Source organism: Stegostoma tigrinum, chromosome 24 (genome assembly GCF_030684315.1).
Source record: "Stegostoma tigrinum isolate sSteTig4 chromosome 24, sSteTig4.hap1, whole genome shotgun sequence".
NCBI classification, from domain to species: domain Eukaryota; kingdom Metazoa; phylum Chordata; class Chondrichthyes; order Orectolobiformes; family Stegostomatidae; genus Stegostoma; species Stegostoma tigrinum.
Window position 1 is genome coordinate 12,851,600 of NC_081377.1, and position 246,637 is coordinate 13,098,236.

The 246,637-nt window shown below is 40.7% G+C and overlaps 3 long non-coding RNA genes across 4 annotated transcripts; 1 reads left to right on the plus strand and 2 right to left on the minus strand.

Moving 5' to 3' along the window:
• The first annotated feature begins 3,765 nt into the window (after positions 1-3,765).
• On the plus strand, positions 3,766-6,470 carry LOC125465118 (uncharacterized). Its single transcript, XR_007250169.2, has 3 exons — positions 3,766-4,053; positions 4,976-5,143; positions 6,367-6,470. It is a non-coding gene; the product is annotated as an uncharacterized LOC125465118 (long non-coding RNA).
• Positions 6,471-63,847: 57,377 nt separating this feature from the next.
• LOC125464898 (uncharacterized) lies at positions 63,848-78,825 on the minus strand. Its single transcript, XR_007250115.2, has 3 exons — positions 78,779-78,825; positions 78,211-78,377; positions 63,848-64,160 (listed from the first exon to the last, which is right to left on the minus strand). It is a non-coding gene; the product is annotated as an uncharacterized LOC125464898 (long non-coding RNA).
• Positions 78,826-94,506: 15,681 nt separating this feature from the next.
• On the minus strand, positions 94,507-242,184 carry LOC125464897 (uncharacterized). Of its 2 annotated transcripts, none has more exons than XR_007250114.2 (3): positions 242,027-242,184; positions 131,353-131,393; positions 94,507-100,363 (listed from the first exon to the last, which is right to left on the minus strand). It is a non-coding gene; the product is annotated as an uncharacterized LOC125464897 (long non-coding RNA). The 2 variants fall into 2 exon arrangements; XR_007250113.2 differs by lacking the exon at positions 242,027-242,184 and adding an exon at positions 163,315-165,534.
• Positions 242,185-246,637: the final 4,453 nt, after the last annotated feature.

Genomic DNA, 246,637 nt, shown 5'->3' on the forward strand with positions numbered 1-246,637 from the left:
AACATAGCTTTGTTTATGCTTGAAGTCAATGTTGTTAGCAACACAGTAATGTGCCAATCTGGAATGTCTTTGAGCTGCAGGGGTCAGCATGCACTCTCAGCTAAACTTTTACCGGAAATCGGCTAAGTATTATTTAAGACAAATTTCATGGGAGTTTCTTGAGAATCTCAGCAAGTTTTCCCAAACTATCTTTCTAAACTCACCTCATTACCTCTGCACTACTCTCCTATGGTACCCAAGTCATTATATTCCCCCACTTGCCACATGCAGGTGTCCTGGTCACTGCTAGGATTTTCTAAGATACCGGGCAACGGTGCTATCTTTAAAGCCCAGCCTTACACCTCGTCAGGAGCTGGTAGTCTGCAACTGCCTTGCACATTCCCTGTCAGTTGTCCCAGACATTCTACGTAGGGGTAAATGAGCCCACTGTTTTGCTGGTGGTGTTCTGAGGCCCTGATGGAGTGGGGAGGTGGGTGGAGTGAGCGGAATTGTGTGCAGCTGCTGCCTTAAGAGTATGCCCTGAGACCTTGGTGATGGATAGAGAGCAAAAAAAGCAAGGGGTGAGGTGAAGTCACCAGATAACCGCTCTCAATTTCAGGTCAGGATCTATCACCATCTGGCAGGTGGAGATTGGGAAACTGCATAGTAATGAAGCAGGATGGTCAGCATTATTAAATGTTAATGAAGGTTAATGATTGAGAATAGGCATCTCATTGCTCACTAGTGAGAATCTCTCAACTCTTGGAAAATGAAAAAAATTTGTTTTCAACAACAGAAAGCTCCTTGCTGGCCAGCCAATGTAATTCTTCCAAATTTCTCTCCATTTCCCACATTGTTCAGGAGTTGGGAAGACCCTGCTCATTGTTCCTCAGGCTGTTTACTCCTTATTCCTTGGGGAGGCTATTCAACACCAATTCTTTATTTGTGCTTCTATGTAGCGATTGTAATGAGAGAACTAGCTGGACATCATAGAGCATGAGTTTGATGATTAGGGGTGTTGGGGTGATCCAATCAGGGAGACCTGGCTGACAGATGAAAAGGAGAGTTGTCGGAGCTAGAGACACTCTGGTTCCTTACTCTGAATGAGTCAAGGAGATAGTACGAACTGCTGATGCTGGAGAATCTGACATAACAAGGTGTAGAGCTGGATGAACACAGCAGGCCAAACAGCATCAGAAGAAGGGTCTAGACCCAAAATGTCAGCTTTCCTACTCCTCTGATGCTGCTTGGCCTGCTGTATTCATCCAGCCCTAGACCTTGTTATTGCTAAAGTCAAGGACTTTTCTTTCTTCATTCATTCTTGGGATGAGGGCTTCTCTGACCAGGCAACATTTATTGCCTACATGGCAGTTTAGGGTCAACCACATTACCATGGGCCTATAGTCTCATGTAGACCAGACCAGGTAAGGATGGCATTTTTCTTCCCTAAAGGACATTAGTTAACCAGATGGGTTTTTCCGACAATTGACAAATGAGTTCATGGCCATCATTAGATCCTTAATTCCATATATTTTTACCGAATCAAATTCCACCATCTGCCATGAAATCTGGAATAAACTGCCAGAGGAAGTGGCAGAAGCAGGTACAATTACAACATATAACAGTCATTGGACAGGTAAATATACAGAAAAGATTTAAGGGATATGAGCCAAATGCAGGCAAATGTGACTTGTTCAGTGTGGACCTGGAGAAACACAGCAGGTTAGGCAGCATCAGAGGATCAGGAAAGCTGACTTTTTCTTTTCTGAAGAAGGGCCCTGACCCGAAACGTCAGCCTTCCTGCTCCTCTGATGCTGCCTGGCCTGCTGTGTTTCTCCAGCTCCACGTCTTGTTATCTTTGACTCCAGCATTGGCAATTCTTACTACCACTGTGTGACTAGTTCAGTTTAGGATATCTGGTTGACATAGATGATTTGGAACAAAGGGTCTATTTACATGTTGTATGACCTTGTGGGTCTATTGTTCTCCAGAATGGAAGGATCCAAATTGCCTATATTCTTCCCTTGCTGCAGGAGTTTGAAAATGACATTGATGTTTGAAAATCAGCCAGTGAGCAAGAAAAATCTCCATTCTTGAGCTGGTAAGAATTGACACTCTGTGATTTTTAGTCTAAAAGGTGAAGGACACTTTCCCAATATTGTGATTTTACTTTAAGCGGGGACACAGCAATGAACAAGCAAGCAGGATATGACACATGTGACTAGCAGCCACTATCAACCTTGGTTTAAGCATATCATATCAGTGTAGCTGTGCTTTCCTCTAACAATAGTTGATGAGTTTCTGTAAAAAGTTGGCCTATTGAACAATCTTGTAACAGGCTTACTCACAAAATGCCTATGTCTGTTTATTATTCCAGATATGCGACTGGTAAGCAAATGTCAATGAACATAAAACCACATCCCCTAAAACTGGAAAGGTCATTTTATTATAACGAAATGTGAGGCTGGATGAACACAGCAGGCTCAGCAGCATCTCAGGAGCACAAAAGCTGACGTTTCAGGCCTAGACCCTTCATCAGAGAGGGGGATGGGGTGAGGGTTCTGGAATAAATAGGGAGAGAGGGGGAGGCGGACCGAAGATGGAGAGTAAAGAAGATAGGTGGAGAGGAGAGTATAGGTGGAGAGGTAGGGAGGGGATAGGTCAGTCCAGGGAAGACGGACAGGTCAAGGAGGTGGGATGAGGTTAGTAGGTAGGAGATGGAGGTGCGGCTTGGGGTGGGAGGAAGGGATGGGTGAGAGGAAGAACAGGTTAGGGAGGCAGAGACAGGTTGGACTGGTTTTGGGATGCAGTGGGTGGGGGGGAAGAGCTGGGCTGGTTGTGTGGTGCAGTGGGGGGAGGGGACGAACTGGGCTGGTTTTGGGATGCGGTGGGGGAAGGGGAGATTTTGAAACTGGTGAAGTCCACATTGATACCATTGGGCTGCAGGGTTCCCAAGCGGAATATAAGTTGCTGTTCCTGCAACCTTCGGGTGGCATCATTGTGGCACTGCAGGAGGCCCATGATGGACATGTCATCTAAAGAATGGGAGGGGGAGTGGAAATGGTTTGCGACTGGGAGGTGCAGTTGTTTATTGCGAACCGAGCGGAGGTGTTCTGCAAAGCGGTCCCCAAGCCTCCGCTTGGTTTCCCCAATGCAGAGGAAGCCACACTGGGTACAGTGGATGCAGTATACCTCATTGGCAGATGTGCAGGTGAACCTCTGCATAATGTGGAAAGTCATCTTGAGGCCTTGGATAGGGGTGAGGGAGGAGGTGTGGGGGCAAGTGTAGCATTTCCTGTGGTTGCAGGGGAAGGTGCCAGGTGTGGTGGGGTTGGAGGGCAGTGTGGAGCGAACAAGGGAGTCACGGAGAGAGTGGTCTCTCCGGAAAGCAGACAGGGGTGGGGTTGGGAAAATATCTTGGGTGGTGGGGTCGGATTGTAGATGGCGGAAGTGTCGGAGGATGATGCGTTGTATCCGGAGGTTGGTAGGGTGGTGTGTGAGAACGAGGGGGATCCTCTTTGGGCGGTTGTGGCAGGGGCGGGGTGTGAGGGATGTGTTGCGGGAAATGCGGGAGACGCGGTCAAGGGCGTTCTCGACCGCTGTGGGGGGAAAGTTGCGGTCCTTGAAGAACTTGAAGAATTTTATTTGTAGTACCGAAGTCTCTATAGTATTGATACTGATTAAAATTCTTTACAGAGACAGAACCTAATTCTTAACAGATTTCATATTTCCCTGGATGTTTCTTCTCATGATCTCCTGTATTTCACACCACTGCCTTTACATCCATCCTTGTGGTATGTCCTAAATTAATAGACACTTCACTGCCTAAATGGATGGTTCCCATCTTCAGTCAAAGGTTTTCCAATTTCTGTTTTTTAGTTCTCATGAGCAGAGTTGGTTAAATGAAATTTTCTTAAGTCCAAGTGACATTTTTTCTTTCCCCAAGATTGCATGCAGAAATGCCTATGAGGTCACTTTTCAGTTTTTACGACAATCCAAATAAGGTGGCCAGAAGGATAAAGCAATTTTAGGTGCTTCACCATTCAACAGGAAATTGGAGCTGGTGAAGAAGAGGTAAGAAAGTGGGAGTTGAAGCAGCAGGAGTCTCCGGTATAGACCGAAGTGCTCGTGGTTGCAGTGGTGTTGTGGAGGACAGCCTTATGGACTTTGGAGAATAAATGTAGACTTGAGAATGGGAGGGAAGCCATGGTTAGAAGTCTATAGTTCTCCTTCTCTTTCTGCTTACATGAAAACAACAAAAAATTGTGTCTCGATTCCTTAACAGAATTGGCTTTGGCAGTGAAATCCTAATGACTTCCTTGTATAGGCCAAGGATTAATATGGTTTCCTGGTTCCAATAACATCATCAAGAGCCAGCCTACACATTTAAACAAGGATCTTATTGGCTGGTTTCGGTGGCTCTCGATGAGGTCCCTAGTTGCAGGCAACAGGATCAGGGTGGGTTAAAAATCCCCCTCGCACCAAGATCCAGTCTGCTAGTTGCATGCATTAAATTCTCTTTTCATAAGCAAGTTTTGGTCAGGGCCACGGAGTTGAGGAGAAAAAGTTCAAATAGACAGCTAATATTTCAACAAATATCTGCAGTTAATTTTGATGAAGACTTAAGTTTTTGCCAGATATCAGATGCCATTGATTCCCCAGTGAGATATCCATGAAACAAATTCTAAAAGGAAAACATTTTCAAGATTCTAGAAACAGATAGACATCCCACAGATGAGTAAATCTGTGTCCTGCTGTCATGTGAGACAGTGGATAAAGGCAATCAGAATCATTTTACACCACCATTATTGGTTATAACTAGGCAGCAACCATTATGGACAAAAAAAGCAGGATTAAAGAAAGAATTTTATGTTTATTAAATGCATGACAGCATTCTTAATAGTCATTATTCCTGCTTAAAAGCTAAAAGCAAAATCTTAACTATTTTTTGAGAAGATACTTTAAATACTGATGGTATAAATTTTCTTTTTGGCAGTCAAGTCACTACCTGATGTTTAAGTGATTTTAATCTACTGCCTGACACAATGATCTTCTCCCGGACAAATCAGGAAGGGCTGCACTTACTATGAGAAAGCTGGAACAAGCTAATGGGGAAGAAGAGGCAATGACAACAAAATGAACAATGAAACTCTTATCGCCAGTGGTATGTGAACTAAATGTTTTAAGTTCATTTTTGCAGCCACATTACAATGTTTTGCAAACATTAACTGGGTTTGGCACAAAACAGATTTCCTGACTGTTAAATTTGATACTGTAAAACAGATACTTTACTATTTGCTATTCCTGACTGTTCTCGACATTTTTGAGTGAACCCAGTTCTTTCAAGGCCAATCATTTACAAAAGTTGATTTTGCACATGTAAGCCTTGCTGTATTCCTATGTTGTCAATGATCAAACACTGACTATATCAATCAATATCATTATATCTCGGAGCATGACTTAAGGCTAGAACAGCAAAATGCTAAACTCAATGCAATGGATACTGAAGTACATAGGTTTGGAAGGATCTGAAAGGGTTAATACTTGATGAAATCCAATAAGCGCCACACACTTTGATGATGTCATGAGCATTTGGTGGGAGAGTATTGATGCATCTTATGGAAGACAGACCTAAAACTAACTCTTCCCCACTGTATTTGTAGAAAAGTAGAGCCTATTCCAATAACCTGCAAACAGTTGCAGAGACGAAATAAAAGACATTTTGTTTGCTCTACAAGACTCTTTTTGGTAGGCCAGAAGCATTTCCCTTCACACACACATTAAGTCCTAAAGAATCCCCATACTTACAAGATCCAAATGGCACTACATATATTTATACCACTATGTTACAAATGAAACTCAATGTATTCATAAAATCTCCAATTACAAGGCTATAATTGTAGAAAAATAAAACAATTTAGAATGTACTGTTTTAAGCCCACTAAGAATGTAATATATTTCAGTGAGATCACCTCATACTTGGTAAGCCCTAGAGAATGAGGCCTAATTTCAATCAAACTGTCCTTACAGCCCAACCCAATCATACTGGAAATTATCCCTTTAAGTTTATTGCTGTGTCTCTACCACATGAATATTCTTTTGTTTGGAAGGGAGACCAAAACCTCACATGGTGTTCCAGTTCTGGTACAAGCAAGGCCTTATATAATGAGAGAAAGACTTTCTTATTGTTGTATTTCATTGTAAAGTGCTTCCAAATTGCTGTTGTGTCTCCTCGTTAATATTCTATGATCATATACATAGACATTTAAATCTTTTCTTTTTTATCCTTTTTGTTATCATTTAAAGAAAAATGCCATCCATCAACTTCTTTCTATATCACTTAATGGAAATATATTCATTTTGAGCCTCTTTGTGTCCTCCTCACAGCTTACTTTCCCATCTATGGAGGCCTAGTGGTACAGTATGTAGCAAACCTACCTCAGTGCTGGAAGTTCTGGGTTCAACATTCATCCCAGTACTTGATTACCAAGGCAAGTGTGTCTCTTATGTAGCCTCCAGCTCTGTCAACTTGGAGGGATTCTGAAACAATGTTCACTAATTTGGCTATCCACAGCAAATTATTACCATTCTCTGCCTGCTGCCATGATGGCATGAAATGGATCAGCAATGGATCCACAACGGAAGCAAGACTTGTGTATCTGAAGTCAAGTAAGACTGTAAAATTAAGCCAGCAGTCTTCTCCACCTCCCTTGCTATAACACTCTACTAAATATCTGTGATTGGATTGGATCTTCTCCATTGGCTGAGTGAGAAATGTTTCAATCTGCATTGTCTCCAGTCCAGGTCAAAGGGCCCGCCACTCTATATCATTGAACTGCAGGGACCAGATGGCATTTAAATGTTGTATGCACAGTCTGAGGTAGACCTCCAAACCTGGTTGATGCATTTACAGCAGTATATAACATAATGGGCTTTAGGCTATACATCTGGAAGACAAGAAGCTTCTGCTGCACAACTCTGTGCCTGAACCATCAATATCTATGATAAACCATTAGCCTTTCTGTATCTGTCACAGACCTAGGCAATGAGTAAAAGATACCTCAAATCCCTGTAGAAATCTTGTCAACCCAGTTATAAAATAGGTGCTCTAATATCAGTGTCCTCTGCCTGGCCAACCTTTGTAACATTGAGGCACTAACTGCTGTTAATCATTTATATTGGGCTCACTACATCTCCTTTCTCAAGTAGTTTGATATCCCACCATGAATTTGAGGTCAATATAAAATTGTTGAAGACAAGACTAATATCAGTCTTAGCTGTTAAACTAAACATTTATTATAATATTTATATTAAATATACACTAAGCATGGTAATTAGACACATTAAGTTCTGATATTAGCTATATTAAGTAAGCACTAATCTATTTTCATGTTTTCATATTCACGTGTTTTTAAGACTGTCATTTGAAACTATAGAGTCATAGAATCATACAGAATGAAATTAGACCATTTAGTCCAACCTGTCTGTGCTGACCGTAATCCAAAACTAAACTCGTTCTACCTGCCTGTGCTTGGCCCATTTCCTTCCAAATATTTCTTATTCATGTATTTATTCAAATGTAACATACCAACTATAAGAAATCCAGAAGTAAATCTAGAAGTAAGCCTGCAATCTCAGGAGCAACTGTGTGACCCACTCTACTGTAAATTCCACCAATTTAGACCATTACAGCCTGGTCTATTTGAATGTGTTGCATTCTATATCCATCTACATGATACTGTTTCATGACATCATCACAAAGTTGCTCCAGGGTCCTGAGGCTGTCAATGACATTGTCTTCATCTCTTACATAAGACTTCCAAAGAATGCTTTCTATTCTGAGCCTCATCACAGCAAACAGTTACCAGCAGGGCTGAGAAAACACTTCAAGGACATCCACAAAGCCTCCGTGCGAAAATTCAAAACCCCGCTGACTCAGGAAATCTCTTACCAAAGACTATCTAAACTGGAGAAGAAACATCACAAAAGTGTCAACCATCTCTCACATCTCTAACAAGCTCTGGTGGAAACAAAACGTAAAAAGTGGAAGGAGCAAATGGAAACTCCAGTGCCCACCCACCCACCTGATTAAACACCATTTGCTCTAGCTGCTGTAGGGTGTTGTGGATCAGCATTGGAACATTTACTCACCTCAATACCCACAAGTCTGGGATTGAAGAAAACAATAATTTGTCTCATGGGACTTTCTAAGAGAAGGGGAAGAGGTCATGATGAGTCAAAGCATGATTGATTGTCAACTTGAAAATCCCTCTGAAATAAGAATGACAGATGGTGAGAACAGGAGACTTTTCTGGGCAGCCTGTGGCAGCTACAACACATTGGTCCCAGTTGAAAAGATTCCATTGGCAAGTCCTTACCTGGGGCTCCAAGGAAATCAATCTCTTTACTAACTAGGCAGGCAAATGTTGTCTATTCCTAATTGTTCTCAGGAAGGTGATGGCAAGCTGCCTTCTTGAACCACTTCCATCTTTGAGGTAGAGACAACAATAATGCTGTTTGTTAGGAAATTCCAGAATTTCCATAATGGTGATCCAGTAATGAAAGAAGGGTGATATGGCTCAAAGTCAGATTGGTATTTGGCTTGGAGGGAAACCTAGGGTTGTGGTGTTGCATGTTTCTTTTGTCTTTGTACTTCTGCATAGTAGAGATTTTAGGTTTGGAAGGTGCCATCAAAGAATACTTGTTGAGCTACTGCAATGTATCTTTTTGATGCTACCAATGTGCATTGGTGGTGAATGGCCTAAATGTTTCAGATGGTGAACATTGTGCTCATCTTCCTCGTCTTTATCTTAAATGAGTGGCCTCTAATTATGAGATTAATCCCACTGGTCCTAGATTGTTTTGTCTTGTGGGACAATCTCTCTCTCTCTACCTTGTCAATCCCCTTAAGAACTTACATGCTTTATTACGGTGTTCTTTCATTTTCCTAAACTTCAATGTCCAACCTATTTCTTGCTTCCTCATGAGAAAATTCCTTAAAACCCAAGATCAACCTTATGAACCCTGGTGCTAGGGCTCCTTAATGTCATTCTCTGTCAATTGCTGCCTTGATGTTACTTCCACTTGTCCTCTGGAGCTCAGCTCTTTTATTCATGTTTGTACCATGGCTGTAATGAGGTTAGAGGCAGAACTTGAACTGAACTTCAGTGAGCAAGTTATTTCTTTCAAGGGGCTTTTGATGGCACTGTTTTTCTATCATGTCATTAATGACTGAGAGTAGACTGATAGAGCAGTTGTTGGTAGGTTAGATTTGTGCAATTTCGACAATGTCAAGTGCCAGTGTTGTAGCTGTGCTGGGAGAGCTGGGCTGTAAGCATGGCTGATTCTGGAACGCTGCCAGGACTCAGCCTTTGAAGTATCCAATGCCTTCATCTATTTCTTGATATCACTTGAAGAGAACTTAATTGGATGAACATCGGTAGCTGTGATGCTGGAGGTTCCTGTCAGAGCACTCAGATAGGTTTCCCCCTCGACACTTTTGGCTGACGACAATGCAAATGTGTCATCAATGCAAAAGTCAGGGCTTTGAGGATGAGAGTATTTGTGGAGTCTCCTACTTCACCTGTTTGTTGTTTAATTGCTCCCACCGTTCAAGATGATACAATGGGAGTGCAGTGTTTAGATCTTATCCATTGGACACAGAATTGCTTGGCTCTGACAATAGCACATTGTCTCTGCTAGTGACATTCAATTGGTCCCAATGTGCAGCTTCTCCAGATTGACACCAAAGTCTTCCCATGCTTGTTCTTTATCTGCCCTCTTGCAAACCAGTGTTGATAGCCTGGCATGATGGTTTAAGAAGAGTGGGGATAAAGTCAGGATACAAGGTTGCACATTGTGGCTCAATACAATCATGCTGCCGATGGCACATAGCATTGTTCCCATCTCAGCTGATGTTATTACTGGACAAGTCAGATCGCAGGCTGAAATATGGCTCTTTTAGTTTTAATGAGGTGGTTTCCACTGAAACATAAATACAAATTCTGCAGATTTAGGTTAACAAATAATCAAGCTTATCATGCAATAAAATAAAGATAAAATTGTATAAAACAAGCTATTTACATATAAGATAAATTTAAAGATTCCTAAACACGTAGTAAAATACAATCATGTTAACCCAAACAAAATTCCTTTATGGTACTCATAACAGAGAGAATTCCTTTCTCTTTCATGTCTATTGAACTTGATTTAACTGCAGCTTCAATTCCCCGTTTTGTGAATCTAATAGCCTGTTCCTAGAGCCTCCATACAACTGGGTTTAGACTTTTTCAGCTTAAAATAATCTCTTCCAGTTTGTAGCCTAATACCTCTGATCTGGAACTTCTAAACTAAACTCCCTAAACTGATGTAACATCTTTCTTAACTGTCCAAAACTAAGTTCCTTTCTTAGGAGCAACTGTTTTACATATCCAGCTTCAGCCAAGATGTTCTGCTAATGGTCCCAAACTGAAACTAAAACAGCGTTCTTTTCCAAGTTGTGAGTTATTCCCCTTTAGCTCAAAAAAAAATCCAAAATGTTTTATCCGAAAGCCTAATGTATTACTCTATTTACTTTGTTCACTCATAAACTTTCCCATTTCTCTCTAGGAAGTCTCCCTCTAATACTACGTTTTAAGAGAATCACCATGGCCTCAGAAATATCTACAAGTTAATTATTAAACTTCCTCCAGACAGATAGAAAGCCCACATGGTGCTAATTTGAAATGAAAACAAAATCCAGAATAAATGATATTAAAATAGAATAAACAGACACTTTACTTCACACTAATGGATACCCAGTTTTGAGTTGCTGGGCCTGTTTTCAGCCTATTCCAATTAGCCTGGTGGTCAATGTTACTGATACTGTTATGAACAGATGATTTAGAAAAGGTATCTTGGCAGAGATAATATGTGACATACGTTTTTCTCTCTGTTAGTTTCCTCACACCTGCTCGGGACAAGTCCAAGAACCAATACTGAGGTATAGCAGATGGTGAGATTTGAATTCAGTTAAGTAACCTGGAATTAAAAATTATTCCATTGGTGACTATGAAACCATTGTTGACTTTTAAGTCTGGGTGACTAGTTTTCTTTTGGGATCTGCTATCTTTACCAATTCTGGCCTACATGTAACTCCAGATCCACACCAATGTTGTTAACTCCTAAATGCCCTTTGAAATGACCTACCATGCCACACCTAACTGATACAAAGTCTATAACTGTCCCTGTAACAGCACTTTGAGTGTACTTAACCACCATAGATTAAACCACCATTGAACCACCATAGTGGTTCAAGTAGACAGCTCATCGCCAACTTCTCAAGGACAATGAGAGATGGGCAATAAATGCTGGTCAACCCAGTGACATGCAACTTCCATAAATATGTAATTAAAGGGGATGGCCGTGCTGTAGATGTGAGAGTAGATTCTTATTCTGATAGAGAGGATGTACCAGCAGGAAAAAAAAACAGTAAATTACTGAGTGAGACATATAGGTTTGACTCATGTTATTTAACATGGAACATCAGAACAACCATTAGTTCATTTCCAAGTATTACTTTTTTAACTTTATCTTTTCTCCCTCTCGATGGAATTTCAAAATCAAAGCTTGAATAGGAACTGGGAAAATTGTGGCAGGTACAGACCTGCTCTGAGTTTTCAAGGTCTTAAGAACTCTCTGATAAAATGCTTCAGATAACCATAACTTTTCAGCTTAGAGCAAAATATAGGCAAGGATATTTTTAATTTGGAAATTTACTTTCATGTTATTTTTGTATAGCAGCTGGTCTTAACTCCTTGGCGATTTCTCCCTCTATTCTTGGAGAACTGATTGACGTGGTTTTCCTCCCCAGATTTGGCTTCCGCTTGTGTCTTGCTGCTCCTTCAGCAATAAGTGAGCTATTTTGAAAGGAATCAAATTGTTGATAATGGCAGCCAAGGCTTAACACTGAAAACATCAGTCAAAGAAGGTGAAAGAAATGACAACTCAAATTAGGAAGAACATTTTTCTCTGCTTGTAAAACTGGGGAGTGTTACTTAGTGAACAAAAACTTGAGGAGTAAAGCTTTTATGAAAGATTTACTGAGAATATTCCCTTCACATTGAAATATGCTCTTATTGTAATGGTAAAGCCATAATATCTGTGCCAGGAAATGCAATATTTGAATCAGGATTATGCCGAGATAAAATTTTTTTCAGAGAAACAATAAACTAAAAACAGTACATTTAATTTTTAATATGCTCCTTAATTAGCTACTCAGTAACTTAATACAAAAAAAACACATTAATTACACAATCAAGCAACATTTATACAAAGTGATTACATTTCCAAAGCCTGTTATTGATGTCAAGTAACATGAGTGGATTGATCACACTTAATATGTCAAACGTAGAAAGTAACTGGTGATTTGGAAATAATTTCTTTGGATTGAGATTTTCTTTTTTGCTTAAGAATTCTACATAAGAACAAGTGAGAAAGAGGTTGCTACACTGAAATTCTCTACTTGGATTGTGTGCAGATGTAACCTGGAATCAACTGCCTCAAAATAATAGGTATTGCCAAGCTTGTCAGAAATAAATGAATCCAAGGCATGTAAATTTGGCAATAGCCAGTGTAGTAATTCTGGAAGTCTGGTTCAAATTCAGCTAAGACCTTAATGGGATGAAAATTGCCTCTCACTTGGTGGCATGGTGACCCTAGGTGAACTTTGTCTGCGTCACCCTCTGTCAGATTGTTTGTTTCTGAAAGCATGTAGCAAAAAATTAATCATGGTACCAAATCAGCAGTTTCATTGCAAGGTGGCACAAAGATGGCAGTTGAGGACATGAACATATCTCTTTATTAAGTGGGTACATTCTTGGTATGGCGCAGAATTAGTGTTACACTACATCTAACCAAATTGTAGTTGAGCTGGGACTAATTCATTTTGATCATTATGTGAAAAATGTTCCATTCTTATGAATAATTAACATTGAAGAAGTTTATTTCAAAGAAGAAAAGAAATTGTAGCAAATATGATTCCTGAGGGGCCTTGACAGGTTGAATGTGGAGATGTTCCTCTTATGGGGTAATCTAAAACCAACGGTCACTGTTTAAAATAGGGGGTCACCCATTTAAGAGAGAGATGAAGTAAAACATTTTCCATCAGAGGGGTGTGACTCTTCAGAACGATCTTCCTGAAAAAAGAATGGATGAGAATCCTTGAATATTATGAAGACTGCAGTGGATAGACTCTTAGGAAACACAGTAGGTTGGGGGGTGGGGCTAGTGGAGGATGAAAGGTTATTGAGGGTAGGTAAAAATATGGATCTGATAATACAATTAGATCAGCCATTAATAAATTGCAGAGAAAATTCAGGGGTCTAAATATCTGTTAACTCTGTTTCTCTCTCCACAGAAACTACCAAATCTACTGAATTTCTCCTGCATTCTCTGCGTTTATTTCAGATTTCCAGCAAACACAGTACTTTGCTTTTGTACACTGCTTCTTGTTTCTACATCTGTACGTGAGCACCTAACTTCAGTGGGAGAAGAATAATGTTTTCAATTGATGCTTTATTGCTTCGTTGTAATTAACAATATTCCTACACTACAAGACTTTGAAACCAAAAGTACTTTTTGGAAAAAAAGAATCTGCTGGGGTTTGCACTCTGGATTTGCTTTTTGTTTTTCTCTCTTCAGTTATTTCTTTTTGTTCCTTCTGAAGTGACATTTCACAATAATGGAAACATACATTGATGTTGGCTTCTGAATCTCTTCATCTAAAATATGGCTCTTAAGATTTAGTGAGGCTGCAAAGCAAATTCATACTGTTATAACCTCCTTTCATCGTTAAATTCACAGTGTTAGTACCATTATCTGTGACAATATATCAGGCTGGTAGACTATAAAGTGGAGAAACTCATCAAACAAATCAACTGTTTTTTTGGCAGCAAAAGAGAGTTTCCAAATGGTTTAAAATGTACAAATCCTGCCATTTTCCTTTTATTTATAGTGCTTTCTCTAAAAGCTTTATCTGATTGAAAGTGAATCAAAACAAAAGAAAAGGCAGAGAAATTCATGGTAATAAAATGTGAGGCTGGATGAACACAGCAGGCCAAGCAGCATCTCAGGAGCACAAAAGCTGACGTTTCGGACCTAGGCCCTTCATCAGAGAGGGGGATGGGGAGAGGGAACTGGAATAAATAGGGAGAGAGGGGGAGGCGGACCGAAGATGGAGAGAAAAGAAGATAGGTGGAGAGAGTATAGGTGGGGAGGTAGGGAGGGGATAGGTCAGTCCAGGGAAGACGGACAGGTCAAGGAGGTGGGATGAGGTTAGTAGGTAGATGGGGGTGCGGCTTGGGGTGGGAGGAAGGGATGGGTGAGAGGAAGAACCGGTTAGGGAGGCAGAGACAGGTTGGACTGGTTTTGGGATGCAGTGGGTGGGGGGGGGGGGGGGGGTGGAGCTGGGCTGGTTGTGTGGTGCAGTGGGGGGAGGGGACGAACTGGGCTGGTTTAGGGATTTAGATATCAATGTGGACTTCACCAGTTTCAAAATCTCCCCTTCCCCTACTGCATCCCTAAACCAGCCCAGTGCAGTGGGGGGAGGGGACGAACTGGGCTGGTTTAGGGATTTAGGTATCAATGTGGACTTCACCAGTTTCAAAATCTCCCCTTCCCCTACTGCATCCCTAAACCAGCCCAGTTCGTCCCCTCCCCCCACTGCACCACACAACCAGCCCAGCTCTTCCCCCCCACCCACTGCATCCCAAAACCAGTCCAACCTGTCTCTGCCTCCCTAACCGGTTCTTCCTCTCACCCATCCCTTCCTCCCACCCCAAGCCGCACCCCCATCTACCTACTAACCTCATCCCACCTCCTTGACCTGTCCGTCTTCCCTGGACTGACCTATCCCCTCCCTACCTCCCCACCTATACTCTCTCCACCTATCTTCTTTTCTCTCCATCTTCAGTCCGCCTCCCCCTCTCTCCCTATTTATTCCAGTTCACTTTCCCCATACCCCACTCTGATGAAGGGTCTAGGCCTGAAACGTCAGCTTTTGTGCTCCTGAGATGCTGCTTGGCCTGCTGTGTTCATCCAGTCTCACATTTTATTATCTTGGAATTCTCCAGCATCTGCAGTTCCCAGTTTCGCAGAGAAATTCATATTAGTTTTGTTCCTATTCATGTGTATATTTGCAGTGAGCAAAATATTATAGTAACTTGTCTCATTAAATCCTTGGGCATTTTGCTATAACGTTGTCCCTGTCAGTTCTTTCACTCCCTTTTTTAATTACATGTTTTTGGATCTTTCCTCATTCCACAAGCCGTACTATCTGCTTCAGTAAGAAAGCCAGGTGCTGTAGCCTGTTGATGTGCCAATGAAGGTCATTGACATTGCTTCTAAGAACTCATTAGAAACTGGTCTGAACTACATGGAAAGGAGCCTTTCCCTTTCTCTGCTAATCTCCCTGCTTCCTTCAAGTGACTTGATAATTCTGGGAAACTCAGGCCTTGGGGAGAAGCCTTACTGATTATGACAGCTAATTCTAAGGTTTGCAACTTTGATCTGTTTGAAAGTTTGTCCTGATGGTTTACATTTAGCATCATGCTACAAAGCTTTACCAATTAGCTGCTGTAGCTCCATGCAATAAATCCATCATATTAGGGAGTTTCAATCCAAATAATTACCTGGTAGTACAGACTTAAATATCGACCAGAAGTGACTCGAGGTTGAAACTTTTTGTCTTTCAGTCATCAGATCTAAGATGCAAGTAATAGACTTAGTCAGAGGGGAATCATTTTATATAGAAGGAGAAAAGATGTTGCTTTACTGGGTCTTCATTAGCATGGAAATGGCGTAAGGTCAGTTACTGGTCAATCTTAATCCTCAGATCAGGTAGGCAGATTCTGATTGGTTTGGCTTATGTCATGGAGCCATGTCAGATTGACCGTCCTATGGCTCTTTCTTTTCAAAAGGTGCGATGTATGTGTTGATTCCATTTGCCTACAAAATAATCAAAGTCCTCTGTAACTTATGTATGAAGCTATTAGCTATTAGATGCATCATCCTGTGAGCCTGAGTTGTTGTTTGATATGGTTCGCCATAAGGCTTCACTTTTTTGATTCCTTTTATTGATGTTTGAATTTCTATCTGTGTTTCACAGATCTTTACAGAGATGAGGAGAACTTTTTTTCTTTCAGAACATTGTTTAACTTTGGAAATATTTGCTTCAGATGCCATGGAAGCTTGGTTTGAATGTTTTTAAAGCAAGCATAGACACATTTTTGTGAGGCAGAAAACTCAAAGGCTACAGATGGTGGTGATCTGGTGAAATTCTAACTAAACAGCAGCAAGATGCCAAGTGATGGGAATTAATGATTGTTAAATGCCTTGTTAAGACCACAACTCATCTCATTAATGTTCAGATGCCCATCTCAATAATCAACCAAGAACAAAGTTAGGAAATCTTGAGAAAGAAGTCAGAACACATGCCTGGCAGATTTAGCTCACTGTTTGCTTTGAGTGATCTCCATGTTGGATAAGAGCTAACAACATTTCGGGAGATGATCCTTGAGCAATAGCCGTATGCTCTCTTCCTCCTTGGACATTTCCATGCGGCATGTGCCAATCCATCATGACTCATCCTGGTACTTCTCCTTCTCTCTCGTTGTGCCCTCTGGATGTGCAGACTTCCGTTGTGTGGCGTACCAGTAAGTAGCATTGAAAGGCTGCAGTGGGGATGTTTTCCACACAGGGACAAGCATCCGGCTCATAGATTGGGCCAGGCTGCATCTCAGGGCTGCTTATATCGTTTCTTTGTCCTCAGCACTTAGTGCCTACCTGGTTGCTCAATCATTGAAGCCTGGCCTTGTCATGCCAATTAGCACTGTCACGCAGCTAGGCAGTTTGATTTACTAGCCTGCAGTCCTCAGCCATAGGGACATATTGCTTTTTGGCAGAGTGTTTTGTTAATCTCACACCAGTACCATGTGTCAGCAAACACATTGTAAGTGCAGCTAGCAGGAAGCCATGTACTCAACTTGAAGTAGAATAGTCCTCAGTGAAATCCATGGAGGCACCTGTCCTTCAGGGTGTACCAATACAGTAAGTTAAGGACAAAGCCTCACATCAGCGCAAGGCACTAGGTCAAGCTCATGGTGGCGAGCTTATTGATCAGGCAGGCCATGTTTCTGCATTCCAAGGAGTGGGCTACAGTCAGTCTGTTGACTCCACAACAGCAAGTCAAAAAGGCAGGACTCATGCGGGAAGGGGATTTGTGTTGGTACCAGCCAGAAGCCTGGGTATGTCTTGTGAGGGCAGTCTGGTCATGTTGGCTAAGGGTGTGGGCCACATGAAGTATACAAGAAGCTGGACCAGACTCTCCAAAACAGACTCCAACCTGTCCAGGGGGGCAGACAGCTGGTCATATTAGTCACTGTGTAGCTGCAGCTTCCGAGCATTGAGGGTCATTCTGCCTCACAAAGCTGCCTGCTGCTCCTGCTCCTCCCTGGGCATGTGGACAAAGTCCCTCATTACTGAGAGCACAGGCTCCTCTCCTACCTGGGGCTGAGCAACTACATGGGCCCTGTCAGTTTTCCAAGTGCCGGCAACCTTGGGCATTGCTTCCTTGGCCAGCTGTGGAGTTGATGCAGTGAGGCACTCACCAGCTTGTTCTCGCACACTCTCAGAGATGAATGGTCTGACTGAGGTGTCAGTATCTGAACCAGTGGGGGAGTTACAGTGGCATGCAGGCACTTACTTGTTTGGTAAGAAATGCATGTTTCTGCATCCCCATAGAAGCTATGTCAGTTGTCTTTTGCAAAGGCCACTAAACTCCCCTCATATGGGGTAACGGAACAGATGCCAAGCATCATTCTACTCATTTGGTCTCCCTCTGACCAGTTGTCAGCTTTCTTCAACTGGAATAAGAAGGAAAGGAGTGGTCTGAATTTGTGCGATGACAGTAGGTGGCACATCTGTCAGGTGGCATGTGTGAGGAAAAGGTGGCGAGATGGGGCAAGGGGTTGAGGAGGCAGCAAAGTGAACATGCAGGTCTACTTGGGCAGTAGGTGAAGTGGAAAGCACTGGTGAGAGAAGATGTTTCAGGCAACACTGTGAATGGTGGGGCATGCGGCTTGGTTTGGCATGGATACAGTGGCACAGATAGAGTCAGAGTGATGTGAATGTGCAGCACTTAACCTGATGGGGGGGAGAAGGTCACTGGCTTTCTTTCTGCACTGCTGATTATTCCTCTGCACCCTAGAGATGGCACTGATCAGATGGTGCCCTCTAACTAGGCTGACAGTGTCTTGTGGTGCTTCCTCCTCTGCTGGTCAAGTGGGAAGAGGACTCCTCTAATTTACACCACCCCTCCACCAAGTCCTCCAGATCCCTTTAAGAGAACTGCAGTTCTGACTTCCTGCTCTCCAGCACTTGGATGCTGCCAGACCTGCTATGCTTTTCCAGCAATTTCTGTTTTTATCGATATTAGTTCAATGCTGTCCATGGCTGAGTAGGGTTGCTTCAGAGTGCTCATCCAGGTGCACTGCATGCTTTGAAGATGCCGCGGGCACAAGGATGATGGTGCTTTTTGGTGGATATTGGCTGAACAATGAATTCTTCCAGGATGGGTGCTTGGTAAGATGGGGATGGAAATTGGGCATGAAGAACACCGTGGGGGTATGGTAGGTAACAAATGAAACAGGTTTGGTAAAATATGGTGACAGAACTCACTAAACCTTCTGATGAAAACACCTTTAAAAACCTCAATGCTACTCGGAATTAGCCAACATATTGTAAGATGCCACCCGAGGAAATATTTGTTACGGTAAACATGAAAGAGGGATTTCCTTCGTTGGGGTAAAGCAAAATGAGAGGCCATTAATATGAGGTAACTGCCCAGTGTCCAATAGGGATTTCAGAAGAAACCGCCTTGACCAGAAGTGATGATAATGTCAAACTCACCAACACAATATGTGGTTGAGAGAAATAGTGTGGATGCATTTAACGGCCAGCCAGGCAAATACATAAAATAGGAGGGTTAAGAGGGATATCCCTGGAAAGATAGATAAGAAAGGATGGAAGGGGCCTTGACAAATACTGACAATAACTAGCTGTACTGAATGGCCTGCTATTGGGCTGCATATTCAGTACTGTATAATTTTACCTAATTATTATTAGTGCAGCACTAGAATATTTAGATAACACACAGGCCACAAGTAGAAAACACAAAAAGCTGCAAAGACAAGTGGTAAAGTTACCATAAATATTTACCGAGATTATCAATAACAGTGAAAATAATACTTAAGCTAACATCCAGTGAGGGATTAGAGAATGGAAAAATGAAAACATTTCCTTGACAAAAGTTGAAGAAAAAGGAGTATTCAGTGACAAATTATTCAGACCAGTTTCAATATCTTCGTTCTTTCTGTTCCATTGCATGGGATACCACTTAAATCAGCATCACTATGTCACAGTTAGTAACTGGTATCAAATATTCTCCAACATTGATGAAAGTTGATTGAAACATCTTCCTTCAGTAAATCATTTAAAACCTGCTTAAAAAAAACACTGTTTTCAATAATCTGTATCTGTCAGACCGTATACTGTTTTGAATATAATTTTACATGTGCAAAAAGGATCACAAATTTAAAGCAGATTGAGTGCATTCCTCTGTCTGAAGAGAAGATAAGTGTTTCCATGTGTTGTACCACATAAATAAACCTGAGTTGCCAAAGGAGATTTTATTTTGCGTACTTATTTCTTTTCAGTTATCAACTGTGGTTTCATCAGCAGGATGAGAAACACATTATGTGTCCCATTTTTCAAACTTTTATCCCAATAACAGGTGCTGGTGGATAGGATGGTGTTATAAACAAGATATCATTAACATCTTATTGGTCAGCTATATTGTGCAACAGCAAAACCCACAACCAAAATCTGATGGCAGACTATGTTCTGCTTGGTCTGAACTGAGTATTGCTACATGAACAGCAGGAGAGCAGAGAGGATTTTACTTTCAATACAGGTTGTATTTTTTTTGGCTATTTCAGTTATATTTCTTTGTCCAGAGCGTCAACTGTTTGAAGGTGAAGCTTGTTCACTAAATCAGAGTTGATAACTCAGATGTTGACATGTTCAAATTTGTGTTGTTCTCCAGTGCTGCCATTCATGTTCATGTCCAGGAACTATACGTAGACACTAGGAGTGGGAGTAGGCCATTCAGCCCTCTGCTGTGCCATCCATTACAATCATGGCTGATTTTCTATCTCGATGTGTATTTTTGCATTCTCCTCATACACGATGACACCTTTAGTATTTCAAGCGTCTTCTTCTAGAATATATTCAGTGACTCGGCCTCCATAGCCTTCAGTGGTAGTGAATTCTACAGGTTAAACTTCCCAACTTGATGGCTGTGATCTCATGGTGTCAAAACCACTGGTAAGAGCACTGACAGTTCCAGCAATAAGTAAACTCAACAAATGATTCAAGTGATTGTCCAAAGCAAAGAAAATTACGGCTTCAAAGCACCATTTGTGACCTTGGATTGCATCCAAATTGTTTTCACAATTATTCACTGTTGAGGTACAGTCACTGTTATAAAGAGTAAGTTGCATGCAGTGAAATCCCATTGGTAGCATGTAATAGTAACCAGATCGTGTGCTTCAATGACGCTTAGAATGAGGGCAAAATATTGACCAGGGCATTGTGAGAACACAATGTATTTCAGTAATCTGTTTGTTGGGGTTTTGAAGAAGAGTCACTTGACATGCAACATTAACACTTGGATGCTGCCAGACCTGCTATGCTTTTCCAGCAATTTCTGTTTTTATCGATATTAGTTCAGCAACACAGAAAAAATATTCATTTCTATGAACCTACTTATTAATCAACAAATAAACCCTACTGATACATATTTTGCTCAGCAAGAGGGCAATGGAACTTAGCTAACAATCTAGCATCTTTGCACTTTGAGTAAACAGAACAGGTCTCTGATCCAAGATAACAAAATGTGAAGCTGGATGAACACATCTGGCCAAGCAGCATCTCAGGAGCACAAAAGCTGACGTTTCGGGCCTGGACGTTTCATCAGAGAGGGGGATGGGGAGCCTCCCCCTCTCTCCCTATTTATTCCAGAACCCTCTCCCCATCCCCCTCTCTGATGAAGGGTCTAGGGCCAAAACATCAGCTTTTGTGCTCCTGAGCTGCTGCTTGGCCTGCTGTGTTCATCCAGCTTCACACTTCGTTATCTTGGATTCTCCAGCATCTGCAGTTCCCATTATCACACGTCTCTGATTCACTCTACTCTTGAAAAACATTACTTGACAATGTTTTCAAAGTTATTTGAAAGAAGAAAATTGCCTTACCTGAAGTTCATCTTTCAATCAGATTTCACAACCTTGCATATGTGCTACATTGATGACAATCAGATGCTTTTCAAATTATGTCCCAACCACTGTCATGTGCATCAACTGGTCAAAATGGAAACTTTAAACCTACATGGGTTCTCTTGTGGTGCATTAGTAGTGCCCCTACCCCGGACTAGGAAATCTGGCTTCAAGCCCCATCTGCTCCCGATGTGTATAATAACATCACTGAATAAGTTGATTAGAGCAAAATAAATATAGGCACTTATATCAAAATATAATTGGGCTAAATATTAAAATGTAATACCTTATAAAGGATTTCTGTCTTGATTTAAATCCCCTATATGATTTGACAGGTACCGTATAGATTTTTAGGCACCAGTACTCTCCAAAGACTATAATTTCACATAACAGAGCTCTAGGAAACTGGCAGAAAGTCTTTGTGTAAGCACAATAAAGGAAGTGAATGCAGAATCAGTCCTGCAATCATATTTCAAATTAATATCGACTTTTAAGGTTATAGTATTAGGAAATACAAAATTGTTGAGAAATATTGTTGCTGTGAGACAAGTTTAAATTTTACTTTGTCACAAGCACGTCTGATCATGCTGTGCTTTGATTGCACACATCACATTACAATGTAAAATGTTTCCGTCCCTTTCCTACCTAGCAGGCTGTAAGTTTAATATAATTGCCATAAACTGGTACTGTTCATGGGACTAACAGTTCTGGTCTTTGGTCTGGACATATTGGAACAAATTCTGATGCAATCGCCAATAAATTTGACAACCATATTGATTCATATATGGATGTTCATGTCATTGAATTAATCTTTTATGATTCACTGATAGAGCAAATAATCTGGAATTGCAGGCCTATTCTGAGAGTGCAGTATGAACCTTAGTACTCACAATTCCCATAAGATGCTTGTCAGTTACTTGGGAGAGTTTTAGAAAACAATGAGTTCATTTTTAAGACCCTGGATGAACACAATCCCCAATGCATGATGCCAAGTTAGAAAAGTAACTAGAAGTGAAAGTTGTGACTGTCATTATTCATTGTATCATTCAGATAAAGTGCATTTATTTAAAAAAAACAGAAATGGTAGAGGCCTGACATTGGGGCTAAGGTGAGAAATCTGGGCTAATTATATGAGAAGTCAAGTGAGGTCTTTTTCAATGTTGGCCAGAACTCATTACATTGTCGTAGACTTCCAGGCATTGATATAAGTTTCTCGTTTGCTCATTACGGGGTGCCTATTAGCAGGGATTATTGCTTGTTAACAGCCTTACTATCTGTAGATTCCACCTCATTAATATGTCCCATATCATAAAACCTGCTAACTGGAAACAAGACGTTGACAACTTGTGATCTGAAAGTCTGAGCGGGTACCTGGCAACTTCAGCTTGCTGCTTACCCCTCTGGGCTGTCAACATTGACATGCCTTTAACAATGTCTTCGGCATGCTTCCTGGGCATCAAGCACATACACTCTTCATCCACATTCATTAACAATTGCAAATTTGCTGCAAGGACACTTTTCTTGCAGGCATAGCCACACAGTTTGGCAGGTTGGATCAGGCTGTATTTCAGGATTGCTTGCTTGCTTTCTCCGGACTTGCTCGTTTTGATCTACCTGGATGCTGACAACATCTCTGCTTGCTGTTGCGCTTTGCCTCCTCTGCAAGAGCTGCAAGGCCCATGTTCCTCCTGTATTGTCATGTTGTTCAGTGCAGACAAAAAGCCAGGCAGTGCTGTGTTGGTTGTCAACTGTCTGCCATGTCAAGGGAGGGACATTTTAGTTAGGCAGGGGTTTTTGCATAGTAAGCCAAGTACAACTCTTGATACCAATCCAAGGGCTTGGAAATGGAGAAGTCAGGGTCAAGATTCTCTCCTTGTAAGCAATGAAGGACAGAATGTCAGACAACCCATCACCTGTCCTGGCTCTTTCTGAATAACTGTAGGCTTCTTTCTCCTGGAATGACAGGAAGGGAGATATAAAGGGAGATGACAATGGCTTGGCACAACTGCGGGAATGGTGGTGAGGTGTGCGTAGGGAATAAGTATGCAGAATAAAATGTATGTAGTGTTAGTGTGCAGGGAGTGGGAAGGGTGATAGCAAGTGAGGGAAGATGCTTCATGAAATTGTAAGAGTGGCAGAGCATGAGACTTGGTGGAAGGTGGGTGCTATCATCAAAATGAAGTGAATGTGGGCAGAGAGAAAATGGTGGCACTTATGCCAGAAGAACAGAGAAGGTTATTGATATCCTCCAGACAGGTGAGACTGCATTGACCCGTGAGTCTCCTCAGACAAGCAGACAGGATCTGGATTCATGACTTTTTCAGGTAGTCATGGGCTAATAGTGTGTCCGTCCTCTTCTCTACTCCATCCACCAGGACTTCTAGAAAATCTGCCAGAAAGCAAGGCACCAATTTCACCTCCTGTGTCATGTCTGGGGCAAATATCAAGGACCATGCAGTGCAGTTCATGACTGAGTACCTGTCCGGGTACACAACAGTCTGTTAAAGAGAGTATCAGTGCCAAAGGTCTTGATGCATTTTGGGATGTCCAGAAACTGGCAAGTTCTTTCATGTACCATGAGAGCTAGAATCCATGTAGTATCAGGTGAGAAATGTTCCATAAAGATGGGGTAGATGGTTAATCAGATATGTTTTGGAAAATAGGGTGAAAAAGCTAACTAGACATTGCAGAAAGAAAGCTGCATAAAACTCGGCAAAACTGACACTTTGTCAAAATTCAGCCTGGGGATGTTCACGTTTTTCTTGTGAGGTAGACATCTGTCAATGCTAATTAAAGGAAAGGCTCTTACCGTTTGTAGAAGTTATTGTGTAGAAATGTCGTGGCCTAATGGGATTTGATGGAAAATTAGCTTCTAAGCGAGGTAGATCCCTGTTTATGCTTTGCATTGCCACAGATAGTGATGTGCCTTAACCCTAAGTCTATCTCTATCTGTCTTTATCAACTAAGAGATTTTAATCCTGGGTAATTTCAGCATCTAACTCTATGTATTTTGGTCCCTCTATTCTTGAAATTAATGTCTATCTGTTCATCCATATAATGGTTGATTCTAACTGGAAATAAATATACAATATTTGACAGCTCAGAACTAATCAAAACAAGACAGACCAATATTTTCAACACTTCACAGCAGTCACAAGCTTAACAAAGTTGTTAGTAACATTGGAGTATAAAGTTGCTTTCTGGTAAAAGAATGATGTGGAATGCCAGTGCTGGACAGGTGTGAGCAAGGTCAGAAGTCACATGACACCAGGTTATAGTCCAACAGTTTATTTGAAATCACTCAAGTTTTCAGATCGTCACCCCTTCATCAGGTGCAGGGAGAGAATGGAGCACGCAGACCCAGAGTTTATAAGCAGAAAAATCAAGGGCAGAGAGATCAAAAGATCATACAACTGGTGTGAGTGGAGTGTTAGATGATCTGCAGATGACCAAGAGTGTAAGACGGTGTGTTAAGTGTCAACAGCTGAATAACCAGAGGGGGGATGATCTATAATCCGCTTAAGTGAGATGGAGAAATAATTACAAAAAATTGAAAATAAGGTGGTGCTGAAGACAAACTAAATGACTGGAATTGAATGTAGAATTCAAAAATATAAAAACTAATTAAGGCAATCTGTAGTGTGACATGAACTCAAGATCACGGTTGAGGCCAGCTTCATAGGGACAGAATTTGGAAATCAGTCTCTGGTTGATGACTCTGCGTTGTTGTGTATCTTGAAATCCACCTTGGAGGATGCTTACTCAAAGGTTGGAGGCTAAATGCCCTTGACCTCTGAAGTGCTCCCCCACTGGGAGGGAACATTCTTGTCTGGTGATTGTTACGCGGTATCCATTCATCTGTTGTCATAGTGTCTGCATGGTTTCATCAATATACCATGCCTTGGGGCATCCTTGTCTACATCGTATGAGATAGACAACATTGGCTGAGTCACATGAGTTTCTGCCGTATAGGCGGTGGGTGATGTTCCTATGTGTGATGGTAGTATCCATGTTGATGATCTGACATGTTTTGCAGAGGTTGCCATGACAGGGTTGTGTGGCGATGTGGTCAATGTTGTCTTGAAGGCTGGGTAGTTTGCTGCGAACAGTGGTCTGTTTAAGGTTTGGCAGCTGTCTGAAGGTGGGAAGTGGAGACATAGGGAAGATCTTGGCGAGATGATCGTTGTCATTGATGACATGTTGAAGGCTGAGAAGAACATACCATAGTTTCTCCATTCTGGGGAAATACTGGATGATGATTTAGTCTCACAGAATTCTTAGCCCCTGACCTGAGCTTGTAGGATTTATACGGCTGGTTCAGTTCAGTTTCTGTTCAATGTTAACTCCTAGATGATGACAGTGAGGAAGGTGAGAAGTAGAGGTGGAGGGAAGATCTTGGCGAGTGCATTTACATTCCTAATTACAGGAACATGAACCTGCTTTCCATCCAACTTTCTTTGCATACATTCTGGATGAAACTGCCAACTTTTAATTGACACCTAATCTTAATTGTGAACTATTTTGCATTCTGGAATCACACACCCAATATAATCCCAGGGTTTTAAAGGAAGTAGGTGAGAGCTTTCCAGGTTTTTGTCAATTTGGAAACTATTCCTTTAGATTGAAAGGAATGGTGAGATGGGAAAGCCAGGGAGTTAAAACTGGTTAATGAAGTCTGCATTTTTAGGACATTGTTGATCTAAAACTTAAGGATGCCTCGAAGTTTTCACTGATCAGAAAGAATCAGTGTAGACTGGTGAAAGACCTGACAAACATTATTTCATGTTTTTTCAAAGAGGTGATTAATGTAATGGCCAGGGGATGTGAATGGTGTTGTATATATGAATTTCAAGAAGGCCTTTGATAAAGGCTTTAAGAATAGACTGTTCATTAAAGTTGAACCTCACAAAAGTACAAGTTATTGATCAGAATGGGAAACATCTGAGCATTAGAAGACAAAGTAATAATAATGCATGGACAAACTTATTGTTCAGCCTGTGACTAGCAGTGTCCCAAAGGATCTATGCTGAGGCTTGAAGCTAGATATCTTGTTTACTAAGAATGCAGATAATGGAATAGAAATCTACCAATGGCACAGAGTCAAGAGCAATTGAAAGCAATGCACATAAAAGCATAACATTTCAAATAAACATTGATAGTTAAATGAACAGGAAAAACTATGATAAATGGAACTCAATGCAAGCAAATGTGAGGTTAACCAATTCGGAATGAACAAGGATAGGAAAGGATATTTTCTAAATGGTGAAAAGCTTGAAACAGTGAACATCCCGAGATGCTAGGATCATTAAAGTGTCATGAACAGGTCCTGAAATTAATCATAAATCATGAAAAGAATATTGACTTATTGAATTAGAGCATTACAAAACAAGGGGATAGGAATGTAACTTCAAACTGTATAAAACCTTGGGTATGTTATATCGAGTGGAATATAAACTGCCTGGAAACCACATCTGAAGAAGGGTCTCAATTCAAAACATTCACTTTCCTGCTGTCTCGATGCTGCCTGATCTACTGTGCTCCTCCAGCTCCACACTGTGTTATCTCCAACTACAGCATTGGCAGTTCTTGCTATCTCTTCAAGAAGTTATTTTGTCCTTGCAAGGTGTACACTGTAGGCTTACCAATATGTACCTTTAACTTCAAAGTTTAAATTTCAAAGACACTAGGGTTATATTCTTTGGAGTTTAGAAGGCTGGTTGGATCAAAATTTTCAAGATTTGAAGAACAGATAGGATGGATACAGCAGAACTTTTTCCTCAGGTTCAGGAATCCGGAACCAGCGAAAATAAAAGGAAAATTATGACAAGTCTTTTAAGAAGTGAGGTTCTGAAAAACTTACCACAAATAATGAAAATTTGTTTGATAAATGAATAAGATGCTCAATCAATGGTTAACTTTAAATTGGAAACTGAAAGTGTTTTGTTCTCCAAAGATATCACGGGACTAGGGCAAAGCAGGCATAAGAGATTTGTTCCATAAACCCTACAGACACACAGATCAGCTATAAACTTATTGAATAGTGGAACAGGCTTGAGAAGTTAAATGGCCTATTTCTATTTCTATCATCAAAAATATATCAGCCCTCATTTCACATCAAATGTATGTTTGAAATACAACTTTGAAGTGAATGTATTGCCAATGAAATCCATTCTGACACTGTCAGATAGAATTATAGTATTTCAGTTTTACACATGCATTTCCTTATCAAGTTAAAGCACACCCACACTCTGGAATAAACAGGGTTCTTAAGGAGTTTGACAGAGAAGAGCCTTGGGAGAGTCTGGGGCCAGAGGCCACAGCAGAATTAAGGAGCACCAATTTAAAACTGAGATGAGGTGGAATTTCTTCTCTCAGTGGTTTGGGTGTCTTTGGAACTCCTTGGCACAGAGAGCTGTTGGGGGTGTGGGGCGAGCAGAGTTCTTGTTTGTATTTACTGAAGTAGATACGTTCTCGATTAGTAGGGGAATCAAACATTTATGGGAAGGGACCTGAGGAATATTGGATAATCTATGATCAAATGGTATGGTAGAGCAGGCTTGAGGGGATGAATAACCTAGACCATAGAACATGGAACATAGAACAGTACAGCACTGTACAGGGCCTTCGGCCCACGATGTTGTGCTGACCTATTATCGGACTAAAATCAACCTGCCCTGCATACCCTTCATTTTACTACCCTCCATGTACTTATCCAAGAGTCACTTAAAAGTCTCTAAAGTATCCGACTCAACTACCACTGCTGGCAGTGCATTCCACATGCCCACCACACTCTGTGTGAAGAACCTACCTCTGGCATCTCCCCTATACCTTCCTCCAATCTCATTAAAATTATGCCCACTTGTAATAGTCATTTCCACCCTGGGAAAATGTCTCTGACTATCCATTCTATCTATGCCTCTCATCTACTCCTGTTCCTATTTCCTAACTTTTTATTTGTGTTTCCACTATACTAAAGTGGGTATTACTGAGATATATTGGAAGGAAGAAACTGTGTTCCAGTAGTATTGATATTTATGCTGGAAGACATTATTTTATCATCAGCTATCAGCTATGCTGATTTATATTTCAGGACATCTCAGCTATACCTTGGATTGGATTGAGAATCAAAGGTGCAGCAAGTTTTGCTTGTGAGATCACAAATTCTCTTGGCTGAGCATAAAATGAACTAGTCATACTCAGTTATGTACTTGTAAATGGGAAGGCTTCTTACATAGAGAACAGCAGCGACAGTCCTGCAAAATGTGCCTCCATGCCTCCAGAATGTTTTTGCAGCAGGCAGTAGTTAGCTGATGTAACATTATAACTGATTGAGTGCTGATAGGTTTTGAGTGGTTTTGAGGAGGACAGTACATGGCACGAACTACTTTAACACTTATGTGGTTTAGAATAGAACAAACACATAAACAATTTACAGAAAGAGCCCACTCGAAACACGTCAATCATGTCAGCACCCTGTGCACTCAAGTTGTTCCTGTTACAGCATCTGAATCTCAGAGGGTCACGATATCTTTCCTCTTACATTTTGACCTAGCTCAGGAATGGAGACAATTATCTTCAACTTAAATTATGAGGCACACTGTGGACTAATTTTCTTTTTATATTTCATTTTGTTTAACCAGTTGAGCAAGCAGAACTGATGAGTTACACAGTTGTAATATTGTCAGACTGACCAGCAGAAGCAATCTGTCACTCTTTACCTCAACAGCCTTATATGGGTTGAGTATTACCAGCTTGCTTGTTGTTGTGCATATCTAGTTCACAAATTTTAGGATATGGGTTTAGTCTTAGGAATGCAATGTTTAAATTTGTTGATTAAATAGATCTGAATAGAAGAAAAAAACCATTGTGAAATGTGAAGTGTGGTTACTTAATGAAACAGTTAGCTTGCAAACTCAGGCAGCTCATGGAAATGTTTGTGTTTCGAGAGGTGAAAACAAACCATTTAGAAGTCTTCAGTAAAAGATGAAAGATTGCACAAGTCTTATCTTTCATCAGATCAAGAAATACATAGTAAATGACACCAGCACATAATGAGTTTACAGTTTGGTTTAAGGTCGGCTCAGAGCAGTCTACAACATCAATGGACAACAAAAACAGAAATTGCTGGAAAAGTTCAGCAGTAGCTGTGAAGAGAGATAAGAGTTAACGTTTCAGATTCGGTGACCCATCCTCAGAATACTGGAAGGGTCACTGGCCCCGAAACATTAACTCTGATTTCTCTTCACAGCTGCTGCTAGAACTAGTGAGTTTTTCCAACAACTTCTGTGTTTGTTTCTAATTTACAGCAATTGCAGATCTTTCAGTTTTTGCAACAGCATGGAAAAGAGTAACGATTAAGACGTTTCTCTGGTTTCAATTTATTTGGGTGTTTGTTGAAAATAATTTTGGAGTTTGGACCCCATGTATGTTGTGGCCTGCTGAGCGAATAATCTAAATGACAATTAAATGGATCTGCACTGTAAGCAGAGTAAGGAACTGACACCATCATTGACCACTTGGAATGCAGTTGAGGATTAATCTGTATGAATCTAACACGGAACAGAAGTGTAAAAGAAATGCCTAGTTTGAAGCTTGTAGAGGGAGGCTTCTCCGTGTCTTATTGTAAAATAAAGTAACCAGCATTGAAGCTTGGAGGTGTTGCAAAAGTAAGCAGAGAAAAGTATTGAGTTGACATCTCTGGAGGACAGTGGACACTGAATGAGGGACCTTACATAAATGGATTTATAAGACATGATATTGTCTTATGTATATGAAAACATATTGTTAAACACACTTGTTTTGTTTAATTCTTTTAAATGCAAAAACATTTATTTTGCTACAAAGAGGTGAAATCTTATCACAAAGTAAGAAGCATAGAAAAGAGGAACTGACAGTTCTATTCAATCCATTGATCCTGCTCCACCACTGCAGATGATCCTGTGTTTCAACCCCATGCTCCTGCTCTCTCCCTATAGCCTTTGGCACCATTAGTTTCCAGAAATCAATCCACTTCTTTCTTGTATCTGTTCCATGACTTAACCTCCACAACACTCTGTGGTTGCAAAATTCTCAAGTTGAACACCGTCTATGTGAAGAAATTTCTCCTCATCTCTGTCCTAAATGGCCTACCATGCATCCTGAGACTGTTTTCCATTGTTTTTGACCCCATAACCTGGGAAAAAATACCATTGTACCTTCATAGTTTCTTTTGTTTAGACTTAGGATCCTATTTTTGGATTGGACTACTTCACTTTCCATTCCAATGAAAACCTCTATCGCATTATGGTGACTTCTTCATAAAAGACGTCTCACACAAGATTAGTAACTAATCCCTGTTCATTATAGAAAACCAAATCTAAGAAAGCATACCCCTGAGGTTTTTTACTCAATTCACTGACAATATCTGCCACAGTACTATTGTTAATGTGGTTTGTCCTGTCAGTCACTGTGTGAGCAATTGGAGGTAGAAGTGTGGAACCTCATGGTGAGCTGGGGGCTCTGGAAAATGGGATTCTTAGTGGTCACAGGAAATCTGGTCTCTACTGGGGACGGTGTGGAACCAATGATTGCATTAGGAGTTTTCAAAGCCATGGACTCTGGGTCTAAAGTGGGGACAGAGCAAGGCCAAAGGGTCACTGAGGACACATGGACTTCAACACTAAACTGACCTGGAAGGAATGGGGAAATTTGCATGGTGGAGTCTGCAAATAACACACACTGAAATAAGGCTGGAATGAAGCCATGCCAGACTGAAAGTCAGCTGGACAAGAACTACACAAAATGGCTGCCTCCACATGCAATGTGGGCAGATGAAGCTATAGTTCAAGGGTGTAATAAAACTTTTGATTTGGAGACTCCCCTGGAGGCAGTTTTCAGAAATCATATATCCACTAATTCGGTAATATCAACCATCTAGTCTCAGTTTGGAAATCATCAGTGGTCATTCATTTTCTAAGAATTCAGATTAAAAATTTTGGCCGTGAACAATCCTGTCTGTTATAACATGTCCACCAATTGCTTCCTTATCATGTCAGCTAATTAACTTTCACAAGAATGAGGCACTTCAAAGCAGAAAATGAAGTTTTCACTTCATGATCTTATTTCAGAGCAAATACTGGAAGACAACACTTTATTGCTGCCTGACTCATACACTGTAAAGTATGCAAGTGTGCCATGTAGAAAGGAACCTTTTCTTGTTGGGGGGTGGGGTAGGATTGCCAACATTGTGGCTTGGTGGCAGAATTTTATTCTTAATGAAGCATGAAAACTCTTGCTGTGTAAAGTATAACTGAATAAAGCCACATACCTTAAAACTCCATATGGGGACATGACAGTCACCTCCTTGAGTAGCCCCCATACCATACACTGTTAGGGCATAATTTGAGATTTAATTGTTATGGATATGAAGACTCAGTAATTCTGCAATTAAAATAATTTTACCTTTCTGACTTTCTCATGGATTTTCTGCTCATGATCTCACATGGAGATGTCGGCGTATTATGGACTTGGTGCTATTCCAAAGATAAAATAGCAGGAGACAACAATTAAAACAACATCAGCCACCCAGCAAGAAAGCAACCTCTGGTGGGTGCTGTATAGCCTCCAGAGAGAAGAGTGGTAGATGAAAATTCTCTCAAGGAGATGGAGGAGAATGATAAGATCCCTGATCTACAGACTTGATGCCATTTCTCTGAAACAGATAGTTTTCTGAAAGATAGTGCACTTACAGAATGAGGACTCCATCATCTCCAAACTGTGTCATCTCCTGAACCAGGACCTTCACTCAGCAGGAGATTGCCATGTCATCCTGGTTACCCTGAAATTTTAAGCCAATGGCTTATTTCAAGTTGTAACTTAGGACCTGCGTGGCTTCTCCCAATCCTTGACCCACAAGATGTCACTGATGTGATTTTCTGTGGATTAAACTTATTTAACTAAATCTTTCTCCTGGGGCAAGGGGAACAAGATTCTTCACTATTGCTGGCTTCTCCCAAGTATTGGGCATGTTAGACTGCACCCATTGAAAACACTGTGTATGCTGGAAATCAGAAACAGAAATGGTTGGAAAAACTCAACAGGCCTGGTAGTATGTGTTGAGACAAAGCAGAATTAGTATTTTGGGTCCAGTGACCCTTCTTCAGAACACACCTAAGTTGCTTTGAGAGGACCTTATCAATAACCTGCAGATTTTATCAACAGAGAAAACCTCCAATCCATCACTGCTCAAATTATATGTGACCATTGTCATCAAATTTTGGATGTCTCTAGCCGACATCATGGGAGCTGCCATGATTCTTAGATACTGATGACTCACAGATTCCTGCATCCTTCCAAGGTCCTCAGGCTGTAGACCCTCCAAAGATGGTCACTTTTCAGAAACCCTCAAACAGACATGGAATGTAGAGGCAGTGCTGCCTGTTTTTCAACCAGGACCATGGTGGTGAAGACCATAGGACTCCTAATGATCAGATTTTGTTACTTGAACCACTTGGGCAGAGAATTGCAATTTAACTCAAAAAGGTTAACATGCATCATTGTAGCAGGCTGCACCCTTCATATCTGGAACTATGTATGGAGTGGATGTCCTGGATGCTGATGAAATAGCGGATTTACAGCAATCATCTGAGGATGAAGATGAAGGTGAGGATGAGGACATTGACCAGAAGTGCCATCTAAGAGAATGTGACATAACGATGTAATACACTGTCCAAGGAGCCAAACATTAAAACCGTCTTTTGCGACAAATGAATCAAATTAGAATTTGGTTTAATTATTTAACATTTTGCTGTCCATTTGAAAGTACGAAGCCTTGAATGTAATCATCAACACCATGTTTCAATGATTTCTGAACCTGTTTGCTACATAAGAGCCAATTGCTTTTGGGAGACGAGTCATTTTGGTACCTGTCATCTTTAGGATGCCTGAAGAGGCTGCTCATCTCTCTCTTTACTAATGATCTTCCCAATATAAAAAGCACTCCATTCGAAAAGAAGATTCTCTCCATCTTGGGTATGGAAACACTTAGAAGTGAATCATTAAATCCTTGCAAACGTGCAGAAAACTGACATGCCACAATTTCAATTTCCAAGAATCCAAACAAATGATCTCGACATATATATATAAATCACAGACTTTACATCATACTATGATTTACTTTTTGAATTTTCAACAATTTATTTCATTTTATTGTGAAAAAATGTTTGCAGACTGCGTGTTGTACAACAAAGTTTGACCACCCTCTGTGAACTCAAACTGTAACACCCAAAGAGGAGCACCTCACCCTATAATCTGTAAAAGGAGTGTGAGAAGTGATGTAACCTGCTTTTCAGCAACTTCTTGTGGTTAACTAAACTAAATCCCTGACACTCACTTTAAAATCAACAAGTAACAATTTATTTATCTAACTCAAACAGAGAACAAATTAATTAAACTATTAAACCAAGTAAATCCCTTCTAACTACTGATGATTCCTACATAAAACAAAATTCTAACAGTATGCTGTTCCATAAATACAAGTCCCACTTATTTAAAAAAATAGAATTTATTCTCTTGAAATTACCGATTATATGTCTTTTGGAGTGTTCTGTGCCTTCTCTATCAATTCTTCTGTCAGGAATATTAACTATTTGTGCCATCGGTACCTTTGTTATTTAGAGGGTACTTTCTCTAAGATATAGAGGAAGCTGTGGGAGCCAATGATTCTCTGTGGAGAGCTGAGGGCTATTAAATCTGGTGGATGGCAGTTAGCACTGGGGCTTTGTCCAACTGGCCTTTCTTTTTATACCCTTGATAACATATCAATATTTCTTGCAATAGGATCATCCCATGTTGTTAAAACCATCAGATTTAAATTTAATAGCTTTTTTTATATCTAAGTACCTGGTTGAAATTGGTTGGCTAAATTCAAAATCTTGTTGTTCTGGTAAAAACTGCAGCTTGGCCTGCTAACTATATGACTTTTTGATACAAACGTTTCACTTCGGGTCCTCTCTGTGTACTTGCAAACTTTCAAGCTGCTGCTCACAGACATCCATTTTAAATTTTCAAGCATAGGAAAAGAACATCCGTTTTTAAAGGGGCCATACAATGCTTTGTCCCCTAGCATTTTACAAACACCAAGTTCTATCTTCCTGTCCCGCAATCCATAATTATTCTACCCAACTTTGCAAAACTACATTACCATGCAGAACTTGATGTTTAATCTGTATCAACTTGTACCGATCAGACAGATGAGTAAACAATGTTGGTTAACAAGATGTAGAACTGGATGAACACGGCAGGCCAAGCAGCCTCAGAGGAGCAGGAAGTCTGACATTTTGGGCCTAGACCCTAGACCCAAAACGTCAACATTCCTGCTCCTCTGATGCTGCTTGACCTGCTGTGTTCATCCAGCTCTACACCTTGTTATCTTAGATTCTCCAGCATCTGCTGTCCCTACTATCTCCTAAACAATGTCGTATAGCATTTCTTACACTTCTATTTTATTTTAGCAGAGTTAGGGTAATGTTGCTGTCAACAGAGATCTGTTAGTAACCACACTGGCTTATTATCTGCACATTTGCTGCATAGTTTCTAGCCTTTTGGTTTACATAATGCAGACAGAAATAACTAGAGAAGAAAATAAAATAAAACTCCTCACAAGAATAACACGAAAGCTTAAAATGATATTGCACAAACAGTTAATGTTAAAGGTAAAAATCATCTTGGAAAATATGTTGAACAAATGGCACAGACAATTAGTTGCCTGTAATCCATATTACTTCACCTTATATTTGCCCTGATATCATCACTTTCACATGGGTACTTTATAAAAAATACTGACAATTTATGACACAGAAGGAGACTATTCAGCCTATTCTGAACTGGTCTCTAATGAATTCTCAAGTTTATTCAAACTCCCTGAACTAAGTCTGTAGCCTTGTAGGTCACAGTTCTTCAGATAGATTTCTAAACATTTTTTAAAAGTGAAAGTTTCTTTCTTTACCACCTTCAGGCAGTGGTAAATCCCTAGTCCTGACAATTTTTTGAGTGAAAGCAATATTTCCTCATCCCTGCTCGAATTATGATACCAGTCATTTTCAATCGATGTCCCCTGATTTTTAACATTCTGCAAAGGTAAATAAGTTATTCCTATTTTGTCTACCTAATTCCCTCTGTTCCAATTGCTCCTCATGGTTAAATTTTCCAATCCAGGTTCCAACTCCTGAAATCTCTGTTTCGAACAGATTCAATTATTGCTGATGGGATGGGAGGGTCATTCAGACCAGTGGGAAAGCCAACTCAACGATGCCAACTCCATTTTGGACAATCTAATGGCTTTAATTAATAGTAGTGGAAAACATGACTACATTGATGGAATAAATATAAATGTTTTTGAAGTGTAAATAACATAATTTTAAGCATCATCATCTGAAGGTTTTGAATCTCCACTCTTTAAACATGTAAAAACATGTTTCAGCTGTCAGTGAAAGCTAAAGGAAAGCCTCTGCTAGATTGATAGGCCACCTGATGTAGGTTTGAAAACAAAAGTCTCTTGGTGCAGTTTCAAGGCAGACCTTTGTTACAGTTCCCAAGACTAATCATTATGTTCCAAAATCTACAAATGTCTCAGTGTGTTCCGAATTCAAAGCTTCCATGGTGGTTTAAAAAATCTATTAAAGGTTTAGAGATAGTAAGAACTGCTGATGCTGTAGCCAGAGATAACACAGCGTGGAGCTGGAGGAACACAGCAGTCCAGGCAGCATCAGAGAAGCAGGGAAGCTGATATTTTGGGTCAAGACCCTTCTTCAGAAATCTTGAATTTTGGAAATTCTGAAGAAGGGTCCCGACCCAAAAATTCAACTTTCCTGCTCCTCTGATGCTGCCTGGCCTACTGTGCTCTTCCAGCTGCACACTGTGTTATCTATTAAAGGTTTAGTTGTTTCAGACATTGAGTTCTCAATAGAAGTTGTTTTCAATACAGATTAACTGTTTGAGATTTAAAATGCTTGTGAGAGTTCCATGAATGATAGCTTCTCTCACTATAAAATGTGGAAGAATGAGAATTGTAATTGATTGTTAGAATTGTTTTTAAATCTCCACTTGGCTCCATGGTCTTCCTTCGATAGTTGCTGGAAGAGTAACTATGAATGTGGCATGGTGTGTATGAATTGGGGCTGAGTGAGTGGAAAGCATGAGGTGGCACAGAGGTGTCATGAGGCTCTGAGGAGACAAGGAAATTGGTGGAGGACATGCTGGCATGGGGAGTTGTATGATGTGAGGGTTAGAGGGCGTAATATCTTGCAAAACAACCAGAACAGCGTCCCAAAGAACAGTGGCACAACTTTTAACTAGTCCGTATTGGCATGTACCCATCTTATCATGATCTCCCAAGATGTGGGTGCCTAATTTGTGCCAACTTTCTCAGCATGAAAACTGGATCTAATGAGAGACTTTAAATTGAAACAGACCTGCTGATTTTGGAAATTTCCAACTCGTGCTATTTCCCTCAATATCTGTCCAAAATCATTGATGAAAATTACAGTTATCAGTTTGTGCTATTCAGAATCATGACTACTGATCATTCTCATTCTTGGTCTCGTATGTCAGGAATCAACCTTTTTCATCGATTACATGAGGGAATGATAGAAATTGACGGCAGAGTGGATAAATACTAAAAATGGAATGATATAGAGGGAGGTTAAGAACATGGGCATGAGGCCCCATCTGGAGGGATGGATACAATCTGGAAGTACAGCAAGCCAGAATGAATAAACAGCTGGCAGGCACCACTGGTGAAATAATGAGCATGGATGATAACTGTGCTATTGATTAGTTTAACGTCAATTGCACCCATAAGTCACCATAGATTATAAACAGAAAGTGTGGCCTCATCATCCATGAATAGAATGCGTCACTGCTGTGAAAAATTCAACTCTTTAACAAGAGGCATTTTTCATATATAAGCATTGGAAATGATATGTTGTTTACAACGAATATTTACTATTTTTGCACTATGTTGCAAATCTGTGAAGTTTAGTCTTGTTCTGCTACTTGTTGAGTCTCATTTTTATCCACCCCAACAGGAGCTGCTGCTTTCCTGTTACATATTAACGTTTTACCATCAATGGCAGAAATTTTGCGATAGAAGTGACATTGAAACTTCTAGGGTTTGCCATTGTGCAACTGACAAGCCACTTGCGACATCTGCACATATGTTGTTAAGAACAGGCATCTAGAAATTGGTCTCAATGATTTCCTATTCCTATCCAGCGAATGCTGTTGAAACCCCTGTTGATAGAAATCTTAGAAGTCACTTGACTTGCCATGCATTCTCTTTCTTTAGTGCTATAAGTCTTGCTGCACAAACTCTTGAAAAAAATTCATTATATCATGTTGAAGAAAGCATAAGTGATTTCTAAAGATATACTAAGTCTTCTGGATGTGAGTTTGCTCGCTGAGCTGGAAGTTTAGTTTTCAGACGTTTCGTCACCATTCTAGGTAACATCATCAGTGAGCCTCCGACGAAGCGCTGGTATTATGTCCTGCTTTCTATTTATCTGGTTAGGTTTCCTTGGGTTGGTGATGTCATTTCCTGCATTGATACATCACCAACCCAAGGAAACCTAACCAGATAAATAGAAAGCGGGACATAACACCAGCGCTTCGTCGGAGGCTCACTGATGATGTTACCTAGAATGGTGACGAAACGTCTGAAAACTAACCTTCCAGCTCAGCGAGCAAACTCACATGCAGAACCTCAACCTGAGCTACAAATCTTCTCAATACTAAGTCTTATTTAGAGACTGGTCCTGAAACTTTAATTCTATGCTTGTGAAATGGCAAATTTCTCCCAATCTGCACTCAGATTAAGCAGGCCGTGTTCTTGAGCACTTAAAGGGAAGGAATCTCTATATTAACCCTCAGATTGCAAGTCAGTACTGGGCTTAGAGATAATGGGCACTGCAGATGCTGGAGAATCCGAGATAATAAAGTGTAGAGCTGGATGAACACAGCAGGCCAAGCAGCATCTTAGGAGCACAAAAGCTGAAGTTTTGGGCCTAGATCCTTCATCAGAAAAGGCGGATGGGGAGAGGATTCTGAAATAAATAGGGAGAGAGGGGGAGGAGGACTGAAGATGGATAGACGAGAAGAAAGGTGGAAAGGAGAGTATGGGAGGGGAGATAGGGAGGGGATAGGTCAGTGCAGAGAGGATGGACAGGTCAAGGGGGTGGGATGAGGTTAGTAGGTAGGAAATGGAGGTGCAGCTTGAGGTGGGAGGAGGGGATAGGTGAGAGGAAGAACAGGTTAGGGAGGCGGGGACGAGCTGGGCTGGTTTTGGGGTGCAGTGGGGGGAGGGGAGATTTTGAAGCTGGTGAAATCCACATTGATACCATTGGGCTGCAGGGTTCCCAAGTGGAATATGAGTTGCTGTTCCTGCAACCTTCGGGTGGCATCATTGTGGCACTGCAGGAGGCCCATGATGGACATGTCATCTAAAGAATGGGAGGGGGTGTTAAAATGGTTCGCGACTGGGAGGTGCAGTTGTTTATTGCGTACCGAGCGTAGGTGTTCTGCAAAGCGGTCTCCAAGCTCCGTTTGGTTTCCCCAAAGTAGAGGAAGCCACACCGGGTACAGTGGATGCAGTATACCACACTGGCAGATGTGCAGGTGAGCATCTACTTGTTGTGGAAAGTCATCTTGGTGTCTGGGATGGGGGTGAGGGAGGAGGTGTGGGGGCAAGTGTGGCACTTCCTGCGGTTGCAGGGGAAGGTGCAGGGTGTGGTGGGGTTGGAGGGGAGTGTGGACCAGACAAGTGAGTCGTGGAGAGATTGGCCCCTCTGGAAGGCAGACAAGGGTGGGGATGGAAAAATGTCTTTAGTGGTGGCGTCGGATTGTAGATGGCGGAAGTGTCGGAGGATGATGTATCCGGAGGTTGGTGGGGTGGTATGTGAGGACGAGGGGGATTCTCTTTTGGCGGTTATTGCGGGGGTGGGGTGTGAGGGATGAGTTGCGGGAAATGCGGGAGACATGGTTGAGGATATTCTTGACCACTGCCGGGGGGGGGCGGTGGGCAAGGGGTTGGTGGGGTGATGTTGCAGTCCTTGAAGAATGAGGACATCTGGGATGTACTGGAGTGGAATGCCTCACCCTGGGAGCAGATACAGTGGAGGTGAAGGAATTGGGAATAGGGGATGGAATTTTTGCAGGATGGTGGGTGGGAGGAGTAGCTGTGGGAGTCAGTGGGCTTGAAATGGATATCGGTTTCTAGGTGGTTGCCTGAGATGGAGACAGAGAGGTCCAAGAAGGTAAGGGATGTGTTGGAGATGGTCCAGGTAAACTTAAGGTTGAGATGGAAGGTGTTGGTGAAGTGGATGAACTGTTCGAGCTCCTCTTGGGACCACGTGGCGGCGCTGATAAAGTCATCAATGTAACAGAGGAAGAGGTGGGGTTTCGGACCAGTGTAGGTGCGAAAGAGGGAGGCATAGCTTGGGCCCATGCGGGATCCCATGTCCACCCCTTTTGTCTGTAGGAAATGGAAGGAATCAAAAGAGAAGTTGTTGAGGGTGAGGGCGAGTTCGGCTAGGCAGATGAGGGTGTCGGTGGAGGGGGACTAGTCAGGTCTGTGGGACAGGAATAAGCAGGGGGCCTTTAGGCTGGGATTAGATGTTGCTATGCTAGGAAAGGAAGCAGGCCTTTGGGAGTGGAGAACAACTTTGGACTGGTTTCAGGGCAATAAGTTGTCCACTGAGCATTAAGTCTAACCATGGCAGGGAATTAATGGTCATGTTAAAAGACATCGAGGGGATTTTGCTGTGGCTTAATGTCTAAAATAACTACTAAATAGTGATTAGCTGGTGTTGCTTTTCATTGGTTGTTACAGTAAAAATCTTAAAACTTGAAATCTTGTCATGTCATGATACTTTTAGTCACTAGAAATTCAATTTTTAAAAAAATTTAGCAATCTTTATAGTGAAGATAACAACTGTGATGGACATTGTGGGTCTTTCTTGGATTTTAGTCATTGTTTGATAGATTTGCTGCTATGACATAGTTTTTCCATGGTACAATCACAACTTTGAAATCATCTTTTGGTATGCGTGGAACAGTTTAAGTTGAACTAGGAGAAGAAGGCCAAAGAGAATTTCCAACAGTGTGAGTCAGTAAACCCCTTTTGTATGACAATGGTAGTGAAGAATTCTTCTTGCAGACTGTGTTGGGTAATCATAAACCAGGATGTATTTCCTAGAATTCAGAAAGTTAAGATTAATTTAGTCAAGGCTTACAGCATGTTGAGTATGTAATTTCTGCTAGTTGAGAGTCTAGTTTTGGAGGTATGTTCTTAACATTATATTTAGAGATTTCCACATTAAGATTGGGAAACACTTCTATCTATAAAAGTTAATAGAGATTCGGAACAGGTTTTCACATAAAGTGGCGTGGTGGCTCAGTGACCAAACCTGCTGCCTCATAGTAGTATGGACCCAGGTTTGATTCTACCCTTGGGCAATTGTCTGTGTGGAGATTGCAATTCTCCCCGTGTCTGCATGGGTTTCCTCCTGAAGTCCAAATATGTGCCGGTTAGGTGGACTGGCCATGATCAATTGCCAAATATGTGCAGGCTAGGTGAATTAGTTGTGGAGAAATGCAGGGATAAGATGGGGTAGGTCTAGGTGGGCTGCTGTTCAGAGTGTTGGTGTGGACTCTATGGCCTCTTTCCACACAGCAGTAGTTTTGAAGGTATTTTATTTAAAAATTAACCATGATCTCATGAAATGAAGAAACATTTTGAAGAGTCAAATAATCTCCTGTTTCCATGTTCCTGTTATAGAAACCTTGTATGAGCCTCAAAAAACCTGAAAAACTAAAGTCCCATATCAAATGTATGTCTTTCTACTTCTTTTCTGAAATCTACCTTTTTGTCCAAGTTTTTGATACTTGTCTTAACATATCTTTTGTGGCTCAATGCTGATATTTGTGGCATTTGTGGAACATATTTGTGCTGTGTTTTGCTTTATTAAGATTATTAAGCAGTTCATTTCTCTGTTCTTGAGAACAGTGTTTTTGAAAGGAAAATGAGAGAATCCTTGAATAGTTTTGCCATCCTAAAGCTGAAAGAAAAAAATTTCTATCCCCTTTAATACACATGTGCGCACTCAGAGAGAGAAAATAGCTCAGAACTCTCCATTTCTGTTTAATTATCAGAGACATTTACTTATTGTCTAAGTGAAGTTCACTATAAACTATTTACACAGAATGAAAACTCCATGAGCCAATGGGTTGTTTACAGTGAGACCCTGTCGATAGATGGCTGTGACAAGCAGAAATATAAATACAAGAATAACATAAAGTACATAATACTCAGAAAAGTTACAACTAAGAGTTTGCATCCATTCCCCAAAATGTTGAATACCAAAGATAATTCATTTACTAAAGTTTAGCATCTTTGGAGTTAACAGAGATTACAGAGAGTGTTGCAAAGGCAGCGAGTTCTTAAACATAAGATGTGCAAAGTTACCGCAATGTACAAGATGCACTGTTTTGTACGTTGGTTACCAAGTTGTGTCTGATGTATAACATCTGGGAGGTCTGCAGCTTGAAGCTATTGCACAGATCTCTTACTGCACTTATATATCATTAGTTCATAATGTGCTTTGCAATGAATAAATTCAAGTTGTCCCCACCCCCTTTCCACATTACTCCGTGATCTGTGCTGGATACATCAAGTTACAGAGTTCCATTACTGTTACAAGCGGTTACTGGACAATCTCATATGGATTTAAGTTTTTACGACTGAATCCTTTAAAATGTTGCTTCATGCTGAACACAACCCACTGGCAATAAACCTCTTGTGAACCTTATGTCATGGTACATATTCCCCTGTGCAACTTTATTGCTATTTTTGCACAAATCCTCTTTGTTGGCTCCGAGTTAATCTGAAGTTACCCTTTGTAACATCGAGCTAAATGTCAGTGCTAGGTTTACCTATGTTTGGGTATCTGGAATTTATCAAAAAGAAAGCAAACATTGAGTTTATTGTGCTGAATATTTGGAATAGGAGGGATATTTTGTTGTTGACAACTGAAGTGTGAGTTCTAGCCAATTCTATGTATAATGACGGGGAATTGCTACAAGATGAAAACATTTCTCCACATCGTCTTGGAATCAAAGGACAAAACAGGCATTGCCATTATAAAACTATAGCTTCTTCCATGGCTTCAGAATGTCCCAAAGCACACCTCAGTCAATGGAATACTCTTACAGTGCAGTCACTATTGTAATGTGACAGCCAGCTTTCCCACAGCAGGTTTACAAAAGCTGCAGTGATAAAGACCAAATCTGTTTTCAGCGATTATTGTTAAGTATCATTTGGGACACCAGGTAGTACACCGTTTCTCTATTTTGAAGCAATGCCATAGATACTACCTGAAAGGGCACATTATGTTTGACATCTCATCTGACGTGATATGGAGCCTGGACTGTAGTGGAGTGTCAGCCTGGAGCCATACAGTCATAGAACCACACAGCATGGAAACAGATCCTTCGGTCCAACCAATCCATGCCGAGTATAACCCCAAAGTAAACTAGCTCTACCTGCCTTCACTTGGCCCATATCCCTCCAAACATTTCTTATTCATGTACTTATCTAAATGTCTTTTAAACATTGTAAGCATAGCTGTATCCACCGCTTTCTCAAGAAGTTCATTCGACACAAGAACCACTTTCTGCATGAAAGGATTGCCTCTCATGTCGATTTAAAATCTCTGACCTTAAAAATGTGCCCCATGGTCTTGAAATGCCCCACCGTGGGGAAAAGACACCTACCATTCACCTTAGGTAACAAGATGTAGAGCTGGATGAACACAGCAGGCCAAGCAGCATCAGAGGAGCAGGAAAGCTGATGTTTCGGGTCGAGACCCTTCTTCAGAAAAAAAAATTCTGAAGAAGAGTCTTGACCCAAAACGTCAGCTTTCCTGCTCCTCTGATGCTGCTTGGCCTGCTGTGTTCATCCAGCTCTACACCTTGTTACCTCAGATTCTCCAGCATCGGCAGTTCCTACTATCCCTGCCATTCACCTTACCCTCCTTATTTTATAAATCTCTATAAGGTCACCTTGAAAACTCCTACGCTCCAGTGAAAAAATTCCCAGCCTATCCAACATCTCCGACAATTCAAACCCTCCATTCCCGGCAACGTCCTGGCTAATCCCTTCTGAACCCTCTTCAGCTTAATAATATCCTTTCTATAATGGTGCTACCAGAACTGGATAAGTACTCCAGAAGAGACATCACCAATGGCCTGCACAGCCTCAATATATTGTTCCAACTCCTCTGCTCAAAGGAGTTTAAGTCTTTTGGCTGGGACTTCAATCTGCAGCCTATACAACTGTGATATTAATTTCTTACTCATCCACTCCCCAATAGTCATTTGGTAGCACAGAAATGTCTTTCTTATATAAATGTTGGTTTTCCCCTTAAATTGTTATTCTTGCAAATTGTCATGATGATTGAAAGACAAAAAGTTTTGATAAAATGTGTTTTTGTTCAGCAATACTCAAGATTCTTTCACTGTTAAGTAAGTTTAAACAACAGAGAGCATGTTTAGTCATTCCGTAAATTATAAATGCATAAGTAGTGAGGGAATGGGGGTGACTGCCAGGCAGTGTAAGACAGCCAGGCAGGAGTTCCATGAGTCTAATGTGTTGCTACTCAGTATTCCATTCTGCGCTTCTGATGACGTTACAATCAAAGCTAAGTCGGTAGCACAAGGCAGTGAGCGGAGGAAGAATTGAAGACCAACAGATTTCCGTAGTCAGGGAATCCGACAAGTGTTTCTATTGCCATCGATGTAACTCCAGGATGGTGTGTGTCTTCTCTGGACAAAAGATGTTATGGAGCACTTTTAGGAGATTTTTTTCAGGGGAGAGTGATCAATCAGAGTTTCTGGTCCATATTAGCGCCAATAACCGTATGATGAGATCCTAAAAACAGATTCCAGCAAACTAAGTAGGAGATTGAAAAGCATGAACTCCGAAGCAGTGATTTTAGGATTACTCCCAGTCCTGCATGCTGGTGATTGTAAAAATTGGAGTATTGGGTGATTGCGCACAGAGTGAGAAAGCTGGTGTATCAGGGTGAACATCAGGTTAATGGAGCATTGGAACCTGTTCTGGAGAAGGTGGGATCTGCGTAAACCAAAGCAGTCTCACCCTGAACAGGACCAAGATAAAAATCATATCAGGCAGATTTGTGAGTGCCATTGGGGAGAATTTAAATTAACTTGACAGGCAGATAGGAATCTGAGGGCCATTTCACAGTAGAGAACAAGAGGCAGAAGCCTAGCAAGTGAATCTGAAAGTCAGGCTGATAAACTACATCTGTGAAAATTAACAGTATTAAGAGTTATATATGTAAACACAGAGAGGATAATGCATAAAGTTAATGAGCTGAGTGCATGGATAGGCATGAGGCAGCATGGCTCAAAATCCTGGAATTCCCTCCCTAAGGGCATTACAATTACAATTACAATTAGCTTTTAATTCACATGCACTTGCTCACAAGAGCATAATGAAAAGTTTACAAGCTTATGGCTTGTAAACTTACGGCGCCATTTTAGGTACAAATGTACCTACACACAAAATCAGTGTACAAAGCAGAAAAAGAAAGAAAGCAAGACAAGGAGTTAAACATTACAGCCCTTTTTACTAAAGTGTTAAAAAAAACCAAAGAAAACTGTTGTGGATCCACCAACTGCACATGGACTGCAGCAGATTAAGAAGGCAGCTCACCACCACCTCCTCAAGGGCAACTAGGGATGGGCAGCCGGCAATGCCCATGTCTCACATTTCAATCATTACCAAAATAGAAGCCTGGCTTAAAGAGTGGCAAAGCTTGCAATTCACTTTCTCATGGAGTTTTCAGGCAGGATAGAGAAGCGAATAAAAAGAGGGGTTGCAGTATTACCGGGGAAATTCTCAATCAAAACTGTGAGGAGGGATTATATATTAAATAAATCGTCAACAAGGCCATATGGTATGGGCTCAGAAGCAAAATAAAGTGGACTTACACTGCAAGCAGTGTACTGTCGACTCTCAAATAGCGGCAAGTTAGAGAAGCCATTATGTATGCAAATTTTTGAGTATAAAAACAAAGGCAATAATGGTTGAAGACTTCAATCAAATATCAACTTGAATACAAACAGTGTGAAAGGCATGAAGGGTTCAAAAGTCTGGAACTGCATTCAAGAGAACGATTTTAGCTAGCATTGAGTCAAATGAGAGAGGGCACAATTCTAGATTTAATCTCAGGTAGTGAATTTGGACAGCTGTATGTAGCAGAACTGGGAGACATTTTGGAGATAGTGATCATAATACAGTTAGATTTAGTGTAATAGCAGAATGAATCAATGACAGAACTGGACCAAAACTTCTAAACTAGGAAATCTGTCAAAGCTCAATTGATTATAACTATCTGAAAGGAAGCCAGGGGTAAATCAGTGGGAGCAGTACAAAGGAAAAGGATGGTACTGTGAAATCCAGAAACCCGGAAATATATATGGTAACATAAAGCAGAAAAATAGAGCTTCTGACAAATGTCAAAAAATGGATACTTTAGGAAGTTTAGAGGAGAATAGGGTGTCTAGTGCTGAAGTAAAAAAAGGAAATTAGGAAAGAAAAAAACAGGATGTAAAAAATTGGCAATGAAATGAAGGAAAATTGAAAGATAACAGGACCTTTTTGTTGCCTTTCATTTATTCAAGGGATGAGGACATTGTTGCATAGGCAGCATTTATTGCCCAGAGAGTATTTGAGAGTCAACCACATTGGCTGTCGGCCTGAAGTCACATGCTGGCCAGACCAGGATGGCAGTTTGCTTCCCTGAAGGACATTATTGAACCAGATGGGTTTCTCGTGGTGATTGATAATAGATTCATGGTTACCGTTAGACTCTTAATTCCAGACATTTTTTGCAATTGAATTCAAATTCCACCATCTACCTCAAAAAGATTCAAATCCAGATCCTCCAGAACATTACCTGGGTCTCTGGATTAACAGCCCAGTGGTAATACCACTAGGCCATTACCTTGCCTAATTTTAAGGCTCACTGTTCCATTCTTGTGAATGTAATCTTGTGGTTTGGGATGATAATCTGAATTTGAGATTCTTTCCTATGTTGGACAAGCCTTTTTACATAACAAGTTGCACTAACCCAGAGCTCGTTGTCTACAAGTGCGGTGAAAGCAGAGACAATGAATAATTTCAAAAGGAGACTGGATGGAAGGGAAAAAAAAGTATTGTAGTTCCATGAAATAGAAGATCAGGGTGAGGCTGATGGGTTTACTCTAGCATGAACTGGCACAGACTCGTTGTTTGGACTCCTTTATGATTCTCAAGACATTGCACAAATGTAAGTTGGCATTCTAATGCTGGATTTGACACATAGCCTGTTTTAAGGATATGTAGTCAGGATTTTGGGCAAGTTAAACATGTTAAGGTTGTTTATTTTCAACTATAAGACACTTTCATTGAGTTTAATACATTGAACTTCACTGGATGAGTGAAACTACAGCTGCTAGTAAATGCCCATTTATAAAGATCTCTGCATTGTATGCAATCACTTAACAGATAAACTCTTGAGTAGTTACAGTCGGTTATAAAATAGTGACATTTATAATGTTTCTCAGAGGCTGCCAGTAATGCAAGTGGATTACAGTAATGGGATAGCAGCCTTTTAAAACTGTTTTCCACTGAACAGATGCAACAGAGTCACCTAAAGTATTGGGTGGAATGGAGATCAGAATTGATAGCTCTGTGAATGTTGGATGTCTTCACAAATTCATTCACTTCAGACTGTTCTAGCATTTGGATACAGGGTCCTTTAGGAAATGTCCTTTAGAAAGTGAAGAAAAAATGCTCCTTTGCTAAATATGTGACTATTATATGAAGGTTCCCCATGAAATCCACATCTATTGATGCATACAAAGTGAAGACACCAGTGTTATTGCCTATTTTGACCTGTTATTCTCATGAATAAACATCCAGCTCTCTCTCTCTTTCTCTGCAGATTTGACCAAGCTAGATTGAGGTCTGAACGAGAAAAACTGGCATTGGCATTTGATGAGTAACTTAAGATAATAAAATGCTCGTACCCTCTCGGATCATTTAATACAAGAAATCGATAAGGCTTATTTAATCTCACTGGGAAAGGAGGCATGATCTTCTAATAGTATTCAGTCCCTCTGATACATGTGAGTGGTGTTAAACATTAGGCATGATACCGATTTTTTCAAAAAAATCAGAATTCCTGAGTTTCGAAGTTTAATTCAAAACAACAACACAACTCTTTGTTGATGCCAAGTATATTTTGGAAAGTGCATCTCAGTTTCGTTCCACTCTGAAGCCTCAATCAGAATAAGCCCCACAGCTCTATTTCCCAGGAATCTATTTCTTGAGATCCGCAGAGACAAATTAGAGTGGAGCACAGTTGTCAATTGGACCAGTTTTGCAAATGTGATCTGGACTTCTCACTTACTTTCAGCATTTTTTTAGCTTTTATCAAAGTGTCACCCAAAGGTATGTGGCATTTTTATAATATAAATTTAGCAAAGAGAAATGTAGAATGTATCAGTGGGGCCATGTTGATTTACAATAATCCATAGAGCATTACTGAAGAAAATCACAAATGTCGAAGCTTTCTGCCTCATACTTATTGAGACTATTCCCAAGAACTCTCCATGGCAACAAATGCACCAGCCAGAGTATTTTTTTGAATTTTTCAGATGCATGCTTTGAGAAACTGTGTCCTTTTTCAGCAGAAACAAATCCTTAAAGTAGTCAAACCACATCTCTGAATGGTTTGAAGAAATCTGGACAGGCATTAAGTGATTGAAGGATTGTTTATTCACACATGAACTGTGAATATATGGACAGTCTGCCTCAAAAAGCCAGAAACAGTGTTGTTTGAAAAGGATACAAGTGCCAGCATAGGAGATAAGTAGATTCAAAGACTTGAAGCAAGAGATGGGTTTGAAAAGATGACGCTCTTCCATGACGTTCAGAATGCTGGAAAAATCTCAACATGACATGTAGCCTTTTCCTGATCTTATGTTTCATTGGAGGGAGTGTAGTTTTATTCAGGAGCTGCAATAGCGAGCTGATTTCTCCCATTATCAGAATAATTCTGTCAAGTGAGATTCATGGCACTCATCTGCCATGGCTCAGAGCAACTTTCTTGTGTATTCTTCTGCTCCTCACCTCGTTAATTATGAAATTGGTTTCTACAGGGCCTTCTTGGGTATCCCTTAGCAAGAGAAACAGAAATACTCAACACTACTAGAGCTTTCCAACTTTCCTGCCATTGACCCCATTTTCAAAGGCCGTTTGTTCACCAAATCAGATGTTGCAAGTTTGGAACTGACCCTCACACGCAGGCACACCCACCTTGTAAGTAACAGTGTGGATTCAGTGAAGAACCCATGCAATCTGCAGTAAAAAGAAAGGTCATTCTACACTCTGAGGGGGGAATTCTGATAGAAACCTGTAAAATTCTGACAGGGCTAGATAGGGTAAACACAAGGAAAGGTGTTCCCAATAGTGGGGAGTCCACAACCAGGAGAGGGTCTAAGGATACTGGAGGTTAATAGTGAAGGATTCTGTGTTGGTAGCACCATTGAATGCCAAGAAGTGGTGGCTAGATTGACTGTTACTGGAGATAGTCATTGCCTGGTATTTGCATGGCATGAATGTCGTTTGCCACTTGTCAGCCCAAGCCTGAATATTGGACTGCTTCAGTATCAGAGAGTTGTGAATGGTGCTAAACATTGTGTAATCATCAGTGAACATTCCAGTTTCCAACTTCACAGTGAAAGGAAGGTCATCAATGAAGCAGCTGAAGATATTTGGGCCTAGGACATTATCCTGAGGAAACTCTTGAAGAGGTGTCCTGGAGCTGAGATGGCTGGCCTCAAATAACCACAGCCATCTCCCTATGTGCCTGGTATGACTCCAACCAGCATAGATTTTGACCCCAATCCCATTGATTCCATTGTACCAGGGTTCCTTGTTGGTCAAGTGTTGCCTTGGTACCAAGGACTGTCACTCTCACCTCAACTCTGGAATTAAGTTCTTTTTCTTAAGTTGTTTGAGCCATGGCTGTAGTAAAGTCAAGGGCGGAGTGGCCCTGGCAAAACCCAAATGGGCTACCGCTGAGCAGGTTATTGCTGAGCAGGTGCTGCTTGATAGCACTGTTACTGACACCTTCCATCACTTTGCTGCTGATTGGGAGTAGACTGATGGGGTGGTAATTGGCTGGGTTGGGTTTGTCTTGCTTTTTGTGTACAGGCCACAACTGGGCGATTTTCTACATTGTCAGTGATGCCATGGCGATGGCTAATGGTATTATCGCTAGACTATTAATCCAGAAACTCAGCTGATGTTCTGCGGACCCAGGTTCGAATCCCAACACGGCAGATGCTGGAATTGGAATTCATAAAAAATAAAGTCTGGAATTAAGAATCTACTGATCACCAGGAAGTCATTGCTGATTGTTGGAAAAACCCATCTGGTTCACTAATGCCCTTCAGGGGAGGAAATCTGCCACCCTCCTATGGTCTGGTCTACATGTGACTCCAGATCCACAGCAATATGGTTGACTCTCAACTGACCTCTGTAATGGCCTAGCAAGCCACTCAGATGTACCAATAGCTACAAAGACTCAAAGAAAAGGAACTGGATGGATCATCTGGCATCAACCTAGGCACTGCAAAAGACAACAGCAGAAACAGCCCTGTTGACATTGCAAAGTGCTCCTCACTAACATCTGGGGGTTAGTACCAAAATTGGGAGAGCTGTCTCACAGAGTAGTCAAGCAACAGTCTGACATAGACATACTCACAGAATCATACCTGACAGACAATGTTCTAGACACTGCCATAACCATCTCTGGAGAAGTCCTGTCTCACCGGCAGGACAGACCCAGCAACGGGGGCAGCACAGTGGTATACAGTTGGGAGGGAGTTACTCTAGGAGACCTCAACAGTGACTCTGGACCCCATAAAGTCTCATGGCTTCAAGTTAAACATGGGCAAGGAAATCTCCTGCTGATTACCACATACCGTCCACCCTCAACTGATGAATCAATATTCCTCAATGTTGAACAAGACTTAGAGAAAGTACTGAGGATGCCAAGGGCATGAAATGTACTCTGGGTGGGGGTTTCAATGTCCACCACCAAGAGTGGCTCGGCAGCGGTACTAATTGAGCTGGTCGGGTCCTGAAGGACATTGCTGCTAGGCTGGGTCTGCAGCAGGTAGTGGGGGAACCAACAAGAGGGAATAACACACTTGACCTCATCCTTGCCAATCTGCCAACTGCAGTTGCATCTGTCCATGATAGTATCTGTAAGAGCGACCACTGCACAGTCTTTGTGGAGACGAAGCTCTGCCTTCAGATTGAGAACAAACTCCATTGTGTTGTGTGGCACTATCTCTGTGCTAAATGAGATAGACTTTGCACAGATCTAGCAATTCAAGACTGTGCATCCATGAGGTACTGTAGGCTATCAACAGCAGCAGAATTGTACTCCTGCACAATCTGTAACCACTTGGCCCGGCAAATACCCCACTCAACCATTACCATCAAGCCAGGGGATCAACCCTGGTTCAATAGAAAGTGCAGGACGGCATGCCGGGTGCAGCATCAGGCATACCTGAAATGAGGTATCAACCTGGTGAAGCCACCAAACAGGGCTACTTGCACACCAAACAGCGATAGCAGCAAGTGATAGACAGAGCTAAGGGATCCCACAACCGACGGATCAGATCTAAGCTCTGTAGTCCTGCCACATCGAGTCGTGAATGGTGGTGGGCAAGTAAACAACTCACTGGAGCAGGAGGGTCCACAAATATCCCCATCCTGAATGATTGAAGAGCCCAGCACATCACTGCAAAAGATAAGGCTGAAGCATTCGCAGCAATCTTCAACCAGAAGTGCAGAGTGGGTGATCCATCTCAGTCTCCACCAGTGGTCCCCAGCATTACAGATACCAGTCTTCAACCAATTCGATTCTCTCCAAGTGATATTAAGCAACGGTTGGAGGCGTTGGATGTTACAAAGACTACGGGCCCTGACAACATTCCGGCAATAGTACTGAAGACTTGTGCTCCAGAACTTGCCATTCTCCTCGCCAAGCTGTTCCAGTACAATTACAACACCCGTGTCTACCTGACAATGTGGAAAATTGCCCAAGTACACCCTATACACAAAAAGCAGAACAAATCCGACCTGGCCAATTACCACTCCATCAGTCTACTGTTGATCATCAGTAAAGTGATGGAAGGTGTCATCAACATTGTTATCAAGCAGCACCTGCTCAGAAATAACCTGCTCAGTGCTGCCCAGTTTGGGTTCCGCCAGGGCCACTCAGCTCCTGACCTCATTACAGCCTTGGTTCAAACATGGACAAAAGAGCTGAATTCCAGAGGTGAGGTGAGAGCGGCAGCCCTTGACATCAAGGCTGCGTTTGACCAAGTGTGGCATCAAGGAGCCCTGGCAAAACTGGAATCAATGGGTATCGGGGGCAAATATTTTGGTGGTTGGAGTCATACCTGGCACATAGGAAGATGGTCGTGATTGTGGGAGGTCAGTCATCTCAGCTCCAGGACATCTCTGTAGGAGTTCCTCAGGGTAGTGTCCTAGGCTCAACCATCTTCAGCTGTTTCATCAATGACATTCCCTCCATCATAAGGTCAGAATCAAGGATGTTCGCCGATGATTACACAGTGTTCAGCACCATTCGTGACTCCTCAGACACTGAAGCAGTCCATGTTCACAAGCAACAAGATCTGGACAATATTCAGGCTTGGGCTGCCAAGTGACAAGCGACATTTGTGCCACACACATGCCAGGCTATGACCATCACCAATAAGAGACAATCTAACAACTGCCCCTTGACGTTCAATGGTGTTACTATCTCTGAATCCCCTACTATCAACATCCTAGGGGTTACCATCGACCAGAAACTCATCTGGACTCACCATATTAACAGAGTGGCTATAAGAGCATGCCAGAAGCTGGGAATATTGCCCCAAGTAATTCACCTCCTGACGCCTCAAAGCCTGTCCACCAGCTATGAAGCACAAGTCAGGAGTGTAATGGAATACTCCCCACTTGCCTGGATGAGTGCTGCCCTAATAACACTCAAGAAGCTTGACACCATCCAGGACAAAACAGCCTGCTTGATTGGTACTACATCCACAAACATCCACTCCCTCTACCACCAATACTCAGTAGCAGCAGTGCGTACCATCTACAAGATGCCCTGCAGAAATTCACCAAAAGATCCTCAGACAGCACCTTCCAAACCCGCGACCATTTCCATCTAGAAGGACAAAGGCAGTGGATATATGGGAATACCGATCATTTCCAAGTTCCTCTCCAAATCACTTACATTCCTGACTTGGAAATATATCGCCATTCCTTCACTATTGCCAGGTTAAAATCCTGGAATTCCCTCCCTAATAGCATTGTGGGCCAACCCACAGCAGGAGGACTGCAGCTGTTCAAAAAGGGAGCTCACCACCACCTTCTCAAGGGTGACTAGAGATGGGCAAGAAATGCTGGCCAGCCAGCAACACCCACATCCCACAAATAAATATTAAAAAATGCTGTAATTAAGCTTGTCTTGGGGAGTGGCAAGTTCTGAAGCATAAGTATTCAGTATTATTGAATCATAGAATCCCTACAGTGTGGAAACAGGCCCGCAGCCCAACGAGTTCACACCAAACCTCAAAGCATCCCACCCACACCCAGCCCATTATAACCCTCCTAATCTACACATCCCTAAACACTGCCGGCAATTTAGCATGGCCAATTCACCTAGCATACACATCTTTGGACTGTGGGAGGAAATCGGAGCACACCCGGAGGAAACCCACACAGACACGGGGAGAATGTGCAGACTCCACACAGACAGTCACCTGAGGGTGGAATCAAAGCTGGGTCCCTGGCGCTGTGAGGCAGCAGTGTTAACCACTGTGCCACCCTGTACTGGAATGTTGTCAGGGCTCGTAACCTTTGGCGTATCTAGACCTTCCAATCATTTTTTGATATCATGTGGAGTGAATCGAATTGGCTGAAGACTGGTATCTATAATGCTGGGGACCACTGGAGAAAACCAAGATGGATCATCCACTGGATGAAGATTGTTGTGAATGCTTCAGTCTTATCTTTTGCACTGATGTCCCGGGCTCTTCCACCTTTGAGGATAGAGATATTTGTGGAGTCTCAACCTGCAGGGAGTTGTTTAATTGTCCAGCACCATTCATGACCAGATGTAGAGGGCATCGGAGCTTAAATCTGGTCTTTTGATTATGGGTTAGCTTATCTCTGTCTATCACTTGCTGCTTATGACGTTTAGCAAGCAAGTTGTCTGAGTTGGTAGCTTCACCACGTTGACACCTCACTTTTCAGCATGCCTGGTGCTTATGGTTACCCAGTCTTGCGTTTCGAGGTCTATTTGAAGTCTGTCCCATTTATCACGGTGATGGAGAGTATTCTTAGTTTGGAGGTGGGTCTGCTTCTTCATAAGGACTGTGCGGTCATAGCTCTTAACAATACCGCCATGGAAGGATGCATTTGTGGCTGGCAGGTTGATAAGGATGATGTCAAGAATGTTTTCCATCTTGTTTGTTCCTTCGCCACTTGCTGCAGACCCAACCTCACAGCATTGTGCTTTGGGAATCAACCAACTCGATCTGTAGTGTTGCTACTGAGCCACATTTGGTGGAGGACATTGAAATCCCTCACCCAGAGTACATCTGGTGCCCTTGCCATCCTCAGTGCTTCCTCCAAATGTTGTTCAACATGAAGGAGTACCGATTCCTCAGCTAAAGAAGGACAGTACGAAATAATCGGCAAGAGTTTTTTTTTGCCTATGTTTAACCTGAAGCTTTAAAACTTCATGGGGTCTGGAGTCAATACTGAGGAATCCCATAACAATTCACCCCTGACTAAATACCACCGTGCTGCCACCTCTGCCACGTCCTATCACGCTGTCTTTGACAGCCCTCCCCATCAATGTTTTATCCGTATCTTCGTCTATGTCTCCAGAAATTTGCTGTTGATCTCCAATTCTGCCTGCACCCAGAATATGTCCCCTTTCCAGGCTCCAGTTGTGAAGGGTACAGCATGCCACAGTGATGTGGAGCACCTTGTCTTGGTCCATACTGAAAGGCCCTGCCTGAGCAGTCCAGGTATCAAAATCTTATCCGCAGGAAGTCAGTGTTGTGTTCCATGCTGGCTCTGACGAACGTGTGAACAGCATTTATATGCATTCTGCATTAATCTCAGGTTTCTGTAAAGAAGTTATGAACCATGTTTGGAATGCACACCTCTTGTATCTGAGCAGCCCTCCTTGTATGTTCTGAGATCTTGAAGAATGCAGGAATCAGTGAATTCTCTGGTGTTTCAGAGTCATGACAATTCCCAGGATACCTGACACAAACAGCTAAGATTGATAGTTATGGAAAATTTGAATATTAAGGAGGTGGGAGCTTTTTCTGTTGATGAACTCTGCTGCAGGGTGATAGGGTATTCTCAAACCAAGGTGGGTGCTGTTGCTACTGTCCTGTGTCTACAGCAAGCCAGCAATGGTGAAAATTCCCACAGCTCGAGCTGCTTCACTTTCCTCATTACTGTGGAAAGATACGAAAGCAGTGATCAAGAGAAAATGGAATTGTCCTGGATGAATTTATGGGTGGAAGACATAGAACATAGAACATAGAACATAGAACATTACAGCGCAGTACAGGCCCTTCGGACCCAGAAGGAAAAACCAACAAAACTTGCACATGACAACTCTTCCTGTGTGATTCAAAATGGAATGCCAGCATGCCCAGTAGTACTGATTTTTTTTACTGCCTTTTCCCTCTGGAGATTGGGAGATGCCACACTGGCCCTCAATTGCACTTTTAAACTTACCTATTGGCATAAAGCTACAGGGAAGCCGTGACCTAGACAGACACCAGGATTGGCTGGTCACCCAGTCATTCAGAGTATAAGCCCTGCTCTGACAGCTAATACAGTTCGATGAAGGTGGGTTATGGCACCCTTAGCCATGTTTCCGTGAGATAAAGAGAATGACAGTGAACCCTGTTGATGCAGGGGCTCATTATTTTCTTTGGTCTTTTTAGTGGAGCTTCACTTGCTGCTTATTCCTCTGGGGACTGTGGAGCATCAACTTGAGTTTGCAGCTCTTGCTGACAAACTATAATTACTGCATCTTAGAGAGTACTCTTATTTCCTTTTGGACTAGAAGTAGATTATGTAAACTGGACACTGTTATGTAGCTATTAGGTACCAGGAGGTTTTTCTGTTGCTTGCAATTTTAGATGAAGTCAGATTGCATGGTGTACACTTTAGCTATATAAAAGACTGTTACTTTTGTAGCATTGAGCTGGGATGCATTAAGAGACACAGTGGCACTAGGATTTTCTGTGTTAAGAAGAAAACTGGTTTGCAACAGCCTTCAGCTGCAGTTTGATATGGACCAGTGATTGTAGTTCATGTAGAGGCATTAAGAGGCGTGTAAACAAAAATCAGCTCTCTCTCCTTCAGATGGAAATGACAAAAAATAGTCAAAGAAAAGAATTCCATAACAAGAAAAGATCTACGTCCATCTGAGTTTCTGTCAGGAAAGTAGATAAGCAGGACATTTATAATATGCACTCTAAAAATGTGGTTTGAAGTGTGTTAATTTGTGGCAATGATAAAAGCAATTAGAATTATTTTATTTCTAATGTTATATTATGGATAAATTGAACCTTTAAATATGTTCTTTTAGATCTATAAACTTGGATATGGTACTGGATATGGTATTTGGATGTGTTACAAACATTATTAATATTTGACCACTTAACTTCAAATTGGAAAAAAAAAAGATTTTGTCTTACAACACTGCAATTTTTCTTTTAAATTTACAGATCTATAAATGTTGCACTTTTTTATTCATTGAAGATCACATTTTCACTTGTTTTCCTTTCTGTTACCTCATATACAAAGTTACAAAAAGTAAACATCACATCATGTCAAACTGCTAGGATCAATGTTTCCTTTAAGCTGAATGGCATCAGTCACAGCATTGACTTCCAGTTCTAGAAGTCACTGCTCCTCATGTACTTCGGACGTCCATCCTGAAGAAGGCAGAAGGAATGTTGGTCAGAACCAGTTACTTCCAACACTTCTTGACTGCTTTTTCTCAGTTAATGAGATTGTTTTGGGACATTCCACATATATAACAGACATTCCTCAAACTGAGGTAGTAGGAACTGCAGATGTTGGAGAATCTGATACATTTTAGCAAGTTTGTATTCCTGATTATTATTGCTCAGTTGGTTCTGCTGGATGATTTGCAACTTCCTCAGTAGGACTATCATATGCTTGTGCACTGGTACATGTTTTAACATCATTAGAAGATGGGAAACAAGCATTATGTCTACCTGTGTCACAAATTATGTTTACATTGTATAAATGTGTCTATTTATCACAATTTAGCTGTAGAAAACATACATTTTATTTCCTGAATTAAAATGTGGATGCATTTCAGTCAATTGCAGAGCACTGTGTTGAAAGATATCTTAATAGCAAAGGTAATTTTATAGTGTTATATCTCTCATTGTCTATTTCCAATTGCTTACATGTTTTTGATATATTTTCCTTTTGGCAATCCACCTGCATTGTGCAATTTTCAGAAATAACTCAACACATATGTAAGTCAAAGCTAAGTCCTTCAGTTTGGATTTCTCTGTTGATACAGTTTCTCTATTAATAAACCTTGTTGAAAAGGTTGTATTTCATACGAAAAGCTTGCCCATAAATATGGCACGGTTCTCTAGCCCAGGGATTCTTTGAGTTCTCAAACCATAGCTCAGTCTCAATTGCACGAATGCAATCGGTGGTATTCTTCCACAAATTACGAATCCTTATTCCAACATCACTGATTTGTACCTTACATCCACGGGGTAAAGAAAATAATAATCTCGAGGAGACGCATCTCAAAAAGACAAATTGATTAAGCATTAAATTCAGATATTGATTTAGTTACATTTTTATACTGTGAGCGCTCAGAGCATGATACCAGCATGAGATATCAAAATAATTTTCATTTCATATCTGATCCTTATAGACTATGGAGAGATACGTGTCAAATGTGATGAGGCCACGCTTTGTAGACATGATCTTACTCCAAATTTTATGCTTTTCAAAGGTGATGTGGCGAGATTCTCATGAAATGACAAATGGCAGTGATTAATGCTTGCTAGCTGCCTTAGCAAAGATGTAACTCACTATATTAGTTTTCAGCCTGCCATTTTAGCAGTGTTGGCAAACATGCCCGATGTCAGGAAAGCTTGACAAGGTATTCATAGTGAGTTCCTGGCAGATTCAGCTCATTGTTTGCTCCAACTGGTCTCTTGTTGAACACCAGACACCTCAACATCTCAGACCATGCCCCATCGTCACTGGTTACATGCAGCAACTTCCAAAGATACAGGTGTCTGCCCTGTGCCAGCCTCTAAGAGCCCTCAGGGCCCATCTAATTCACTTATGTGAATTTTCCACACTTTACTGCTGCATCTTGGGCTGCACTGGCAACTATCATTGTAATGCTACAGCAAGGACGCTGTGAGTTCAGAGATATGTCTCCAGATCAGGAATTGGTCCAGGTTGCATCTCTGGGATCTTTGCTCACTGTCATAGCACATACACATTCTGAACCTTACTGGACACTTCCTGCATCCATCTCTTGCCTTGCCTTTCCACCCTTTACCACTTCAAGTCAGAGCCGCAACGCTCACATTACTGCTGCCTCAGTTTAGTGCAGCCACAGAATTTTATATAGTCATCAGCAGGCATCAGACAGGTCAAGGGGGTTCCTGTTACAAACACTAAAGGGTAGCCTCTGATACCAATCCAGAGCTTAGACTCAGTCAGTCAGCTGCTCTGGGTGGTTAAAGTCTGGGGACTGAATTTCGACAGCTACATCCATCTTGAATCTCTCTTCCAAATTGTTGGTTCTTTGACCATGGGATACGTGAAAGGAAAGGAGATAAAGGTAGTTGGTTATTTGGGGTTACTTTTGGTGCAGGTGAGGAGGTGTCTTTGACCAGTGAGTAGACAGGGCAAAGGGTATTCAGGGTTAGTGGTGTTAGGGTGTAGGGTTGAGTGACAGCAAGAGAGGAAGATGTTGCAGGTAATAGTGAGAGTGGAGGAGCGTGAGTCTTGAAATGAGGTGGTTATAGTAGCAGAGATAGAGTGAGTGCGAGGTACTAGGGAGAAAAAAAAACAGTATATTTGCACATAATACGGACAAAAACATTCTTCCTTCAGTGCTATGTATTTTTCCAGATGGCTGAGAGTGCTTTAACCTGGGTGGTGAACATAGATCAGGATGGCATGGTTGGGTATCATGGCCACTGAAATAAATGCACAGAGGGTGGTATCCTTTCACCAAGTCACCCTTTGTTTACATGTGGAGAGTCCTCGACACTGACACAACTCCCTTAGAGCCAGCATTGTCTGGGTACACAATGGACTCTTAAAGGTGGTCTGGGCACAAGGGATGGTGTTGTTTTGACAGATATCTGCTGAGTGGCAAGCTTTTCGTGGAATACCGTATCATAATGATAGATGGGGCATAATTGTGCATTGGGAGATGCCGTAAGGATGTGGTGGGTAAATAATGATGCCTATTTGGTAAGATAAGGTGAAAAATTCATTAAGCCTTGCGGTGATAAACCCTCCAAAAAACTTGACGCAACTCAAATTTAGCCAAAAAATGTAAGATTCAGCTCTTATTGTTTGCCCGCCTCACCCAACAGAAGAAGATGCAAACAAATATTTTACCTTGCTGCTACATTGCTATCAACTTGGACACAACCTAAACTAAATAATTGGAATTTTAACTCACTGCCACATTTTAAAAATTATTTCACAGTTATTCGGAATTACTGGGAAGGCCAGCATTCATTGTCTACCCACCAATTGCCCCCCAGAAGGTGGTGGTGAGTTGAATTCTTGAACCCCAGCAGTCTGTTTGGTTTTGGTAAGCCCATAGTGTTGTGAGGGAGAAAGTTCCAAGACTTTGACACAGAGACAATAAAGGAGCAGCAATGTATTTCTAAGTCATTATGATGGTCAGCTTGAAGTGGAACTTGTGAGTGGTGGTGTTCCCATGTATTTGCTGACTATGTCCTTCCAGATAGTAGAAGTTTTGCTTTAATTCATTTATGGCTTGTAAGCTTCACTGTCAAGGCCAAATTTTATTGTCTATCCCTAATAGCCTTGGAGAATGTTGTGGTGATCTACCTTCTTGAAATGCTGGTGTAATTGGCGTGTAAAAAAAACCCAATAGGTGTTAGGAGGAAGTTTGCAGGATTTTGACCCAATGGAAGTGATGGAACAGTGACAGAGTTCCAAATCAGAATGGCTTGTAGCTTGGAGAGGAATGTAAGGGTAGCAGTTCTCCAATGCATCTATTGCATTTGTATTTCCAGGTAGTGGTGGTCTTAGGTTTGGATGGTGTTGTCAGAACAACCTTAATGAGTTACTGTGGTGCATCATGTTCATGGTACACTGTGTGTAGTAGTGGAGGGAATGAATATTTAGGCTGGTGATGAGTGGCCTGTTTTGTCCTTGATAGTATTGATCTTCTAGAATGCTGTTGGAGCTGCTCTCAACTAGAAATAGAAAGTTTTTAGCATTTTATTGACCCATTCTGAATTGCTTTTGAACTAAATATCTTGCAACTGTCTCTTCAGAGGAAAATTAAGAGTCAAACACGTTGTTGTAGGCCAGACCAGGTAAGGAACAACAAATGGCATGAGTGAACCCAATGAGTTGCAGTTAGCTCAGTCAGATCAGCAGTGGGAACAGACTGAGCCTGGCATGAACAGTGGTCATGGAGCTTCTAAATAAAACATCTGAGGAGTGGGTTCGTCAACACCTGGAAAGACAAGGATTGATCAGGGACATTCAGTACAGGTTTATTGGGTAGAGACCTTGTTTGGTGAATTTAATTGAGTTTTTTGAAAAGGTGACTAAATATATTAACAATGGCAGTGCAGTTGGTGTGACTGGAAAAGGTCCCACATGGAAAGCTGGTCCAAAAAGTAAGAGCCCATAGGATTCAAGGCAAGTTGGCAAACTGATTTCTAAAATTGGCTTACAAATAAGAGACAAAGGATGCCAGTGGAGGGTTGATATTGTATTTGGAAGTTTGTAACCGGTGGTGTTCCACAGGGTGCAGTGCTAGCTATTTGTTATTTACATTAATTACTTGAATATGAATGTAAAAGGTATAATCAGTACGTTTTTAGACAACATGAAAACTGGTGGTCCTGTTGACACTGAGGAGGATGTTTTGAAGTAACAGTCTGATATTGATCAGATGGTAAATTGGGCAGAGCAGTGGAAGATGGAATTTAATCATGATAAGTTTGAAGTGATGCATTTTGTGAAGACGTCTAGTAAAGGAAGGACATACACTATGAATGGTTGGTCCCTAGAGAGTGCTGAAAAACAAAGGATCCTTGGCTCACTTATTCCTAAATGCGTCAGCACAGATAGACAGGAGTGGAAAAGGAATACAGGATACTTGCCTTCATTAGTAAGGGGATAGAATATAGGAAGAAGGAAATCTTGTTATAACTTTATAAAACATTGATTAGGCTACTGATGGAATACTGCATGCAATTCTGGTTGCTATCAGGTGGCCATGATTTCACTGGAGGGGGTACAAAGGAGATCCACCAGGATGTTACCGAGAATGGAAAACCTCAGTTATGAGGAGATACTGGACAAGCTGGGTTTGTTTTCCTTGAAGCAGAGGAAGCTGTGGTGGGATCTGATTGAGTTAACCACACTAATTAGAGGTATAGCCAGTGATATTTCAGATTCTAAGATCATGAGAATCTCTTCTCCATAGAGGATGTATCTAAGACCAGCTGGCATAAATTTAAGCTGAGGAGCAAATGGCTTAGAGGAGATCGAAGAAATTGTTTTCTACCCAAATGGGTGATAGAAATATGGAACATGCTGCCTGAAAGGGTGATGTAGGCAGATATTCTTGCAGCTTTTAAGAAGCATTTGAATCAGTATTTACAATGCCAGGGCACAGTAGGCTGTGGGCTAAGTGCAGGAAAATAGAATCAGTGTAGTTTGGTGTTTGCTGATCAGCACAGACATGGTGTGCCAAAAAGTCTGTTTCTACGCTTTATGACTTGATGCTCTTCAGTAAGGAACATGGACACCATCGTACAGATTAACTTTATGTTGAAGTTTAATTAACCAAAATTGAATTCCATTAAATGCTGTGACTGGATTTGAACTCATGTCACCAGAAAATTATTAGGTCCACATGATTACTAGTACAGTGACATTACCATACACCATCATCTCACACATGGTACAATCCATCACACACTGCACTTGTGTCTTATAAATGTTGGATAGGCTTTGGGAGTTATTCATCTTAATACCGGCATAGTTGGGCACTGTAGGGTTTCTCCTAAATGCAGAAACCCAACAGCAGAAAGATGGCTTGAGGATGGTGTTGGGGTGTTTTGTAACATTGTGCCTGAATAGCTCTCATTGTATACCTAAAATCCCCATGTGCATAGCTTCCACATTGAAGTTATGAACCATGGCATGTTATAACACTTGATGCTCTGTAACAATCCTTGGATTAGTTGTGGTGTTTCAAATGCTGCTGGCACAGCAAGGAATTAGGAGTACCACTGGTTAGCAGACATTCTCATGCATGAAATGCTGCCTCTGTTCTGACACCAACTATACATTAAGAGAGTGATATCCCTCCCTTTGTGAGAACAGTGCAGATGAGGTGCATTAGGAGGAAGAGCATGATCCATGTAAATTGTCTTATTCACTGCAACTGCTACAAGAGGGACGGAGATGAAGCTGTTTCTGTTTGTGATATAAACAGTATTGGTGGCCTCAATCATACAGAATTGCACAGCCAATTGGGCAATGCCAGTTATGCCCCAGCAGCAGCTCATGATGTCAAGAAACCCTTTGGAAAACCGCAGAGAGACACTGCAGCGATAGGTGGTACAGTAGGCATCCAGCCTGAACATGCCATACTCCCCATGGAGTTTATAATCTTTTTTTGTGACAAAGGGTTGTATTGGGTTTTGACTTTGACTAGTTCCTTCACTCACCCCCTCCCTCCTAAAACCCAATATCCACACCTTGAAAAGGATAACCTGTTTTAAATCTGTACTCTCAAATCAATAGTTTGTTATTCCCAGCTTTAACATTGGGTCAAGAATCCCTTGTCAATCAATAGCTATGACTAAAACTGCCTTCATGTCTGTGTGTGGTATCTTGGTGAAAAAAAATTAAGTATCTTGATTGTCTCAAAGTAACTCTCGTTTTCTGAACTGTCTGGCAGATGAATTATATTTGAGAGTTACAATCGCTGCCAAGATAGAAGCAAGGAGAAAAGCTGCCTTTGAGAGTGCAGCTATTTCCCATTTGACTTTATGGGTGGGGATTAAGGCCTTAAACCGCATCAGTCACAAACAAAATTCAAACACATTGTAAAACGTCAAAGCTGTAAGAAAGCAGATATTGTGGGTTTGCTTTTGTTTACAGTTGTGGGCATCGTAACAGCAAATTATTCTGCAGGCACTCAGGTATTCATTTTTTTGGATTAATCAACGTTTCTATGTCTTTGCTTGTGGAACTGCTTAGATAGTAACTGATACAGATTACACTTTCCTCCAGACAAAGTGTCATTTTGTTATAAGGCCTATAGAAAGCTTTGAGTATATACAGGATAAGTGGCTAGCTGCAGCAAACTACTTGTGCACTGTTCTTACAGACACAGATGTGCAACATTCAGTGAACATTCACTGAATCACCCACTATCAATATCCTTGGGCTACCATTGACCAAAAACTCAATTGGACCCACCACATAAACACAGTGGTTATAGAAGCAGGTCAGAAGTGAGGAATACTGTGGCCTTCTGACTCTCCAAAGCCTGTCCGCCATCCACAAAGTGCAAGTCAGAAGTGTGATGGAATATTCCACACTTGCTTTGATGGGTGCAGCTCCAATAACATTCAAGAAATTTGACACTACGCAAGACAAAACAACCCATTTAATGAACAACACATCCACCAGTATTCACTCCTTTCACCACTAACACTCAGTAGTGGTAGTGCGTACTATCTGCAAGATGCACTGCCGAAATTCACCAAATGATCCTAACCACCTTCTAAACCCACAACTACTTCCACCTAGAAGAACAAGGGCAGCTGATACTTGGGAAGACCATCACTTGCAAGTTCTCTCTAAGCCACTGAGCATCCTGACTTGGAAATATATCGCTCTTCCTTTACTGTCACTGGGTCAAAATCCTGGAACCCTCTTTCTAAGGGCATTGCGGGTCAACCCACAGTAGGTGGGCTGCAGCAGTTTAAGAAGGCAGCTTACCAACACCTTCTGAAGTGCAATGAGCAATGGGCAAGGAATGCTGGCCAGCAAAGTAAGTGATGCCCACATCCCATGAATGAATAAAAATAAATTAGAAAGATCCTGCCCTGGTGGAGTGGAAAACAACAATGACCTTCTCCTTACAGTGCTGGTCATTCCTCCAAATGGGTGAAACTGCTCAAACTTGGATGGGAGCTTCAGACTCCGCTGCCATTGTTCAGTGTGGCCTCCATGGCTGGCCCTGGGGAAGAGGAAGTCCTGCCCAGTTAGAGTTCCAGGATCATGTCCACAAATTGGGGTGCAGATGTCCCCCTGTCGGGCACCTGTAACGTAATCAAAAAAATCATCTCTGTCAGCTCAACCTGTTTACTTAACTACTCGGTTAATTTGATCTGCAAAACATTATAGATATCTGGCATGTTTAAGATTATTAACTTGAGTTTTTGACTTGCTTCTGCTGTGGCGGAGTGCTTTGGTGTTGCGTGTAGCATTTGGAATTCGGGTTCTCCATTTTTATCGTAGCGTTAGGATTGGAGCCGAATTAGTGCTCTTAGAGTGAACATCATCCTGTCACAAAGCCTGAAGTTTACCTTTGAGGATTTCATTTTTAGATTAGCATTTGGTGTAAGGTTATGCAGCTCTATGAAGACCATAATGCTGTGAGATATGCCAGTGTCTGTCTGGCAGTTCATACTCATTTGATGCTCGCTTTCTACTGTCTTTATCACAATATTTACAATCCACTTTTCTCCTTTAGATTTAATATTGTCAACCTGTTCTAAAGTAGGCATTGAAAATTCTGAGCTGTTGTCTGACATATCTCTAGTTTCTGCAGCAATTACCTCCGTACACTTCACTGGTAAATATCTCAAACTAACAAGTTTTAGCTACTTGCAGTTAAAGCCCCAACTTCATCAAACTGGTCATGATTCATTTAGTCATCTATAACTACCTTCACAATTTTGCAAGTTGTCCCTCCACCTTAAACTCACTGTTGGCGCTTCTGCACATGTAGGCTGCTTTACTCCACATCTTTGTACTTGAAAATCTAGGCTGCTTATCTAAAAAGTGGACTGGTCTGAGATATTTCAGTATATTTTGGGCATTTTCACCTGTTCTCACGAGTAGGTACTGAGCTGTTATATTGTAAACTTCTACAGATACTTAGAACCTCTTTCACTCTCAGATTTTCTTCCTCTGGTGCTCATGATCTCTTATACCTAAGATATTTCCATCTTTAATTCGGAAACTTATAGGTACTGAATTGACAGGACTTTGTGAGCTACATTTATTTAGTCACATATCTATCAATTTGTCCTATTCCTATGACCTGACTGTTGAACACAAGCATCCCATCGAGTAGTTCGAGAGGGTTTAAACTAGTATGGCAGGGGGGTGGGAACCTGAGCTGTATACCAGAGGTGAGCGTTGATGCAGGTGAGGCAGTAGCAAGAGGTAGACCAGCTAGTGGGAAGGACTTTCCTGGGAAGGAACCAAGGGATCGGTTAAAGTGTGTTTGCTTTAATGCAAGGAGTATCAGGAATAAAAGTGATGAACTTAGAGCATGGATCAGTACCTGGTGCTATGATGTTGTGGCCATAACAGAGACATGGGTTTCTCATGGGCAGGAATGGTTGCTGGATCTTCCAGGGTTTAGAACATTTAAAAAGAATAGGGAGGGGGGAAAAAGAGGAGGGGGTGTAGCACTACTAATCAGAGAGGGTATCACAGCTACAGAAGCTTCCATTGTCGAGGAAGATCTGCCTACTGAGTCAGTATGGGTGGAAATTAGGAACAGCAAGGGAGTAGTCACCTCGTTAGGGGTTTACTACAGGCCCCCCGATAGCAGCAGGGAGATTGAAGAAAGCATAGGTCGACAGATTTTGGAAAAGTGTGCACGCAGTAGGGTTGTTGTAATGGGTGACTTTAACTTTCCTAATATTGATTGGAACCTCCTTCGAACAGAAGATTTGAATGGAGCTGTTTTTGTAAGGTGTGTTCAGGAGGGTTTCCTAACGCAGTACGTTGACAGGCCGACGAGGGGAGAGGCCATTCTAGACTTGGTGCTCGGAAACGAGCCGGGGCAGGTATCAGATCTTGTGGTGGGACAGCATTTGGGTGATAGTGACCATAACTGCCTCACATTTTACATAGCTATGGAGAAGGAGAGGATTAGGCAAAACGGGAGGATATTTAATTGGGGAAGAGGAAACTATGATGCGATTAGACATGAGTTAGGAAGCATGGACTGGGAGCAGTTGTTCCATGGTAAGGGAACTATAGACATGTGGAGGCTGTTTAAGGAACAGTTGTTGGGAGTGATGAGTAAATATGTCCCTCTGAGACAGGCAAGAAGGGGTAAGATAAAGGAACCTTGGATGACGAGAGCGGTGGAGCTTCTTGTGAAAAGGAAGAAGGTAGCTTACATAAGGTGGAGGAAGCTATGGTCAAGTTCAGCTAGAGAGGATTACATGCAGGCAAGGAAGGAGCTCAAAAATGGTCTAAGGAGAGCCAGGAGGGGGCACGAGAAAGGCTTGGCAGAAGGAATCCGGGAAAACACAAAGGCATTTTACACTAACGTGAGGAATAAGAGAATGATCAAAGAAAGAGTAGGGCTGATCAGAGATAGCATAGGGAACTTGTGTGTGGAGCCTGAGGAGGTAGGGGAAGCCTTAAATGAGTTTTTTGCTTCTGTCTTTACGAAAGAAACGAGCTTTGTAGTGAATGAAACCTTTGAAGAGCAGGTGTGCATGCTGGAATGGATAGAGATAGAGGAAGCTGATGTGCTGAAAATTTTGTCAAACATTAAGATTGACAAGTCGCCAGGCCCGGACCAGATTTGTCCTCGGCTGCTTTGGGAAGCGAGAAATGCAATTGCTTCGCCACTTGCGAAGATCTTTGCATCCTCGCTCTCCAATGGAGTCGTACCTGAGGACTGGAGAGAGGCAAATGTAATTCCTCTCTTCAAGAAAGGAAATAGGGAAATCCCCGGCAATTATAGACCGGTAAGTCTCACATCTGTCGTCTGCAAGGTGTTAGAAAGGATTCTGAGGGATAGTATTTATGACCATCTGGAAGAGCATGGCTTGATCAAATACAGTCAACACGGCTTTGTGAGGGGTAGGTCATGCCTTACAAACCTTATCGAGTTTTTTGAGGATGTGACTAGAAAAGTTGATGAGGGTCGAGCTGTGGATGTGGTGTATATGGACTTCAGTAAGGCATTTGATAAGGTTCCCCATGGTAGGCTCATTCAGAAGGTCAGGAGGAATGGGATACAGGGGAACTTAGCTGCTTGGATACAGAATTGGCTGGCCAACAGAAGACAGCGAGTGGTAGTAGAAGGAAAATATTCTGCCTGGAAGTCAGTGGTGAGTGGGGTTCCACAGGGCTCTGTCCTTGGGCCTCTACTGTTTGTAATTTTTATTAATGACTTGGATGAGGGGATTGAAGGATGGGTCAGCAAGTTTGCAGACGACACAAAGGTCGGAGGTGTCGTTGACAGTGTAGAGGGCTGTTGTAGGCTGCAGCGGGACATTGACAGGATGTAGAGATGGGCTGAGAGGTGGCAGATGGAGTTCAACCTGGATAAATGCGAGGTGATGCATTTTGGAAGGTCGAATTTGAAAGCTGAGTACAGGATTAAGGATAGGATTCTTGGCAGCGTGGAGGAACGGAGGGATCTTGGTGTGCAGATACATAGATCCCTTAAAATGGCCACCCAAGTGGACAGGGTTGTTAAGAAAGCATATGGTGTTTTGGCTTTCATTAACAGGGGGATTGAGTTTAAGAGTCGTGAGATCTTGTTGCAGCTCTATAAAACTTTGGTTAGACCGCACTTGGAATACTGCGTCCAGTTCTGGGCGCCCTATTATAGGAAAGATGTGGATGCTTTGGAGAGGGTTCAGAGGAGGTTTACCAGGATGCTGCCTGGACTGGAGGGCTTATCTTATGAAGAGAGGTTGACTGAGCTCAGTCTCTTTTCATTGGAGAAAAGGAGGAGGAGAGGGGACCTAATTGAGGTATACAAGATAATGAGAGGCATAGATAGAGTTGATAGCCAGAGACTATTTCCCAGGGCAGAAATGGCTAGCACGAGGGGTCATAGTTTTAAGCTGGTTGGTGGAAAGTATAGAGGAGATGTCAGAGGCAGGTTCTTTACGCAGAGAGTTGTGAGAGCATGGAATGCGTTGCCAGCAGCAGTTGTGGAAGCAAGGTCATTGGGGTCATTTAAGAGACTGCTGGACATGTATATGGTCACAGAAATTTGAGGGTGCATACATGAGGATCAATGGTCGGCACAACATTGTGGGCTGAAGGGCCTGTTCTGTGCTGTACTGTTCTATGTTCTATGTTCTATGTTCTAATTCTTTCAAAGTTTCTGCAGTCTTCTTTTCTGTTTTTCGGAAAGATTCACGGTTGAAAGCACAATGGTAAAAGTGTAGTATTTGTAGCTACTCCGGCAATCTCCTGCTTGTGCCGTTGCAAGTGGAAAAACTGTCAGTTTCTTTCATGTTGTTTTTTTCCTTTGACTGGAGGCAGGAGACGAAATTTTACAGCCATGTGTTATTCATCCAGTTACTCAACTGTAATTGCTACTTTGTTTACTTTTCCTTTTCACTTTTCTAGTAACTTTTACCAGATCTGAATAATTCTGAGTTCTTCTTTTAGTAACTATGCTTCTGTTTCAGATCTTCAAAAGACCCAATCTGATCTCCCCTTCAATAAACAATATTTTGTATTCAATGAGTATGTTGATGGTACACTGTCTTGCTTCATTGTAAAGTGGCTATTTGCAGTGAATAGGCCACATGGCATAGGTCACATGACTAAAGCTTGCCATGAAGGACATTAGAACAATATTGTTTTTCTATCAAATAGTTTGTATTTCTCTATCTTGTTGGAAGTGCTTGGGATGTTCCATTATTTCACTGACAAACATTAAGCTGTTCATCTGCAGAACATTCCCACATCTCTCAGGAACATCTTAAAGCACTTTACACACAATAAAACACTTTGAAGTGCAAAAATAAGTCAGCAACACAGATGAGAGAGAGAGAAAATTCAAGCTTGCACTGAACTCATCAGTTACACGCTGCTGACTGTAAGTTTGTAACAAGAGTGCTGCTGAAGGCTGAGCCTCTGTCCGCTCTTCCTAAATCCAAGGGCTGTCTTGCGAATACTGCTTCAGGTTAAAGATCAGTTAAGTGTCACCAGCAGAATGGTCAGATTACCATAAACATAGTGGGTTGTGGCAGGGTTGGGGGTGTACATTTGGTTGGGGTGGAAGTGGGAGTAGTGTTGAGGTAATGAAGTCTTCTTTCACAAATCGTTCCCTTTCTTGTTAAACAAAATGCATAATTAATTCATTCAGCTGCCTTTGGAAAAGATGTATGCAATCCAGATGAAGTACATTCTTAAGCAAAGATGCATAATAGACCTTTGGTGCAACTGAATTCTTTCATTTCTATTTGCTAAGGCAAAATGTTCAACAACAGTAGTTAATCAGAGTTAAATGGAGAAGTCCTCCCAGGCTTTGCAAATGATACCTGACATACTGAAGCCAGTGGAAGAGCTTTGTTAGCATAGATGTCAAGACAGTGGATATTCTGATGATGACCCTGATAGAAGTCAAGTGGTGAATCACAAGGGGCTTTGATCATTAACACAAATATTTTACAATCCAGTAAGAAGAGCCTTTTATTTAAATTGTCAGGAAATGTGGTTTCGGTTTTTGGTTCAGTGTTTGTTTTTAAAACCACATGGCTAATTGTAAGCTTTAAAAGGTTTGTAGCACACAGTTTTTACTAATTGAATTTAGATGAAGTCTCATGCAAACGATTTGTACATCGGTGTTTAATTTATATTTGTAATCCTCACCACATTTTTAACCTAAGTTAGATTGGAGCTTTCTGAAAGGATTCTTTTTCTGAAAAAGGTATTCAGTTCTTAAATCAACAAACCACATTAATGTCTCATCTTGTTAAGTAAGACAACCTGACAGCCTGAAAGTATCTCAGCTTTTATCTCGAATAATAATTTAATAATCTATCAAGAAATCTTAAACAGTCTGAAGGCCACTATGTCTGAACGGCAAGACCAAAGCAATAGTCTGAAGCAATGATTAAAAGTGAGCAAGGCTAATTTCTTTCTGAGCCACGTGTTTTTGATTAGCTTAACAGCAGGCTTTACTTTGTGGACTTCTGCTGAAGCAGGTGGACAACTTGGTGAAGATCCTATTGCAATAGTCGATATCTTTTGAGTAACATTGCAAGGAAGGGAATGGTGGACCTGGTGCTTTCAGTTGAGGATGACAGAGCTCTTGTAATCTAGAGGCAAATTGTACTGTGTGTAATGATAATATCATCAGAGGTGGCAATGATTTTTACCTACCTGCAGGCTGAAATGGTGAGACACTTATGCTTGTTCCCTGTACGGGCTATTTAAGCAGTTTTCTCAGACTTTAAACAAGGATCAAGGGAGTGAAATGCTGACTCCAAACAATAACCTATTTGCTAACAGATCCTGCTGTTTTGAAGCAGCCCAGTCCGTATGGAAAATGCTCCTTGAGTCTGCCTAATCTACATAGGTGGTTCCAAAATCAACTGAATTGAACAGGCAAACACTAAAACATGGTTAAATTATGAATACAGTTCAGGATTTTGATTCATACTGAAAAGACATTGCACTGTCACTGATGTTACTGCAACTGCTTGACATTGCGTCAAGGTCAATATTAAGAATGTAGTTTTTTTTGCACCGAGCAGCCATTTGAGAGAGATACATGTTCTTCAGCTAATTGCATCTTAAGGTAAAAGAATAAGCCAACATGTCTCTTACTGCAACCAGGCACAACTTTCTACCTGCAGTTTAGAAGGGAAATACTGCTACCAGATAATGGATGCTCTATCGTTGTACCCAATTGACAACTTTGTGGACTGCATTTTACAATGGAGACACAAACTGATGTAAATTCATGACAATCCACAAATAAACAACACATAGATGGATAATAAGGTGATTATTTGATATTAGGTGTTTAGGATTGAGTTACGTACACAACAGATTCCAAGCATAAATTATATATACAGCTGTTGCCTGCCACTGCGACATTCATAAATGTGATGGTTAGAAAGTTTCATTTCATATCAAGTAATGTTTTACTTCTGCGTATTGAAGGTGGCCAGTCATTTTAAAACCATCTTACTACAGATGACAAATGGAATGCCCAAAATTCACCAAATAAATTCAGCAGTGTGATATACATGCCCCTTTTTAGAACAAAAGACAAAAGATGGCCAGGGGATATATATCTATTCAATTAGTGATGGTTGATGAGTTCTGGAAGCTGGAGGACCAATGGGAGGCTGTAATGGGTTTCCATGGAAGGATGTGCAAGATAGATGAAACAACGTTCTCTACTGTGCGATATGACAATTATCAACATTTATCCAATTTCTACTGTTACAAAATGAAATGTAACTCTTATATTTATCATCACACCCATGCCAATGTTCTATTCTTTAGAAGCAATGATATGTTTCCTGGAGGACAATGAATACTGACCATACAGGCAAAAGATATCACTTGTATGCGAACTCTAGTTCCTTTCGAACACCCTAATAATTTTATTAAACAACACATTTAATGAAAATGTCATATATTCCCACAAGCATTTCTCTGCTTCCACATTGAATCCTAAGTTCTACTCTGTGGAAATTGTCTTTCCTGCATTGGCAAAATGCTGGAGTCAAGATTTCCAAATTACTTATGTTAAAATGCACTTGCTTACCTCAGAATTCACATTTCATTTGTTGATAATAAGCTCAGTCTCAAAGAAATAAAAGTGAAAATCCAGCAGCTTCTTTGTATTACAAATTATTATATTGAATGTCAAGATTGCCAACAGTTCAAATTGAAATGATTAGTTCACGTAACTGTGCCTGAATGTAATAACGTAATTGCTTTAACAAACTGTTAGCCAAGAAATTTGGCAGCGTGACTCAATTGACAATGTTACTCAACATGTTCATCTCCAAAAGCAAAAACAAACTTTTGGTCAACAGGTTCCATCAGAAGAATTTCAAAATGGAACTCGATAGATGAGTATGTTTTCGAACTTTCTGTGGTCTGCAACAATATTCTTACAGAATCCTTGGGTAGATAGAAAAGGAAATAAATAAATATTGAAATACATAAATAGGCTCTGTACAATTTTTCATGACAGTTGGATGTTCTAAAGCAGTTTACAGCAAAAAAAAGTGTTTGTGAAATGCATTTAGGAAATCCATGTAGGAATAAACAGAGTAAACACTATTAAGAAATCATGAGATCTTTTAGTCCTAAGCTATTTTTCTGGGGAATGGAGGTGTTATGCAGAAGATGTGCCAACAATGGTCTAAGCAAAATGTAGCAGTAGCTTTTCTAAATGCCTGCTACTGTGCTATTGCTATAAAAAGTTAATCTATTAAACGCATAAAACAATATTAGGTTTAACTTCTATTTCCAGTTAAACAGTTTGTTGCTCACCGTAGCATGGAAATGGTGAACTATTCAAATCACCCTAGCAGGCTACTGATCTCATTGAAAAGAAATTGAAGGAAAATGCCTCCTGGAGAGATTAAATATTCCAGCAATAAACTCAGGAAAAGGCTGGAAGTACGACTCAAAATTTGACACAGACTTTATACCTGATTTTCTCTGTGTGTTCGGTCAAAGCATCTATAACGAGGAGTAGAACTGTACGAGGCCTTCAAAACGGTCTGGCATACTGCCTGCTGAACAGTGCTGAGTATCACATCTGGAAGCTTTTTCATGCTAAGCAAAATTTACGAACATGAAGGGTTTACCTGATCTTACCGAATACACAATACAACTGGTGCCAGCCTGTGGAGACTTGGGGGTCTGTAATCTGTGCAACAAAGGCTTGATATGGGATGCTAGATAATAGTCCTTTGGGTCTGTGGCGGTTAAGCCTCCATCTTCTATACATCATTACAATAAAGTCATCTGATGGCTCCATTGTATGACTTCTCTCCATTTCAAGATAAAGAAGGCAGCTGCAAATTTAATTCTTTGAAATCAGATGAGGATACCTTCAGGAAGAGAACACTTAAGACATTTGTGTTGGAATTAGCTTTTTTTAATGAGCTTCTCATTACCATATAAGGAATATATTTCTAGCGCTTTTGGGACAGCCTTGAGGTACGACTATTGGGTTTTGGAAAGTGTAAGGTATTATCAGAGGGATAATAAAATATAACATATCATTAATTTGCATCATATAATTCTTATGTACTCTGTACCAGTACAAACAGTTCTCATCTGAGAACCATCTGTAGTCCATTAACTTAAAAAGGAGATTGATTGAAAACAGAAGGCACCAAATTTCACCAAAATATTTGCTGCTGTTCTTTTAACATTTGGCAAAATACTTGACAAATAAGTTGATTAATCTGTATAAAGAGAATGGAGACATGTGCTGGGTTGCTTGTTAAATCATGTTTTGTTCATTATAGATTACAGTATACAGAATTTGCATTTTGGCAAAAGAAATAAACATATTGCAAAGTGTTAGCGGTGAATGATTGATGTAAAAATTGAACATTTTTTGATGCCCTTTATATCACTAAAAGCCATGCAATTTGTCTTCCTCTGGTATACCTCAACCTTATTAGAATAACTGTTCTTGAAATCTTGGCAATGGTAAATTACTTCTTTATATTGGAACTTGAAACTCTGTAATGAACAGATTGGTACAAACTCTATCATCAAGACATGTCAATTTTTTTCCTTGTCTTTTTTTCTTCTCTTCTGAATGAACTAACAACAATTTAGACAAAGGATTATCTAATTGCCAACACAGAAGGGGGAGACACTGGCGTCTGTGATGTGCATTTTTTGGATACAGCTCTCCCTCCTGAGGATGGAAAATTACCTCTGAGTTGTGGGAACACCCTTCTGATGGGGAATATGTTTTTGGTAAAGGAGTTGCACATGCAAACCTAATGATTATCAACAACATGCAGAGCAAGAATTTCAGTTTGTCATCACCATTGTCATTTTCATATGGAAAACTGCAGTCTTCCTGTCTTAGTTGAGCTGAGCAAACTTTAGATTATTTTTATTAATTCATCAGATGTGGGCCTTGCTGGCTGGGACAGCATTTATTGCCCAATGCTCTGGAGAATGCTGTGTCCATGAACCACGGGAGAGGATTTGCTGAGTGCGTACCTATGACGATGTTAGGGACAATGTTCCACGATTTTCACTCAGCTAACATGTGCCAGCGTCTCCTCAGCTTCTGCCAGATCTCCACTGCCCTTAACGTACACTTCTGCACTGTAATACTACACTTTATGGGGTACGATAATCTACCATTGATTGTTGCTGCATGGACAATTCGCATGTATTGAGCTAGACTGCATGCCAATCCTGCCTTGCCTTTTGACATTCTGCCCCATCTGTCAGAGCTTCAAGGCTCATAGTACAGCTGTGCTGCAGTGCAGTTTAGTGCAGGCACCAAGTCAGACAGCCCATCATCCTTATCGGGCAAAGGGCTGGACTTCTTACCAAATGGCTTATTGCTTTGTCAATCTTACACATGGATTATGTGCCAGCAGCTTATGTGACAAGCACACGTCACATGCTGGAGTCAAATGGTCACATACCATAGCCTCAGGGGAGTGGCACTCAGTAAAATCCAGGGAGACCCTTTTCAGTCAGGGGGTTCCAGCATAGTACGTCGGTCCAGTGGTTTAGGCATGGACAGGCATCCTGTTGGAGTGGTCAGGGTCTGGGGTCTGTACCTCTTCATTCTGGGGAGTGGGTAATGTGCATCCAATGCAAACAGTTTGGGGAGTCATGGGAAGTCAGTGAATCAGTATAGGCATCAGTCATTCGTTGCTTGAGATTGTGCAGCTAAGCTGCTCGGGGGGGTGGGTCACAGTCTGTCCTGGGAGTTATTGCACCAAAAATCAAGGAGGGAGACACCAGGCAGCCAGTGCTGAGAGAGGGCTGCTGGAATATGATCATAGGAGGTGGAAAGAGAGTGCTGGGATGCTAATGGGATGGCAATACTGACAGCGGCGGGCGTGGGGGAGGTGAGTGAAAACTTAATACATAAGGGTGAGAGGCAATACAGCACAGGAGCGAAAGGGGTCAGGCAGAAGGGTGCAGCTTGTTGACAGTAAGCAGCACCCTGGCTTCTCTCAGGTGGTGGGTGGGGCGAGACTGGTCAGTGCGCTAACAGAGATGGCATGCTTACCCGACATGCTGGAGACATTGACATGCTTGACATCCCTTCCCATTGGGACTGGAGAGGTAAAACAGGCAATTGCAGTTATTGCAAGACAGAGCCTTAAAGCCAGATATCTGTGAAAAGAGACACTTCCAAATGTGACAATATGTTTTCAATTGAGTATTACCCTTGTGCCCTCAGGAGATTTTCTCCTTCCTTTCCTTCCCATTATCTTTTGGTATGTTCCTAGGTTCTGTGGTTGGGATGGTAGGAGCCTGCCTCACCCTGAGGGCCCTTGGCTTTGGAAGACTGCTTGTGTGATCTTGGTGGCATTTTTATCTAGAGGGCTCAGACATGCTGAGTATCAATATCTTCTATTCATGGGGATGAGGAGCTGAATGTGGGACACACCTCCAACCATTCAGGCACTTTTCGCTTTCTTATGGGGCGTATTCTTCCCGAATGAGAGAGAGAGGCATGGAGGTTGGGTGGCAAGGAGGTTAGTACTGGTGCAGATGGGGGAAAGTTGGTGAGATTTTCGAACTGAGTGTGTAGGCAGTGCAGATTCCATGCAGGAACAGTAGGGTGGAGGGTGTGCAGTGGGTGAGAGCAGGTGAGGAACAATATTGCTTACAAAACTAAGAGCAGTAGAACATGGGCCTTGGTGGCAGATAGGTGCATGAGTAGAGGTAAGCCAGCAGAAGGAAAATGGTGGCACTTACCCTGATGAAGAGGGGAAGGTTATTGACCTTATCCTACATTACTGGGCATGTCTCCTGGGGTTGGGACTACACTTGAACCTGATGGTGACTTTGGACCGGCCGGCAGAGTCTGGCATAATTTTGTGGGAAGAAGACATTCATCCTGAGTACCAACTCATCCACCAGTACCATGCAGTCATTACCCGCGGATTGAAATGCCAGTTTGCCCTTATCTGCCAAACTCAGGGAAAAACTTTTGGGAACATTCAAGACAGCTCCAGGTTGGCGGGTGGTGGGCAGGGGCACCATGGTGTTTCAGAAATAGCGCTGGCATCAGGGAGGCCAGGTGAATGTCAGTGGACCTTTGGCTATGATGAGTGAGGGACTCAAATTAGTTTCTGAGGTGAGGGATGTAATTAGGGCATGGGAGGTACTTAAATAGTATAGCTTGGAACAATCACACAGGAAAGAAAAAATCCATGAAACTTGATGGAAACAACACTTTGGTAAAATATGGGAAGATTCATCCCTACATGTTTTCCTGAGTTATGGTAGTTTGGGAATTTGGAGTACTCTGTGCAGACTTGGGTGTATCAAAAAAGTCATGGAAATGGAAATTAGACTAGTTATCAGGAATGAAAGATGATAATTATGTTAAGGTGCTTTAAAAGGTATGATTGTATTATAAGGAGCTCGGATTCTGATAAAAGTGTTCAGCATTTTAACGGGTAAATGCATGCAGAATTGTATATTACTTGTGATAGCAAAAGTATTCAGATGAAAGCAGGACAAAGTTATCTGTAAACCTAATGTGTAAGGAGAGCACTGCATGATTTCCTACCAATGCTGATCGTAGTCCAGAGAATAAATCCGTTTTTCAACTGTCAGCTTAATGGAACCAAGAAAGGAAGCTTTAAATCAAAGCCCAATTGGTTCTCTTCCAGAGATAAGGCTCAAAACGATTTTGTAAATTAAAACATTTGACCAGGCTGTGTTCTGTCATATGCCTCATACTGTCGTCATAAAATTAACCCTTACTGTCTTGATTGGCATTCCGTGTGTGAATACAGCTTTCAAATCCAAAACTAATCTGGAAAAAAAAGTTTGCTCTAAAGTTTCGTCATTGGAATAGAAAGGCACAAAACTCTAAAGTCTAGTTCTGTTGCTAGCAGTCAATATCAAGAGGGATTACATAAACTTTTCTAATATATTGATTGGACTTCTGCCAGAATATTCTTGGTACCATACATTAGGAAGGATACCAAGGTCTTGGATATGATGCAGAAGACATTTTGGAGAATGTTACCAAAGATGATAACTTCACTTACAGAGTAAGTAGAAAAACTGTGACTTTCGCAAAGACGGTTAAAAGAAGCACAAACAAAAATAAGGCTGTAGAAACTCAACAGGGCTGGCAGCATCTGTGGAAAGAAAGCAGTGTTCACCTTGCAAGTCCGGTGATCCGTCCTCAGATGCTGGTGGATCTGCTGAGTTTCTCCAGCAATTTCAGTTTTTGTTTCAGATTTCCAGCATCTGTAGTTCTTTAGTTTTTAGGGTTAAAAGAAGGTTTGATAGAGATGTTCAAAATCACAAAGTGCATAAGTAAGCATGAAGTGCTTCCTGTGGTATAAAGTTTGGTAACCAGGCATCACAGATCTCAGGGAATTGGCAAAAGAATTAGCTCAGAGTCAAAGGCAAAATCCTTTCACAAGACAAGTTGGTATGATTTAGAACTCACAACATGAAAGAATGGTGAAAGCAAATTCAAAAATAACTCTCCAAAGAGAATTAAACAAATACTTCAAAAAGGTTTGGTGTGCTTTGGAGACAATACACAGTATTAGACCTTATTGAATAGATTATTTTAAAAGCTTCAACAGGTCACCACAAATGACTGCCCTCTTTTTATACTTCTCTTCTATAATTAGTTTGGATTGGTGCTTTAAAGTATGAAAATGCAAAATTAAAAGTTACAGTAGGATCATTAATATCTTTAATGCAGCACCATTAACATTTCCACCAACAAAAGTGGCAGACAATGACCATCTACCAAGTGAGAGAATCTAACTTTGTCCCATTGACAAAATATAAGCATTGAATCCTCTGATATCAATATTCTGGGGTCACCATTCACCAGGACATTAATGGACAAGCCATCTAAATACTGAGGCCACAAGAGCCTCAGTTGAAATGTTGGATATTCTATGTAGTAACTTTCCTTTAAAAGGTAAAAGATACCCAGCAGGAGAGTGTGAAATACATTCCATTGATCTAGATGAGTACAGCTTCATTGACTTGAGACAAAAATTTACATCTTTCAGGTCAAGCAGTGCACCTTATGGCAATGCATCTTAAATACTAAACATCAGCTTCATTACTGGTGCACTTTGGCTGCAGTGTTAACCTTGTACAATAAACATTGTGTCAACTCACCCAGGGGCCTTTCAACAGTATCTTCCAAACTCATGACTTCTATCGGCTGGATGAGCAAAGGTAGCAGGTGCTTTTGTCTCCTGGATCCCAATCAAGTCACAAAGCATTCTAGCTTGGAAATGTATCAATGTTCCTTCCTCATCACTGGACCAAAATCCCAGGCACCCCTGCATAAAACCATTAAGTGTACATATACTGAATGGTATACATGCGGCAGTTCAAGAACTGATTCATTAACACCTTCTCAAGAGCAATTAAGAATAGGTACACTGCATGAACAAATAAATACAAAGAGAACCTACAGTGTTTATGGAAGCTGGTTTAACCCCTGCACACAAGCATTAAAAAAGTAAGGAATACAGTGAGCAGGTGACTAGTAAGAGTTAGTGAACTCTGCGGACTGTACACACAATGGGATTCCTGCTGTGTTGAAATTCCTGTCAATCATTTCTCTGAGTGATTGGAGATGTGGTTGACAGTTTCTATCTGCATCTTAAATTTTGTAAAGATTCAAATTAAAATGTAATACTTTCACACCCAATTACTCCAAAATGTAAAACTTGATTACCATTCAGCATTTTTGATCGCTCCCCAGAAGATGCATATGAATTCGTTACAGCTGGTAATTGATCTCCTTCACCTGGAGAGAATGGAGGTAAAATTCAACTTTCATGTTGCATTTTCACCCAAGGGGTCAATGGAAGAGAATTAGGGCTAACTATAATGGGTACATGACCAACTACTCCTGTTTTTAAAGCATTCTTTAGATCATTATTCACGTTACTTTATTAAATATAAGATAATGAAATGTGAGGCTGGATGAACACAGTAGGCCCAGCAGCATCTCAGGAGCGCAAAAGCTGATGTTTCGGGCCTAGACCCTTCATCAGAGAGCATCTGCAGTTCCCATTATCACTTTATTAAATATGTCTGGTCGCTGGCTTTTAGGAATGAAGAAAACAATTATTTGCCTCTGGTCATGCCATTGGATTAGACAAACAACTTCAAACACATAAGAAACTATTTTCAAAAGTATGATATAAAGTGTAATCTGTTACAACTGTGCTTTATGGGCTATTGAGTTAGTCCAGCTGGCAGGGGAAAGAAGTCAGTGGCTTCTAAAAGGCTTCTTTGTTAATTACAATATAGTATTGGAGATCAAACATGATCTCCTGCAGAGACTTGTGGGATAGAACATCATTCTGTAATTTTATTGAAAACAAACAGAGTTCTACACATTGATCCAATCAGTGTATTGGACAGGAGGGGGAGATTCTTATTCGATTATGGCTCAGACACAACAGTTCAGTCAGCTGGTGCCCTATATGAGATAAGTACATAGAGACAACACATTCCAGTGAGGTTGGAACAATGTGTCTAGGGAACAATGAGGAGTATACTTTAAAGATTTTTATGTCATCAGTATTCATTAAAAATATTTGGCTGAAGGAATCAGTGAAATATTCCAATGGCATAATTTCCAGCACCAGATTCCATCTTCATAACGGTTTCTTAAATGAAAACTTGTAACAACACAACATAACATTTTAAAGTATTTTTAGTAATATGTTATTGGGTAGATATGCTTGTTATCCCAAAGAAGCATTCCCAAAAAATAAACTTTCATTAAAAAAACATGGAATTCCAACAGACATCCACATCTTAGTTATTTTAATTGTGGTCCTCAGTTCATACAATTCTTGGAAACTGCACTGTGTATTTTTAAATGATTGATCGGATTTTTTTATCTCGTGCGGTGAAATCTTACTTTTTCACCGTTTTGGAAATCCTGTTCCTCTCCCCCAAGTGGTGCATATACTCAGTCAAAATACTGATTAAATGTTAGCAAAACATTTCTTCCTCTGCCTCCCTTCTTCACCAGTGGTATTTTTGGAAAGACAGATATGCAGCCCTTCGTGTATTAATTTTATTTTCTCAGGATCAAAATTACTGCGTAGGTTGATTTAAATCAGTTTTAATTTTTGGTTAATTGATCATAGGAAATAAGGCCATAAAAGTCCACTGTGTGGCTTCTAGCATTTAAAATAAATTACATATTTTAATAGTAAATTAGTTATATTAAACATCTAAGGGCTGTATTCAGGGGGAAGGAACAGTCATAGAAACCATTTTATTTCACATAAGGACATGGTCTAGCATGATACTCACAGGTTCTAAATAATTGTCTTGGGATGATCCACATGTTACTTGCTTTAAGTAATGCTTTCAATTGCAAACAGGTCGGAGGTTTTAGAAATATGCAGTTCAGAATGATTCACCGATGAAAACTGGGTAAAATTGATAATTTCTTCATGTGATGCCCTGCCTTTCCTTTTCTATTAATTTCACTCAACGTACAATCCATAAAGCTGTATGTATTAGTGATAATGGGAACTGCAGATGCTGGAGAATCCCTCTCTGATGAAGGGTCTAGGCCCGAAACGTCAGCTTTTCTGCTCCTGGGATGCTGTTGGGCCGGCTGTGTCCATCCAGCCTCACATTTTAATAAGCTGTATGTATTCACTGTTTTAGTCAAAATAGCACTACAAGCCAGGCTTCTGCGCATCCTACCCTCAAAACCAACACCAATCACTTCCACCACATGGCAGTGGAAGGGCAGCAGATGGGGGTCAGGAGGTATTTCACATATTGCTGGGTCACAAAGGAAGCAACATATTTAAACATGTAGCTGTCTCTAAGTAAAAACAATTGTGGGTCACTCAGGTTTCTGAAGTGAAACTGAAGGGTTTTGACATTTTAGGGAAAGATCTAAACATACCATAATTATTTGGAGCAGTGTGGCATCCCTTTGGTGTGGTGTAGTATCTCTTTGTCAGAAGTTCAGGTATCCTTTTGGAGACCTCAGTTGTTCCTTTAGGTATGATAAGAGTGAACATGAGTGTGCAAAAAAGTGGATAAGGACTGTGAAATTATTAAGATGTAAGGTTATTTAAATATACTGTCCTCTAAATTTTGAGAATAGGCAGCCTCCAGTTCAAAAAGAACTGCTTTCAACTTCAGTTGATGTTTGTTGACATAGATCTGAGGGTTATCATTGTAGGTGTAGTACTGCTGGACTGTTTCCCCAATCTATCATTGTTATAATAGGCTCCCTGTGAGATCACATAAAAGTTCATATTTATATTCTCTCATCAAATACTGTCAATTAATATTGCTGAACTGTCATTTAAATTGAAATGGACTTTTTTTTAAATAGTGGATTAAGTGTATGAAGAAATCTTTAGTATGGGATTAAGTTCATGAATCAGATTTTTCAAAAAAACAGTTAGGAATTGGAAGAGATTTAAATGCACTGAATTAACTCTTATTAATGGGAGCATTTTGTTAATATGGAACTTATTGAGTACTTAAAATGATATTTCATTTCATGTTTTATGGCTGCTAAAGTTTTCCCATGGTGGTTGCTCGATGAGTTAGCATGAAGTGTGTTAAGACAAAAGGCGAGTGTTGGGGGCACAGGTTGGTATGAGTTGACATGAGGTTGACATAAGGGCTGGACAGGTTAAGGGAGTGGCTTACAGTATGGGTTGGCATGAGTTGTCACTATGCAAGCTTGAAATGTCTGAGGGGCCACACAAGGTGAGTGAGGGGCTGGAGGTGACATGACTTAGCATGGATAGTCATGGGGAGGGTGGTGTGAGCAGTGAGAATGTGAAGGCGGTTTTGATTTCATTGATCTTCTTTCATCCGGAAGAACATCCCTAAATACTGATATAAGTCTTTAATCAGCATAGCTTAGCACCTGCCTCTGTATTGCTTCCTGGCACGGTGACCTTAACTCCAGTTAACAACTGCAAGTCTAGTTAGAAGTATTGAGGTATGCAGCATGGAAACAGAACATTTGGTCCAACTTGTCCATGCTGACCAGATATCCTAAATTAATCTAGTTCCACTCATCAGCATTTGGCCTATATCGCTCTAAACCCTTCTATTAATGTAGTCATCCAAATATCTTGAAATGTTGTTATTGTACGAGCCTCCACCACTACTTCTGACGCACATTCCATTTACACCACCTTCTGCGTTGAAACGTTGCCCCTTGTATCCTGTTTAAACCTTTCCCCTCTCACCTTGAACCTTTGCCCTCTATTTTAGACTCCTTTACCCTGGGAAAAAAAAGAGCTTGGTTATTCACCTAATCCATGCCCTTCACAATTTTCGAAATGTTGATAAGGTCATCCTTCAGCATCCCAGGCTCTAGGGAAAATAGCCCCAGCCTATTCAGCCTCTTCCTATAGGTTAACCCCTTCAACCAAGGCAACATCCTTGTAAAACTTTTCTGTACCCTTTCAAGTTTAACAACTTCTTTCCTACAGCAGGGAGGCCAAAATTTGATCGCCTTTCAATAAGAATGGTTTCTACAAAGACCCTGCTGAATCAAAAACTGAACATCTCCTGCCATTTACTTCACCCAGGCTCCAACTGGCATCAAAGTAGTCAGGTTTGTTTCTGTTAAAGGGTACTGTTCTTACCATGGGAACAAATTATTTTTAATGGGAGAAAAGAAACAAAATTGGAGCATACTTAACATAAAGACATTTGAACTATCATGTTAGGTATGAGAATTTTGCTGAGAGTATAACAACCTAATGGCACAAAATGTAACTAATGACAATGAAGACAGTTTAGTTTTAAAGTGAGAGGAAGTGCTAATAACAGTTTTAAATAGATGTCAAAGCTCTCAAAATATTTTCAAATAATGATTATTCTGAGTGATTCATCTGTTTCGAATTAACCTTAAATTACAATGACAAAATGATATGACCAGATTAAAACTTGGGCAATTGCAATGTTTGTTCATTAACATTGCCAAAAGTTTTAGAAATCGCGGTAAATGAAAAATGATTTCAACATGCTGTCTGGTCAGCAAATTGGATTCAGGCCAAATAAGTCAAAATGATGCACTATTATGTGATTCTCTTGATTCCTCACACAAACCTGTAAAGACATTACCCCCTCCCAATATTTTCTCGTAGCCAAGTGGACAAGATGTGAATGGCACTCTCTGTGTCACATTCCATTCTCGACCCCATCAGATGTTTTGAGCAATATTCTACAAAATGCTGGTCAGAAGAGTTGCTTGTGTTTAGTCATAATGACAACAGTTCGCACTGGCGTTAACCCCATTAGAGGTTCACAGAATTTGTATCAAACATCTAGTCATTTAAAGAGTTATTACAGCAGACAACCAAAAACTCTGTCAAAGTGATGGGTTTTAAAGGAATTTCTTGAAAAAGATAGAATAAATAGATTTGATAGAATCAAATGATAGAATAACAGAGGCATTTAAAGAGGGAATCCCAGAGGGTAGGCCTGGGTGATTGAAGGGATAGTCACAAATTAGGGGGCGTGTTAAAAACTGAAGATGTTCAAGAAATCAGGGTTGAATATTTAGGTATTTTAAGCCCAAAGGTGATAGCAGGCCATGAAGGGAAATGCTCACAAAGGAATTTGAAATCAAGGATGAAATTTTAAAAGCATCTTTTAATCGCTTGATCACAAGCCAATGCAGGTCAGCGGAATGATGAGTAAATGGAATTAGGACCAGCAGGAGGCTTTCCCCTGGAGGCAGAGTACCCAGGATCCACTATCAGTTTTGTGGGAAAGGCTTGATAGAGTCAAATATCTTTCAGGCCCTAAAGTAGTCAGCATCAGTGTTTCCTGGGGATTAAGTTCCTGTAAGGCAGAGAAGCTAGCCACTGGGAGTGCCCACACAATCAGATGCTGGCAGCTCCTCATGCCACTAGCATCTGTAAGAGTGGTGACAACAGTGCCAGGTCTCCAGGACCTTTGGAGAATCTCAGAACAAATATGAGTGTGGCTGGCATGGAGATTACAGAATGGGATTCACAGAGAGGAGGACAAAAGAGATAGATTTTTGTAGCCTCCAACTTCACTTCCTGAAGCTGGTTTCTTCGATTGTGTATAGGTTGCCTGACTAGGGGGTGCAGCAACCAGGAACGAATCGACAAACCTGGTCTTTCAAGAGTGTGGGAGATTTTATCAAACCCCATTAAATTCCTGAGTCACAACAAAACTGAAGTGATGAAGGGTCTAGGCCCGAAACGTCAGCTTTTGTGCTCCTGAGATGCTGCTGGGCCTGCTGTGTTCATCCAGCCTCACATTTTATTATCTTGGAATCTCCAGCATCTGCAGTTCCCATTATCTCTGAACTCAAGGATAATGGCTTTCCATTGGCACATCAAAGATTTAATCAAGAGAAATGGGTGGGAAATGACAACTGCAATTGAGAGGGTCTGGCCACCATCGTCTCTGCCTCAACAAGCTGCATAAAATCAGCCCTTGGTATGAGTCAGATCAAGTTTTGGAAGGCCTTAGGTGTTTTGCTAATAGAACTTGATAGGCCAGCCAAGATAACATTGCGATAATCCAACTGGGAGTTAACAAAGGCACAAGTGAGAGTTTCAGCAGCTGTAGAGTTGAGGTGTGGGCAGAGATGGACAATGTCGTGGAGTTGGAAATAAGCCCTATAATTAAGCTCTTCATTTTCTGAAGAAAGGTCTAGGCCTGAAACATCAGCCTTCCGGCTCCTGGGATGCTGCTTGGCTTGCTGTGTTCATCCAGCTTTACACCTTGTTATCTCCAATTATTGAAGCCCTGGATTTATGTCTGATGGCTCATTTCAGGGTGAAATGTGGCACCAAGTTCGCATTAAAATACTCAACAATTATGGTGGAAACTAAAGACCATTTGTCACACAATGGTGGGTTTTATTGGGCTATGGATTACTCACTTTTCCCCATTGACACTACACTGACCCAATGTTCAGCTGTGCTGCAGCAATACCACACTGGACAGCTTTAACTGGATCAGTATGAGCCTCTGCCCCCATCTGGAAGGATGTGTCATCCTAGGGAGCTGGTGGGTTTTCAGAATAACAGCCCTGTGGACTCAGTAGTGACAGAATAGAGCAGTGACCTCTGCTGGGAATACTGGCAGATCCTGGAGAAGACATGTCTTCGAGGCTGGGGTTTAGAATCCTGACCGACAGAGCCCAGTGAGGGACAAGAGGAGGTGAGGGTCCAGAAAAGGAGGCTTAAACAGGGCTTGCCATCTTATAATGGTAGAAGATGTGGATGCCTCTGATGAGCACAGAGGATTCCCCAAAAGGAGGTAATTCCACACTTCCTGCCTCCAGCAGTATGCACACTGACACTGCTGTGTCTTAAGCACTGTTGGCCATCTGACTGGCTGGCAACTCTTGGAAGTAGGATGTTCACTTCCAGAAAACCGGAAACCTTGATGGCAACGTGTCTAACTGCATATTGGTGTTCAATTGCATTGAGATTCCAAGCAATGACCATTGTCATTGCTTCTGGCTGTTAAGTGGGACCATTGCTGTAGCCATTAAATGCAGCTAGGCATGTCCAATGACAGCCTTCAGCAAAGTTGCCCAGCACCGTTGACATGCATGTGTGCATGTTGTCCAGTACTACTTACATGAGTACGTGCACATTAATAGAACCTTTTGGTGGATATGAAAATAGTGTTGAATTGTTCAGTTCTGACAGTGCATTGAACATCTGATGCTTGGTACTGACACTAAAATCTCCTTATCAAATTAGCTGTGGGAAGGATCTGATCATTGCTACTGACAGATGATCTTTAACAAATCCACAAGCAAATAAAGTCAAATTTGGAAGTTTTCACCGTAGCAGAATGGGACTAAGGTCAAGATGGATTAATTTGGGACTTAGAAATCGATTCATTCATGAAGAGGACACTACTGCTATTGAAGAAAGATGACACTGCTGAGGCACGAAGTGAACATTTGCATCCGCCCTTACCGAGGAAGAAGTTGCTGCACAGATCACAGTCAAGGAACAGTAACTGTGGTGCTAAATGCACATGTGGATAAAAAGCAGAAGATTTTGTTCATTCACGGGACATAGGTGTCCTTGGCCAGGTCAGTAGTCATTGCCCATCTCTAATTACCTAGCTCAGAGTCAACCACATATCTGGATTCACATGTTAGGACGGCAGATCTCCTTCGCTAAAAGCCAGCAGTAAACCAGATGGTTTTTCATTTACTGTTCATGGTTAGCATTAGATGCTAAGTCCCAGAATTTATTGAATTCAAATTTCACCCTTTGTCATGGTGGGATTTGAACCCGGAATCCCTGGTGCATTATCTGGGCAATAGTTTAGTGATAATAGCACTAGGCCCTCAATCCCTCGAGATATTAGAAATCACAAGTTGATAAGTCACCAAGACTTAGTGAGATGCATCCAAAAGTACTGAAACAAATAATTGTGGAAATTATCGAGAGTACGAGCAGCAATGTTCTAAATCTCATTCAAAACAGAATTGTGCTGAAGGACATTAAAAATGTCATACATTTATAAAGGATGAAAGGGTAAACTGAATGATTAGCAGCCATTCAGTCTAACTTCAATGGTAGAGAAATGTCTAAAAACAGTAGTCTTGGAAATAAACTAATATACACTTGGACGAGGCTAGGTTAACCAAAGAAAGCCAGCATGGGTTTATCAAAAGCAGATCAGTTTTACATGACATGACCGAATATTTGATGCTGCAACAAAATGGGCTAATGATGCTACAGGCTACATCGGATGTACCAGTGTGTTATAATGAAACCTGGTAAAATGCTACTTCACCATTAACTGGAGTCTTGTGGTTAATTCTGACCACCAAACATTTGAAAAAAATGTGAAGGTATGAGAAAGTACACAAAACAGATTTATGAGAATTGTTCCAGGGATGACGATCTTCAATTGTGTGGGTAGATTGAAGAATTTGAGATTGTTCTGCTTGGAGGAGAGAATGTTTAAAAGAACTTTGATAAAGAAGTTTAAAATCATGAGGAGTCTGAATAGATTGGATTGAGAGAAACTGTTCCATATTGAGAGAACTGTTGAGAATCAGTGGACACAGTTTTAAGTTGATTGGTGAACCAACCAAATGCTAGATGATAAAACAACTTTGTGCAGCGAATGAGTAATTAGGATCTGAAAGGGCCTTGGAGGCAGATTTGATTATACATTTTAAGAGAAATTGGTTAAGCATCTGAAGGCAATGTGCAGGGTTATGTGGACCAGTGATGAGGTGGAACAAGCCAAAATGCTTTTGCAGATAGTGGTGCAGGCTCAAAGGGTTGAATAGCCTCCTTGTATGCTATTAACATTCCATGATTCTGTGACTATAAGTCAGCTTTATAATTATATTTATATCATATTCTTTGCTCCACTTTGGAGGTATGTGAAGAACCTGCAAAAGCAACCTAACATTTGATTCAGAGATGATGGGAACTGCAGATGCTGGAGAATCCAAGATAACAAAGTGTGGAGCTGGATGAACACAGCAGGCCAAGCAGCATCTTAAGAGCACAAAAGCTGACATTTCGGGCCTAGACCCTTCATCATTTTCTTTCCATTATAGATTTCTTGTGTTTTTCTCGCTGTTTAGGTCAATTATTTTTCAGAATTAAACTAAGTACATGGAAAAAAATGCATAAGTTACTTTTAAATCACTATAACATCAAAATGAATAATCAAAAAACTATTTAGCAGATTGGTAAGTTTCCTTGTACATTTATCACAGTAATGTACTCCAGAGAAATTCTTAATGAGGCTAATGTTTAATTCAGGAATTTGTAAATCTAACAATGGACAAAATTTATGTTTGTATGATTTCCATCTGAATGCCATTCTTCCATGTTATGTCTTCAAGATATGAGAAAGCTGCTAATACCTAAAAATGTTAGGAAGAGTCATCTTTTGAAAGAGGTGCTTTGTATACATAGTATTAGGAGTCGTTGCAAGGCAGTGGTTCAATTAAAGATATTTGGTAGCTTCTAAATGGGTATTTTGTAGTTATTTTAAAGCAGTGATTTGATTGAGCCACTCAGGTGACTCACAATACAACTACATTATAAGACATAATGGGAACTGCAGATGCTGGAGAATTCCAAGATAACAAAGTGTGAAGCTGGATGAACACAGCAGGCCAAGCAGCATCTCAGGAGCACAAAAGCTGACGTTTCGGGCCTAGACCCTTCATCAGAGATGAGGGTCTAGGCCCGAAACGTCAGCTTTTGTGCTCCTGAGATGCTGCTTGGCCTGCTGTGTTCATCCAGCTTCACACTTTGTTATCTTGGAATTCTCCAGCATCTGCAGTTCCCATTATGTCTTATAATGTAGTTGTATTGTGAGTCACCTGAGCGGCTCAATCAAATCACTGCTTTAAAATAACTACAAAATACCCATTTAGAAGCTACCAAATATCTTTAATTGAACCACTGCCTTGCAACGACTCCTAATACTATGTATACAAAGCACCTCTTTCAAAAGATGACTCTTCCTAACATTTTTAGGTATTAGCAGCTTTCTCATATCTTGAAGACATAACATGGAAGAATGGCATTCAGATGGAAATCATACAAACATAAATTTTGTCCATTGTTAGATTTACAAATTCCTGAATTAAACATTAGCCTCATTAAGAATTTCTCTGGAGTACATTACTGTGATAAATGTCTCTGATGAAGGGTCTAGGCCCGAAACGTCAGCTTTTGTGCTCCTGAGATGCTGCTTGGCCTGCTGTGTTCATCCAGCTTCACACTTTGTTATCTTACATTATAAGACCTGTCTAGAAGTTGAAAAAGCTATATAAACAGCCACAATTAAAGTGATGAAATTGATTAATATAATTTGAATCATTAAGTGGTCTATTCCTATTCCTCAAAATTAAACTGAGCTCTAAAAATCATTCTTCATTAAGGTCCAAGAAAGTTGCCTTGTTGAGTCTAAATTAGACAGGATTCTGCCTGTTTGATTGTTTTAATAATTCCATTGATAGTTTAAGAGAAACATGTAATTTCTACCAATTCTTACTCATCGTTGCTTCTAAAACTTCTTTCATAATGTTGCTTCTATCACAAAAGTTCACATAACAGCTTACTCTTTCATCCAAAGCATCTGCTAATGACCAAGCAACGGTGATAGCAATGTATTTTGCCTGGAGACGCGACTCTCATTTTGAAACAGCCTTGGTAAAACTTTGTAAGTTGTACTTATAGAACTTTGCCAGATTCAGTATTTGCATTTGTAAATGTCCTGGCAAACCCTCAACCCCATAACATGCTCTTGTTACTGACTTTCTGCAGTGGTTAATACCAGGTCCATAATTCATTTATACCAGTTGGATGGATATCTGACTGGGACAAGGTTGAGGCTTATATGGATATATATGGACTTAGATCTTCAAATACTTTCTGGAATGCTATGATTCTGGTCATTTTGGGAACACTGTAAGCTGATACAAGAATTTCAGCTGATAGAATAATAGAGTGAAATTTTAGGATTATACCCTTTAGCTTTCATTCCATTATTTTTGGAAGTCAGCAATAAATTTCAGAATTCTCTTGTTTTGAATACTTTATCTGGAGCTATTGATTTCCCGCAGGAGATTAAGTTATTGGGTAATATCCATAACAATGCAAATTGTAAATGGTTTGTCGGAAGGAGGAGCTATGAAAGGTCAAAGAAGCTTTTATTTTCATTGCAAATTTCATGTTTCTGCAAGAATGAGTTTGAGTTTAAAACAAGGACAGCAATTTCATGTCAAAAAGTTTTAGAACTCATTTTTAAGGTACCTTTTTTCTATTATTCCTATGTTACTGCAAATTGTTTTATTAGAAACCATCCTGTGATATTACAGACTACACCACATCAGGAAACTTGAGTGTTCCCTATATTGTATGAACTCTTCCAGAGAATGCGCTGAAAGTTGATTTTATTATTAAATCACTTTGAAAGTTATTTCAGATGGTTTTAATCCATCAACCCATTCATCCATCTGTTCTTGGTTTGGGGGTGTGGGATGGGGGAAGCAAATAAAATAAAAACGTCACTTGCAGAAATGAATTTTTTTTGGATTAATTTTTAAAATGTCCTTCCAGGACCAACAAAATGTCAAACAGTACGACTACAAGGAGATTAAATACTACATGTTACCTTCTAATTTTGGCTTTTGTTTCAGGAAATGGCTTAATAATTTCATTTAAAACTCTGGATTTATGGAAGGGCATTCTATTTTTTCCATCTGTATTCTTCACACTACTTCTGGTCTAACTGCTGGTGGTTGAAAGTACCAGGCCTGCTTAAACTATCCCTTCAAATGAAACGGCAGATTATGTTGATCAGAACAATCAGCAAGGTCTACTTGCACTGCAGTACCGTCAATGAACTGCAAAATATTACTAATAATAATACATATTAGATAAGGAGATGAGTGGCAGAGAGTTACAAAGCGTTATTGAGTTCTTATGCTGCAGGCATGTCGAGGCAGTAGGGGATAGACTGAGCACTAATAAAGAACATGATCTTGGAGGAGTTGAGAAAACACACAGAGATTGAAAAGCATCTCAAAAATGTTAGCACTAACATGGAATTTCTACAGTCTAAGTAATAGTTATTCCACTGTGTCTCAGGGCATGTTAGTGGGTGTGCTGTTCAATAGCATCAGAGGCATTTGGGCCATGTGGAGGATAACACATGATTTACTGTAAATGAATAATGTCATTTTAGTAAACGCTTTCCTCAAGTTGAATTTCATAGCGATGTAGAAATTATGCATTGTGGGCTTACAATTTCATATATTCATCCAAAAACTGTTTGGAAATTTGTTCCCTGCCATTTTCAAATCTGATAATGTGTAATTAAATGGAGACAGCTATAAGTCCTGGGGAAAAAGGATTGAGGTGAAGCTTTGTTTGGGACAAGTCTTAGCTTTGGTTGAAATCAAGCTGGGCCTTGACATGACTGGGTTTCAGATCCAAATTTTGGATAAATTGCAATTTGTTTGTTGGGATTTTGGCTTGATGTCACTGTTTAGGGAAAGCTGAATATCATTGAATGGTGAGAGATTAGAAAATGTTGTCAAGAGTGGGGCTTGCAGACCATTGTACATGACATGGCAAGCCACCATGCAGGTATAGAAAACAGGAAGACAAATGAATGATAGGGTTATACCAGAGAGACTGCAATTATAAGTGCTTTGGTCAGACCACAGCTGGAATGGTCTCGATTGTTTTGCTCTTCCCATCTCAGGAAGGATATATGTGCCTGTGATAGGGAGCAATCAATGCTTATTGGAATCCCTTCAGTTTTGAAGCAGGCCATTTATCCCACACTGACTCTTTGAAGAGTGAGACCTAGCTCCTCCTGTAAGATAACATTTCCCATGGCCAATTCATCCAACCTATGCATCTTTGGACTGTGGGAGGAAATTGGAGGAAACCCACACAGACGCAAGGAGAATGTGCAAACTCCACATAGACAGTCACCTGATGGTGGAATTGAACCTGGAGCCTGGCACCATGAGGCAATGGTGCTAACTGCTGACCCACCGTGCCATCTAGATTGATTCTTGGAAACATACCCTTATCCTCATGTGTGACTGAATGAAATGGGCTTACCTTCTCTTGAGTTTAAAAGAATGAAAAGTGATCTCATTGAACTAAACAAAATTATTGACAGGATACGTGCAAATTGACTGTATCTCTGACTAGAGATTTTTGAATGAGGTATTAGCACCTCTGTATAAGGTAGTTTCCATTCTGGCCTTGTAATATGAAAAAGGATGTTTTGACCATGGAGGGAATGCGACAGAGTTTACCAGACTGATTCTTAGAATGGCTGGACTTATATATGAAGAGAAATTAGATTGATTTGGGCTATACCCACTGATTCTAACAGTAATAGGCACCGTAAAGAGAGGAAGGATGTTCCTGATGACTAGCAGATTCAGAACCAATGGATACAGTTTAAGGAAAATGAGTAGGCCATTTAGGACATGAAAGAGGAGACTTCTTCTCCATTGACTAATAAATTTAATGGTTGCGTTTTTACTTCCTGCCACCATGACCCCCTCTCCAATTACGTCCGTACTCTCTGTACATAAAATACAATGGATATTTAACCCATGCCTTCTCACCATTAAATATGGGCCGACAGCCATCAAAATTGTCAACCTGCCTGCCATTTCTAAAAAAAAATTGAGCCTGTTAGCACACCAACTAATCATTGTAGAATTCCTGCAGTGGGGAAACAGGGCCTTCAGCCCAACAAGTCCATAGCGACCCTCAAAGAATCCCACAAAGAGCCATCCCCCTATAATCCACACATCCCTAGACACTACGAGCAATTTAGCATGGCCAATCCATCTCACCTGCACATCTTTGGAGTGTGGGAGGAAACTGGAGCACCTGGAGGAAACCCATGCCGACATGGGGACAATGTGGTACAACCACTGAGCCACACTAACTTCAATAATGCAGTTAGTAGACAGGTAAGAGGACAGCAAATCCTTTTTTAAAACAACTTTATTGTAAAGGTGATTAAACAGTGAGGTTCAAATCAACGGGTGACTTGTTTGCATTGCAGGTTGCACACCAAGGTATTACATTTCCCCCTCCATGCCTGGCATCCAAAAGCAGTGCCTTGCTGCCTTGTCTGGGCAGCCTGATCTCTCGCCACCCAAATCCCCAAAATTAATTAATTTGTCATATTCTGAATAAGGGTCATCGGGTCAAAAAATATTAACTTTGTTTTCTCTCCAAAGATCCCGCCAGATCTGCTGAGTTTTTTCCAGCGATTGCTATTTTTGCTTCTGATTTCCAGCATCCACAGTTCTTTTGTGTTTTTTTGTTTAGAGTTTGATTAATACAGTCACTATGATGAAGGTTTGGGTTAACTAAAGTTTAAGTGAAACTGAATGAAGTCATTCTTTTAACTTCTGAGGCATTGCAGCCAGACACTCAAAACAAGAGTGTGCCCTTTGTCTAATTTTGAGCATTTGCAATACAATCCATAGCTGAGTTTGCAAAGTGATAAAGTTATAGGAATAGGTGAAACATAGCATTTCCATCCCTCTACATATTATTGTCTCTTACCCTCACGTAGCGATTGGAACCAGGCTGTCTTCTTTGACTACAAGCTTGTTGATGAGGGTTGTTAACCTGGGCTAATGAGGAAAGCCTTGGCTGACCAACATAGCCAGAAGATTAGAATCTTCCCAGTTCAGGCACTTGACTCTGAGCTGGTTGGCTACAGCCAGTGGACTGTACAGAGTGTATAAAGGGTGACTTGGTGATGGGATAATGACTTTTACACAGTTATTTCACTTCAGTAGAGAGTAAAATCAGTTCTACTCATTTGCTTCCTAATGGGTGTGGTTAAAATTGCCTCCAAAGACTCTTAGCAATCTGAAATATCTGAATTAGCAACTGCACCAAACATGCTGTGTGAACAGTAAATGAAAAGCTTTTAGATTTGATCCTCTGGTACTTCTTTCTGCCACAAAAACAGAAATTGCTGGCAAGCCTCAGCCAGTCTGACAACATCTCTGAGAAGTGAGCAGAGCTAATATATTCGGCCTGGTGATTCTTCATCAGAACTCTTCTTTCTCATTGGTTCACAGACTGGAGAAATTAATGCTATGCAAGATGCACTGTTCATTGATATTGTTGACTAACTACTTAAAGAAAATTAAATCAGGCAAATGATGAATACTAAAAGTGTAATTGTAGTTCACATTCCACAGTAATTATAAGTAACAGGTGATCTATCAAAGAATGATCATTTTAGGATCATTTCTTCATCCTTCCCAAGGACCTGATTCTAAAAGTATCTAAAACATAAATCACAATGGTGTCATAGATCTGTACCTGCAACCTATTTTCATTCTGAGGAGCTAATAAACTATCAGATTGAATCACAGAAAACTGAGCAAGCTATATTTAAAATCTCTGGTGGATCTTTACTTCTATTAGATTCAACTGGGCCCATAGGGTCCAAAAGTGGTTCAGAATGGAAACAAAAATGGAAATTACACAAAATCAAACCATAATATTCTGTGATGACTTTTTCTGTTATGCTAGATATTTCTCAGTGTATTTCTTGCCAATTGAAGTTTTAATTTCGATAAATTTTCGTTAACTGTGTCACAAATCATGAATCTTCACAAATGAAATCATCAAGGGATTTCTGCAGCTGTGAAATAACACGTTGTAAAATATCAAGGACAGACATCTGGGGAACAAAATTACTTCATAAATTACAACATTCTATTATTAAAAGTTTCATGACTATGTGGCTGATATTTATTATTTCAAAGAGTTCTAGCTCTTCTGATTGGCTTACGTTAATCATGTTTTGCTTTGGATGAGAGATATTCAGAAAACCAGACAAAGCAATCTTGTTGACTTTTCATTTATAGTTTATTTGCTGTACACAAGTAATTAAAGTGGAGAGAATATTATAGCCTCAGCTATATTTAGCTACTTTAGTTGTTTTTAAGCGCATGGTCTTAAAAGCTGGAAAACAGAATATTATAATGATGAGGCTACAAATAGACAGCACACAGCACTATCAAGAGTAGGAACTGTGAATCAGAACCAGAACCCAAGAGAAGCGGTATGGAAGGGGCTTACAAAAGAAGGAAGACTTCTGAATAGGTTCTGAAGAAGAGTCATACTTCACTCAAAACATTTCCTTTCTTGCTCTGCAGATGCTGCCAGAAAAGTTGAGTTTCTCAAGTAAGCTCTGTATTTGAGTGTGAAGGAAGACATGCATTCTACAAAATAAACTGACGGATATCAATTTCAATAGACCAAGCATTTCTCTTTGATACCAGTAAGAGATGAAAGAGTTCAATCCATGAACAAGTCAGAAGAAGATCAGCTCAGATTCTGTTAGAATGCAAATCTAGTGAAGCTGTGTAGTTTTGATCTGACTACTTCCACTAAAAGTACTGAGACAAACAATTCAGGGCAATCACAGTTGATTAGGAGAAATGGAAATAATCAAGAATAAATTAATTAACTGGATGAAGCCTTTATCCAGCTCAAATTTCATTCTCACATTTTATCACATCACCAAAAGTTCTTACTAAACTAATTCCGTGTATTCATGGAATTCAGAGATTCTGAATTATTCTGCCTTATACTTGTTGTCTTTGGCACTTGACGGGAAAATGGCTACATATCATGAACCAGACTTTATAAAAGATCTTAAAATAAGGGAACATTTAGGAGGCAGAGATCATAATATGGTAGAGTTCAGTCTGCAGTTTGAAAGAGAGAAGGCAAAATTGGATGTAATGGTGTTACAGTCAAATAAAGGTAATTACAGGGGCATGAGAGAGGAACTGACGACAATTGACTGGAAGCAGCGCCTAGCGGGGAAGACAGTAGAGCAACAATGGCAGGAGTTTCTGGGTGTAATTGGGGACACAGTACAGAGGTTCATCCCAAAGAAAAGAAAGATTATCTGTTAGACAGCCATGGCTGACAAAGGACGTCAGGAAATGTATCAGAGAAAAAGAGAGAGCCTATAAAGTGGCCAAGAACACTGGGAAATCAGAAGATTGGGACGGCTAGAAAAACAGACATAGGATAATAAAGAGAGAAGTAGGGAAGGAGAGGATCGAATGTGAAGGTAGGCTAACCAGTAATATTAGAAATGATAATAAAAGTTTCTTTCAATACGTAACAAACAAACAAGAGGAAAAAGTAGACATTGGGTAGGTCCAAATTGATGCTGGAAGGCTAGTGATGGGAGATAAGGACATAGCCAAAGAACTTAATAAGTACTTTGCGTCAGTCTTCACAGTGGAAGACATGAGTAGTATCCCAACAATTAAGGAGAGTCAGGGGGCAGAGTTGAGTATGGTAGGCATCTCAAAAGAGAAAGTGCTAGAAAAGCTAAAAGGTCTAAAAAACGATAAATTTCCTGGCCATGATGGGCTACATCCTCGAGTTCTGAGGGAGGTGGCTGAGGAAATAATGGAGACATTGGTTGTGGTCTTTCAAAAAGTCACAGGAGTCTGGGAAAGTCCCAGATGATTGGAAAATTCCTGTCATAACCCTGTTGTTTAAGAAAGGATCCAGACAAAAGATGGAAAATTATAGGCCGATTAGCCTAACCTCAGTTGTTTTGGAAAAATTCTAGAATCCATTGTTAAGGATGTGATTTTTAAATTCTTGGAAGTGCAGGGTCAGATTAGAACAAATCAGCATGGATTTAGTAAGGGGAGGTCGTGCCTGACAAACCTATTAGAATTCTTTGAAGAGGTAACAAGTAGGTTAGACCAGGGAAACCCAGTGGATGTTTTCTATCTAGACTTCCAAAAGGCCTTTTATAAGGTACCTCACGGGAGGCTGCTGAGTAAGGTGAGGGCCCATAGTGTTCGAGGTGAGCTACTGGCATGGTTTGAGGATTGGCTATCTGACAGAAGGCAGAGAGTTGGGATAAAAGGCTCTTTTTCGGAGTGGCAACCAGTGACAAGTGGTGTCCCTTAGGGTTCAGTGTTGAGGCCGCAGCTGTTCACTTTATATATTAATGATCTGGATGAAGGGACTGGTGGCATTCTGGTGAAGTTTGCCGATGATACGAAGATAGGTGGGCAGGCAGGTAGTACTGAGGACATGGGGAGGCTGCAGAAAGATTTAGACAGTTTAGGAGAGTGGTCCAAGAAATGGCTGATGAGATTCAAAGTGAACAAATGTGAGGTCTTGCACTTTGGGAAAAAAGAATATAGGCATGGTCTATTTTCTAAACAGTGAGAAAATTCATAAAGCTGAAGTACAAAGGGATCTGGGACTGCTACTCTTGATCTCACAAGGAATTAAGGGCTACGGAGAGAATGTGGGTGAGTGGAGTTGAAATGCCCATCAGCCATGATTAAATGCCGGAGTGGACTCGATGGGCTGAATGGCCTTACCTCCACTCCTATGTCTTATGGTCTTATAACCCTCTGCAAGGACCATTGGTGATCTGCATGAGACCTTGAAACAAACAGAAACAAAAATTGCTGGAGAAACTCAGCAGGTCTGGTGGCGTCTATGGGGAGAAAACTGCATAATCATTTCAAATCCAATGACCTTTCTTCAGGCCTATTGAGTTTCTCCAGCAATTTCTGGGTTTTCTTGTTTCAGATCTTCAGCTTTTACAGTTCTTTGTTTTAGATGTATGAAACTTGATCTGCATATATGTAGAAGAAATACATCATGTTTCACTCAGAGAAAGTCATACATTAATGATTAACATTAATTCAAGCTTATATTCAAATGCCCATCTGAACGTCCTTCTTCAGTGGAACAAGTGTATGCACCTCTGGGTCATTTTCCCTTCGTGTTCATAAAGCTCTCATGCACTTAACTTGTTAAGCTAAAGCTTCAGGTAAAAAAAATCTTATCTCATGAGCAAAGCTGTTACAATGGCCATCCAATAACAGCAAATGTTAAATAATTATTTTCAACATCACGACATTGAAATTCTCAAAAATCAAATATAATGCAGAGATTGAAGTTGAGAAAATATGAAGATAGATTTTACATTTTCACTATGAAGATAATTACATGTTGTGCAATATCTGTTGAACAATCAATATTTTTAGTCTGATAAGAATCTTTCACAGTATAATTTTAATGGGGATTCAAGAAGAGAGATGCCTTTGGCTATACCTACAAATCCCTGAAAGAGACAGGCCAAATTAATGAAGCGGTTAACTTCATAAGTAAGTGCATAGAGTAGAAAGGCCAGAAAATTATGCTAACTTCACATAAATACTACAGAGCAATCTTAGCTGGAATATTTCATTCATTTCTGGACAACACACTTCAAGAAAGGGGTTTAAAATTGTTTCAGAGATAGTAGGAACTGTAGATGCTGGAGAACATGAGGCAACAAGGTACAGAGCTGGATGAACACAGCAGGCCAAGCAGCATCAGAAGAGCAGGAAGGCTGACATTTTTGGGCCTAGACCCTTCTTCAGAAATCCATATTTCTTCGTGTGTAGTGTTCTGGTTTCAGCAATCCCACTGATTAACTTATATTGTCTTCATTAATTAGAACTCCACTCCTCTCTATAACATTCCCCAATGATTCAAACTGATTACACTTACAAAGAAAAATTAACATAACCCTTTGTCTCTAAAATATCCAATCTATTGGATAAAATGTATTTGTGTTTGCATGCTGTTTGCCTTGTGCTCCAGCTGCAGCAATCTCAACAAAACTTCATATGACACATCAAACAATGAGCGGAAAATTGAATTTTCCAACTAAAACTGATTCATCCCGAGATCACAGAACATATTGTGCTGAGAAAAGATCATCTAGTAAAAAGCCTGCAAACACCAATCGTGTCAGCTAACTGTCTGATAATCTGTCTGAATTGTCAGCTACTCTGTAAGGAAGGCCGTTCCAGGAGTTACTCACTATTTTCATGGAGATCAGGTGAAACCTTCTGTTTACGAGCCCAACATGATTTTTCTAACATCTGATATTTGTATTGCCATCAATTGTTGCCAGGAGCAATATTTGCTTAAAATTAAACGAATGATCATATTTTGGACCTGTAGCAATATGCAAACAATGCGTCTTCAAAAGAGACAACCACACAACTAATGTTAGCTGCCAGAACAGCAAACTAAAACAGAGAATCTCACTGAATATAAACCTCGTCATGTGAAAGAACGATTATCACGCAAAATAAAAGTTGTTTTTTTCACATTGTTAATTTTGAGGTTTGAAGGGATCATATGAGTCAAAAGAGACAAGATTCTACAGGTAGAACATTTTGTTTACATGATATTAACAGATTTTCTATCAAGCTACTAATAAATGCATCTAGCCTGGATTTATCAGTATCCCTTAATATTGAGAGAGAGAGAGAGAGAGAGAGCTCATGACTTACAGCCAATCGACCACAAACCCAACCTTAAAAATGTTAAGATAACAAAGTGTGGAGCTTGATGAACACAGCAGGCCAAGCAGCATCTTAGGAGCACAAAAGCTGACATTTCGGGCCTAGACCCTCCATCAGAAAATTTAAAATGTTAAGCTTATATTGTATTTCAAAATGACCTGACTTATTTGATCAATGATTGTCTACTGTTCCTACATCTAACACTGTAGGAATCATCATATAATCTCCCTATGATTTCAGCTAAACAATGATCAAGCTCCACTTGCTCTTCACACAATAGCTACTCTGATGATCAATCCCACAGTGAAATGTAGCATTATTACAAAATGGAGAATTTTGCACTGTAAAATCACAATGCCTGTCAGTACAAATTGGAAGGAGATTGAATTGCCCTCAACTTGGAGTTGCCACAGAGGAGATTTTCAGAGGCAAAAGATAATAATGTATGCCCAGATAAATAGTTACTAATTATTTTGGTAAAGAAAAGCGAATATTTTTAAACAGGTTTCCTTTAACTTTGCAATTATAGTCACACAAGAGCACAGACTGAAAACTTTACAAGCAGAGTAACAGCTGAACCTCTGACAGGCCATCTTTGACATCTTGTCTGATGTGTTCAAACAAAATTACCTCCACCACTGAAAGTGAGAGGAATAAGGATTTTACTTTTGTTCGTTACTATGTAAGTGATGTACCTTGAAACACAGTGAACAAGTTTCAGCAAAGCCTGTGCACAGATAAGCTGTGGCCTAAGGAAGAACAGATTAGCGTTTAGATGTGAATTTGGGTCCTGGAATTGTTTAAAGGATCTATTAGGGCTGGAAGACAGGACAAACTCATTGTTTTTTTAAAGAATATTGTAGGTTTCTTTCATAAACTAGAGTGGAATATAGAATATCCTTTATTGTCACACGTACTCCATTGGAGAAGTGCAGCAGTGCAGTGAAAAGCTTTTGTAATGTCTGCCTCTTCTGGCACCATCTTAGGTACTAATATCGAGGTCCAAATCTTGGATTCAAAACAGGAATAAAAAGTAGTTGCATTAATTTACAGAGTTTAAAATTAAGTTAGAAATAAGACATCATTAAAGGATTTGACATTACAGTCAGGTAAAAAATTTCAAATAGACATTTCATTGCAGGAGCTCAGCATAGGGCTTTCAGATGTGGTCTGACCATCCATGCCGGGCCCCAGTCTAACAGCCATCCTCGCTCCACTCCAAGCCTTCAGCCCGCTCAGTACTGGCACTCAGCTGCTTCAAGGTAAGTTTCAGGACTGTATCCCCTTCTCTGGCCTCCACCTGGGACTCGCTGCCCACGTGCTGCTCCAGGACACGCCCCTTATGGCTGCTGCTGGCTCCAGCATTTACCTCTGAGGCTGGGGAGAGAAAGCAGAGAGGAAACAAAAAGATAAAGAACAGAAGAGTCTTACTTGGCTGCCATTTTCCCAGAAGTGCAATATAGAATGTCATTGATGTTTTGGAGTGTTGTGATTGTCCCAACAGCTGTGATGAAATTCATTGTAGCTGTCAACATGTAGGAAGAGTTTTTAGAGTGGGTTGTTAGATCTGGATTGGCCAGAAGACTACTTAGTATGTTGAACTCTCTCGAGAAAATGATGTATTTTTTTCAGGCAAGACATTACAGAGCATCCACCACACTCGAGAGAGCTGCATTACTGTAATAACATTGAGTTCATATAGAATTATGAAATTATGCATGGTACTCTTAATTTGATGGATTTGTTTAGGACAGTTGATGTTACAGAATTATTGTTTTCAATATTATTGATCCTTTTCAAACTCATTACCTGAAAACTCAGGCTGCACAGCACAGTGAGAAATGGAAACACTTCCAAAATGTTATCAGTATCATTGATATCAGTAATCAGTCATGATTGAGCATGACTGCCCTGCGAGGTAACTCTGTGTCACTGTGGGTCATGGGGACCCTTGTGTGATCAATAATTCTGATCTTTTCTCTGGCTCCTTTTCCATAATCCCTTGTGCTAACAGGTGTTCTGAAAAAATTGGATCCCATCATACAGGAGCTTTCTCTAAGTTAGTTTCTTCTGAATGGAAGTCTCCTATGTATTAGCATCTATATTTTATTTCTTGAGGGAAGCCTTGAGCAAGTCTTTGAAATACTTCCGTTGCCCTCCTCTCAATCGAGTGCTTTCCTGACCTGGGCAAAGATGATCTACTTTGGCAGTCGGAACTCTAATGAAGGATCACACCCGTCATGTTAACCTATCTTTCTCTTTCAGACAGTGAGCCTGCCATTGCTTTAAATTTTACTCCAATGGCTCTGTATTTGAACAAATTATGATTTTGTCAATTCAACTGCTCTGTTTAATCCCTTGTATTATATATATCTGATACTGTATTCCTAGATATTCAAGCAGTGAAGTACCGAGGGAAGCCAATCTTCATCGGAGGCTCCACTGATGATGTCACCTAGCATGGTGATGAAATTTCTGAACAAGAACAAGCCAGCTCGGTGACCAAGTCAACAATCTCAAAGCAATCTTCTATCAAAGGAAAAACTCTGAATGTATTTCCAGTTTACACTACAATCGGGGTGACCTGCAGTGGAACATACTGCTTTCAATTTGCAATTCGGCATTGGAGGGGAAGAGATAAATGTTAGGGTTTCATTTCACATCAGAAACTGAACAGATGCATCCAAAGTCTGACATAATTTTCTTGCAAGTCATTTCAATATACTGTTAGCCCATAGTAAATTTTGCCTCCTTTAATATTAAGTGGCTTGAAGATGTTAGGGAAGAAATTGCACATAAATCAGGCACTTATCTGCCATCAGGGAATTAGAAGAAACTGCTGGCTAAAGACACAGATCTAACAAGTTTGATTTCCTTTTTGCAAAATGCAAAACATGGGACTTATTGTTTTTGATGCTTGGTATTTTTCTCTGCTCTTCAATACGTGATGATTCATTCCTGCGTTACCAGCCCCAATATTAATTACTTTTGATTAGTTTCAGCATGTGGGTAACACCAGCTATGGATAGGCCAGAAATACTGGCCTAATTTCCCTGGCGAAAACAGTGGTCATCTTTCTTCTTGGGATGTAGGAATACTCAGTGTTTTTAGAAAGTGAATCCTAAGATTTTCACCCAGCACTAGTGAAGTATTTTTCTGGATGATGTTCAACGACTGGAGTGTTCTTGGAGCTGTATTCAATCAAGCAAGTGGAGAATACTTCATCACACTCCTGACTTGTACTTTGTAAATGATGGATAGGCTTTAGGCTGGCAGGGGGTGACTTATTCATCGAGGAATTCCTAGATTTTGACCTATCCTTATAGCCACTGTGTCGATATAGTTGGACGAGGTAAGTTTCCAGTTGATTGTAACCTTAGGTTTGCAGAACGTGGGAGTTTAGTGATAATAATACTGATAATGATGATAGTGATTATAAAATCACAAGGAACATAGATAAGGTGAATGGCAGAGGTCCATGGGTAGGGGATTTCAAAATGAGAGGACATAGTTTTAAGATGAGTGAGGAAAGATTTAAAAGGTACATGAGAGGCAACATTTTCACACAGAGGGTGATGCTGCAGAGGAAGTTCTAATACAGTTAAAATTACTACATTTAAAAGACATTTTGCATAGGCACATAGATTCATTGAGTCATGGAGATTTACAGCAAGGAAAAGGATACTTCTGAGCAATTCATCCACGCTGACCAAATCTCCCAAAAAATCCCATCCCATTTGCCAGCATTTGGCCAATATCCCTCTAAACCCTTCCTATTCCTATGTCCACCCAGGTGCCTGTTAAATGTTGTAATTGTACCAGCCTCCACCACTTCGCCTTGCAGCTCTTTCATACACGCAACATCGTCTGCATGAAAAAGTTGTCCCTTAGGTCCCTTTTAAATCTTTCCGCTCGCACCTTAAACCTAAAGATCTTAGTTTTTGACTTCTCCACCCTGGGGAAAAGATCCTGTCTATTTACCCTATTCATGCCCCTCATGATTTTATAACCCTCTATAAGGTCATCCCTCAGCCTCCGATGCTCCAGGGAAAATTGCCCCATTCTATTCAGCCTCTCCCTACAGCTCAAACCCTCCAAACCTGGCAACATCCTTGTAAATCTTTTCTAAACCTTTTCAAGTTCAAAAAAAAATTCTTCTACAGCAGGGAGCCAAGAATTGTACACAGTATTCAAAAAGTGGCCTAACTAATGTCCTGTACAGCCAATCTCGATGTCCCAAATGCTATACCAAATGCACTGACCAATAAGGGCAAGCATACCAAACATCATGGATAAGTGATAATGGGAACTGCAGATGCTGGAGAATCCAAGATAACAAAGTGTGAAGCTAGATGAACACAGCAGGCCAAGCAGCATCTCAGGAGCACAGGTGCTCCTGAGATGCTGCTTGGCCTGCTGTGTTCATCCAGCTTCACACTTTGTTATCTATACCAAACATCATCTTCACTATCCTATCTACCTACAATTCTACTTTCAAGAAACTATGAACCTGCACTCCAAGGTCTTTTTGTTCAGCAACATTCCCCAGGACCTTATTATTAATTGTACAAGCCCTGCCCTGATTTGCCTTTCCAAATTGCAGCACTTTACATTTGTCTAAGTTAAACTCCATCTGCCACTCCTTAGCCCATTGGCCCATCTGAACAAGGTCGCATTGCACTCGAAGGTAACCTTCGCTGCCCACTACACCTCTAATTCTGGTGCTATGTGCAAACTTACTAACTATACCCTCATGTTCACATCCATATCATTTACATAAATGACAAAAAGCAGTGGACCTAGCACAGATCCTTGTGGCACACCGCTGGTCACAGGCCTCCAGTCTGAAAAACAGCCCTCCACCACCATGCTCTGTCTTCTACCTTTGAGCCAGTTCTGTATCCAAATGGTTAGTTCTCTGTGATTCCGAATGGTCTAACCTTGCTAACCAGTCTACCATGAGGAACTTGTCGAATACCTTGCTGAAGTCCATGTGGATCATGTTCACTGCTCTATCCTCATCATTTCTCTTTGTTACTTCTTCAACACCCTCAATCAAGTCAATGAGATACAACCTACTGTGCACAAAGCCATGTTGACTATTCCTAATCTGCTCTTGCCTTTCCAAATAGTTGTAAATCCTGTCCCTGAGGACTCGCCCAAACAACTTGAGTTTTTCTTACCACCTTTCTTAAATAGTGGCACCACATTAGCCAAACTCCAGTCTCCAGGACCTCGCCAGTGGCCATTGACAATACAAATATCTCAGCAAGTGGACCCAACAATCACTTCCCTAGCTTCCCACAGAGTTCTAGGGTACATCTGATCAGATCCTGGAGATTGATCTCTTATGCATTTTAAGCTGTCCAGCACCACCTCTTCTGTAACATGAACATTTTTCAAGATGTTGCTACCTGGTAGAGGTTTAGAGGGATATGGACCAAATGCAGGTCAACAGGACTACTTTAGTTTGGGAACATGGCTGGCATGGATGAGTTGGACCAAAGGCTCTGTTTCTGAGCTGTATGACTCCATGACTTTCCTGAATAATGGGGTGAAGCAGATAAGGTTTGTAATTGAAATCAAGAACCCTGTATTGAGGTGGCAGCAATGTTCAGCAAAAAAGAGCATTAAGTTTGGTTCTGAACTCAGTATTGATGGGGTTCAATACCCTCAGCTTGCATGACAGAAAAAGTTGGTGCAGGACTTTTGCAACCAAACCCTGAACGACAGCTCACCCTACCACCTCCTCCACCCAACTACCCACCCCTCCACTTCCAAACCCCCTCCACTTGCCCCACTTACTCTGCGCTTTCTCCAAAGGGGAATGGGTTAGTTGGAGACATTGTGGGAATAACTGATTGAGAGGCCAAGGCTAATTGCACAGAGATAGATTTACATTCCTTCATGGCCACTGATTCTACTTCAATTCAACGAAAAAAATCAATAATTGAAAGCTAGCCTCCACCAACATGCCATAGAGTTACCACCAATTGTCGTAAAACTCCAGCAGGTTAATAAAGTCCTTCAATGGAGGAAATCCAGTGTCTTTCCCTGGTCTGCCAACATGTGAATTTAGGTTGACATTGTTATCTGTGCTTTGGACACTTCAGGCAGTATATGTAATAAACACACTTTATATCCAAGCACTCTCTTTAGTGAAGTGGTGAAGAGCGGTTCAACTTAATTTTCTGAGCACAATTTCGCTTTCTAAAACTATCATGCAAGCATTTCCTCAATTTGCACAATATTTACTCTCCATCGAGCTCTGTCTGAGAAAGGATATTACCCACAATGATCCATGTGTTTGAGCTGGGCTGTTGGAATCCCTCTTGTCTCTGACATAGGGCTGGCTCCTTTCCATGAGGGTGGGTCGTGCAGGTCTGAGTGGATCTTCTATCTTTCTTTCTCTCTCTCTCTCTCTCTCTTTCTCTGCCAACTACACCCCCCACCACCACGCCAACCGCTGTCTTTCTCTCCCTCACTCTCTTTCTCCTGGGCTCAATTGAGTCATTTGAGTCACCATTGACAGTTGGCTTCCAGGTACATATGCTTTCATTCCCTCTTGCACCAGGCCTTCCATAATGTTCTGTGGCCTTTGGCCAAGGGGGTCATGAACTGGATTCACATCAACCAATGGGGTCACACCAGTAGCTGTTGTAGGAACAAATTGTTACTGATATTGGAATCAGTACTGAAAACAACAAATGCTGCAGATCACAGCGGGTCAGATAGCATCCATGCAGAGACAGCAAGCGAATGTTTGAGTCTAGCTGACTCTTCATCATGGCTAAAGTGAAGTGTGGAGACCACAGTATTTATGCGATAGTCTGGGGGACACGGGGGTGCTGTGGAGAAAGTATGTTGATAGTTCAGATTAAATGATCAGAATGTGAGAGCGGCAGAACAATGGTATGCCTCCAGCCAGACTTGAAAGAACAACAACCGGGGTGAGGGTGGGGAGGACATGATAACAAGCCAAATGAAAAGCAAGAAATGGTTCACAATTTAACGGTCTTAAACACAATATTAAGCTCAGAAGGCTGCAAAGTGCCTCATCTGAAGATCAGAAGTTGTTCTTCCAGTTTGTGCTGTGATTCACTGGAACACTGCAGCATGCCAATTTAGGCAAGTGAGTATGAGTGGGACAACAAGGTGTAGAGCTGAACAAACAAAACAGGATAAGCTGCATCAGAGGAGCAGGAAGGCTGACGTTTAGGCTCTGGACCCTTCTTCAGAAATGGGGGAGGGGAAGGGGAAGGGGATTCTGAAACAAATAAAGAGAGAGGGGAAGGCAGATGGAAGATGGGCAAAGGAGCAGATAGGTGGAGAGGAGACAGACAGGTCAAAGAGGCGGAGATGAGGCTGGTAGGTAGGAGGTGGGGGTGAGGGTTGAGGTGGGTGGAGCAGATCAGTGAGAGAAAGGAGGGACAAGTCAGGGAGTTGGGTACGAGCTGGGCTGGTTTTGGAATGCAGTTGGGGACGAGGAGATTTAGAAGCTTGTGAAGTCCACATTGATACCATTGGGCTGCAGGGTTTCCAAGCAAAATATGAGATGCTGTTCCTGCAATCTTTGGGTGGCATCGTTGTGGCACTGGAGGAGGCCCAGGATGGACATGTTGTCAAGGAGTGGGAGGGGGAGTTGAAAGTGATTTGTGACTGGGCAGTGCAGTCATTTGTCGCGAAGCAAGCCTAGGCGTTCCTCAAAGTGGTCTCCAAGCTTCTATTTGTTTTCTCTGATGTAGAGGAGGCCACATTGGGAACAACGGATACACTATACCACATTAGCAGATGTGCAGGTGAACATCTGTTTAAGGTATAAGGTTTTCTTGGGACCTGGGATGGGGGCTGAGGAGGGAGACGTAGGAGCAGGTGTAGCATTTCAGGGAAAAGTGCTGGGTACGGTGGGACTGGAGGGGAGTGTGGAGCAGACAAGGGAATCACAGAGAGAGTGGTCCCTCTGGAAGGCAGATAAGGGTGGGGAGGAAAAAATGTCCGTGGTGGTGGGGTCAGATTGCAGATGGCGGAAGCGATGGAGGATGATGCATTGGATCCAGAGGCTGGTGGGGTGGTACATGAGGATGAGGGGAATCTGTCTTTGTTGTTATTTCAGGGATGGGATGTGAGGGATGAGTTGCGGGAAATGCGAGAGACACATGTGAGGGCAATTTCGACTATTCTGCAGAGGAAGTCGCGATCCTTGAAAAACGAGGACACTTGGGAAATCTGGGAGTGGAATGCCTCGTCTCAGGAGCAGATATGGTGGAGGTGACAGAATTGGAAATAGGGGATGGCATTTTTGCAGAAAGGGGGTGAGAGGAGGTATATTCCAGGTAGCTGTGGGAGTTGGTGGGCTTGAAATGGATATTGGTTTCTAGGTGGTTGCCAGAGATGGAAACAGAGAGGTCCAGGAAGGAGAGAGAGGTATCAGAAATGGTCCACGTGAACTTAAGGTTGGGATGGAGAAATGCGGGAGGGGAAGGGGAAGGGGAAGGAGAAAGACAAGGCTCTATCTCCGCCTCTTTGACCCATCTGTCTCCTTTCCACCTATCTGCTCCTTTATCCATCTTCCATCCACCTCCCCCTCTCTCTCTATTTGTTTCAGAATCCCCTTCCTTGCACCTCTTATTTCGCTTGGGAACCCTGCAGCCCAATGGTATCAATGTGAACTTCACAAGCTTAAAAATCTCCCCGCTCCTGAACACATCCCAAAACCAGCCCAGCTCGTCCCTGTCTTCCTGATCTGTCCGTCCTTTCTCCCACCCATCCCGCCCTCCCACCTCAACCCCACCCCCACCCCCCAGGATCATCCCCGCCTCCTTGACCTTTCTGTCTTCCCTTAGCTGACCAAATCCCATCCTAACTCCCCACCTACACTCACCTTGACTGGCCCCAACCCCGCCTCCTTGACCTGTCTATCTCCTCTCCACAAAATTCTGCTCCTTTATTGAATCCTTATCCACCCCCCCCCCATTTATTTCAGAACCCCCTTCCCCTTCCCCATTTCTGAAGAAGGGTCCAGCCCCAAAATATCAGCTTTCCTGCTCCTCTGATGCTGCTTAGCCTGCTGTGTTCATCCAGCCCTACACCTTGCTATCTCAGATTCTCCAGTATCGGCAGCTCCTAATACCTCTATTTATGAGTGGGATGCTGTGTTAAAATGAGCAGCTATGGGAAGGTCAGGATCCTGCTTGCACAAAGACCGGAGGTGTTTGGCAAAGTGGTCACCCAGTCTGTGTTTTGTTACTCCAATGTAGAATAGGGCAAATTGGGTGCAGCAAATACAATACACAAGATTAGAGGAGGTACAGGTGAAATGCTGCTTCACCTGGAAAGACTATTTCGGCCCTTGGATGGTGAGCAGGGAGGAGCTGAAGGGGCAGCTGTTGCATTTTCTGCAGTTACATGGGAAGGTGCCATGGAAAGGGGGTTTGGTGTTGGTAGTTGTGGAATAGACTGGGGTCTCCCAGAGGGAACGATCCACAAGAAAAGCAGACGGGGGAGTGAGGGGAAGATGTGTTTGGTGGTGGCATTCTGCTGGAGTTGTCTGAAATGACAGAGAATGATCTTTTAAATGCAGAGGCTGTTGGGATGAAAAGTGAGGCCAAGCGGAACACGATCACGTTGTTGTGATTGATAGGAAGGGGCAAGGGCGGGAGCACTGGTGCTAGATCAGATGGGGTTGAGGGCCCTGTCAGCCACAGTGGGTGGGAAACCACGGTTATGGAAGAAACAAGCCATGTCAGCAGCATTGTTTGGAGGGTGGCATCATTGGAACAGGCACATTGAGGCCAAGGAACTGGGTGAATGGGATGGATTCCTTGCAGGATGTGGGGTGTGATGAGCTGTAGTGAAGTTAGCTACGGGAGTCAGTTGCTTTGTAGTGGATGGCAGTAGGCGGTTTATTTCTCAAAACGGAGACACTGAGGTCAAGGAAAAGAAAGGAAGTGTCAGAAATGAACAATGTGAAAGTTATAGAGGGGTGGAAATTGGAGGCAAAATGAATGAAGCTTTTAAGATCCTGACAGGACATGAAGTGCACTGAAACAGTTGTTGATATACCCAGGAAGAGAGTTCTGGGAAGGGGCCAGTGTAAGACAGGAACAAGGATCATTCCACATATCCCAGAAAGAGGCAGCAGAACTGGGACCCATGCGAGTGCACATAACCACCCCTTTGGCTTGGCAGAAGTGAGATGATTTGAAGGAGAAATTGTTCAGTGAGAGAACGAGTTCAGCCAGGTGGAGGAGAGCGGTGTTGGATGGGAAATATTCAGGCCTCTGGTCGAGGAAGAAGCCGAAAGCTCTCAGACGATCGTAGTGGGAAATGGAGGTATAGAGGGATTGGACACCCATGGTTAACAGGAAGCAGTTAGGACCAGGGAGCTGGAAATTAGCAATATGGTGGAGGGCATCAGAGGAATCTCGATGTGGGAGGGCAGGGTCTGGACAAGTGGAAAGAGGATGGAGTCAAGGTAGGAGGAAATAACCTTGGTAGGGCAGGTACAGGCTGATAAAATGGGCCCACAGGGGCAATCTGGTTCGTGGATTTTGGGAAGGTATTAGATGTGGTCTGTCTGGTGTTGGGAGGCTGTTAGGTTGGAGGCAGTGGGGAGATCTCTGGAGGTAATGAGGTCAGTGACAGTCCTGGTAACAATGGCTTAGTGTGCAGATGTGGGGTTATGGTCCAGGGATACTAGGAAGAAGTATCTCAGAACTGGCGTTAAGCCCCTGCAAGTTAAAGATCAGTGTGCCAGACTACAACAGCACCACCTTTGTCAGCTGGTTTGATAACAATGTTAGGGTTGTACCTGAGAACGAAGTGCGGCCACTTCAGAAGGGGATACATTAGAGTGAGTGAAAGGAGCAGAGAAACTGATGTCATATTGGCAGTTTTCAATGAAGACATCAAGGGCAGGCAAGAGACCAGGGAAACGGGTCCAAGTGGAGGGTGAATGCTGGAGGCAGGCAAAGGGAAGTGGAAAGAGTGGTGAGGTGGTGGTGGGCAGGGTGGAAGGGGGGATGTAATTCCGCCCGAATTAGTGAGCATGGAGACAGAGGTAGCAGGAAAACAGTTCAACATCATGATAAGCCTGAAATCCATTAAGATGGGGTGTAAGGGCATGGAGCTGAGTCCTTTGTCGATAGACAGTACTTTCAGCCTCAGAGAGGGGAAGGTCAGAAGGGATAGTCAAAATACAGCAAGGACTGGGGTTGGGGAAAGTGGCCCCAGGGCGCCAGAAAGTAATGGCATCTGGTGGCTGAAGAGCGAAGGGTACAAAGGGGCAGCCTACAAGACAGATGTTGGAGTTCATAATTTGCTGGGGTTTTGTGCATCATGATACCCACAAGAAAGAAAACGTCTTTTGTTGAGGTGACAGATGGGGCAGAGGATAAAGTGAAACTAGGGACTGGTGCAGCTTTAAGAGAGGGTGAGTTAACATTGCTGCAGAGTGAAGTCAAATGTGCAGACATGTCGATGCATGGCATTGATCATGGATCGCAGGATCCAATGGGAACAGCAGTCTGAGGAACCTTGTATGTCCTGGGGTAATGGGAACTGCAGATGCTGGAGATTCCAAGATAATAAAATGTGAGGCTGGATGAACACAGCAGGCCAAGCAGCATCTCAGGAGCACAAAAGCTGACGTTTCGGGCCTAGACCCTTCATCAGAGAGCCACAAAAGCTGACGTTTCGGGCCTAGACCCTTCATCAGATGAAGGGTCTAGGCCCGAAACGTCAGCTTTTGTGCTCCTGAGATGCTGCTTGGCCTGCTGTGTTCATCCAGCCTCACATTTTATTATCTTGTATGTCCTGGACCTACTTGTAATCCTGGGTGCATTCGAAACATAAAATTTGAAACTGGAGTTGAAATCCATGCGGGGTAAGTCTGAATCATTGGCTGGCAGTCACTGAGGAAGGGAGCATAGCTGTCAAAGCGAGTTTTGGCAAACATCTTGTTGGACACCAGCAGTGAATTGGAGAGTAATGAAGATAACAAGGTGTAGAGCTGGATGAACACAGCAGGCCAGGCAGTATCAGAGGAGCATGAAATCTGACATTTTGGGTCTCAGCCCTTTTGCTGCTGCCAGGCCTGCTGTGTTCATCCAGTTCTACATCATGTTATCTCAGACTCTAGCATCGGCAGTTCCTACTGTCTCGGGAGAGTAATGGCCAAAGAGTCAACTGGAATTCCTATTCGAGGGAAGAGCAAAACCTCTTCATGATAGGCATTTCTCAAAAGGGTGTGGCAGTCAATTAAACAAAATGTAGGAAAAAAATTTGTAGATGCTGGAATCTGCTCTGAAAGCAACAAATACTGCAGATCACAATCAGTCAGACAGTGTCCATGGAGAGAGACCAAGCTAATGTTTTGAGTTTAGATGACTGTTCGTTAGATCTGTTGCCTTGCCAATGTGCAAAGTACGTTTCCAGGCAGTCTGATTGACACTTTCCCAATACACAACCTTCAAACTGGTTGTAGCTGGTGCCCCCGTGGCCTTTGTAACCTCTTTGATCTTGGTTTCCATTGTTCTCCATAGTGGATAGCTTCTGGGTCCTGTCCAGTTTAGTTTGTCCAATGCTATCAGGTCCGATTTCTCCAGTTGTGGGTCAATTTAGAATGTTCAATTTTGGGCCCTTGGTCACTTAATCACAACATAATGTAACTAATACATAATTAGTTTCTGAAAAGGCTGTAGCAAGACACTCAGTTCATTGGCAGTTAGGGAGTGGAAACAATATAGGCCTTGCCAATGATGCACACATCTCAAGATAGAATAAAAAAGAAAGAATTCCATTACGTCTCATCTGATCAATGTTCCAACTCTGCACTTACAGACACTTTCTCACATCCTTGTCTATCAATCCTCCGCTTCCACCTCTCTTCTTCCTTATTTAATGTTGTGTCTCCTCCTTATGGCCATCCATATCAAGCTAGTTCACCCTTTCCATCGGATTACCGTACACCATTCTATGCAGTTGTAAGTGTGTCATTTCATTGATTGTTGGAGCAGAGAACACAGGGCGCTGGGGTGCTGGGTGGGGGGCAGAGGTGGGGGAGGTGGCGATGGATACTGGAGAAGCGCCCAGCAGATAATGCAGCTCAAATTGCTAAGGAGGACATGCCAGACAAATGTGTGTGCTGCTAAATGCGTATCTCCCTCATCACCCACCAACATTTCTTCCTCGATCACCTCCAGGCAGAGTGTGAGAAGGAACACAATCTTCAGCTGGAATTAATCTTGTGGCACTTTAGGGGCTGGAAGATTGATGCTGCTGAGGATGGTTCAGGAGTTGTCAGAGACAGACTTCCCTGCTGGTTTTCTGTGTGTGATGACTTCAAAACTGAAACAAGGAGCTTTTGACAGCCCTGTGCAGTCACTACTTCGAGAAATGAGGAAAGTGAACCCAGCGAGGGCAGCGAGGCGACTCAGTGGCTAGTACTGCTGCCTCACAGTTCCAGGCACCCAGGTTTGATTCCAGGCTTGGGCGACTGACTGTATGCAGTTTGCATGTTCTCTCTGCATCAGTGCAGGCGTATGCAGGCTACTCTGGTTTCCTCCCACTGTCCAAAGATTTGCAGGTTAGGTGGATTGGCCATATGAAATTGCCCCATATTGTCCAGAAATGTGCGGTAAGGGATATTAGCCATGGTAAATGTAGGGGTAAGGAAATAGGGTGGAGGGCTGGGTCTGGGTGAGATGCTCCACAGAGGATCACTGCAAATGTGATGGGCTGAATGGCCTCTTTCTGCATGGTAGGGCTTCTCTGATTCATTGGAAGCTAGGAGTGAAGTTGGACTGGCTCCTGTGAGAACTGTAGTTCTATGGAGGATGGATAGTGAAATTTAATTGTGATGTTTTAAAAAAAAAGTTAAGGGGACCTTTGCTGTAATTTGGAATATTAGTTGCCCACAGAGGAATGTTAAGTCAATTTGCTTTCAGCTTTTCTTTTAGAGGATAAATCTAAAACCTCTTTGTAAAATTTATTGGTTATCTGATTTTAAGTCATAGTTACATTCACTGGTTAGTTTTGAAAAGCCTCGGACACTCATTGCCTTGATATTAAATTCAAAAGCCTGTATAAATATAACCCTACTGAGTCATCAACATATGTTAACCACAAACCCTTTTCTCCTGAAGAGGCTGTGCATGATTAATACTGAGTCATCAATTTCCCTGGGTTTGAAACTTCTCAACCCCACATTTGCCACCAGCCTAGTTTGATAGGTTCGGGATCCCCTTCAAGAGTGTTCCCACATAGCCACGTGCAAATCTTAATTGCAAATCTTAACAGTTGAGTTACAGTCTTCTATTCTTTAAAGTGGGCTTCACAGCCAATTCAGATCACTGTCCCATTTTTGCCTGATGGCAGCATGTGTATTTCTAGCAGCCGGTGAAGTAGTTTCACACAGGCTGAAGCTTCCAAAGGCAACATCAGCTGATTTGTGTTCCCTTCAGTTCCCCCAGGTTTCTTGGCTCAACATAATCTCAGTCAACCATGGCAGAATCGAGAGCAGACTAAGAGAAGCGTTCATGCAATATTTCTCCGGCCTCCCCATGGCAAGATCTCAAGGTTACTTAAGGTTTTAGCCACTAAGATCTTGACATAAGTTTGCCTAAATTTTTTTAACACAATAAGTTTTAATAAAAACAATTCACATTAATAATGGGGGAAAATATTGTTATGTTTGCCAAATGTTTCAGAAGTTTTGGGGAATTTTGCAAAACATTCATTTTTACAATAAATAAATTCATTGATTTTCTTTTCCTGGAAAAGTTACAGATTTGCACTTTAGTGTGGGATGAGAATGATGGCAATTAATATGGGAATAATTTCTTGTTTAGACTAAAGCAGCTGTGTTAGTATTTCAATAGTACTGTTCCAGGAACACTTGGGTGCCCCTGTGAATTACATATTGGTATACTCTGACATAAGAACATTATCATTCACCTCATGAATATAAGGTTCAAAGAAAGCCCTCCTTTAACAGGCTCACCTATTGTCACTCACTTCATTGCTCCCTATAATACATTATATGGCCAAGAATGATTATACAAGGAACATCAACCCTTGAGCATCTGACCCAAATGTGAGTTGTCTGTTTGGCTTTGTTTTAAATATATAAACATTCATGTTTACTTTTCAGTATACCAGGTTCACAGTGTAATTGTAGCTGGAGCAGCACAAGTGCAGAATTTGACTTGAGCGGTGAAGTTGCACTTTAAGTTAGATTGTGATACGTCGATGCAATGGGAACTTTTAAAGTTTGAAAATTATACTCCAAAATGTTTCCTAGGGACTGTTAGAGTGCCTTTAAAATTTTACTGTCCAGAAGTGTTGACATGATAAGTGATGACACAGTCTTGTGGATTTATGCGAGCTAGTCTATTGGCTTCAGTGTCAACTCAGACTCCTGTCAGTGGACTTCACTTCATTTGTGAACTAGAACGTACCACTGCATTAGATCTAATCAAATGTAGCAAAGCTTTGAGATTGAACAGAGTATTATTGTACTCTGTTTTCCTGGACTATATCAGATACCACTGTTAAGTACATGAACATGCATTCTACCAGACTAAGGGTTTGCCAAGGAATCAATTAACAAGTATATTTAAGACAAACTCTTTGGCATTCATTAGATAGCAGTATAAATTCATGTGGCCTGCAAGAAGAGCATATAGCTTTCAATATAAACTCCAAGTGCACATGCCTAACAGTAGACAATTCAATGTAACTTATTGTCGTTTTTAAAGATTAAAAGATTTGCTGCTATTCAGATACCAGTCAACAAATGTGAGTTTAAACATGGATGTGCACACTTCCTTCTTGTTTGTGAATTGAGGCTGATGGAGAGATAGCAGTCCAAATTAGTTAGTGTTGCAACATGAAAGCAATACACTCTTCTTTGTAGTGCTTACAGTGGTAATAAAGCAAATGCTGCTCTGAGGTTTATCTTGTCATAAATAGTGACATTGCATAACAGGTTGAGAATGAAGTTAATCAACTTAGATTGTTAATTGTAATGCCAATGGGTTTTTATCATGGAAAATATCCACAAGCTCAAAGAACATATCAAAATTTAACAGGAGAAAGGAGTAAACTGGGCCAGCTTTTCGAACAGTTATCTGTTTATTGCCACTTAATATTCTTCTCTCATATCCTTTTAAATGTTTATTCTTCAAATATTTATTCACTTCCCTTTTAAAAGCTATTACACATTCAACTTCCAACACTATTCTTGGTAACATACACAAAGTCCTAGCAAGGCCTTACACAAAAGAAAATTCTCAGCTTCATAATTTGATATTCAGTGACAGCCTTAAGTGTATGTGGCCTCTTGTCATTGACTCAGCAATAGAGTCCATGAAAGTAAATAACCAAATGACAAAAACTAGACCAGACTCCTCTATTTGCCTCATGTCAAAATTGGCTGGTGTGTATCCATAAGTTTTATAACAATACAATTTGCGTTTGCTTTCTGTATGACTTTTGATCAGACTGTCATAGCAGAAAAATAAGGAAGTTGGTAATGTAAAGTTTCAATGGGTTTCACATGCTGGTCCGTGATTAATGATGCTATATAACACCTAAATTCGTCAATCTTAAAATAAACTTTATGTAACTAAAAAAAGGACACTCCTCCGTATTTTGATCAGAGTTCTTCCAAAAGAAAACAAAATAGGCTTGAGGAGTTAATGATTTGCACAGGACTGGAGAACTGTAATATTGTACATTTGTTATAGGAAGTCAGTAAGAATAAACCTGATAATTACAGATGAGTCATTTTAATCTTAGTGGTGGGAATGCTATTAAAACTAATAATCAGGGCAAACCCAGCACAGAATTTGAACAACAGTGAATCAGTGAATGTGTAATAGCTTTTAAAAGGGAAGTGAATAAATATTTGAAGAATAAACATTTAAAAGGATATGAGAGAAGAATATTAAGTGGCAATAAACAGATAACTGTTCGAAAAGCTGGCCCAGTTTACTCCTTTCTCCTGTTAAATTTTGATATGTTCTTTGAGCTTGTGGATATTTTCCATGATAAAAATCCATTGGCATTACAATTAACAGCATGAAGTTGTTCAGGGAATGTCATGTTTAACTAACTTGATCAATAATTTTGATAAGCTAACAGAAAAGGTGGATAACAGTAATGTGGTTGATGTTATGTCCATGGATATCAAAAGATATTTGTTAATATGACAAAAATAAGCTAGCTGACAAAGTTAGTCACAGACCTCATCAGTTAGAGTTGGGTGGAAGAGGGAAGAGTTTAGGTTCCTGGATCAATGGGACTACTTAGGGGAAGGTGGGTTATGTACAAATGCAACAGTCTGAACCTAAACCAAATTGGGACCAACATCCTTGTGGGTAGGTTTGTTCGTGCTGTTGGGAGGAATTTAAACTAGTCTGGCAAAGGGGAGGGGACACGGTATATCGAAGAAACAGAGACACATCACACTACTGCAAAGTCACAGTCTGTTCAGCTATGTTGAGTGTCAAGAGAGTAAGGCAAGGTTGGAGGATATTTACTTTAATGCTCGGAGTGCATAAGGTAATATGCGGTGAGTTAATGGCGTGGATTGGCACAGGGAAATACAATATTGTTGCAATCGCAGAAACATGGTTGAGGTAAGGGCTGGACTGGCAACTTGGCATTCCGGTGTAGGGGATCTTCAGGTGAGACAGTGGAGGGTGTAAAAGAGGGTGGTGGTATAGCACTATTGATTAAGGTGTCAATTATTGCAATAAAAAGAGATGATATCATAGAATCCCCACAGTGTGGAAACAGGCCGTTTAGCCCAACAAGCCCACTCGAACCCTCAGAGCACCCCACCCAGATCCATCCACCTAATCTACACATCCCTGAACATTATAGGCAACTTAGCATTGCCATTCCACGTAGCCTGCACATCTTTGAACTGTGGGAGGAAACTGGAGCACCCAGAGGAAACCCATGCAGACACAGGGAGAATGTGCAAACTCCACACAGATGGTCACCTGATGGTGGGATTGAACCTGGGTCCTGGGCACTGTGAAGCAGCACTGCTAACCACTGAGCCACTGTGCCTTGGAAGAGTCCTCAAATGAGGCATTGTGTGTAGAACTTAGGAATGTTAAGGGAGCAGCTATTTTACTGGGAATGTACTGTAGGCCTCCAAAACAGTCAGAGGGAAATAGAGGAGCAAATATGTAGACCGTTTACAGAGTAATAATTCGGGTAATTATACTCAGGGGATTCCAACTTGCCCAACATAAATTTGGATAGTCACAATGTTAAAGGCTTAGAGGGGGTGGATTTCTTGAAATTAATCCAGGGGAGTTTTTTTGCATCGACATGTAAAAGGCCCAACAAGGTGCAGTGCAGTGCTGGATCTGGTTCTGGGGATTTTGCTAAAGTAAAGCAGGATCTGGCCGCAGTAGATTGGGAACAGCTCCGAGCATGTAAATATACAATAGAACAATGGAGATGGGAGCTTGGGGGAGCATTCAAAAAGGAGCTGGGGAAGAGTACATGTCCAACTTGTACCCTTAAGAGGGAAATGTAGGAGCATTAAGTTCAGAGAACCCTGAATGTCTAGGACAATTAAGGCCAGAGTAAAGAAGAAGAGGAGGGATTTTAGCAAATCCAAAGGGAGCAATTCAGCTGCTCCCCCGGGGAATACAGGAAGTGCAGGACAGTACTTAAGAAAACAATTAGAACAGCAAAAAGGGGCCATGTAAAAGGACTTGTGAACAGGATTAGGAAGAATCCTAAAGCATTTTATAAATGCATTAAAGGAAAGAGGATAGCCAAGAAAACAGTAAGGTGCATTCAAGACCAAGGGGCCAACCTGTGTGTGAAGCTGCAAAATATTGGAAAGATTTTTGATTGAATAGTCCTCTTCAGTCTTCAGAGTGGAAATGGAGAACATGGGGACAGAACTCAGGAAAAGGGACTGCGAGGAATTTACACAGTTTGGCAAAGGAAATGGGGAGGCACTGGAGGCTCTGTTGGTCTTAAAAACAGACAAATCCCCTCCACATGGATGAATTGCATCCCAGGCTGCTGACGGAGGTGAGGCAGGAAATTGCAGGGACTCTGACACAAATTTTACTACTTCTCTGGCCACAGGGGAAGTGTCAGATGACTAATGTCGTTTAAGAGGGGTGGTAGAGATGAACGAGGAAATTACAGACCTATGAGTCTCACATTAGTTGCAGAGAAACTATTGAAGAAAATTCTGAAGGAGCGAATTAATATGCACCTAAAAAGGCATGAGTTATGGCTTGTCAGAAGGACATCATGCTTAACAAATTTGTTTGAACTTTTTGAAAATGTGATCAAGGATGTGGATGAGGGAAGTTCAGTTGATACAATTTATATGGACTTTTGCAAAGCTTTTGACAAGATCCCACATGGGAGACTGGTTGAGAAAGTTTAAGCACATAGAATTGAGGGATATTTGGCAAGGTAGATCAGAAACTGGTTTAGTAATATGAAACAAAGGGAAGTGGTAGAAGGCTGTATGAGTGACTGGAGGCCAGTGTCCAGCAGTGAACCACAAGGATCAGAACTGGGACCCTCATTGTTTGTTGCATACATAAATGAAATAGTTGAAAAAGTGGGGAATTGTTCAGCAGATTTACACATGACACTAAGATTGGCTGAGTAGTTAATAGTGAAGAATTTGGTAGTTAGTTGTAGAAAGATATAGATGGGTTGGTCAGCTGGACAGTCAGAAGGTATTGAACACTGATAATTGGGAGGTGATGCACTTTGGAAGAAGTAACAAGATGAGGGAATATTTAAGGAATATCAGGATACTGGGTAGCTTAGAAGGACAGAGATAACAGGTGTAGAGCTTTAATCATTTTTCTGAAGAAGGATCCAGGCCCGAAATGTCAGCTTTCCTGCTCCTCTGATGCTGCCTGGCCTACTGTGTTCATCCAGCTCTACACGTTATCTCAGATTCTCCAGCATCGGCAGTTCCTACTATCTCTCAGAGAAGGTACAGAAATGGTTTACCAGGATGTTGCCTGTTTTGGAGGATAGTAGATATGATGAGAGAATGAATAAGTTTGGTTTGTTTTCACTTAAACTTCGAAGAATGAAGGGTGGCCTGATAGAAGTTTGAGAGGCATTGATAGAATATTCATTGGAGTCCTTTTCCTAGGGTCAAAATGTCAATTAGTAGCGGATATAGCTTTAAGATAAAATGAGGAATGTTTAAAGGAGATGTGAGAGGCATGTGTTTTACACAAAGATTCATAAGTGCCTGGAATGCTCTGCTAGAGGAGTTGGTAGAGACAGATACTATAGTAACATTTAAGTAACATCTTGACAGGTAAGTCAATAGGCAGGGAATAGAGGGTTGTGGACTGTGTAGATGCAAAAAGTTTATAGTTTGGAAATCGTGTTAGCACTGTCTTGGTGGGACAAAGGGCTGTTCTTCAGTACTTTGTTCTGTTCCTTGTCTCCCATGTCACACTTTATAGAGGACTATATTAAACAGTCATTTGTGTGTAATGTAAACACTGAATGTTCACATTACTAAGGACGTGTTCTGTTTCTGATGTTTCTCACGCAGGTTAATAGGAACTGTAACTGATGGCTCCAACCAGACACAGAAAAACTAAAGAGGATTAAACGCTCCAGCAAGTGTTGCTGAACAGCCTTCAAATGAAGAGATTGCCAGTGTTGTTCCCCTCAGGGTGTGCAGGAGAGACAAGAGACTCTTATCATCCATGCTATTATCTCCAGATGAACAAGACGGAATGTCATCACTGACTGCAAATGTCTTGGAGCACCATCGCAGAACGAGTAACTGCTGGAGTAAGAGATAAAAGGATGGATGGTTATCCTCTCCCTTTGGCCATCATGGTAAGAACTATGCTACATTTTTATGAAATTGGCTGAATCTTAGGCTCCACTGGGAACCTATGTGACATCTCTTAATCCTTGTCCTACAAGTATGTAAACATTGCTAATGATACAATTTATTCCAGATCCCACGGCTTCAGCTCATTTCCCCAAGAAGAGGGCAGATCTGCAGCCTGGCGTTTCCAGCATAGCTGCTTCCCAAAAGAAGCAAGTTGTCATAGATTGGCCATACGTTGTGTTGAAAGCTGAATATCATAACGTGGCATGAGATCATGAACAGAAAGGTTTTCCATTTCATCAATGTAGAAGTCATCTGTGAGGGGGCCCTTTTGGTACAGTGTTAGTGGCTCTATTTTTGGGTCAGAAACCTGGGTCCAAGTCCCACTTGCTCTGAACACATTTAGGAGCAACAGAGGTAAGTCATAATAAGTTTGAACAGGTTGTTTTAAAATATCTACATATCTCCTTGATAGCATATACCATACTTTAGAAGTCCAAAAAGACATGATTGCGTATATAATTAAAAACTGCCTTGTGTCTTCTTCATCTCCAAGGATGGCTAATGGGAGACAAGTTGTACCCTTAGTGATCTTTGCAGATGACTCCATGACGCAACTCCCTCGCTGAGGCAAGAGTGTAGATACAACACAGTCCATTCTTCCTCATCATGGAGTAGTTGATTGATCAGCTAAAAATTGGTTTTACTGCTTTCATCAGTCGTGGGGAGGGGAGTGGGTGGTGTGCAGTTCTCTCTGGACAGGGTGTGTTGCATAATCCTAGTATACTGTGCTCTGTACAGCTGGATCAGGCAAAGAGGGGATGGGATGGATACTGAATAATTAGAATAGTGATAAGGTGAAATTTCATCTCTCAGACAGTAATGAATCTCTTGTGCACAGGGTATAGAGGCTGGGACATTAAGTATTTTCCAAGGTTGATATAGGTTGATTTCTAATCAGGAAAGGAATCAAGGGTTTTAGGGAAAAGACAGGAAAGTGGAGCTGCCTATTTCTAGATCAGCCATGATCTCATTGAATGGTAAAGCAGATTCAATGGACTGAATGGCATACTTCTGCTCCACTCTCTTATAGTTCTTAAGGTAACACCCCGGGATGCCTCTGATTATTCTGATAATGTCAGGATGCTATCCAGCGTATTTAAATCAGAATCAAAGTATAGATTTTTCCATATAAAATTTGTGATTAACATTTGTGTTTAATATTTGATTCATGGCAATTCAAAATAATCATTGAAATATCCCTCAATGTTCTGTAACATGGGTTTGTTTTACCACAGTGCCAGGCTTGCTGGTTTTGGGTGGAGTAAGTGAGCCTGCACAAATGTTCCTCTGCGTACTGTCAAAATCGAAACACAGCTGGCAAAATATCTGGAATGAAAGCACTTTGGTGCTGCTTTGCTCAAGAAAGAAGTAATACTGAGAACAACGTTCTAGTAATAATTACTTATAACTTACACTCAGTCTTTAATGTGACTCTAAGTTTATTTCTGCTGCCAGACTCTTGTTCCTGTAGGACGCTGCCAAATATATTTCAGCTGTCTCTTCCATTCCAGATGTGAAACAATATCAAAAGCCAATTTGCTATTTAGATATAATTTGATTAAAACAGTTCCACCTTTATTACAGAACCTATTTTTTTAAATAAAGATTATTAATCATGGCATTTCACATTAAGGCCATTGGCATCATGGAACTTAAAAATGTATTTCTTGAAAATCTTAGTTAATCTGTATAAGGTGCAGACCTCAAAATGTGAATTGGGCAACTGTATACAGTTTTATTCACACTCTACTCATCGTTTCCAGGAGGAGATGTTGCTACCCAAGAGGGCAGAAAGATGCTCCTCAATGTTCCAGTTTTCACGCATGTGGGGCTACCATGATGCCATTGATTTTCCTTGGTGGTGTTTTCATTTTTGCACATTTCTATGGCACTAATGTTTGTCAAAAAACTCCAACCCATATCAAAGTCAGTCCACACTGGGATCATGAATCAAAGGATGGTCCAGGTGTGGGGTAGAGATTTCACAATGAATGTCATGTTTAACAAATATCAGAAATATCAGCACAGAGACTTGAGTCATTTCACTTTTGAACATCTATTATCAATGAATTTGATGCTGAATGTTGCTCCATCCATTTCTCAGGTAACACAGAAGTGCAGATTTGCAAATATTCCATCTCGGCATGAACTATTCTTATCTACACTAAGTAACATTGTCAATTTACTCATAGTTACCACTAACCTGTCATAAATTTTGCACCTGCTGAGACCGCATGTAAATCCCTTCAAGCCATCAGCAAGAAAAATAAATATTTATTGTGTAGTTTGGGATGGTTTGGAATCCAGATGCCAGCAGTAAAGTTACACTGCATTAACCTTTACAATATAAAACCAATTCAGTGCCATTTACTTGATAGTAAAATCAACTTCATTTTTTTTAGTACAACAATCTCAATAATTCACATTGGGAATAAGTTCCTCTATTAAATAGCTTAAACATTTCCTGCTGTGCAGTTCAGTGGAACCAGGTATATTTGACCATCTTTAGTCTTTGCTTCTCCTAAAGTGTATTCTGAACACAATAATATTGCAGCAGCCTGACTGAACATCTCCAGAATGCAGTCACTAGGATTTTCATGGAATTCACACTCTACTACATATTGTTGTAGTAAAAGTCATATCACTGGGGTTAGCCTTAATTTGATGCCCATTTTAAAATCTTTAAATGCCATTTAAGTCAAGAGAGAATCTAACCATCGTCTCTTGATGTTCAATAATATTAAGGTCACTGAATCACCCACTTTCAACATCCGAGGGCTTACCATTGTTTAGAAATTGAACTGGGTTAGCTGTATAAATATAGTGGCTACCAGAGCAAGTTGGATGCTTAGAAAACTGCAGAAAGTAATCCTCCTGACTTCTCAAAATTTATCCATTTTCTACAAGGATAAGCCAGGACTGTGATGGAATACTTGCCTGGATGAATGCAACAGTCAAGAAGCTTGACACCCAACCATGCCAAAGCATCCCACTTGATTGTCACCAAATCCACAGACATTCATTCCCTTCACCACCAATATTCAGTAGCAACAATGTGCAACATCCACAAGATGCAACGAAGAAATTCACCAAAACTCCTCAGACAGCACCATTCAAACCCATGACTGCTATCATCTAGAAGGACAAGAAAAGTACAAACATGGGAACATCATTGCCTGCAAGGTTCCCATTAAGCCATTCAGCATCCAGAGTCTGAAGTGTGTCACTGTTCACTCAATGCCATTGAATCAAAACTGTGTGGATCTTTCCCTAATGGCATTGTGGGTCTACCAAAATGGATTGTAGCAATTTAAGAAGATAGCTCACCGTCACCTTCTCAAGGGCAGCCAGGAAGGACAACAAATGATGGCCCAGCCAAGGCGAAACACATCTCATGAACAGATTTTAATAAAAAATAGAATTAACTTTTCACATTCTTCCATTTCATTCTCTTTCTTTGGTGTTATTGGAAAAATTGACATAGGACAATTCTCTTACCGAACAAATGTCAGCCCACATTAGATTAACTATGGTGCTTATTAATTCATTTCTAGGCTTTCAACAGCTCTTGTTTTGTGAGACATTTTGACTTAGTTTCTCTTTTAACACCAAAACTAGCCATATTTGCAATCGCTACATAGAAGAAGGATGTGAAAAAGAAAGTCTTACAGTGGCTGGAGTCATATTTGGCAGAAGGTGTAGATGGATGTGGCTCTTAGAGGGCCAACTATGACTAGAGTTCCTAAGGGAAGTTTCTGCAGCTAAACCATTCTCAGCTGATTCACTTAAGAACTTTGCTGTATGATAATGGGAGGGGGGACATTCATTGATAATTTTATAATCTTCAGCCCCATTCACAGCTTCTTCAATAATGAGGAAGCCCAGGTCAGGCTACAGTAAGACCTGAATAAAATCCAGAAATGAGTTGACAACTGATGGTTTGAACCAATACTGTGCAAATCTAGATTATGGCCATTTCCAAAATGTGAAATCCTAGACTTCAACCCACTCTTCAATTTCACTGCCAATGTCAAATCCTCATCCATCTTGAGATTTACTCACGATCAGATTCTGATTAGATTAAAAATAATAATGATGTCACATAACTCATTTCTATACAGAGTCAAAATACTTCATTTTCTTACTTTCCTTAATCTCATGTAATATTATTGCCTGTTCTCTTAATGATTAGGTTCTGATTAGAGATGAAAATATTCACTTGTGTTACTTGAGCCCTATAAAAATTAATGCTTGAAACCTGATCAATATTTTTCAGCTGGTTTCAATTGTTTTGGTTTATAGTTGTAGCATCTAAGAAAATGCTTCATTCTCCTACATTAGCAAGTATGAGAAACTGTGGTCTCTCTCTGCTGTAAAGATGATGAACTTGTCCTTGTTCATTTTAGTTGATTTGATTGATTTACAGATAAAAAGAAAATGTGATGCTTCTTGTCTGAAAGAAACTTCCAAAGTAAAAGTGATTCTTTCATCACTGAGTAAATTGATTTTTATGGCAAAATGAGGTTTAATTTGTTCCAGAGATAACACGGTGTAGAGCTGGATGAACACAGCAGGCCAAGCAGCATCAGAGGAGCAGGAGAGCTGACGTTTCGGGTCAAGACCCTTCTTCAGTGTAGAATGTAGTCTCGACCCAAAACGTCAGCTTTCCTGTTCCTCTAATACTGCTTGGCCTACTGTGTTCATCCAGCTCTACACTGTGTTATTTCAGATTCTCCAGCACTGGCAATTCCTACTATCTCTGCTTTAATTTGTTCCACACTGGATTTGTTTCTCTGAGTTTGAATTCTCTAAATTGTTATTGCTATTCTGGAGTAAAGTTAACATGGAAATTGTGTGAATTTGTAAGTAAAGGAGGGATAATGTTGAAGATGGGAAATAGCTTGTGGGTTTACACTGACACATTCAGGCTGCCAATTCATGATTTAACCCATTCCAAATACTTTCTATGAACCATTTCCAAGGGGCATATGATTTTCTTAATAAAACGTTCTTCAAGCTGATACCATTTGATGCACCTGAGACCAATTATTCAGGCAATCTGTTTTTTTTCCACTGTGGTCAAGAATATCTTCTACACATTGGCTCATCACACGCATAAAACCTTGCTCTAACTATCATTGGCAAAATAACTCTCAATTCCTAAATCCTTTTTCACTAACATTTGCAATTCATTTCTGGATAAACCATACCAGGTTTATGTTTCTATTTTACATGCCTGTGTACCAGTTCACACAAAACTGTTTGAAACATTAGAAGTTATTGATCCCCTTATAAACGTTAGACTTTCTGAGGATGGTTACAATTTTTGATTCTTTTACCTTTTTATTTTACTTCATCTCAAATTCTGTGTCTCAGGTTTCAGTGATGGTTGAACTAAGTTCCCGATAGCCTCAAGAAAGTTTCCACTTGTCTGTATGGCTAGGCGAAATAGTCCAATAGCCCAAGGATAATGAACAGAGAGTCTCGTTTAGATACTCTGCGAAATCATCTCCTATTTTATTGATTAGCATTGTATCCTAATGTTGGAATTCATTTTACGCTGAAAATGCCAAATATATTCATTAACAATACTAAATGAACAAACAAATAAAGCAATAACAAACAATATTTTCAAACTTTAACCAAAGAGTAGAGAAGATAAATTATTTGCAACTCATCCAAAAAACCTTGAATTTTTACATGATAACAAAGTGTGGAGCTGGATGAACACAGCAGGCCAAGCAGCACCTCAGGAGCACAAAAGCTGACGTTTTGGGCCTAAGCCCTACCAAAAACAGAAGCCAATCCAATTATTTAAAAACTTACAAGCATATGAAGAAACAAATTAGGATCAGGAAATAGTTGGCTCTTCAAGCCTGCTTTGAATGCAATAAGATCATGGATGATCTGATCGAAACCTCAAATCTGCATTCTTGGCCTATTTCTATTGATATTTAATCTCCTTGCATATCAAGAATCTATCAACCTCTGTTTTAGACTATTCAAAGACTTTGCTTCAACTGAATCTTGATGGAGAGTCTCTTCAAAGTATCATAAGTTTCTGTGAGAAAAAATATAATCTTCTTATCTCTCACTTAAACTTACTTAATTTTAACTCTAACTCCAAGAGGGAGATTCTAGAATGCACCTTGTCAAGACTCTCCCAATCAGGATCCTCTATGTTTCAGAGAAGTTGTCTTTTACTCTTAGAAGGTCTACTGAAGACAATTCTACTCTATCCATCCTTTCCTCATAAGCCAACTCACCTATCCAGAAATAATCTTTGAATTACATCCATTGCATTTGCACCCATCCTTAAACAAGGGGATCTATACACTATACAATATATCAAATGTGGCCCTTTAGAAACCATGTCATTGTTGCACCACTATGTTACATGAACCCACAGCAGGATTCCAGTAAGCAAAGCTGGTTTTAGGCATTTGTTGTGTTTTTCTTTCATTTAAAGAGGGTTGGAGCACAAAAGAAGTTGTGTTATAGTTGCAATGAATGCAAAATAGATACGGTTTGGAGTATTGCGTTCAGATCTGGGCACTGTACCATAGGAAGGATATGTTGGCAATGAATGGGGTACAACATAGATTGAACTGCATGATTCTGGGGCTAATGGGGTTAAAATTTGAAGATGGGAAGTATAGTGTGGGCTTGATTTTTCTTGAATATAAGAGATTCGGAAGTGTTAGAATTGAATCCCTACAATGTGGAAGCAGACAATTCTGCCCCTTGAGTTCACACCAACCTCTCAAAGAGCATCCCATCCAAACACACTCCCTTACCCTTCCCCTGAAACCCTGTTTTTACCATGGCTAATGCACCTAGTCTGCACATTCCTTGACATTATGGGCAATTTAGCATGGCAATCCACCTAAACTGCACATTTTAGATTGTGGGAGGAAACCAGATCACCTGGTAAAAACCCACACAGGCAAAGGGAGAATGTGCAAACTCCACACAGACAGTGACCTGAGGGTAGAGTCAAACTCAGGTCCCTGGTGCTGTGAGGCAGCAGTGCTAACCACTGAGCCACTGTGCTGCCCTGTGTTATATTTAATGAGTCTAAGATGATTGAAGGAATTGATAGTATAATCAGAGAGGAACAAGTCCTGTGGTGGGAGAATGAAGAGCAGGGGAAAATAAACTCAAGCAAAGGAATAAAGGCACATAAGAATATTATTAATATTATTGAGAAGCGTACGTGTTAAGGTAGGGAAAAAAATTACTTTTCAGTTCTGTGAAGGTCTGATTTTTTAAGAAAGTTTGAGAAAGCCATTTACACTAGTGAGCATGAGAATCTCCAAGAAATCATACGTTATTAGTTAAAGAGTTAACAAATCCCCAGGACAGTATTTGTTGCCTTGAGCTTTTCAGAGAGAGACAGAGACAGAGACAGAGACAGAGATAGAAGTGTGCCCAGAAACACCTTAAAGAACACATGTCTGGTAGTAATATTGAGCTGAGTTAACATATGCTGTTTAAGGGTCTTTGGGAGAGACATTTGGGACAGCACCAAATGTAAATTACTTACAGCCATTCCAGCTGAACTATCACTATTAGCATGTAGCAAGAAGTAATCATTAACCAAGTTTTGAGTGTATGTAAGTTTGTTGTTGGGATAAAAGGGTTAAGTCTTGCTTTTGCCTATTTATAATGCATTCATTCCAATAATTCATGTATCATGTAATGGGATATTTCTTTCTTTTCAATGTAACAAATCTGTATGTTGTTTAATCAAAAAGTACACTGGCAGCCCTTTAGAAAAAAGATAAAACTAGTGGATTATAAACCCAGGCCTCCCTCGAGGATCTAGCTTGTCCAATATTACCATTAGCCTGGATTATAAGACCAAGGGCAAGGCTGACCAGGAGTGACATAAGAAAACATACCTCACATAAGGTAACAAGGTGTAGAGCTGGATGAACACAGCAGGCCATGCAGCATCAGAGGAGCAGGAAAGCTGACGTTTCAGGCCTAGACCCTTCTTCAGAAATGGGGGAGGGGAAGGGGGTTCTGCAATAAATAGGGAGAGAGGGGGAGGTGGATTGAAAATGGGTAGCGGAGAAGATAGGTGGAGAGGAGACAGAAAGGCCAAAGAGGCGAGGATGGAGCCTGTAGAGGTGAGTGTGGGTGGGGAGGTGGGGAGGAGATAGGTCAGTCCAGGGAGGATGGACATGTCAAGGGGGCGGGATGAGGTTAGCAGAACATGGGTAATGGGGGTGTGGCATGAGGTAGAAGGAGGGGATAGGTGGAAGGAAAGACAGGTTAGGGAGGTGGGGACGAGCTGGGCTAGCTTTGGGATGTGGTAAGGGGAGGGGAGATTTTGAAGCTTGTGAAATCCACATTGATACCATTGGGCTGCAGGGTTCCCAAGCTGAATATGAGTTGCCGTTCTTGGCATCATTGTGGGGCTGCAGGAGGCCCAGGATGGACATGTCATCTGAGGAATGGGAGGGGGAGTTGAAATGGTTCGTGACTGGGAGGTGCAGTTGTTTATTGTGAACTGAGTGTATGTGTTCTGCAAAGCAGAGACCAAGCATCAACTTAGTTTCCCCAATGTAGGGGAGGCCGCAACGGGTACAGTGGATGCAGTATACCACATTGGCAGATGTGCAGGTGAACCTCTGCTTGATGTGGAAAATCTTCTTGGGGCCTGGGATGGTGGTGAGGGACGATGTGTGGGGACAGGTGTAGCACTTCCTGCAGTTCCAGGTGTGGTGTGGCTAGAGGAGAGTGTGGAGCAGACAAGGTGGTCACGGAGAGAGTGGTCCCTCTGGAACGCAGACAAGTGTGGGGAGGGAAAAATGTCTTTTGTAGAGGGGTCGGATTGTAGATGGCGGAAGTGTCGGAGGATGATGCGTTGGATCCAGAGGTTGGAGGGGTGGTACGTGAGGACGAGGGGGATTCTGTTTTGGTTGTTATTGCAGGGATGGGATGTGAGGGATGAGTTGTAGGAAATGTGGGAGACACTGTTGATGACACTCTTGATCACTGCAGGGTGGATGTTGCAGTCCTTGAAAAACGAGGACATCAGAGATGTACGGGAGTGGAATGCCTCATCCTAGGAGTAGATGCGGCGGAGGCGAAGGAATTGGGAATAGGGGATGGCATTTTTGCAGGAATGTGGGCGGGAGGAGGTGTATTCCAGGTAGCTGTGGGAGTCGGTGGACTTGAAATGGATATCAGTTTCTAGTTGGTTGCCCGAGATGGAGACATAGAGGTCCAGGAAGGTGAGAGAGGTGTTAGAGATGGTCCAGGTGAACTTAAGGTTGGGTGGAAGGTGTTGGTGAAGTGGGCGAACTATTCAGGCTTCTCGTGGGAGCATGAGGCGTGCTGATACCGTCATCAATGTAATGGAGGAAGAAGTGGGGTTTAGGGCCAGGGTAGGTACGGAAGATGGATTGTTCCAAATAACCAACAAAGAGGCAGGCATAGCTTGGGCCGATGCTGGTACCCATGGCTACCCCCTTTGTCTTAGGAAGTGGGAGGAATTGAAAGAGAAGTTGTTAAGGGTGAGGACGAGTTCGGCCAGGCGGATGAGGGTGTCAGTGAAGGAGGACTGTTCGGGCCTGCGGGACCGGAAGAAGCGGAGGGCCTTTAGGCCACCTGCATGGGGAATGCAGGTGTATAGGGACTGGACGTCCATAGTAAAAATGAGGTGTTGGGGACCAAGGAATTGGGAGTTCTGGAGGAGGTGGAGGGCATGGATGGTGTCATGGACATAGGAAGGGAGTTCCTGGACCAAGGGGGAGAAAATAGAGTCGAGATGGGTGGAGATGAGTTCAGTGGGGCAGGAGCAGGCGGAGACAATGCGTCGACCAGGACAGTCAGATTTGTGGATTTTGGGAAGGAGAAAGAAGCGGGCGATGCAGTGTTGGGGAATGATGAGGTTGGAGGCTGGGTGGGAGGTCATCTGAGGTGATGAGGTTGTGGGGATGGTTTGGGAGATGATGGTTTGGTGCTCGGGGATGGGGTCATGATCCAGGGGACGTTAGGAGGAGGTGTCAGAGGGTTGGCGTCTGGCCTCAGTGAAGTAGAGGTCAGTGGACCATACTACAACTGCACCTCCCTTGTCCACGGGTTTTATCGTGAGGTTAGGATTGGAGCGGAGGGCTGCACGTTCTGCTGGGGAGAGATTGGAGTGGATGAGAAGGGTAGAGAGGTTGAGGCAATTGATTTCTGGACGGAAGTTGGCGATGAAGAGGTCGAGGGAGGATAGGAGGCCTGGGGATGGTGTCCAGGAGGAGGGCTTGTGTTGGAGGTGGGAGAAGGGATCAGTAAAGGGAGGGTTAGGCTCATGGTTAGAGAAGTAAGCGTGAAGGCGTAGGCAGCGGAAAAATTGCTCATTGTCCAACATGACCAGTATTCGTTATGTGTGGGTGGAGGGGGACAATGGTGAGCCTCTTAATGAGGACTGACTATTCGTCCTCAGTCAGGGGGAGGTCTGGGGGGATGGTGATGACTCAGCAGGGCTCAGCGTGGCTGTTTCCTCTGTAGCTGCTGGCTGTGGAGGCCGTGGGCAGAGCGATCTCGGCATTGGTGATGGGCGGGGTTGCGTTGGCATCAGCGGTGGACGGAGTTGTGTCTGTGCTCGTGATGGGCGGAGCAGCGTTGGCAGTGGGCGGAGCGGGGTAGGTGGTGGCAGCAGCGGTGACGGTCATGTTTGCGGTGTTAGTCTCGGAAATGGAGGTGGTGTCTTCAGCAGCGATGGCCTTCGCTGTCCCTGAAGTGGTGTACCCAGCGGTGGCAGATGTGATGTCATCTGTGGGTTCTCCGACAGTGGCCTCATGCCAACGGCGGCAGGCACATTGTGGGGAAGGCCCTGGGTATGGCTGAGGATTTGGGAGGGTGGAGGAATACCGTTTTAGGTGGCAGGCACCAATAAGTTTACTGTACTTATGGTTTTTAGTGTCCAATGAAGCTGAGTAGAAATGTGAGTTCAGGCTGCAGATCCGACAAAGAATAAATAACAGGAGAGGTCCTTTGCTGGTCTGGGAGAGGGAGGCTCTGAGCTGGGGCAGGCTGGATTGCAGTGCCTGGAGATGCCGGCGCTTTGCTGCGAGTGTGTGTTTCAGGAGTCGCAGGGAGTAAAGCTTCTGAAAGGCCTTGATGTTCTGAATGTAGACATTGTCACGGTTCAGGCCAAACTGGGAAAGCTTGAATGTGGACTGTAGTCCATTGGGGATGATCTGCTTCTGTAGGGAGATACTAAGAAAGGCGATGTGGCTGTAGAACCTGGTTTGCTTCAGGACATGGTCGAGCAGTTTCAAGGCCAAAGAGATTATCAGGGATTTGCAGTGAGGCTACTTCAATTGATTATTTCAAAAGCTAGCTTGATGATTTCTGCGAAGGCCATTGTTGATCACATAGCCATTGATCACATAGCAATTAGATAAAACTCACATAAGGGACTTACCAGGCCTGAGGGGCTAAATTACTCCTCCTCTTCCTTGGTTCCTGATTATTGGTGATGGAATTAAAGAAAACAAAATTTATTTCAACGTTTGCCAAACAAAAATTGCCACTTTTATTCCAAGTTTAGGTGTGAGTTGTGGTATACTTTAAATCTGAAAATATATTCACATTGAAATCATACTTAATTTTCACCCTAACTTCTTCAACTTTTTAAAGAATCCCTCGCACCAGAAATCATTGTCAGCTGACCCCCGATTAACATTTGTTTCTGATGGCATTAATTCATGTGCCACTTCCTGACTTAGGATCACACCTGCTCTTGAGCTGAATTTAGTAACATAATAAAGAATGGAACTAATTAGCTTGGCCTTGCTAGCAACCCACCTTTTGGAGTCTTGCATAGCTTTAGTGGAGAACCATGATGTAATCTAAACCACCTTATTAACAGTTGTAACTTATTCAGGAAAGTATACCAGACAATGTCATGAATATTTCTGGAAGAATCTACATCACTGAAAGCTATTGTCTTTTGATTATTTTGCTGAAATATTCTTTGGCTGCTGGATGTAATTCAAGGGGTGGCATAGTGGCTCAGTGGTTTGCACTGTTACCTCACAACGCCAGGGACCCAGGTTTGATTCCACCCTTGGGTGACCATTTGTGTGGAGATTACAAATTCTCCCAGTGTCTGTGTGGGTTTCCTCTGGGTGCTCTGACTTTCTCCCACAGTCCAAAGATGTGCAGGCTAGGTGGATTGGCCATGCTTAATTCCCCATAGTGGCCAGGGATAGGTTAGACATGGGAAATGCAGGAGTCAGGGAATGGGTCTGGGTGGGGAGCTTTTCAGAGAAGCAGTATGGTCTTGTTGGGCTGAACAGCCTATTTTCACACTTAGGGAGTCTATGATTCTAATTACCTTCACGTCCTCTCTTTCCCCACACAAACCTCCCATTTCCCCTTGTAGTATTGGAATCAAAAGGATACCAAATGTGTCTGTGAAAGAGGTTATGCTAGCCATTATTGTTGTGGCCATTGCTGAGGCTACAGCTAGGCCTCTTAGGCCCAAAGCTTCTTAAACTCATCTGCTGGGTCATCTCCACTGAAATTCAAAGCTGCCGCCCAACTATGCTGCAACTACTGGTGTAGCACTGCACAAGAGCACCAAGACACACAGAAGATAATACATAGGGTATAGATAATGAGGTGTAGAGCTGGATGAACATAGCAGGCCAGGTAGCATCAGGATGCCTGGCTGGGTTTGTTCCTCCAGCTCTATACCTTGTTATCTCAGACTCCAGCATCGACAGTTCCTAGTATCACATAGGTATAGACATGTGATTCACTTACATTTATGTGCAACATTGTATGATATACTTCATAGATATATTTTGGGTTGTTTATATTGTGTTGGCCCCTTTTATGCATTGTGGCCAGGAGGGTCACATGATTGTTAGGGACAGACCTAAGAAGTGTGTAATTATTCATAAATGAGGAAGCAAATGGCCAGTATTTCATGCAAATTAATTGTGGTGTATAACACGTTCGCCTCACTTCCTCGTTCCTCCATTTCTCCCTTTCATCTTTCTCCTTTCTGTTCTAAAACTTATCCTGCTCTGAATTGCCTCAGTGTATTCAACCAACGATGCTGTTTTCGAAAGGGAATGTTTCCTTGATAGCTGGTGTTTTGGAGCCATGAAATCAGCATAAAGGGCTTCAGCTATTACCCATCCCCCCCCCCCCATGCAACCAAAAACACTAGAAATCACCAAAGACTTGCAGACTTGTTGATGATCCTGAAACAGTGCTGGGACGGGAGGTGGGGTGGAGGTGGGGGGATGTGGTGCGTTGCTCATGTTGCTTAACTTTGTGTTCTGCTGGTGCAAAGATAAGAAAGATAAATGGTGGAGGGTGGAGGTCCAAAATTGCAGTGCTGACGGCAAATCAGCATTGTGATGCTGAGTAACATCAGGAACTGCTTAGTTGTACACATGAGGATAATGCCCAGAATGGTTGATAGCAGAGGTGTGCCTGTGCACAGTAAAGTCAACATGGTTTCCAAATGACATGCATGGCACCCAGAACAATAGCATTAGCAATTCCAGTTTTGTATCTGAATATCAGAGATAATGGGAACTGCAGATGCTGGAGAATTCCAAGATAATAAAATGTGAGGCTGGATGAACACAGCAGGCCAAGCAGCATCTCAGGAGCACAAAAGCTGACGTTTCGGGCCTAGACCCTTCATCAGAGAGGGGGATGGGGAGAGGGAACTGGAATAAATAGGGAGATAGGGGGAGGCGGACCGAAGATGGAGAGTAAAGAAGATAGGTGGAGAGAGTATAGGTGGAGAGGTAGGGAGGGGATAGGTCAGTCCAGGGAAGACGGACAGGTCAAGGAGGTGGGATGAGGTTAGTAGGTAGATGGGGGTGCGGCTTGGGGTGGGAGGAAGGGATGGGTGAGAGGAAGAACCGGTTAGGGAGGCAGAGACAGGTTGGACTGATTTTGGGATGCAGTGGGTAGGGGGGAAGAGCTGGGCTGGTTGTGTGGTGCAGTGGGGGGAGGGGACGAACTGGGCTGGTTTAGGGATGCAGTTGGGGAAGGGGAGATTTTGAAACTGGTGAAGTCCACATTGATACCATTAGGCTGCAGGGTTCCCAGGCGGAATATGAGTTGCTGTTCCTGCAACCTTCGGGTGGCATCATAGTGGCACTGCAGGAGGCCCATGATGGACATGTCATCCAGAGAATGGGAGGGGGAGTGGAAATGGTTCGTGACTGGGAGGTGCAGTTGTTTGTTGCGAACTGAGCGGAGGTGTTCTGCAAAGCGGTCTCCATTATGTTAGTTAGCTCAGCCTTGGCAGTAATAATGTCTTGTACATTATTGTGCTGTTTTACAGAGAAAAATGATCAGTTATTTTTCTTTTTATAACTGAAATTATTATTATTTGGGGTAAAATGTAGTGTTTATTTCTTATTTTATTAAGTTCAATTCGTGTTAGCAACATGAGAAATAACTCATGCAAAGGTTGGCAATATTGCTTTAATTCTCATTATCCTTTGATAGCTAATCGAGCATGTGTCAAGACCACTGACAAAAAATACTTAATAAAAGATTAATATTTATGCAGGGGTGACAGGTGGGCTTCACAACCTGCTTATGGTCACTTGAGTTTTTCCATGTTCTGGTCCATCATGGATAATGCAAATAACAACAAGTTCATAAACCAAGGAAGGATCAAAGACAATGTTGTTACAGGATAGATCTAGTAGAGAGAAAATAACTTCTGTTTTAAACAGCCACATGCAATGTAGGCTTAAACCATCTTTTAAGATTTAATCTATTCAGAAGCTACAACGATTATCTTCATGTTGAATTCAATTCATAGAAATCCTAAGGGAATGCATTCCAAAAATTGGAAAAGATATCAATGTCTGGAAGTCTCAGTAATTTTGGTGCAAGATCACAGAGCTTAATCAGTCAGTTTGCTCACTTGGGAGTGAACTGATATCATTGAAGAAAATGTTTCTTTTTAAATTGTCAGCTGGAAAACATCTCTGATAGAATCTTATAATGTTTAAATATTGAACAATATTGAAGCCGTGGAAGATATGGCCTTGCTCTGGAATTAGAAGTCTATTTTAGTAATGTCAAAGCCTTCCAAAAACACAATGTTTCCAAATAATGCAGTCGCTGGTTACGTCTTGCCAAATGAATTTTTTTTTATATAAGGAAACAATCAAGAAATATCCAATTTACTCAAGGTCATTAGCAGGTGACACATCACCAGCTGGAATCTTGGTGTCTGAGATGTAGGGAGGAAGAACTATTGTTTCAATTCATGTGTTTAATAATTGCTGCAATCTAAAGTGAAAACAGGTTCCAGCGCAGGTAGAGGTGGCATAGCTATGACAAGCCAGCTACCATACAATGTACAAATACATTTTTGTCATCTTTCATAAATAATGTATGAACTGTTATTTGCAGTTACAGGTAACTGAAATTACCCAATATTCATGCTCAACAAAAACAAAATAACAGAACTGTATGTTTTAGTCGTAGAAACAGAGAAAATATGAGCAGAAATTCACTTCCATCAAGCCTATTCCACCTTTCAATATCTCATTGTCATACAGCTGCTCTCTCCCAATGACCCTAACACATTTACTTTCTAAAAGTCTCTTTCTTTCTTAAATACTTTCAGTGACATTGCGTCCATAGACTTCTGAGATAGAGAATTCCACAGATTCACCACCCTCCGATTGTAGATATTTCTCCTCATGTTAGTCTAATTTGGTTCACCATGGATCCTGAAATGGTGACCTATTATTCTGGACCATTCCCCAGCAAAAGCATCCAATCTGCTGAGTCCTGCCAGAATTTTATATTTCCAAGAAAGTTCTCACTTCAATTCTGATGGGTCACATTTCCCAAACTGGAAAATCTTCAGTGATTCCTTAGCCCCTAAATCTCTTGCTGGTTCTTAATATGACTTCATTGGCTTATTTATGGTTGCCTTTTACACTGCTTCTCCAGGCGTACAATGGGCTTTCAAAGATATCCTGGGTAAATGGGTTGCTGGTGAGATCCAGAATATCAGTTGAATGGTGATTTGCTCCAGGAATGGTACATGTTAAGAGATGGGTTGGAGAGATACCATAGGAGCACTGTAGGTAATTAATGTGGCGCGTTTGGTCAGGTAATGCGTGATATCTCATTAGGCCTTGTGGTGAAGAACCCTCCAAAAAAACTCACCTCGGATTTAGTCAAAAGAAGATATTTCCAGCACAACTTGGGTGATGCTTTCCAGAACACGTTGAACCACTGCTTCGAATTGAAAAGTGGAGAGTTTACACTGTCTTGGCATCCTCGACTTTCGTCATAGAGATTGCCATTCTCAGCAGCATGCTGGACATCTGTTTCACTTGGTTGTATGTTACATCCAGATTCCATTTTTCCAAACAAAATCGCATCCTTTGCAGATATTTCAGAGTAGCTGGAAGCTTTTTGTGAAATGTGCTCCAATACAGCTTGTCGTTTGGCTCCACTGTCTCTTTGTCTCTCCTGAAAAGGTATTGGTTAAATTGCTCCTAAGCAAAGCCAATTACTAGTCACAGCTTCTCAATCTGAGCGCAGCGTTGCTTGGGTTGTGTTAATGCCCTAGAAGCAAATACAACTGGTTGTCTTTGATGAATAAAGATTGCTACAGGCCTGATTTCATTGGTATCAAAATCTAAGCTGTGTGGCTGCACAGTCATTGGGAGGTCACGTGCATGCTGATCAGTGAACCGATGCATTAAGCTCTGTTTCCAGAAGCCACTAACATGCAGAAACTCTGAAGGCCTCATATCAGTAAAAGATATTAGACGGAACTTGCTCACAATACAAGATGACTTTATCATTGTCACTGGATTCCTCAGCACTGATATTATCATCACCAGTTATACGGTTCTAGTGAAAGCTGCTTCTTGTTCTGCGCTCCAATCCTATTCTGCATATTCAGCAATGAGTTCGCACAGATGCTTAGATTCCAATGATAATATAGGAAAGGTTTTGCTAATTAACTCACAAAACCAAAACAAAAAAAAGGTAAACTTTGCCTTGGCATGTTATGGCAAAATTTCTTCAATAATAGGCATAGGGCAGTGATATCTCATCAAAGATTTTTGAACTCCTTTAAATCAACGCATACTCCCAGATTTCCAATTTTGTCACTGCTACCCATGCTGCTAACCCGGTCCATAGAGTTGTCACTTCTCTGATTCCTGCTTTTTTTTTCCAGCTCTTTTATTTTGTCTTTTGGCCTGGAGTTGGGGGCAGCTGGAAATCTCTATGGCAGATGTTAAGTTGGTCTGATATTCTTATTTACTCAGAGGTGACATTCACCAGGAAGACACCCAAGATCTGGAAAACCTTTGGAATCCTTTAGCATTTGTTCAGCACTTCATGGCTTCAGGACTTGCAAAATGCTGCAAACCCTTCTGGCACATCTAAGACTTCTATTCCAAGCATTGACTAGTTTCAGCTGTGATTTATGGATTTTACTTAACTCCTTAGAGTACTGTTTCCTCCACACAAAGCATGCCTTCTTTTCTTGTGCTTTCTTCCTCAATGTTGATATCCTTCATTCTAGCCTTGACCTTTTGACTGGTTCTTCTCTAACTATCTTTTCTTTCTTCTCTTTTCTCTCATAAGTTGGCCTTGCTTGACCTGAAAGGCGTCTCAACAAAGCATTGACTGGTTACCCATTAATCTTCTCCAGTTGATGATTGGCAACTTCAGTGAGAGTAAAACTCCTTTTTCTCAGCAGTGGTGCTCTCACAATTGGATATTTTTATGTCTAACACAATCCTATCTCTGGTGACATCGTCTTTTGGCTCGGCTGCATAGGATTCACCTCGTAGTCAGTACCTTCATGTTCTGATCAATACCTTCACTCTCATTTGAGCTCTGACGTTGAATATGTGCTGTTCAAAAGTGCAACTAAAATTGAGTACAAAGCGCATTTTCAAAACTACCAAAATGTTCCCTGTGTGCATTCTTTGCATTTTAGTGAGTTTTCGGTTGCAAACATCCTGTGACAGTCTTTCTCTAGCAATGATAAGAAGTCTGCAAACCCTTATTTGCTCAGTCCTTTTATTCAATTCCACAGCTACATCATAATTTTGCCACTAAAAATGGAATAGTTTCCAATTGTGTCACATATCACTTACCTTTACCATAACAGCAGGGAGTGGAAAATTTATAATCATTCTACAGCGTAATTTTAATTCTTACTTGTTTTTCTTCACAGTGGCTGGCTCTCTTACATCTTTGAAAATTCAGTCAACTTTAGCTGAGCACTTCTGACATCATGCTTCAAATACTGTGTGTAATGGTTGCTACAAAGTAAAGTGAAAACAAGCCCCAGCAGATGTAGATGTTACATAACTGTGATGGGTCAGCCAAGAGATTAAGCGTAACTGCACTTTTCCAAACAAGATGCTTTGACGATTTACAGACATGTCATTATCAATTAAAAGTAGGTGACTTGGATACTGTTGCTGCCCCAAAAGATATGGTGTGCAGCATGTGGATGTAGTGAAAAGGAAATTTACTATTTTTACTGTGAAACAAAGTAGAATCATGAAGATATGAAACAGAAGTGCTTCTAAAATCTGTTAATTACTCAATAAATATTGATAGATAATAGTTGAAGAAATCAAGCACAAACTGGGCGAACTTCCTGAAGGATTTTCCACGATTCGTGCTGGCTGAGACCTACCCACTATGCAGCAGGGGGCTAATAGTTTCCCAAGTTACACACACAACCAGGGATCATTTTATTACTTATCCAGATTTAAGTTACATCATTTTTGCCATACCCTTAAGTTAGTACTCCAAACTCCAAATTCTTAAATCTGCAACAATGTTCCACTGCTTAGAGGCCAATCTGCGTGCTGATCACATTTTGTGAAAAAGAAATACTTCATAATTCAAAGCTCGAATTTACCTCAAGCCAGCTTGAACTGTATGACTCCTTGTTCTAATTTTGCAGTTTGTTTGAAGCCATGTTGAAGATTCACCTTTCCCATTCCCTGAGTTATTTCATATACCTCCATAGCATCGTCCCACATGAAACATCTTTCTAGGCTGACTATCTGGAGACACTTCAATGCCTCATTATAGGTCAGATCTTTGACAATTTATGGTTCTCGCTTCACTGTCGCTAATTCTTCTTCCACCATGTTTCTCAGAGATCTATACAAACTGATTGTGATGCCTGTTCACTAGTTTTCAGTTATTTAGAATATGTAATTCAGCATCCAATTGGCTCTGCTGATTGCTGTTCTGCATTACTTGTCTGCATTAACCATTAAGATTATGTACAGCTTTGTCTTTAGTTACTTTCATATCATTTAGGAAGTCTTTTTGTCTCTTGTCTTACTTTCCTTTTTGAGTTCTTCATTATCTCCAGTAAAACTCACCTGTCACTTCACTTATTAAGATCTTCAAACAGAAAGTCAATTTTCTTGTCAATAAAGTTCCAATTGTTGATCAATTTCAAACTCTTAGATGGAAATTTAATGAGATATTGACTATAACCAACAGTAATTCCCATTTTGACTCCAAGGACATAGTTGATGTGATTTACAAGCAGAGGAAGAATTCTTTCCAAAGGTAGTATCTCATGTCTGAAACAAAATGGATGATTTTTTTAAAAATTGGTCCTTGCTTCCTCTTGTAAAAAAAAGTGTGGGTGTTCAATCTTTTATCTGTCAGACTTTTTCATTTTTCATCTGGAATGAATGAAGTAAAGACTGTGATCCAGACATTTTAAAAAATCTGATGCTAAAAACTTTGTTTTAGCATTTTGATAGCAGCAGTGTAGGTCCTGACAACCACATTGTCTTAATTTGTTACTTTCAGGAGGTTATAGGAAGACAACACTCAAGAAGCCTGACACCATTGAAGACAAAGCAGCCCATTTGATTGGCACTACATGCACAAGCACCCACTCCCTCCACCAGCAACATGCAGTAGCAGCATGTGAACTATCTAGAAGATACACTGCAGAAATTCACCTAACTTCCTCAGACAGCACCTTCTAAACCTACAACCACTTCCACCAAGAAGGACAAGGGCAGCAGCTATATGGGAACACCACCAGCTTCAAGTTCCCCTTCAAAGCACTCACCATCCTGACTTGGAAATATATCGCTGTTCCTTCACTGTCACTGGGCCAAACTCGTGGAATTTCCTCCCTAATGGCATCGTGGGTCAACACAGCAGGTAGACTGCAGCAGTTTAAGAAGGCAGCTCACCACCACCTTCTCAAGAGCAACAAGGGATGGGGAATAAATGCTGGCCAGCCAGCAACTTCAACAACCCACAAATGAGTAAATAAAAAAGGTAATAATTTTATCTAAGCATCAACCAGTTAAAAATCTTGAATGTTAGGAAATGTGATTGACATTTTTAGCAACTTAGATTAGTGCTTTTTGAGATGTAGTGCTAGTCTTGTCCGTTTCTTCTAAAACAATTCTTGGTCTCCTTCTTCAATCTCAGTCATGAAAAAAAATCTACTCCTAGTCGATGTCTGGTTGAGTTTGCATAAAGGGTGAGGGAAAGATGCATTTAAAATAAAGATCTAACTCTCACTGATTTAATAAGAAGTTCAGAAGGGGAGGATTGTGACTCTTACAAATGAGATTACAAGATAGCCAACCAATTATGAAAAAAACAATAAATAAGTACCATGATAAAAAACAGAGGGAAGAAGGAATCCAAAAAAAAACTTTTATAGTTATGCTAATAGTCAAATGACGGTTAGGGAACAGGTCGGCCCTTGAAAGGATTTATTGGGAAAACTATTACAGATGATCAGCATATGGCAAATGGATTTTTCACATCAGTTTCCAGAAAGGGTGATGCAGAAAAATTCCAGTTATAGAAAATGGGGTTAAGTGATCCATAACACATATGGAAAGAAAGCGATTTGCAAAGACAAGAAGGATTAAATAACATTTGACAAATTTCCACACATGACTCTTGTGGAGAAGCTTAAAAGCTCATGGAACAGTTGACAGAATGTCTGGATGGATTGATAACTGGATTGTCAACAAAATACATGGGATGATGTTTAATGGAAAATGTGTGGCTGGCAAAAGGAAGTAGCACAGTTCCGTGCAAATCTGTTCTGGATGCCAACTGTATATATTACTTGTGGAAGGCATGGGGTATGGTTCCTGTTGTATTATTGTAACATTTGAAAATTTCTGTGGGCATGTAACGAATACAATGAATGACCCTGAATTTTCAGTTAAAGTAATGGTGAAGTGAATGATGCCCACTGTTACTTAAAGCTAAATATCACAGCAACTTCAATCAAAGGCAGGCAGCTGATTAAACTTCATTTTTCATTAAAATGGCATCCAGCTGTCTGGATCTCCCTTGAAATTCATTCAATGGCAAGATGTTCCAGTACCTGCATCGTAGGTATGGAATAAATTTGCCACCACAAGTTAAGTAATTTCAAAGATAAGCCCCTTTTTTGTTCAGCGTTAGATGCTACCACACAACCACTTTGATACCCATAATTAAATATTCCAAATGTGGAACACAATTTTCTTAGGTTTCAATTGTTATTTGAGTTTTTAAACATAATATCATTTGCTTTCTCAAATAGAAAGTTCTGCCTCTCTTCTCACTCTCCCCCTCTATCCACACTTTGTTTCTCTCTTCTTTCTGCACCTGATTTTATATTTTCTTTAGAACTTATGCTGCTCATTTCATAATCCTTCTATCCAACTGATTAACAAGATACACAGAATATGATTAGGATCACTAAGAGTCTGAGTATTTGTAAGATCATAAGGTGTAGGAGGTAGGATTAGGCCATTCAGCCTATTGACTCTGCTGTGCTATTCACTAAGATCATTGCTGATTTAATAAGCCTCAATTCTACTTTCTTGCCTATACCCCCTTAACTTTTGATTCTCTGACTGATTAAAATTCTGAGCATTGAATACAGGCAAAGACTCAACCCCTACAATCCTCTATGGTAAAGAATGCCATAGTTTCACTACCACCTGAGACAAGAAATCTCACCTCATCTCTATCTTAAATGTGCAACCTCTTGTACTAAGAGTGTGTTCTCTGGTCCTAGACTCTGCTGTGGGGGGAAGCAATATTTCTGCATCGACCCTGTCAGGTACACCTAAGAACCCTATATGTTTCAGTCCTGTACAGGGCTGCATTGTTATCCATCTCTTGCTTACTAAACAAAATATTATGAAGTTCAACAGGCATTGGCATGCCTAATCAATAGTGGGTACTATTCATTTGTAAGGAAAGCTTTAACTGTCGTTGCAAAAGCTGAACAAATTAGGTCCTCTGGTGGGTGGAGTGTGCAGTGTGCCCAGTTAGCTGGCTGCTTTGCTTCACAAAGGACAAACACTCTGTGGCAAACTTAATGTGCATTTAATATGCAAATAAAACAAATTGTTAAAAGCATCAGGAGAGCTGATTTTGAGACACCATTTGCCGAAGCACTGGCATAAGTGGATCAGCAAATGTTTGAGATTCACAACTTACGACATATCTCCCTGAATTTTCTGAACATTCTTCATCAATAACAGTACCAATTGTTAAAACAGCAATATGTTTTCTGCAAGAACTGAATCAACGTACAGATGGATTGAAACATGTTGGAGAGATTTTGACATGAAATTGAATACATACATAAGAGTATGTTTAATTAAAAAATATTTAATGACGTCCATTAGCCAGGACCAAAAATAAAGAGAAGAGTGATCAACTATTGCATTCCGCTGACATTTAGTCAATAATGGACAATGATTAAAAAGTCAAAGAAAAGCATTAAGTCATATTGGACTAGAAAGTTTAACGCTGTTTCTCTCTCCACAAGTGCTGCTAGACCTATTGAGTTTCTTCAGCACTAGGGAGAAACTCTTCACTGGTTGGAGTCACACCTGACACGTAGGAAGATGGTTGTGGTTGTTGGATATCAGTCATCCCAGCTCCAGGATATTTCTGTCAGTGTTGTTCAGATTAATGTCTTTGGCCCAAGCATCTTCAGCTGCTTCATCAATGACCTTCCCTCCATCATAAGGTCAGAATTGAAGATGTTACCTGTTGATTTCACAATTTTCAGCACCATTTGCATCTCCTTAGTGCAGGCCGTGCCTAAATGAAGCAAGACTTGGACAATATCCAGGCGTAGGCTGAAAAGTGGAAAGTAACATTTATGCCACATAAATGATAGGCGATGATCATCTCTAATAAGAGAGAAATCTAACCACTGTCCCTTGAGATACCATGGAGTTACTATTACTAAGTACCTCACTATCAACATCCTAGGGTTATCATTGTTCAGAAACTAAATTGGACTAGCTATATAAACACAGTGGCCACAAGGCCAGGTTAGACGCTAGGAAACAAATGGCTCGTTACCTGATTCCCTGAAGCCTATCCAGCATCTACAAGGCACAAGTCAGGAGTGTGATGAATGTTTTATGCATTTGCCTAAATAAGTGCATCTACAATAACACTCAAGAAGCTTAAAGCCCTTCAAGACAAAACACTCCACTGAATTGACGTCACATCTAGAAATATTTATTCCCTCTTTCACTAATGCTTAGTAGCTGCAGTGTGTATCCTTAACAAGATACTCTATATAAATTCACCAAAACCACTGTGACAGCACATTCCAAACATAGGACCACTTCGAGCATGAAAGGCAAGGGGAGAAGATCTATGGGAGCTGTAGTTGACCTCCAAGCCACACACTATCCTAACATGGAAATATATTGCCATTCCTTCAGTGTCACCTCGCCAAGGTCCTGGAAATCCCTTTCTGATGGCATTGTGTGTCTACATGGTTTAAGTAGGTTTAAGTAGCAGCAGTTTAATTAGGTGGCTCACTCCAAACCTCTCAACAGCAGGTAATGATGGACAATAAATACAAATCATGAAAGAATAAAAGAAAAGTAATATAGTTATTCAATAAAATTTGGGTGCAAGATTCAAAGCAGATACAGATAAAATATATCTACTAAGGTGAAAACAAGATTAATCTGTTATTAGCACAGGCTTTTACTTGATTTAAGATGCTCTTCCTGAAGCTAATGGTGCTGGAAACATGAAGTCCAAATACAACAGTTGAATGGACTTCCGTCTCCTTTTGTGGTTAATACTGAGATAATACATTTTTCTTTTTGAAGTGACTTAATAACAGACAGTTGTGTGACTTCTGAGAGCATAGTTTAGGTTGTTTATATCTGTTTGAAGAGACATTAGCTTTTGAAAACATTTATAATATTGTTGTATAACATCATTGTACAATCATAAAAATATCCAGAACCCTGACCCATTGAAGTCATAATCGGATGGAGCCAGATTGGTGACAGATTGCTAAATGTTTTTTTTTCTCAGCTCTTGCTTCATTTGCAAAGGCATTTTACCAAATAATTTAGGTTCATAAATTATGCTTGTGTCATGTTGTCAAATGAGTGAATAATATAGGACCTAATTGTTCAGAATTTGTACATAGTTTCCTGGTTGGGTAAGCATACAAAGTACCGGGTGGAGTCACTATATTGGCTCTCCAGTTTATGCAGTGCCAGTTCTCACCTTCTGGGATCTTAAGTGGAAGATTTAGACAAAGTTCAGCAAAATCTACTACCGGTTGATGTTGACATGAGCCCTCAATGATGCTCAAGTTCGGTTCCTATTGGCTTGGCTGGGATAACATCCATTGCTGCACTGCAGCATTGATCTCACTGGAGTTTATATTGGGTTTGCATTAGGAAAGGGGGATACAAGTGTCATGACAGCTTAAAATGTGCCGCATGTAGCTACAAGATCTTGGCTCTGTTCCAGAAGCTCCTTGCAAAATTTCTTTCCGTCATTTATGGGATGATCATTGGATTCTTTAAATGGGTTCTTTTCTGCAGGTAACTAGGTCACTTACCTGATATTCTGTTACCAACTTGTACTCACGTAGAGACCGAAATGCCTTCTTTTACACAATACCTGGCTTTCAGTACAACAACAAAACATATCTCGTTCAGGGAAATGAGAAGCACAGTTTAGAGTTCCCCATGACACTTAACTGTAACGATTTGGCAGAAATCCCATCCTTTACCAAACAACCCCAAAAATCCAGAAAATAGTGGCAACCAGCCACAGGGCAGTTAAGGCGAGAGAGTGGCAGAAATCCCTTGTGGCTTTTCAAGCTCACGAATCCTATGGGCAGTCAGAACCCACATTGTATCAGAGCAAAACATAAAGTTGATGTGCTTTGTTGAACAAACTAAGATCTTTAAAATCTGGAGTAATATCTGGCCAAATTTTGTTAGTCAGGTAGGTTCACTGAAAATAATGGGCCAAGTACAGAATGTGGTGCTGCATAGAAAGACTCCAGATGGACATATTTAAGCTTTGAATAACTGGTTTCAATGACTTGATCAAAAAAAAAGAAAGCAAACTGGGAAACTACAATATAACACTGAGTGCAGCTTTCAACTTTTTGGAAAGTGCCATCAAGCTTACGTGCCTCATATTTCATCACATGAGGATCATTGAATTTCTATTCAGCATCCAATGATTATTGTGATCTGAGTCACCTGTAGGAATATAAGTGTTGATGGCTATTTTACAACCTCTTCATAATAGTTCCATTGATATTATTTTAATATTATTTGCAAATGCAATGAAACTAATTTCTCCAATATGCATTTCCTCTAAATTTGATTTTTTTTTCTGCAGGCTGTAGCTTAACATCCCTCTGAGATTTTAGCTAGATATCAGAAAAAAAATTGGATTGGTTTACAGTTTGATTTTTAAAAAAAAAATTCTACTTGTAAAATTAAATGGATTCCTGTTCTTTTTGCCTTTTATTGCTCTCTTCACCGTTCCGACAGCATTTACCCTTCCACCTTATTCGTGTGTTAGTTAGCTTGATTTCCTAATTCTCTTGTTTACAGAATTGACTTCCTATCCCCTCACAATAATGTTGCAATCAAACAGCTTCACACAACAACTTTTTGAGTATGTATTGCTTTTACTGGGGTTGTTGCTTCCATTCAGGCCAATTCTCCTTATAGCCATCGTAATGAAGCTTGTTATTGTGGGGTGAAACATGCACATGATTTGACTCTTTGGTGACATTACTTGCTTAAAACACACAGCAGGCAAAAAAAGATGTCATGGCAACCCAAAAAGCCTGAATAATTTAGTACAGAAATCTGGAAAATAACAAGTCACATGACATTCAAGTAAAAATAATTAACTGAAGGAAAAAATAACTCGTAGAAAAGAAAATAGCTCATTTCTCCATTAAAGAGATAACTATGCTCGGTTATTACTTGGTATTCTGATTAGCTCTTTTTGTTATTGTGGATTTTCTGAACATCCCTCAAACTTCATTTTATATTGTTATATCATCCCTGACTGTATGTAATTATCCCAAATAATATTTAGAATTTGAAATATTTTCAGTAAGATTAATGAAGACAGGGAAGAGGTGAATGTTTTAGTACCTGAAAATATTAATTCTCAGAGGAATTAATAGTTTATGCCAAATGGTATTAACGCTGATAGATGGGGGCTGCATACTGTCCATTTTATAGTGACCACTGGAGACACAGTGAAACAAACAGATACCATGTTTGTAAATGCTTTTTGGGTCATGGGAATAAATGTCATGTTATCGTGTTAACAATGAATATCATGTAGTTATCAAAATTTTTCTTGCCATTAAGAGTAATTGTTGAAGTTGCCAGAGGTCATGAAAATGTTTTTAAACTATACTCTCGTCATGACTCTTATAGTTTTAATACATTTTAAAAAAAGTTATTAAAACTGCCAGAGTCTTTAGATGGATTTTATAAACACTTGATTAGAATTAATCAGAAATATCCAGAACTCTCTGCAAACCAAAGACAGCTGAGCCATTAACACCTCCGCTAATTCCTGGAGATTTGGCCTGCTATGTTTTGCAACTGTAAGTTACCTAGAAATGTCCAAACTCTTAAGAAGACAATGATGCAAAGAAAGACACAGGGATAGACTAGATCAGTTGGGGATCTATCACTGAGGTTTAGATGAATGAGGGAGAATTTCAAAGAAACCTACAAAATTAGATAGAGTAAACGCTAGACGGGTGTTCTTGATGTCCAGTGAGTACAGAACCAGGGGTCACAGTCTAAGGCTAAGGGATAGGCCTTTATAGGATCAAGATGATGAGAAATTGTTCGCCCAGAGAGTGATGAGCCTGTGGGGTTATCTGCTGCAGGAAACCATTGAGGACAAAACATCAAACATTTCAAGAAAGAAGAAGATACCAAGCTGATAGTAGAATTCCAATTTACCACTGATTTTGGCAATAATCATGTGTTCACATTTTGAGGAAAAGCAAGTACCTCATTTCTTAAGATAATAAAATGTGAGGCTGGATGAACACAGCAGGCCAAGCAGCATCTCAGGAGCACAAAAGCTGACGTTTTGGGCCTAGACCCTTCATCAGAGAGCTTAACAAACATCATCCTGTCACAGAATTACAACCTGGGCTTGCTGATTCACTTAAATGTATAGTTTTGACATCTGAATGCGGTAATTGTCTTAATACGAGAAGAGAATAGCAATGAGATGAGTGGTTCCAGCTCTTAGTGGCTGGAAGGCCTACTCTCCATCCTTGTCTCGCAAAGAGAATTCATCTTCAAAGTGGGCCTTGGCTTCTCTTACCAAAACTGGACATTATTCTGTGAGTCCAAGAAATGTTGCCTGCATCTTTGACTGGCATCCATTGACATCCTAGCCTTCAGGCAAAGACTTGCTATATGTTCTAATAACAGCCAACTAATAGATTCATAGTTGGACATTAACTTACTGATTTCTAAGTCAGTTAATTTAAGACTAATATCTTTGGTTTTTAAGAAATTCATAATTTGTAAGTTCCTTCCTTCCTTTCCTTTCAGTTTCTACCTCGTATACTTGTGTGTGTAAATAAACCAGCAAAGGAGTTAGCCTTCCTTTTGAACGTTCTGTGTGTAAACTCTATCTTTTATTTCTTATTAAAAGATTTATTGTGAGTCTATTTTTACAACTGAAAACAAAAAAGGATTTGCAGATCATGCCTTGGCCTAGCTCACAATGCAGTGGGAACAGAAAAGGAAAAGACCAAATCAAATAAAGTGTCACATAAGAGGGAAAAAAGTCATTATTAAATTTCCCCCTTTGTCCATGACACTAATAACCAACAAGAATCCCCAATACACGGATATTTTGTAGCAAATACATTATGAACTCAAGATAATGTTCTCTATAGGAACATAGGAGTAGGAGTAGACCATTTCAGTCTGCTCTGCCATTTAAGATTATGTTGATAATCTACCTCAATACCATTTCCTATGTTATCTCCATATTCTTTGATGTGAAAGGTATCAGGAAACCTATTTATCTTTGATTTGAACATGCTGAATGATCAAGCCTCCACTACCGTCCGAGGCAGACAATTCAAAACATTCACAACCCTCTGAGTTAAAAAAAAATGCTCCTCTTCTCAATCTTAAATGGTTTTCCCCTTATTCCAATAAAGTGCTCCCTGGTTCTTGACCTGCAACCTGGGGAAACATCCCTTTATTCTTCCACCTTGTCTCCTATTTGGACTTTTAAAACTTTCATGAGTTTTAATGAGATCACGTATTATTCTTCTAAACTTTAGAGAGTGAATTCCAGTCTCCACAACCTCTTCTTACCTCTCCACTGACTCCTTCAGAAATACAGACAAGATGCATTTTCTAAATGGGAAAAAAAACTCAGAAATCTGAAGTGCAAAGAGACTTCAGAGTTCTAGCCCAGGATTTTCTTAAGGTAAACTTGCAGATTGAGTCAAAAACTGAAGTTATTGGAAAAGCTCAGCAGGTCTGACAACATCTGTGATGAGAAATCAGAGTTAATGTTTCAGGTCCAGTGGCCCTTCCCCAGAACTGATGGTAGCTGAGAAAATATTGGTTTATATGCAGACATATAGGGTCGGGGGAGGGGGTAAGGAATAAACAAGAGGTGGGTTTCGAGCCCAAAGAGAAAGAAGAGCAGTTTGCCAGACAAAGGAGTAGATAGTGATCTGGCTAGGAGGGCAAATTGCTGTCTATACTCTGGTAGTAGCTAACAATGGGTAGTCTGTAATGGCAGACTATGTGATAACAAAGCCTTGTGTGTGGGGTAAGGGGCTGGAACATGGGAGAGTTCAGGCCCTAAAATTATTGAACTCGATATTAAGTCTGAAGGGCTGCAGTGTCTCCATGTGGAAAATGAAGTGTTGTTAACTGCAGTTTGGCTACTTTGCCCCTGAAATAATATTTATATACAGTCCACAGGGAGATTCATGCATATTGTTTGCTGACTGGCCAATGAAGAAACTGCCTGAATATGAAATATCCAGATTTAGAATTGAAATTCACATTATCCAGTGGGCAGGCTGATATTGGAATTAATCTGCCCTGTAGATGTCCACATAGTTTAAATTAAGACTCAATAGATTGCAAACATTCTGTCTGCAAAAAAGACCCTGAGCTTCCCATTGTCTGCTATGTCAACACATTATCTTGATTGCTGGCCAACATCTCTGTCTCAGGCTTGCTGCAATTCTCCAGTGAAGCTCAGTACAACCTGGAAGAACAACACCTCATTTTCCATTTGGGTGCTCTACAGCCTCTGGACTCAAAATCAAATTCAACAATTTTGGGGCCTGAGCACTTTCTCCCATGTCTTTACTTAACCCCCACATCCTCGGCTTTGTTATCACATGGCCTGCTATTACACACAACACGTTGTTAACCACTAACAGTCTCCATTAGCAGCTACTCATTCTCCTAAACTAACCATCGTCCACTCTTTTGACTGTACAACAGTTTTTCTCTCTCTTTGGACTCTATCTCCACATACGATTTACTCCTTACTCCCTCCCCTCACTCTACCTTCTGCATAAAAAAAAGCTTTCCTAGCTGCCATCAGTTCTGAGGAAGGGTGACTAGACCCAAAGCATAACTCTGATTTCTCTCTACAGATGCTGCCAGACCTGTTGAGATTTTCTGGCAATTTCAGCATTTTTTAAAACATACTTGCAGGGCTGGTGTCAAAATGATATAACATAACTTGGAAATTCATCATTTATTATTCTCTGCCAGGCTTATTGTTACAATCTCATCTGATTTTATTACCAGACAAGTCATATCCCTAACAGAAACCTGGCTTGGTAGATCATAAAAAACAAAAAAAAACTGTGAATGCTGTAAATCAAAATCAAAAACAAGAATTGCCGGGAAAGGGTCACTCTACCTGAAATGCTAACTCTGCTTTCGCTCCACAGATGCTGTTACACCTGCTGAGCTTTTCCAGCACTTTCTTTTTTAGCAGATCATATTTTGATTGGGTTAGGTTTTAACAAAATAATCCCTGGCTGAAATGTGATCACGCAAAATCGCTGATATTGCTTTAACAATACAACATTGTTCCCTGACCCTATATGTCTGCATATAAACCAATATTTTCTCAGCTACCATCAGTTCTGAGGATGGCTCACTGGACCTGAAACATTAACTCTGTTGTAGTTTATTATGAAGGAAATAAAGATAAAACAGAATAAATTAAATCATTTACTTGTGAAAAAAAATCAAAGACTTGTCAGCACACATTAATCCCAAAAAACTCATGAATTGCAGGGAAACAAAACTGCCTTTTCTTGTACCAAAATGCACACTTTTCGTACTGTCACCAAAATATCACTTTTACAATGTTTACAGTGAAAATTAGTTAACAACACTTGATTTGGAGAAAGGTATAACCATGTGCTGGAAAGAACTTAAACTGTTTTTGTGACCAATTGAGAATTCCCATTGGCTCTTAACATTGGCATAATTTTAAAGGGACTTCACACTTAAATAAAGCACCTGCAGGATCTGTGTAAAATAACAATGGAATGCTTTTACGAAGTCTTCAACCTCATGTGGTGAAAGGAGCTGTCAGCATCTTTCTCCTCCACTAATGCACACGAGGTAACCAGTGGCAGGTTGAAATGACGGCTTCTGCACAAATCACTTTCTAGCTCTGTTTATTTCAAATAATATATTCAAATTTTATTTTGGAATGTTATTGTGCCTTGGGACATAATTTGAAAATGAATTGTTCCTAATGGCCCCATCACACATTGTACTTCTCTTTAATTATGTTTCCAACACAGTAATTCAACAGCCTATGGCATTTAACCTCACTATGTTGTGCATTCTAACCACAATAATATAATCACTGGGACAAAATGTTCCTTGCTTTCCCGCTAACATTACACTTTGCTCATAAATACCAGATCTTTTCTGGGGCTTTTGACCGTTTTAATAAGCATAATTTCTACTCCATCCATTGCAATACCTGAGATCAGTCAGAGGATTCCAGCTCAGTACAAGCTGGGCCTTCCCAATTAGCAGGTTGGCACAGCTCTCACTACTTCTTGCCAGAAAATGAATCCTCCTCACTTCAGTGAAGGACAGCTCTCCCTGCAACAAATGTGGCTTCAGTACAACAAGGATGTAAAAGATCATCTGAAATTTGGCCTGTACCTGGATTCAGAGAGAAATTAATTTGTCTGTACTCCATTATTGGGGGTGGCATGGTGGTTCAGAGGTTGGCATTGCTGCCTCCAAACACCAGAGACCCAGATTTGATTCCTGCCTCAGGTGATTATCTGCGTAGAGTTTGCACATTCTCCCCATGTCTACGTGGGTTTCCTTCCACAGTCCAAAGATGTACAGGTTAGGGTAAATGTGCAGGTTAAATTGTCCGCATTTAGCCTTGTTGTTTTCTTCACAGATGCTGCCAGACCTGCTGAGCTTTTCCAGCAACTTCTGTTTTTGTTCCTGAGTTACAGCATCCTCAGTTCTTTCGGTTTTTATTTGTCATGGTATTTTATAATTTATATTTTATAAAATTGCCTATCACGTCCAGAGATGAGTAGACTAGGTGAGTTAGCCGTAGAAAGTGCAAGGTTTCGGAGAAAGGTTAGGGGGATGCGTCTGAGTGGGATGCTTTTTAGAGAGTTGGCATGGACTCAATGGCCTGAATGGTCTGCTTCCATACTCGAGGGATTCTATGATACTGTTGAAAGTTCATACAGGCCAAGCTATCATTCCAGTGCAGACTAAAACTGACATTGAAGAACAATAATCCCAATCCATATAACTATTGCAGAATATATACCTTCAGCCCCTCTAAATAATCAAAGAAAACCAAGAAACAGAGATCACTTCAACTGTTTCATTTGAATCATCCTTTTGTAATCAGGGGTGAATTTTATGAACACATGGGAGCAGGTTGATGGGGAAGGAAGTGATCGTAAAGTTGTAAGTGAGGCTACACCAGGTAAAAAACAATACAGATTGCCTCCATGAGTGAACAGATTCTTACAACACTAGAATAGCTTGTCTTTGAATTCTAGAGATGGTATTGAATTCAAATTTCACTGTCTACTATGGTGGGATTTGAAGCCATTCACTGAAAATATTAGCTCCGTGTCCTGGATTGTAAGATCAGTGACACTATCACACACCACCACTTCCATATTTAATACAAAGCCTAACGTTCATTCCAGCTGGTACATCCCTGCAGATTTTTAGCCCTCAAATGTGATAGACTGCCTTGAGAATTCCACAAGAAGTTAGCTCCTTACCAAAGAATAAGCTGTTCTAATCATTTTATGTCTCAGTCACTTGTATATATAATTAATTTCCCCTCCAACTATTCTATTAACTTCATGCACTGCATCCTGCTCAGTTCAGCTTCTTGGGTTTTGAAGTGTCCATGATAGATTAAAATTTAAAATTTTCCTTGTGTCCTAATGCAGCAACAGACTTGGTCCTCTTCATTCTCTGCAACCTATTCCAATTCGCCTAACTTCCAAGGACTCTGTTTTTCCATTTCTGACATTTTGCATGTGTCTGGTGACTGAAGGACCTGTGCTTTTCGCTGATAACATTGCATTTCTGTCCCTAATGTTGTCTGCATCTCTACCTTTCAGTCTTCCTGTAAAAGACTCCTTAAAACCTAAACATTATGGCTATGCTTTTGATACCTGTCCTAACGCCTCCTTAAGTGGCTAGGAGCCAAGATTTGTATTCATTATGTTTGTGAGAAACAATTTTGAATAGCTTGCAATATTTAAGGTATTATTTAAGTACCGTTGTCATTATTACGACTAACTGCTTAAACCTAAGCCAGCCTTACACTAGCCCCATTGGATTGAGTTTTGATATATCTGCTTCCAACAGTGAATTCTAGGATAAGTAATCAACCTTTTCAGGGATGTTATTACATACCTCTGCAATAAGTGAAACCTGAATCTGGGCCAGAGGCAGGGTTTCTACCACTGCAATCGCCCTATCAACAATGAATTGCACCCTATTATTCTAAATAATTGCTTCATTAAATAGCACTAGCTTTTTAATGATTTTTTTGTTTCTCCTTCTGTTTTTCTCTTATGATATCTTATGCCTCATCAGTATACCTCTTAATTATTTTACTGTTTGTCGACCTATTTCGTCTCCCTGTTTTACTTTTCACCGTGTTTACAAGGGGCTGTCACGGTGCTAGTTTTGCTCACCTTGATCTGAGCAAACTTCTTTTGGGGAGGATTTGAAACAGCTGGCTGTCCTGTCCTTACTCTACCCTCTCCATTTATCTGGCCTTGGGAGATACAGCCTGGCTAACCATGCATCACTCATATCTCTCACTCTCACATTTACCATGGGTATTTTGGAATAATTTACAGGTTGACAATCAACCTGCTCGTCTAGTAATGATATTTCTTGTTCTACTTATCTTCCTTGTTTTTATAGTTCTCCACTAACAATGAATCCTGCTTTTTATCTTGGATTACCTAGCCCTGAATGTCTTTTACCAGGTTAATCAATGAACACAGATATGAAATTGTGACCTTTCATTTTAGAAATCTTCCTCATGTTCAGTTCAAACAAATCTGATTAATCATGATATTTTCCATATTAGTTTGCCAGCCCTGAGCAGTGAGTATTTCCTTTCTGAGGCCAAGCATTTAACATCCAAGAAATATTGGTTCAGTGCTTGCCAAAAACATTTGATAATGTCAAATTCATGTATATGCTAGACCTAAAGACTTTAATTTTTTGGCAGGTCAAAATGTCTGAATGATGCATTTGATTGTTACCAGGTTGAATATTTAGTTTCGTTTCTGCAAATGGTGTTATTTAATCAGGTTATTAGAGATTTGTAGGCTGATAGGTATAGGATGTATTATCTCAGAAACCTTGAAAAAAAAACCCATAAAACAAACTTACTTTACAATCCATTACAGAATAACAATCTTCTATCATTACATGTTGCTGCTAAGTGTGCCAAATGGCTTCTCTTAAAACTGCCAGTGGCTGTTATTATTACTTTTCCTATTTCATTTAATCGAATTACCCACAGACATTTGTAGATTACTTTTGATTTTCATATGCAGTTCACAAGAACATAAGATAGATTTGATTGAGAAGTGCAGAAAGCAAAGCCCCGTGTTTAATTCTCTTTAATTAATTTTCAATGATGGAATGGGTGACACATTTTTTGGTGGGTGCATACTGGCTTTGGCTCTGAAAAGCATTTCTTTGAATCTATGGAGTGTAGCTATTGAAGGGAACAGTATTTTTAGATGGCTGTTCTAGAGTGTAGGATCACCTCGACTGTTACCTTCAAAATCCTACCTGTCCATTTCTTGTGTTTTGGTCAGCAGTTTCAAGCTGTGCTCACCCATTTTGCAGTCATCGTTTAATTTTGAATTATGGCCTGGACTTAGATTGAATTTGTATTGCTTGCTGTCTTACTGCTTTACACAATCCGTCCCAAACTTTACTCTTTAACATTTCTTCATAACTTAGATGCTGGGATAAATCTGGTGACTTTTCTGTTTACTGCCTTCTGGATTTGAATTGTTTTACTGACTGTAACTAGATGAGTTCTGAACATGTGACCTAACCAGAGAAATACTTCACTTTAACAAAAACAGAATTTGTTGGAGAAACTCAGTAAGTCTAGCTTTGACTGGAGTTCCATCACTCGTCTCGAAATGTTAACTCTGCTTTCACTGCACAGATGCTGCCAGATCTGTTGAATTTCTCTAGCAATTTGTGTTTTTGTTTCAGATTTCCAACAACCATAGTTCTTTGTTTTGTTTTAACGGCCTACTTTAAGTATTGTACGCTCTGTCTTATATTATATTATAGTCTGTTGACTGTCAAGCTGTCAGTCTTTTTTCTTTGGTGGTTGTTACCGTACAATGATTGGCAACATTCAGTTTTAACTTTATTGATATTCTTTGATCCCTTTCAAATGCAGCTTTAGCTGTTTCGATGTTTATGGAGAAAACCTGCGATTCATTTTTCCCTCTTGTATGCAAATACATTGATTTTTTTGTGTTAAATTAACCTGCTATTATGCCACTGTTTACCTCTTCTATCTAAATTTCAACTTATCTAAGAAATGACAGACCTGCCTAAAGGAACTGAGACAATCGCAAACTGTAATTGCATTGCTTAATGTTTCTCTGTTTCTAATCATTGCATATGTGACATGTAAAAGTAAGATAATGTGTTTTAAATCTCTGAAGTAAGCATCTAAAAATAAATAACCTCTTTTACTTTTAAACTCACAAGATGCTACCGCTTAAATTATTTATTTGGGGCAATCATACTGTAGTGAAGAAAATAACAATTAATTGTAAATATATTTGATCACTGTCAATAAGAAGGAAAACGTATCTTATGTCTTTATGTTGCTGACCATTCACCTACACTGCCAATTCAACAAGACTACACTTTGGCCTTCTGACTATATCACAAAGCTGTGTCAAATGCTCCCTTCAACTACCCAACTGATTACTCAACATGGCAAACCTAACAACGCCTTACGCCACCCTACTTGTTCTCAACCATTCAATTACCTCCCAACTACCACTCTGATCCCTGACTACCGCCTAACTACAATCTTTAGCCAAACCAGCTACTGTCTCAACTACCCCAACCAACCTAATTAACCCCTTACCACCCCCTCACTACTCTTGACCCAAATCCCTACCTCACCCAATTAACATATTTCCTAATTGACACATGTCACCCTATTGCAGAGATGGAGAGCCTGTACACTATTGTCGCACCTGAATAAAAGCTCTTCCTACTTCTAAACGCACCATGAAAGAAGGAATAAAGCTTTTGCCATGTGTAAGCCATAGAATTTTGCAAAGCATTATGACTTTGAGGAATATAAAAGTTTGAATGATAAATGCAACACAGAATAGCTTTAAGAATTTGTTGACCTTAATTACTTTTAATCAGGATCAACTCCCAGCCTAAGTCAGGGTTGGACAAGAAGGAACTAAGAGTGAAAAACTCGCAAGCTGGAATTTAATCTTTGTTGCTGTTGGATTCAGCGCAGCAATTAAAAGACCTTAATGCTGTGGGTGAATAAACCTGACTTTTTTTTAGCAATTAAGCTTTGATGTATGTGACTAGCTAGCCACCAATTCTTGGGTCTGTTTCAGCTTATTACATTAGCAATAAAGAATGAAGCACTCACATTTCCATGTTGCTGACAACACCGTCACATTGAAGTAAAAAATTAGGACCTATTGTCAGTAAGTTTTAGCGATAAATATGTGACATAAGTAATAAATCTAAAACTCTGACATAATGAATTAAATTGAAAGTGTGTCTGTTATTGCTTGTGCATTCATGTCTTGGAATTTGCAGGCTTACTTCCTCCCTTATCATCGTGGAAATGAAGTAACTCCCTCTGAAAGACTCAAAGGGCTTCATCTTTCATATTTCAGGCTATTGAAAAATTGGGTTGAGGTTCTTGGAGGGTTTCATGCAACGATGGCTCATAGCATCTTACCAAATTTGCCCTATTAACTACCCATCCTGAATGATATCCCTTGTGTTCGGATTCTAGCCCCTTCTTACGGAAAGAACTTGCCTCTCATTCAATGTCCATCCATGTTGCCACACCATATTTAAAAGATCATCGCGCCCGGACGGGCACTGGCATGCCAAAGCTGCCCTGCTGAGTTTTGGACTGAGAAAAGATGGGCTCTACCACCTTCAGAACTATGCCTCTCTCTTCACTGGCTGGAGCACATTCTTGCCAGATATGCTAGCCTACCTCCCACGCATTGCTTTTACAGTGCAATGCCACTCAGACAAAGCCAACCATTCCTTCCCACTTTCACAGCTTGACTGTAAATGGCCATTTATTTCCTTGAACCAGAAGCACCCTCCCTATTTGCCATGTACCAGTTGGACTTGGAGATGGCCCAGGGAGACAGGCTGCTTCGCTCCATTTGGACACGTCAACTAGGCGTGAAGAAGTGATAGTATGACTGACTGCCAGCATTGTTTAAAGCTGTATCATTCTGAGGACAAAGCAGCAGTAACTGAAGAAGAGCACACCTGCCTCTTTGTTGATGTTGAGGCATCAAGTTTCTTGACTGGGCAGACATGTGATATTAATGACATGCCAAGTTGTTGTAGATGGGTGTTGTCTATGCAGCAAAACTGAGGCTCTACTCCACACTAAGCCTGCTGTCATCATTCTCCTCAAGTGCAGAGTTCTCAAGTGAAGGGTGTGTGGACTACCGTGGGAGAGGAAAAGCTTCCACATCTGAGAAGAGGCTCCTACATCAAATAAGATGTAGGTTGTTTCAAAGGTGATACGGTGGCTCAATGGTTTGCACTGCTACCTCACTGCACCAGGGACCCAGGTTTGATTCCACCCTTGGGTGACTGTCTATGGGAGTTTACACGTTCTCCCTGTGTCTGTTTGGGTTTCCTCTGGGTGCTCTGGTTTCTTCCCACAGTCCAAAGATGTTGCAGGTTGGGTAGATTAGCCATGCTAAATTGCCCACAGTATCCAGGGGCATGCAGGCTAAGTGGATTAGCCACGGTTAATACAAGGTTACAGGGTAGGGTACGGGGATGGGTCTGGGTGGGATGCTCTTCAGAGATAGGTATGGGCTCAATGGGCTGAAAGCCTTCTTTCACACTCTAGGTATTCTATGATTTATGTTAGCAACTAGTTGTAGGCCACATTGATGTGATATACATTGCTATAGTGACTTTGAGGACCAGATCTTGGGGCCTCACTCCTTTGAGAACTGCACTATTCTGTCCACATAAGATCTTTGTATTGTTGGACTTATGACATTCGTCAGTATTAACCCTTCCAAGTCAATGTACAACAATAGGCCTCTTTGCCTATTGTTCAGGACATACTCAACCTGCCAGATAATGGGAAAGGCTTTAATCCCTGACTGAGGACCATGATTTATCTCTTGTCTCTTGCTGGAGAAAGCTCAACTGCTCCATTCTTCTCACTGTGACAGGGACTAGAAAGTCTCACCAAATTTCTATGTCCTCTTCGTTTCATCTGAGATGTACTCATTGACATGTTCTCAGTTATATACAGAAGAAAAACTTGGTTGGGTTGTCTATAGCTATTAAGTCAGGTCTCAGTTCGGGATTTCTTTCCAAACCATTTGAAAACCTTCCATTCGTTCAGCGGCAGGATTCGGGAGAGAGCCCGAGGGGACTGCTGAGAAGGTAAGTGCTGAGTATAATAACTTATCATTAGTGCTTCAGGGCCTTCATTTTTGGCGGCGGCGGAGGAGGAGGAGACTGGGAGCGAGAGGACCCCTGGGAAATATAGTTTGGGCAGAATCAAAACCTGAGACCCCACAAGAGTGGTGTCTCCCACTCTTCGACCTCCTCTAGCCTAAGAATAAATGGGTAAGTTATTCTCTAATTTTTACAAACCTTTCGGGGAAGTTTAAGTTTAGAGGGGATGGCAGCCAGGGCAGTACAATGTTCCTCCGACAGGATGTGGGAGGCAGCAGTGACTCTGCTGACTTAACCTGTGAGAAGTGCACCCAACTCCAGCTCCTCAAAGACCGAGTTAGAGAACTGGAGCTGGAGCTGGGTGACCACAGGATCATTCGGGAGGCTGAAGTGGTGATAGAAACGAGCTCCAGGGACATAGTTACCCCTCAGAATGAAGGCAGTTGGCTTACAATAAGGAAAGGGAAGGCAAGAAAACAGTCAGTGCAGGGATCCCCTATTATCGTTCCCCTCAACAATTAGTATACTGTTTTGGATACTGTTGTGGTTGGTGGTGGGTGTCGGGGGCCTATCAGGGGTAAGGGACTGGGTCTCTGGTACAGGGTCTGGCTCTGTGGCTCAGAAGGGAAAGGAGAGAATAGGAAAGCAATTGTAGTGAGGGATTCAAAAGTTTTGGCGCATCAGGCGGTTCTGTGAACGCGAACGAGACAAATGGATGGTATGCTGCCTCTCGGGTGCCAGGATCTGTGGTGTCTCAGATCGTGTCTACAAGATCTTTAAGAGGGAGGGTGAGCAGCCAGCAGTCATGGTACACATTACAACCAATGACATTGGTAGAAAAAGGCTTGAGAATGTGAAAGACGAGTACAGGGAGTTAGGGTGGAATCTGAAGTCCAGGAAAAACAGGATAATTATCTCTGGATTACTGCCAATGCCACGTGATAACAGGGTAAGAAATAGGGAGAGAGTGTTAATTCAGTTAGGCAAGAACTGGGTAACATAAATTGGGAACAGATGCTGTCAGGGAAGAGCACTGTAGAAATGTGGAGAATGTTTAAGGAATGCATACTGCATGTGTTCGATATGTTTGTCCCTAGCAGGCAGGGAAGGTGTGGTGGAGTGAGGGAGCTTTGGTTCTTAAGAGAGGTTGAACGACTGGTTAAGAGGAAGAAGGATGCTTGTATAAGGTTTAGGAAACAAGGATTGGAAAAGGCTCCAGAGGCTTCCATGTTAGCCGGCAAGGAGCTGACGAAAGGGCTTCGGAAAGCTGTAAGAGGGCAAGAGAAAACCGTGGCAGATAGGATCAAGGAAAACCCCAAGGTTTTTTATCCATACATGAGGAATAAGAGAAAGACCAGAGAAAGGGTAGGGCCAATCAAGGAGTGTAAAGTTAATTTGTGTACAGAGCCTAAAGATATAGGAGAGATCCTTGATGAATACTTTTCTTCAGTATTCACAACTGAGAGGGACCTAGTTTTCGGGGAGGGCAGTGTGAAACCAGTTGATAGGCTAGAGGAGATTGCTGTTAGTAGGGAAGATGTACTAGGAATTTTGAGGAACTTGAAGATAGATAAGCCCCCCAGGCCTGTTCGGATTTATCCAAGGATTCTATGGGAAGCAAGGGAAGATATCGCAGGGCCTTTGGCGATGATCTTTTCATCCTCACTGTCCATGGGTATAGTGCCAGAAGATTGGAGAGTGGCAAATGTCATTCCCATGCTCAAAAAAGGGAATAGGGATAACTCCAGGAATTACAGGCCTGTTAGTCTTACTTCAGTGGTGGGAAAATTATTGGAAAGGGCTCTGAGAGATAGGATTTTTGATCACTTTAAGAGGTGCAGTTTGTTTTGTGATAGTCAGCATGGATTTGTGAGAGGTAGATCATGCCTCACAAACCTTGTTGAAATCTTTGAAGAGGTGACCAAACACGTGGAGGAAGGTAGAGCTGTGAATGTGGTATACATGGATTTAAGTAAGGCATTTGATAAGGTTCCCCATGGTAGGCTGATGCAGAAAGAAAGGAGGCTTAGGATAGGGAGAAATGTCGTAGATGGGGTTCAGAATTGGCTGAGCCTTAGAAGACAAATGGTGGTACTGGATGGAAAATATTCAACATGGTGCTCAGTTACGAGCGGTGTACCACAAGGATCTGTTCTGGGTCTTCTTCTATTTGTGATTGTTGTAAATGATTTGGATGTGGGAGTTGAAGGGTCAATTAATAAGTTTGCGGATGATACTAAGGTGGGTCGAGTTATGGATAGAGCGAAGGGTTGTTCTAGGTTACAAAGGAACACTGCTGGGATACTGAGCTGGGCGGAGAAGTGGCAGATGGAGTTTAACCCTGAAAAGTGTGAGGCGATTCATTTTGCAAGGACAAGTTTGAAAGCAGAATACAGGGTTGATGGAACAATTCTTGGCAGTGTGGAAGAGCAGAGGGATTTTGGGGTTCATGTCTACAGTTCCCTGAAAGCTGCCACCCAGTTGGATAGGGTGGTTAAGAGGGAGCTTGGCGTGTTAGCTTTCATCAATAGAGGGATTGCATTCAAGAGCCAAAAAGCTATGCTCCAGCTATATAAAAGCCTGGTTCAGCCACATCTGGAGCATTGTGTCCAGTTCTGGTCACCTCATTACAGGAAAGATGTGGAAGCATTGAAAAAGGTACAGAGGAGATTTACCAGGATCTTGCCTGGAATGGAGGTAAGGTCTTATGAGGAAAGGGTGTGAGAGCTAGGGCTTTTCTTTTTAGAACAACAAAGGATGAGAGGTGACTTGAAAGAGGTGTACAAAATGATCAAACGTATAGATAGAGTGGACAGCCTGAGACTTTTTCCTCGGGTGGAGGTAGCTATTATGAAGGGGCATAGTTTTAAAGTGAATGGAGGTAGATCTAAGGGAAACGCCAGAGGCAAGTTCTTTACTCAGAGAGTGGTAAGGGCTTGGAATGCATTTCCTGAGAGGGCAGTAGAGTCGGCCTCATTCGGGGCATTTAAGCAGCTATCAGACATGCATATGGCTGATAGTGTAAGGAGGGGTGAAGGTTAGATTGACTTTAGGATAAATGTTCGGCACAACATCATGGTCTAAAGGACCTGTATGGTGCTCTACAGTTCTATGTTCTATGTTCTAAACTGGCTTCTTCCATCCATTAATTTATGAAGTAGTTTTATACTCTGAATGTTTGGAAGTTTGGAAGATGGGAACTTCTGACGACTTAGCCATCTTTGTCACTTAAAAGTTGAACTGCATCACATTGTCATTTAATAAATAGTCTTTGAACAAAATGTCAAATACAGGAATCTATGCTCAGAACAATTTCAGATTATCAACACTTAACACATGTATTAAGAATAAAAGCTGTGTTTTCCAAAAACAATTCATTTTTATTGCACACAGTGGCTCAAATCTTTTGACATACGCCAGAATCATTCAGTGGAATCTTTGCAGCCATGAATGACATGAGTAATGATGAGTGAGTTGGGAAATTATCATGAGATCAGAAACATGAGATTCACAACAAACAGCCCACAATTTTAGTGCCAAGATGACAATCTCACTGGAGAGTTAGTGAGAGACGAATTTGCATGCATTAATGTCTCATTATTACCTATTATTTCCTTATGCATATGCACTTCACTATTTTATCAGGCAGTAGTCGGAAACTAAACGGTGACAATTTCCAACATGAAACAGGCAGCTGCTGACTACAGCTCACCACCTACTTCTCCAGGCTTCCATATAGACCAGCAGTTCCCAACACCTCAGGGCATACAAAATAGCAGTGAACATCTGTATTTGTGATCCACTGAGGTTGGTATTAGATGTGTAGCATCCTCAATACATCATCCTGGCACCTCTCTGATTTTCTTATAATACAGTTCAATACAGCACATTGGAGTGCGGCAACAACTTTCAGTCCAATGCTGCTTTGCGCATAGGGATGGATACCCTAATAAGTGGGAAACTTTGTTGACACAGACTGAGGATGCCCTGGGACACCTTCTGCAACTAGGGCCGATGACTCTGTTTTGCAACCCCTGGCTGAGGACCAGCATAGATACAATGCAGCCTATTCTTCCACCAGGATCACCATGGCGCAGATGTTCGGTCTCGATGCTTCTATTGTTTTGCAATAATCCCAGAGAGAGTGTGACAGGTAATCCTAACGAGCTGTGTGCTGCACATGAGAAGTGAGTAATGAGGGGAGGTGATGGATGTGGAAGGGCACGAGAGCAGCAGCAGTCTTCTGAGGAGGAAGATAAAGTCATTGAACAGGAGGAACATCACTTTAAGCATGAAAGAGCACTGCAGCATCAGGCACAACATGTCAGAAAGGACTTTATTGTCACATGCTTCCACCAGATGTGATCTGTGAGAGGATGGGTAAACTCTGTGGTTCATTCTTGTAGCTGCAGTTACGGCAACAGTCGAGCAGAGAGCTGATGATGTAAATCAACAAATTGGTGCTTCTATTTCCATTAAAGTGCCACCTCTGCTGCCTATATGCCCTCAATCTCCTATTAGTTTTCCTCCCACTATCTGCACTTTGAAGGTTGGCAGCATTTTAACCTGGCGTGTAACTGAGCTTTATGAATGGTGTTGACCATGCAAACCTATGACAGTCTGGGTGCCATTGAGCTCTCCTGCTGCTGGAGATTACATGGTAAGGAAACATAGCACCATGCGAGTGTGACACATACACAATGGGGTGAGCAGTGGACAGATGTGTCAGATATCTCACGAGAGATCATGGAGAGAAATTCTTCAAGAAATCTTTTGAAGTGGAAACTTACCCACAATCTGGTGACATTCACTCCTTTTGTTTCTGATGCTGCCTAGTGAAAAAAGACAGCATGCTTTATCTGGTTACATTTACAAGGGTTTGCTGTAGCATTCTGAAGAACATCTTCTGAACAGAAATCCAAGTAAACATTTGTAAAGGGGATCATCAGACAAGATTTGTTTTTTTTACAACATCAGCTGCTGTAGGATATGTTAAATGTCCAATCTGAATGTTTTGAATAGGCAAAGAGGACTCTGAGGTAGAAAAATGGGCGGGCAGGTCTGGTTTGAGAAGTACGTTGCTGTTTAGGAGCATAGCCAATACAGTAGATGGAAAAGGAGTTTGTGGCTAAAGGGACTGAGTGTTGGGCTAGTTGTGGCGGGAGTGTTGGTATTCTGTGTGGTTAGGAGGCTGAGATAGTTTGGTGAGATAATCAAAGTGGGATCAATTGTGAAATTAGCCCGATGTTACACCAGGTTTTAGTTTATTTAACATTTCCTGGGCAGCTATTCAGGTCAATAAGAAGGATCTGTTCCATGTCTCTGACTCTGACTTGAAAAAAGGCTTTTTTGGTGGCTTTCACAGATAGTCCTGGGGAGCAGGCTAATTGATTTTTTGAAGTTGCATTTTTTTGGACAATATCCAATGAGGCCCACATGTAAGGAATCTCAAGGGATCTTGAAATACATCTTTCAGTGTATACCTGGGTCCCCTACCTAGAGACTGAACTGTTATGGTTATAGGTGTAGAATAATACAGGAGGCCATACAACTCATTGTATCTGAAAGATCTACCTAATTGACCCACTTTCCTATTATTTTCCTATCAAATACTTATACAATTGTCTTTTGAAACTTAATGCTGCATCTACTTCCATTATCCTTTCACCCAACGTATTTTAGATTCCAGGGCTTGTTTTGGAAATTCTTCCCATTTGCGTTTGGTTCTTTTACCAATTGCCTTTGGTCTGTAGTTTGATGACTGATCCACCTGCCAGTCAACTTGGTTTCTCCTTGGGTAGGCATAATAATTCAAGAACTTGAAACTTTTATTAAATCCTTTGTTTTGTTTTCCCACGAGAACAAACTAACCTCTCTCTTCATTCCGTCTAACAGGAATTCCCTCATTCCTGGATTCATTCCAGTAAGTTTCTCCTGTGCCCTCTCCAAGGGTGACGTGGTGGCTCACTGCTGCTTAACACTGCTGCCTCACAGCACCAGGGACTTGGGTTCAATTCCAGCCTTGGGTGACTGTCTGTGTGGAGTTTGCATGCTTTCCATATGTCTGCGTGAGTTTCCTCCGGGTGCTTAGGTTTCCTCCCAGTTTAAAGATGTGCAGATTAGGTGGAGTGGCCATGCCAAATTGCCCATGGTGTCCAGGGATGTGTAGGATAGATGGATGGGAGGTGCAGAAAAAAGATAGGGTAGGGTTGTGTCTGGGTAGGATGTTTTTCAGAGGGTCAGTGTGTGGTTGTTGGGCTGAATGGCCTGTTTCAACACAGTGGAGATTATATGACTTCTGTCTCTTGGTTAAAGTTCTAAGGCACTCAGTACAAAATTGCCAAATGAAAATAACCAATTAAGAAGCATGGGTAAATACAGATGTAACTTAAGTGTACTCATTTAGATGGACTTTACCTGAACCATGTATGTTGCATTTCTTGAACTGAGCATTAATTTAATAAAAGATGAAATGGAATTTATTGGGGCTAATTCAGGTAATGTTACTGAGGCGTTTCTCACAAATGTAGCATTTATATTTAAAAACAATAATTCATGTAAGTTTAGACTTAGAAGAATCGAATGTAAGGCTTTTAATTCCTGCAGAAATATGAAGGTAGAATTGTTTATGTCCTCTCTATTTTCACCTTAATTCACTATAAGTTGCAGACATGTACCCATTTCCTCACAGTTTTCATACTTAGGTCATTTTGACAGAAAAGTTATGAAGCATACAATAGAATGTGATAAATTTGAAGAATCTGGAGTGACAACAAGTTAAGAAAAATCTGGCCTGCACAGGAACCAGAATAAACTAATAATAATCAAGATAGCAAATACATATGTTTAATAATTGTCACATTATGTCTAATGGTTAATCTGCTAGTGCAAGTTCAGGTCTCATACTCATGATAGCACTGTATAACAGAACGTGACTTGAGACTTTCGAAGTCAGAAATCGCATGACACCAGGCTATAGCCCAACAGGTTTATTTGAAAACACGGAGTCTCACTCCTTCTTCATGTGTTAATGAGAGAGGTAGTATCAGACACAGAATTTATAAGTAAAAGATCAAAGATGCACATATTGATTATGATGTTCTAAACAAACCCAAGATGCTGTTAAATCTAATCAGCTGCAAGGTTTTAATTGATTAATGTGCATATGTAAGTCCCCAATTTCCTCTGAAGTCACTGTCCTGAGAGAGCTAAATGTTTTATCAGCATAAAGAAGGGGTGATATTTTAGGTCAGACAATGCATGTTAAGTGTGACACCATGTTTAGAATCTGTTTGTTGTCTTGGTTTGGAGTCAGACTAGCTTTATTTCTAAAGTAGGAATTACAAAACACTACATTGATTAACTGTCTATAAATTGTGTGCTTTTTGAGCAAAATAGAGTATTTCTGCAAATACAAATTCATCCCATAGATTTACATGTGGGGGACGTGTGTGTGTGTGTGTGTGTGTGTGTGTGTGTGTGTGTGTGTGCGTGTGTGTGAGTGCTTCAGAGACTCTGTGTGTGTGTCTGTCTGTGTGTGTGTGTGTGTGTGCGCGCGCGCGTGTGAGTGCTTCAGAGACTCTGTGTGTGTGTGTGTATGTGTCTGCATGAGTGCCTCAGAGATTCTGTGTGTGTGTGTGTGTGTATGTGTGTGCGCGTGTGTGTGTGTGTGTGTGTGTGTGTGTGTGTGTGTGTGTATGTGATGCGTATGCGTGTACATGTGCCTGCTTGTGCACATGTGTGTGCGCGCCCGTGTGATGAACGTAGGGACACTGCACAACAATCGGCAGACAGGGATGCTCCCTTCCAATGGAGGAACACTTCAGCGGTCAAGGACTTTCAGCCTTGGATCTTTGGGTAAACGCCCTCCAAGTTGGACTTGAAGATACATAACAGTGCAGAGTCATTGAGCAGAGGCTAATAGCCAGGTTTGGTGTCCATGAGATGGCCTCAACTGGGATCTTGAATTTGTATTGGCAGATACACTTTACTTTGTTCAAAATCACACAATTTATAGACAATCACTGGCTGTAGTGTTTTATAAATTCCTACTTTAGAAATAACAACAGTCTTACTCCAAACCAAAACACAAACAGAATCTAAACAAATCTTCACACCTACCATGCATTGCCTGGCCTAAAATGTCACCCTTTCTTTACTCTGATAAAACATTTAGATCTCTCAGGACAGTGACTCCAAAGGAATTTGGGGGTGTACATGTACACATTAATCAATTAAAAACTTTTAAGTAATTAAAAGTTTAACTGCATCTTGGGTTTGTTTACAGCATCCTCATCAGTGGTGTCACCCTTTGATCTTTTACTTACAAATTCTGCGCCTGATACTTCCTCACTCACAAACACCTGAAGGAGGAATAAGACTCCAAAAGCTTGTGTTTTGAAACAAACCAGTTGGGCTATAACCTGGTGTTATGTGATTTCTGACCTTTTCCACCCTAGCCCAATACAGGCAGCTCCACATCATGAGTATTTCAAGGCCCTTGATTGCCTGATGATTCAGGCCTCTTGAAGCATGACAAGTTGATAGAAGCATAATGCTCTTCACAACAAAATGGCTGAACGTTAGCTCATACATGGATGTGCCAGCAAATGTGTTATTATATATATATATATATATATATATATATATATATATATATATAAAGTATATATTATATATATATGTGAGCAATATTAAATGCCTGTTCATCTTTCAAAACCACATTAATTGCTGGGTCCATGCATGGTATGATCCAGCCAAACTGAGCTTTGAATTTTTGATTCCTGGAAGCTTTTCTTTCTGTTTGCATTTTCCTTCCAATGGTGATACTGTAGAAATCCATGCAGTGCACAAAGTAATAGCCTCCACAGAGATCCATTATGTCGAACGAGCACCCTATAATAGAATGAAAATTATATTTTGTGGAGAGAATCTTCATTCAATTACCCAAAAACATTCCCAGTGATAATGCTAAAAGGAACGTTTTCCCTATTTTCTTCTTAGTTCATTTATCTTGCAATTCTCTAAGGTTTACTCCTTTCATTTGCTATTTTAATAGATCCCTTTTCGGCTTGAGGATTTCTCCTTTTGAGCAATCTGATGGTTAGATAATGCTTTTTTTATTTCTCTCTTTCTTTCCTTTTAAAATGGTTAATCTTCGTGTATTGACATAACTTTTGTTTTTAAAGAGTTGAGCAATAATTTTCTCCCTTTTACTTCTAGGTCAAGATCTATGTGCTGGTATGCACTCACATTTTCAGGTGAAACTGCATATTTGTGTTGAAGCCAAGAATATTTGGTTAATGTCAACCATACTTCAGAACTGACAAATTAATTTTTGGCAGCCTTGGAATTAGCTGGTTGGTTTGATTTATTATAACCTGCAATAGTATTGGATAAAATTCCACAATATTTCGTTTCACTCAGCAGGTGTTGTTACAAATATCTTCTTGGCTGCAGTGACAGAAACTGATGCTTTAGGTTATATTGTTGCCAATGTTTGTTTTTATTTCGAAAAGGAATAGGTTTATCTTGAAGGACAAAGATTAAATTCATAGCTGAATGATAATTGAATTTCCAAATGGAGCTTCTCAAAAGTCGTCCTGCAATGCTGAGTGCGGTCATAGTGCAAAAATAAACACTACAAGTGCCTGTGACAAGTTTGAATTGGTCTTGGGTTCAGCAATGCTGGTTACCCCAAACAAATAGTTTTGACTGAAGAATGCAACCACACGGCTCATGTTTAGTCACGATTGAAGCATAAGTACATTTATTATTTCTTGTGATCTGAATTGAATCTCATGTTTTTCACAACTGTAGCTGCTTCTCTAAATGTGATTTCTGGTGCAAATCAAATCAATCTCCAGAAGAAGAAAAATTAATAAGACTGGTGAATAATCATGCTTCAAAATGGAGTTGCAGTACGTTCGTTTCCAAGTATTACTGGTTATTTACTGTATGCTTTATTTACCCTCTGGATCAACTGATTTATTTATGGCAACTATTGAATAGACGTGGCAACAGTTGCAATCGAATCTAACCTGAACTCAAATAACTTCTGTCTCTGTCCCACGAATGCAAAAAGTAAAAGCCACACTGACCTTTTTTTTCTAATGGGCTTACATAGCCTTTGTTAGTCATCCTTATTGCTGAAATCTATTTAAACCTGGTTGACAGCATTAACAATGGGATGTGTCATGATTTCCTTAATGTGATCTTGTACAAAACTGAGCCACACAGTTTTGGATCCATTTGTTTGCCCTTTCCTCTAAAGCAGGAAACTGATTGATGTTTTAACACATTCAATCGGGACATTCCTCACTGGGCTACCATTTATAATAAATAATACATCCACAAGGATTCAGATCATAGATAGCTGTCTCTGGTTATTCGCAATTTTAATGTGGAAGCTGTATTAAAATGAGATGAAGGGCAGAATTTTGCGGGGAGGAGCATCCTCATCTGAGCCACCTTATTGTCAGAAAGGGGAGTTTGTGCTGCACCAACTAATATTCAACAAGGTTACCCTCAGCAATGATACATTGCAAGTGATCTTAAGTAGATGAGGGTTGGACTGCCACCCCTCAGCAACAGGCATTAAATGGATCCCAGCATAAGACCAGAGTTTCTAGTGCGAGAAAAGAGAGGGCAACCCAGGTAGGACAGGCAGAGAATTGGGGTATAGCAGCTGTTAGTTTTGTAAGGTTTTGGAGTAGGTTTATAGCTCGGGCTGTGGGTGTTGAGGGGTTAGTTTTGAAAGCTGGACAGATTTTGAAGAACAAGCAAAGAACAATGGGGTTTAAATCTTGAAACATAGAAACGTAGTAAATAGTAGGAGTAGGCTATTCAGCCCTTCGAGGGTGCACCACTATTCAATATGATCACAGTAGACCATGCAATTTCAATATCCCACTCCCACTTTCTTTCCATATCCCTGTATCCCTTTGGCCATAAGGGCCATGCCCGGCTTGCTCTCGAATACATCTAATGAACTGGCCCCAACAGCTTTCTGTAGTAGACAATTCCACAAGTTCAAACTCCCTGGATGAAGAAATTCTTGCTCATCTCAGCCCTGAATGGCTTACCCCTTATTGTTGGACTGTGGCCCCTAGTTTTGGTCTTCTCCAGCATCTGAAACATCCAGCATCTAGCCTTTCCAGTCCCATTAGGATTTTATGGGTTTCTATAAGAAACCCCTAAATTCCAGTGAGTACAAGCCTAGTCAATCCAGTCTTTCCTCATATGTCAGTGCTGCCATCCTGGGATTCAGTCTGGTGAACCTTCACTGGACTGCCTCAGCAACAAGCATGTCCTTCCTCAGATTAGGAGACCAAAACGGTACACAATACTGAAGGCGTGGTCTCACCTGTATAACTGCAGCAAGACAACACTGCTCTGATATGCAAATCCTCTCGCTATGAAAACCAGCATGCCATTAGCTTTCTTCACTGCCTGCTACACCTGTATGCCAACCTTCAGTGATGGTTTCATCATGACTCCAGGTCTTGGTTGCATTTCACCTTTACCTAAATTGCTATTATTCAGATAATAATCTGCCTTCCTGTTTTTGCCACCAAAGTAGACAGACTCACATTTATCCACATTATATTGAATTTGCGAAGTATTTTCCCAATCAGCCAGCCTATCCAATTCACTCTGCAGCCTTTTAGCATCTCTGTCACAGTACACACTGCCAACCAGCTTGATATTGTCAGCAAATTTGGAGATATTGTATTCAATTCCTTCATCTAAATTGTTAATGTATATTGTTAACAAGTGAGGCCCCAACACTGAATCCTGTGGTAGATCATTTGTTACTTCTTGCCACTCTGAAATGGACCCATTTAGTCCAACCCTCTGCTTCCCCTCTGCCAATCAGTTCTCTAACCATGTCAATACATTATCTCCAATACCATGAGCTCTAATTTTGCTTGCTGATCTCTAGTGTGGAACTTTGTCAAAAGCCTTTTGAAAGTCTAGATACACGACATCTACTGATTCACCCTCATCCACTCTACTGGTCACATCCTTTAAAAATTTCAGAAGATTTGTCGAGTATGATTTCCCTTTTGGGTAGGATCTTCCCTCCTTTTATTTAAGAAACTATTTAAGATATGGCCTTTTGAATCTCATCCAAATGCTCAAGCCAATTGTAGAAAGAAAGATCTGTTTCCGTGCTGTATGACTGTGTGAAGCTAACTTATGGCTTGCACCATGTATTACTTTTGATCATTTGGCTTACAAAATGAGCTCAATTGTTCATTTTTGAAAAGTGTGTGTGGTGCTAAACTTCGTGCTCACCCATCTACTGTTTAAGGCACTGGATAGGAAGTGGTTTAGAGTGGCCAGCAAAGCTACCTACCCATTATATTTCATGTGCCACCCATTCACCCGCACCTCCCCCAAAACCCACCTGGCAGTGGACCATAAAATCCAATGCAAACTAGTTTGTAGATTGTGAACTTGCACATCTCACTTTCATTCCTTATTAATAAAAAAGAGAGTACAAGTAGATCATTCAGCCCTTAGATCATAGCTGAACTTTTGCTTCATTATCATTTTCCTGTGCTATTCTTGTGTCCCTTGATGTTTTTAACATGTAGAAATCTATCAATATCAACCTTCAGCTTACTCAAGGACTGAGTCCCCATAGGCCACTGGGGCAGATAATTTTAATGATTTGCCTCCTTCTGAGTGGAAAAATTGCTTCTCACTTCAGTCCCAAATGGTGTGCCCCTTTTTCTGAAACTGTCACATGATTCTGGAACACCCCCACCCCTGCCAGAATTTATTTGGTTTCTTTGCCATTTCCTTATTCCCTGTTATACGTTCACTGGACTTCACTAGTAATGGACCCATACTTCAATTTCTGTTTCCTTTCTAGATCCCCAAGAAGTTTTTACAGTCTATCTTTATGTTTCTAATTGTTTTATTCTCATTGTGTTTTCGCTTCCTTAATCACGTAAGTTGTGTCCTTCTTTATGGAATCTTAAAATTCTCCGAATGATGAGGCTTTTCTTCGGGGGAGTGGGGGATGAGGGCAACTTTATTGGTCTCTTTCTTTTTATCTAAAATAATCCTTGCATTTTTTAAAATTTTCCAGCCATGGTTGGAACACTTTATTTACTAGCTTGATCTGAAGCAATAAGGATCAACTCACTTGTTAATTTGCTGTTCCAATTTGGAATCGAACATAATGTTTTAATATAATCACGCCACAAGCCTTTCCAAGAACAAGTTGTGAACTAGCCTAAAATATGGCTGTTATTATTAGGTAAAATAAACACAACTCCATACAATTACAGAATTAATTTGTTATTGAACTAGGTTTAAATGTGACAGTTAATTATAATCATTGCATTGTGAACACTTGTGTAAGAATTGAATCCATAAATTCATTTAAATTATGCTACAATAAAATATCATTGCAAGTATCTAATGAGTACACTTGAATATTGAAGTAATTCATAATCTTTGGAGCTTCAAATTCCTTGCAGAATGTGCAATTGTTTGACATCCTTTTTTTATATCATTGGTGTGTTGTCGGCTGCTGAAACATAGTGTATTGATCAACCGTTCCTTGAGATGAGAATGGCATCAGAATGGCAAATGCTTTCTTTTCTTTTGCCAGAATATTGCTATCCTGCCCCTACACTATTTTTGTACGCCTTTTCATGGGCCAAGGATGACTTGTGTCATGGCCTCACATGCATGTTGACTGACATTGGGTTCACCATTAACAGCCTGTAAAGTTTGTTTTTCCTGTCTCTTAGTGTTGGCCAGGTTTCACAACATTTCTGAAAAAGCCCTTTGTGCAAAAAGTCATGAACCTTTAGAAAAGCCCTGTGATGATTCAGGATCATTTTGAAGAGTATATTTTAAACAATTTGACAGCTTCAAATATCATTATTTGATGTTACTATTTTTTTAAAAATGTGTTTTTGAGGCATTTGTTTACAGGGCTTTGTGCAAAAAGGAATTTGATCATTGTGTTGATTAGTAGGTGTAATTTGATATAGGTGCTGAGTTGAAATAGTATATAGGAATTTCACATTGTGAGTGAAATGATTTGAAAGTCCTCAGCCTTTTAAGTTTGGGCAAAAAAAAATAAGGTTGGTATGCAAGGAAACAAAAATATGCTGGAAATCACAGCATGTCAGGCAAAATCCATGGACAGAGAACAAGCTAACTTTTCGCGTTTAGATGGCTCTTCATCAGAGCCCTGATGAAAAGTCATCTCGACTTGAAACATCAGCTTACTCTCGCTACATGGATGCTGCCTGACTAGCTGTGATTCCCAATTTTATTTTGCTTTCCCAGTACAGATTCCAGCATCTGCAGTGATTTACTTCTATGTTGGTACGAAGGCATCTCTTGCAAAACTTAGAAACAGGTACTTACTCCTGGACTGATTTAAGTGACATGATATACAGCACATATTAGAAAAAAAAACTTGGTGCTTGCGGTATCATTAGTTTTCATTGTCTTTGAGGCATAATAGTGTGTTTTGACAATGTGCTCATCATGAATTCTTGTCAGTTTCAAAAGCTACAGACCTTCTTAGCTCCTGAGTGGGCTGTGTTCACAGTGGGACAGTACGACGTTATGAAAGGATTATTTGTCCTTGCGTTTATCAAATAGTAATTTTTTGGACTAGGTGACTACTTTTGAGAATTTAAGATTCCTTTCTCATTTAGTCATGATTTTAAAAAAAAATGCGTGTTTAGTCACTGATGAATTAATTAAACCATTATCAATTTTGGAGATATTGTATTCAATTCCTTCACCTGAATTGTTAGGATATATATAAAGGATTCCTATTGCTATTGTACCTAAAATATATATTATCTGCAAAGGTTTTTATGTATTGTACTAACCTTACCACCAGTTTTATTTTTATTGTTACACTTTGGAATAAATTTGAGACACTTGCCAGATACTCACCAGATATTTGTTGTAACAGATTAAATATGAGTTCTTAAGGCTGAAAATGTTTAACAAAAGCAGAACTTATTTTTCCCTTCCTCCTTTTAATTTTCTTAATTACAGAATGCTGGCACTCTATTCTAAGTGTGCTCAAGTGCCCATTTATACAATGTTTGCTAGTTTTATGTGCTCCTAAGTTAAAATGCCTATCAGATTCACTTTATAAGGATTCAGTTTCAGCTAACTCTTAATTTAGTCCAACAACTACGTCATTGGAGACTGACAGAATTTAAACTGCCAATTTCAGTTTAATGTCAACTACAACCTACAAACAAAATCAACTTGTATAACACAAATAATGAGACTTTCTTACTCAAATACTGCAAGCATTCAGTCCTAGATCCATCTGAGTTTCCTAGCTGAGTTTCCATGCTCCTGACTAACTTAATGAGGATCCAATGTGATGGGATACTCCCTACTTGCTGATATAAGTGCAGCTCCAACAACACCCAAGAAGCTTGATACCATCCTGGACAAAGCAGCCCGCTTGATTACCATCACATTCACAAGCACCTACTCCTTCCACCACCGATGCTCAGTAGCAGCAGTGTGTACTATCTACAAGATGCACTGCAGGCATTCACCAAAGATCCTTAGGCATGTTGCAAACCCACAATCACTTCCAGCTAGAAGGATAAGGGCAGTGGATATAAGGGAACATCATCACCTTAAAGCTCTCCTCCAAGCCACTCACCATGATGTGGAAATATATTGCCATTCGTTCACTATCGCCAGGTGAAAATCCTGGAATTGCCTCTCTAACGGCATAATGCGTCAACCCACAGAGGGTATTGCAGATGTTCAAGAAGGCAACTCGCCACCACCACTCCCTCCTCAAGGGCAATTAGGGATGGTTAGCCAGTGATGTCCACATCCCACAATTTAGTGAAAAAAATTCTGTTTTTATTAATAAAACCTAACTGGCCTTCCAATGGAGGCTTTGTTACAACCTTAGAACTTGACTGGCAGCTACAGAATTTAAACTGTATATTTGAATTTAATGTCAACTACAAACGAGCAAAAGAAAGCTTGTTTTACCATAAAAGAAATTAGACTTTCTTTCCAACAACTGCAAGTGCTCAGTCCTAGCATTCAGTCATTTATAAGTCAAAGAATGAAAATGAAGAACTATTCTAACAAAGCATGAGTTGGAGAAAACTTCAACTGAATCAAAATATAAAGAATCAGGATATGATCAGCCTCCCTTGTTCCCTGAATGTGAATCTTATGATCAATGGAAGAATGAAGTAATAAAGTGGGCCTGCACTGCTTCTGCACTGGAGATGTGCAAAAGCAGGGTAAAAAGTAAAGCTTTTTTTTCAGAATTAAAGGCTGAAACACAGAGGAAGCTATGGACAAATTACTAAATTATATGGATACAATACATTAAAAAACCGATTTACAAACTGCGTATCATGTCAAATTTTGTTATATTAAGGAGCACCGAAGATTTCACAATATTGATCAAGCACCAGACTGAAATAAACACCAAGGAACTGGGCTCATTTGCAGACCATCGAGTACACTTCACAAATGAAGCTTGATACTTTGGCCTTTGATAGAAAAGATTGGAAGAAACAATTATCACACACTGGCATGGCATATAGAGAAGGGCAAACCAGAACCATTTTCAGAAAATGAAAGTTCCCATTGAGTGAACGCTTATGGCTTTCTGAAACTCAATTGTGTGGCTCTTTTTCTCTGGAATGCTTTAACATATCATCTACGTTCACTGTCACATCAAAGTGTTTGGTTCCACCTTGACCTATCCATCATATGTCCAATTCCAGTCTGCTATATTGTAGAGATATTCAGTTTATTCTGCCTGTGGCAGTTTTCAGAAAGAGCTATTTCATTAACACAAATAACCAGTATTTTCTTCTTGAATATGCCATTCTTCCTTTTCAAGTAATCTTCAGAATTTATTTAGAATCTGCTTCCACTACCCTTTCCAAGCATCCATTTCTGATTACAATCACTGGTATATTTAAAAACAAAAGGGAAAACACAGTCTTTTACTATTTGTCTTTGAAGCTGTGTGCTTATGTCAGTGGAAACATTGGGAGAAACTATCAAGTCCATTATATTTTTGAACACGTCGATTAGACCACCTATTTACATGGCTTTTAGGTTCAACACTGCTCTTGACTCTTTGCTTTTAAGTATTAAAAACTGGGGTTTCTTTTTAACAGTAGATTATTATACAGGAAAATAAAATAATTAATTCATTGGCTGAAGTAAGTCATTGTCTGTCTTGCTTTATAATATAACTCCTGTCATTACGAATGTGTGAGGAAAGCAAATTGTGCCAAACATTGTCAATTGGCTAATTTGGTTAACTGACAGCTTTCTTGGATTCGTGATAAGGTGTCTGACCAGTATAGCTGGTAAAAAGCTACCATCTACATCTGGGGGCATTGTATATCTTCATAACTTCATTGATGCACAGGGGTAGGGTCAGAGAACAATAGCAGGGCTTATGTCTGAGAAGAAGAGAGGAGAATGCAAATTCTTTTCACTGGAGGAATTGAATATTGTAAGATGATGAGAGATTAAGGCCTTTCAAATATCAAGAGTTGAAATTTAAATGACATTGTTGGAGGCACATTATTTACCTTTGAGTGCAGAATTGGAGGGCACAGATTCAGTGTTGATTCCTCTTACAAATTTCCACCTATCTTCCATGTCCTGGTAAATGTTAGGAACCTTGCAAGAAGCTACAGACTGGCAGTGTTTGTCTGAGTGCACAACAGGATGTCTGCTAAGTGCTAAGTTTCTCTGGGTGCAGTGAGTGATAAGAGGGTGCTGGAATCAGACATGATGGTTGTCATTGGGTGGGATGGGTAGTGAAAGAGGTAAAAAATAATAAAAACTGCTGATGCTGGGGTCTGGGATAACACAATGCGGAGCTGGAGGAACAGCAGGCCAGGCATCATCAGAGGAGCAGGAAAGCTGATGTTTTGGTTTGGGACCCTTTTTCAGAGGGCCCTGGCCCAAAATGTCAGCTTTCCTGCTCCTCTGATACTGCCTGGACTGGTGTGCTTCTCCAGCTCCACACTAGTGAAGAAGGTAAGTTTGGTAAGAGAAGACCACTCGCACTTATGATAGAAATCCATCCAAAAACTTAGACTTACTCTCTTTTGCTTCTGGACCAACATTTCACCTAAGGCTTCTGTTCTGCCATTCTCATTATGATGCGTAAATCTTCCAACTCTCGCTCTCGTTCCACCCAAGCTTCCACAATGCTAACCCTGAACTTCCATGTTGCCACCTCTCCCCCACATTCACCAGCACAGTCAGCGGTGCCAACCATTGTTATCTCACCCGTTCCTCCTTTTCTGCTATTACAGGAGACGATGGACATAATAGGATGCACCTGTCTGAGATAGTATGGGTGGGGAGGTGCCTGACTTCTGTGTCCTCACCCCTTACACGGACTGAAAGAAGACCAGGACTGTTCTGGTGAGAATGCCAAAACATCCACTTCCCAAAAAATGAGTAAGCACCATTCTTTATTCCTCTAACCCATTTTTCCACTACTCCACTATCCCACTATGCCGTGAGTTTTAGGAATGTCAAGGGAAGTGGGGAACATTGATTCCAATCCAGGTGTCTCAAAGAGGCCACACACACACACACACACACACACACACACACACACACACACACACACTCACACACTCACACACACACACTCACACACACACACACACACACACTCACACACACACACACTCACACACTCACACACTCACACACTCACACACACACTCACACACACACTCACACACACACACACACACACACACACACACACACACTCACACACACACTCACACACACTCTTATACCCTTTGCACTTCAGGAGACTGCAAAGGTTGCCGGGCCCTCAACCTCCATCCTACCTGTCCCCTTGGATGTTGAAGCCGAGGGCATTCCACTTGCCTTTGGTGCCCAGGATCAACTGGCCAGACCTTCAGGCTCAATGGATGAGTGCACTTTCTCCACCCTAGCTGCTGAACCAAGGAATGGGCCAAGGATATAGTGGGATGGTCAAGTGACTCATGATCTTACAGAAGTATTGATATTTTGCTATTTCTCTTATTCATTCATGGGGTGAAGCTGTCACTGACAGCATTTATAGTTCATCCTTAATTGCCTAGAGGGCAGTTCAGAGTCAGCTACATTGCTGTGGGTCTGGAGTCACTTGTAGGTCAGACCAGGTAAGGATGGCAGTTTCTTTCCCTAAAGGCCATTTGTGAACCAAATGGGTTTTTCCAACAATGGGCTCATGGCTGTCACTGAATTCTTAATTCCAGACTTTACAACATCCGCTGTGCAGGATTTGAATTTAGGTCCCCAGAATCTGGGTCTTTGGATTAACAGTCCAGTGATAATACCACTGCCTCACCTATCTGCAAACTACAGAGGTAGAACAGATAGTATTCATGCAGCTTGGCCCTGGACAGTTATCTTCCCATTGAAACCAGACAGGATTCGAACCAGTCCTACATGAGAGGGAAGACTAAATCAATGACTCAGAAATAATAGGAACTGCAGATGCTGGAGAATACGAGATAACAAGGCAGAGAGCTGGATGAACATAGCAGGCCAAGCAGCATCATAGGAGCAGGAAGGCTGACGCTTCGGGCCTAGACCCTTCACCAGAAATGACTGTTGATTCTGAAACATGAGCCAACCCTCAAAGGCCGAAGAACAGACTGTCCCAGCCTTATCAAACAGATATTGCCTTTCAAACAAACATGTCAAATGCAGCAGCAGGGACCTGTGGATATGGTGATGCAAATCCTTAGAAGCGCATGTCAGAAGTAGATAGCTGATGAAGGTAAGAAGTTGTTCACTTAGAGATTTAAGACTGTTTATTAATGATTCCTGTGAAGAGACTGATGGAATTTGACAAAATTTAATTAATGTACAATAGTACAATCTGCTAAATATTGATTTTCCTTGATAAAGTGCTCAATAAAGTTGTGTTGGAACTTCCCCGTCTCTTGTTCTCCTTGTCTGTCTCACAATGTAACATGCGAAGTTAGTCAGGGCACATTTACCGTCTTTCACTTTACAACAAGGGAAAGAAAAGCATGTTATTGAGGGCACTTTAGTGGGTACAGGTGAGAATGGTTTGTACATCACACTCAGTTGATGCATAACTGTTTTGGCATTAGCAGTCATGACTTTATATGTCTTTCTGTATAAGTGCTAAACACAACCTTACACCATCAGCAGATCTTTGTGCCCACAGACGAGAGTTCGTGAATGGAGGTTTCCACTTAGAATGACTGTCCGATCTGCGAGCAGGGGGTACAACTCATAGACCTGGCAATGGGTCCTAGTGTTACGATACTCCTTCCTCACTTCACATTTGTTTTGTTTTGCTCCCCTAATGTGCAAAGCTGGGGTTGTCACTGAGCTGTCAGTGCCAAGGAGCTGCAACACACACAGAGGGTCAATGCTGAAAGATAGCCTATTAGCTGGACAGTGTATGGGTCTGTGACCAACATTATCTTCCTCTAAAAGCCTCTTGATTGGTGTTTGCTGCAGCCCTCTCTCTCACAGGTCAAGTTACCTATCCTACCCACTCACTCTGAGTATCCTTGCAGCCATTTTCGCCCCATTGTCTGTTTTTTGAATCACACCACATAGGAATGTGACAGTGACTACTCTTCAACAAGTGGTTTCCTGCCTTAGTCTGAACATGCTGTTGAGCTCCTAAATGTCCATCTTCCATTCCCACAGCCTCCTTGATTATCCCACTGGCTTCACACTTCTCCAAATTCCAACCCAACTTATCTATACGCATTCCCACCAGCCTACCCTCCTCCACCTCCACCTCCCTCAGAGACCTGGAACAGGAAGTGACTGTCCTAGGTATGGTTATCCACATCCATTGCAGTCAGGGTGCTGTTACACTGGCTGGCTCCACCCCTTCCCAGCATTTTCTCCTTCCCAGACATGCTTTGCCTCAAGGCAATGGCCATTCTTGACCCCTGCCTTCGTTTTGTGGACAGATCTGATTGGTGAACTAACCATAGTCCAACTCTTCTCCTGACAATTCTGGGCAGCCCCAGAAAAGAACTGCCCGGACCCTGACTGTTTGCTGTACATCCCTCTAACTACATTGACCTTTATCCCTGGACTGGCCACTTTGGAGACATGGAAGTGACCATGACCTGCTCCCCAGACTGCACAAGCATGGACTATGGCTGAGAACATCCCTATCAGGCCTGTCACTGTGGCCATTCCCCAGGATGGTATCGGAGGCTGTCCTGGGCTTACTGAACCAGGACTGTAGGGTGCCTCCATGGTACATTTGTACATGTTTGAGACATGACCGTCTAACATGCACTGAATTGGCTACATACGCTGCTAGAACATGAAGCACGTGTGAGACTGATGGAGCACACTGCCATACTGCAGAGTAGTGCTCCCATATAGAGAACCGATGACCAGCTAAGCGAGCTACCTATTAGTGTGACTGTGCTAATTGGTACAGCAACATGAGGCAAGGCAAGGCATGCTGTGAGCATTCTTGAGGCGCTTAGTGTGCAAGCGCAAAGAAAGCAGATGAACCCCAGGCCTGAGAAGCAGTCTGTGTACAATGTGAAACCTTCTGCAGCCTTCCAATGTCGATTAACAGTGTGTCCTGTAGTGCAAAGCTGTGCATCAAGAGCCCACTGCCAGTGCATTGGGGAAAGTTCCGGATGGTCACGTAGCGTTGGCAGAAGGTTGGTGTCAATGTTTGTGGACAAGAGCAGAATATGGATGGTGTTCATGGATTTTACACTGGACCTTGGTCGTGGGCAACATGGAAAACATTTGGAGCAGGTGACAAGCCGAACCTGCCACCTACTCGCTTTAGTTTTCTTAAAGAGTTTTCCCGAAATCCAGCTTATTTGATGACTTTGGAAAGATGGGAGCACTGGGCATTAATAAGGAAAGTTTGTGCAAAACTTATTTAACAAGAAAAAATCACCATCAATTTTGAACTCACCACACCTTTTGTGAAAAGCAGACAGGTTGTTCCTGACATCAGGATGTTCAGCATTGCGCTTGTTGTCCAGTTCTGCTGGACGTCTTACCAGAGATCATTTCACTCAGACCCCAACATGATTATTGAATCCTTACAGTGTGGAAATTGGCCATTTGACCCAATGTGGCCACACCAACTCTCTGAAGAGCATCCCACCCAAACTCACCCCCACACTCTATGCCAGCATTTCCCATGGCTGATCCACCTAACCTACACATCCCTGGACACTTTGGGGAATTTAGTTCAGATTCAATTAATCACCTAATCTGCGTGAGGAAACCTGAGCAGTCAGAGGAAATCCATGCAGACACAGAAAGAATATACACGTTCCACATAGACACTCACCCAAGGCTGGAATTGAACCTAGATCCCTGGTGCTGTGAGGCAGCAATGTTCATCACTGAGTCACCATGTTACCACATTCCTGCCTATGTAATAGTTCAGGGATTCAGCTAGGTAGATGCTGAGAAAACCTTTCTCCTTGAAAGCTCCTGGAAAGTTCTGGAAACAATCATATATTTCACCTGCCAAGTGCACACGTCCTCAATTTACCACTGACAAACTTTAACCTACAATTTAACTGTGAAAGGTACTTCAGCACGTAATCAATCGGCAGAACCTCCAGGACACATTCGTTTACAGATCTTTCCTGTTTGCACAAATTAATGACTTGATTTAACTTTGATTTTAAACAGTATGCCATTTGCAATTTCTCTCCTATCCTTAGATGCATGTCTAATTGAATGTGTGTTGCAAAGTGTTCCCTTAGGCTTGAACCCAATGATAAACTCTACTTTTTTTTCAACTCTAAATAACTAGCTCCATGTCAATATTATGCTGGACTTCAGAAACTATTGCCTATTGTTAAAAAAAAAAGAAAGGAAGTTAAGAACTACCTCTGATACAGTCAGAAGAAAACAGTTAAACTAATCCAATTGACCTCTTTTCTCTTTCCAATAAGATTTGTGGATTAGAATGATCGAGCTGGAAAATGAAGCGCATGAAGTGAAAGTGTAGGAAGACAATGGTTTAATGAATAATCCAGAACCTCAGACTAATGTTATGAAGACAACAGTTCAAATCCCATGGTAAAAGTTGAAGTCAATTAAAATCTGACGTAAGTAGTTTAATGGTGACCGTATAACCACTGTCGCTTGTCCTAAAACAAACTATCTGATTCATTCATGTCCCTTAGAGAATTAAATCTGCAGTCCTTACGTATACCACCTACCCATGACACCAAACTCTGAGCAATGTTGTTGGATTTTAACTGCCTTCTGGGAAATTAGGGATGGACAATAAATGCTGGCCTAGACAACAATGCCCCCATCCCATGACCTTTTTTTAAGAAAGTGGCTTGTGAGCAAGTCATTTGTGGCAACTTTGTCTGTTTATTCGTGAACCGTCATGATATTTCAGGTTTTTTACATGGTCACTTGCATCTAGAAGGACAAGGACAGCAGATACTTGGGAAAACCATCACTTGCAAGTTCCCATCAATGTCAGTTACCATTCTGACTTGGAAATATATCACCATTCCTTCACAGTCACTGTTGAAAATCTTGGAATTCCATCCTTAATAGCATTGTGGGTCAGCCCACAACACGTGGACAGCAGCAATTCAAGAAGACAGCTTGCCAAAGGGCAAACTAGGGACAGGCAATAAATGCTGATCAGCCAGTGAAGCACACATCCCACAAATTAGGAAATTCGTGGTCACCATTCTACTTGGTGACATCTGTGCTAGATGGTGCTCATACCTTGTCTTCAAATTAATTTGCTAAGGTTTCAATGCTCCCCAGTCAAGTATGACTACACATTGCTTACACTTTTTAATCAGGCTGTCTAAGTTGATAAACTACCACTGGAATACATTAGAGGGGTTGTACTATTGAAAAGATGATCTTAGAACACTGGATCTACGGTTAATTGAATAGGCAAGACTAAAATGGCTAAGTGTTGTAATATACCTAACACTCCAAATATTTGCATAACTTGGCCAGTGACCACAAATTCTGAAATATATTTGCTCCTTTTGATTGTTCTTGATAATGTACAATTGCTGATCCTCTGTCTGTTGTGAGATTATCCTTACTCACATGCGAGAGAGGAACAATTGTTGTATATGTTTCGCAAACCATTGACAAAGGTTAATAGTCAGGTAAAGCATAGGAGTTGATAAGTGAATACTCAAGATTTGATTTTTGCATACAATTGTATATAGCTAAGTATTACAGTTGGAAAAAAAATTATTATTTACTGTAAAGTTCAAGAGTGCAATTTTGCAATTTCATTAACTTCAAATGTTTGGCTCTGTTGTTTCACATTCTCTCATCAAATTGTACTCAAGTTGTCAATTCAATTCTTTTAGATCTGCACATCAACTGAAAAAAGCAAATTGAGAACTGCAGGATCTAGTGAATTAATTTATTTTATAAAATACAAACACAATTTTTACATTCTATTCAGATTTTATCCACTGACATCTTACACTTTTTTCTCCTGGTCCTATGTTCTTCTGTGTCCTTTATAATTAAGAATTCATGGAATTTCCTCCTTAAAGAATGCTTCAGATTCTGGATTTGTCATGGTCATTGACAGTTTGGGTTATGCACACAGTTGACTAAAAGATTGCATGTACGTGGATACACTGAACATCATTTTCTAAACTAATTGAGGAAATAGCACATTGATAATGAAATTATTTCAAGTGCAAAAGAAAACAGTTTGATGATACTGGGGATAATGGAAACTGCAGATGCTGGAGAATTCCAGGATAATAAAATGTGAGGCTGGATGAACACAGCAGGCCAAGCAGCATCTCAGGAGCACAAAAGCTGGCGTTTTGGGCCTAGACCCTTCATCAGAGAGGGGGCTGGAGTGAGGGTTCTGGAATAAATAGGGAGAGAGGGGGAGGCAGACCGAAGATGGAGAGAAAAGAAGATAGGTGGAGAGAGTATAGGTGGAGAGGTAGGGAGTGGATAGGTCAGTCCAGGGAAGACGGACGGGTCAAGGAGGTGGGATGAGGTTAGTAGGTAGATAGGGGTGCGGCTTGGGGTGGGAGCAATGGATGGGTGGGAGGAAGAACAGGTTAGGGAGGCAGAGACAGGTTGGACTGGTTTTGGGATGCAGTGAGTGGAGGGGAAGAGCTGGGCTGGTTGTGTGGTGCAGTGGGGGGAGGGGACGAACTGGGCTGGTTTAGGGATGCAGTTGGGGAAGGGGAGATTTTGAAACTGGTGAAGTCCACATTGATACCATTAGGCTGCAGGGTTCCCAGGCGGAATATGAGTTGCTGTTCCTGCAACCTTCGGGTGGCATCATTGTGGCACTGCTGGAGGCCCATGATGGACATGTCATCTAAAGAATGGGAGGGGGAGTGGAAATGGTTTGCGACTGGGAGGTGCAGTTGTTTGTTGCGAACTGAGCAGAGGTGTTCTGCAAAGCGGTCTCCAAGCCTGCGCTTGGTTTCCCCAATGTAGAGGAAGCCACACTGGGTACAGTGGATGCAGTATACCACATTGGCAGATGTGCAGGTGAACCTCTGCTTAATGTGGAATGTCATCTTGGGGCCTGGGATAGGGGTGAGGGAGGAGGTGTGGGGGCAAGTGTAGCATTTCCTGGGGTTGCAGGGGAAGGTGCCGGGTGTGGTGGGGTTGGAGGGCAGTGTGGAGCGAACAATGGAGTCACGGAGAGAGTGGTCTCTCCGGAAAGCAGACAGGGGTGGGGATGGAAAAATGTCTTGGGTGGTGGGGTCGGATTGTAGATGGCGGAAGTGTCGGAGGATGATGCGTTGTATCCGGAGGTTGGTGGGGTGGTGTGTGAGAATGAGGGGAATCCTCTTGGGGCGGTCGTGGCGGGGGCGGGGTGTGAAGGATGTGTTGCGGGAAATACGGGAGACGCGGTCAAGGGCGTTCTCGATCACTGTGGGGGGAAGGTTGCGGTCCTTGAAGAACTTGGACATCTGGAATGTGCGGGAGTGGAATGTCTTATCGTGGGAGCAGATGCGGCAGAGGCGGAGGAATTGGGAATAGGGGATGGAATTTTTGCAGGAGGGTGGGTGGGAGCAGGTGTATTCTAGATAGCTGTGGGAGTCGGTGGGCTTGAAATGGACATCAGTTACAAGCTGGTTGCCTGAGATGGAGACTAAGAAGTCCAGGAAGGTGAGGGATGTGCTGGAGATGGCCAGGTGAACAGAAGGTTGGGGTGGAAGGTGTTGGTGAAGTGAATGATTGACCCTTCACCCGCTTCCAACACAAGTCCTCCTCCTGGACACCACCCCCAGGCCTCCTACCCTCCCTCGACCTCTTCATCTCCAACTGCCGTCGAGACATTAACCGCTTCAACTTCTCCACCCCTCTCACCCACTCCAACCTCTCCCCCGCAGAACGGGCAGACCTCCGCTCCAACCCCAACCTCACCATCAAGCCCGCAGAAAAGGGTGGCGCAGTGGTAGTACGGCGCACTGACCTCTACATTGCCGAGGCCAGACGCCAACTCTCCGACACCACCTCCTACCGCCCCCTCGATCATGACCCCACACCTGAGCACCAAACCATCATCTCCAACACCATTCATGACCTCATCACCTCAGGGGACCTCCCACCCACAGCCTCCAACCTCATTGTTCCCCAACCCCGCACGGCCCGTTTCTATCTCCTTCCCAAAATCCACAAACCTGCCTGCCCTGGTCGACCCATCGTCTCAGCCTGCTCCTGTCCCACTGAACTCATCTCCACCTATCTGGACTCCATTTTCTCCCCTTTTGTCCAGGAACTCCCCACCTACGTCCGTGACACCACCCACACCCTCCACCTCCTCCAGGACTTCCAATTCCCTGGCCCCCAACACCTCATCTTCACCATGGACGTCCAGTCCCTATACACCTGCATTCCGCATGCAGATGGCCTCAAGGCCCTCCGCTTCTTCCTGTCCCGCAGGCTAGACCAGTCCCCCTCCACCGACACCCTCATCCGCCTAGCTGAACTCGTCCTCACCCTCAACAACTTCTCTTTTGACTCCTCCCACTTCCTACAGACTAAGGGGGTGGCCATGGGCACCCGCATAGGCCCCAGCTATGCCTGCCTCTTTGTAGGTTACGTGGAACAGTCCCTCTTCTGCACCTACACAGGCCCCAAACCCCACCTCTTCCTCCGGTACATTGATGACTGTATCGGCGCCGCCTCTTGCTCCCCAGAGGAGCTTGAACAGTTCATCCACTTCACCAACACCTTCCACCCCAACCTTCAGTTCACCTGGGCCATCTCCAGCACATCCCTCACCTTCCTGGACCTCTCAGTCTCCATCTCAGGCAACCAGCTAGTAACTGATGTCCATTTCAAGCCCACCGACTCCCACAGCTACCTAGAATACACCTCCTCCCACTCACCCTCCTGCAAAAATTCCATCCCCTATTCCCAATTCCTCCGCCTCTGCCGCATCTGCTCCCACGATAAGACATTCCACTCCTGCACATCCCAGATGTCCAAGTTCTTTAAGGACCGCAACCTTCCCCCCACAGTGAACGAGAACACCCTTGACCGCGTCTCGCGTATTTCCCGCAACACGTCCTTCACACCCCGCCCCCGCCACGACCGCCCCAAGAGGATCCCCCTCATTCTCACACACCACCCCACCAACCTCCGGATACAACGCATCATCCTCCGACACTTCCGCCATCTACAATCCGACCCCACCACCCAAGACATTTTTCCAACCCCACTCCTGCCTGCTTTCCGGAGAGACCACTCTCTCCGTGACTCCCTTGTTCGCTCCACACTGCCCTCCAACCCCACCACACCCGGCACCTTCCCCTGCAACCCCAGGAAATGCTACACTTGCCCCCACACCTCCTCCCTCACCCCTATCCCAGGCCCCAAGATGACATTCCACATTAAGCAGAGGTTCACCTGCACATCTGCCAATGTGGTATACTGCATCCACTGTACCCGGTGTGGCTTCCTCTACATTGGGGAAACCAAGCGCAGGCTTGGAGACCGCTTTGCAGAACACCTCTGCTCAGTTCGCAACAAACAACTGCACCTCCCAGTCGCAAACCATTTCCACTCCCCCTCCCATTCTTTAGATGACATGTCCATCATGGGCCTCCAGCAGTGCCACAATGATGCCACCCGAAGGTTGCAGGAACAGCAACTCATATTCCGCCTGGGAACCCTGCAGCCTAATGGTATCAATGTGGACTTCACCAGTTTCAAAATCTCCCCTTGCCCAACTGCATCCCTAAACCAGCCCAGTTCGTCCCCTTCCCCCACTGCACCACACAACCAGCCCAGATCTTCCCCTCCACTCACTGCATCCCAAAACCAGTCCAACCTGTCTCTGCCTCCCTAACCTGTTCTTCCTCTCACCCATCCCTTGCTCCCACCCCAAGCCGCACCCCCATCTACCTACTAACCTCATCCCACCTCCTTGACCCGTCCGTCTTCCCTGGACTGACCTATCCACTCCCTACCTCTCCACCTATACTCTCTCCACCTATCTTCTTTTCTCTACATCTTCGGTCCGCCTCCCCCTCTCTCCCTATTTATTGCAGAACCCTCACCCCATCCCCCTCTCTGATGAAGGGTCTAGGCCCAAAACGTCAGCTTTTGTGCTCCTGAGATGCTGCTTGGCCTGCTGTGTTCATCCAGCCTCACATTTTATTATCCTAGTTTGATGATACTGCATGTTTTTGCAGTCCCAAAATTACTTGAATGTGATGCTCAACCTGAATGAATCCTTGTCATCATTGATTCAAGTATTTGAAATCTCAGGAACGAAATGCTGCAATTTTTTTGTCTAAAAGTCTTTGGTGAGAAAGCTTCTTATTCTATTTAGGTAAGCAAATGGTGTCAACACTCATCCAAATGTGAGCTTTGGCTGTTCCTATAAACTGCCTGATTTATCACCCAGAGCCATCTTAAATATTTTCAGTTGATGCCAACTTAGATGGTATTGTATACAATGTTGGCACCACTTTACATGGAATTACATGAAGTAGATAGCGCAAGAATAGGTCATTCAGCACAAATATCCTGTGATGGAGTAATACTCCACATATTTTAAAAATATTCTTTCATGGGATGTTGACATCACTTAGAAAGGCCAATGTTTACTGTGTGATGTAGAAGCAAGTTCCTCTACATTTCTACTTCATCACATCTTTTTAACATAACTTCTTATTTCCTTGCAATTTCTCATACTGAAAATATCTAAGAAATTTAATCCAGACTCTTTCTGTGGTGGAAAAGTTTGTGATGAGTGAAGAAGTGCCTCACATTTGAACACTGGACTTTTGTTTTGGTAACCGCTTTAAGTGATGGTGATGATATCACTTGAAAATTGGGCTGAATTTAATCTAGTTTGTCATGGTGGGAATCATTGCAGACATGCCCACTGCTTTGTCAGAGACAAACATTCTAGCTAATTCAAAAGTTGGAAGGGATTGGCATAGGAATCCCAGAATTCATTAGTGGAATGTCAGTTAAGCTCATTAATCAGCCAATAAGCATCCATTATTGATGATCTCACTGCGATTGACTGATGCTCTGTGATTAATTGGGACCTCCACAGTTTCCTGCATTATCTGACAGCCACCAAGCAAACTGTGTCAGGTTTACCAATGGACTCTTGGGGCATTCAGGGTGCATAGAAGGTGTTGCTCGCAGTAAGGTATCTTGTGACCATTTTGAGGACCTGGCATCAGGGTGAGTGGGATGCTTAAAGCCACATCCCTGCACTTTTCTTCAACCTCCACTCCTTGATCCTCATCCTGCCCATACTTAATATTGGTCTGGAATCCCATAATGACTGGAATCCCTATGAATCCTGCTGCTAGTGGTGGCACAGGCAGTACCAGTGTCTGATGGCCAATGGCTCTTGGCAATGAAGAGTTCCATGCCGAGGTTTGGAGAAAGCCCAAAGATGGACAATTAAGCACCTGAAGGGCAGCTCTGTCTATCAGGGATTCCCTTTCAGATTTCCATCCTATTGGTGAGATTCCCATTGGTCTGAAAGAAACCAGACTGCTACTGAATTATAAATAAAGACATCTATCTGCTTTGTTTCATGTTTTCTCTTTTCAAAAGAGAAAATACTCATCCTGTTCATTCTTTCAACTTTACTGTAATCTCACTACTTTTGAACTCCTTTATATTGATAAATACATTCTAACTCTTTATTCACATTGTCCAAAGCTTTGTGACTTTGTGATTCCACTGTTAATGATTTGATCACTTGCATTCCTAGCTCTCTTCATTCTTTAATTCCACTTAGGATTATATTTTCTAAGCTAATGTTTCTATTTTATTGACTGAATTGTGTTGCTGTAATGCAACCTCATCACTGCTCATCATGTTGTCAGAGCTATCTGGTAGATTTGCTGCTACTACAATTCCTAATAGAGATTTTGTGAGTCTAACAAGGAAATGATCTTGACTCAAGCAAAATGTAGTTTTTTGCATGTTAACAATTCTGCACAAGTTACATTATTATGATAGAGATTGGTAAAGAGACTGTGATGAGCACCCAGATAGTAGATCATTCTTATGGGTTTATGAAGTCACATAGCATGGAAAATGACCCTTCGGTCGAACCAGTTCATGTTGAATTAAACTAGATCCACCTATCTGCTCCTGGCCCATATCCTTCCAAATCTTTCCTATTCATTTACTCATCTAAATGTCTTTTAAACATTGTAATTGTACCCACATCCAGTACTTCCTCAGGCAGATCATTCCACTTGCGAATCGTCCACTATGTAAACTATTCAGCTTTCAGTTCTCTTTTAAATCTCTCTCCTCTCACCTTAAAAAATGTGTCCCCTAGCCTTGAAAACTCCCATTCTAGGGGAAGGGCAACTACCATTAACTCTACCTGTACCTTTCCTTACTTTAGTTCTTCTTCAAGAAGGTTGAGCTGTTCTCCCATCAAATCAAAATAGTGAGTTGTGATTAAGCTTGCCTCAATATTAACTCTTTCAGACCTTTACACTTGTAAAATATCCATTGTTTCATGCATATTTGTCCTTGTTAAGGTTCATTTGTCAGTTAACAGCTCAGTTTACAAGTTTCTAATATCTTATTAAGCTCCATCCCTCCTTTGTGATTTTTAAATTAAGTCATTTTTTCCTATATCATTCATGCAAATTATGGAATAAGAATAATGCATCATAAATCTCATGTGGAACACAAGGTCTGTCTTTCTCCAAATTGAAAACAGACCTTTGCCCTATCATTGCCCTATATTGTTCTGCTTTGCAGAACACCTATGCTCGGTTTGCAGTAAACAACTGTACCTCCCAGTCGCCAACCACTTCCCCTCCCATTCCTTAGACGACATGTCCATCCTGGGCCTCCTGCAGAACCATAATGATGCCACCCGTAGGTTGCAGGAACAGCAACTCATATTCCGCTTGGGAACCCTGCAGCCCAATAGTATCAATGTGGATTTCACAAGCTTCAAAATCTCCCCTCCTCCCACTGCATCCCAAAACCAGCCCAGCTCGTCCCCGCCTGCCTAGCCTGTTCTTCCTCTCACCTATCCCCCACCTCCCACCTCAAGCCGCACCTCCATTTCCTACCTACTAACCTCATCCTGGCCCGTTGACCTGTCTGTCCTCCCCGGACTGACCTATCCCCTCCCTACCTCCCCACCCATACTCTCCTCTCCACCTATCTTCTCCTCTATCCATCTTCAGTCTGCCTCCCCCTCTCTCCCTATTTATTTCAGAATCGTCTCCCCATCCCCTTTTTCTGATGAAGGGTCTAGGCCTGAAAACGTCAGCTTTTGTGCTCATAAGATGCTGCTTGGGCTGTTGTGTTCATCCAGCCCCACACTTTGTTATCTTGGATTCTCCAGCATCTGCAGTTCCCATTATCTTTGCCCTATCATTTGCTTTCTATTCTTTTTCATCCATTCAATATCAAACACCTTCTCCAGTTAACAATATTATCCCCTTTTTCTTCTCACCCCTTGCCCTTACATTATCAAATAGCTTTTTCAGTTTAGGTTATTAAGTCATTTCTCCACAGCATTAACTGAAGTATGCACACACTCATTACTTGGACAAAGAGAACAGTTGGCTCAATCAAGTTGCCAACTAACACAGTCAACTGAAGTGCCTCTTCATATTTGCATGCTAAGGTCTGGACAATAGGATTACTGATATAATAAACTGGTTTGAAATATATTTTCTTCGATTCTCAGTTCTGGGTACTGTTATATTCCAGAATTTATTACCATCCCTGGTTGCCTTGAAAATGTTTGTAGTGAGCTATCTTGTCACCAGTGACAGCACCAAAACACTTTGTGCTTAAACGTTTCAGTCTGCCAATGACAAGCACATATGAAAACTTGCATGATAGAACAGAAAATACTGAAATAAGTAGATCATTTACAATCTGTGGAGAGGGTAGATGAAATTCTGCCCAACTTCTCTGCATGCAACACATTCTGTTAGGTTCATTCATTTGCTTTGAACTTTGATACAGCTCTCAGAATCACAAAGAAATGATGCCTGGTAATAATTGCCAGATTCACTTTCTTTTCCCGTCTAAGAATTTAATCCTCACAATATTCATTAAATTAGGATTAAACTTCAGTTGCTTCTCAGTAGAGAGGTTGGTGTCAGAGCAACAGAGAGTTTATGAACAAGATTGAGTGACAGATATAGGAAGAGAGTAAGACATGCATACATTTAATCTTGCAAATGAGAATTTCAAATCTGAAGTATTGAACGTTGTGCAATGTCTAACTATACATATACTGGCATTACTTCAAGCAACATGATCGTAAGTCGTAATAGGTTGTGTCCTGATGGCATAAAGGTCTCATACTCCATCATATCTGGATCACTTGAAGCATGGCATGTTACTGAATGATGATGCTCAGTACTTTCTGTTGTAATCTAACATTTGTTGTGATAGTTACAGTAAATATCTGTTGGCCTCTTTAATACTATGATATGAATGCTCGTTTTCTTATATTATGAGAGATAACATAAGAATTGTTCATCAACCAAAAACACTATGTTGGAGACAAAATCGTATTCTGGTTAATGACAGTGAGCATCCATAAAGAAGACTCCACCACCTTAGTAGTAGATCTTTTAAAAATTAATTGAAGATCAAACAAACAGTAGTTTTTGACATCAGGGAGTACAGACAATCTGCAGCATGAGTTTCTGAGATTACAAATAGATGGACAAATCTGTGGATATGGCATTAACCAATAAGAAGATAGAACTAGTTACATTTGATTAGAAAGCATATCTTTCAAAATAAAAAATAACTACTAAGAATGACTTACTTAAAACAAGAACAGGCTGAAGTTACAGTTATAGCCAAAACTGAAGGCTACAGACACATTCTCCAACGCAGTGAGTGTTCAATCTCTCTCTGTTTCATTAATTAAAAAAAACACAAAAGGCTGCTAATTCAGTATTAACTTAGGCAGTTAAAATGGTTTTGAAAGTATAGCTCCAGAGTACTCCAAGGAGTAAATACAGCTTTAAACATTAAAAGATCAATTTTCCACGTTAAGAAGGCTCATCTGTGTCAAGACATCAACCAGGTCAACCATTTGTTTTCCTCAAATCAGCAAAAAAGATAAAAATGCCTGTGTGACATCATCATTCCTTATTTGGTTTGTATGCTATCTGTAGACAGAGATCTGCTATTCCAAGCCTGCACTTCTTAAAAGACAGTTTTATCAGAGCAAGGGCCATTGAGGCAGCAGTTTGAAATGAACCAAAGCCAGTTGAGAGCAGCAACAAAGAAAAAGTAAAAAATATACAAGCAAAATATATTTGATTAATTGCTCTGCCATTTCCTTGTTCTCTATTATCAATTCTTCCTTTTCAAACTGTAAGGTATCCACATTTGGCTTTGCTATTTTGTTCTTCCTTTTCACATTCCACTTTCAAAAGTGAAATAAAGTGCCCACAACAAATATAGATGTTCAAAAGAAAACAATTAACAGAGATTTCTGAATGCAGCTTTGACAAGACATTAGAAGAAAAACATGTTGAAAGGTCAAGAAGATTTCTTTATTAGTTAATGTCTTTTTCACAGTAGAATTCAATTCTGTTACATATTTAGTGAAATTTAAAAATTTAAAGGCAAAAATAAAGTTGGCCAAGTTAGAATCTTGCTGATCAACATGATGAATTTGATAATTAGAACCTTTCTTCAAAGTGAGCACTAAAATAGCAACCAAGATTGAACAAAAACCTGGCGTGAGATATGATGCTTGGAGAAGAGTAAGGCATTATAAACTTCCAGTGAATTTTCAATTACATTATGATACTAGCTGATGATACTACAGGAGAAGTCAGATCTCCAACTTGAAGCCTGGCTTGATAGGTCTTTTTTTAAATCTGACACACAGGTGCAGATATCTGTTTAGCAGCCAAATCAAGCTTATTACCCAAAAGAAATAAACAAACAAAACTACATACATAGGAAACAATTAGAAAGACAGTAACACAAGCTGTTTCCATGACAGACTCAATCCCCCCAAAAAAATTCAGTCCCACATCAGCTTTTTTTAAAAAAAAAATTTGCTTTGCTAACTTTCTCCAGTTTTAATTTGAACTATGAAATCCACTTTGTAATTCCTTTCAGGTGTGGTCCTTTCTCAATTCTTATGGACTAAAATGTCATAGTTCTGACAGCATGAAGATATTTTTCCCAACTTTTCTGGCTTGGAAATTACACAAACTAGAAACCAGTTCTGCTTGGATGATCGGTTCCCCAAAAATTTCACTTGCTAACAGAAACTATTCTATTTTCTGAACTAAACTCAGGATTCCTCTGAATTGAAAACATGAAGCTTTTTGTCTGAAGTTGAAACTAAACTAATTGCCTTCATGTATTTAGCTGTCAGTTTACTTGAAATTACAGTTTTGGAATCAGACAATACATTAACAATCTAAAATTACTAGATTTATGTTTATATGGCTTAATTTAATTCTCTTACTCAGAATTCACACGAACCAGAACTATTTTGTCCATTTCACGGATATATGTTGCTATGTATTGAGATTTGTACTTTTCTAAGGTTACTTTATCAATCAACTGTCCAAAATGTGCATTACATGCAAGGAGTCGCCTTGCTGGATTTCTACATGAAGGAATTATCTGCATTAGTCTGCAATTTTAATTTCATATAAAATTATGAGCTATGTATCAGCCCATAGGTCCATTTTAACATGAGGAGCAGGAAATTGTGGGCTCAAAGAGTCCTTTGAAAATCCTATAGTCTGGACATTGTTGATGCATGTGAACATAGGAACTGAGTCCTGAAAATAAATGGATTAATTTAATAAATCTAAATAATATTACCCAAATTACAAGTTCATTTTTGTGGGAAGTTAAAAGATGTGTGAGCCCTACAAGTTGGGACAAAAGTAAAGCAGAGAAATCAAATCATCAGAAAAAGTATGCAGGAGGAATCCAGTACCATGTGCAAAAGCATAAGCACATTTTACCTTCGATATTAATTATATCTCTTTGCTTGATGTTTTAGTCAATTAGAGGCATTACTCCATTTGATTTATTATGACAACAGAAATTTAATTTCCTAGTACATATTAAGCAAATATGTAGAGTAATTTTCATTGTTCTCTCATTATCAGCATGCCTAATTATCCCTCTTGCTTAAACTATTTCTCAATTTCAGTTTACATTGTACTTATTTTGTACATAATTTGTTATTCTTGAAAGAAAAGACATGTTTTTCAAAGCTTCTTGTCTTGCACTCGTCAGAACAATTCGCAAGAATCCAATTATTATTATCAAAGACAATTGTCCTGATGACTGCAAGCCAAAAAGCCTCAACAAAATGCCTTTTGTTCAGCAACACTCAGGTTCTGTTCTACCAGATGACTAGTTGTAATTTGTTATTTTAACTAAGTATAACTTTTTGTTTGAGGTTACTGAAAAAGTACAAGAGTGTTTTGAGGTGGGGAATACAAAGTTGTTTACAATGAGACATGCTTGATTTAGCTGTCAGCTTTGCCTTTTGCCAAAATAATCAATGACGTGGTAAAACATTTGATATATGCATGCCTTCTTGTTTGTGGCTGTTTAATTATGACGCATTTGGCCCCAACTGTATCAATGCATCATTTCTGTACCAAAATCACTGTGCCAAGATAAAGGGAGCATTTTAAAAATTAACCCTCATGCTCCCAGGAACACCGTACTTCATGTTGAAAGTAAATTCTGCAAAGTTCAATGGAAGTCCTTTGCCTGAATACAATTTATGGTCAGTCTCAAGCCTGCTGCAGGTGAAAAGCGATCACTTTTAAGAGTCTTTAAATCATATGGTGAGAAACACACAACATGGGGCACAATTTTCAGTTGCCATTGAAAAAGGAAGCAAAACAACCTTTGGCCTAATATCAATTGCAACAAATGTAAACCTTTTAGACATGCATGCTATCCTTACAAATTGTACCAAATCATTTGCAATGCTCAGAAACAGTCAACAAAGTGCACGCTGCCCATTCATCAGTTGCTCCTTCTCTCATCCATAGTCCTTTAAAGAAATGATAAACTTCTTACAGGTGACAAACGTGAATCATTACTCACTTCACAAAGTAAGATATTTCACTAATGATCTTAACTCTATCCCTGCTACCCTCCACCCCGACCCCACCAGTCTCAACACCTATTTACCCTCTACCCAATTTTTTCCTGAGCATCCCTTTGAGAGATGTTATTACACATACCTGGAGCATGTGGGACCTGAACCTGTAACCTGCTAGTCTACTGGTAGGGCATTACCACTGTGATGCAAGACAGCTGCTCTCATTGCTGCCTTTTTATTTTGGCTGCAGATAAGAGGGCATCTTACATTTAAGTGAAGAAGGTAACACCTTATGAACAAGGAGACCAGGGATGCACTAAATGTCTTGTTTTGAAAAATGCTGAACCATGGCTTCAAATCCTTCAACTGCATCCATAATTTTCTTTTATTAACCTATTTTTTTTTCTAATCAACCTGATCAGAGATGGTGTTACATGCCTCTGCAGCAGGTGTGACCTGAAATGGGCTTCCCAGTCCAGGGTTAGAGAGATTACCGCTGTGCCACTAGAGAGCCACTCTCTTTACCCTTTAAAGAACAAGCAATAATTAAAAGACAATTGAACTAAATTAATATTTAACTGTCTCTTACAGGGGCACTATAATAGGAAAAAAAACTCACAAACCTTCAAAGCAAACTAAAAATTTATAAGAGTCATTGTGGGTGGAGATAATGCAATCTAGCACACTCTCGCCTCCCAGCAGCTCTGGCATGGACTGGTCATGGACAGCTTCATGCATGGCAATAAATGCCATTTTATCTCAAACGTAAGTATACCCAGGCAAGGCCATAGTCACAGGGGTGTAGGATGTAGAGTGTAGAATATGTTGCCTGGACCTCTAAATGGTCACCTGATTTGATTTGATTTATTCATTGTCACATGTAATTTGGTACACAACGCAGTGAAAAGTGTTGTATAGCGTCACCACTCTCTGGTGTCATCTTAAAACATGGAAAAATAAACCAAAACACAGAAAAGCGAAGAAATAAAGGAAAAGTGTTTGACTTTACAGGACTTCTTATCAAGTGCCCTGCCATCGCCTGGTGGTCAGGTTTGAGCTGCATTCACTGTGCTGCCACTGCTGGAACACATACTTTTAAAATAAGAAATATTAAAGGTCAATGCTATATTCCTGATATATTTGGAAGGAGTTTGATCTGGTCCATAATAGTTTATATGAATATATAATTATAATTACTTACATATGTATGCATAACTAATTAAGCAATGGTTGTCCTCTCCCGCCCCATCTATGAGCATTCAATTTTTATTTATTGAGTTAACAGCCACCCATAAACAGCCGTAAATAATTTCCCGAAATAAGATTTCCTTCCCCATGTATTTAACACTTTGGGGTTAAATGGGTTCGGGCCTCAATGCTGCTTTGCGTTGGATGGGAAATATTAATAACTCCAACCATAGTCAGTTCCAATGCTGGAAAATGTTGAAAATCACCTCCATCAAATGCACACATTTTCCCTCCAGGCCAAACTGAGCAAGAACCAAGGTTTAAGGTTTCCATATGTGAACTGGGATATTGCCGGTTTTCAACCAGTTAAGATTAGTGCAGCTTGCCATGCGTAGATTTGGCAAGTGTCATGTTGTTTGTACAGCCATATCAAGCCTACCCCTTTAGTTATTTGGCTAGCAAGGTTATCTGGAGCTAAGTGTAAAAAATCCCAGCCTTCCATTAATTAATCCACCCTGCCAAATCCAACTAATGAGCCAGGCTTTGCAACCACAGACATTGCTATGAAACATCAAGGGACCACTTTGCTGAGGGATCAGATTATCAAAGCTGCTGCAAAGGGTTGTCTTTATTTTCAGTTTTCACCAGCAACCAAGTTAACTGGAAGCCAATTTGGCCCTAGGGAAAGCCTGCTTATCCTGCTCACTCCCACAAGAACATAATTAGTAACTACATGATCTTGTTGGAAAATGTTGGAACTCTTGCTCACTGAGTAGCAGCTGTTGCAGAAATTGTAACCTCCAATTCATAGGAGAAAGATACAATAAAGTAATGCAAGCATTTATTTTGGCTGTTTGGAGGATGACAGCAATACATTTATGCATTTTTAGTTCTTTATTTCATAGTTTGTTCCATAATTTATTGTTGTTTCTTATATAATTCCAATTTTGTTCGTGTTTGGCATTTAGCTGAAATTTACAGTTTAAATTCTATAGTTCCACCATGGAAGCGCAGGTTAAAATGAATTCACAAATTTGTTTAAAGTATAATTAATTAAATTACAGTGGCAGACATTTAAGGGAATGTTTCAGGACATATATTATCCAAAAAGTTAGTAAATTTTCAAAGATTGGATTTACTATTTGCGGTTAACTAGAAAGGTTAGACATTGTATTAAACAAAAAGGGAATGAATATAATTGTGAAAACATAGGAGTTAGATCAGAAAATAAAACTGATATAATATAAAGACAAACAAGGAATTACTTTAATTCCCCAGTGGGGAACTGGGTATGAGAGAAAGCTCGCCAGAATGTGAAAAGAAGTAAGAGCTTCTATAAAACAAAAATGTCATTACATATTGAACATTGGTCCTATAGAAAGTGAGTGTGAAGAATTTATAATGGAAAAGAAGAGGTGGCAGATGAATTGAACAGGTGTTTTGCATCAGGCTTCTCTAAAGAGGATGCAAGTAACACCCCAGAAGCAATAGTATATCGGGAAATGAAAGGGAGCAAAGAAAACAGGGAAATCAAAATCACCAAAGAAGTGGGATTGAGAACATGTTTGGAAATGTACACACCACTGATTTTGTACCTGTTTGCTTATAGTCTTCATCCTAGAGTCTTAAAATAAATAGCTAATAAAATAGTTGGCTTTAATTTTCTATAACTCACTCGATTTGGGTACAGTCCTATTACATTGGAAAATAGTTTGACCTCATTTGTTTAAAAAGGGAAGAAGAAGAGAGAAGGTAAACAGAAAACCCCTGGCCAGTTAATTTGATATCATCAAAGGAAAATGTCAGAAGATTTTAGTAAATAATTTATAGCAGGGCATAAAGATAAATTCAAGTTAGGCAGAGTCATCATGGCTTTGTGAAAGGAAAATCATGTTTGATTATTTATTGGAGTTCTATGAGGAGAGAATGCAATCAGCCACCCATGACATCCAGGATTGTTACAGAAATATTGACATCCTTTTCATGAGCATGGATAAAACATTGAAATGTGGAAGTCAAGTTTAAAATGAGCAGATTCTGCAATTTGCAAGCTACCGGTCTGGAACAGACAGTATTCATGCAGCTCAGCCTTGGACAATCAAATTCACTTTGAAACCAGACAGGCCTGTAACTGCCTGGCCAGGTACTGATGGCTGCATTGTTTCAGAACAGCCACTGTTTCCACCTTCACTGGACTTGCTTTGTTAGAAGAGTGTTACACAGACTCGATGGTACCCAGCTCAGTGGGATGTCAGAGGTATACTGTGACAAGGACGGCACTTGACTGTTGAAGGTTCAAAGCTATGTTCTGTGACCTCCAAATACGGAAAATAGTCACCTTATTGAATTTTTCTGACTTGGCCGCTAATAGTATTGGACACCGGCCACTGAATCTTCGAGAAGGGCATGTAGTTGGGGATAAAAGGGCAACCTGGAGCACTAGCTGCTCTGCTTATTGCATCTTCTTCAACAGCATCTCCAGGGACCATCTTCAACTGGCAGCCAAGCTGTCATTTCCCACTTCCTGTACCTGATGGTGAGCATCATCAGACTGACTAGACCCAGAGACACCACCCCTAAATGAGAGGGGAAGCCAAAGGTCTTCAGGAAATCTAAGTAAACTACATTCAAAAGTTTCCTCTTAGCCATAATTTCTGTGACTGTTATGAGCTGAAAGTATGGGTAAATGTACATATCCTTCTTGAATCATATCACCATATTTTTGGTGCTGCACCAAATGTTATTGAGGAAGAGCATGTGGTTGGGGAATATTGCCTATTGGCATGGATACAAGATTGCCCTGATAACAGGAAGCAGAAAGTCAGCATAAATGGGCCTTTAGCAGTTTAACAAAATATAATGAATGGTGTGTCATGGGGATCAGTGCTGGCGCTTTAAACTTTTACAATTTATATAAATGATTTGCATGAGAGATGCAAGTTATAGTAGCTGAATTTGCTCTTGATACAAAGGTAGGCAGAAAAGTAAGATGTGCAGATGACATAAAGTGACGACAAAAAAAGTTGTAGATAGGTTAGAGAAGTTGGCAGAGGTGTGCCAAACACAGTATTACAGAGGAAATTTGAAATGATCAATTTTGACAGGAAAACTTACAAAAAACGTATTGTCTAAATGATGAGGAATTGCAAAGTTTTGAGATGCAGAGGCATTTTGGTGTTCTAGTACATGAATTGCAAAGGTCAGCAAACAGGTACAGCAATTAGTCAGAATAGAATATTTATTTATTGCAAGAGGGACAGAATATAAAATTACGAAGGTTATGCTTCAGTTATGCAGAGTACATTTCGGTATGCACAGACGATCACACCAAGGGTGCTATATATTGTGTTGGTCACCTCATTTAAGGAAGGGCGTAAATACTTGGAAGCAGTTCAGGGAACCAGACTAATAGCCAGAATGAATGGCTTGTGTTATGTGCAAGGGTTGACCATGATAGACTTGTCTACTAGTATTTAGAACGTTAAAAGTCTAACTCGATTGAAATGCTTAAAATCCTGAGGGATCCTGATGATGAACGTGGAAAGGATGCTTCTTCTGTGAATTTAGAACTAGGGGGTCCTGATTTAATTAATCAGGTGTTGCCTTTTTAAAACAAAGAGGGGGCTAAATATTTCCTCACAGGGTGATATGAGTCTTTGAAACTTTTTTCCTGAAATAGCAAAATTAGCAGAGTCTATAAATATTTTTAGGGCAGTAGTTGGTAAGCAAGAGGGCGAAAAGTCTTCAGAGGTAGACAGCAAAGCAGATTTGAGGTTACAATTAAATCCACCTTGATCTTATTAGATGCTGGGTAATGCTTGAGGTGTTGAATGGCCTACTGCTCCATGATCATATGTTTGTATCTTAATGTTCATATTGCAACAGTGCAATTTTTGTGAAAAGTCCATGAACTGGAGTTTTTTTTAAAATCTAGAATTTTGACTCACTCCCGATCATTGTGTTATAATATGTAAAACTTAGTGGAAGATTTCTAACATTTCAATACCTTTTAATCTGTGCAAATACCCTGCTCAATCTGGATCATTTGTGACCACTCACACATCATTTTGATTGACCGTAAAATGCTCTTTAAAGGAGCCCAGGAAATGTCTCAGCTTTGTCCAATGGCTATCCAAAAGTTGATGAGGAAGGCTCATCACATCTTAACCCAAGCAGCGTTGAATCACAAATGCTAATGATGTGCACATCCTGAGAATAAAAAGTTGCAAAATGTTTGCTTATTCAAAGAGATGTATATCTGTTCCAATTATGGTGATATATCACCAATATATAAGCAAGCTTTTAGTAGCAAAATATTTCAAGCCTGTTAACATTTGTAATTCATTAAAGGGTATGGTTAAAGCATCCTCATGACCATAGCCTTTCATGAAACTGGCTCCAATGATTTTAGAAGAGATCTATGTTCATTTTGGTTTGCTTTTTTTTCAAATAAACGCATTAGCACAAAGACAGCACATGCTAACACTAAGTCAAAATTAAAATCTAGTGTTTGTTGGGCTGTGTATTTGCAATAACATAGCATTAATATTTATTCTGAACTAGCACATCCACACTTTGCACGCAAGATGTATCTGTGTGACTTTGGTTGTTTAAGAGAGGAAAGAAGTGTTGTGGGTGTTGATTCGGCTGAGGTAATGCTCTTCAATGTTTTATCAAAAGTATTTACAAACATCAGGAGTCTGAAATACAGCCAGGAAATGTGCATGGCCTGCCAAAAACAGACCTAAGGGATATTAATACTTCATCCAATGGGGTAAGGAATTCAGTCTGACTGTGTGACATGTTAATGAGGCAGTAAACATCATCACAGGAAGTGTTGCAATGTCTTATGATGTTGTTGTCTCTTGTAACAAGATGAAGCTCTCGTGAGTTTTTTTCTTGATAAGCCTTTTTCTTTTCTCTTTCCTGTACCACTTACTGCAAGTACACATTAGTAGGAGGACAATGAAAACTATGGATCCTCTCGTGCATGTGCTTTGACTGTAGGTTCTACATATTGACAGTTTGAAATTTTCATAAATTCATCTTATTTAACCTTGTCAGAAGAGAGCTCCATTGTGAAGTGCTTTCTTGATCTCTCTCATACACAACAGCTCCTACTTCAATACCAGCCTGTTATCTTTAAGTGCACCGAATGTCTGTCCCTGGTCATTAACAGTGGCTGTATTTTGCCTTTAACAGCTTGCAAAGTTTCAAGAGGTCACTTACCACCACCTTCTCAAGGGAAATTAAGGATGGGCAAAAAACACTGGTCATTCTGCTGATGATGACGTCCTTTGAATGAATGTATTTTTAAAAAACTGTATAACCCTGTAAAAATTATGTTGAGAATTGAGTTTTGGCGCCACATAGGATCAGGTACTAGAATTCATCGAACTTTAAAGTTTTAATTGAACAATGGAGATATCACTCCTATCTCTTTAAATTGCTGCTATAATATTTCCAACAGCATTTAAGAAATGCCATACAAAGATTTTTCAGTTATTGTTACTTCATGATTTCCTTCAAATTTCACCAAAAATGTGGCGAAGCATGCTTACCTGTTTAAATAATGTATTTATTTTCCATTTATGAAAATAAAATCACATGAATAAAAGTGGATTAATGAAAAACCAGATCGATTAATGAGCAAGGATACTCATTTTGTTATATCCACCAATCCACTTTGGCAGAAGTAACAGCTAATACTTATTCTAATTAGCTGTTACTCAGACAGTGTAATGATGTAGCCTTCCTTGAAATTCAAATTTCACAAGACTCTATGGATTTTGATTTGTATCAGACTGAAACCCCATAGGGATTTCTGTATTCCATTTGCCTTCACTTGTTCATTGTGGTGATGTTATGGTTCCAGCTGATGGCAGGACTGGATAAGTCAGATCACCAGAGTAAGACCTGGCTTGATAGACCGCAAATTTGCCATTTGTTTACCAAAGCAACCAGTTATTGAACATGACCACATGATGCACTTTTACCAGAAAAGCTTAAAAGTTTATTAAGCAAAATTTTAAAAAAGGAACTATGTTATGCTGTACAAGAAATACTTGAAATGCTCTTATTGCAAATATTAGAAGTAAAAATTCAACCCATTTACCCCCAACAACAGCCTTATTGACACTCAAACCTCACTGATGGGCTCCCTTATCTTTGCTTTGAAGCTCTTTGTTTAGTTGTTATGGCTGTAATTGGTTGCACTTATTTCTGCCAACACTGAATATTTCACTAAATTAACTGTTTCCTTCAATTAATGTCTCTTTCTGAAACTATCAGGCAAACTGCTAATGCAGATCACTTGTTTCCCAACATTGGTTCCTTAAACATTTCTTCCGCAACCTTCAGTCTGGAGCTTTTCTCCTACTGATGCCTAAGCCACCCAGCACATTCATTTGTTTAAAAATGTGTTCACAGGTACCACTGGCTCAGCCAGCATTTATTGCTCTTAGGACAGTTAATTCAGCAATATTGCGGTATGTCTGAAGTTACATATAGCTCAGATCTGGCAAAGATGGCAGATCTTTTTCCTGAAAGAATATTGGCAAACTAGATGGGGATTTTTTACAATTAGCAGTGATTACATGATTAACATTAAGCTAGTTTTTTTAAAAAAATCAATTCAAATTTCACTGTCAGCCATATTAGCCATTCAAAAATATGTACCTTGAATAGTAACTTGGATTTCTAGACTACTACTAGAGTGATATTACAACTAAGCATCACAATGCATGCTATTGTCAAGTGACCTGAAACGTCAGCCTTCCTGCTTCTCTGATGCTGCTTGGCCTGCTGTGTTCATCCAGTTCTACACCTTGTTATCTCAGATTGTCCAGCATCAAAAGTTCCTACTATCCCTGAATTGTTAACTGAGTGTTGCCTGATAGCATTGTTGATGACACCTTCCATTGATTTAGTGAAGATTGAGAGTAAACGGATGGGACAGCAATTAGTCAGGTTGGATTTGCCCTGCTTTTTGTGTATAGGACATAGCTGAGAAACTTTTCACATTGTCAGGTAGATGCCGGTATTGTAGCTTTACCGGAACAGTTTGGCTTGAGTCATAGAAATTGCTGGACCATGTTTTCAGTACTATTTTCAGAATGTTGTCAGGGCCCACACTCTTTGCAATCCCCAAAGCCTCCAGTCATTTCTTGATATCACATGGAATGAATGAAGTTGGCTGAAGGTTAGGACCTCCAGAGGAATCCGGATGTATCATCAGTTCAGGGCTTCTGGCTGAAGGCAGTTGCAAGTGCTTCACTTTATCTTTTACATTAATTTGTAGGGTCCCCCATCATTAAGGAGGATGTTGTTTTTGGCACTTTTTTCTTCAGTGAATTGTTTAATTGTCTGTCACTGTTCACAACTGGATTTGGCTGTACTATAGGACTTAGATCTGATCTTGGTTAGCTCTGTCTATCAATTGCAGCTTATATTGTTTGGTAAGCAAGCCATCTTGTTTGGTAGCTTCATCAGATTAATACTTCATTTTTAGCAATGCCTAGTGCTGTTCCTGGCATGACCTGCTGCACTTTGCATTGAACCAGGTCTCATTCCTTGGCTTGATGATGGTGTTAGAGTGGGGCATACGCTAGGCCATGAGGCTGATAATTGTGTTGCGGTATAATTTGGCAGTTGCTAATGGTCCATGGAGCCTCATGGATGCCAGACTTGAGTTTCTACTTCTGTTTGACGTAATATGATGCAAGCTATTCTCAATGGGAAGGTGGAATTTTGTATCTGCAATGACTGTGTGATGGTCTTTCTTACCGACACTGTCATGCACAGGTATATTTCTGGCTGGCAGCTTGTTGAAAATGAAGTATAATATGTTTTTCCCACATTGGTCCCCTCACTACCTGTTTGCTGCCCCAATCTAACAGCAATGCCCTTTAGAGCTTGACCAGCCCTGTCAGTGATGGTGGTGTTGAGTCCCACTTAGTGGCAGACATTAAAATTTCCTACCAAGAGTACATTCTGGGCTTTTACTAACCTTAGTGCTTCTTCAAAGTGGTGTTCAAATAGAGGAGTACTAATAGAAGCCAGCATGGTGGCACAGTGGTTAGCCATACTACCTCATAGATCCAGGGACCTAGGTTTGATTCCAACCGTAGGTGACTGTTTGTATAGGTTTCCACTGGGTGCTTTGGTATCCCCCCACAATCCAAAGATGCACAAATGAGATGGATTATGTGGATAGAATAAGGGTCTGGCTCTGTCTCAGATCCTCTTTGGAAAGTTGTTGTAGACTTGATGGATGGATACTGTTTTCCACACCATAGGGATTCTATGAATCCATCAGCCAATGGGAGATGGTACATGGTAGCCGGCAAGATATTGAGGAAATTTCCTTGTCAATGTTTGACTTAAATGTACACATTAAGATGCACAGTGTGGAAATACATCTCAAACTAAACCTCTATTTCAGAATATATTGGGAACTGCAGATGCTGGAGAATCCGAGATAAAAAAGTGTGGAGCTGGATGAACACAGCAGGCCAAGCAGCATCTTAGGAGCACAAAAGCTGATGTTTCGCGAATCTGTGTTTCCATCTCAAGGTCAACATGAGTAAGTTAGATCCCTCACTGAGATAATGTCAGTCATTTAAAACAAAGTAAACACTGGATTGTTTTGGAACTTTTGCTCTTCTGAAAGTTGAACATCCAACTAATGATTTTTTTTCTCATTTAGTGCTAACATTACCGATCGAAATGTTCAATAACTCTGGGGACCATTGATTGATCTAAGTGGTGGCTGAGAAGACAGAGCTCTGAAAGCAAAAGTCAGGAGTTTAGCCCTGCGGACTCAGTCATTCAGCACAGAAAAAAGATCTTTCAGTCTAATTTATCCACACCAACCACACATCCCAATCTGACCTAGCCCCATTTGTTAGCATTTAACCATATTCATCGAAACCCTTCCTATTCATATACTCATCCAGATTCCTTTTAAACATGGTAATTGTACCAGCCTCCACCACTTCGTCTGGCAGCTCTTTCTGTACACGCACCACCCTTTGTGTGAAAAATTTGTCCTTCACATCCTTTTAACACTTTCCCCTTTAAACTTAAACCTATGCCCTTGAGTTTTGGATGGCCCCACCCTAGGGAAAAGATCATGGTTGTTCGTTTTATCCATGTCCCTCATGATTTTATCAACCTTGATACGGTCACCTCTCAGCCTCTGACACTCCAAGGAAAAAAAGCCACAGCCTATTCAATATTCCTATATACCTTAAAAGCTCTTAAAATATCCTAGAAATCTTTTCTGCACCCTTTCAAGTTTAACAGCATCCTTCCTATAGAAGGGCAACCAGAGCTGTATGGCAAATTCCAAAACTGGCCTAACCAGTATCCTGTACAGCCATAACATGACATCCCAATTCCAGTACTCAATGCACTGACCAGAAAAAGCCAAGTTGGATACGTAACTAGCTCAAAGGTAGAAGACAGAGTGTCGTAGGGGGAATTTACTTTTCAGACTGAAGGCCTGTGACCAGCAGTGTGCCACAAGGATCAGTGCTGGGTTCATTGCTTTTCAACATTTATACAAGTGATTTGGATGTGAATGTAGGAGGTCTGGTTAATAAGTTTGAAGATGACACTAACGTAGGTGGTGTAGTGGACAGCAAAGAAAGTTACCTCAGTGTACAACAGGATCTTGATCAGATAAGTGAATAGGCTGAGGAGTGGCAGTTTGAATACAATGTAGATAAATGTGAGGTACTGCATTTTGAAAAGGTAAATCAGGGTAGGACTTACACACTTAATGGTAAGGACCTCCGGTATCTTGCTGAGCAAAGAGACCTTGGAGTACAGGTTCATAGTTCCTTGAAAGCAGAGTCGCAGGAAGATAGGAAGGTGAAGAAGGTGTTTGGCATGCTTGGCTTTAATGGTCAATGCATTGAGTACATGAGTTGGAAGGTCATGTTGCAGCTGTACAGGACATGGGTGAAAACAATTTTACAATACTGCATGCAATTCTTGCCTCCCTGCCGTAGGAAGAATGTTGTGAAACTTGAAATGGTTCAGTAAAGATTGACAAGGATATGGCCTTGGAGGGTTTGTGCTACAGGGAGAAGCTAAATAGATGGGGGCTATTTTCCCTGGAGTATCAGAAGCTGAGATGTGCCATTCTAGAGGTTTCTAAAATCATAAGGGGTATGGATAGGGTAAATAGGCAATGTCTTTTACTTGGGGTTGGCAGTTCAAAACTAGAGGGCATAGGTTTAAGGTGTGAGGGGAAAGATTTAAAAGGGATCTATGAGGCAACTTTTTCACACAGAGGGTGATGCCTGTGTGGACTAAGGTACCAGAGGAAGTGGTGGAGGCTGGCACAATTCCAACTTTTAAAAGACATCTGGATGGGTGTTTGAAAAAGAAGGGTTTAGAGAGATATGGGCCAAATGCTGGCAAATGGGGCTAGATTTATTTAGGATATCTGATTGACATGGATGGGTTGGACTGAAAGGCCTGTTTCTATGCTGTACATCTCTGTGACTATGACTGCAAGTGTGACAAACACTTTATTCACTATTCTGTCTACCTGTGATCCAATTCCAAAGAACTGTGCAACTGCACCCTTGCATCTCTTTGTTTAGCAACACTCCCCAGGACCCTACCATTAATTATATTTGTCCTGCTCTGGTTTGTCTTCCCAAACTTATATTTATCTAAACTAAACTCCATCTGCCACTCCCTGGCCCATTAACCCATCTGCTCAAGGTCCTGTTGCACTCTGAAAAAATCTTCTTCACTGTCTACTTATTTTGGGGTCATCTGCAAACTTACTAACCATGACTTCTATATTCAGGCCAAAATCTTTTATATAAATGATATAAAAATAATGGACTCAGCACTGTGCCTTGTGGCACACTGCTGGTCAGAGGCCTACAGTCCAAAAATCAACCCTCTACTACCACCCTCTGTCTCCTACTTTCAAGCCAATTTTAGTATCCAGTTGTCTTGGACACAATGTCACAAACAGTTCATGAACTCACAAGTGGTTTAGGTCAATAAATGCAGTTTTAAATGCAATTTATCTCACAAAGTGCATCACAAATCTCAGCTGTTTCTCAATTCACAATTTCTGTATCACTCAGATATGACCAACCTCAATCTATCAAATCTCATGGCTGAAAGTATCGTGCTGTACCTCACCAGCAGACAATTACCACTATTACAAATGTTACATACACATCTCACATGCTACCAGGTTTTCAAGCTTGATGCAAATCCAGATCAAAGTGTCAGCATTCCAGTTCCTGACTGTTGGTCCATAGAACACAACAAAATCCATGCGGATGCTGCATTCTTTTGACTTTGAATGTGAAGCAAATATCTTTTTGAGATTCACTCTATCATTAAAACTCCCATCTCCAAGATGAATGATTTGTTAATTTATTTGGAGATTCAATAGTTTGTAAGAACATTCATGTATCACTCTCATACATGGATTCTTTAATTAGCACAAAAGAATGTTATAATAAATCCTAAAAGAACTGCAGATGCTGTAAATCAGGAAGGAAAACAGGAGATGTCAGAAATGCTCAGCATGTCTGGCAGCATCTGTGAAGAAAAATCAGGTTTAAGGTTTCAGATCCAGTGACCTTTCCTTAGAACTGATGGTAGATAGGAAAATGTCAGTTTATGTGCAGAAGATAAGGTGGGAAAAGGGGAGAAGGAGTAAACAATAGGATAGAGCCCAAAGAGAGAAAAAAAAACAAACAGTCTGACAGAGAAAGGAGTTGATTAAAATAAAACAGCTGGGAGGGTGCATAGCTGTTAATGGGGAGTGTTCATAGCTAACTGTCAGTAGTGTGTAGTGGCAGACTATGTGATAACAAGGCCTGGTATGTGGGTTGGGGGAGTACAGGTCCTAAAATGAATGAACTTGATATTGATTACAGAGGGCTACAGGGTCCCTGAGTGGAAAATGAGGTGTTGTTCTTCCAGCTTGCGCTGAGATGTACTAAAACACTGCAGCAGGCTAGAGATAGACATGTTGGCCAGGGAACAGGAGGGTGTGTTAAAGTGATCTATGTTACAATTCCTATAGAAGTCGATTACCTTCTGAAGATTTGAAATCCCAATGACCTATTCAAATTATTAAATAAGAATTCATGTTTTAGGCAATTTTCTGTAACAAACTGAAAATAACTAAGGCTGAATATTATTTTGACGGCAAATAATACACTAAATTATTGGAAACTTTCTCTATCAATTTGTAATATTCGGTGTACATCACAAGATGTTTTCCCAAATCTGTTTCCAACAGTAAGGCCCACTGCAATGATTCTGCCTGGTCACACCGGTGTGAATCCTAAAGAGACCTCAAAAATCTACAGGTGTCATCTCAATAGACAAGGAATATACTCCCACCAGCATTCTGCCACATGGCTAACAGAGCTTTTACTCCTGCTCTCTGTCTCAGTCTCTCTTCTCCATTCAGGGTGTCTCATTTGAACTGCCTGAGAATCCTTAAGTCTGCACTTGGCTAAATCTGCTTTTACTTTCTTTGTGTCAAGTGTGAAAGCTTGTATTCGTATTTCAGTATGGCTCAAGATAGAACTATGATTGGAATGGGGATAAAGGCAGTCTTCCCCCAGCTGTACTCACCTTTCTCGTAAAGCACTACTGGTTTGACCTTTATTGCAAAAGTGAATATTAGCTGTGTCTTATAGGCTAGAGTACTGTAAAGACATGTGGGACATGTTGAACATGTCATTGGGAGTAATCTAATTGCAGAAAAACATTTTTGGGAGCATGGCTACATTGTGGAATTTAAATTCAATTAATAAAACCTGGAATTGGAAGATGATTATCATAATGGTAACCATGAGTCTACAATGAGTTGCTGTTTTAAGATCTTGTGACCCTTTTTCTTTAAAAAAAGGGAAATCTGACAGCCTTACTTGGTCTGGCCAATGTGTGATTTCAACAATTAAGTTGACTCTGAGCTATCTTCTCAAGTAGCCTTTATATCACTGAGTTCAAGGTCAATTAGGACCTTTAAAGCAATGCCCTCATTTCATGAAAAAATAATCCCCCAGATATGAAGATAGTCCCCCAGATATGAAGATAGTTTGGGAAGACTGAACAATGATTTGTCTAAAGATAACTGGATTCCAAATATTGAACAGGGCTGAGTTTCTTGATAAAAAGCTGTACCGCTCATTCCTAGCACTTGACTCCATTTTTGACCTCTGCCTCATTAACGTTAGGGAATGTCAGCATCTCCACATCAATATTACAGAGCAAATTCCGAGAACAAAGCTGACGTGCGTGTCTATCTAATCCCTGCAATTTTGCTCTGAAAAGATTAGCAGTTCTGCTCATGTTGCAAAGCGAATTGCAGACTGTCGCTGATCTATTAACACCATCGGAAACAATACAACGCAGATGGATTAACTTGTCTGTACGCTTCTTTGTTTTGATCACTTGTGTTTCTCTAATGCTATCGAAGCTCTGCAGTGTCAGCCATTATGATATGTTTTCATATCACAGGATGAGATGCAGTGACATGTACCAGGCCACAAGAACAGCCAATCCACTTGGTATTTCTATTAAAAAATAAAAGCTCCCGACAATTTATAGTCCAGGAGGATTTTTTTCACTCGTTCCCACAATAAAAACTTCCTGTACAGTGCATTGTTGTCCAGAAACTGAATTCTATTCATTGTAAAGTGAATGTGTCGAGCAAATCAGCTAGATCTTAACTCTTCCTGTGCCAGTGACTCAGAGTTCTCAATGTCCTAACTGATGGGAACAATTGAAAGAATTATGGAAGGTAGGTTGTAAACTGATTGTAAGTGATTAGTTGTTGGTATATCTTAACATGCCACTTTTTACCCAAGCTCACTGGGTAAATGCACCATTGGCTATGTAGAGGCACGCACAAAGCATCCCAGGTAGGACCAACCCTCAACAATTGCATTACTGTAATTGGTGTTGATGCTCACGGATTGTAGAAGGCATAAGACTTTCTCTGATCACTATCTGATTGTGATGCCAAAATAATAGTATATGGGTTCAAGTCTGAGTCCTATCTTGAAATCCTTTGTACTCAAGTTCGTTTGAAAATTGTTCCTGGGATATGGGTGCTGCATGCATATATTGCCCTCCCTAATTGTCCAGATGGCTGTAGTGATTGGAATAATGTCAGCCAGGTTGATATCATAGAATATGAGTTTCCTGATTGAACCAGGTTAACAGCCCCAATCAAGGAGTCCTGGCTGACAAATACTAGCAGGAGTATCAGGGGATCTGCTCACTCCAGGAGCCAGGTCTGTGTTGGCTGTGTTGGTGTCATGTACTATACATGTGTAAATAAAAGGTAACTAGTGACCGGATACCAGCTTTTGTGGAATTATTTCAAGGGCAATCAAGATTCATTAAGATTCAGCCACATTTCTGTAGGTCTGGAGTCACATGTAGGCCAGACCAATTAAAGATGCAGATTTCTTTGCCTAAAAGTCAGCCTGATGGGTTTTTATGACAGTGGGCACATTGTTGTTTATTTTTATTCAGATTATTACCTGATGTAAATTTCAGTGTCTGTCATTGTGGGATTCAAACCATGTTCCCTGAATGTTAGACTGGGGTTCCAGATTAAAAGACCAACAACATAATAACCATGCCACTACCTACCCTGAAAGGGTCTTGGTGCATTGAGGAGCTATGTTCTGAACATATGTAACCATACAATGCAATAATATATCTCTGTTATTGACCAATCCAGACCCCCTCAAAATGTTTTAAGAAGGTAGTCCAGACCCTACCCTTTCTTATTTTAAATGTAGATGTGAAGTATGTATTCCAGATGTGATGCAACTGGTCAAAGCACTCAATGTTAAGCAGAACACAATTTATTTAAACAGGATAGTTAAAATACAAACAGAGAATGGAATGTAGAATAACTTAAATATTGTAAAACTTAACTGAACAATAGATACAATACCTGTTGTTGATTAACTGTTCCAGTGTTGTAACATCTAATAAACACATTCCTCACCAAAAAGGCAAATTCAGACACAGATTCTTCCATGCATTTTTCCAATCCAGGAAGAGTAAACATCATGAGAAAATTCAGACAGTATAGCAGCCAAGAGACATTTGCTGAAGCTTTCAACTCTTTTGAGACTCCAAACAGCTTCTGATGGCTTAAAACTAAAAAAAAGTGGAAAGCCTGGTCTGTGAGAGCTGGCCACACTCATTCAGACTGCTTCCATTCTTCCAACTTAAAAAAAACCGAAAGGCCCCACAAGTTGTTCACATAAATTGACTTCAGTAGCTAGTTCGGCACTTTGGCCTTACAATCTCTCTTCAAAAAAACACTCAGGGTAAAATAACCTTTCAAAGTGACAGCATCATCACACATGATACACCACTTTCACAAGAGAATGTCAACCCACATGCCTAACAAGTAGTAGCATTCCTAATAAATCCCATGCACATTAACTGCATTACCTCAAAACTGATTCAGGGGCAGGCAATATATGATAAGGAAAGGGGTAGAGAAAAACTGACTAACAATGGCAGGAGGGACCCATCATAGAAATATAACATGTCAGACTGTTCAACATTTACTGCCTGCTCATGCCACTGCAACAAATAACCTTCTGGCTCCAACACTGCATCTTGGTTTTGTGTCTGACTGAGGGACAATATATAAATGAGAACCTTCCTACACTCCTAAGTTCAGGACTTCAGGATGAGCACTTGTCATCATTCAGTGACTCCCGCTGTGCTTGAGAAACTGCATGGATAATTGCTGTGGTTATGTATGTTATGATATTTAGGGGTCAGGCATAAAGCTCCTGACCATGCATGTTAAAAGATTAGTCATGTTTGGATAGCATGTGGATAGTTCAGTGCCTGATATTGGAGGCTAACTGGGGGCAAGCTATAGTGTAAAATATCTGTAAAGAACTAGACAACCATGAAAATGGTTTCGATATCTATAATCTGAGCACTTGGAATCGGTTCAGCCCTCACCAAAACTGCTAATACTTTGTTCAACTTATTTTATTTGAAACCTTAAAAATAATAAGAAAAATGGCTGATAATACACAATCTAACTTCATCGCTGTCGCTTTCTCATTGAAACCTACAAAATACTTAGAGGGAAATACCAGGTCAGTGCAGATAAGACATTCCCCTGGTTGGGGAGCCTAGGACCAGAGGCACATTTTAAAAGTAAAGGACATGCCACTTAGGTTTGAGATGAAAGGAATGTTTTATTAAAACTATAACAGAACAGAAATTGCTGGAAAAAAATCAGCAAGCCTGGCAGCATCTGTGGATAGAGGTCACGATTAACATTTCAGGTCCAGTGATCCTTCTTTGGAATAGTTTATTTTTAAAACTGTATTGTGAGCCTTTGGCATTCTCGCACAGAGACCTGTGGAAGTTCAGTCTTTAACTAGACTTTAAGTGGAGATTCATTAAGTTTCTGATTTTGGATAGTGTGCAGGATTATGGATATGGCGTGAATAAACGATGACAAAGTGTTAGATCAGCCATAATCATACTGAGTGGCTCACCAGACCAAATGAGCTGAATGGCTATTGCTGTTTCTGTGTTTCAGAGGTGTTTTGAGCACCCATGTTAGGAGAGTTCCAAACTTGGCAAGTAAAATATGACTGTAAACCAATAGCATATTTTTTGCTTTGAGTGTCTGTGGAAGATTTGCATGTGAATACCAATGTGAATGTAGCAGTCTGATATAAGCATTTGTTACAAATGTTAAACATTTCTGAGAAATATGCCTTTTGGACTGTTACAGTGTGCCCTTAAATTAGCAGGAAATGTCAAAAATGAGTAATCAAACTGAAGACAATTGCAAATATGCTTAAATTATGTCGCAATAAGAAATTACATTTAGGGCATTTTGAGTGCTTGATCAGAATACTTGATTGTAGATTGTGCTGTAAAGAATGGCGCTCTAGTTTTGATTTTACCTTCATGTCTCTGGTTTCTAAATGTAGAAATGCAACTTTTCTTGTGATCCAGTTTACAAGAAGTCGTCTTACATTTTTAATATCTATAGAAATTGCTGTAACCTTTATCTATTATTAAGGCATAGCATTGACTTTTAATAAGAACCTTTAAAGGACAATCTTGTGTAATCTTGAGAGAGAGATCAGATTTTACTGTTTTACGTGGCTGCAGGAAAAAGTTGGTATCTTGCCAGTCCTTGTGAGCTTATTGGAAGATCTCCTAGGTTTATCAGACAACTAATGATTCTTCTATGTATCTGACATTTTTTTCGTAAGCAGTTTAGTGTCCTCTGACCATAGTGTGTTTTTTTAAAAAAAAATGTACATCTTGGCTAGGCATGGCATTTAATAAATAGCTGGCTGGTCTTGCTAACATTGCATCTTGAGAGCACTGGAACTTTTAGGATCAGGAAAGTTCCATTTGACATACAATGTCTGTGTCCTAATGATGAATCGTGACCCAATTTCTGTGCCTTACCATTTCTTCAAATCTTTCTCTCCAGTAGTCAGCTTTAGTGCCTTTTGAGCACATTTAACGCACCTGCTGCAATGCTTTCCTGAATGATTTATTCTATTACCCATTGTGTTTAAAAAAATCTGCGTTTTGTTTCTTGATTGACAATATCTGAATGTCTGTCCCTTTTTGTTGAAACTCTTCAGAATAGGCACAAAGCAACATTTTTCTGAACTCTATATTCCATTTCCAAAACTTGACTATTTTGACAACCACGTCAAAGTTGTATTCTCTAAAAAGATTAATTTCAATCATTTTCATCGATCTAATTTTTTCAATGTGGCATTCATCATTACTTGTTCCTGATTTAGCTGTTGATACTTGATTCAAGCAGTCCACAGGTTCATGGCTGTTTCTGTAGGTAGTTTTCCCTTCGCACAAGTCAATTAGCTCTGGTCAAAGGTTAAGACCTGAGAAATGCCACTGGTATCAAACAGGGCAGAACTTGTGACCTACCAATAATTTGTGCCTGCCATAAGTTAAAGGGATGGGGATGGAGTCTGTAGAGGTGAGAGTAGGTGGGGAGGTAGGGAGGGAATAGGTCAGTCCGGGGAGGACGGACAGGTCAAGGGGGAGGGATGAGGTTAGTAGGAAATGGAGGTGCGGCTTGAGGTGGGACGGGATAGGTGAGAGGAAGAACAGGTTAGGGAGGCGGGGATGAGCTGGGCTGGTTTTGGGATGCAGTGGGTGGAGGCGAGATTTTGAAGCTGGTGAAATCCACATTGATACCATTGGGCTGCAGGGTTCCCAAGTGGAATATGAGTTGCTGTTCCTGCAACCTTTGGGTGGCATTATTGTGGCACTGCAGGAGTCACAGGATGGACATGTCGTCTAAGGAGTGGGAAGGGGAGTTCTGCTAAGGAATGGGAGGAGGAGTCCTCTACATCGGGGAAACCAAGTGGAGGCTTGGGGACCGCTTTGCAGAACACCTACGTTTGGTTTGCAATAAACAACTGCACCTCCCAATTTCAAACCATTTCAACTCCCCCTCCCATTCCTTAGTCAACATGTCTGTCCTGGCCCTCCTGCAGTGCCACAATGATGCCACCCAAAGGTTGCAAGAACCGCAACTCATATTCCGCTTTGGAACCCTTCAGCATATATCACAAGGCATATTATTCATAATGATTTCTGTATTTTTCTGACTTTGCACTTAGGTTTTCACAACACAAAATGACAGTAGAACCAACAACATATGATGTAGTATACAGTCATGTACCAACAAAAGGGAGTAGTGAATAAGTGCATTGTTAGTCTTTTATTACCTTTTCATCATGTCTCTCTCAGATTGCTGTTATTAATACTTCCACAGAAGAGTTTCTAGTTCAAATATTGCAACTTTGGGATCTACACACAGAGCTTCTAAAAGGTGTCACTTTCCCACCAATAAATAATTCTTAAAACTGGAATACCTATGTTCTGGGTTATGGTATGCTTTTTCTAATGCTTCTCTGTTTACCCCAACAAACTGAAATCAGGTTTTCCACAAAACTTGATTCATGCCCCATAAAGTGTGAAGCAGGTAGCATTCCATTAAAAAAATAGATGTCACCATGAAGCCAAAATGTCACCATTAAATTTTGTGAACACACCCAATATCATTTTCACCGTTCCACTTTTGCATTTAAGAGGTTGGTGCCAGAGCTTTTCATAACTGTTCGAGATGATATTCTGTGTTGTCATTGAGTTTTTAATTGCTTATTTTTAGAGGTTGTGAAATTTTATTCGATTTGCCATGGTTTTAAAATTGATGTCATCTGTTTGGATTTCTTGCTGAGAATTGTGGCTACATTGAAATGTTCACTAGCAAGGAAATGATCGTTTAAGCTGAAAATGACTTTCCACATCAATCAAATTACAAATTTCTTGATGGTATCAGTCTGACCTTTCATCGTGAGAGACCTGCCATTTGAAGTGGTTAATGTTAGCATTTTAATGATACAGCTGTAATTTTCTGACATCTTCCTTGTTTACAATCTGTTGATATTTCTGATGACATCATCCCTTCAATGTAAAAAGAGGTCACACTGAATTAAACTCCTACTTTCTCAATCTTATCTACCTGAATAAATATAGAATATCTAAGCTGCAATTGCTGGTGAATAATGGGGTTGATGTAAATAAAGTGTAAACCAATGGTCCAGCAATGTATTGCAATACACTAATATGGCATGACATGATTTAATTTTTACATGTCAAAATGGAATACAAGAGACTTTAAGCTGCCAAAGATTGCCCAAGTTCTGCAACTGCAAGACTATTCAAGCTCCTAGGAATTTCTGAAATGGATTGTAATGGACATACCTAAAACAGGCCCTTTCTGCGGAATTCCAAATCTGTAATGGACACTCAGTGCTTACTCTGTGGCAGAGTCACTCATTTTTAGCAATTTTCTCATTCAATATCACCTCTGAAAAACAAACCAAAGAGTCCAATTCCCAAATGACAAAAACAATCCAACAAATTAAACAAGAAGAAGAAAGAAAGATTGAAATTTCACATTTTCTTGGTCAAGTGGAATACATTGGCCCTTGAAGTTAACAATCTAGGCCATCACTTCTGGTCAGTCCTCTCTTTAATGTCAAGAACTTGATACTGAATGCAACTCAACAGCAAGTATTATTCTACTAGTGACAGCTTAGAATGGTTTGATACTGTGCACCTTCAGCCATCAAATGCTAGAATCCAATGACTTGGAAGAAAAAAGCCTTTCCAGTTAAAGTAACACTTCCCTCCAATGGTAAAATGCAAAATCTAAGTGGTTCCTTGTTTAGTGGCCTTCAACTAGGCCTTCTGAACCTAGTTCAGGATACTAAATGCAAAGGTAATGACTAATTCATTTGCTGAAGAACTGCCTCTGTATCTACAGGAAGGTAATGGTTCATACCAAGGTGACACCATTTTGTGAAGATTCATCTTAGCTCTTCCAAATGACTGAAACTTCACACTGAGAAGATTATAGAATCCTCTGTCCTGAAATTCCTTTACTTTTTGGAGAATTTGATCAGCTTCATGGTATATCTCATTCGCCCATGTTTGAAAAGGACGACACGGACGGGTCGCTGTTGGACTGGGGTGGATGAAGTCAAAAGTCGCATGACGCTAAGTTATAGTCCAACAGGTTTGTTTGAGATCACAAGTTTTCACAACGCTTCTTCTATGTCAGGTCTTGACAAAGGACCAACACTCCAAAAGCTTGTGATTTCAAACAAACCTGTTGGAAATAAGCTGGTGTCATGGGATTTGTGACTTTGTAGTGGAGAAGTCTATTTCTTTAGAAGGTCCCTAAACAGGAGACACTGCCATTTGGTGAACCAGAGAATGTGCTATTGTCAAGCCAGATTTCAGCACTTCAAGAAAAATATCTTGCAGTACCTAACACTCCAGTCAGTATGCAGTGAATCAACAATCCTCTGAATTTCTCTAGACCACAGTGAGCAGAATTCTTCACTGAGCCCCATACAAAATGTCAGTTTACTTGATGAACATTGCCAGTGAAGATTCATTACATGCGACTACTGAAAGTGACAGAGGTATCAATGCCCTCAATCGTACAAAGCAGTCACAATGATATTTTCTTTTTATTTCTTTCATGGGATGATGATGTCACTGGCTAGGCAGCATTTAATGCCCATCCCTAATTGCCCAGAGGGCAGTTAAGAGTCAACCACATTACTGTGGGTCTGGAATCACATGTAGGCCAGACCAGAGAAAGATGGCAGATTCCTTCCCTAAAGGACATTAGTGAACCAGATGGGTTTTTCCCAATAATCGGCAATGGATTCATGGCCATCATTAGACTTTTAATTCCAGATATTTATTGAATTCAAATTCCACTATCTGCTGTGGTAGGATTCGAACCTGAGTCCCTGGAACATTATCGGGGTCTCTGTTTTAACTATCCAGTGACAATACTGCTTGGCCATTGCCTCCCCTGTCGGCCCTGTAAACCTGATGTGGAAGGGAAAGTAGACAGTGTAGGTAATAGGAAGGACTGATAGTTGGGAAAATAAATAATACAAGTTTTGTTTGTAACCACAGGTACTTACTAATAGCTGGGCCAGGACACATTCCAACATTCCAGAATTACACCAGGAAGAAGAAGAACAGTTATACAAGATCCTCATTTTAAACAGATATCCCCACAACATCATCCAAACATGCCTACGTAACAGGTAACAACAGGAGTACACAATATGACCTAACACACTTACCGCACCTCCCTACATCAGGAACATATCGGAACTGACAACAATACTCCTAAGACCACTAGAATCATGGTGGCCCACAAGCCCACAACCACTCTGTGGCAAACACTTACAAGGATTAAAGACCCCATTCTCACAACATGCAGAACCAATGCGGTTTACAAAATACCATGCAACGACTGCCACAAACATTACATCAGACAGATGGGAAGGAGACTAGCCATTGGAATACATGAACATCAGCTAGCAGCAAAATGACACTATGAACTCTCCTTAGTATCTGTACAGTCGGACAATGAAGGCCATCAGTTTAACTGGGACAAAGTAATCATAGTAGCCCAGGCCAAACATAGGCACACACAGGAATTCCTAGAGGCATGGTTCTTCACCCTTACTTCCGTCAACGCACAGATAGAATTGGACCCCATATACAAACCCATACAGACCAAAACCTGAAATGACACAACTCACCATAACGGACCGGACAGTATAAATTCCAAATGGAGGCTTCATCGGAGGCTCCACTGATGATGTCACCTAGCATGGTGACGAAACATCTGAACAAAAACAAGCCAGCTCAGCGAGCAAGTCCACAATTTCATACTAATAGCTGAGCAAGTGGCATGTAATCTAATCGGACAACATAATCACATGTGTTAGATTGGAAGTTAATTGTCTATAAAAATAGTATCAGTCCTTCGTTCTTGTTAAAAATAGATTTGAGCAGCACATTGTTTTTGGCTATATATATGTTGCACTAACGCATGAATTAAAAACAATAATCCAAAGAACATAAGTTTCATCTGGCCTAAGAGGGAATCTAAGGTTAAATTCAGCCTTTAATGAAACTCGATAGATTGCATAGAATGACAGAGCACAATAAATATTGCACATGTGAGAATGTCCCTCAGCAATATAACAGCATGGGAATGGTATTCTCCTTTTGAGTCAAGAAGATTTCTTGAAGGCATGATCATTTCATGCTGCAGTTGTTCAGAATGATTCACAGCAACTACAGGCCGAATTGCAAGAGTTCACTCAGCAAATATTTCAGTTCAAGGGCAGTATCGGCAAAAATACTAGACAGTAATTTGCAATCCTTGTACGTGTCTTTCAAGAAAAGAAATCAATACACTGAAGTCTTCTCAACAAATTGTCATCTTTGTCCCAAACTTGAGAATATGGCACAAAAAACTCAAAATATCACCATACTTATCAGGAAACAGAGCAGTAATACTTGGCAATATCATCATTGAGCTTTGTTTTATTCTAAAATATAACAACTATTTAACAGAAGATGGTGTCAAAGAGTGAAAGAAACTGAGACCAATCACAGGGCAGTCAAGAGGAATAGCAGGCCTCTATCCGAAGATGATAACAATGCAAAGTCAGCCAATCTCTTCAATATTGTGAAGCCTGGGCTGATATTCTTAATCCTATTCTTCTCCTTTTAGCTGTTGAAAGCTCAGTTTGAAGTCAGCCGACAGACATCAGCCCTTCCACCCCATTTCAAAAGACAATGTCTGAGAGAACTGAGAGATTGCTGCTTGTGTTTAAAAACGTTATCAACAGGCTTTGAGGAAGATTGCAGGATTGAAAATTCACAAATAAATGAAAAAAAAATCAGTTAGTAACTTTGAAAACTGAGAACATACATGCTTTTGTGTAGACACAGAGATAAGATCAAATTAAAATGCAGATAATATCTGACGTATCCTGTGGTGTAATTATGGCATCATTATCATTAGACTGAGATGCGGCTGGAAGGTTAGAATTGGAGCAGCTCTAGGCAGAGATGCCAGGCCGCAATAGCATTACCTATTCATAATAAACGTAGTTTGAAGAGACACCTTGATGTATGGCCTGACTTTATGTGAACCAACAAAACTACATTAAAACTATTGCAACCAACCCTCTTCTAATTCAATCATGTGGATGCTGTCAACTGAGTTGATGTCAAAAATGAAATAACACTGATGCAGTAATCATTTTCTTCTGAGGTTCGAGGCAGAACAGAATCCTGAGACGGAGTGCAGGAAGCTTTATTCAGTTGAATTTGCAGCGTGTGAGCTGAGTGCACTTAATGCCAACCATGGATGTTCCTTATTCGCAGCCATTATTTTAACTTTAATTTTAAAAAAATTAAAAAATACAAAATTGTTTGTTTGCCCTTCCTCATTAAACGAATTATGCATTATGTGAAGAATAGATTAAAAAATGGCAGCAACATGATGGTTTTTGGTATCTCAAGCAACTCACCAAACGCATTACTCAATCATAGTGCAATTCATATTTTACAGAAGTGGGTTTATTTCAGGGATAATTTAAAAATAGGTGTACTGGTTCCTATTATTAAATTATTATTTACCCAATTTAGATTATCATGGTGACAGTTTTACTTGAAGAGAATTGCTTTGCATGTATCACGCTACATTAATTCAATAATCCTCACATTAGGAGCTTCTGTTTTCTGCAGTATACAAACAGTAGCAATTTTGGCAGTAAATAACCTGATGGGTACAAACGCCTGTTAACAGGAGTCTAGTAGTCTCTGATGTGCAATGCTGGCCCTGGTTCTAAATCTGAATAAGCAGAAATTCCATTCTGCAGATTTCCAGAAGTTTCAACAGGATATAAGGCACAAGCTTTTGATATTTTAATCTGTCCTTTTACTTGCATGTTTCACTTTGTTTATATAAGAGTGAAATTGGAACATGATGAATTTTTCCGAAAAAATGCATCACTAGTGCAAAATAGAGCATGTATTTTGTTCAAAGGATCTCATTAAAATACCGTTGTGTTGTAATGAGGAAGGGTTAGAGGCTGTAAACTCTTAGGGTGCAATTTTCTGTTCCCGGAGGTGGCTAGAATAATGGTGGGCATGATGATTTGATTAGGCGAGAGTCCAATAACCATATTCTCACTGTTAAGATCAACTTGAGCAATCAAGCCCTTCCTCTTCAAAAGGAAAGATGACTTTCTTGCCATCAGATAGCAAGAAGCCTATCTGCATGAATTATTTCATTACTTGCACAACTTACTGGAATTAACTTTTCCTTTCCAATAAACTTCTGCCCAACCAAGACACTTGATACTTCAGAAGTATTATCACATACAACAAGCACGTAGTTGTTTTCTGCCACAAACCTGGGTGAGTACATTGTTTTGGCTGCCTTTGGTGAAACATTGTTAATGTTGTCCTCACTGCTGTTAGGTCAACAGCAGTAGCCATGTCATTGATATGACATTTGCTTGATTCATTGGAGCTGAGTGGAACTCATTCTTGTTTTACTACAAAGAAAGGAGTTGACTATTTCAGCCTTTGGCAAGTGGTTAAGCCTTTTCTATTACTTCCCTGTGGAAAATGTAGTTGGAGCTAACACATTAGTGTTGATGACTGACAGAAAACAGTGTAAAGATAAATGGGCCTGAAATAACTGTGCAGAGGCTGGTATTGTATCACCAAGTCACCTTTTTTTTAAAAACCTTGAGCACAACACACTTGTTGAGGCCACCCAGCTCAGGGTCAGTCACCTGAATTGAGGACATTCTAAATTGTCTGTTACTATAGGTCAGCCAATGCTTTCTGATTGGCCCAGGTTAACAACTCCAATCAACGAACTTGTAGTCAATGAAGTCTACCTGGTTTTAATCACTACATGGCCCATGTTTGATTGGGAGCGTATGATCAGTAGAATCCTGTATGGGTCTGTGTTGGGGTCTCCACATTTGACAATGGACATCAATGACCTAGATGAAGGGAGTGAAAACATGGCAGCTAAGTTGACAGATGATACCAAGACAGGTTGCAAATTATGTTGTGGAGAATACATGGGGTGGGGTGGGGGAAGCATAGTGTTGTGGTGGGTTTGTAGATTGATATAAGCAGATTAAATGAGTAAGCAAAGATCTGGCAAATGGACAATAATGTGGGAAAACGTAAAGTTGTTCACTTTAACGGGAAGAATGCAAAAACCAAGTGTTCCTTAAATACGAATAAAATGCGGAATGCCCAGGGGTTTGGGTATGGAAGTCCATGAATCATAAAAAGGTTATTATGCAAGTGGCAGACATATTTGAGAAGGCCAATGGGACACTTTCCTATTTTATGAGAAGAATTGAACCTAAAAATAAAGATGTGATGCTTCTGTTTATACAGGAGAAGTCACATCACGAAATGTAAGTTTGATCTCTTTATTTAAGTAAAAGATGTTAAGTACATTGGAGGAAGTTCAGCGAAGTTTGAATGAGCAACATGCCTTATGAGGATCTGCTGGCCAGGCTGGGTTTTGACTGGAATTTAAACAGTAAGGGGTGGGTTAATTGAGGTGTACAAAATTGTGAACAATGTTGACAAGGTGGACATGGGAAGGATGCTTCTCTTTGCAGATCAGTCTAGAGCAAGGGGGTATGGATGTAAAATTAATACCACCCTTGTGAATGCACCAAAGTAATGCAGCCCTTGGGTGATAGGAGCCCTCTGGTATCTGCTACTGATTTTGAAGGTTCTGGCAGGTTAGTTCTGAGGTGTGTTGGCTCAGGGGGATTGTGTTTTCTGAGCGCCTTCCAGGCAGTTGCAAGTTGAATTTCTTTGGCCTCTGCTACTAGAGGCATTGAGGTTACCGGCAGAGGGGAGGCGGAGGGGCAGGGCACATGCCCTGAGCAGAAGTTCTGGGCACCCTGGTGATCTCTTGATCTGACTTACATCACCCTGCCCCTTTGAGAAACTGGGACAACTGCAGGCTTGTAGAAGTGCTTTGATCCCCTTTCACCTTGGCATGAATGATGAGAATTATGCCTGGAGTGGTGCTCTGCAGATCTAAGATCCAATTGATCAGCTAGTAAGCATTCTGCTGGAGTGGCATGGCTCCATCCCTTCCCTGGAGATAGCTGTTAAAGCCACCACAAACATAACAATATTGACAGACTCATAAGACCACAGGAACATGAGAAATGGGAGCAGGGGTAGGGCATTTGACCTCTGGAGCCTGCTTCCCCATTCTAATTAATGAATTCTGCATTCTATAAGGTCATAGCTGATCTGGCTCAGGCTTCATCTTCATTCTTATGCCAGTACCTCAGCTCTCAATTCCTCTAATTCTAAAATCTACCTAGCTCCTGTCTAAACAATTTTAGTGACTCATCCATGTTTCTCTCTAGTCTACTGATGGTCTCTTGCACACTGGCCTAATGGTCTTCAAGGGACAGAGGTGAGTATAGTGGCCATCACAAAGGTGAAGGGTCTAGGCCCGAAACGTCAGCTTTTGTGCTCCTGAGATGCTGCTGGGCCTGCTGTGTTCATCCAGCCTCACATTTCATTAACAAAGATGAAAGTGCTGGGGTAGCTGAAAGGGCTGAAGGTAGATAAGTCTCCCAGACCAGATGGACTATACCCGAGTATTGTGGAAGACATAGCTGAGGAGATTGCAGAGATATTGGTGATCTTTGAGGAATCAATGACATGGAGAGGGTCCCAGAAGACTGGAAGATGGCTAATGTAATGCCCTGAGTAAGAAAGAAGGAAGGTAGTAGACAGAAATCAATAGGCACATTAGCATGCCTTTGGTAAGAGTTTAGAATCCATTATTATGGTTGAGATTGCAGAATGCTTGGCAGTGCATATAAAATTGAGTTGAGTCAGCACAGCTTCTTCAATGGGAGGTCATGTCTGACAAATCTGTTAGGATTCTTTCAGGAGGTAACCAGTAGGTTAGACAAAGGAGAGCCAGTGGATGCAGTCTATTTGGATTTCAAGAAGTACTTTGACAAGGTTCCACATAGGAGGCTGCTAAATAAGATGAGTCCATGGTGTTAGGGGCAAAATAGTGGCATGGATAGAGGATTAGCTGACTGGCAGAAGGCAGAGAGTGGGGTTAAAGGGGTCATCTTCGGATAAAAGTCAATGACTAATGGAGTTCCGCAGTGGTCTCTGTTGGGACCACAACTATTCAAGTTATACAATAATGATCTGAACAAAGGCACTCAGACCATTGCTGCCATATTTGAAGATAACACCAAGATACCTGGACAAACAATAATGTTGAGGAAACAAGAAGGGTGCAGATGGACTTGGCCAGGCTAGAAATGTGGGAAAGTGAGGTGAAAGAATAGAGATGTAGACCATTTTATAAATGAGGAAAGGCTTCACAAATCTGAGGCACAGAGGGACTTGGGAGTCCCAGTTCAGGATTGCCTTAAGGTTAACTTGCACTTTATGTCGACAGTTAGGAAGGCAAATGCAATAATAGCATTCATTTTCATGATGCTTAGAATACAACAGCAGAGATATACTGCTAAGGCTGTATAAGGCTCTGGTCAGACTATATTTTGAATACTGAGCAGTTTTGTGCTCTGTACCCAAGGAAGGATGTGCTGGCCTTGTTGGGGGTCCAGAGGAGGTGCACAAGAATGTTCCTGGGGATGAAGATCTTGCCATGTGAGGAATGATTGATGATTCTGGTTCTGTTCTCAGAGTTTAAAATGATGGGGTGGCGGGGGTGTGTGCGTTGAGATGATATCTAATAGAAACTCTCAAAATCTTGAGAGGTCTGGATAGAGTGGAAATGAAGAAGATGGTTCCACTAGTAGGAGAGACGAGGGCCCAAAAGCAGTGAATGATGAAGGGCCTTAGAGTGAAGGGATGGCTGTTTTGACCTGAGATAAGGAGGAATTTCTTCAGCCAGTGGGAAGTGACTCTGTGGAATTCATGGCATGAAATGCTGCTGAAGCCAAGTCACGGAGATAGATAAGTTCTTGAATAGTAAGGAAATCAAGGTTAATGGGGAGAAAGCAGGACAATGGGGTTGCAAAACATATCAGCCATGGTTGAATAGTGGAGCATATTTGAGGGGCCAAATGGCCTCATTCTAATCCGATGTCTTATGGTCTTTCCAGTCTCTCGCTGCAGGATGCACATTATTAGATGTGGGTGAATACAGAGGCATGCCTTCTCTATGGGGCTGGTAACATCAGTCCTTGGAAAGTCAGAGGCTTGGGTGTTTCTTCTTTCACTGGCTGCAGACATGAGTCAGTGATGTGCTCACTGGATTGTGTCTCTGATGTGCATTATGCTCAGGTAGTCCCCATGCTGGTGGATGGGTGTGGATGAATGTTTTGCTGGCGAACCCTTTGAGTGTTCACAGACTTCCTCTTCAGAAGTGATGCTATTACAATGCTGCTCAGTCTATGGCTTCTTTCAGTGGCCTTTCTTCTAAGTGCTGCTAGTGCCTGCAGAGCAGAATAAAACGGAGCCAGTGAAGTTGCACAATAGCTTGTCAATGCTTCTGGCTTTGAGGTTATTTGAAAGGAGCAACCCACAATGTTGTTTGCTGGGTTCCTGGGTTATCTTATCCCTCTATGGTCAGTCAAAGGTGTGAGGGTTTTAAGGACAAAGAACAGTACAGCTTAGGAACAGGTCCTTCGGCCCATCAAGACTGTGCCGACACCGTTATGCCTTTCTAAACTGAAGACCTTTTGCCTCTAAGTGGAGCTATCCCTCTCTATTCATATATCAGTCATGATGTCTCCTAAAGATTGCTATTGTATTTGTCCTCACTACCACCTCTAGCAATGCATTCCAAGTACTTATCATGGTCTGTGTAAAAATCTTGCCTCTCATAACTCCTTTAAGCTTTACCTCCTTTTACCCTACACCTATGGTCCCTAATAATTGATGCTTCTACCCTGGCGGAAAAATTCTAGTTATCTGTTTAACTCAATTTTTAAACTTCTACCAGGTCGCCCTCATCCTTCAATGTTCAAGTGAAAACAAACCAGCTTGAGAACGTGAGGTGAGTGTGAGCACGATTGTACTTAATGCACATGTTGCTGAGGCTTCCAGGCTATGTCGTTTTGTAAGATGATTTTTGAGAAGTTGAATTAGACTGAGCATTGCCCTCTTGGTGTAAGGTAGTTGAGACAAAATGATGTCCATTTCCCTCTGAGCATTGCCAACTTATTTTCTTGCAGCATTGATGCAAGGTATTTTGATAAAGAGTGTTGGTATTCATCCTTGTTGTTATTTTCAGCCCAGCTGGATGGGTTTGATGGAATGCCCTCCGAGTGTCAATTTTCAGGAAGAAGACCTCCCTTCTGTCATGACTCCATCCAATATTAATTGTAATGAAGGTCACTGAATTGAGGGGCAGTTTTTGCTTCTTAAGAGACATTTCTTTGTTATTAGATGGTGAAGGTGACAATAGGTTCTTTGGAAGCTCCCGGCTTACAGTAAAAAAAGTGGTGTCGAGCAAACGTTTAAAAATAGCAGCAGAACCTAAACCCTGGAATGTGCTGTTCTTTTTACTTGCTACATGCAGTTCAGAATCCCTTGTCAACATTTTGCTTCTCTTGATAGACGTGAAAAACACATGATTGAGTTAATTCATCCAAGGCATTGATGGGTGTGATACCACCCAGGACGCATATGGACCTCCGCTGTAAAATGGAAAATCACAGCCTTCAAAATCTCACTTTGTTTGTGAAGATGAGAATGGAGGCTGGTGAATGAATAGTTGATGGCAATTTACTCGTACTTCTCCATCCTGTCCCCAAAATGTTTTCCCAAAATGTGTTCAGAGGTGGAATAAATAGTCAGCCAATTAGATACATAAAAGTTCAATTATCAGAGTATGAATAAACTTTTCCAGTCGACTGTCAGGCCTGCATCGCACACTATCAGCGACCGGCTGCCCCTCCACAATATGGCCTGCCATCTGAAGGCTCTGGCCTGTCTTTTATTCAGACATATTTAATATTTGATTTGATTTATTATTGTTGTCCCTTGAACAACGATACAGTGAAAAGTATTGTTTTGTGTGTTATCCAGGCAAATCATAAGTATGTCTGGATAACAGAACAGAATGCAGAAAATAGTGTTACAGCTACAGAGAAGATGCTGGAAAAGGTCAACTCTAATTTTAGGAACATCCATTCATAAGTCAGAAAAACAATGTTCTTGAATCTGTTGGTACCCGTTTTCGAGCTTTTGTATTTTCTACCCAATGGAAGAGTGTGGAAGAGAATATAACCAGGGTGGGAGGGGTCTTTGATTATATTGACTGCTTTCCCAAGGCAGCAGGAAATGTCAACAGAATCAACAGATGAAAAGTTGGTTTTCATGATGGGCTGGGATGCTTTCACAACTCTAAGTTATTGAAGTGTTGGGCAAAGCAGTTGCCAAACCAAGCTGTGCTGCAATTATATAGAATGTCTTCCATGATGCATTGATAAAAATTGGTTAGAGCTGTTGGGGTGGATCCCCCTTTAAAGCACAGGCAGACTACAGCTCCTATTAGTGCCGGAGACTTCATATTGGTTTTGAGAACTCACCTGGCACTTTTAGATGGGCATATGTTCTGATTGCCAACTGACCAATGCAGTGAAAATCACTGCCAAGTGACTGCACCTGCCACAGTTCAGAATCAGCAACTCAATTTGACTCCAATTCTGCAATCCCAACACACAAGCCAATTTTTTTTAAAAAAGCTGTCTGACCTGACATATGTTTGAACAGAGTCTGAGAAAACCACTTGATTCGGGTTCTTTCACATTTGCACATGAAATAAATACATTTTTCTCTTCATCTTTGCAACCCTCTGTTACAGTATTACATCTTCATTTTAAGTCAGATGGGTATGTATTTAGTTTGGTACTGATTAATTTCCAAAACTGCTACATATAAATTACCAAAAGATGCAGCTGCTACATGCATTGAAGAAGCTGTGCAGTGACACTTTGGTCGGTACTTATTTTTCACCAAAATATTAACAGACATACCTGGGGGGAAAAAGCCATTTCAAATTTTGAATTCAGAAGTCCTAAAATTCAAAGGAAATGCCAGGTGTCAGATGAAGCTGTGTTGTATCATATCACCTGAAATAGAAAAGATTTCCAAATCAGGGATTTAATGGATATGAATTTTAAGTTGAAGGATGAGATCAGAGTCAAATTGTGACTCTGTTTCTCTCTCAGCAGATGCTGCAAGGCTAGTTGAGTTTCTCCAGCATTTTCTCTTTATTTCTGATTTCCAGTATTCACAGTATTTTGCCTTAATACGACAGAGGCCGGATTGTGTACATACTCAAGTCTTTGAAATTGTCAGGTTAGAATTGGAATAAGGTGATCTTGTTAAATTAATAAAGCTTTTCATGATATGATGGAGTGCATTGTTGAGTTCCTCAGGCTTTCCTCTTTTCATCATGTAACCTTCCACATAAATCTTTTGGTGACTGCCTTGGACTACGGGAATATTGCCTTCATGGCTTGTGACCTCAAGTTGTTCTGTCAGGCAATGGATGATGGTCATTTATGTTCCAAAAGGTTGCATGTTACAGCATTGTTTTAATTTTCAGTCCCGGTAACTGTTCCATAAAAGTGTAGTTTTAATGCTGAGAAATGCATTAATCACCATTCAATACATTGATGTCTCATGGACTCAAGCTAGATGGGGCACCTTTGGTTTGGATCTCGAAGGAGTAAGACCTAACGTTGAGGTTTCTCTCATTAGCCTCAGTAACAATGACCTGTCATCCCAATGTAACCTGAACCCAGTTACAATTATGAAATAAATGAAATTTTCTTTGAAGTAGGAACGTTTTCTTGTTACTTTACCAGAGATTTTCCAGTACTACAGTAGGCCAAGCTGTATAGATCTCTATGGGGAAAGAGGATGGTGGCAGCAAATATACCAGACGGTATTTACAACCTGGTGAACTGTGGAGATAAAACTTATAACAAATGATGATGAGGCCCAAACCCAATGATGTGGGCACTAAAGTCTTGTAAGGTTTGTTTGATTATAGTGTTGGGATAATAAGCAAAGATTTTCTGTATGGGTTGTATATGGAAACTGTCTCTTCAGTCGAGCTGTTTGAGAGCTGAGATATTTACCATTTTCCTTTCAGGCTCTGTGCCTTGCAATTTCTTAGTGTTAGATGAATGTTTGTGAATGATCTATCTAGCAGGCACTAGTCGCCTACAAGTTAAGCAGTAATTGCTTCAATCGATTACCCAGAAATGGTAGAATCTGGAAGGTTGTAATAATCATCTAGTTCATGCTTTCAAACTATTAGTAATGTTGTGAAAAAATTTGATTTGTAAAACTAAGGTCATTAATATATTGGGCTTTAGGATTTGGCAGAAATCTCACATAATGATAGTTCAAAGGGTTCCATGTTATTTATGAGATTAAAACTAAGAGGGTGAAAGTCATTAAACAGTAGGTTTCCGCCATTTAGCTGAAGAACTACAGATATTGAGTCTGAGAGGACTGCCCTCACTTCATTAGAAATTTAAATTATTCACACTGACCTGATGACCAAGAAGTTTAACTTTGAAACTGACAAGTAATTTAATAAAGACATTGACTGGATGCCACAATGAGCCACTTGCCACAGAGATCTAATTCTTGTCTGGAAGTCTGGGAAATTGCCTGTGGGGCTTCACCAGAAGATATTCAGGGTTGGTGCTGAAGGCACCCAGGTTGGTGTAAGCCCTGAGTTTCCAAGGCAGAGAAAGTGAGAAAGCTGGAAACAGTCTTAGGGCAGAAACAAAAAGCAAATCAAAAATCTGGGATATTTGAGGTGGAGACTTTAAATAAGTGCAGTAAATTTGGACAATCCAAAATTGTAAGGTCCTTAAAAGAGAAGTAAGTGGAAGTTTGCTTTCGCAGGAAGACAGTGGAAGAATCTCAAGAAAGCTACTATCTGAGGATTTCAGGAACACTGTTGAAAATCAAAGTAAGTTCCTGAGTAGTGTGTCATCTTGGTTTGGCCCCAGGAATATTCAACAGCCTGATAAATAACTAAAGACTTTCTGGGGAAATCAAACTGCAAAGGAAAATGTTCAGATAGCATTTAGTTTTAAAGTATAAATAATTGTGTTTGTTTTAGATGATAAAGAATGATGCTATAACTTTTTGGATTGTTTGCCTTGGTTAACACTTGTACAGTGATATCATTAGTTTAAACTATAAAATCTTGTGGTTTCATTCTTTCAGTAAATAACAGGAATTGGAATTTCCCTTAATAGCCACTAAAGGGATGGTAATAAAGTGCCAATGCTTTGATCTATGTGAGTTTATATTTGTTCTTCTGTTGGAAGACAGTGCAAGTTATAATGAGGTTGTGTTGAGCACACTTTATGAGCAGATCTGCTCATCTGGATTGACTTTTCCTTCATTATCTTTTTTTCCCAGTGGATCTGGTCCATACGTCAGAGTTATGGCCAAATCTTAGATGAAATTTCACTGAAAGGGTGATATTTTCTTTTTTTTTGGGATTGGCATTGAGACTTTATCGAAGCCAGAATGGAAATTTTACTTAACATCTTCATGTAAGCTAAGGATCAGGGCAGAAGCAGCAATGACAGTCATATATTGGCTACAGCTGAACTGTTGGTTGTGTCATGAGCTTTTCATTTATATAGTTGGAACATTCGAGCAATGTATCCAAGACTTTATTATAGATGGCAAAAGTAATTCAGTCTACATAGGGTTTCTGTCAGTTCTTCCTCCTTGATTTGATTTATTATTGTCATGTACCAAGATGCAGTGAAAAGCATTGTTTTGTGTGCTATACAGGCAAATCATATCTTACATGAGTATTTCAAGGAAATAGAACAGAATTCACAAAATAATATCACAGCTGCAGAGAAGTATGAATTCTAAAATGTGAGAAGTCCATTCAAACATGTGATAACAGCAAGGAAGAAGCGGTTCTTGAATCTGTTGGTATACATTTTCAATCTTTTGTATCTTCTGCCCATGGAGTAGGGTAGAGGAGAGTATAACTGAAGTGGGAGTAGTCTTTGATTATGTTGGCTGCTTTCCTGAGCAACAGGAAGCATTTAAGGAGTGAATACATGGAAGGCTGGTTTGTGTGATGGATTGGGCTGTGTACATGACTCTAATTTCTTGTGGACTTAGGAAGAGAAAATGATAAACCAAGTTGCAATATATCCAGATAGAATGCTTTCTATGGTACAGCCAAAAAAAAATGATAAGAGTCATTGTGGATGTGCCAAATTTTCTTAGACCTCTGAGGAAGAAGAAGAATAGGTATGCTTCCTTGACTGTAGCATCACTATGGACAGACCGAGATAGATTACTGATGATATTTACTCCTCAAAATGTTAAAGCACTCTACCATCTTCACCTCAGCACCATTGAGGCAGACAGAGCTGTGTCGTTCACTTGCTTCCTGAAGTCAATGATCAGCTCCTTCATTTTGCTGACATTGAGGGAGGATTGTTGTCCTTAGACCATGTCACTAAACTCTCTATCTCTTCCTTTTATTCTATCTCTTTGTTGTCTAAGATCCAACCCATTATGGTGGTAGTGTTATTAGTTATCAGCAAACTTATAAATGGTGTTAGAGCAGAATTTGGCCACATAGTCATGAGTGTATAAGGAATATAAAGGGACTGAGTATGCAGCCTTTAGGGGCAGCGTTCTTAAGGATTATCATAGAAAAAGTATTGTCACCTACCCTTAATGATTGCAGGCAGTAGGTCAGGATGTTGAGGACCCAGTTGCATAGCGGGAGCAGAGTCCTAGGTCTCAACATTGAGGATAGTTGGAATTTCTTCTTTATAATTCATTTGTGGGATAGGGGCATTGCTGGCTGGCCAGCATTTCTTGCCCAGCTCTAGTTGCCCTTGAGAAGGTGGTGGTGAGCTGCCTTCTTGAATTGCTGCATTCTTCCTGCTGTTTGTTGACTCACAATGCTATTAGGGAGAGAATTCCAAGATTTTGACCCAGCGATAGTAAAGGAGCAGTGATATATTTCCAAGTTAGGATGGTGAGTGACTTGAAGGGGAGCCTGGAGGTGGTGGTGTTCCCATATGTCTGATGCCCTTGTCCTTCTAGATGGAAGTGGTCGTTTTTTTGGAATTTGCTGACTGAGGATCTTTGGTGAATTTTTGCAGTGTATCTTCTAGATAGTACACACTGCTGCTACTGAGTGTCGGTGGTGGATGGGAGTGAATGCTTGGGGTGTTGAAGATGGAGCTCAAGTCAATAAATAGGAATCTGATCTAGGTATCCATGCATCCTTGCCCAGATGTTCCAAGGATGAGTGTAAGGCCAGGCAGATGACATCTGCTGTGGGCCTGTTGTGACAGTATGCAAATTGTAGTGAAGCAAGGCAATCTGGGAGGCTGGAGTTGATTTTTGCCATGACTAACCCCTGGAAGTACTTCATAATGATGGATATCAGATCCACTAGGTAATCATCATTAAGGCACACTGCCTGATTTTTCTTTGGCACCTGGATGATAGTGGTCTTCCTGAAGCAGATGAGAACCTCACATTGTTGCAAGGGCAGATTAAAGGTGTCTGTGAATTTTCCCGCCAGCTGGTCCGCACAGGATCAGAGTGCATGGCCAGAGACTCTGTCCGGGTCTGTCACCTTCCATGGATTGACTCTCAAGCAGGCCAATCTGACGTCTGTGGCGGTGATTGTTGGTACTGGTACACGTGACATTGACAGGCCAGGAGATAACAATTCACTGGTCCTCTGCCTCACAGCGCCAGGACACTGGGTTTGATTCTAGCCTTAAGCAACTGTCTGTACAGAGCTTGCACATTCTCTCCGTGCCTGTATGAGTTTCCTCCAGATGCTCCATTTTGGATTCCCACAGTCCAAATTCAGACAAGTTAAATGGATTGGCCATGCTAAATTGCCATAGTTTTTCCAGGGATGTGCAGGCATCCAAGGAAAATAAAGGGTTACGGAGATAAGGTTGGGGAATGTGTCTGGGTGGAATGCCCTTTGGAGGTCAGTGTGGACCTGATGGGCTGAATGGTCTGTAGTGATTCTACAATCCTATAAAGAGCAGATGGCTTCGAAAACCCAACCAAATAATAGATTATTTAACTACTAAACAGCAACTCTTCCAATATACTAACATCCCATAGCAAAGACAAATTCAGTAAAATAGACTGTGTCACATACAATTCAAGCAGCAGGAAGAAAACCCAAGAGTTTAGTTTTAGCAGAGAGAGGAATAATTACTTCCACATCCAGGTTCAAGACCCCAGCAACAGTTTAAGGTTAAACTAAAATCCTAGTTCTGTGGAAGCTTGGCCCCACCCCTTCGGTTGCTTTTATTGTTCCAACTTTTATTAAATAAATAGGCTTCACAAGCTGTTTATTGGCTGGGAACAGTTTACAGGGCACTTTTGTCTCATTCTCTCTTCATCATAGAAAACAATACAAAACACACCTCTTAAACCCTCTGAAAGTCTTCATAAACATCAGAGAGGATAGTTTTGATGAAGTTAAGTAAAATAGTTAGGGAAAAGTTAGCTAAGTTAAATTGTTAAGTAAAGTTATTGCGTGCATCCTTTAGTAGCTACTTAGCAGTTAGACTGATTCAATACTTAGCTCACATACACATACAAGATACCCCTCGCTAGACCCTGACTTGAATGCTGTCTAATGCCTCCCACCTTAGGACCTAACACGCGCCTGGCAACAGGCATGGCCGCCAACCTGCCATGAACATCTGATTATCCCTCCCTCACTGCTTTTAGATATGATCCCACTCCACTGTTTGGGTTATCACCTCCGCCTTTCTTGCAGAATCTATTCTCTGAAATGTGAAGCTCATTTCTCTTGCTTAAATGAGGCTCTGGAGTGCCAATCTCATGCAGATTGGCATCGTCTAAAAATCTTGCCCACAATGGAGACAGCCTCATATGTTATCTCACCACAGGTGAATGATGGCAAATGTAAAGCATCAATCTGTGGTATAATGACAGTACTATTTAAATAATTTTGTAACTGATCACATGATTATGACATCAGGAAGGAAAAAGACAATGGACTAGAATAGCATGTGAAGAGAGGTTTATCATTATGTTGAACTAAAGTGAACCAGAATGGTACATCCCCAATCAGAGTTCCAAATCATCTCAACGTGAGGGTGAGTTAAAATGGTGATAATGGGTCAAATGATGTTAACGATTACAAAGACTATGCAAGTTTGTTGAAAGAAACTTGGAATAATGTTGACAAAGTAAATCTAGTATAGAAACAAGAAGTCTTCTACACAAGACAGGTACATTTGTTGACCAATGTATGATGCAAATAAACGAGGAACTGAAGTGGTTTCCCCAAGAATTAAGAAGCAAGCAGCCATGGACAGTGTATGCACAGAGCAGAGAAACTCCAGGTACTGTCTGTATCTTGGCTTTGTCTTATAGCACAGGCTGAAGCATAGAGGTAGCTAGGGACTAAATATTTCAGAGCTAAGATCTAAAGTTAAAACAAATTCCAAGGACGCAGTTGACAAGAGAAGACTCTGAAAGCAGAATAAGACCTTGAGAGAATTCAAGTAAAAAGCTAGAAAAGGAGAAGATCCCAATGGTAGGAGAAAAAAAAAAACAAAATGTTCATTTACAGGGCCATAGAGCAGGAAAATTACAAAGGGTGAAAAAAGACTTCAGTTTTTAAGTATGGCCCTGTGGAAGAAAAATACAGGATCAAAACATTCCAATAGTAAGAGGTGTAAAGCCAAATACTTATGCTAGTCGGGTGCGATAGCCCATAGGGCTTGGCAGCTCCAGTACAAAACTTGTGACTAACTAAACCCTTTTATAATGTGTAAAGCCCACAGTGAGGTCAGAACATAGGAGATCTGGAAGTGGCAATTTCAGTGCTGTAGAATAGCATTAGGTTTACATGTGCAGGAGCAGAACCATCAAATTAACATTTTTTTTGCGCTGAACCAAACAAAAAGCAAAGAAGTGTGGATGCTGGAAATCAGGAACAAAAATCAAAATTGCTGGGAAACTCAGCAGGCCTGGCAGCACTGGATGGAAGAAAATCCATTTCTGGTGCAGTGAGCTTTCCTCAGAACTCCCAGTTAGCTCTGCTTTCACTCCACAAATGCTGCCAGAATGTTGAATTTTCCCAGCAATTTCTATTTTTGTAGCACATTTTCATAGTCTATAGGGCCAATAGCTGATGGTGTTCTGGTAGGAAAATGCATGGAGGAAAAGAGTGCAATGTGTGATGCATTGATTAAGACATTTAGTAGATAATTGGCCTCAAAGGAAATGTAGTGATGGAACAGGTGAAATATAATCAACAGATCTCAGTGTTTAGGAGTGCTTAAGAGAAGCCTTTGTTGTTGATTTATATCACCCATTAGATGTTGCGTGTACAGAGCCTTGAGGGATATATGAATTTGAGACTGTTGGTATAAGGATCAGACATTGTTGGAATTTCTTCAATGCAAAAAGGATTTAATTTTGCAATAGCTGTCCATTTTGCTGTTCAGATGAAAATCAGGGCCCAAAGTTTGTTAGTTCTGTGAAGAAACATTGGGGATTCTTCCTGACATGGTCAGATAAGTAGGCCACAAGATGGTGTCACCACCCTCCTACAAGCCTTTCAAAATGCTAAAGGAGGAGGAAGTCTTGTCATTGACCAAATTGCACAGTAGCTCCAAATACGAGGTCACTGAATGTCGAGCAGCAGGAGCTGGGTCCTACGAATGTAGTCAAAATAATGTCGGTTAACACACTTTCATAATTTCAAGTACAAGGAAAATGTCCAGAGAAATAGAAATCATGAAACAAGGAAAATGTGCAAGAAGTTCATGATCTAAACAAAAGGTGAAAACAATGTTCCTAGTTGAGGCCAAAGAGTCAAAACAGATTCTGCATCATCAACTTCAAGGTATATGGCTTTGAAGCTGAATTTAAACTCTGTACGAGCAGTTATTTCCATGCTGGCAGACAGCTTACCACCGAGAGCATCAGATCAGCAATTACAGATCTCCAAAGTTTAGAAAGCATAGGTCTTCAGGTGCATATCCAAATCATCTCAGCCTAAAGTACAGAGGACAAAATGTCACTAGAACATTATAACACAGTGGAATCATAATACACCACTGATAATTAGAAATTCATACATTCATCTAGGCTCCTTAGAGTAGCTGCAATTCTAAAGAAAGAGACAGGAGAGAATTCTGGCAAGAATTTGGAAAGCTGTTCAAGAGTTTAGATAAATTGAATCAGAAGTATTACATTTCTCTGTAAGATGATGCTAAACCCGTCTGCGTGACCTGTCCCAAGAAACTTTCCTATTCTTTGATGTGATAACTAAAATCTCAGCAAGACAGCATAATTGAAAGTGGAGTCATATCACCAATTACAGAATGGTACACCAGGCTAGTAACTGTTACCAAAACAAATTGAGAACTAATATTGTGGGTTGATCTCACTCAGTTAATCAAAAGAGTTAGGAGGGAAATCCATCCCATTTCATCTGTTGATGATAGTTTGACTAAATTGGCAACAAGCAAATTTCCACAAACCTGGATGCAATCAGTGGGTTCTGGGAAATAGCTTCAGACAGAAAGTCAAGATTACTGAATCTATTTATTGAGCTATTTGGGTGATTTTGCTTTAATCATCTACTATTTAGGATGTCCTCTGTGCCAGGTATTTTCCAAAGGGCAATTACTAGAATCTTGGAAGAGAAACCAGGATCCATTTTTCCCTAGTACACATCATATTCCTAGTGCAAGGTATAACCAAGAAGGAAGATGAGCCAAAGATCAGGAAGTGGATCACAGAAATAGAGCATGCAGGCCATCCAATAAATGAGAAATGTCAATTTTTTAGAACAACAATCTGATTTTGAGGTCACATTTTCCAAGAACGAGGCACGATGGTAGAAAACAAGAGCCATCAGTGAATTTCCACTACTGATGTGGGTAAGTGAGAAAATTTATCCCCAATTCAGCCAACTTCACCCAATCCAGAGAAGGCCTTTGGGAGAGAAATGGCCTGCAATGGTATTGGAGTCAAGTTCAGACTGTATTTTTTAAAGATTAAAAATAAATTTCTTTTTACAGATGTTTTAATATATTACAAACTATCATTATAATGGTAGTAGTCATGAATGCAATATCCACAGGGTAAGGAGTAGTCCTTATTCAAGTGCACACTAATGGAATACAAAATGGTCTCTTTTACATTGAAAGCTTTGACACAGACTGAGCAGAAGTGTAAAAGTGGGGATGTGAAATGTTCACAGAATAACTAATGGGGCTGATATTGCAATTGAAAATGTCCAAAAGCCTTTGGTAACATTATGAGGATCAAAAGCAATCTAAAAAAATGTTTCTACACACGCAACAATTCAGGCTTTGGTTGATGAGGTATGACTCTGCAATAGACTACATGCCAGGCAAAGTACCAGTAAAGGGAGATACACACCCTCAAGAGCAGCAAGGAATGTTGCTCAAAAATCTGAGACTGAGTGCACAAGTGTTGGGCAACTGTGTCTGCAATGATTGTTAAACTATCAATGAGCAGAGCAAGTGATGGAAAATTACCTTGAGTGGAAATAGCATTTGCTGACTGTGGACGATTTACCGCTGTACCAACATAGAATAGTTGTGCCCAAAAAAAATACAAAAAGAAATTCCGTGGAGATCATTACATGACGAACAATGGCATAATAATCAGTGTGAGGGCCAGGCATTCCAAACGATGTAAAAGGATAATATTTCATCAAGCCAAAGGTATGTTATGCACAACCAAGTAACTAAAGAGCCAATGATTTCATTAAGATTTTCAGATAGTCGTTTAATCCTAGTTGATTTACACTGAAGTGACAAGACTTTACACAATCACAGCAGGATCTGTTTTCAGAACAAGGAAATGGATATTGGTGGTGCACAGTTTCCTGGAAGTATTGGGATTGGACACTGGACCTCAGTTTATGATTGTAAATTTCAGGAAGTTCACTTTAGAGGCAGACAGTATCCAGCTGAGAAGATGTCCATTCTATTCCTGGTCAAACAGAGATGCCAAAAGAGCAGTAAAAACAACAAAGTTATTGGTGAATAAGAATCCACATTGGGAATTAGCTCTACTCAGTTATAAAACAATGTCATTGAATTTTGCAAATCCCACTACATACTTGTTGATGGAGAGGAAATTAAAAATGGCTGTAATAACCTGAGAGGAAAACCTCAATGAGAAGATCACAAGAAGGTAGAGCAGCTGGAGAACAATGGCACTAAAGGCAGTAAAGGCGGTACAACTCTAGACACAAAGAGAAAACTCAATCTTAAAGTCAGGCTGAAAGTCTGATTAAAGGACAGAAAGTCAGAAATGTGTTCATTTGAGAAATAGATCAGATTGAGATCTTATATTGTCAGGGTACCTGAAGAGACTTTCAGGAAGAGAAGGAAAATGTTGATCCTGCTTGAATCAAGAAGTGAGACTAAGTACAAATAACACAGGATGTGGGACAGCCATATCTATACTTCATGAGACAGAGTACAAAGTTCTACAACTATTCCAGACATGGTATGACACTATTATCCTAGTGTTCAACTCAAGTGACTGACTATCACTCTCTTATTTTGAGTATATCTACATGGTCTCTTTGGCTTAAAGAGGTAGAAAGAAAACTACTAACTGTCTAAAGTTCAGAATATTATCAGGCTCTGTGCAATGTGAGATGAGTAGAGTCTGACAAGATGTGCTGTAAACTCCACCTCAACATCCAGATTATCTCACCACATTTTGTACACTTTTTTAACCAGTGTGGTGAGATTTAGCAGCTAAGAGTTTCCAGTTCATGCTCTTTATTGTTTGCTATATGCCTTGTTAACAGCCCAACTCACCACAGGCTGCAGTTTTACCAAGCTCAGCATGGGAACTTGAGTGGGTTGTTGGTGTGTTCAACCTACTGCCGCTCCCAAAGTCCTTCATGTTGGACACTGGGCACCGACATCTTGTACATATGCCATGCACATTGTCAACTCACATCCTTGGGTATTAGGCATCCGACATGCCAGCCTCTATGAATCCTTGTGGCACAACTCGGCTCTACACTTGCATTATATACCTTGTGATTTACTGGTGACTATTATTGTAATGCTGCAGCAAGGGCCACTTTGTGATTAAGGGAAAAGCACCCAGGTCATAGAGGGACCAGGTTGGATCTCTGTTCTCTTTGCTTATGGGCAGAGTGCTCAATCAGCCTGAGCCTACCTGGGTGCTTGCATCATTCCTGTTTTGCATTGTCTTGCATTTCTATGATATTCCCCTCAGCTGGAGTTGACAGGTTCATTATTACCTCTGCCTTGTGATTTAGAGCATACACAAAATCAGAAAGCTTGCCAAAGTTGACAACAGGCCTCAGTCCACCCAAAGTTCATAGCCTTCACTCAGCAGATCTTGAGTCTTTCTGCCCTACTGTGGGCTGTTTACTTCTCAGAATTAGGGAGAGGAAGATATTATGGAAAATGAAAGTAGGTGGCGCAGTGCTTACTATTGGTGCAGCTGGGGAGGTTTGCTGAGTGAGTGAGTAGGCTATGGAGATGATGTGGCGGGCTCGTGTATCGTGCATTGGGATGGGAGAGAAAAGTGGGACAATGTTGCACATGTCAGTGGGAATGGTAGAGAATGAGCCTTTTTTTTTAGAGATGGAAGGAGTATACCAATTTGGAGATCCTTCCAACAGGTCTTCTAGCACCCTGCCTGAAAAGAATAACATCAATTTCCCCCAGTCCTCCATGCCCAGGGCAAAAACTCAGCAACGGTGCAGTGTACCTCTGGGCTGATACTCACTGAGTGCTTAATGGATTTTTAAACATGGTGCGAGTGCAGGGTTGTTAGTAAATTCTGGGATCTTCAATGAGTGGCCTGTTGTTCTAGGAACAATGCATCATAAGGTGAGGTGAAAATTAGTCTCAATACTCAGCAGAAAGAGTGAAATGCCAAATAGTGTCACAAATTGCAAGAATCACTCTATCAAATTTGACTTGACTAGCATTTGCTCAAAGTACCGCAAGATTTAGCCCATAATTTCTTCGTAGTTAGCGATCAAGTACAAGTTACATTCATACGATAGACATTCTCACTAAGGCCATGGGTCACCTGGATAGTATGCCTGAATACTTTGAGATCCAGACTTGTTCTGCTGTTCCACACCCAAGTCCTTATGGTATTATCAGTTAGGTGATGCATCTTGCAGTCTTCAGCACATGCCCATTCAAAGCCATTATTTTAAGCCAGCATAAGCAGCTTCATCTGTTGTATTAAAAACAAGTTGTTGATCTGTTGCATCTTAAGATGCCATCAGGGTCCTATTGATACTGTAAGACCTCCATCAGTATACGATCTTGAATAAATTGAAATGTAAGATCATGTTGACAGAATAAAAAGACAGATGAAGGAATGAAAGCAGTAGAGAGACTTTGCTGCCCTTCCTTTATTTTAAATGTCATCTTTTTCAATTTATCTGTCCAGCAATTTAAAACTGTATCAAACTATATTTCAAAATGACAAGAGTGAACTACACATTTGTGACATTTTAGTTCTCATTCTCTGCAGATGTTAAAGTTTATTGTTTTATGACTTCACTTTCAAAACTTTTTCTTCTTTCCTTTTACATCTTCAATGTTGGAACTTGACAAGTAATTTGGGGAGGAAAGGTTTAAACTTTGCCACTGAAAGCACTCTCAGTATGTAACCCTGCCCTCTTTTCCCCTGCTTCATGTCAATCAACCAGTCAATAACAACACCAGGAGTGGATTACTGCAATAAAAGGAAGGAACAATGGAAAAGTTCACTTTACAAGTATTCCCTCCTAAACTAGATTCACTCCAAGTTTCAAATAATTAGGTTCTTCATTAAAAATGAATCTGCTTCATGCCACTCAAATGGCACAGAGGTATTTCAGGACATAATTAAAACTTAACATTAACCCTTCAGGAGAAAATGCTTAACTTGCCTAACTTTAAAACAATGCACAACTTTTCTTCAATATCTGATTTTTTAAAATAAATATCTAATACAAATAATTTTAAAAGTTGCAGAATATACTGAGCTTATCACATCTATAATTTGCGCGTTACAAATGTGTACATTTTATTTTGTATATACTGAAATTAGTTAATGATCAGCAATTAAATTGTCAGTGGCTATATCAGTATATATAATAAAATTTATTGGTGTGCAAGGGTCTGAATGGGTTAATGCTGGGGAATACATAGGGCACCACTAATGTAACAATATCTCAAGATCTCAGGCAGGAGAATAGCTTTGAATCACAAACGAGTAAGAAGAAAAATCACTGACACCCTGATAGTTTCAGGGACAATGTCTATCATTCCAGTGTTGCTATAATGCAATCAACTATACCTTGTTTAAGAAACAGCTTTTACTGTTAGACTAACCATAACGTTTTCCTTTGCCAGACTGAACTAAGCAGGCCCCGTAGATCCCTCTAGAAAGAGATTGGTGGCAGTAAATCTACCAAATGAATGTGACACCCTGATGATCTATGGTCAGGATTCAACTTACAAGATAGGGAGCCTTGAATTTATTTGGTAGCATAATTGGATTGAAAATATAATTAAAACATATCATGGTAAGGAAAACAAAAATACTGTTGAAAAGAATAGTTTAAAAAGCTGCTAATTGAACCCAGAATTCATCTGTAAGTATTCAAAGATCAACTTGTGTTAACTGGAGAGGGTCAAATATTGCACGAATTGGTTATCAATTCTCCTTTCCCAATAAACCAATTCTCTGCAGCCAAAGACTTTTGTATAAACAGGGTACAAATCATTTAGCTTTCTCTACGCGGTGTTCTTCTTTCTGGAACATTCTCAGCTCTTGGTGCCGTTTGGTCGTGGTAGCATTGGTCTACCATTTTTATCTCTGCATTTTGGCTGACCAATTACTCAGAAGTGAATGAAATAATGAAAACTGTCTCAAATATGCTTTCTAATTACTCAGGAATGCAGTTGCCAGGTCAGTGGTGACTTGGTCATATAGATCAGTATTCTTATTATCCAAAAGTTATAATAGATCCCTGTACAATTCATATATAAACTCTTTAAAACACTGTTCAAACTTTTTAAAAATAATTATGGATTCCCCAAACATTTCAAAGTGATCAAAAATGTGCTTACCATTACTATTTCCAGATTAAAGATCTCGATCTTTATCAAGTATAACTTTCTTTTCTGAAGTTCACATTTCATTTCTTCCCATCTTCACTGACAGTATTCACTTCGTAGTTAATTCAAATCAACCTACTAATTTTGTTGTAAAACCTTTGATCAGTAACTCCCCTTTAGGGATGGTGGTGTTACTGAAAATATATTAACAACTAAAGTGAAGTAAAATATTGTCGCGTTCCTCCCACCCACTGGATCCAATGATAAAACTGCAATTAAGTTTAGACAGACATTCCTCCTTGGGGAAAAAATTAAAAGCATCATACTCTTGAAACAGAAATATTTTTGTTTGAAAAATTCCAAAATTGGCACTCTGTAAATAAAATAATTTTGGAATTAAAGTGAGTTTTCCTTAAAAAAAAAAGACAGTAACTTGCTATTCTCTCTTCTCCTCTTTGCTGACAATCCTGCTTCCTAAATTTCCTGCCCCCAATATTTCCAGTCACTGCATACTTTGCCTATTCCTTGACTTTCTGAGCTGGAGCTCCCCTCAGCTATCTGACTCCGAATCTTTTCCCACTCCCGGGCCCTCCTTGCTGCAGCCCTCCTTATTCTCTGATTTTTGAGTTGTGGCCCTGACCACTCACCAGCCTTCAGATTGCAGTCTTCCCCCACAACTTCCTGCTCCATTCCCTCTGTTGCCATTTCTTTTTCATGGACTTGTGCCTCCTTCTAAGATCTGGATTCAGTCGAAAGCTGGGAATGTCAATGTCATTGAAGTAGGAGTTCCAATGTCTTGAGGTGCTGAGGCTTTTGCAATCCATTCTTTAATTTACAATCCATATCAGGAAATGAACAAAACTTGCAAAGTTCAACACAAGTCCCATTAACTTACTGATGTTAAAATGAAACATTGTTAAACAGCATAAATTTAAATCCAGATTTACTGCACTTCTGCATTTTACAATGTCTGGAATTTTAACAGTGGCAAAGGCACGCTTTGTTTATTCCAGCTCTGAGATCTTTGATCCTTGGGACAAAATACCACTGGGTGTTGGACCCCTTGAGGTTTTTAGCAAACATCAATCAATTTCCATGGGCTGGGGAATTTTGGGCCAATGGAAAATGAAGTTGTCATAGCTGAGATGTGGAAATGTGTTGAATAGAATTTTCATTTCCACGTTCCTTTTCACTATTACCACTCTCCTTGACCAGGGCCACATTTTTCTTACCTTTCTGCCAGTAGGCAGTTTGGAACACATCAGTAGCACTTTGTACTGCTAAATTTAACCAATGTTAATGTTTATCATCCAGCTCAAGGCAGTAAAATTGTTAGCATGTTCACTACCAGGGTCCACTGAGAACTATTTAATATTTTACATTTTAGCATGCACTTGGAGGCCAATTGATCACTGGAAGACCTGCACAAAACAGTCTGTAATGCCTATTCGTAAATGGCCGAACTTGGCTTCTCCATTCTGTCTTACATTATAGAAGGTGTGTCTATTTAGATTTCCATCCCGATGAACATTTTTTGCTAATACCCATCATTTTTTTGTTCAGAGTTGAGCCCTTGGTTCACCAATTCTCCAGCTGAGTAGTGTTTGGTGAGGACTATACCTTTTCCGGGGATAGCACACAGTCATATATAACACCCATGTCTGATCATGTTCAAATATGAATGATGTGTTACCAGCTGAGGCCCCAATAAGGTCTCTATAAAGGCCTACCAAAGTGTTCATATTTGCATTGGTTCCAGGCAAATATTTGACCAGTGATTGTAAATCCTCAGAAGGAATATGTTCCCACAAAAACATCATTTGCTAAGGGCCCCGGAGAGTAGATAAATTTGATATTGTCAGGAAAATGAGCAAATGTTAAAATTTGTAGGATTAAGGTGATTATATTTCAAAAGGTGATGACGTGATTTAATTTTGCATGTGATGTGGTTCAGAGATATTTGTGCTTATATGAGTCTAATTCGTGCAAATTCCACAAACATAGATACTTAGAAAATAGGAGCAGGAGTAAACTATTTGGCCCTTCAAGCTTGCTGTGACATTCAATATCAGCATGCTTCAACTGTATCCTGTTTCTACTTTCTCTCCAAAGCCTTTGGCCTGTTTAGCCCTAAGACTATAATTGAAAACATTCAATATTTTTGCCTCAGCCAATGCTCAGGATGTTGCCATCTTGCTTATACCAGATTTGTACTGATATTGTTATCATCATGGATTGATTACTTCTGAAGACTTAAGCCTGTATTGTTCTACCCGCGTGGATTCTGCCTACCCTGGAGTTTAGATGTTTAGGAATTTGATATGAGTGGCTAAAATGCGAACACATCAAGAGAGATACTGGCTGTATTTGAGGTCTTGTTGACAGTACTGTTTGGGGGTGTGCACTGAAAATTGGGTGAATTGATTGACATGGTATCACGTAAATGGAAGAACGAGGAGGTGAGGAAGCACATTGTATCATTCCAATGAGCGTTGCTAAAACTCAAGTGGATATGAGGAATGATGTGACAGGTACACTTGGCAAAAGAACAAGTGGTGGGTGCAATATACATGGTCTAAGATATACTCAGCTTGTCCAATCTAATTTGACTGTAACGTTAATTGTGAGCACAACACTCTAACTGCACATCCTTCACCAACCCCAGTCATATCTTCACTGCCATTGAAGTGGGTTAATTTTGCCCATTTATGAGGAATAGAAACTCCTTCAACTGCACTTAGCAGTGTGCTATGTATTGACTTATTAACATGGGGCATAGCTTTTACTTACTTATAATTTAATTACTTTTGTGAGCGTCACCTATCTCCTCCAAATTCTGATGTGCTTAGGCTCTTCAAATCACTATAGATGAAATTCTGTCATGCAGATACACACTCGGAACATGAAACTAATATGAGAAATGAATGTTGATATCAGAAGTTTCCTTACATCATATGAACATCCATGTTTCACATCCAATATCAATCCTCTCTCACCACTACTATGCTGGCTTTGACCCCAGCTCTGCACTAATATCAACTCCTTTATAATCGATGGAAGGTTGTAGTAGATCAGATTTCTGCAACTCTGATTTCTGTCTCCTCCTGTCACCGCTTAGACATACAGCCATTTCTCAGTCCGTTATTGTTGTACCTTGAGTTCTCTGCCATAGTGATAGGCTCATCTATATATTTGTTAAATCCTGTGAGGTAAGCCATGGTGTTGCATGCATGCATCATTCTCATAAGAAATTGGAACCTTTACAGTACAGAGTATATTGCTCTTTAGTCTAGCCATTATGTAAAATGTAATTAATATGGTTTAATTTAGTAAGGTGTCAGGCACACACTAGAACATCAGCAAACATCTGCCTTCTTTTTCTTGTGCCATTGCATTCTAGCCAGAATGTTCCAGAAATCGATCTTTCTTTGTTGCACGAGAGCTCCGTTTAATCCCACAAATGGGCATAAATACATGCTTCTTCCCATGCTTTTGGCCATTTTTAGCTATTTTTTATATATTCGTTGCAATGTTTCATTATAGTTATCGGAGTTTGCAGCACATCATTTCTAGGAAACATTTTTATTATCTCAGAGTCACCTCCAAGATTGGTCAAGTTCCCAGAAGTAGATTAACAAATATTTGGTGGTTGATAGAGTGGAATTATCCATGCAAGGAACGATCAGGCACATTGTATAATTTGATGAAATACTTTAAGTTCATTCTGGCAACATTTTACTTAAAAATATCATACATTTTCGCTTCCTGCAACATTCTATTTTTATTAATAGTTTACAGGTTTCCCTTATAAGAAGTGTTTCTTCCAAGTGTCATAAAAATTGGCATTTAATGCCAAACACTCAAAGACATATAAGAACTAAGAGTAGGCAACTTAGCCCTTTGAATCTGCTTCTCCATTTGATCACTTGAACTAGGGAGTGTAGGTTTAAAATAATGGGGAGCAGATTTAGGACTGAGTTGGGGAGAAACTTCTTCACCAAAAGGGTTTTAATTCTGGAATTCACTGCCCAATGAAGCAGTTGAGGCTTCCTTGTTGAATGTTTTTAAGGCAAAAATTAGGAAGATTTTTGAACATTAAAGAATTAAGTATTATCTTGAGCAGAAGGGTAAGTGGAAAAATATCTGCCATGATTTTATTGAATGGCAGAGCAGGCTTGGGGGGCCAGATGGCCTATTCCTGCTCCTATATTTTATGTTCTTGTGGCTGATCTCATCTCAGCCTTAACTCCAATTTTTCCACTGGCCTCCATAGACACTCCACCCCATTACGAATGAAAAATCTAACTATCTCCTCCTTAAGATTTCCCAATGCCCTGGCATCCACTGTGTTTTGGGACAGTGAATGTCACAGATTCATGACTTTTCGAGGGAAGTAATTTATCCTTATCTCTGTTTTAAATCTGCTACCTGTTTGATGCAAACAATGACCTCTCATTCTAGATTGGACCACAAAAGGAGCCAACCTTTCTTCATCTATTTTGCCAATCCCCATTAGCATCTTGTATACATTAAACTCCAGAGAGTATAGGTCTAAACTATTCAATTTTCCTTCATAAGACAAACCCGTCATCTGTGGAATCAGCCTAGTGAAAGGGACCAAAT